The sequence below is a fragment of the Hoplias malabaricus genome, chromosome 3 (genome assembly GCF_029633855.1).
Source record: "Hoplias malabaricus isolate fHopMal1 chromosome 3, fHopMal1.hap1, whole genome shotgun sequence".
Lineage (NCBI taxonomy): Eukaryota > Metazoa > Chordata > Actinopteri > Characiformes > Erythrinidae > Hoplias > Hoplias malabaricus.
The window spans coordinates 14464088-14713714 of NC_089802.1; the positions used below are offsets into that span (position 1 = coordinate 14464088).

Sequence of the window (249627 nt, forward strand, 5' to 3'; positions counted from 1 at the left end):
GCAGAGGAGCTGGAGTTTACCTGCTCACCTGGAAAGCAATGATATACAGAACCACATCACTAACACAGTATTTAAATGAGTGTGGGGCAGAAACTAACAGGTGAGTTAGAAAATGACATGCATTCTTTTCCTTATCAGTTTTTGCAAAAAGATGGAAATAACAGCACACTGTTGGAGAATATTTCATCGCTGCATTTCTGAAAGCAATTTGCTGTCACATTTTATGCCCTCTGCAAGCCTACGGTATTTCTTCAGCCTTATCTTATTTTAGATGCACACATTTCAGCAGAAAAAGCTAAAATATCATTTTAAACAGTATGAAAACACTCAGTGATTTTTAAGGGGAAAAATAAGTTGCTTTGGCATGGCTCAGGACAACGGTCTGAACACAAGTTAAATGGAGGCTCAGGAGAGAAAGCTAATCACAAGGGGAAACAGCACTGTTCACACATTCTCCTTTAACCCTTCTGTTTATTCCCTTTTTAATTTGGATGTCTTCCCCGAGCCTGTGTGGAGTGTGAATCTGTGGTAATTGGGGTTGGAAGGAAATCTTCATAAGTGCCAAGTGCTTTCACCTCCTCTGTGCTCTTGTTTGCCCCGCTGGATGAGAGGCGCTGTTTCCTGCCAGTCTTTCATCGCTGCAGCTTGGCCACAGGGGGGCCAGAACACCCCCACTCATCACCATCACCCCCCCCCCCCCCCACAAAAAAAATCTCATATGGAAATAAGCAGAAATAAATCATTCATGACATTACATACACCATCATTGTTATTTTAGAGTGTGAAAGCCAAATAATGCACAAGTGACAAATTTGAACAGCAGCGGTGGAAGTAAAATTAAGTTAAATAAAAGGCTGAATATAATTCATAAAAACATCCAAGCTAAACTTATTAAGTAGATAGTAACAATGAAGCATTTACACACCATTTGTTGGGTATTGTATGCGCTCTCCACATCTGTATGAAATATAATATCATATACCAATCAGAAATAACATTAAAGTCACTTCCATTTTCTATTTTATCAGCTCTTCTTACAAGATTACTGCCCTCTGTAATTCTACAATTACAGATTTTTTAAAGAACCCCTAAAGGACCATCACAGTGCCAGTACTATGTGGCTTGTGGATCCTTCTCAGCACTGCAGGGACACTGATGAGGTGGTGGTGTGTTAGTGTGTGTTGTGCTATTAAGGGTGGATCAGACACAACAGTTCTGCTGGACTTTTTAAACCCCTCAGTGTCACTGCTGGACTAAGCCCACAAACCGCGAACATCCAGCCAACAGCGTCCAGGGACAAACTGCGAGGAAACAAATGAGTTACAGTCTCTGGTCAGTGGTTGGCAGTGTTTAAAACCTCCAGCAGCACTGCTGTGTCTGATCCACTTGTACCAGTTTAGAAAATGTTAGGTGGCTATAATGGTATGGTTGACTGACACATATTTTGAGCCTCTTATTAATTGCCATGTCAAAGTTCACTTTAAGGCACTTTTGTTCCTTACTGGGGACTGGGACATAAATGGTACATTTTAATATATAACATGTTTTAATATTACATCAAACTGCTCTATTAAAAATTCTCACTTCTAAATGCCAAACAAAACCAAATATCCAAAAAATGAACTAATCTCAAAACTATTAAAAAAATCTTTTTTTGGGAAAATTTGGAGAATTCCTTTAAAAACTAAACTGAACATAATGAAGCAATGAGTTTCTTTTTTTCCCATTTGTCTTGAGACTTAATTAGGCCCCTTTAAGTTATTTCATTTATCTTGTTTAAAGGGGTCTTTGTCTCTTTTAGCTGAGGCTTACATTTGGGATTTTAGAAGATCAGTGATGGCTGAAAACTCAATGGCACTATCATTACCAAACCAATTAGTACTTTGTCCCATTAAGAGCGCTATCGTCTTTCCAACTATTATTTATCTTCTTTTCTCTGTTTCTTCCTTCTGACTTCAGCGTATCCCAGTAAGACGGAGGGGTAGTTTCCCCTCCTCTTCTGAGCTGTAAGCTTGGAGCAGGTGTTCCAGAGGATCCATGTTCTCTCAATGCAGGGAAACTCCTCCTTCCTCACTTCCCTGATTAGAATTGCTGCCCTCTCCTTTGGGACGCAGCGATTTGAACATATTTTATTTAACTGCTTTTGAAAAAAAGCTAATATTCAGCAGCTGTGATCTACAGCAGAATTACAATTTTCAGGGTCAAGGAGGGTTTCTGATACAAGGAGAATTGGGTACAATTGCTGTTAGAAACAGAAAAGAAAGGAATCCGTAGTGAAAGGAGAAAAAGGGGAGGAAAAAAACCCTCACGAGTTGTCTTTAAAAATAAATGAGAAAATCGGTAATCCCAGAGTCACTGCATGGGAAAAGGAAAATCAATACCTTCTCTCAATTCACCTGGGCCTTCAACAATCCTTGAAATGAACAAAAGTTGTGAATTTTGTTGCCAATATCATACATCTCTCTCAGAACACTCGGCCAGTGCCATCTTTAAAATATAAACTTGTGAGCGCAAGCTGTGGAAGCTCTAGATGAGTGTGTGTGTGTGTGTGTGTGTGTGTAGGTCAGGATGATGTGTTTTGCAGAAACAACAAAACTAAGAAGCCAGTGAAGCCCAAACTGTTTCTTTATTCTGTAAAACTAACCTCACTCTTGTTTTTTTTAATTAATTTTTTTTTAATTCGACGACCAGTGTGTGCCTTTCATAATAGGGACGCATTGCCAAAGAAGAAAAGTAGGACATCATATGGATTTTGTAACCTTTGAACCATCCATTCAATTGAACCAGCCAATTGACCCCGTGTGCCAACCTGCAGGGACACCCCCGTCCTTCCTCCATCTCCGCACACCTCCACTTCCTGCCCTGGGAGAATGAACGCCACACCAATGCTGCCATTGGATGTATGATCATGAATATTTAATCTAGTCCCTCATCTAAGGAGGAGGTATCGCAGAGGGTGACTGGAAGATAGAGGTGGGGGGAAAATCAAGGAGGGAGCTAGTGATGTGCCCTTTTCCAGGCATGGCGTGAGACAATGAAACACACACACACACACACACTTGGTGTTGGAGGTTTTCACACAGCCTGTTGTTTATGGAGGACCATCATGCATAAGACATACTCACAATCCAGTGCCCTCCCCCTTCTCTGCTCCCAGGCCCCATTTCCATGAGGACGTGCTAAGCGAAGCCCCCCCAGTTCATTAGCGCGCTCTTCAGTAGCCTGTCATGGAGGATGTGCTCCATCAAAGCTGATTGACTCCCGTTTTCCAGAGAGATGTCGCGGGTTATCACCGAGCGCTCAGATCTCCTGCTACGGGGAACATGAATGGCAGGCTGCCTTTTGAAGGCAGCGATTTTCCACTGATGCCTCCCAGTTGGAAATTTAGAATCTTGTCTGGTAAGACACCATATGCAAAGTAAATTATGCCATATATCTCAACAGTCAGGCCAAGGTGTTTATCACCTGAGCTGATTGATCAGTGCACCTCTTCTTCACTCCCCCAACTCCAGCCTCCCTCAGTACTGCCCAGATGGACCTGCAAGTCTGTAAGTCGTATAAAAAATGCCCCATACCACAGACACATTGTGTATGAACAGATGCTTTGTACCGAGCTGTCACATCTAAACACATACGGTTTAAAGTATTTAGTGTGACCTCTGCCTTGATTATAGCTTTCCTTTATTTCGGGACATTAGCACATTCTACAGGGATGTTTTTCTAGACCTGCAAGTTCTGTTCTAGAAGCTGGTTGCACTTTCAGTGATGATAAAGTCCAGGGCCAAGGGTGATACCAGCAGCTTCTTTGTTTTGATTTTTTTAGACTATTTTCTTTTTTATATTTAATAAAGGCTTGAGAGCTGCACATCTTTTCAGACCAAAGAAAGGACAGGAACACTTGTTTTTCTTGTAGCTGTCAAATATGAAAGTTTCAACATTTTTAAAAATAGATTATCATAATATATTTAAATTTTTTATTATTATTTTTGATATTTCAGTTTTTCCCATTTATTTGCATATGAATCTTCTGATAACTGTATGTTCAGAAAGCTTTTACTTTCTCCACTAAAGTTATCATTTGGGAGATATTGTTAGTGTTATTATGTGTTGTTAGGACAGTGATGACCTGCAGCTCTACAGTTCTGAGAGCAGGGAAGAGTGCTACAGTAGAATAACACAGAGGGCAGAGTAGGTCAGTGAGGTAGAAGGGCAAAGAGCGCCTGGAAATGAAGAGTGTGTTTAGAGTGTGAGATATGGGTCAGTCTTGCCTCTTTTTGTTCACTGTGTAGCAGTGGAGTGCCTACACACTCACACACACACACTCCAGCAGCGCAGTGGGGTACAGGAGACAAAGGGAGTGAGTGAAAAGCGCACGGCTGGTGTTTGACTGCGGTTGTAGCTGCAGGTTAAAAAGCATAAACGGCACAGTGTTTGTGCTCTTTCCTCCCGATCCGTCTCCTTTCGAAGCGCCAACCTGCAATACGAGTTCAAAAGGCACAACACGGAGAAGCACGCTTGACATGACACAATACAGCTAAACGGCAGGCCTAATGAACGGCGAAAAACCACGCGCTGGTGTTGAAATGCAATACTGATTTTAATGACTGTGTTACAACCAGACAAGCACTCAGCACATCTACACAGATCACAATCCATACAAGTCACTGACAAACCAAAGCAAAGAAAGAATCAGAACAGTAGTCCCACTAATAGAGAAGGATGGATCTGATCAGTAGGACGCCTGTGGCCAGATGCCAGCGCGCACACGCACAAAATCACATCAGGCACGTGATCACAGCAAACACAATGTCAGATCCACGGCTCTAACTGATAGACATTTACTATGGGAGGGACCCACCAGGAGAAAACCTTATCGATTCCATGTTGACCCCATTCAGCCTTCAGCAAACAATTAGGACACCATCAGATTAGGGGTACATGACAATATCTTATTGCATTATGACAAATTAGGCTCAATATGCATTTCTGAGTATATCATAGACATTGCTAGGACTTAAATAGTAAAGATCAGCTGCATTTTACATAAGATGTGCATAATTAGGCCTTTGTAACATGATTAATTACATTACAGCATATGACATTTTGAATTTAGCTTTGAGAGCATTAATACACTTTGAGGATTTTCTCTGCTATTCCGACTTTTCAAAACCCAATCTCATGCATATCGTGTATTGTGGAACATCATTCCTCAGGAATCCTTCAGGAATTATATTGGAATTGGCAAATAATCCAAAACACAGTCTGCTTAACAGGAGTTGTGTTATAAAACAGGTTCATAAGCTGCTTCACATTAGTATATGATATTTCATGTCAACATTTGAGGATATATTCATTGCACTCTGGAACAGCAGAACATATTTATGACACTGAAATTTAGTCCCAATCTCTACATTTCATTTATATGCACTGGAAATGGGAAATCTGTAAACCGATAATATCAGATATTGACATCAGCCCATACTTTACACATCCCTAATATTTAGTCATACCGCCCACCCGTGTCCTGTGCATTTGTACACAATTATACACAACAGTTTGGATAGGAAGTAATAAAAAGGCCATTCTACACTGTGCTTGTAAAGAGAAGACATCTATGCTTCTGCTCACCACAGGAGTCCTAACACACAAAAACACACACACCACACACACACAGGGCTGTTTTCACTGGCACTTTCTGAGCTATGTCATCATGAGTATGGGGATGTGGACATATTTCGTATAGGCAGAGCGACATGAGCGAGATTGCTCTATAGATGAAACATGGACCACCCATTGCGTTCACACTGTTGGGAGTGTTTATCCATTTACTAACATCATCTGATAGCAGTAGCCAACACACACGCACAAATACACTTGGTAAAATCAGTACCACAGACGTGTTCTACAGCACTGATATGATGCAGGTCAGAAGGGGTGCTTTAAAACGTAAATGGATAATGTATAAATAAAAAACCTTTCTAATGTTCTGTGTGTCATCATTAACAATGTAAAGTTCTGTAATTTGTCCAGGTGTGTGCTTCAATGTTCTGGTAAATAAAAAAAGCTCACTGTGATACATCTCACTGTGGACAGCTGTGGACAAAGAAGTGTGGGTGCCCACCGTGATCACAGCTCAACTGTAGGCGTCCATCTTACTTCTAGGCTGTGTGGCAGTAGCGGCTAATCAGTGTCCCTCTCTGGGCGGGCTGAGGGGCCCTGCAAGCTGAAGTCACTACGGTGGCTAACGTCAAATTCGATGAAAAATTAAAGTTGCTCTGTACCTGCAGTTATTGTGGCCCCTTGGAATAAGATATAACCTATTTGTGACATGTTTTCATCCTTCTTCCATAGAAGACACAACACGCAACCAAATCAGGCATAGAGAGGAGGGCTAATGAATAATCTATTTCATATTCCAAAGGCCCTGCTGCTTAAAGAGGCAGAGAGAGAGAGAGAGAGAGAGAGAGCAAAAGGGAAGGAGGGAGGGAGAGATGAGCGGTAGAGAGGAGGCAGGGAAAAAAGAGAGGGATGGTAAAAAGAAAAAAGAGTGAGAAAGAGAGAAACAGAGAGAGAGAGAGAGAGAGAGAGAGAGAGAGAGAGAGAAAGGTGAAGGGGGGGGGGATAGATGCAGCAGATGATACCGCCAGCCTGCCAAGGTATCACATGACAAGGCTAATGTTTAAATAATAAAATAGGGGATATAAACAAATCATTAGCCCCCCCCCCCCCCCCAACAGTTGTTTAATGCAATTTCTTAATGAACATAATAGCCAGGACTAATAATGAAAGAAAATAAAAACATCTAAACGGGGCCCAACTTGTCGCCAGTGCTCAATTATTTCCTTGTCAAGTTGTTATGATTTAATGAGCCCCAGTGGGACTGACGGCTGTCAGTCAGTTCTGACTTTTTGACACCATTACAACTTCAAATAGAGCCGCAGCCACGCTGCCTTCCACCAGCCACACACTACTGAAAGGATCTGACAGGCTGCGCGCGCGTGCGAGAGAGAGGGAGAGAGAGAGAGAGAGTGTGTGTGTGCGAGAGAGAGAGAGAGAAACACAAAGACACACACACAGTCAGCGAAATGAGCGCACACACAGAGTTAGCAAGACACACACCGACAGAGTCGGCACACATACATAGCTGGCAAAATACATTCAGGAGCAGCAGTGGTACACACATAGGTATGGGAGCTAAGCATTCTCCTATACATACGCACACATATTCATAGACTTTTATTCATAGGGGAGTTTTGCAGGGAGAATTTAAAGGGCCAAACCAGTGGCAAGGTGATCACAAACAGAGAAGGTGCAGAGGCATAGTCCCATCTTGATTGAAAAAACTCAATCACCCAGGTCATTATCTGATGAGGTTTGTCAAACTGGCAGGATTTCGCCCCTCCTCATCCTCCTCTCTCTTTTTTTTCCCGTTCATTTATTCCTCAACTTAATGATAACTCTCGACGGGTTGGCCCCACATGGGACGGACAGAGACGCACTATTTTGTTGGCCATTAATTTGGCGCTTTGAAGCCAGAACTGTGAAGCGGAGGCAGAGAAAGCCCCCCACCACGCTGCTTCCAAAATAAGACAATCCACCCGGCCTGAAACAGAATACCAAATGCCCTCTGTCTGTCTGTCTGTCCATCAGGCCCTCAGCCAGAGGAGAGAATGTGTGCATGTGTGGGAGAGAGAGTGAGAGTGAGAGAGAGAGAGAGACAGCCTTGCAGGAATAATGAATACAATATGAAAAGGTGTGCACTGTGTGTGAGTCTTATAAATGTGAACAGTGTATGTGTAGTATATATGACCTACGTAAAACCGCAGCACCTCTGGTTGCTGAGCCTGCACCATATCCTGAACATACAGAACATAGCGTAAACAAATGCACACCACGTGCACAAACTTTACGAAAGCAATCAAACTAAACAAATACATTGAATAAAAAGGTTGTTTACCATCATTTTGTTGGCTAATACATTTACAGGTGACTTAATATTAGGAAACATTTTATCTGAAGGCTGTGTCTTTAAAAACGTCACAATAGAATCATTGAATAACATGTATAACATGGTACGTGAAAATGTATTAAAAAACTTAAGCCAGTATTTGCAAGACTTTATAAGTGTTTTATAAGTTTTATGAAACACATTATGAAAGCCTTGATATTTTTTCGTTGGACATTTTAAGAAACTAGCACGCATTTCTTGACATTTACAAAATGATGTACTCCAACTTTAATTTATATGTTGCTCAATTCAAAATCAGTGCTTGTTTGTTTTTCTCCAAAAATTCCAGTATTTTAGCATAAAAACTCCGCAAAACTGTTCTAAATGATACAAATGTTGATCTCTTTAGTTTAGTCAATATATCATATGTACTTAAATATGCTAAAAATATTCGTATTCGTACACGTATTGGTTCATTAGTGTATTCGTCGGTGCTCATGCATGTATTCTGATGCCCCCGTGTATGTAACACTGAGATAAAATGTAACCAAATATTAATCATCTCTTTCATCATTCATCATTTCAGATAAGACTTCATTGATCCAGAAGGTCATTTCTGAGTTGGTCCGAAAAACAGAAATCGAAAATAAAAATCCAAACTGCCAATGATGTATGGTGAGGTTTTTTATATTACAGAAAATTAATACAGTCATCAGTATCACTAAAATCAATGTCAAATTCACTGAAAGAGGGAAAACACATCAATACAATAACCACCTAGATGAAATAAATACAGATAACCGTTCACATTAGTAGTCTGTGTGTGCATGCTATCGAATGTTTATTCCATACATCATTAGTAAAGCTATGAGTGGCCACAGGTTTGGAAGTGGTCCTGCTGCTTAGCCCGAACACATATGAGGCCTTTATTGACCTTAGAGGAACAGCGTGAGAAGCTACTAATCCTGGATGAAGCGCAACTGAGAGGCGTATGTGTGTCTGCTGCTAAAGGCATTGACCTTTGGGCTGTGTGTAGTGTGTGATTCTGCACCGTGTGCTAAGTGCTGCTGCACTGGGGGCCTGACCAAGGCCCCTTCTGCACACGTCACACACCCAGGAGACTACTCTCACAGACAAGCGCACACACACAAACACACGTGTATAAAGATGGAATCTGAACATAATTATGAATTAAAGGAAAAATAATCCTATGATAAAACAACAGGTCTCAACAACGACAGACACGCCGTTTTTGGTGTTACTTCCACCACACAAGTCTTGATGTTCAGACATCTAAAAACGGTCAGTCTATAGGGAAATGCCATGCAAAAGAGGCTGGAAGGGTAAAAGTTCTAGTAGTATAAACATAAATGGGGTAGAGAGCATACCCAGGTTTAGCTCTGCTCTGGAAGGGAGAGAGAGCAGAGGAGATCACCTGTCACTGCCCACCAGGAATGATTCATGTGAACAATTTGTCCTAATTACTCCAGCCCGCTTTTGTCGCTATTAATCACACACGCGCACACACACACAGGACCAGTCAGCAGAGATCAGTGCCCTCGCAGATTGAAATAGATGGCCAGGACGATGGTGAGGAGGATGATGGCGCCCAGGATGAAGACCAGGATCCGATTCTGAATGATCCTGCGTACACACAGAGACAAACAGAGAGAACATTTTAATGCAAACACAAGCATTCTTCAATTAAACATTGTCACTGCTGACATGCAATGCAACCAGCACAATTAATGCTATGATTATGATAAAGTGTATGATGCCTGTATATTAAGCTTATAGCTATTTATCTTGGTTCAATTTCCATATATTAGCCTTTAATCTTTCAGTAAAACACAAAAACATACACAGAAGATTTGTAGGAACTTATACAATTGTCTCAGGACTCTCAATCCACAATGAAACCTAAAATGTAAAATGACTCTAACACAAACAAACAAACAAACAAACAAACAAATCAAATCCCATTTTATGATGACCTGCTAAGGAGAGAAATCTGGAGAGAAATCTCTGTGTTCATTGCTGTTTAGCAATGTCTTTTTCCTCATTGTTATTATTTTATATAAGATTTTTTTCCATTCTTGCATACAAAATATTAAGACAAGCATGGACAGCAGACTGCTCAGCAGGGCTCTTCTACTTGAAATAAAAGGCAGATATCATTATGACTTGCATCACTTCAGAGGGCACTCAAATATTCAGAAAATTCAGAAACTGCCCTGACCCCCATAAGTCAGTTCAAAGTTTTTCTAGCATCTGCAGCATGTTTTCGAATATAATAAAAGAATGTGAAATTACTGAAGAGAGAGAAAAAAACTAAATTCAAATTCCCTGCTGTCAACTAGTCCAACTTTAAAAAAGACTGATATAAGAAAAAGGTGGTGTGGCGCTTGGGGCGGGGAGTGGGGGACAAACAGTCGGGACCCCAGGGTGGGTCTCTGGTGGCGGCTCGTGCCCCCGTCACTCCTGATAAATGACAGAATTATCCCATGTGCTGACATGTGGAGAGAACAGGGCCAGTGTCCACTGCACCAAACAGGAGATGAATAACCTGCACCCTCCCCATTCATCACCACTGCAGCCGACCAGCACCCCGTCCTGCCCCGCACACATGCACACGTACACACCCCAACGCACAGTCACAACCTCTACTGCACTTCTGCAACTGTATTTACTAATAACACCCACAATGCCTTTGTCTAAGGATTAGTGAATAGGTCGTCTTTATTAGGGCTTGACTGATTAGAACGTGTGGTCACTGATAACTGGATTTTGACTACGAACAATCCATTACAATTTTCATTCCTCAAGTAAAACATTTCTCAAAATGCTACACCTTAAATTTTCCTCCTAATTCTTTGCTTTTATGTGTTTCAATTATTTCATTTTCGTGAGTTGGTGCACTGTAGATACTTTGGTCAAGACGGTGTTTTGTTCTGAATATCACAAGCACAACATAAATTCATAGAAATTATTGTCAAATGGTCCCTTTAAGTTTATACCTGTATAAAGTGTTTTAAATGTACAATTCTCCCCATAATAGAAGAAAAATTCATTTTCGTTTAATATACTGGCAACTTATAAATACTGCTCTTTCATTGGAACTGATGATACTGATAAAACTGAGAAACCTTAACATCACAGGTTTAAGATGCGATAAGATGAAACAGCTACCTGTACATGTTTGTACTCCTGAGATGCTCTCTACATGTGCAACAAACAATCATCCTCTGCGTACATATTAAATTATCATATGAGAAATATACTGAGCTCCATAACTGCAGCAGATCTCAGGCCAGTTGATAAAGAACTGTCCAGATCATTGTTGCTAGACTCCACAGCCCAGGGCCACAAAATATATAAGTGAGCTACAACTATAGGAGTGTTAATGAATGAGTTATAATACATAGGAGTGTATGGGCACAACAGCGGAAGGTTACAGAGAATGCATTCACTTTAAGGGCAGGCTATTGCAGGCTTTTTAAAGCACTGTGATTGGTGGCAAGAGCTGAATAATCCCAGACATGTGCATAGAAGAGGACATTAATCAGGACTTGTTTAGCAAGGTCAGATCTCCCCCATGTCTCTTTAACAAACATTCATTATTTACACACAACACACACAGACAAAAAAGTAGTCCAGTGCAGAGGCCAGGGAGGATGTTATGTTAAGAAGGCCGCTGGTGCCTGATGCTGGAATGGAGAGCAGGGGGAGGTCATGGGTTTAAATTAGTTACTACTGATAAACGCGAGTTACAGATGATTTATGAATATTTAACTGGAAATGTTCTGTATTGATGTATTGTACTGTACAGCACGGAGAAGCCTATAAATTAACATATAGAATTCCTAGTTTTTCTATAAGTAGTGATTACATCCCAAAACATTTAAAGCATTCAAATAAAATCTCCAAACTATTTTTCTGGTGAGGAGTGTATAATATTAACGTCTATATTATGTATGTAGGAGCTGTGAAGATTAGACTGTGCGGTGTACAGCATCAAAGGAGTGAAAAGGAGAGGGGTGTGTGTGTATGCTTTCCTCCCTCTCCACGTGGCCATCTGTGGGAGTGGTAGTAGTAGTGGCTGAGCGGTGGAGCTGTAGGGGCTGCCAGCAGTAATGTAGATGAATATGGTTTTGGTGGGGTTTGTGTGACAGGGCACTGAAAGGGGGAGGAGAGGCCCCAGGCGCTCAGGGGCCACTCATCACTCACTCCAGCCACGTTTCCCCTCTCTTTAACTGTTTAACATCTCAGCCGGCACGGAGCACAGCACACTCGCTCACAACTCTGGTGGAGAGCCCAGCTATTTACGGAGAGCAGAAGAGCACTTTGGTTTCATGTACATATATACATAGTCATTCTGTCCATTATGGCCATGTGTCAGTGGCTTTGAGTCGTGCTACTACCGTGGACGTGGCTATCCACATCTAAAGCTGGACCTTTAGTGCAGTCTGAATAACAGAAGAGGTGCAAACAATGTGTTGATCTAAACACAGACATTCAAACGGACTGATTTTTGATAATTCACAGTTAAATATGTTCTCATACTGTTGTTCTCATACAGTTCCACACATATTTGTCCAGTACAGTGTGTTTTTGAAAAAGCAAACAAATAAAGCTCTGATTAGAATGTATTTATAAAATGATTTTCTAAAGAATAACAATTTTAATAATTAAAAAAATAATAAATTCCATGATAAACGCTACAATAGACTGGGTGTTGAAAAACTATACATTTCTCTATAAACAAACCTAAATTTCAAATATATTTTGCTGAATTTATTTATATAAAATATAAATGAGAATGACTTGCACAAATCGGTATTTGCAAATGAATCAAAAACGCTGACATTAATAACATGCCTCATGAATATAACACACATACAGACTTCATCCAAAGACGTTACTTTGGCACTGATATTTGGTATTGAATGACAGAACTTTTCTATATTTGGAAGTGTTGACTCCATACCACAGAAGTGCTGAGATCTGATACCTATCCCTTGTGACTAGACGTCTAAAGAATTCTCTAACAAATAACAATTGGACAGAATTGTGAGGTTAGAGATCACACCCCATACTGAATATTTGAGAGCCAGAGGTAGAGGGTGAGATGGAGACTCTGGAAAGGCCTGGCGGTGTCTGGGGTCTGATGGAGGCTCTATCCTGTGTTGAGCCATGGCCAAAAAAGAACAGAGCACAAGCAGAAGCCATCAAACCGCATCCATCCTCTCCGTCTGACACATGACAGAGGGTTGGGGGGGAAACTGCTTGTGCTGTCACAGCTCACAGCTCAGGGGGAGCCTTACACACTCCTCACACACACACACACACACACGCATAGACCAGCACACATGAGCATACACATGCACACACACATACTTTCACTGAGCATGAGGAGGTACGTTACACGTCCTACATGGAGCCAGGCACAGTGAACCGCAATCGCAGACAAGTGTGTCAGTGCCGCTCTCGCCAAAATAACTCCTTCCAAAAGAAGCAGCCAAAATTATACTGAGTCAATGGGTTAAGAACATTGCCCTAACCTCAAAAAGCAGAGAGAGTGAGGCCAGACGAGAGAGAGAGAGAGAGAGAGAGAGAGAGAGAAGGAAAGGTCCGTTTATCAGGGGAGGAGGTGGAGGAGAGCTTCCTTGGAGACAGATGAAAATAATGAGGACTTTTCTGTCAGGAAAGATTTACAAAATCGTACTTGTGTTATTAAAATTTAAAATCTTTTTTTCCCCTCTCTCCCTCTCTCTCTTTCTCTCTCTCTCTCCATCTCTCTCTTTCCCTTGCTCGCTCTCTCAGTTCTACTTATTAGCAGCTCTAATGAGGACAGTGATACACCTCTACAGTGGAGGGGTGGGGTGGGGGGGTCTCCCCCAAGCCAAAACCATTCATTCACCAATAACACCCCTGCCCCCAACAGCCTACTGGGCACAAACTATATACCTACCATGCTTTGAAACACACACACACACACACACACACACACACATATATATATATATGCTCTGAAAAAGGCCATGAACACAGCTTTTTCTAGTCTAGGCCTATAAAACAAAAATCAATCGCTGTCTGACCCTCTCTGTATTTTCCTCAAGCAGGGACTCCACAGCTCTTGAGCAAAAGGGAGAAAAGGGAAAGGTGGGAAAGAGGAGAAAGAGTGAAAGAGGTAGATAGATAGATATAGACAGAGAGAGAGAAAGAGAGAGACAGACAGACAGACGTACTGCCTGCACGATCAATGTGTTCACTAATGGTTTGACTGATGGACATCGTGCTCTGTGTGTTCTGTAAAAAGTTGGGGGGCCGGAACTGCTGCTGCTTTTGAGTGTGTGATCACAAACTAAGAAAGATAAATGTTTTATCAGCTGCTCTGTATACACGGCCGTGTCAAAGAAGACTTTACACAGCCTTAGCCACAGACGCTTCTAGAACACACGCTTGTGCAGTAAACGCCATGAAAAACAAGGAAGACGAAAAGGTTTGCTTTCAACTTCTCACGGAGCCACACAGACAGAGCCTGTTGTTACTGTAGCCTTGATTGGTAAATGTGAAGGCGTGCTAGTGTCTGACATAATCAAATAACAGGTGACTGCTGGATATGTATGCTCTTCACTTCTACAGCTTGAAATATTTGTCCAAACCTGGAGGTTCCTGACAGCTCTGACTGGGTTTGATTGTGTTGGGACGTGAGGTACTGCTTGAGGAACACATTCGTATCTCAGAGGACATTTATTTTATCTAATATCTAATATACTAATACTTTTCTTGATACCACATCACAATAAGACTAGCACTATCGTAGAAGCATCAGATGTTTGATGTGTTTCAGAGCCGTTTCAGGCAGATTGAGCTCAGATTAGTTTCAGACACGAAATTGATGCATTTCATGTCGGTTATCCACAGACTCTTAAGTTCTTACAAGTTTTGGACTAAAACTAGGAGATGTGGTTCCATTTTTTAATACATTTTGGGAGCTTGGGTCAGTTTTGAATTCAGTGTTGTGGTTCAAATTGTGTTCGGCCAGAATTTTGTTGCTCACAGGTCTGGTTTTCAAAATGTAATGTTGGGTTTGGATAATAACAGTCTCAGACTGTAAAAATTCAGACCAGAATCAAACTCCAGTCCACTACTTCCAAGGTTACTGGTGGTCCTACAAACCGGAGTAGAAGCACTGTTTCAACCATTGAAGCTTAATGGACACACAAACCCAGTCACACAGACTCATACACACATCCACTCACTACAGACTGCCAGGGGTAACGTTTAAAATGTGCCCTTTAATTGCATGTTATTTACTTAAAAGCACTTGACACCATGTAATTCCCCAAGGAGAAACAGTGCTTATGCCCTTCAGAGCATACTTTACCAGACACACACACACACACACACACTCTAACATTTGGCCTAGCTGTGTCTTAAAAGGCCAGTTAAACCAGGTTTATTAGTGTGATTATAGGGAAGTTGAGCTGGCTTTAGCCTCTGCTACATAACTCTTATCATAACTGTAGCACTCTGGGGCTAAGTGAAAGGAATCAAATGCTAACCGAGGAGCTACTGCTCCCCACATATGACACATGTGTTATAATTATCCAGATAAATTACATCACACGTATTATGACATATAAAATTAGTACTTCAAGAACACACCTGGACCATGAAACAACAATTATAGAGAGACTTCAAACAGCAGTGTATATTTACAGCAAAAAACTGCACAGTAACATTTCTTAACTTTATATCATCATCATTTATAAATATTTGATTGGTTTGATTTCTTCCACGTTTCATTTTCCCTCACAATACTGATCTTGAATGTCAGCTGTATTTCATCATAGAATTTACTGTTATTTTATTTTCAATAACCTCCTTAATGTATTTATATTTGCTTCATAGCATACAGACATATGCTACAAGAATAAATATACATTGTTTAATGTGCTGAGGAGAAAAACTAATCAGACTGCTGTTTTCTTATGAAATGCACCACGTTATACAAAATAACATTTTATACATTTATATTTTTAGATACATTTTAATTCATTAACCTGCAAACAATATTGGGAAGTTGGTCAAATATATATTGTAGAATAATATGACACATTTATATCAGGTATGCATGAAATTATAAAAAGGAAAAATATGATCACAAAAAAATTAATAGTGTGGCCAGTTACTAAAGATAAGCCTAGAGTTTATGAAGTAAGATAAACATAAAACCTAAAAACCAGATCTAGTTTCACACATGGCTAAAATAAAAAAATATATTTATTCAAACAGAATATATAGTAATGCAGTGGTTTTTGGGGGAAGAAGCCTCCTCCTACACAGCCTTTGACGGGCCAGTCACCATAAAAAGAATTTATACACAAAATAAAAATAAAAAAAGGAGCAAACAGAAGCAAATGATGTCTTGAAGACATGCAGCAGTCTACGTGTTTGGTTGTTCTCTTTATGAACCTCATGCTTGTACACACACACACACAAACACAGGACCAAGATCACTGCTCTACACACTCATGCATTTTTTATTATGCAGCTAACAATCTGACTAGCAGGCTAGACCGGGATTTAGACCCCTACCGGAGGAAGGAGGTAGGGAGGAAAAAGGGGGCTGTAGGGTTGGGGGTGTTTGGTAGTAAGGGGGGTGGGAGGTGGGGGTGAAAGAGGGACTGTTGAAAAAGAAAAGGCAGCAAGTGTGAAAATAGAGGGAGAAACACCTTGTTTGCAACACTTTCTGGAATGTTCAAGAACTTTTGCCTGCAGCACATTCTGGCAGCTGTAGTGTGTTGTCCCGGAGTGATGTCCGGGTGGCATTCTGATTTTTCTCTTATTTTTCTATATCCACAGATCACTCCCCTCACTGGCTGCCTGCCAACACACTAGCACTCTCTTTCTCTCTCTCTCTCTTTCTCTTTTTACTTTTGCCAGTCTCCCTCACTTGTTCTTTCCTTCTTTCTGCTTATGCCAGTCTCTTGATTTTTCTCTCTTGCTCCTTCAATATTCCCCCGCCCATGCTCTTTTCTTGCCCTTCTCTATGCTACTTTCCTCCCACCACTCTGTCTCTCTCGCTCTCACTCTCTGATGTTAAAAGCAGGGAGAGAGTGCATTTGCACCTGAAGAGCTAGCATTCTCTCTCTCTCTCTCTCTCTGTATCTCTTTCAGAGAGGGTAGGCCTGTGTTTCTCTGCAGCCAATCAGAAAGCAGTAAATATTATGTCTACAGTCCATGTTATGGCTGCAATATGCAGTGGCAGCAGTCAGCCTAGGTGTGTTAATCCTGCTTTACCTACACCCAGTGCTGAAAACTTCAGAACAAAACAAACCACTCACTGAGCCATTCTGTGTCCAGCCTGGATCTGCTTTCACACAACCGCAACGTAGCTGCTTTCTGGGCACAAACAAGAGCTTTGCACACACAGTCTTGTACAATTTCTTCTTTCTTTGCTGAACTTGTCAGTGAGCCCTGCTGAGTACACAGCATGTGGGCCGAGGTTGAATGCTGCCGAACTGTACGCAAACAAGTCTTCATCAGGCCAGAGACTTTTGCTCTGTTTGGAGAGATCTATCCTCCTCTCAAGGACCTGACTGGATAAATTCTCGAGGAACCCACCAATGCATGACAAATCTCAGGCTCATATGTTCCATCTACAGAATTAGATGGAGATTCTGATACTGACCATAAACTAAGATGGTCACAGCTACAAATATCATTGTTGTTTCTGTTAAAGTTTTATTTGAATTTTTTTTTGCATGTTGGTATGCAAATTAGTGGTGTGTACTGTGGCTAATAACTCACATAAGACCACTAAGCCTGGTCATGGGTAGGTTTATTTTGCTATGATATAAATTTAGGAGGATATTTTAATAACATTCTACCCGACCTAACCCGGAATCACTGGGCACAAGGCGGGAACACGCCCTGGAGGGGGCGCCAGTCCATCGCGGGCTGACACACACAAACTACTGCCGCCCATTTTTTTTTTAATAACATAACATTAGAAAAGCTTATACATAAATAGTATTTAAGATAACTCAGATAAAATATTCCAAAAAAGGTATTTTTAATTCTCTGCTGTGTACATGCACTTCTTACATTTCTATCAAATGACCGTTGCTTATAAAATAAGGTGAGATTTGGGTTTCAAGACTTAAGCATGACTAAAATGCATCACAATTATTTCACAGTATCTCAGGACATTTGTACACAGTGATGCACCAAAGTGACTAAACCTGTTCCAAAACTGAGCCTGAGTGTGAGTGATGCACTATGAAAATGGATGGGTAAAGGGAGCCGTGCATGTTGCTCCAGGTTAACTGAGAATACAACACCATTTATCCAAGTGAGATACATTACATTCTCACAATTTGGGCACTCTTTCGGATGCACACATGCCCAAAGAAAGAAAAACAAAACAAAACAAACAAAAAAAAAATTCAACGTCCACATTCCATGGGCGGAGCAGCTGGGGATTGTATTTCCAGCCTTGTTGAAAAGGGTGTAACACTAGCCATGGAACCATAGGCCTCGAAAACTATGATACACATAAATTTTTATTGTTTGTTCAGTATTGAAATCTCATTAGGACTCATAAATCAGTTGTGTGTGCTGGCTGCTAGCTTTCAGAAGGAGGAGATGGGGGGGTGGAAAGCTGAAGTTCAGCTTGGATGCTTTGCAACTTGTAGGCCAGACCTGGGGCAGTAGTTTATGATGTCTCAGTGTTGTGTTTCAGTCATACAATCTGGTTATATAGAGGGAGGGAGAGAGAGGGAAACTGGGAGATTTCATTTTCCCTTTTCAAATCCTTAGGGACTGTTTCGGTGGAAAAACTACGTTTACATTAATAAATGTTTAAATACACATTCATTTAAATAAATGTTTGAATTAATAAACACAAAGGAAGAAATCTGACTTTTATCTAAAACATGCCTTATTTGGTAACATTTTACCATTTATATTCAAATCACATGCATAATCACTGAATAATCTAAAATAAACACCAGTAATTGTTAGGAAATAATAAGTGTTTTTTTTGTAAGTAAGACATTTCAACTCAATTAAGGGCCTTTAAAGCGATAGACATTAGTTCTGTTTGATACACTTTTATGAAGCAAAGTTATATTACTTTAATTTAAATGAGTATTAGTTTGTCTTTGTCTTCATTTGTCCTTCGTACCGAAGCAGACAAAATGCAGACTTGATTTGGTTTCCCAGACAGGGATTAAGCTTAGTCATAATCATAATTCATAATCAAATCATAATTCAAAATGCTGTGTAGTCCAGCACTAGGCTTAATCCCTGCCTGGGAATCCATCCCATAGTGTTTTTACAAGCCTCAGTCTTGAAATTCCATTATGGGGGAATGATGTTTCAAAACAATGTTATAAGGTTTGCCGTTTTAAGGCCCTGATATCAGTTTCGTTCAATTCATAAAGCACCTTATATCATCTGTGGAAAGTATATTACCAAGCTGTCTATGGACAGAAGTACTGCTTTATACGTCAAATATTCCGAGCTTATGAATGTGCTATGAAGTCCCTATGCAGGTAGCTTTCAAAAACAGTGCAGCCACATATGCTTAATTCAAACTCTGAAAAAAATGATGTGCACTTAAAGTAGTTAGAAAACCATCTTGCGGTGACTCACTCTCCCAGCAGCGAGGAATAAAATTCTTCTGCCATTTTCAAATCTCTTCCATTTTGATAAAAAGCAAACTTGACATAATTGTTTTATGCTTTCATATTTGGCTTAGCTCTTTGCCAAAGCAATGTCTCTGCTGGAGCATTGTTGGTCCTGCATAAGAACTGCAGCTGAAGGCCAGAAATCCAGAGCAGAGGTAGAAATCTGTTGTTGGTTTATGTCTGTGTTTCTTTTTATTAAATTGTGTTTGTTTCCCTGTTAGGAAAGGTCTGTAAATGTTTGAGACAAATTCCCTCAGAGCCCTGCTCCTGTATCCTGTTTCCACTTCTATGGCCTGTTCATGTACTCTGCTGGAGAATGCAGGCAGGTCGAATGCATGCATGTGCACACACACACACACACACACACACACACACACACACACACTGCTGTTCGTATTAATAACATACAGAATTCCATTTGAATCCTTCACTGCTGTGACCAAATGTTCTTTATACATACTGTGAAATGAGTGCACAAATCCATCTCTAGCTGGGCTCTATTCTTTAGTCCGTAGAAGGTTTATTAATGAAAACAAAGTAAGACAGAGGGTACAGCAGGACTCTACACTGGCCGTGTGTCATGGCCTTGCTCTGAAACTGCTGCAGATGTAACTAATGCTTTCAACAAAACCCACTTGAAACAGAGCCTCTGTGGCAATGTACAGAAGCTGGAGATTTGTTCATTGTAAAGCCACATAATCAGGCTGTGAACCTAGAGCCTGAGCACAGTGCGGTGCTCATAATGTGTCCAAATATAAAGAGAATGGACTGAATAAAATCAGGTGACGGAGTCATCACAGCAGTGTTCACTGTGTGAGAGAAGGGGGAACGTTTCAGAGCCGTCTCCGCAAGCAACAAGCCCTCAAACAGGAATAAAAAAAAAGCACTTAATGGGGACAATGCCCTGGCCGTCCTTGCCCCAGTACAGCGGTGGAGTCATGAAGAGGAGTGTCAATCTGAAACCCACTGACTGTCCTTCATAACTCACCACACACAGACTGGCACCTGAGCAACAACAAAAACCTGCTTAATGAGCTCACTCTTTAAACACAGAGATAACACAGAGAGAGAGAGAGAGAGAGAGAGAGAGAGAGAGAGAGAAATGGGGTGAGAGAGGGATTAAGAGCAGAAAACAGCAAGAGAGCAATAAAAACAGAAACCACAGTGGAAAGAGAGAATAAAGAGAAAGAAAGACAAATAGAGAGAAAAAGAGTGGGAAAACAAGTGAATATAGAGAGAGAGATAAAGAGAGAAGTAGGAGAGGAAAGCAAGAAAAAGAGAAGAGCAAGGGCAAGAGATCTTTCCCTAGGCAATTTCAGTGGTTTGAATAGAGGACACCATAATGGAGAGAGAGAAAAGACGTACTTAAAGAAGGAAATAGAGACCTTGACTTCTGCCATCCCGCTGAGAGGATGGCAGTGTGTCGCTCTCTCTTATCCTCTCACTTGTTTACCTGTTATTGAGTCCTAATTATCCAGAGATATGTTCTGAGGGCAGTTAGGAGCTGTCAATCACGGGGGGAGCGTGAACTCAGTGGCAGAATGACGGACAATAAACTGAACACCGCAGCCTGTTTACCACATGTAAAATATGAAAGTGATAAATGAAGAATAAAAAAGCCCTCTGGTCATAGTATCTCATCTGCGGACCCGTCTCTCCCTCTCTGCTCGGCCGAGTCCATTCTACCTGTCCACTCCTTTTATTTCAACATCACTCTCGCCGCTGCAGATTCTGGAGAAACTTTCTTTTCTCCACACGGTCCCACTGCAGAACTAAAGAAAGGATAATGTCATTCTACATCCCTCGACTTGACACTACAAGGGAGGTTTTAGTCATTCTAAATAATCCATGCCACTCCATTAAAATTGCAGACCCTTCAAGCCTCCTCTTCACACCAATTCCACTGCTGAATCCTACACTGCAGAAAGGGGAGAGAGAGAGAGAGAGAGAGAGAGAGAGAGACTTCTATCCTGTAGCGGACATCAATTGGCAGAGAATATCAACCAACGCCAAGGTCTCACAGATTTAAATATGAATTTTGGTGACATACCCTTTAATAATGCTTGTTGCTAGTAGTTAAACTGTGGTCTTTATAAAGATGGCAGACCCTAGAGTGGCAATGACCAACAGCTCATTTCTCACTGATGAATGCAAATAATAAAATGTCGAAATGAAAAAAAATGCATTTAAATTTTAAACATTTAAAAACTAAACAAATAAATAAATAAAACCAAACAAAACAAACAATTTATTTGGGGTACTGTGACAAATAAATAAATAAATTTTCAGAGAACATCTGTCCTCATGCTACAATTTGTATTTTAATAAAATTCTATTTTAAATTCTACTGTCTACTAAAATACTTTCTCCTGTTTATATGAGTTGAATGTTGAATCATTCACACAACTAATAACTTCTGATAATGTGTGATAACTGACATTAAACCAGTCGGTAATGTACTGTATAAACAAATCAAGTGAAGCATTAAAATAAACCCTAGATTCTAAATAGGAAATATAAACCTAGTTTGGGTGATAGAATTGTTGGCTCCTTAATTTGCTATTTGTCACACCATTTTCATAATCACTTGGGCCCTGGTAGGGAAATATGGGGTGGGTGCAGGTGTGTGAGGGTTTTGAGTGACACTAATTCACTCATGATTACTCACTGCACTCCGCTGCAGTAGTGATTGAAACGCAGGCGGTTTGTTGCAATAACCGCGTTATTGACTTGTTGCTCCAGCTCCATTTGGTTATTGCCCTGGAGGCTTGGATCAATAGACTGAGCGCAGAATCTGACTAATCAGGCCCTGAAGCCTCTCAGGGTCAGGCTGCAGAAAACTCCAGAAAATCTATTCCATGTGAGTGTGTGAGAGAGAGAGAGAGAGGGAGAGAGAGAGGGGGAGAGAGAGAGAGAGAGATGTGGGGAAAGAGATAGAGAGAGATAAAGAAAGAACTTGGCTAGGAGGGGGGTCCTACAATCTTACTGACAGCTGTGTGAAATAATTGACAAAGATTGTTGTTCTGTTGTGTTTTGTCCTGAGCCATGAGAGAGAGAGAGGGGGGGGGGGGTGGGGAGAGGGAGAGAGAGAGAGGGAGAGAGACGGAGAGAGGGAGGGAGAGAGGGAGGGAGAGAGAGAGAGACAGAGAGACAGAGAGAGGGGAAGTACAGATAAACAGAAACAGACATATATAAATGGTTGTGTAAGAGAAAGATGCATAGTGTACACAGAAAAAAAAAAGTGATAGAAGGATGAAGGTGAGTGACAAGAAAGAGAGAGACAGAGGGGAGGTAGATATGAAGGTGAGAGAGAGAGAGAGAGAGAGAGAAAGAGAGAGAGATAAAGGTGGGCGTGAGATGCACTGTTGTGCTTTCAGGGTGCACTTTTCCTTCCTGTGCCTCAATCGCCTCCACCAGAGGTCAGAGGTCAGGGGGCACCGCTGCTGCTGGGGGACTTCACTGCAAACCGGAGTCAAAGAGGAAGTCAATCCATATTTGTGAAAAAATACATAATGAGTGGAAGAGTGCGCAAGTGAGATCTCTCTCTCTCTCTCTCTCCCTCCGGAGAGAACAAAGTAATGCATGCATGAGAGGCATATTCAAACGCCCTGGCTCTGAGAGGGCGCTAACAGGAGATAAGAGATGAGTCCACTGTCCGTGTTTGTGGTCTCGTATTCCTTGAGCTTAAGCAAGTCCTCCCTGTGATAGAGGAGCTCTCTCTAGCACCATACATGCACAATATCATACCCAGACTGAGGGACACTATGGAAAATTCATAAGGGAAAGACAATCAATAATTTATACCAAAGTCAAGCAGTAGGGTTTCTTCCCCCCGCTTACTGCTGCAGCACAGAGCTGGAGTGTATATCCAGACAGTGAAGGAAGAGAGGGGTAAGGGTAGTAGAATCTCAATGCGTTTTATGTTGCTCTCAGAAAGATATGGGGAAGAAAGGGAAAGAGAGATTGAGAGAGAAAGAGTTGAGTCGAGTTGGAGGGCTGTGACACAGACGGTCGCTCTTCTCGGTACTTCCTCTCTGAAACAAACACACACACTTCAGCCTCGTTTGTGCTGTTGTTCCACTTCGCTCTCTTTTTGCCTGTCGTTTTTCTCTGTGCCCTGCTGTCGGGGACGCTTTAGCTTAACACGGGCACTTTCCTCTCTCCACAGATCCGTTCCACTGCAGCAGCACAGCACGCATTCAACCAGAGTGGGGCTCTGCTTTAGGCTTACGGCCGTATCACTAGCCTGCTGGGGCCGGATGTGAGCAGGTGACGAGAATAAACCTCTGGGGACAACTTGGTAAAGTACTGGTGCAGGACTGTGGCAAGATCTGCCTCAAACAAGAGAAAGGCTTTTTTTTAAAGCAAACCCCCCACCCTCAAAATTCCTCTAAGAGGTTACCACTGCAAGGAAGTCATTTTTCCAGGAATTCTCCAGGTCAAATTCCAGGCAAGATTCCATAACTAATATACATGACATCTGCTGCTCAGGAAAGGTCATTTTAAATGACTCATAACTGCCAATATCCTTAACATTAAAGTCAGCACTACAACCCCTAATGACTTCTTATGTATAGAGTGATGTATTGGCATGCACACACAGAATCTGATTTGCGGTTCTACTAAAATATTACAAACGTAGGTCATGTGGGAGCCTGTACTCTTTTAGCATTTGTAGTAATAGCACAAAACCACTAGTTAAAATATCATCTGGAAGAAGTGATTGATTTTGACTGCACGCTATGTCTACATGCTCACTTTGAATCTTTGGGGAGATTTTTCATATTATTTAACTTATCTTATACTAATAATCCAACGACAGGCCTGGTGTTTACAAGCTCATGGTCACCCCCTACTTTAAGTTCTGCCTCAGTTTAAATTAAGGGCGGTTGTGTTTGCTGGAAAACGCACCAAAAGATAAGCTAATAATCCTACCGTCCTTTATCTTCAAAAGAAAAACACACTGAGACATGACATATACCAGCGCTAAACAGTGATGAATACACCAGCAAAATAACACTACATTCCTCTACAACACAAACACACACAAACACACACTGATGACACTGATGACCCTTCCTTATCCAAGTACATACACTGTTCCACAAAGTGCAGCATCATCAGTTTCCAAAGCTACACTGACCCTTTCCTATTCTAATCACTCCCTCGCAGCTACGAGGCCTGCGGGCCCATTCTCTCCAATCTGGCCTCTTCTGCTGGCTAAAGTAATGCTGTTAGAGCACATTAGAACTCCTGCTCCGTGATCAAACCAGCCTGCAGCTCCTGGGTCACACAGGGGCTAAAGCAGCGCAACTTAACAATGCAGCATTTAAACATCACTCATATGCAAAGTGCCTTTTACACTGGGGAAAGAGAGACCAAGCATGCTGCAGACTTACTAATACACACAGAGAGAGAGAAGGGGGAGAGGAAAAAAGGAAAAAGAGAGAAAGTATGAGTAAGAAAAAAAAATGAAAGAGGAGAGACTGAGGACAGAGCAGAAAGAGAGAAAAGGAGAAAGTGAGGGGAGGTACAGAGTCTGGGTGAGAAAGAAAGCCAACTTCAGAAATAATACTATAGAGAGCAAAAGAATGTGCACAAGAAATAGCAAGATAAAGCAAGCGTATGGGTGTGAGATCAACAAAAGAAAAATGCAGAAGCAAGAGAGAGCAAGCTAAAACAAGAGTCCAAGTGTGAATGTGCGAAGAACAAAAAAAAGAAAAAGAAAAGTGAGAGGGAGAATAAAAAATCGCTAAAGAAAATACAAAGAAACTGACTAACCAGTGGGGTGGAGAGAGAGTGAGAGAGAGAATGAATGAGGGAAGTCTCTCCTACAGTACTGTGGTACAGTGCTCTCGGAGCTGTGTTAAGCTGCTGTGTTTTACAGTAGACGAACTGCTTCCATCGACACTGCACTGCTGCTTTAACACCGCACAGGATTCATGTAAACAAAAGATCAACATGATTCCATCAGCACCACAACACAGTCCAACCATGCCTAGCCAAACACCACCACAAACTTCTACTTTAACCTATCTATCCTCACCATCACAGAAGAGTACACACCCACTTCCAGTGCAAAATAACAAAAACACAGAGAAATAAACACTCAGGTCATTGATATTCACTTGACCTTCTCAGGCCTTCTCAAAAAAATGGGCTGCTGTAGGAATTTTAAACTCAGTGCTGTTCTACTGTGTTGTGAGGGTGAGTGATACAGCACATTTACACTGTGCACCCAACAAGCGTTTTAGCCTGCTTCATTAAATGGTTAAATGGCTAAATAATAGATATAGCTTCTATTGAAGCTTGAACTAAACATTGAATGCCTGTTTTCCTATAATAATGTCAGAACACTTGTATTCACTGATGGGCTCATTTGTGGCTCATAGACTTTTCACAATATACAATATATATGAGTACCTCACAATTTTTTGGTTTTGCAGCAACTAAAACCGACAGTCTCATAACCTAACCCAGACTTTGGCCTATTTTCAGACAGTCTGGTGAGATTCCTCCCTTACCATGGTCAAAGAATCAAAATGACCAATCGCAGACTGTTATTAAATGTGACGTTTAAGAGCAGGTGATTTTTAAACCAGATCTACAATAAAACTACACCAATGGGAAGCAAAGAGTTTTCATAGAGAGCTGCTGAATAACTTAAAGATACACTGCTGTGAAACCCAGATACCGTTTTCAGTGTAGTGAATATATCTTGTGTTAAGTGGTTGGTAATTTTGTTTCCCATCAGATAGACTAAGCCTGTAGGAGGGAGATGTGTACATTCAGTACGTTCTGAACACAACTGACAACATTCTGATAGTTGCGGCCAACTTCGCGTGGGACAGATATCAGAAAATCAGTACAACCTGGGGTGGAGCACTTTAGGACAAACCTAGAAAAGAGTTGTAAAATTTGCAGTTATTATAGCAATGATCACTACTATATCGTCATTGTCCAAAAATAGTTACTTTACAGAAGGAAAAAACCTTAACTTTCAATGACTGTCAGCTTAAAAAGGTTGAAGCATTTCTATTGGTCCAATTAATTAAAAAAAAAGCCACCTGAAAATAGACAAATATTGACATACACGTTTTAACTGGACAGTGACAATATGACCAAACTACTAAATAATCATTACGTTTCTATTATTAAGGCATGTTACCTGACAGCTGTACCAGCAGTGGCAGATGTTCACTGCTCTCTGACAAGACTCGTTCTCAGAAAAGCATTTTGTGAGGGATTTTATCAGTATAATGACAACGTGTCGTCAGACTGCCCACTTCTACAGCGCTAAATACAATCCACTAATGCACTAAAACAGCAACAGATGAAACACAAACTTTATACTCTCTGCTTAAGAGAAGGATGTTTCCTTTAGCAAGGAAAGCTCTGAGAGCACAGAAGAGAGAGAAGAAGGAGAAAAGGGAGTGCTGAGTGGCTCAGAGAGTTTCTTTCCCCCTCCATTGCTTGGTTAACCAACTGACCTAAAGTCAAAGGAGCCTTTGTGAGTGCATTCTGGCAACGGGCCAATCAGATTCTCCGGGCCTTGTCTGTCTCCGGGCGGGAAATGGTGCCCCTGGTATGTGGCGAGCGGCAGAATGCACAGACAGGCAGGCAGACTATAAGCTAACCTTGTCTCTCTCTCTCTCTCTCTCTCTTCTCTCCCTGCCCAGTTCCACAGACCTACACTGAGGAGAAAATTACCTCTCTGGCCTGCAGCCAGAGCCACCTGACTGCCCAAGCACAGCTTACTTAATACTGTACACCTCTGCCCCTGCATCTCCATGCCCTGACACCCAGAGCCTGCCAGCTACAACACACACACATGGCCACTGCCGGCATGTACATACACTCCTGTGATCCCTGCACAGCATTTTAATAAGCCTGATAACTCCTGGCTCTAAGACTCTGTAGTTAGTGTGGGCTTCTAAACTGCATCCGATTGTATGCTTGTGTTGTGAAAATTTGTCTGTGTGTGTAAGAATAATCTTTTTGGGTGGCTCTAAATGTGAAGTGAAACGAAGCACAGTGCCAAAATGACTGAAAAAAAACCTGATAAACCTGAAGTGTTGAGGTTATCACGATCGAGTTGCAGGTGTGGTTAAAAAAAACATACTTTTTCAAAATGATTGTGTCCATTTCTCCAAGGCAAACCTTAAAGAACCATCCATCACTCATTTGCCTTTGACACATACACACAGACATTGTGGACTGTGTTGATTTCAAACCAGAAAATAAACTAAAAAAAACTGAGCCTTGTCATCTTGTCATAAAATATAAAACAGGTAGAGTGCATGCCTCTGTCCCCATCTCTCTCTCTGTTATCAATTATCAGCACTTCTGTCACTCAACTGTACAGCTGCATATCAGACCTACCAATCCAAATTTTCTGTACACAAATGAACTCCTGCAAAATTCCAAACTGGGAAGCCGTAAACACTAAGCCTTTATCCCATCGTCGGAGATCATGAGTCATCCTAGCTAGGAATCCAAGAGAGCATGATCAGCCTCGCTTACTCTTGACATGAAATGTTTCTCCCTCTCTCCCCATACTCACTGCCATGATAGTTTTTGTTAGCTTTCAAGTGTATTTAATAATTCATTACACAATAGTATAATTTCATCATGCTGTATTTGACTGTAGTTTTGTAAAACAATAACTGTACACTGTGCTTAATCAGACTTTTGTACCAACCATGGCAAGATCACAGTGACACAGAGCCTTGTGTCTTATTACTTTATTTCATTTTCGCTGTTCAATCATCTTTAGCGAGTCTGCCCATGCAACAAAGACTGACTGTAGCAAAGATGAGTGTCAGTCTAGACGACATGAAGTCATCTAAATGACTTCAAATCTCACAGTCACTGAGTGACAGCACTTACTGCTGCAAACATTGGGGTTTTTTGTTTCAACTAACCAGTGAGAGTAGACACGGGAGTTACAAAGGGCGAGCAAATTGAGAAAAACACAGTGCAGCTCCAGTAGGTTTAGGTGAGAGCCTTCCTGTGATACGGAAAAGGTAAGTGTGGTTTCAAACCTGGAGCAAATCAAAGTACCTCGAACACACACATACTTCATACACAAACACACATACTGGATTCTGTCTATTAGAATCACCCCCATCTTTCTTTGCTCTTTTATTCTAGGTAAGTGCCTCAGCTCATCACTGCCCACACACAAAGCAAGGAAAGCAAGAATAAAAGTTTGATGGGAGGGCAAGCTGCCTTTTCATCAAAAGCGAAATAAGAGAAATTTACAAGGGAAAGCACTGGAGTTTGAGAGGTGAAAGCACTGAAGGGGGAATGAAGAGCAGAAGCTGCATTTCTTGGCCTGAATGGGCGACTGCTTGTTTAGCGAAAGACTGTAGTTAAGATGGCTGCTGAGGGGAACATGGCATACAGAGAGAAGGCAGCACTCAGCACTGGCCCAGCTATTTCAGCTCCTGGCCGCAGCAGCCCGCTTAATGAGAGGGAATGTTGTGTTTTGGGAAATCTAATTTGAGGCCCTTGTTTGTTTTTCTGGCTTTATTTTGAAAAGGCTGGGGCAGGCAACGAAAGGCTTTTTTTTTTTTTTCCTCTTCTCAAGACAGGAGTATCTTTCCTGAAATGCGTAATGCACAGAGAAACACACTAAGAATCCTACACTTTCAGTAAAGTGAGCCCAGCGTTAAATTAGAAGCATAATTAATAGTAAGGTTATTTTCCATGTCAGCAAAGCATATGTACGCATAAGCACATATACGCAATTTAAACAGAAATATTAACAGCCGTCCTCCTGCTAATTGAGACTTATTCCCTGTGGGGGGAATTGGGGGGTGTCGCTGGGCATTAATTAATCCTGGTTTTTAAAAGTAAATGACATTCATTAGCAGGGAGCGCAGCCAAGTAAGATTATTTACATGGCAATAATCTGGCCGCTTCTGTCCGGGCTCTTTTAATGTTACGGAAATAACTTGCAGAGAGAGGATGAGTACAATCGGCCCGCTCTTCCTGTCCTCCCTTCCACACTTCCACAACAATTAAAACACAGGAACAGATGGAGCTGTGTGTGTGGCTGTGTGAGCGTGCTCAGAGATGCTCTTCATCTTCCCCTTATCTTCTGCTACCACAAATACACACTTACGCAGACGTGAACACACACATCTTCTAATATGCAGGTATTCAAAGTAAAGCCAATCCAACACGTAAACACACCCCCAATATATGAATTCATTTGTGATGTAGACAAACGTTTCAGTGCTGGTAATGTGGGTGCCCACCTGGTTTGTGGTATTAGCAAAGGCATCAACCAAAAGCATTTTATCTCTGACAACAACGCTCAATCTTGTTTAGTGATTTCTAATATACTTAAGTGTGGGATTTTGTGTTTTTTGGGGCAAAACATGCAGTGATACCTCACTATAGTATCTGCTTATTCTGATTAGGACAGTGATCCTGTGAACATCTCACTGTAACAATACGGATAAACATTTTAGCACAGTACATTTTTCTGTTCTCATTAATGTTGATGTTTATCTCGATATAAATTTCTGCATCATTGTCACAGTTTTTAAAGAACATCCTTCTAAAACATGCAGACAAAATACACCAAAGGTATTGTATGTAATAAATGTATGATTTTATTTTAATTTAATTTGATAATAAAAAGAAAATATAAACACTCCCAAAACAAAGTTCTGAACTATAAATGCATTACACTTGAATTATTAGAAGGCTTCTAACAGTGGGGGAAAAAAAAGAATAAATGTTGCAATAAATCTCTAGAATGTCTGATGCCAAAGGAGCAGCTTGATCATGTAGCACACCATCAAGCGTGTATATGCATGCTATTACAGTAAATGAATGTGGTTCAGACAGTCGACGCCCCAAACTTTCTTTCATATATTTTTATTTAATACACATAAAAACTTAAATTAAATATATTATAGTCTTGTTTAACTTCTCAAGTTCATATGATCTAATACGTTCATTTACATTAATAGCACGTGTATATGCGTCTGATAGTGTGCTGCATGATCAGTCTAAGTTGCTTGGCGGCTCTAACGGGAACAGTATAAACGTTTATTGAACTGTACTGCTCAAAGCGTATCCTTTTAGTGCCCAGCGCTAGGTGTGATATTTGCTTGTTATCCAACAGCCTGTACAAGTTGAATCTGTAGAATTTGAGTCTTTCTTTGGTGGTAGACTCTATGACAAATGACAGATAGGTGCAATGGCAAATGCAGGTTTGTTCATTGTATCACTATTAAAAGAAATTAAAGTTAATGATACTGCCAAGATAAGAGAAGAAAATAATTAGCAGATATATTAGCAGGTATACAGTATATACCACAGTATTTACAAATGTGGATGGTATCTCAACATGACGTGTGTGGTGTGTCACATATCTGATGTGTATACAAAGTACAAAGCCATAAAGGTCATTTATATGCATTTAAGAGAGCCACAAGAAGGGGGCGCTGTAGGAGCTCGCTGACTGGTGATGTTACAGTCTGAAACCAGGTTGGGGAAAATAAAAAACACAAGCTGTAAGTTGACTTTATGCTTATAGGTATGATGTTTAATCCTCCAATTATGTGTGTTTTGAGCCTCGGTTTGCTGGAAAATCATCTGCTGTGGTGTGCTAAACCCCAAGTAGCTGATAGCTGGCCAGCTACACTTCTATATAGTGTAGAGCCTTATTTCGCTTATTTTTTTACTTTAATGTTCCTCCAGCACCAGTCGCTGAAATTTGCTCTCTCAGAAATGTTTTTTTTTATCATCAACATGTGTGTTGATATGCACTGTTGGGCTGTACTGAGCTGAACTGCCCTGCACCGAAAACCATTCTTTCCACCCACACACACAGATATGAGGTTCAAGTAGCCCGATGACGTACCCCCACACACAATATGAAAAATGTGGAGACCACCCATCTCTACTCTGGACTGAGGACTAAGGCCTATGTCAGGCCTGTTCTGACATGTCTCAAACCTGCCATGTCCTTCATTTAGACACACTGTATCCAATATCTTGGTACATTCAGCTTAGCAGACATCAGGACAGAGGTGAAGGCTCCGTAGCACAGCACAGTGGAGAATTGAAAAAACTGTTTTTAAAATTTCATATTGATAAATAATGCTCTTTAAAAGCAGGAAGGCGGATGTATCTCTCCTGAATAGCATGTGCGTATATATGTTTAGTGGGCTAGGTTAATCTTGGCTACTACTGACAGCTTGTTTCCAGGCTACGATCAAACGTTCCTCTGACATGCTTCTCAGGCTGCCTCTCTCTCTCTCTGTCAGCTGGGAGTCACGTCTGACAGTCTCAGAGGCCGTTTCAAAGACAGGGCCGACTCGTGTCAGGCCGCCATAAAGGGAGATAAAACAGGAGCCGGCATGCAATCCATTTAGTTCTATTCATTATGCTTTTATGTACAACCCCTCCACTGGAGATGGAAGGTGTAGCCTGAAAGACTAATACCCAGGTTTACTGTGTTACTTTCTCTCTACTGGAAAGGCCCTACAGATTTAAACTGAACAGATGTACTCATACTCTTACTACGTAAAGTTGTGCCTTGACTAAACAAGAGTTCAATTTGTCATGTCCTGGTCTGACCTGAATCTGGGAGCCATAATGAATGTGATATTATACAGTGGGTCACAGAGAGGAGAGAAGCTTGTGAGAAATGTCTTGTTTCAGCAGGATAATGACTCCAAGCACAAGGTCAAAGCTAAATAATAGTGTATCAAAAGCAAAAAAAGGTGAAGGTCCTGCAGTGGCCAGTCCAAGTTCTGACCTCTATACAGTGATTGGGGAGGATTTTAATAACATACATTGGGGGTATACTAGGATTTCACATTTATCACAACATCTGAGAAGCAATTGTTCACCCAATGCATGACTGATTACATTCTGTAAGCACTACATGTAGAAATTAACAGCACCCTTTACATATATATTTAATATTTTTTAAATTAAAGTACAATTCAACTTATTTGTTAAGATATCTGAATAATTATACAAACACAGTAACTATTCTCAATTCACTAGACAAACATTCATTCATTCATTATCTGTAAGCGCTTATCCAATTCAGGGTCACGGTGGGTCCAGAGCCTACCTGGAATCATTGGGCGCAAGGCGGGAATACACCCTGGAGGGGGCGCCAGTCCTTCACAGGGCAACACAAACACACATTCACACCTACGGACACGGAGTCGCCAATCCACCTACCAACATGTGCTTTTGGACCGTGGGAGGAAACTGGAGCAAACCCGGAGGAAACCCACACGGACACAGGAATTGAACCCACAACCTCCAGGTCCCTGGAGCTGTGTGACTGCGACACTACCTGCTGCACCACCGTGCCGCCCACTAGGCAAACATTTTTTAAATAAAAAACTTAAAAGCAGATTATGATTTTAATGCAGTTATTGTCAAGGCTAAAGAAGTCAGACGTCTGTGAGATTTTGTCTTACTCCTCAGTCACGGAAATAGAAAAAAAACAGCCCAGGCAAGAAAACAATGCAGCAAGCCAGATGGCTTTTGATGGACATAAGACAAACAGAGTTAGATTAGAAAGTTCACTGTAATGGAGCAGTATCTAATCATAATGTGGAGTCTATAAAGACGTTAAGAAAGAGTGGACTTGAACTTTACAAAGCTGTACGCAGGTAGAACAGGAGTTAAATAAGAGCAGTGTGATGTGGCCCTGCCTGACCTGAATCTGGGGGTTGTATAGAGGGTGATGTTAGGCAGTGGGTCAGAGTAAGGAAAGCTGAGAGCCTGGTCATTGTTCCACCTGTGAGTGAGCTTTGTCACAATAAGTACAATGTTTAAGGTATCAGTCCTGTATGAATGTCCCACGGGGTGGGGCAGACAGACAGACATGACCTTGCTCTCTGGCCCCCATCAGCCCCTGAAGCAGGACTACGAGACAGGCAGAGTTCACCCGGAAGCCATCTTGCAGCTAGTGACGAGGGGATCCGATGACGTTGTGCCGATGGCCCTGCCACCCCAGCTCCAGCACTAAGACCCTGCTTTCTCCTCCCAAATATCCTCTTACACAGGCCAGACAAAGGAGCCAACAAAAAACCATAGTTGGGCTCAGGTCAGAGAATACCCTGCCGGGTCATTGAATTACGCATCTGATACACTCAGCCAAACTTCAGCATGCTGTTACACTGTTTCAAGCTACTATTCACAATGTGCATATGATGGACATTGTTCACCAAACAACAGCAGCAGAGAGCACTTAAAGGATTCATGTTCTTTAAAGAATTCAACATGCACTGTTTCTGCAGATCATTTACCATAAAATAGATAGAAAATTCATGCACTTTAAAAGATTCATACTCAATTTTCTTGAAAATATTTAAATACATTTGCAAAGTTGGTGTTTTTTCATCCAAAGTTGGAATTACAGGTAGAGGTTTGATCCTCCTAGTTCAGACATGGACCCCCATAAAAGAGTAAAGGTTTCACAGGATATATGACCTTTACTTGTAATTGTAAATAGTATAATATATTTCTCATTATCAAGTCTGAAAGAGGGCGGCATGGTGGCGCAGCAGGTAGTGTCGCAGTCACACAGCTCCAAGGACCTGGAGGTTGTGAGTTCGATTCCCGCTCCAGGTGACTTGTCTGTGACGAGTTTGGTGTGTTCTCTCTGTGTCCACGTGGGTTTCCTCCCATGGTCCAAAAACACATGTTGGTAGGTGGATTGGTGACTGAAAAGTGTCCATAGCTGTGAGTGTGTAAGTGAATGTGTGTGTGTGTCACCCTGGAAAGGCTTGTTCCTGCTTTGCACACAATGATTCCGTGTAGGCTCTAGACCCACCACCACCCTGAACTGGATAAGCGGTTACAGACAATGAATGAATTAAGGTCTGAAAGAATGCTGTAATGAGATTTTAGACAGTAATATGAACCATACCATTTCTTGTCTTGTCTGCCTGCCTCACTTCCTTCATTGCTCGTGTCATAAATGCAACTGTGCAGCCACTTTATTGCCCTCCGAGTTTCTGTATTAGATTGTGCCAACTGTGTATGGATGAATGCTTTAATTAGTTTACTCTAAGGATTGTTTGACTTCAGTTCACAGCACCTGGACTGTACCTATACCCCCAATTGTGTCTGTACAGTTTGCACTCTGGTTTTATCTAACAAATATTTCTGACTATTTATGCTGAACGTAGTGCTGTACAAACGTGGCCGTGATAGTAACATCACAACCATGAGGAATTCAAAATAACATTTGCAAATGACCCTAAGCTGCTACTGGTACATTACAGAGTGCTGACCATGAGAACAACAACAGTGCTCCTCCCTGTCATGATGAGAGGAATGATGGGAAAGGATAGAAGCAGAGAGGGACCTTTTTGCCATCATCCGCCAAGTCGAAACTTCCCCTGAAATTCAATAAAAATCGGGGCGCGCACTCTCCATCCCATCTCTCTGACCTCTTCGCGCTTGGATCGATCTGCTTATCTGCCAGATCAAAGGCACTTGCCGCCGATGTACATTTAACCTTACCCAGGTCCTCCCACATCATGTCTAAATATTAATGATAATAAAGTCTCACACCCATCTTGTGTCAGCCAATTACACCACATATTGATCTGTGCCTCTCCTGGCCAATTAAAAAGCAGCCGTTATAATGCGTTTAGGCACATCAAAGGGAAGAGCCATTGATCCAGTCCTGGATGTTAGCGTTTACCATTAGCCGGGGTTGAAAACATGTTATTCAGCAGGATGGAGAGGAAGCGCTCAGGTCTGGATACTGGGGTTTGTGGAGTAGCAGCTCAATACTCATTCACTCACACAGCAAGCTAAAAGGGCACCCAGCTTCATCTAAGCACTTCACATCTGCTGGGCAAAATAATAATAAAGAAACAGGACACTGCCCCATATTTAGTGCTAAATAAGTTCATTTCCATTTAGCCAAATTCATAAGAATTTAATGATGATTTAAAGGAACACTAGGTAAGAGTTTTTTTTTGTTCCTGGTCTAACCCTACAGTTGCAGAGTGCCCTGAAACAAGGGGGGATTAGTTCTTACCCAGTTTCTGCAATGCTGAGCCAGGAGTTGCATTTCACTCTCCTAGTGAATGTCAGTGAAGCATCACAATGATTCTGAAGATGTAATTTTAAAGTAAAGAAATATCACTTTGTGTTCCTTTAACACACTAAATGGCTAAAAAAAATAACCTAAAATGTCTTGAAGTCTTCAAGGTTTCAGTGGCTGTAGTGCAACTTCCACTTCCAGCCTTCTTGGGCCTGGATGAATCACTGTTGGGGGATTTGCCGCCCTTAGTGCAGGCAAAACAATCATAAAACATGTACCTGATTTTAGAGCATGACAGCAGGAGAGCAGACATCTCTTACAGCTCTAAATACTGTTATAAAACCCTTCCCCATTCCAAACTGCTCCTCTGGCCCTTCAACTCCAATCAGCAACAGCAGTCAACTGGAACAGCGGAACGTTTACTCGTTAGCTCGGCCTGCGGCCCTGTGTAAACACTAATGACTCTGTAGGCCTGCAAAAACCTCCATGGGCTCCTATCATCAGCAGAGTGAGGAAATGAAGTTGGTTTACCCCAGTGAAATAGACCTTGGTGTTGCTGATACCAGTTTGATAGAAAGCGGCGATAGGTCTTTGTACTGCAGATACTGACGACTGAGCTGATCTCAGTATTCAGCATGTCCCCACTGATCAAATGCTAAAGACCACCAGGTAAGGACTCCCAGGGCCCGTGATATGAGGAGTTAAGAAGGCAAGCAAGTAATAAACTCCACAGATCATTAAAACCCAGTGAAGAAAAAGGATACACAGAAAAGGAGGCTGTGGGAGAGAAATGACTCATTCTTCTGAACGCAAAACAAGGCAGGCTCATAAATCAGAACCATTTGTTGCAGAACGAGTGAAACAAACAAAAACAATGGCACATGTCTTTGGGCATTATATGTGGAGCAGGGGCGGGGGTCTTTCTCTCCATGGTGGGGCTCAGCACTACCCTAGCCCTCACTGTCCCTTTTGTGCTGGTCTGGCAGGAAGGGTCAGCACAAAGGGCCTGTTGAGAGGACGAAAACACAGGCCAGCTCAGTCCAGACCTGCATCCCCAGCACTGCTAGCTGAAGCCTATTCAGACCAGGAGAGACACTGGCCCTGGCAGGAGAAGCTCCACAAGGAGCCCCAAAGTAAAGGAAACAAACAAAGCTTAAAGAAGGAAAACAACTCAAAAACGAGTAAGGAAAAAAGAAATGAAGTGTAGTGGATGCCTAGATTGAATGGAAACCTTGAAGCATACAAAGTGTGACGCTTCTTATAGAGCGCAGATCCAGAAGAATAGAGGGGCCACATTCCACACTGCAAACGAATGGACATCTTAAGTGTGTGTGAGATGTAGTGATTTATGCCTATAAGTGGGGTCATATCTCTGCAGACGAGATGCACTGTCAGTGTCAAAGAGGAGCCTCTATCAGGGTGCTGAACAGGTGAAAAGGAGCACTCCACTGAGTGGCTGATTAAGTTTGGGAGTCCAGATGACCTCATTTTTCTCTTTTTTTCCAAGCACAAAGTCCAGGCTCACAATTGTGTTCACTCTCTGTGCAGAAAGACTTGAGCCAATCTCCAGATGAAACAACACTCAACGAATAAAAAAGCACATACATTTCCCAGTGGTTTGCTGCCTTGAGATGTGCAAAGGAGGCCCTGTGCTGTGTTTACAGGGTGAAAGTCAAGTTAATATTACAAGATGCTACATAAATACCCTTGCAAGACTTTGCTAATCTTTGTTTACCTAGAAATCTATACATTCCACTTCAGCTTTATCAACCATAGAGCCAATGTTTCTCAGCTCTAGGATATTGACATTATACTGTTTGTTCTTGGGGTGCCTCACATTTACTCTGTGCCTCATGCTGTACCAAAAGCTATAATTAAAGATTTGTGAAAGGAAAGCAGTGTTTAAGATGGTTTATGCGAAGCTTGTCCTGAGAAGCTCAACCGCAGGGTAGTTTTTAGACAGGACGCTATGCATCTATGTCTTATTAAATAAAGGCCATGCTAGCCAGGCAGCTTTAACGCAGAGGCACAGAAGCCTTGGCTGTCTAGTAGACTGCATCTACACAGAAAAGACGAAAAAGGGAGGGATAGAGCAGCGTCGAGCTTGGCTCCGTCCACTCTGCACTCGTGTGTGATCCGCAGGTATGTACTCAGGTCAACTGAGGTTTAGGATTTGAACCCAGTCAGCAAACAGGCTGGGAAAGTGACACTGGGCTGCCAGGCCAAGGAGCCAACCTTCTCACAACCATCTCCTAACATCGCAACAATGTTAGTCCTGGCGCCATCATTGCTGGCTCTTCCTGAGCCCTGGCGAACAGACAGGAAGCACCACTGTAACCAAACAAACAAAGAAATACACAAACGCACTGACCCGGTCACCAGAGACTGCTGGATTCAAATGTGAGGATTTGGATTACTGTTCTGAACACAGAGTTTTTTTTTTGGGCAGCTCTCTCACACACAAACACAAACATGCAACTTTCAGATACACAAAAACACACAAACTTTCCTTACCAGGGTATTTCTGCTGGAATAATGCATCAGTGCAATATTCCCCATGTTAAACCAGTCCTAACCTCAGCATCATAGATATAAATCTTTTCGCTCTTATCGTCATTGAAACAGTTACATGCGGCAATTTAGGAAACCAGAAATACAGTGTTCTTCCACATTTTAACATCTGGCCAGGCCTTGAATGTTCTTACATGTACAGGGAAAAGTGAGAGCAAAGCAAAATGGAAAACAACAATCAAATTTCAAAATAGGAAATCAACTATTTCTTTTTCACAGTGACAGCTTCTCGACAGGAGCACATTCTTTCTGTTTAGTTTACTCACAGTTTAGGGCCCTTTAGGGATTTCATTTGTTTTCTTCTGTCTCGTTTGGCTATATGAACATATTATGCAAGTCTCTAAAACGAATAGTGAATAACATGCGTTTTATAAAGAGCAGTCCGTGTCTTCTGTGGTTCACATTACCGTTCACAACATATTTCCTTGAAATTTCCAGCAAAGCTAGGACACTTTATGTCCTGAAATGTGTTAATACAAGCAAGCACTCTCACATGCACACACTCACACCCCCACCCCCTAATGTCATTCATACTCTTTTAAGATGTGAGAGAGTTGTGGTGGCATGTAAATGTCTAAAGATATTTAATTACAGAGTTAATGTGAATGAAGCCTGTCCCTTGGAGAATGTGTGAAAGAAGGAAGAGCTCTGTGTTTGTCTCTCTGTCTGTGTGAGGGTGAAGCTTGAAGCCAAGTGCAGGTAATTATTCTAAGTTTAGGAGGTAAGGAAGAATGGAGCGGAGGGTCTCTTTGACCTCAGCTCCCAGAGTCAATAAGAACATGCCACATGAGCTCCAAAACAGCTCTTTCACAGCCCATTGTGAGTGATAACTCAGTTAAACTAAATTGGTTCAGCCAGAGAATAAAAGCTCTTTTACTCCTATTTATGCGCTCTCACATTGCCAGTGTTTGTAAGAAAGATGAATCATCAAAATACCACTCCAGGAAAGGAGCGAGTGCCAGGGCCAGCTAAGTGTCGTTTTGTTTTCCACGGCCTTGTGAGAGCTTTCTAAACAAGAAGGAAAAAAAAAAAGAACTTTACATTCTCTGAGAAAAGAAGTTGTCCAGGTCATCCCTTAATTACAGAATCTAGTCATGTGGGGAAATCAGGATATTAACTTGGACATCATGGCACTCTAAAACAAACCCAAATGTCATTTTAAAGGAAAACAGAGAATATCTGTTTAAAGGCAACATTCTGTTAAAGGGCCTGTATCATGGAAAATAAGAAGGTATTTTTATTTTTTTTAAAGTACAACTAATTTGATGCAGTAAAACATTGCTAATGTTTCAAAACACAACATGGTGAGTCAAAATTCACAGGACACCCTTTTATCTGAATGTCCCAGCAAGTAATGGATGAGGGGCCTATCTTTTAGGCTTTGTCTGAAAATTTGCCACATCTCATCCAGAAGATGGGCACCATCTTGAAAGCCACGATATTGGATCAAGGGCAAGTTTTTCCAATGGGAACGTGGTCATGTAGCATATCAAAGAAATTATAGGGTGTCCTGTGAACATACACACACACACACACATCAATCACGCTGAACATAGAGGCATATGCATAAAGACCATGTATATATGTATTCATATCAGTCTAAAAGGCAAAGTAACAAGCATAGCCTTGTAATGTAACTAAAGGAGCAACAGAGTAAAGAGGATTTTGGTTTAAGTGGTCAACAGAGTCAAACTTAATCACATAAATATAGAATAAGAGTCCTTTAAGAAGCAGTAAGGAAGACAGGGTGGGAATGGCTGTTCGCTTTTGGAGCTTAGTGCTGCTGTGTGAGTGAGCTGCTATGAGACAGGTAGCGACAGGGTGCTGTTGACCCTGGAGGTGCTAACAAACGCAGGCGTCTCTGAGGGAGGCAGCCAAAGGAACGTGTTCCAGGATCCAAGCGGGGCAGCGGAGGAGAAGAGCAGTGTTGGAGAAGAGGAGCCTGGGGGCCGAGCTCCAGCTGGCCAGGAGCCCACTGCAGCACCCGGACCCAGACAAGCGGCCCTGGGCCAGCAAGCGGTGCCAGCTGGGCACACACCCCAACTTTGGAGTACTGCACTCCAAACAAACAAAAGCCAAACAGGCCACAGACCTGTCATTAGCCTGCGCCAGCGCACTGGGCCTCTAATTACCACTGACTCAGGATCAGCGCATACCACAGCACATTCCACACTGAGGACCTGCTTCGGGCTGGACAGCAACCCAGCTGCTGGGCTTCAAACTAAGCCTGCACAATAAAAAGATGATGATAATTATGAATGTAAAGATCCAGGGTTAATGCGGAACAAAGAGGTGTTTATTTAGATTTGAGCTTACTTATGTTCTATAACAATTATGAATATTAAATGATGAGAGACTGATACATGGCATATAACACAAAACTGTGATTTGATGTGCAAGTGACGATGCCACAACATGAATGCACAAAGCAGCCAATCAGAACAAGTGTCATTTATGTTTGATCAGAAAGACTCTGGATGTATTTAACATCATTTTCTTTTGCTAATCTTAGTGTCCTAAATCAGATTTTTGATCATCTGACCCAGGCCAATCAAGAAACCGTGTGGCACAAATACGAAAAGAGCCAATTCTGCACTATATTATCAATACAAATGGTATTCAGAAAACTGTTGATACCAAACTCAACACTGTGTGTGAGTGAAGTAGCGTGTGAATACGAAGAAGCTAAGCTAGGTTTTATTTCTCTTGGTGGATAAAGACAAACAAAACTAAGCTTCTATTGCCAGCTTCCTGAATGAGACCAAAGCATAAAGAATTAAGTGTTTGAGTGGACTGCAACTCCATTATCCAATAGTCTTTTCTCAAATGGAGGACATTTTTCTCAGTGGTCATGCTCAAGCAATTTGCGAAGCAACAAAACATCCAATGAGAGAAGCATTTAGAGGCAACCTCGGCACACAAAGAGAAAGCCCTGAGAACATTGACCCACATCTGACACCGTCACAACATAATCCGCCTGTCTGTCTCACGCCTATAAACTTGCAGCATCTTTCTCATTATTACAAGGGAAAGGTCAACTAGACTTTGGTTCATGTCTCTCTATATTTCAACCAAATAAAAATAATAATAATAATAATATCAGAATAACATAAGGGACATTATAGTACTGAAGTCTAAATGTCTTATTTAGCAGAATATACTCTTTGACCATAATATGACTCAGTCCTGTAACTTACACTAGATTAATTTCGGTTCTTTTGTAGGATACAGTCGGTGTGTATTCATTTTGTTGTTTACCCTGACCCTTGCAGACTTAGTCCTGTATTAACGTGCCCTTGTTATTACAAACCTTTATTTGTAATGGTTAAAAGCTAGAGCTGTATTAGTTGGATATTCACTTACAGGTTGTCCAGTGAAGAGTTGAAGGACACGCTCCAACCCATGCCTCCATTAGACAGTCAGTGCAACCTGACTTTTGTTCCTTACAAAGAAAAATATACCCTGGAGTTTACCAGACAAAGCTAACTTACGAGAGTCCTCCACTGTCAGTCAAAGACAGAGAAGCCTTTCTTCTAGTTGCCATTAGATAATTCTGGAACAAAAGCACAACAGCAGCCTTAATGAGCATATGAGGCGAGATATAAAGTCTTCATTTGCCTCAGGGCCTTCAGCGTGTGCTTGCACAAACACGCACTCACACACCAACAGAGTCTGTCACCTGGTGACATTGAGCATTCTATCAAGTCACTTGTTAATTTAAAGACAAAAACATTAAACATTAATTGGACAAATGAGGAAAAAGGGGAGGAGGAAAGGGGGAGCATAAAAGACAATGAGACAAAGAGGGACGCATGAAAGCTTGTGTTTGGAGAGAGTCAGAGGATATGGGAGAGACAGTGACACACTAAGGGAGAGAGAGAGAGGGAGAGAGAAAGAGAGAGGGAGAGGGAGAGGAACAGCTGTGCAGTTCTGCTAGAGAGAAAAGGAGAGAATAGATTTCACCTGTTCTGGACTCTCACACATGCCTTGACTTATCTGCTCCATTCTCTACTAAAGTTACAATACAGCACTTAGTCAGTAAGCCTTAGTTACAGAGCTATGAATTTATTACCAGGACAAGTGGGAGGCCAATATGATAATTATTTATCACTAATGTAGAATAGCAATATGCCTGGATGCTCAAATACTAGAGGATTTTAACACTGACACACTTCAAGTTTTATGTCATAGTTAAGACTATTCTAGTGTTCAACATACTTCTTTATTTTAGACAACAAAAAAATGAATAAAACATTTTTGTTACTATATCGTCGCTGTCCAGTTAAAAACATGTATCTCCAGTTTTGTTGTTTTTTTTCCTGCAGCTGTCCTTCATATCAAGTGATAATTTCATGATAAACGAACCAACAGAAATGCTTCATTAAATATTTTTACACTGAATTCCACTGAAAGTTAAGAAGGTAGTTTTTCCTCCTCCTGTAAAGTTACTGCATTGGGAGATGTTTATAATTGGACAGCAACAATATTTACCATGCAAAGAATATAAAAAAAACCCTACAGCTGATAAATATGGAAAAAACATAAAAAACAGTATTCAAGTAATTAAAGTCTTAGTCATGACACTAGCAATTAACAACTACACAACACCATTCGCTTTTGTACCTCTGCTAAGGTAAAGGGGGCTAGACCTACTGTGATTGTGTCACTCTAACAGGACATTTATCACCTTCAGAAACAGTGTTGACCGTGCCAAAAAAGGTCAAAGAGTGTTCACAATGATTTACTGTCAAAAGAAAGAGGTGACAGATTCAGTTCCCCATAAACTGGATGTGACACAATACTAACCCGCCACAGTGCAACTGATTTTCAGTCACAACTATACTGTGATTTGACTCAATTTGATTGTTTTTATATGATTCAAAACAGTTCTTAAGTTGGGAAAACATATTTCTAAAAAAAATTTTTTTCCTTAAAGGGATTTGTAGGATTTTTTTAACTGCATAAATTGAAACAAAAATATCAATTTAATAAATAATATACGGTACAGAATTATGCTTGAGAGTGCGGTGTAGAGACTGATTTACAAACAAAATAATATAGGTTATAAGGTATTCTTAAGCAGGAATACAGAGAGGAAAAGTAACACTTCAAATTTTCTTGAGGATTAATGTTTGAAAATAACCATGGGAAAACATTTAAATACTACACTATTCAATATATTGTAAATGAATCTTGCTGAATAGCCATCATAAAAATTAGGCATCGTACAACCTGTTTAATACATTTTTAAACGTTACATGACAATACATAACAAACATATGTTAATCTCTCTTTTTAATTCTCCATAGTGGCACCACAAAGACACTTCTCTTTTGTAAACCCTCAAAATCTGATCAATGTGCTTTGTGTCTACTTTTTGCTACATATGAAATGAGTGCAATGACCAAATGGAAAAAGCTTGCAAGATGTTCATCTTCCATCATTAAAAACAATGGCAGACACTGCAAACATCCTGTAAAGTTCTTAATTAGTGGGTCCTTTAACTAATTCCAATTTAGCTCGGTTTGTTTTCAACTATACTTTTTGGCAGTACTTCCCTAAAACAGAAGACATGTTTGAAGAATCGTAGGGGTTCATCTATCTGAAGGCCGACTAAAACCTGCTGGAACGTTCGGCCCTTCTCTCTCTGGAGGTTCAGTGTGAAAACCTTGCAGCTCAGCATGGGAGAGAATGGGTGAGTGGCAGAAGCTTTGTGAATGCCCTGGCTACTCCACAGTCCAAAACACTGGCACTGTTTGTTCACAACTCCCAAGGTTATCTGCTTCATCCAAGAAGTCATTTAATAGAGCTCCTTGAAAACCACGTCCACAGCACCCCCAGCCCTAAATGAGAATAGCCCTGGCCCCTCGGTACCACGCTGCTCAACTCTCTACTTTTCCAGCTTCTTTTCTAGCTTTCATTGTCCTTCTGTTGTGATAAAGGGGGTCTTTCATTCCACTGACAGTACAAGAGATTTGGCATGTCAAACACACACAAAAAACACACAGAATACATATACGCATGCACAACACACATGCACACAATTTCTTTAGTTTTGTGAAGAGACTCTAAAGAAGAGAACTAACAATGATCTGCAGAGTGAAAGGATGAAAAAATAAAATACAAAAACTGTTTTCATCTCTTGTAAATATTTCAGGCTTGTACAAGTACAGCCCTGTGAGATCAGATCCATGAGACTTCAACAGCAGTAAGTAGACTGAGCCTAATGATCAAACCAGTCTAAAATTCTGCACTTTTCAAAGTACATCAGGCCTGGTACATACTCAGGACCGAATGCACATATGGGAAAATGCACAACGCAAGGAGTGCCTTGATGTGGACACAAACGCATAGTAAAAACTTTGACACACTTTTATCCTGTTAGCCAGATGAGCATTTTCATCATAGGATCTAATAGAAAACTGTTATACATGCGTGTTATATATGCACGTTAGACTCATGCATAGATCATATACAAGCTTCAGTAATTGTCTCATTTCAGTCAGAGAGTGTAACAAATTCTTGGAGGATAATGATTTATTGCAAATGTCTGCATAAACTCTTTCTCTGTTGTGGCTCATCTCCTTGTCTGAAAATGTGAGATGATCATGCAACAGCAAAGCTGAGGCTGAATAAAAATCCGTACTCCCCTCCGTAGTGTCAGTGTAGGTCATGAAATAACCGCTTGTGTAGTGCCTTGTATGTCAAAAAGAATAATTTTTTGTAATGTGCACGATGACGACAGTACGCAGTATGAAGTTTGGGATGTAACCCAAGCTCCTCTGTACTGACTGACACAGACGATCATTCATTCGTTCATTTGTCTGTAACCGCTTGTCCATTTCAGGTTCGTTGTGGGCACATAGCCTACCTGGAATAACTAAGCGCAAGGCGAGAACACACTGTGGAGGGGCGCTAGTCCTTCACAGGATGACACACACTCACACATTCACTCACAACTATAGACACTTTTGAGTCGCCAATCCACCTACCAATATGTGTTTTTGAACTGTGGGAGGAAACCAGAGCACCCGGAGGAAACCCACATGGACACAGGGAGAACACACCAAAATCCTCATAGACAGTCACCTGAAGTGGGGCTCGAACCCACAACCCTAGGACTCTGGAACTGTGCGACAGCGACACTACCTGCTATGCCAGTGGGCCACACCACAGACGAACAGAGCTAAGTTATGGGTTAAGGATCCATACTAATAATTCTTTAATTTCAACATCTAAACCAGGACTAAACGTGTTGAAATAAAACCATTTAAAGTGCGTGTTTGAGCAATGAATAGGCAGTAAATATGGCAGCAACTATAACCAGTGCTGTCAACTGCAACTCATGGCCTTATTTTATAACAGTACACTGAGCTTCATGTACATATTTGTGCTCGCAACTTCATTATGCATGGTATTCCAGATATATTACATAGAGCCTTGCATTCTCCAGAGGTATCAAACCAGGACACAGCAAAATATTACATTTCGATATACTGAAAGCAAGACTGTGAACAATGGAGTTACTCACTACATCTTCCAAAGTGCACACAAGAGCCTAGGACTGAACGAGAGAATGCAGGACGATGCAGCATCACACAAAACACAACAACACTGTAGGGCGGGAGCGGAGGGATGGCAGACTGGCAGGCCTTGGTAGCATTAATAGGAAAAGAATAGCCGCTCTCTCTCTTTCTTTCCCCCTTTCTCCAGATGCAGGCCTGTGATGGCTGTGCATTCCACAGGCAGCCGCACAGTGCCACGCAGCCCAGGCCAAGCGGCACACAATGGCACACTGAAATTACTGACAGCCAGGGAAGAACAGTGTGCTGGGTTCTAATTGCTTCAAAATTTCCAGAAGAAGTTCCTATTATCTATTTAAATGTCTTGTTAATGGTGTGGAAGGAGAGGGGGGCACAGAGTGAGAAAGAGCGAGAGAGAGAGCGAGAGCGAGAGAGAGAGAGAGAGAGGGGCCAGGCGAAGGGAGAGATGCTCCATGCCGCTGCCTCATTATTTCCCGTCTTGACGGATGCCCGAGCTCACCCCAGTCTGAATAGGCCTGCTCTGAATGAGTTATCATACAGCACACAAAGACACACGCACACATACAGAGCTTTCAACAGCTTTCTACTTTTATGGGTATTTATAATAAAAAAAAAAGTATGCAAGGGGAACAGGATTTCACCTGTAAATTGAACAAACAATTTCAGAGAATAAGAGAATTGTCCTGTCTGCATACCTGGACCCTTTAAGCACGCTCTCTGCAGATTCTCTTTTCAGTTTGCTGGAATTATTTGTTGCCAGTTTGACTTTCAATTCAGACAAAGGTATCACCCACTACTGACTTCCACTGATCAGTTTTTCTTTTTTTTTTTTTTTTAGCTTTGCTACACCAGTCAGGGAATGCTATCACCATATTTCTCTATTTCCATCTATGTTTGTGTGTGTACAAGCTACACTCATCTCCAGGAATTGATTTAGGTCATGGATCTGCTCAGACTCTGTTTGCTCCACTGCCGTAAAAGCCGGAGACACTATAGAGGACCACATCCACACTCGTCATGACGAGATCCTTCTCAGCTGTCAATCAAAAGTTAGGAGGAAGTTTTTTTTCCCTTTTTTTTTTTTCAAGGTGTATGTTTCTCTTTCTCTCTCCCTCTCGCTTTCCTCCTGCTGGTGAATCACAGGGCTCTGTGTGGCGACAGCTGCCCGACTTCAGATCAAACACCATACTGCCCTTGGAGTGACACAGCAGCCACTTCAAGAAGGAGGCAGCCAGTGATCTTAAAGCAGCGCCGCTAACGTCCTGTCGAGAAGCACCTTCACCGGGACAGAGCAGGCGAGGACGACTGCACCACCACCTCAATGTCACACGCACAGTGACCCCGCTGAGTTAAAACACTGGAAAAAGTGAGAGAGACAAGATAGAGACAAAGACCAACAGAACACTTGATCTTTTCTCTTAGGAAAAGGAAAAAAAAAATAAGTTGCATCAACTGGCAAAGGCAACAAACTAGAAAAGGGGGGTAATAATGTTTTATAAAGTTTGACTTAGAGGTCAAGACTGTAATTCATATTTTATGTGTTAAAAAAGTTACAAAAAACAACAACAACCACCAAATAAATAAGCTCATGTTTTCATGCGATATCAAACCCCTAATGTAAGTCATCTTTATATTTCGCTTGATCTGTGATTATAAACTGATTAAACTTGATAGGCTGTGCTAATTCTCTAACAAGACAAAACCCAAAGGTCAGAACACCTAGAATTGTCCTGTGACTTCACAAAACATCAGTGACCGTTGGTTTCTGTGAAGAACCACAAAAAGAAAAAGAAAGAAAAAACTCTCTGAAGACACATAAACTCACATCAATGATAATTTAAACATTGATATACTGCATTTCCCCCCCAATATTTTTCACAGTTGTATTGAAAGCAGTACAGCTTTACAAACTGGAATTTCAATGCTTGACAATATGTGGCTGAGCAACCTGATTTGAGGAAAGTCCAGCCATTTTAATCATACAACTTTTCTCTAAGGAGAAGTGAAATGGAGGTAGTAGCATAAATATTACTAATCATAATGGAGCCCGGGAAAGATATAGCAGTGTAGAGTTTCGCCTTTTCCCTTCAGACCAGTGCATTCCTAATCTACAAGCACAGCACTTTTCCCCTGTCAGGAGCTGGCTTCCTCTGAAGCACAGGCTTGTTTGTGTGCGTGCTTGGGTGTGCGTCTGTGTGTGTGTGTGTAAGCCTTTCTCCAAAGCGGGCGCTCAGCACACACTAATAGGAGTGGGAAAGACACACACGGTTTAGGTGTCACCATTATCTGTGTGGCTCTCAGCAGCAGGTAATGAGGCTGAGGCGTGTGTGCCACAGGGGCTCATCCAGAGGCCTGTCAACAGCCCAGCAGCCTGCCACACACACATACACACACACACCTCAGAAACTCATAAAATTGTACAGATCTCACATACACATATAGACAATCTAATATACACACACTATGGGGCCATCCAGTCTGATTACCTAATATCTGACTGACTACCATTGGAACAATTCACAAGCTGCTGAAAACACCTGTGTGGTCCAGTAGCTAACTAAATGCTAAATATGAACCACAAAATGTTAAGTAAAGCACTTTCACACACAATCATGTAACTATAGAGGGGCCTAATAAGCAGAAATGGATGTTCTGGCAAAGGTCGGAGGTCAGGAGTGCACAGACTTGTTTGGATGCAGCCGATTGGTGTTAGTCAGCTCCAGACAGTCTGAATGAAATGTTGTGACACACTAGACGCTCTGCATCTCTGCTGTCTAAAATAAACCTGAGGCGCTGCATTCCAAAAGAGCACCAAACACTTCAGAGTGTGAAAAGCCTGTGCAGGCTTCAGAGCGTATGAGAAACTGGAGACGCACCTGCTCACGCAGGACTATGCTTAAGTATAAGACGAGCCTTCGTTTATTTAATTTCCAGTCAAAACAACCACTAAATAAAAGTTGTTGACATTTCAGCATCAGAAAAATAAGCAGGAAACATTTAACCAATTATTACATAGACGTGCAGATGCCAACAACTAAACGCAATATCACAGTTTGCAGTATTTTGTGCTTTTAGTTACTCATACAAATGTGCAGGATATTGTTCCACGCCTCCAAAGACATATCTACGATAAAAGTAATCCCACACATGTTCAATAATGCTGAGGTCTGAGCTCTGAAAGGGCCAATCCATTATTCTAAGAAGACCAGTAGTTTCTTTGCCTGATTTACAATGTTTATCTTATTTGTCTGTTTACTTTTCTGATTAATGGCTCCTTGACATACTCTCAGAACCAGAATGTTGAGATATCTTCTCACAATGGAAGGACTGACTAACTCATGGTGTGAAATGTCTCACTATTCCCTATATTACTATCTATACAGTGCACTAATATAGTGAAATGAATTTAGGCTAGTGAACAATTTCAGATACTAACTCATATGAGTTTTTACCAAACAGTGCAGTGCATTATGGGTATCTGCTATCCATTAGTGTCAGATAGTGTTACATGGGTTGCACACGACCTTGTGCAGTGCATGGTAGGATTGCTTGAGTGCACTTAAAATTGACCACTATGTTTTTGAACATTACTAAAAATAGTGATAACCCCCAAAAAAGTGCACTATATAGTGAATAGGGCAGTTTCAGAAACAATGAAAAGCACCTGCGGAAAAGCACCTGAAGATTCAAGATCTTGAGCTTGGATTTCCCAAAGATGAAAGCTTTAAAGGAATACTAAGTAGAGTTTTCATCTTGAAATTACAGCTTCAAGACTGTGATGCTTCACTGACTTTTAACAGGGAGTCGCTACTCCAGGCTCAGCACTGCAGAAACTGTACTATGTAATATTTGAAGGAGGGTAGGAACCAACCCCCTGGTTTCAGGACACTGCTGTTAAAGTGAATTACACTTTGTAACTGTAGGGAGAGCCCAGGAGCAAAAATATGAAATCTTAGTTCCTTTAAAAACTAGTTGTCTGACCATGACCATTTTGATGGTCTACCAGGCCTTGCAAGGTTGTTCAAAGTCACAGTTTCTCTCATTATTTTAAAATTTTAGTATGACTACAAGCAGCTGCTTATGATTTGTTCAAAACATATCAAGAATTTCAGAGAGGAAACTTTCAGAGATGCTGGATTGTTGTTCTTCTGTAAGCCTCTTGATGAACTTGCATCACATTACATGTATCAGAACACAGCAATAAACTAATCGGTCACTGGGAAGACCTGTTGTACATAGGCTACGGAAAAAGCTACTGTACCGTGAATCATGTTGCTCTGAATATTCTGCCAAGAATATGTATTTTAAAGCTCATAAAAAGGTCACAAAGAGCAAAGGAACATGCGACACGGAGCCTCAGAGGAACTCAATGTCAAAAGGCTATCAGCCATGCTGAATAAATGTAGAAACCAAGAGGGGGGGAGCGTACAAATGTAGAACATGGAGCTCCCCACAGCCGCTTACAGGCGAGATCAGAGGAATGCTGGGAAAGGGACATCCACTGGGAGGGGCCTGGAGCCCAGGAGACAGTCGCCAATGGAAACAGATCCAAACTCTGCTCTCTGGCTTGCTGGACCCCTCGATTCTACAAGTTCAGTGAGGCTGAAGAACACAACTCCCTGACGTCATCTCCCTATTCATGTAAACAAACAGAAAAACAACAGCTCCAGTCCATTCCAAAAATTTGACCTCGGTTAACTTATGAGGGTAAAGTGAGAGAAATAGTGCTCAAAGCCTAAAAAGAGAATAGGGCCTATGCTTTAGATCAAATTCAAAAAGAGAATAATTTCTCCTAACATTTGCATTTTTCTGTGCTGAGAGATACTGGATGTACTATATAATCTAATTTTATTAAGTTAGTAACTATGTAAATAATCCTTAGATAAACTGAAGAGCATTCTGCTCAGAAATCAAATGTTACAAATTTATTATGGAATGCTTTAAATGCTCTTTTTAAGTCTGAACATATATACGTGTGTGTGCGTGTGTGTGTGTGTGTGTGTGTGTGTGTGTGTGTGTAAATGGACAAAACACAGTGAGTTGCCTTTTATTTATATAGACATTTTTGGTTTCAAATACAAATGTTAGCATTATACATTACACATAATACAACATTAAAACTACAGGGTATTAAACTGAACATTAAGTTTTTTTCAGAAAAGCTGTGTATGTCACTATTAATCGCTGACGTTCTAATGGACCTGTACATAACACTGCAATATCATACAGTACAGATGTAAAAAAAAATAAATAAATAAATGCATGTATGTGTGTCTATCCGCAAGTATGTGTGCTCGCGTGGGAGACGCAAAGTCTTACCCCCGTCACTTCTCCACCCAGCCAGACTCCTCGCTCCCTTGGCTCCAGCATGTTAACGAGGCTTTTCCCCCTCGCTTCTCAGAAAGAGGGAGAAACCGAATAAATAAAAGAATAAAAAGAGAGAAAGAGTGGAGGGAGAAAAAACACACGCTGAACTATAATTTGTTATATCTTTCAGCTCCAATTAAAAATAATATCAAATCTTTTTGTTCGACTTCACAACAAGACTTCAAGAGGGCCCCCAAGACTCCCTCTATTTGCATCCCCACGCAAAGCCCATTGCTGCTCCTGAATCCCATTAATTATATGACCTACATATCAGATAGTTAATATTCCAGGCTGGGAGAGAGAGTGCGAGCCAATAGTGTGGAAGTCTAAATTTGGAGACTTCAGGACATCAGAGCTCCCCCACAGCCCACGCTTTTCTGGGGTGCGCTCTTTGATCTCCTTCCTCCTGACATTGTTTGCAAATGTCTGTTTAATGGGACTGGCAAACATGAGAACACAGCCACACTCAAGTTTTCAAACAGGCCCATCTCCTCTAAACCCCCCATCCACAAGCACCACCACCACCATCACCACTACCCAACCGGCTATGGTATCACAGCCCAGCTCACAACATTCACTAAATAAAAGGTGAGGGAATTCAGAACAGAGCAGTGTGACAGTGAGACTGACAGCAGCATCACGCTGATCAGTAACATCACTCACATGACCACAGCACTGATGGAATGGGTGACCCTCAGTATTGCTGGTGCTGTTAAGTCTTAGTTTCATTGGTGATGGTCCTATGAAGATGTCACAAAAATATTTGCAAAGACAACAGCAATCACTAGTACTGAACAGTAAAATAAATTTAAGGCAAAGCTTTTTTCTTTTTAAACTTTATGTAATGTTAACTTTAGCATTGGACCAAATCCAATTAAAATTGGGGCAATCCAACTTTTACTGTGAGAATGTGGCACAATAACACAGAACACAGTTGTACAGTTGTACGCACATCTGTTAGCGGATACAACTATACAATGTTTCTTTGACTGTGCAACGTCAAAGCTTCAGAAAACTAGCAGAAAGTTAGCCGAATAAGGCTGGTCAGAATGTTGAATACAACCAACTCTAAAAGTACTCCAAGAACTGTAAAGTTAGCACATAATTACTGTAAATAAAAGTAAAATATTATTACGAATTCCTTGAACTTCAAAAGTGGAGGTCGTATCCCAAGGCAGATTTTCTCAAACATTACCGTAAATGATATATCAATTAATACTCTCCTTTTGTCCATTGATATCTTCCCAAACGTCTTGATATAGCATTGTGTGCCTTGTTTAAAATATTTAAATGTACATATGCCATTACTGTCTAAAAATATCTTTAAAATACAACTTTTGAAAAGTACTCTGAAAAAACATGCGTCCAGCCTGGGCTGGTGAAATCACAATGGCCAGGTACTGAGGCAGCTCCACACACACACACACACACACACACACACACACACACACACACAGATATACATCGAGACACACAGCTAGACTCACACAGGGGCTGATCTCTTAATCAGTGTCCAGTTCAACTGTGAGCTTTCTCTGAAGACTGTGGCCTGGCTGCTGTAAGCCAGAGCATGAATATGGAGCTCTTTTGCGGTGTGGGGCTTGCTTATGTTTTCTGTCTGATATCTCTGCCCCATTCCCATTTCAAAGGGAGGTCCACCCAGGGGTTTGACTTTTTGATCTGGCTGGCGACGGACTCGACCACCTGCATGCGGTATCAGGCTGGTCTGGCTTGGACGGATCCCCCGCCGGTCAGAGCAGCGCCTGAGTGTGCTGGGCACTGAGCCCACTCTTACTGCCACTGCTCCCTCCTCTCTCTCTCGACCATCGGCTTGGACACATACCCAACACTGCTGCCATTTTCTACATCTCTCAAATTTTACAGATGAAAGCATACGAGGAGAAAAAGGACAGGTAGAATATCCGTGTGGTGACAAGAGTTCTAGAGATACATCAGGCTCAATAATATAATCATGTTAACGACAGGTGTAGTTATCCAAATAAAATTATATTCATCTCATCAACTCATCTTACCAGCTGTTGACTTGCCTGTAGCGAGTCACATACATGACTTATATCACCTTCATATAACATAATTTATTAGATAAATCTAAAAAACAAGCATGTTTATTACAGTCAAATTACAACCATATCTACTCAGTAGTTTTGTCAGGCTGCTTCTACATTAAGTGCTCTCTTTTTGCATTTAACAACATAAGTTTTTTAAAGGCCATATTATCTACACAATTATTACTCATTAATACTTGTTTCCTCCAAGAGATATTACCACAACCTGAACTGATGCTAATATACCTTCCCTGAACAGGTTAATGTGCCAGAGGAGACCACAAACTACCCAGATCTGTCCCATCACTCTAAGAAGAGAAATGATTGGGCCTTCCTACCAACCCAGAAAGAGTGAAGACAACAGGGGGCTCTAGAACAACTAATGGCCTCTTATGGTGGAGGCTCCACTGGGGATGGAGCTTCTAACATCCTAATGATAGGGACCACACTTGGACTGCTGTCTGAAACCTGATTTTATGAAACTTTACAGAGTTTATAAAGCTTTACACTGAGTGTAATGGATTTAAAGGGACATTAGATAGTAGATTTACCCTTACTAATAGGGAGAACAGAGCCTCTGTCGTTGCTATGTCAGGCTCAACACTGCAGAAACTGTATTATGTTCATTTTAGAGAAGGGTATGAAACCAACACATTCTAGCATCATCTGCCCCTTGATTTCAGAACTGTGCTGTAAAAGTGAATTACACCATGAACTGTAAGGAGAGCCCAGGAGTAAATATACCAAATCTAATCTATTGCTCCTTTCATGATACACTATAAATATATGACAGGCTACCCAAAGCTCTCGTTTGGCCATTAATATCAATTCCCAGACAAAAGGACCTCTGAAATGGTCTAGAACATAAACATTACATGAAGGTTCTTTAAAACTTTACAACATTCTCCAAATTCACAAAATTCTCTTAAATGATTCAGGGGAATGATTCTTCACTGACCTCAATATTTGTGTCAAACATGGATGTTGGAAAATAACTGTCCTATATTAAATGAGTTATCCACATGTCAACAGATGCCACCTTAAAATAAAGCTTTCAAATTTGCCCACACGATTTTTTTTAGACAAGAATGAAACTACAGCATAATAATTGTCCTTGGAGAATCCCTACCGGCTGTGGTATTTAGTCCAATGTAATGTAATTTAATCCAAGGCTTCATCTGGGTCCACAGTGTATTTCACCTCCTCACTCTGTAAAGTCATCAATTACTTGGTCCTGAACGAGTCACATAAGCAGCACTGCCTCCTCTATGCTCCCTGACTGCTTTTGAGGCCTTGATTGAATCAAACACGTGGGCATTAAACAATCAACCATCAAGGCAAATGTTTTAATTGATATGATTATTCTTTAATGATATTATGATTTCTTTAAGCAGGCATTAGCATTAAAAGTTAATGAGATGACTATGACCATGACAATATAATTAAAACCCTCAGGAGTTCTGATGCTCAAATGAATAATTTACAGTGAGCAGGGGGGTGTCTTCCATAGCCCAATATAGCCGGCAGTGTGGTCGGAAGTGTGGCAGAGAGAAGGGGGGAAAAGGAAGAAGAGCAAAAGAGGAGCTCTGTTTTTTTTCCCCCTGCTGGTAGGAATGACTTTGATTGGGGGCCACGTTATTAGTGGCAAAGTATTTGGGTTGTGTCACTATTAAACCTCAGAGCCTTCTGGGATACACATTTGACGTTTGATAGTGCAGTGTCCTAAACAGAGGATTCTGATCCTATGAGACAGGGAAAGACAACAGGCAAATGCCATTGTACACAACACATGCCGCAACCTCTTAACTACCTTTAACCCCTGGAGGAACTCGTGCATGCATGTGGCTCACTAATGGCTCTTTAGTATGCTATAAAAAGCATGGTGTGCGGGTCGGTGTGTGGCTCATCCACACATGGCTCTCCGCTGATGTAAACAAGTGGAGATGGGAGACCCTCTTTGGCTCCATCTTATAACAATATTTATCCCAGCACATTAATGCTCCATCCTCAGCACACAGCAGTGCCTCTCTCAACTCATCATGACAAACACAAACCCAAGTGTGTCAGTGAGTGAGTGAGTGAGTGAGTGAGTGTGTGTGTGTGTGTGTGTATACTGTACAGGTCTTACCAACCTACATCCTAAGTGTTATATCTATAGCATACAACCAACACAAACTAAAGGCCCACTTGCTAATTTTTTGCTAGCTTTTATTAGAAATGCATTTGAAATCCAACCCTCTTTGTTGTTTTCCCAAGTACAGAGAACAGTACAGAGAACAGAACAGTACAGAACTTTTTTGGCAAATTTGGTTTCTGGTACTAGAAAGTGGTACATTTTTAATACCTACTCACTTGTGGTTCCAAGTAGGGACTAAACAACACATCAACACATGTAAACTTTGTAGAGCACTGAATCGCCAGAGAGACTTGTCAATCACAATGAAATGCAAACATTCAACTCCAAGTACACTTTTGTATAATTTCTAAGCTACAGTACTGATTGCATATGTTTCTGACTCACAACGGCAGCTTGTAAAATTATGCCATGGTCTTTTGAACAGGGACAAACGCTCCTTGTAGTGGTGGCAGACAAAAGACTTCAGCGAGAGCAAGGAATGAAAACATGGTACTGATCTGTTTGTAGCTGGTGCGTAGGTTCGTGTTCAGTTCAAAAACACAAAAACAACATGTGAATACACAATGAGTAAACAATGCGTAACGTTACCCCCTCAGTTGTTATGGTTTCCAAAGCCTGCGGTTTCCGTTTGAGGCAGTGTTTTGCTACATCTCAGGTTACATTTTGGTGGGAACTGTGCTAATGAAAAACCAACCAGGTACCATGGACCCCAAAGTGAGTAGAGCTGGGTACAGCCCTGTAGAGTAGGTACAATGCAGTGGAAAAAGTGTCATTTGTAATGCTAGAGCTGGATTTGCTAGCTTCTTATTTTCACAACCTTCATTTATTTGTTTCATTACACGGTACAAACGTTTATAATGACAATAAAGTTGAATTAAATTAATAAATCATTTCATTTAATGCATTTTCTGCTTCCAGCCCAACTAATCTTAAAAACAAATGTAGACTCATCAATCCATAAAACGGAATAAATAAACGCGAGCTAGCATCCAGAGGATCGTGTGTTCAAAACCCAGAACTTACTAGGAATTCTGGCTGACTTGACTGCAAATTAAATAAAGGAAAATGTAGTCTCTGTAGTGTTTACACAACAGAAAAACAGTACAAACAGCACAGATTTATGCTTTTCTGGTCAGAAAAATACAATGATGGAAAATACAAAAACAAAGAAACAAACAAGTAAAATCCTACACATCCAGACACTGAGGAGGCGTGTACAAAAAAGTACATGTGAGGACAGAGGGTAGCTGTAGTGAAAAGAGGAGACAAAAAAAAAAGAAAAAAAAAATACAATTTCTGATTCCTCTTTGTATCTAAAAAGACTTTGTGATGCCATGTGAGTTTAATGCAGTAGATGGGCTTTATTTGCTTGCTTTCAAGAGAACACAGAGTTAAGGGGGTGGGGGGGTTTCTCAGCTAGGCCGGGACAGGAAAAGAGGAGCGCAGGGCCGTCATGCAGAAAGGCAGAAAGGCACGGGCTCACAGGCGGGTGGTGAAAAAGCTCATAAATCCTGATTTGAGCTGGGCCCGAGTCGGCAGGCGCTCTGCACCCACTACATTTCTTAAATGCTACGTCTGATTAAGTCTTCCCATTAGGTGACAGCTGAACTTTAACATTAATATGATAATATTGAAATAAGTGCGTGTTATTTACTTAGCGGCGGGACGGCGATGGAGGCAGCGGAGGGGTGGTGGTGGGTTGCGGGGGTTGTGTGTGGGGGGGGGTGTGGGTGGATGCAGTCGGGTGTTGGGTGGGCGGGGGGGATGATGAATGATTTCTGGACAGCTCCTGTGACACCAGGCAGCCACGGCCCCTCTAATGAGACTTGACAAAATGGAGACATATGCAGAAATATTGGTTACAGTCTACGTCCCCGACAACCTCTCTCTTTCTCTCTCTCTACCCCATCCTGATTGTCTACAGCCACTGAAGCATCTATTTCAATTGGCACTTCCTTCCTGGCCCTGGGTTTTAAATTTAGCTGGTGTCATTTACATATTACTCTTAATCAAAAAAGAAAAAAAGAAACAAAACCTTGTCGTCACGGTTCAGGGAGAGGCGCAAAGGCACTTTATAAAATGGAGATGTGACAGACGTTAAAGTAAATTCTGTGTGAGTGTGCTTGTGTGTGCAAGCGTGCGTGCGTTTGTGTGTGTGAGCAGAGAGAGAGAGAGAGAGAGAGAGAGAGAGAGAGAGAGAGAGAGAGCATGCTATAGGAAAAGTAGCATCTATCCATGTCTGAGTGCATAAGTGAAAAAAAGATAAAGAAGGACACTTGTACACTCCTGATTATCTGAAATTTTTTAAGCCTGGGAATGTGAAGTTTGAGCAGTCTTTTTAAGCAAACAAAATGGGATTTTGAAGGAATAATGTAGGCTTTTCCCCTCTTATTCCCATCTTCTAAAATTTCAGTGTATTGCACTGAAGGGAAACGCTGCTGACTCACAGGATTCCCGCTCTTCAAGAAAACTGCTTACAGGATTTTTCCAGGGCTTCCATAGATTACAACTGTGTCTAACATGTCATATAATAATTATGCTTGCATCTTTCAAAACTCTTAGCATTAAACTGAAACATACAAAACATCATTGGTCATTTATTCACCTTCTGAAGCATAGGGGGCACATTCAACAAATCTATTTTACATCCTAATTCTTAGACCTGGAGGTTGTGGGTTCGAGTCCCACTCCTGGTGACTGTCAGTGAGGAGTTTGGTGTGTTCTCCCTGTGTCCGCGTGGGTTTCCTCCGGGTGCTCCGGTTTCCTCCCATGGTCCAAAAAACACACCTTGGTAGGTGGATTGGCGACTCAAAAGTGTCCGTAGGTGTGAGTGTGTGTGTTGCCCTGTGAAGGACTGGCGCCCCCTCCAGGGTGTATTCCTGCCTTGCGCCCAATGATTCCAGGTAGGCTCTGGACCCACGACGACCCTTAACTTGATAAGCGCTTACAGATAATGAATGAAATGAATGAATGAATAAAAACTACCAGCAAACCAGGTGAGAAGGTCCTTAGATCTGTAATTTTACAAGAACACTGGAACCAGATGTTCCATGTACTGAAAAACTGGTCTGGTTTTGAAGGATGCTGATGAACCTACTTTATAAAAGGTAAATGTGCAGATGGTAAAACACCTCCCCAGTGCATCCTTGGTGCATTTCTAATCAACAGATTTTCTGTTCCAATTACTGGTAAATTACCAGGGCAATCAGCCATTGTACTAATGTAGTATATAGATATTAAATAGAGACACACTAGAATATTCCAGGTTATGGACAAATATTTAAAAAAAAGTCACTGTACTCAGAGATTGATTTCTTTGACTGTTGACACTGTTTTTTGAACAGAATTTTAACACACAGTTTCACCTGAAATAAGAGTGAGTGTATGTGTGTGGTGTGTTCATGAACTAGTTGGTATGTGACTAGTAGAGTCCATGCATCCACAGTGGAGCAGTAGAAACAGGGTCCCTACCTTCCTCTTACCTTCTCAGCATGCCCGTCAGGATACGTGAGCTTTTGCCCAGGTTAGCATCCGTCTCCCTCAGCTAGAAAGAGAAAGAAAAAAGAAAACATTGTAATCACATGGTAATCACATGCATGGGTTGAGTAGAAAGGCAGAAAGACAGAAGGAACATGTTTGGAAAGTATAAAAATTACAGCTCCTAGGTGAAAACACAAAAGGCTGATTATAACTTGTGCTTGGCATATTAATAGATGCTGAAGCATCTTTCTTATATCCGGGTTTGAATTCTTTTTCATTTTCTGTTTCCTTGCTCGCTGTCAAAAGATGTTTTTTTATATTCTCTCAGTACTTTATGTAACTCTCTGAGGGAGATGGGAGTGCGACAGCCATTTCTCTTGAGACATGAGTATGAGTGTGTATGCGTGTGTATTTAAGAATGCTGACGCTGCTCTGGAAGAGATGCCAGTGAATTCTGGTTGTAGTCACATATATGCTGCAGGAGGCCCTCCCTGCTAAAGGCCTTTTCTCCCCTAGTGCTCAGCAGGGTGCCTCTCTCTCCCTCAGTGTTGCTCTCTGGCAACCAGGCTGCACTGTGTGTGCATGTGTGTGTGTGTGTGTGTGTGTGTGTGTGTTGGTGGCCAGGCTTAGGGACAGATGTGGTTTTGGGCGGGTTTGGGTTCTGGCACCAGCAGCAGCCTAAGAGCCGCCTGATGTCTCTCTCAACGATGGATCCATCCCACGAGAGTTCCCCTGGCTTTTCCCAAAACACATTCTCTAACTCTGGCGCTCTCTCTCTCTCTCTCTCTCTCTCTCTCTCATTATTGTGCTTGTTCTGAAAAAACATGGTGAATCTGTTCAGAAATAAAAGACACAAAAATCTGGCAATTAAACTGTTTAGCAGTATCACACAGTATGTAATAGTTAAAGAGCCTATATCCTGGGAAATAGTCACATACTACCTTGCGAAAAAAGCCATTAAATACAAGTAAATTTATGAATGGGAAGAAAAAAGCAGAAAAACTTGAGGGCTCTAATTTTGTGGCTACACAGGGGTGTTTCCGCTGCCTAACACCATATTTTACCAATTTTGTAGGGCACATTCCTTAATTTGGGGGACAGAAATAAATGTGCCTGTGAAAATGTGGCTGGAGTCGTGGACCAGGAGTTTAAAATCTGATTGATCTGACGGGATACTGCTGGGTCACAAACACACACGCACACCTATTGATCATGAATTCAGAGTGACCCTAACTATTTATGTAATTTTGCCCGTACACGTTGGATTAGAGCCTCTGCTACTGGCCATGAAAATAGCATCATTTCTACCACACCCACACATGTCTGCACCACTGCCTTATGCCTTATTCCTGTGTTTGTGCTATGTCCCTAAAAAAAAAGAGGCCATAAAATCCAATATATATATATACATTGCATCTATCATCACCAAAAGTATTTGACTGAATGTATTGAGTGGAAGTTCTAACTAGAAATAAATAAAGGGCTTCTGATTTCTGCACAATGTATGTTCATCTTTTAAGCAGTTTAGCTCCATCTATTCATGTTAAGGTTATAAAGAGGTCATTGATAGCATTTGGGTAATTATGTCTTAAACCCAATAATAAATAAATAAATAAATAAATAAAACCTATTAATTCTAAGCTTTTAACTCATGTGAATATTAATTAGCAGACATCAGGGGAAAACATTAATAAAAGACAAATGCTGAATAGAAGCTCTTTAAATATTCTGTGCAAGCTTGGGTGCTGTAAGTGCAGCAAGGACTTCTCTGTATTTATCCCATAGTCAGTGTAAAGGAGAGAAATGAAAGCTACCCTAAACCCAGAAAAATTAATACAGCATCCATTAAAATCAAAACCTACAGAAAGGAGACAGTTAGGTGGTCTCTAAGAATATCTATATATTTTAAAACCATGAAAGATCTCCTGGGCCTGTTTTGGTGTGTGCATGTGTGTGAAAGCGTCAGCAGGTAGTTAAGAGATTCTCCAAAATCTCTCTGATCTCCTGTCTCTTATGCAAAGAGCAGTTTACAGCCCTTTACATCCAATGTCTTCACATCATGTTTTTCTTTTCTTTTTTCCCTCCTCTCGCCTTTTTTGCCCAGCAAAATGCCTTTAAAGTGTGAGAGGCCAGTGGAGGCTCCAGGGAAGGAGGGCTATTCTCCACAGACAGCAGACCTTTGAAAGGAAATGTTTTATTTCCTTTGAAATGGGCTGGCAGCCCAACTGCCATGTTGTGATCTTTAAGCATCCTTCATAAGGAGCCATCAGAAAGGCCCCTGACTGAGCTCACTCTACCTGGGGGTGGGGAGGGGGGGACACAATACTCCCAAATGGAAAGAACAAGGGCAAGGAAAAGTGTGAAAATGTGAAGGAGGAGGGGAAAAATGAGAAAAAATGGCAAATAAGAAAAATTGAGACATAGAGAGTGAGAATGAAGAAGAGCAACAAAGTCCCAGGAAAGGATTGGAGGCGGCAGAATTGGCTGACATTGGCGCTGGTAGATATTCTGAGGAATGGCAGAAGACTCTGAAAGTGCCCTGGTGCTCCTGGAGATTATTATGGTGCAAGCCACAGCTTAACTTAGCTCCATGCCAAATCTGAGCAGTGAGCATTTCTCAGACACAGATACTGATTTACAGCCTACTGCAGTTTAAATGTCAGCCTGTTAGCATGTCCCAATGCACTATTTTCAGAGGAATGAAGACACCTCTCTAAACCCGGCACATGTGGATAATAACCAAGTGAATGTGCATGTCTGCGTATGCACTTGTGCAGTACAATATAGATAAAATTCCACATTGCAATTAATTCACAACTTTATTGCAATTTGATGCATTAAAAGTAACATCTAATATTGTTGTGAAACACAGCCCTATGCTCCACTTCTTTTAAGCTGGGACAGTGTATTTAAGGGAGAATAACAATTGTTGTTTTATGTGAATGAAGTTTTTATTCAGTGTTTGAATTGCCACAGTGCGACACAGTGGTGCAGCAGGTAGTGTCGCAGTCACACAGCTCCAGGGACCTGGTGTGTTCTCTCAGTGTCTGCGGGGGTTTCCTCCGGGGGCTCCGGTTTCCTCCCACGGTCCAAAAACACACATTGGTAGGTGAATTGGTGACTCAAAAAAGTGTCCGTAGGTGTGAGTGTTTGTGTTGCCCTGTGAAGGCCCCCCCCGCACCCACCGCAACCCTGAACTGGATAAGCGGTTACAGATAATGAATTTGAAATCATTTGTAACTTGAGTAGTTTAGTTTTATAGCACTTTCGGTAATGTAGTTAGCTGTCTTCCAAGTTTGCAGACATTTCCATCTGAAGTCATCTGAAACAGCAAAATTAAGTCAATATTAACCCCATATGGTGCAGGAGTAGAGTCATCCTCATTTTGATTTATGATTTTTCAATGTCTGGATTTCTCTCTGTTGTGTAAAACAGCTCTAGATGTCTATGCCATGAGTAGAGATAGAGGGAGAATAACTAGTATACCAGACTTTGGCAGTTTGTTATTTCATTCATTTAAAGGCACTGTGGCTTCGTAAACACATTAGACCAGTTTAGACCGTCTCCGTCATCACCAACATATTCTGCATTTTATAAAAAGTGTGTTTTACAACCGTGAACTGTGCCTTTAAGGCCTATTTACATAGAGTTCCATTTTTACAGAGGAAAAAAAAAATGCACGTCGAGTTTTGAAAACAAACACATGTATATTTACATTGTCTTTCACACCAAGTCTGATGGACTGCGAAGCTGCGTCAGATTTTGAATCAGAACCTGCTCTATTTTCTTCATTTTATGGATGACTTAAAATCAGACCGACTAATCAGAGCCCCATTAAACCAAACAAATGAACAGGAAGACGGAGGTTGAATAGCTCGTCTTGTTCATAGCAGAACACAAAAACTTAAAAAAAAAAAAAACATCAACACGCTGACTGCTAAAATGTGGCTGTTGAAGAAAATATAATGCTTTTTAATGAGAAGCAGCAAACAGAAGCAGGGCCTTAAACTTCCCCACTGACCTTCAGAAACACTGCTGAACTCTCTGTGTTGTTCTGTAGACTGGGGTGGATTCAGTGTGTGTCGTTTAGTTGCAGTGCTTAAAGTAAAATGGTAAATTCATTATCACTCCTACTCAATGAATCAATTTCTTCCTCTTCCAGCTTCCTCCCACGATTTCAGTGTTTTGAGACAAAAATGCACTGGACTTGGTGTGAAGGTTCCACTACGTTAAAAAGCGCATCCTGTTTTTTTCCATGCAAAAAAAAAAAAATTGTACTCTGTGTGAATAGGCTTTTATAAAATGACCTTCCTTTCTGGAAAACTTAGTTTTAAATTTTTTAATGAAATCTTCAGAGACTTCCAAGGTTCCTTCGTAAATGCTGCTTGCATTTTTTTCTTCTCATATTCTAAGTCGTATCAAACACATTCACATAAACACATAATTAGCATATATCAACAGACTGAATGGCTTTGAGTGAAATATGCAAGAACAAACCGTTATTCATGGTGTGTATGAAGACTGCTTGGTGTTTCTATGACCATTTAGACAGTCTTACATCATGCATGACTTCACTGCATAGGACAGGCTAACTACAAAGGCTTCTTATTGGCGGTATGCTCCCTATCAAATGTGTCCTTTTATCTGTACTGTGCATTTAATCAATGCGTCCAGTGCCATGGCTGTGGTAATTCAGACAGAGGGTGAAAGAGAGGCTGAGATCTTGGTTAGGGCATGAACTGGTGATAACTGCCTGCACATGAGAGCACTCCAGGCCTTTTAGTGAGTGAGTGATCTGCAGTCCTTCATGTCCTAACAAGTTAGCTCCTGATTGTGCCAACTGCTAGCAATCACATGCAATTCCCAGACTCGTTTTGGTTTGTTTACAGTTGAAATGACATGCTGAAGCAAAAGTGTGTGTGTATGTGTATGTGTGTGTGTGTGTACAATCTCACCCGGTCTCTGGATCGCTGGATCTTCTCACGGTCACTGTGCAGGTTGGATAGGATCTCCTGCCCTATTTGCTCTGTAAGACACAACAGTAAGAAGGCAGTGAGCACAGAGAGAATGGGAGCCTCTGTGTAAAAAGTTGTTCTTGCTGTGGGCTAATGGCATTGTCCCTGAGACCACTGTACATATGACCCTTCACTGTACATATGACCCTTCAACCAGCCTAAAAGAGCACATGTCACGCCCCTATTAGTTGAGCTGCATTGGCTACCCTTAGATGCTCACATCAAATTTAAATCACTAGTGATGGCCTTCAGAGTATTCACTGGTTCTGCTCCCATCTACCTTGATAGACTCTTAAAACCATACGTTAGCGCCCGCCCTCTCCGTTCCTCAAAGGAGCGCCAACTAACACGGCCAACCCCCCGTACAGGTCAGTCGAGGCTATTCTCATCTCTGGTACCACGCGAACGAGCTTCCAAGCACTATCAGAGCAACAGAAACCCTCTCCGCATTCAAGAAATCCTTGAAAACCCAGCTCTTCCGAGAGTATCTTTTGCACTGAATGTCTTTCTTTAATGCACGTATTACTTCCTGGCATATTGCACTTAATGTAAGGTATTTTGTATAATTTGTGCTGTAGTCCGAATGTTAGATCCTCTTTTGTAAGTCGCTTTGGATAAAAGCGTCTGCCAAATGCATAAATGTAAATGTAAATGTTCATATTCAGTTTACTGAGCGGTCTCAACCATAACATTGAGTACAATTAATGTCACTACAGAGAATTGGAACAAGGACCTTACTCCCTCTTTTAATGAAGTCACTGAAAAGGCTGGTAGGGCTGTTTCAAATGCTTAGTCAACAATAGGAACAAACAGGGCTCTCACCAATATGAAATATCCAGATCAGATAATTGATCATCAAAATCAAAATCAATATAAATGTTTACACATTTTGTACAGGCATGATTGTGAGTACTCTTATTACAGGTCCTAAGCACCAAAAAAAGTGGAAATTCACATTCATAAATCTGCAATATGCTTTCAGAGTTTAACTACACATAGGGTTGTTTTCCCAGACAGGGGTTAGACATAGTTCTGGACAACACAGCATTTTGAACTGCGATTTTCCATTGAAAGGAGGATATAGACTTAATTCCTGTCTGGGAAACCACCACATAATCTTTGTTTTTTAGGTTTCTTTTTTCTTTGCTTTTCTTGATTTTATGTTGTTACAACATGCTTTTCACATTTTGCTGTTTATGCTATTGTAACTGTTGTGGTGATTTGGGTTGAGATTATCAGATTTGCTTGTACTTCTGTTACATAGTTAACCCGTGAGTGGGATTTGCTCTGTCCGTGCACCTTTTTAGATTAAAAAGTAGCTAAAAACTTTTATACATTTATCAGACATTCTAATTTTGAAGTGTATTTACACTCAAAATGTTCTAACGTCCTTTAGCAAGAAAATAACAACAATGGCAAATGCAACATTCACAGCATTTTGTATAGCCAATGGTGTTTCTGTGCAGATGGAACATCAAACCTGTAATCTTTCAGATGTTATCCACTATGCCAGATCTATTCATATTTTTCCTCCAGAGGCCACCATGACAATTTTTTAGGCCCACCTTCGCTAAAACTACTGCAGTGTGTATGTATAATAAAATATATCAGGCTAATATAACTGGCTAACAATACCTAATAAAAAAGCAGCTGAGATTTCATGATGGTACATTTTTCATGTGACATTACTTTTTACAGTTTTCTGTTTAAACAATGTTACTACATCAGATTTCATTTTTATTTTTAGTAATCTCATATTTCACCCACACCCCTTCATAATTCAGAAAGGGGCAGGGAGTTTGAATATCTTCGCACCATGCTCAAAAACAGGAAAATGGCCACCTCTACTGTACGAGCATCAATGAAAATACCCTGCAGAAAAGGCCAGTAAATTGCTACCTGTAATTATAAGCTGTGATTTCAATATTGGACCATAATAATTTCATTTTTCAATTTATCAGACAACAATACCAATGAGCTGCCAATAAACCATGCATTCATGATTCAAACTAACTATCCTGCTTTGGCAGGCGCTCTGTATAATGTTGCATATTTTAGCCTCCCAGATCAGTGGTTTTCCTTTGCACTATGCTGGGAATTGACTATAGCCAAGACATATAAGCTTTGAGGAAAACTTGGCACAAAGACTATAGTCTTGCTTCTTCTGCTGGGCACAGAGGCCTCAGCACACCATCAATTTCCTACCACTCACATTCACATCTTAACCAAAGGCATTCTGTCAGTGAAACTCAACTGGGATTGCCAGGCAGATGTTGTATTTCTACTTGTTAACATCTGTTTCATGTGCTGGAGCTGGTAAGTGAAAGTTCTAGCTGTGATGTGCTTCAAGGGCAGTGGAGGGAGCCTAATTAGAACCCTGAGCCAATACGCCTGGGGATCTCCAACTAAAACTACACTGAAAACTTAAGACTTACTGCTCACCAACACTGCACGTTTAAACTTCCAACATGTCCCAGCATGCATCGTGTGTCTGAGCCTAATCAGTGCATGCAATATTCAGGAAACAGCTTCCTTCTAAATGCTGCTCATCTGTCACCAATCTAAACCCATTTACGCACACTTAGAGAACATCCACAACAAGGCATATGACAAGCTCGTCAATGGTCACTGTCATGCGCGCGTCCCATGGGTCACAGAAAACAATAAACAAAAAAACAACAAAAAAAAAAAGAAAAAATCCCCCTCTGTCCTCCTCCTCCTCATCGACCAAAAACACTCCTGCTACAAGTAGACACCACATTAGCGGTTTGGATGGGAGGAGGAAAAAAACAGAAGTGAAGAATCTTTGCATGGATCAAAGCGAGCCTTTCAAATGCACCAAACAATCGTGAGTAAACAACGCACTCATGGCTGGATTACATTACACAGGTGCAGCATTCAAAGAGCCGGCATGCTGTGCGCCTGTTCAGGGAACACCGAGAAATGGGCTGCATCTGGCAGCTCAGCAATCCCTCACAGTTTCCCCTCACAGTTTAGAGAGAGAGAGAGAGGGAGGGAGAGAGAGAGAGAGAGAGAGAGAGAGAGAGAGAGAGAGAGAGAGAGAGAGAGCGTGTGTGTGTGTGAGAGAAGAAAGAAAGCATAAAAGACAAAGGGGGCAAACACGCTGTCGAATTTAGAGCCCATAGCCACACAAGCAAATGTTTCTCCACCTTCATTAATTTCTAATCAGAACGGAGACAGATTGAAGGATACCCAGATTAGATAGAGCAGTCAGACAGATGTGTGACCGATAGGGCAGATTAAAAAAGTGAGGAGCAATATTAATAACCATCATAACAGCAGCCAGCCAACAAGGCGCAGACAAACAGCCGCATCAGAGCAGCGGAAATCTTCTGTAAAGAAAAATTAAGCACCGCTATCAGTCTCTGTCTGTGAGAGAGAGAGAGAGAGAGAGAGAGAGAGAGAGAGAGAGAGCCTTAAAACAAATGAGCATGACCCTCATGGCTGGAAACAATGCTGCATTCTTTCAAACATGAAGGAAAGGGACCGTCCCGTTCAGACGCTACCACAGATGATGGATGAGGCTGCTGGATTAAGGGGACAAGTCACAATCTAAATAACTCCTGGAAATGAGGGAAATACACAGCAACAGAACCAGTGACTGCACCAGAATAAACACAGACAGATAAATAAACACCTCTAAGGAAAGAAGCAGTGGAGCAGAGTGCAACGATGGTGTGATATTTCACAAAGGCTTTCGGAACTTAACAATTACTACTTCAGATTAACACTTTTTGTGCTATCGCTGGGCTGTGCCTGATATACGTAGAGGTGGAACGAGAGAGAAAGAGTCAAGGTCCCCTCTCTCAGGGTCAAGCAAACTTTAACAGCAACTGTTCACAATCATGTGAGTGAAAGCTTTTATTGGGATTATGGTTATGAACCAATTAATTCTGCAAGATTAAAGATTAATTAAGGAAGATTAACACTAACTTGTTTAAAATAACAATATAAGAAAAGAATTAAAGCTACATTGCTTGCTGTATCTCAATCTACTTTATTTGTAGTATTCTAGCTTGTTTTAGTTCACTCTGTGTTTTATTCAAATTTTTTCATTTAAAACATTTTATCTATTTTGTTTTATCTCACTGTAATAAATTCATTTGCAAAGCGCTTTTTTAAACTCTGTCATAAGGTCATAATATTATATTGTTGTTGTTGTTATTATTATAATTAATTAAACTCCATGATAAATAGACAGTAATTTGTTATGGGCTGGTAATATATAGGTGACATATATAATAGCTTTTTTGGCACTATTAAAACTTAGCTAACTGACAAATAAATGCGGCAATATGTTTTCAGAGATCTTTTATTTTTTGGAAACGAGCCGATTTAACACCATTTACTGTTGCAGCCACAACAGTTTCTCTGTAATACCACGACTGAGGCTATCAAACAACACATTTGACCTCGCCTCGACCTCTGAAACAACTTTTACCTCGCATTCTCCAAAGTTTCCCTTTTTTGTCTTTCAGTCCTTCATTGTCTCCACTATCTCACATGAAATTGAGAAATGAGAAGCCCATATTTAAATATTCACAAGGTTATTTGCATTGACCATTTATAGGTAAACGTGGACATTACGGAGGCGGAACATGAGGCTGGTTCACCTGTGCACGTTTTGAAGAAGGTTGTGATTTTTAAAGAGAAAACAGCACTGAGGTGTGCGTACGGACTGTTTTATAAATCTGAATTTTTTTGGGCACACACTTTCACTCCAGAATCCACGCAGAGATTTATAAATGAGGCCCCAGAACCTGTAAAACGCAGATCTGCTTGGAACACTATAATACAACTACAAGTGTCAAATTTAGTATATCATCTCTGTTCAAAGAAAAATATGTATCTACAAAATAGTAACTTCACAAAAGAAGGAAAAGCCTTCGTAAAGAGATTTAATGTCATTTTTGAGCATTTCTATTTCAAATGACCATAAAATTGGCACACAGTGTGAAGGACAGCTTCTTTATTCAAATAATGTAAACTAAAACTATATTTATGCTATGCTTGGAGAAGATAAAAAACAATAAATGTTAATACAAGAGGGAAAAACCACACAGAATTCATGCTTATCAAGATAGACTTAATTTTATCATGGTCTAAATATTTTTAAAGCTATAATATGGTTGTTCAGTGTTCTAGACTTAATAAGTATAGGTATTATGTACTCGTGAAGAACATAACATTTAGCATTAACACAACGATAACATGTTTTCATAGTTTATCCTAGTGGACATTCTGGAGCATTACAGGCAGTGCAAACCACCATAACTATAAACAAGCCCATTATAAAGAGTTGTATTCACTGAGCTGAGAACAGTGTGCAATGTGCAGTATGAGTGCAAATGTGAAACATATGGCATGAAAGTGATGTGTACACTGCAGTGCCCCTGTGGCTGCAACACTGTAAAAGACTTTAATGACTCCTCCTCTAATCTCCCCAGCACAGAGACTAAGACATAAATATTTCCAACGGTTATAGGACGACAAATTGATGTTCCCATTAAGAACAGCCCCCCTCTTCTGCCCAGTCCCTACTGGACAATTAGCTATGTACACACAGTCTCCCATGGGATAGAGGAGCAGCACCGATCTGCCACTCTGAAGCAGACTTCTCCATCGCTGTTTCTCTGATTATCTGTTTGTGCGAGTCTATATGTTTCACTATATCCCTCTCTCTCTATTAACCCCCACTGTGTAACGCGAGCCGGTGGAGTCAGATGCTGAGTTTGGCTGGAGAAAAACAAACACAGACTTTGAGGAGGAGGATGAGAGATGACTTCCCTTCCCATCCTGCTGCTCGAGAGCCTTGAGATCCTTCTCTTCCTGCTGCTGAGCACAGCAAGCCCCGTCTCCCCCAGCCTCCTTCACCCTCCATCCAAGCCTGAGGCCATTAGAGTTTCTACTGAAAGACACACTGTCTGGCGCAAACTAACCGCTACTGCTACTGCTATCATATGGCAGGCATTATCAACACAACGCATACATTTAGTGCTGGGTGACGTATCTTCTCTATTAGTTATTGCTGTAGGTTATTATTACCTATCACACGCTTACTAATGTAGAACAAGCAGCCAAGCACAAACTCATTCTACTGCATAAAAATGTTGGCAGTTCTTTATTTTTAATTATTAATTATTTCCTATTTGGCATACTTTATTCATGGTACACACGATCCAACAGCTAATTACATAAATAGTCTCTGTAAAATCTCTGGAAATCTGTCTGATTAAAGTGTGCAATACCATGCATGTTCGTTTGGTGTTATTTTAAAAGATGAAAACAAAACAAAAGAGCCCAGCCAAAGCAAGCTATTTTTAGCAGAGTGCAAGCATAGGTTCATTAAAACTGGAAGTGCAAAATAAAATCAGAATCACATCTGAGACTGTAGATGATCGCTTTGAAAAATAATTATCAGCATCAAACTGGTGTTTCTGATATTTTAAACCAATATTTGATGGTATATTTACTTTTTGAAAGTGCTAGACGTTAAGACAAAATTTGTGCCCGAGTGTCTACATTTGGTTGATCTTGCTGCATTTGCAACTATCTGCAGATAAATGTTACATTTCACCATAATATCTATGGAGTCCTAGCCCCAGCAGATCATGAAAAATACCAGACATCAGCACTGTCATAATGTATCAAAGCTGTACACTGTTACACTACATAAATGACCAACAGCAAAAATAAAATGTCTACACAAGCTACCCAAGAAATGCAGGACCTTTTTTTCCTTAAGCTTAGACATATTTAATGAACTGCTAATTAATCATCACACAATTAAATGAAGACTGTGACATTTCCTGAACTCTGAGACTAGCTGAGGAAAAAAAATAGAGGAGAGGGGGAAGAAGAAGAAAAAAAGAACCCACGATCATGACTTGTTGCTCATAATGATATAAAATATTCCTCTCCCGTTTAAGGCCCTATTAACAATTTAAATGACCTTAACGCTAAGCTTTTCCACAGCATTGCTCTCACTAAAGATCCTCATCCCTAAGGTCCATTTAACAAGGCTATTACTCAAATCTATAACAGCACCATCATTACCGATGGGCTGTTTTTAATTCAGGCTCTTAATCTGCTTACTGACCAGTGCTTAGTGAGGAAGCCCACACTTGCACCTAAAGATCTATATTTTATCACAAATGAATATTGAGTTGGACACTGAAATCTCAGAGAAAAACCTGATACACACATAATGGAAAACAGGAATAGAGATGAATTTATGCTCATTAGAATTTTAAATAATTGATCTGTATCAGTTTTTCTCTGGGTGCACCAATTAGGAATAGGCCAATAAAGATAGCAATAGGGCCGTGTGGTATTGATAGCAATTAAAAAGTACTGTATTTGCTTGTTTTTCATTCATTCATTTTCCTAACTGCTTCATTCCTGTTCAGGGTTGAGGTGGGTCCAAAGCCTATTAGAAATCACTGGGCACAAGTCAGCTACACACCTAGGACAGGGCACTAGTCCATCACTGTATTTGCTTACATTTAAGTTGACATTAATGTGGTTTGCACTGAGGAGGCACAAATATAGAACAAACCATTATAGAAATCATTAATTAACAGATTGAAATTTATACCAATTAATAATAATTAAATATATACTTTTAATGGAATTTTGAGTCAATGCAGATATCCAATATGTTTCCTTGTACATTCTGATACTTTAAGACTTATAGAAATAGATGTAGAAGCGTTACCAATTTGGAATACTATTACTAAAGCATTATAAACACACAATCAGATATTGTTCAAATCTATTGATTAAATACCAGAATTCTTTCATTTATTACGCAAATATTTGGCAATGATTCACAAAAAATGTACAAAAATATTTAAATCAAATCCTTTTATTTAATTTTCCCTCTCCTTTCTGTCTGTCTGTCTGTCGTCTGACAGTGCCCCATCTTTCTGTCCACTTCACTGTCAGTGCGTCTGGCCAGGTCCGTGTGCCTTTGAATCTTTTGCCTGCAGATGGATCAAATCACCCTGGACATCCTGGAGGTCTGAATGCCACTCATTTTCATCCTTCTTTTCCTGCCAGCCGGTGGCAGCAGGGAGAGAGATAGAGAGACACACCAGGGAAGTGAGCCGCCACTTCTCTCTCTCTGTTGCCTCATCCCTCCATCCGTCCGTCCATCCCCCCTCGGTGGACACGTATAATTGGACACATCATCAATTTTACAGCAGCTGTTTGAGTGTGAGTCCTCTCTGAGTTGTATGAAGCCCTCTCTCAGTCCCCGGAGCTGAAAGGGTACAAGCCCTGACACAGGCTCACTCCCAGGCTCTGCTCTGCTCTTTATTATAGAGCTGCAGACACTTTTTGAAGGTTACCACACAAACTTCGAGCTGGACACAATCCACAGACAGCCAAACGAGAGCAAAAGTGCCCTAGGGAAGAGTCAAGGTAGGCCTGACAGTAGGCTTCTGTCTCTCTCTCGCTTTCTCAACACACACTCCTTTATTTCTCTCTCTCTCTCTCTCTCTCACACACACACACTCACCTTTGTCTTTTCATTGTCAGCTATTCCTTTCTCTGATGACAGAATGCTGACAAGACTTTAAATAGTATTCCGTTAAAAAAAATTATATATATATATATATATATATATATATATATATATATATATATATATATATATATATATATATATATATATACACACACATACACACACACACACACACACACACACACACACACACACACATACACACACACATACTGATATTAAAAATCCACAAGAATTACACAAAGTGTATTGATCATTAATTGAATGAACAGTCAAATAACAAAAAGAAAAAGATCTAAAATGCCAGGTAATTTAAGGCACAAGTAATCAAGACAACTTCAATATACACATTAATACCAAAGAGCAGAAACCAACAGCAACACAAATCAAAACACACAATGCATTTTAGGGTGTAATTGTCTACACAATTCTGGCTGTCTGTCTGACATCAGAGTACACGGGCCTGCCTCTGTTTGCCTGCCGCTTCTCCTCAAGTACTTGTGTTTTATTTGACTTTGCGCTTAGTTGTTTCTGTTCATTTTCAACTTTCAATGAACATTCCCAGTGTGGCATATTTTCCTCCTCTGCTGCTGTCTGTTGTGACTACTGAGCAGGGGAGGCCTGTTTTCTTTGTCGCCGCTTGGTCGATAGCCGCCTGCTATCACTAATGCTAACAACTGCGCCTGCTGACCAAAAGACACTTTTCACTGCCTCTGTTCAGTAGCTACCTGACTGTAATCGCCACTTATTCAGCTGGGAATGTTGACCAGGGGAGCCTGTTGTTGTCACTGCTGCCTGGTAGCTAGCTTCCTGCTATCGCTGCTGCAAATATTGACTGATAGAGCCCATTTTCACTGCAGTTGCTCAGCAGCATACAGCATGCTATCACTGCTGTTAGCTGCTGCTAATATCAACTGAGGGAACCTAGCAGCTAGCAGCTTGCTATCACTAAAGTGACTGTCAAATTAGGGAGCCAGTTTACTGCGTTGTTTGCCTCTAGTCACTGGGTGGCTACCTTCTCTCACCACTACTATCTGTGCTGTTGTCTTTTTGCTGTTTTCTGTATTACTATTTTAAGTGCCTTGAGAATAAATGTATTATTATTAAAGGAGATATAGCCAGTGACAGAAAAGGATATGACAGAACAAGTAGACAAAATGAAACAAAGATGGTAAGGGAGAGACAGACATAGAATAACAGAGAGATAAATATAAAAAAGCTTGAGAGAAGACACGGGTCTGTGTGTGTGTGTGTGTGTGTGTGTGTGTGTGTGTGTGTGTGTGTGTGTGTGTGTGTAAAAAGCGGGGTAATCAGGCCTCATTTCTTTGGGCTTTCTTCACTGGCTGGCCACACTGTTTTATTCATCGCCTAAGCCCTGACCCTGCCACACTCCTGTTCTGACAAATCACGGCTGATTAAGACAAATCTTTATTAGCTAGTCACTCAACTTCCCCCATTCATCATCCACTCTCTCCCTCTCCTCCCCTCTCTCCACACACACACAGCACTGCTCGCTTGCTCCTTTAAAGGCCTGATTACAGACAATTGGTGGATGTGGAGATGTGAGGCTCTCTTATGGGTGATAAGACACAAGTTTAATGGGTATGAATGACCATGGTGGCAGAAGAGAGCTCTGTAATAGAACCATTTGTTTAAACACAAGAAAGGAGGGAAAAAATGAACGCTGCTGCTCTCTTGTTTTAGCACCCCCCCAGCACTAGTAATAAGCACAGAGCTATTGATGGAATGGAGTTGCTCCTTAGTCTGGCCCTCAATGAGGACGGATGAGACGTTGTGAGAGTTAAAGGGCTGTTCTAAGAGTAATAAATCACTTAGAAAAACAAAATACATCGGTAAATGAAACAAGTGATAAAACCCTAAACTCAAAACCAATAGACCATAGATATATTGCATATAGAGGGGAAATATTCAGGAATGTCCATCCAAACTCCTGGAGATACACCACATGATCAGAATTTGTGGAAACATGCTAATCCAACATTTTTTCTAAACAAAAGGGCATATAAGAGAAACAAGAGCAAAGGGAAACTAGGCAAGCCTAGTTTCGCCGGACCGCCATTAACCATATAGCCATTGTCGCAGAGGTTCTTCTGGCATTTCAAAAACAGGAAAGTTCAAAATACATAACCTTGTCATTGGAAGGTCCGGAGAAGCTTTGGTGCTTCGGATTAATGTCTTTCTTTATATTAATAACAAATAATAACTATAAAAAATAAAAAAATTGTTTATCTTGTTAGTTGCTGACAGTGTATGTATAATCTTAAGTTCACTCTCTGAAATACGACTGAATTAACAGTTCCTACTCGTGCAAGGCACGTTTCAACATAGGTGTCAGTCAGTCAGTCAGTAAGCGCAAATGCCTCTTCTCGGCCAGCACGATAGGCGGCCCAAAAATAACTTGTCTCTCTTTGCTTCAGTAAGAGCTCAACTACTCCACAGCCCAAAGCTGGGGAACTTTACACCCTTCATGCCCATGCTTGGCATTGAGGATGGTGACTATACACTCATAACTAACTTCTCTAAAGGTCCTCATCTCATCTCATGCTTTTCCACAGGAATAATACTTAAACACCTATGTCCATAATGTGTTCAGCTTCAAATACCCAATTTCACTCATTATAAGGGTTGTCTACAAACTTCTGAAAATAAAAAGTGTATGTCTCTGTATGTACTCCTACCTCTATTGCTCTCTGACTAGATGGGTTTGATGTGCTTAAATTCTGTGAAACTTTAGCTCCCAGCAAAGGTCTTCAAACCCAGACCTTTGATCAAGGTTCCAGGCCAGGATTTTAAAGGAACACTATATAGTATTTTTACCATAAAATTACAGTTTCAAAAATAATTTTGATGATTCACTGACATGTAATAGGGAGAACAGAGCCTCCCACAGTCCAAAAACACACGTTGGTAGGTGGATTGGCTACTCAAAAGTGTCCGTAGGTGTGAGTGTGTGAGTGAATGTGAGTCTGTGTTGCCCTGTGAAGGACTGGCACCCCCTCCAGGGTGTATTTCCGCCTTGCGCCCAATGATTCCAGGTAGTCTCTGGTCCCTGAACTGGGTAAGCGTTTACAGATAATGAATGAAATGAACATTTTAAAAATGGTCAGCTGGTATGACATGATACGAGGCCAGTCAGGTGCATTAGCAGTTGCAACTATAGTGACATACCGGCCGGCCATTTTTAAACCTTGCCCTGAAAACTGGATCAAATGATGTAGCCCTCTCAATTCTGACCAGTGCCGCTCCCAAAAACGGGCCAGCAGCTGGGAGAACACACCAAACTCCTCACTGAAGGACTGAGCCCCAGGCTCTGAAGCTGTGTGGGGACCACATCACAATTGGGTTACTGTGCTGAGGAATGATCAGGAGTGATAAGCATATGTAATAGTACACAGTAAAAGTAATAAGTAAATACTCCACTTTTTATTCACTTTTTATAATTAGTTACAGCATGCGTAACTTAAGGAAGATTTAGCAGACCTTATGAAACATGTTAGCTATTGCTTTGATTGTCAGAAACATTTAATGTAACACATCACTATTAGGAGAACATAGAATCCCTTTAATTCAGTAGAATGTGCTATTACAGCATTTACAGTTTCTTAATATACCTGTTTTTTATATAAAATCTTATATTTTAAAATCCCTCATCTGCTCCCCACAGTCTAATTCCTAAGTGAAAAACAGCACAACTATATACGGAGGAAACAATCTTTGAAAATATTACCCTGTAATACAGAATCCTTCAAGAGAGTTGAAAATAGACAGCATACATGTTCTTACTCTCTCATATGTTCAAAGTAAGAAACATGGCAATATTTGTTTGTCATCCCTTCATACTGTTACTGTTAGATTATTGCCCATATCTCTTAAAACACAGTGACCTAACTGAAAAACTATTTATTTTACAAATGTGCATACTTGATATGAGAAAATTTGTTTTACAGTTTGCATCTATAAACTCAACAGAAAAACTGCCTCAAGTTTTTTTCTCCCTCTTATTAATAACCATCTAATTCACTCGTGTAACAAATAACAATAGGATCAGGGCGTACTGAACAATGCTTTAAGAATAGTCTCATGTTTTGTCTATAAAAAGCATCTTCCATGAAACACTCATGAAGAAATACAGAAGTATTTCTTGAGAAACAAGTCAACACATCTCACAAAAACAGGTTCTTACTTCTGCGTCTTACATATTGAGAGTGCCCCAATGTTTACCTATTTTTTAGTTTAAGATTGAACAGTATCTGTTATTGGTTGGGATCAACTTAGTGTGGACAGCTTAAAAAATAAATAAATAAATAATAAGTGTAAGTGAATGTTTAAAAACAAGCGAATTCAGGACAAATGGCAACTTGAAACGCCCAACATGGCCAAGGAAGAAAACTGAGCGGCGAAGGGGGTTTTCCCTTCTGCAAGGACTTATTCAAAGCAGCATTACTGAGGCATTACTGAGGCATCCAAATGAAAACTAATAGACCTTAGAGGCGTTGTGACTGCCTCACTTACAAATGCACATGCAGACCATTGGTTTTTGCTTCCTCATTAAACGGCCAGGGCCTTCCATGGGCCACCGGACAACCATACATCTACTGTACCTACACTAGTCAATTCATCCTCCCAATCAAATGAGCAACATTCATTAATTCCTTACCTTCAGTAAAGGAAATGATTTGTGTTTGCAGATTAGGGCTGTGCTGATGGGAAATGTGCATCTAACGTGACCGGCTGCAATTAAAACCCGCGTACACTGTCAACAGAGTACATTAATATTGATGCACGTGTCACAACACTTTTCTTTACACTTTTATTTTTTCCTCCCACTGTGAAAAGCAATAGTTTATTAAAGAGGTACTCCACACTGTTTTGTCCAAAATGTGACTCTACTTTGACTGTGTATAAGCATGGCAATCAAAAGTGCAAATAAATACAACTATATCTATCTCATTTTCCCACAAATACACACAGACACACACACACACAAAATAAAAACACTCCACGCTCCTTTGTCACCCAAAAGAACCACATCAGAAAATGTCTTGCCCACAGTCTGCATCCTTTAGCTGACAATGTCACAAACTGAGATGAAAAGAGGCCTTATCAAATACAACATGAATAGCGAATACAGTTCTCTGTGCTGTAATCCATACACACATATACAACTGGGCTGAAGAATGGCAGCCAATGAAATCAGTGCAGTAATCTCACGGCTGATAAAAAAAAGAAAAAAAAAAAAAGAAAATCCTTGTTTTCTCATAAAACAGAGAGAAGAAGATACAGACAGAGAAAGAGAGACTAGGGCCCTGTAGGACAGACAGCTAAGGGGGAGGTCTGCTCTTAAAATCAGCTCAGTTCCTCCTAATCACATGCTGCACATCATTTCCCAGACTCCCAGTAACTTCACACGCCTCAGAAAGTAGTGAGCTCCCGCGCACCAGACTGGAGGAAAAACTTGACGTTCCTCTGCCGTCTTTTAAACAGTTTAGGAACGTTAATAATTCCATTACTGTTGATTAAAGGCTTTAGCATCTCTAATCAGAAAGTTGACAGGCAGATCAAAGCTCCAAACACAAATTTTGCCTTTTAATTATCTGTACAACACCACACCTCAGGCTGTTCTTCCCTGCCTATCTCCTAAAAAACCTCAGCCACAGACGAAGTAGAGATCTAACACTTCTTAACAGTTCATTATCCAATAAGACATGAACAAAAAAAGAAAGGAAAAAAAAATCATTGAGAGCTTAAAAGCTATCTTCACAATTAGCGAAGACCTGGGGGAACCCTGCAGTCCTGTGTGTTGTAGGAGTCCAAATTGAAACACCTTAATTATGTTTGTCAAAAACGGACGCACCATCACCCTCATTTGCATGTTTTGACAGCGGCCCCCTCTGAAATCTCCATGAGAATTTAGCACATTTCAACACCTACTGATTGTAGTGTTGTTTTTTCCCCCCTCTTATTAATAACCAACTAATGCACTCGTGTAACAAAGAACAATAGGATCAGGGCGTACTGAACAATGCTTTAAGAATAGTCTCATGTTTTGTCCCTAAAAAGAATCTTCCATAAAACACTCAATATTGCACTGTTTTGAAATTAAATAAAATAGAAGTATTTCTTGAGAAACACATCATCGATCTCACAAAAACAAGTTCTAACTTCTGCCTGGCACTCTAACATATTGGGAGTGCTCCAATGTGTAACTTTTTATTTTATTTAAGATTGAAAAGTATCTGTTATTGGTTGGGACCTCTAATTTATTTTATTTTTCCTTCCATGTCCTACAAATCTGAGTTTCTAATATATTGGCTGTTTCTGATAAGAAAATGATGAGAAATGTATGAGATCTGTGAGAAGCCTGACAGGTCTGCTGTTATTGCAGAATTAGATGGAAGCTACAGTCTTCTCTGGTTATTCCAATGTGGGACTGGTTGAGTAAATCTTTTTATACTTTCCTTACTCGGTTTCACAACATCAACTCCTACCAGCTACGCTTAAATCAACAAAAAAGCAAATACATCGTGCCTGGTACAGAACATATACAATTACAACCCATTGACTTGGCTACGACTATGTTCACGAAATGCTCCAGGGAGCATGTAGTCAAACCCGTAGGGTATGGACTAATCTGAGTGGTGAGAGACTTGCTGCAATATCCAGTGTGATCATTATGTTTTATAACCTATAAAATTCTTCACCACAAGAAATAATAATAAATAAACAGGAATAAAAAAAAGCATATCCTGCGAGTCCTCTCATTACTGCTCACAAAGGCAATCCTAATCCAGTCAAAATGAGTGAAAAATCAGCAAAAATAATTCCTCTCTCCATTTATATCTTGCTAAATGCATCAGTGGCAAGCCAATGATATGTAAAATATGTATACTCTCAAAACAAACAAACATTCTCCTGGGAAATAGGACTGTCTGCGGTAATTTAGTTAAAGCGGAAACGGAGGGCGTGAAAGCAAGACATCAAACATGAGTGTGAATGGGAAGCAAGCGGCGCAGTGCTACACTGTGCTGTTAGAGAGTCGTAGCACTGACAGATTCTGACAGTTTCCAGCACTTAAAGATTCTCCCAACTCCAACTTTGAATTCATTAATACTCATGAGCCAAGTATTTGTCTCCTAACACTGGGGAAGTGGTCTGGTTTAAAGTGTTTACCAATCAGCCTAAATGGAGCACGGGGCAAAATGGCCCCTCCAGCTGAAAAACAAGCCATTACAATTTTGGATAGAGTATTAAAAATGTATTAAGAGCTTAACAGATATGACAAACATAATTAAACAACATATGCACGTAACAATGGAGATGCACAATATTTTTTAATTATTGAATTCAAGTGTTTCTTTAAGTCTCATTTCCACATGTGTATAAAATCAAGCACTTTGTCATGAAGTACGCTGTTACAAAGACTTGTGAAAGAATGGGTTGTTCTAAAGAACCCACTGGATTTGAGCTGTGTACTGTAACAGGATGTCACAATTGCAACAAGTCAGTTTTTGAAATTTCTTCCCACCTACTCCTAGTTTAGGATCCACAGCAACTCGGCCACAAATTGGAAGTCCATGTAAATTTACAGAGCAAGGTGAGTCAAGAGGAATCAAGCTTCTCTATCTGGCAGTCTAATGAATAAGTCTGAATCTGGGGAATGTTACCTGTCTGACTGCACTGTACCAACTCTAAAATGTAAGGTTATTTTTTTATATGGATTTGGCTTAACCTCATAGTTCTAGTGAAGGAAAACCTTAATGCTTCAGCTTACCAACACATTTTGAACAATTGCATGCCTCCAACTTTGTGGGAACAGTTTGTGGTAGCCCTTTTCTGTTTCAGCATGACTGTGCCCCAGTGCACAAAGCAAGATCCATAAAGGTATAGCTGGGTGAGTCTGGTGTGGAAGAACTGTTCCTCATGCACCGGAGATGACTGGCCACTGCTCTGTGTGTGTGTGACAAGAATGGGTTAAATGCAGAGGAAAATCGCACTGTATGTTGTACAATGGCAGTAAAAGCATGTTTATCATGTTTAACTTGACCGGCCCACACAGAGTCCTGAGCTCACCCCTCCTAACAACAGAACAGAGATTGCAAGCCAGGAATTCTTATCCAATATCAGTTTTTCACCACACAAATTATCTTTTGGATGAATGAGCTAAAAATTCCAGAGACTCACTTCAAAATTCAGAATGCCAGAAGAGTGGAAGCTGTTATAGCTGCAAGAGGGGACAAACTCCATATTATCGCTCATGGGTTTACGATGGGATGACTTACAACCTATGTTTGTGTAATGTGTGTGTGTCCCAGTACTTTTGTTCATATAGTGTATATTAGAATAAATATAATTACAGGACACTACTATAGCTGCATATTAATTAACAAAGTAATGTAATGTGAGCCGAGTATGGGTTTGTGCATAATATAAAACGTGGAAAAAGTGGAAAGCCCACTACTTTTATATGCTGCAACTTGATGCTTGGTTTTGATCACTGACAGCAGTTTCTCAAAAAGACAGAATGACCCGATTAAGCATGATATCAATGCATGAATCATACACAATGATTGGTAAGTAGTCTCATTTGCATATATCTGTCCTTCATAACATCTGTATTGTTAAGGACAATGTTGTGAAAAATTACAAGCAAAATAATGTGCAAACCTAAACATAGCACTAAGGCTGGGACTCTATAATGTGACCTTGGTCACTCTGGGCCAGCAACTTTTTTTGTTTTGTCTTGCGGTTGTTGCTGTTTTTTTTTTTTTGTTTTTTTTTTAATATATATTGTTTTTTTATTCCAAGGTGTCCACCACAACAGAAGCAGGGCTTATGCCTGCCAGAACACTGTGGCTTTGTGCCCACTCACAACGAAAGTTTGTCTCTTTCTTTGGGTTAATACCAACACACTTCCCATCTCTAGTGAAAGCCAAATAATAACACTATTATAGGGGGGAGATGAGGCATGGAGGGAGCTCACAAAAGAGAAACGCATCATGCGCCTCATTTAACAATGACCACGGCCAGCCTGATGAAGAGAGATTATTGTCAGCAGCTAGTGTGAAACCACACAACATAGCATCAGCACAGTGTGTGCCACTACACTTCAGAATGTGTGCGCGCCTGTGGTCGGCATCCTAGGAGAACAGGTTAGAAGGACACCTAAAGTCAAGGCGCTGAACTGCACCCTTAAAATTATATACAGTTCTATTCCAAACAATATATAAACAACAGGCTTTTCATTGTCTGGTAAAAGAATGCAATTTTTCATTTTGTATTACACAATCAAATTTTCCAGTCATAATTTGCATCCAGATATACTGGAAAAGGTTTTATGTCACATATTTATTAATGAAACATGTCTCTTCTTACTGGGTGGACAGTAGGACTGAACAACTTTTTTTTGTACAGTTCTGTGTACAATTATATCCCACATTATTCAAATCAATCTTAAAAAGTTAAGTAAAGACATTTTGCCAAACACATGATGTCGGCGTAATTGATGTTCCAGCAAAATATGTCCAGGTTTTACTGGTGCGTAGAGAAGCCTGGAGTATAATTTATAGAAAATAAACACATTTGGAATTGTAAGAGTAGTTAAATATTTTGCAGTTTGATACATCCCCTAATTATTCAACCCAAGGTGATAAGACCTCATCATTCCTATCATATCGTGATGACACTAGTCACTGTTACACATAAAAGATGAAGCAACACAACTGCAAAAGTTTCAACTTCAAAATATTTTAAAAATAAACAGATGGCAGCAGAGGGATTCTGCATGTTGAGCAGACAAAAAAAAAGTCTGTGTTTGCTTTTGTAGAGCACACCATCTCATGCTGTTTCCATTTTATCTACATATTTGTAAGTGTGTGAATGATTTAATGTTATTCATTTGTTTAAATAAAATTATTTTTCAATCCATCGATTAGGGACCATTTGATCACATATCTTTTGAACTGATACTGATTTCAATTACATTCCATCCAAACAGACCTGATTTTCACAAGACTTTGTTGCATTACCTGCAACACACTCCAAAAAAAAAAGAAAATAAATAAAAAAAAACGGGACAGTGAAAAGTTCATAGTTTATCTCAAAACATTCTGCAATCAGCAGGTGAGGGTATCATTATTGTGGATAAAAATATAGCCACCAAAGGCTGTCTTTGCAAACAATGTAGGTCCTTCAATAATTACCGTAAAGAATATCAACAAATGATTCAGAAAACACAGAATTCTCAGTTTGTGTAGGGCAAGGCTAACATCCAACGTCTCTCCATGGCATAGGTGTGAGAGTTTGTGTGTGTGTGTGTGTATATATATATATATATATATACACACACACACACACACAAATAAAAAATGACAGTGTTCCTTCATCAGCTGTGCAAGCAAAGTGAATTCTGATGTGAGAAAGACAGAAGAATGATGTAAGTATGAATACACTTACATTCCACAGATTCTTGGGTAACAGTCCCCATGAGAATAATGAAAATCTTTATGTTCTGTTCTGATTCAGCCTTTGCCAGGATTCATATGATCGCTAGGACATACCATTCTGTTCTGTGGCTTTAACATAAAGATCTTCAAGAAAAGAACTAGGGTTTTTTTTCTTCTCTCATTTGACAACAGTAGAGTAAAGCAACACAGCCAGGAGCTAGTGATCTGACTGGCTTTTACATGTAGTAAAATGGGAGAAGCAGCAGTGAAATGGCCATCAGGCACACACAATGAGAGCTGGCATGTAATCAGTTGCAGTAAGACAAGAATCACCTCGGCACTCCTGAATGAACCACAGCAGCCTCGGCACCCTAACCAACCTTGCTGCCATCTCCTCCACTAATGAAGCATGGCTAACTTTTTAGACATAGCAGAACTAATTTAATCTAACTTCTGAGAGCTCTGCACCATCAAATTAATTATTCATAAAGGACACAATATTATAACTCAATCGTCAACTCTGTGGCTGTCCGTTGAAAATCCCACTGTCTGCTTTCTCCTTTTGTCTTGTGTCTTTTCTTTGCTTTCCTTTCCCCCCACTTGTGCTTTTAATCTATTACCGAGTGTTACACATTGTCATGATCGCAGTTGAACAAAATAATTTGCTTGTGCTTTTTTTTGAAGTTGGCTGGTGGCAGTCGGCATGTTGGAGTTGGTGGTTAGTTTTTATTTAGGAGCAACTCCCCATGGGTGGCTGGAATACAGCGGCAGGGCCGGCACTACCAAAGCGCAGAGAGAGCAGCGCGGGTAATAACATAACCCGGATACCTTTCCCTCTTGCATGAATAATACATGCCATCTCACTGAGCCCACCTCTCCTTAATGTTGTTTAGATCAGTGGGCAGGAGGAGTGCGATGAGGTGGCCTCCATACACAGCGGCCTGTTGCCACACACACACACACACACACACACACACACACACACACACACACACACACACACACACACACACACACACACACACACACACAGATGGAGGCTCTCTCTAGTCAGCGTGATGGAATGTGACCCCAGCATGAGTGACAGTCAGAGAAGTGATAGATTCATCTGGAACCCCCGCGGCCTACTGCTTTCACAACTCTAACGCAGGCAAGTCACTGAGGAGGCCAGCGAAGCAACCAACATGCAGAGAAAAATACAGATACCCAGCTGCTATAAGACGCTCATATTTAGGAAGTTATTAAAAACCTGCTTCTAGTCTCCTTGGAAAAGGTTTACATATAAATATGTTCTTACTAGCGCATTTGCAATCGTGGAAGGGCTGGGAATATCTATACATGTGCTTCACAGTCAATGTTTCTTGGTCCCTGCCCTCTTTCTACTACATGGATAGCTACAGAAACACTGAGCACACACCCAAAAAAAAAAAACAAAAAAAAATCAAAAAATCAAATGGGATCTCTGGTCTGACGCCACACCTGGTTCTTCAATAAAAGAACCACCTTTGTAAATGCAAAGTACGAATGTGAAAGAAAAGACACAAACAGGGATTCAACAACATGAGAACGAAGCCCTGTATTATCTTCCGACTTAAAACTAATGTGTAAACATTACAATCAAACAATGAAGAAACTGGGACAAGATCTACCTGGATTAGGATTACACAAAAACATAACACTTGCAGTTTAAGAATTCAAATACAAGACACACATTTTTATTTTTAAGGATTTATGACCTAGTCATCAAAAATAACAGTGGCTACATGATTTCTGCTTTACAGTCACACGATAATTCAATAAGAAGCTGTTTACGAGTACAAATCACATACAAACATTTACTTTAAATGACACATTTGGATCTGATTTGTACTTGTGAACAGCTCAATAAATTTCATATTGAACTTAGTGTGACCTCAAATCTATACATTGGTTTACGTCTCAGTGTAAGAAACTGAATATTATTAGTGTAAAATTAATGTTCCTAATTTCTTCTGGGTTATTTCCTGCATTACACTATTACAATATGCATATCTGTATTGAGTAAAACAGCTATGAGCTATGAGGAAACTGCACTGCAAGCAGACACAGCAACACACACAAATCAGTGCGGGTGAACAGCTGTGCGCCTGTGGAGGACAATGGCACTGCTGTTAACGATACTGTGCTGTTTATGGACTGAGAGTAGCCTAACAAACAGAGTGCAGTACCAGGACCACAAGCTGCCGAGAACAGTGGCAGACAAAGGCTTGCCTGTCAGCAGCCTTGACCACCAACCAGCAGCCCACCAACACCACACGCTGCTCTGCTGCCAGGCCACACTTCCACATAAAAAAAAAAAAGACAAAAAAAGGGGGGTGGCTTGTACAACAGAACAAAAATATTAGAGACAAAGAAATTAGGCCAGTTTGATCTAAAAATGGTACACAAATCTGTGTGGTTTTGACTTCCATTTACCTTCGAATGGGCTCAAGTTGTAGCTGCTAAACAGACAGTACACAAATTGCTGTCTTTTCTCAGTTGGAGCAGTGTACACTGCAATTGCAAGTGTTTTAAATAAAATTCTAGACAAAGCAATGTCTGCAAAGACTATACTCACTGTGCGTTATGTTATGTTCTCATCTTAACATCTGATTTACCAGAGCATTCTACTTCAACCTGTTTACATTTTATGTTATATTTTAACATACATCTGTAATTGTATTCCACTTACACCTGGCATTTAAGAAACGTCTTTGGATTGTACTTGGTATCTGTCACTAATCAAAGTTTCAATATCTGTATCAAGGCGTCTCTAAAGAAACACAGCTTTGCTTGTGTCAGCAGACACAAGAGATAAAAGAAAACATGAGCCAGTTCTACTGAGAATGAGAAGGATTTCAGGGATAATATAACACTCATCTTTGGGCATCAGCCTAAAAGGAGTTCAGAAAACACACAAGAATCAAACTGCAACATTTCTATATCTGAAGCCAGCTAACAAAACAGAGCCCCTTCTCTCAGAGAACTTACAGTACAGTAAATGTAGACAAAAGAAGTGTGGGGGAACAGTAAGTTCGAGTAGGAAATGAGAGAGTGGATTAGCAGCAGTGGCACTGGTGGCAGTGTACGTGCACGTGCGCATGTGTGTGACGTTAATTGGGGCTGACGCGTGACAGCCCCCTGTTCGCTGCGGTGCAGTGCCCAGGGCAGGAGGGTAGTGAGTGGGGGCATGGTGAGGGTGGCACTGTGTCTTGGCCTGGCCTGGCATGGTAGCCTAACCCCAGGAGCACAGTCCACCCCTGTCAGGAGATGCCAGCCGGGCTAACGAGGGCGAGGACGTGCTGCTTAAAAATTCCTCCACATCCTCCACATGCAAGTGTGGCATGAGGACAGTCTGCGCCTCCCTCATGCTCACAGCTGCTTCAGTGGTGGTGCTAGCTAAGGCCTTAAAGGGCTCATATCACTCAAGACCAGTTTTAAACGTCGGTATAGTCCAACTTTTTGGCAAAACCAGGTGGCAAAAGCAGCCACTGTTTTGAAATCATCATGGATCACTCATAAAGATATAAGTTACTGGTGTAGCAGGCGATTACTAGTCAACAAATAAACCAAACACACAAATAAACATCTGCAAACAGAGTTGGGTGTTTATTTCCTGCTCCACTCCTATGGATTTCAGTCTGATCTTAATCATTCGTTCCATGCAGGTTGGACCCTCTTCAGCAACAGATTAAAACCCTAACAGCATCATATCTGTGTATTGAAATGACATATTTGTAAGTTAATTCCAAAATGAATTAATTCAATAATGCCTTAAACATGGCTCAGATGTAACTCTATACCTATGCTTTCATTCAGTACATGTAGATCTCTGAATATGTAATTAGTCCTTGTCTCCATCTCCACCGACCCCAACACAACTCGCCTGCAGTTCACGCTTACATACAAAATCCCAAAAGCAAGTTAATGGGATTAGTTCCTTAGATTTGTGACATATGAAACCATGGCTGTCCTCATTTGCCTACTTGAGACCTTCAAAACGGCTCAGCCACAGCACTGTACTGTAGTGTATAAAAACATGACATGTCAACAAGTCTTTAAATATACAGTAACAAAAAATAAAGTCTTTTTTGAGTCTAAAAATAAATGGCTTGGAAAAACTGAATTGTGAGTGAATTTGCTACATAACTGTTATAAGTGGACTTCATAGGACGAAAAAAAAAGAAGTAAAACATGAAACATGGGCCCTTTAAAACATGCAACAAGAAAAGTGTGACTGAAAAAGAATGTGAGGAACATTTTCTCTGGTGTTTAGAATAGAGTTCATCTGGAGATCTGAAGTGAAACAGCGTTCTTCCTTTCATTCCTGGTAGGCCGGATGTCCATACAGGCATTACTAATGTGAAATAAATGATGTTCCATTCTGCAGGCTCCCTGCAATTCCACAGCATCAGCTACCATCCTCAAGTTTTCTCTTAGGAGGAACAGAGGGGGCAGCAAGCTGCATGAGATCCAGTGCATCAAGGCTGGTGCTACAAATTAAACTTTCCCACAGCACAACTACTGAGCTACATAATTAAAGGGGCTGGTGGTAGCCATGTTATTATCCTTGTTTGCATTAAGGCAAAAACTAATAATTCTCCCACCAGGCCTGGAGTGGAGGAGCAACTCGGACGGCAGGAGTGGGGAAAAGCTCATTTGGTCAAGTCGGGTAGTTCCGGACACTGCATCCACTGCACGAATTTCAATCTCAGATGTCATACAAAACATCAAGGTTTTTCCTCCTATCTTTCTCCAAAGCTTAAATTAGCAGAGGTTTGAGATCATGGTGGATTTTTTTTCTTCTAACATATAAAAAATGGATTAAATGAAGCTGAAGTTGGGGTTTAATGAGCCCAGTCGGGACATGGGGAGGGCTTTGAGGAGGAGGAGGCCCCAGAGCTGCTCCCTCAGCTGCAGCCACTCCTGGCGCTTCCACCTCAGCAGTGCCAGGGGCCAAAGTCCAGAGAACATGCTCCACCTGGAAAGACTCACCGTTCTGCAGGGCTGGGCCTGAACTAATGTGGCCTCTGCAGGCTGGCAAAGGCCCAGTGATCACACCCCCGCAGAGCCCTCCGCCTGCAAACTGAGCCCAGCACAAATGCTGTATGTCACAAAGGTGTATTCAGCTGGTATGCCCTCTCAGTGGTGCACAGGTTACAGGGCTGACATCTGAAGCTTAGCTTTGGCAAAGCACAAGGAGTTTTCAATCCTTCTGATGTATGGATAACATACATCTTATAAATTATATGGATCTTATAAATTATATGGATATTATAAATTATATATATGTTATAAAACCTAGTTATCAAGTTGTATCTTGACATTAAAAGTCTTATAAAATATCAAAATATAATTTAATGCTTACGCTGTTAATTTTGATTTTCATTTTAGAAGGGAAATTATTTTATTTACAGCAGGAGCCTTCAGAGTGTAGAAAGAGTAGCTGTTTTGAAGGAACACAGTACAAAGTGGCCAAGAGGACCCCGTCCTACCCCTGTCCTGGCCCTCAGCCCAGCCTAGGCAGGTCTGTGGTGCTGTCAGCAAGCTTGGCCTCAATCCCCATCTCAGTACCCTCTAAACAGACCCCCACTATGTTCAGATGGGGCACAGCAGTGTTGACAATGGCAAGCATGACAGAGGTGGGCCTTTTCACCCGCTAATGTCGACAACTGTCCTCATGTGTGGTGGGGAGGGGGAGAGAAAGAAAGGGAGAGAATGAAGAGAAACGAAAGAGGGAGGCTGGGTCCTAAGCAGGTAGCCCTGGACCAGAGCCAGAGAGCGAGGTCTGGCGCATTCCTCTGCTTCTTTTTCTGTCAGCGATTAGCACCTGTCAGAGCTCCCTGCACTGTCTTTTACAAATAGCCCAGATTAAAATACCAAAGCACTCCTGCCTGAACCAAGTATGCTGGCATGACAGGGGAAAAATGAACAAATAAATAGGGGACATGATTAGTGACAGATAACAGATAACATTCATTTTGATATTACAGAGGATTTGATTTTGAATGAGATACTGAAATTATTTGAAGGATCTTGAGTCAACAGGGTTCTGTGTTGATGTGATACCCAGTGGTTTGGAACCAATGAAAATCACTTTTTCTAATCTTGTCATAGTCATGGCTTGGTCATAGAGTAACTGAGAGTGGATGCATGTATAACATAAGCCATCTTCCATACATTACTCTGAAAGAATGCAACAGCTAATATCAAAACGTTTTAAAACCTTTAATCCACAAATAAGAGAAAAGGAGAAACCACTATAAGAAGCAGCAAGGCATTTACAGATATTTAGACCGTATGAACTTTATTTATGTACTAGTATAAACAAAGAGAACAAGAGAAAGATTAAGGAAAAGGCACAAAATGGTCTTGTGTCTTGTGGTTACGCAGCTGACAACAAGAAGAGTGAATGACAATGCTGGATCACTCTCTGCTGACCCCTCACACTCATACACAGAATGCACCACGAGACCATAAAGCCACGAGAGGCATGAGAACAGCAGGAAAGGGTAGCTGCTCTTCACTCAGAAAGCATACGCTAAAACTGGCTTAATGAATAAGTAGTGGGTGTGTGCATGAGATGGGGTGGGTTATGTGACAGATCTGGTGCCTGGCGTAATGTGGAATCCTGACACTGAAAAATGACCTGTCTGTCCGGTGAATTCCTGGGTCTGCATAGCAGCCTGCCAGTCAAGCCAGAATGGGCCAACGACAGCCAGGAAGAACCTGCAGTTCCACTCCATTACAATCAGCAGCACCCTCGTCCCTCAGAATCGTTGGGTGCTCCTGCTGTTTGTAGACACTTTTGACAGTGTATGAAACAGGAGCTATGGGTATGTAGTCTCAGTGAAGCATTTAGCGGGCAGTCTGATAGGGAATGTCCAATAACATTACAGCTGGAGATGCAAGAGGAACACACGGGAATGGAAAATAGATTACAGGTTAATCATAGTACACTCTTAGCAAAGGGGTGATAGGGTGATATAATCAGATATAGGTGGTGATTGAAAAATTACCCAATGACTATTCTTCTAGGGTGATAATCACCACACTGGGAAAGAAGTTTGTGAAGCATTACATGTACCCAGAATGATGCATTACTTCTTCTAAATAATTGGTTTTTACAGAGAATATATAAGCTGTTAGGCTATGGTCTTCCCAAAAGCTATGCCAAAAGTTACGGACACTTCAGGATACTAGGTCAAAATTCCAGAGCACCTCTGCTATAATGTGCTATAATGATGAGTTTCTGGTTCAGATGTGAAAACACACTGATGTCTTTGTAGCTTCCTTACACATGTCTACATTTTTAGCAGAAGGTTCTCAGAAAAAGGAAGCTATATATATATATATATATATATATATATATACAAACAAGTCTATAAAATAACTTTGATGCACTTCATGTAAACCATAGTAATAAGTAATTATTTTCCTAGATAAAAAAAAAAAAAAAAAACCACCAGTGCACATTTTTATATATATGTTGAAACAGATTAACAATCAATACAACCAATAGGTAACGTAGGTCAATTTTAACAGTTAGCAACTAATGGAACCTACTGTAATGTGCAGTGGTTCAGTTATTCTGACACATTGCTCTACACAAGAAAGTCTCAGTTAACCACAGCAATTCCACAGCTTTCAGCCCATTTCTTCTCTTTAATCCACTCAATTTACTTTCATGTTTTATATTATTTCATGTACCCTTAAGTTTTATATTACAGTCAGTTGCTGGCATTCTGCTGTAGACGTCCCTGATACTGCTTGTAGTATACTCCCTCCTCCATGTTTCACAGCTGTAAATGTCTCTATAAACTATTCTATAAACATCTGTTAGTCTCAAGCTTGTATTACACAACTGGTAATGTTGTCATCAAGTTTTCAAAGGCTCATTTTCAAGTAGTTAAACTTCTTTTAGCATTAATTTTAAACAATTTTAATATGTTCAAATATATATTTCTGGGAAATGTACAGATTTTTGTAAAACGAAACGAAAAATTTGTGATTTGTTATTTCCCTTGAATCTTCATTTTCCTGACAAAATGAAGAAAATGTCCCTATGTTTTCACTGACCAAAGTTTATAGAATATCTAAGTTATACCATTTCAGATTATTCCACTATAAGCAGGTGAATATCAAAAGGTATAAACAGAGCATTCACCAAAGTCTTTGAAAGCAAAGAAGTGTTGTGGCTCAGCACTTTGTGCTAAACAGTTTAAAAGGGACTGTTCTCAATGTAAGACTGAAAAGAATTTAGGTCAGGTACATATTGTTAAAAAATATTTGGTACATTCAGTGACGTCTGTGTAGGACATGACTAGAAAATCAGTGTTGAATGTAAGTGGCCTTTGAGGAACATTAGACAGTATGAGATGAGATTAATTGTGCTACTGGGATAAATATAGCCACATGGGCTCAGGAGTCTGAAAAAAAGTTGTCACTTTACACAGTTTACCACTGCATCAATGAATGCAACCTAACACACTACTGAACAAAACAAACCCATACAAAAAGGGACCACCCAGACAATTAGCAGTTAAAAATGCAAAATCTAACATTTTGTCTAGTATCAAGCAAGAACCAAATGCTAATTTCCACTTGCAAAACTTCAACAATTGTATCCCCAGTTCTCAAATGATTAACAAACGGGTTTAAAAAGTAAAAGGTGACATAACACAGTGGTAAACATGCCTCTGTCCCGATTTTTTTTAGTTATTACAAAATACAGTCTGGATGATCAGACCAAACATTGGTGATTTCTTTGTGCTTTTGTCAGTTAAATAAAGCTTCCAGAGAATTACACATAAAAACCATGCCTTTTAAAGTTTGTAAAATTATCTGGTGTTGAAAATTGTTTTAGAACGTTCTGATGTGTCAGCTTGATTGGAGTTTTTTGGACTATGGTTAGCTTAAAAGAAAAGAAAAGAAAAAACCTAATATTCATTCATTAATTATCTGTTAGCGCTTATCCAGTTCAGGGTCGCGGTGGGTCCAGAGCCTACTTGGAATCACTGGGTGCAAGGCGGGAATACACCCTGGAGGGGGCGCCAGTCCTTCACAGGGCAACACACACACTCACACCTACGGACACTTTTGAGTCCTACCTACCAACGTGTGTTTTTTGACTGTGGGAGGAAACCGGAGCACCCGGAGGAAACCCACGCGGACACGGGGAGAACACACCAAACTCCTCACAGACAGTCACCCAGAGAGGGAATCTAACCCATAACCTCCAGGTCCCTGGAGCTGTGTAAAAACCTAACAATTACATTAAATTAATTTATGTGAGGTGTTGAAAATTAAATATTATAAATATTCTGCAGTTTCTCTATTCTTACATTCTCTCTCTATTCTACTCTATTCCTAATTTATTGGTAAATCACTACACAAAGCAATAGATGGAAGAATTCTTACACACCTAAGTCTTTAGGGTTAGGGTAAGGTTTTTTTGTGCATGTGGAGTATTGTGTTGTCTTGGCATGTTGTTTTTATTTTGTATTATAGGTTCAATAAATATAACTGGCTACAAAACAAATTTCCCCTTTGGGGAAAATAAAGGAACAAATATAAATTTAGCCCAGATAACAGAATTAATCACAAAATGTCAGTTTTATGTAAATACCGTATTTTCCGCACTATAAGGCGCACCGGATTATAAGGCGCACCTTCATTGAATGACCTATTTTAAAACTTTGTCCATATATAAGGCGCACCGGATTATAAGGCGCATACAATAGACGCTACAGTAGAGGCTGGGGGTTACGTTATGCATCAATTAGATGGAGCTGCGCTAAAGGGAATGTCAACAAAACAGTCAGATAGGTCAGTTCAACTTTATTAACAGATTACAACCCAGCGTAGTTTAAGGTAAAACATGTAGTGCAATGTTAATATACCCCACATAGTGGGGGGGACGGGGACCTTTTCCTCGATTCAATAATAATAATAATCACAATATAGTAACACTCGAAATAGTGCAAAGCGATAACAATATATCAATAACTCAACGTTGCTCAAACGTTAAAATCGCACAACACACAAAATAAACACGTAAAGCTCACTTTACTAAGTTATTCCTCATCCATTGATTCGTTAATGTTAAATTCTCTTGCTGCTGCTCTATTCCCGTGTTCTTCTGCGTGACTGATCGCCTTGAGTTTAAACTCTGCGTCATATGCGTGTCTCTTAATAGGAGCCATTTTGGGGTCTTTACATAAAAAACAAATGGAAATGAAATATATATACCGGTATATATCCAGCATGCACCGCGCGCGGAAGAAAATGAAGTAGGCGGCTGCTTACTGTAGTTGCGAGACCTGTTGTGGCTCAATATTGGTCCATATATAAAGCGCACCGGATTATAAGGCGCACTGTCGGCTTTTGAGATAATTTGAGTGTTTTAGGTGCGCCTTATAGTGCGGAAAATACGGTATATGTAAATAAACTCATGTTATGTAACTGACTGAAACTATACAGTTACATTGCATATTAAATGCGGTATAGCATCAAGCTGATATGGAATAGTGGGACTTCAAATTTGTCACACTGTATGCCTGTGACATAATGTTCAATGATACTTTCTTGAGAAAGAAGCATTGTAATTACACAAAAATATATAAACAGTTTACAGAAAACATGAAGAGTCTTTTCCTGGACAGGAATTAAGCCTAGTCCTAGATTATGATTTATTTTCACTAGAGAATCTCAATGTTTATAATGCTTTATATTTCAGAACTAGGTTTAATCCCTGTCTGGGAATATGATCTTAAGACTATGACATGAAATAGCTTCAGAATATTCAGGTTCAATGTCTAATTTGAAATTAAGTCCACATTCTATGGAGATAAAAACAGAGAGAGAGATAGCGCTAGGGAGGGAGTGAGAGACCAGCTCTGACATGCTAGAATTGTACACAAACACCTGATTGTTATCAGTGACACTGGTGTGTACTATCAGTCCATTACAGCAAGAGGCCCTGGAGCAAAATACGACACACATCCATCATCCCCACAACCTACTTCAACTAACACCTCCCCAGACACCTAGAATATACATTTACTACAGAGGGGGGAAAAAGAGTCAAAAAGTAGCTTTAAAGTAAAAAAGTTTAGTAATGTGATAAACAAAGTCTATTTTAAAATCAATAAAATTATCAGTTTTGTGCGTTACAAGAAGTAGACAGCAAAGTTAACTAACGTTATTTAGCACAGTTTAGGTCATAAAAGGAACTGAAGCGTAGTTCAGTGTAGTACCATTTCAATATACAAACACTCACATGCATCACTTCACAAAAATCTGGCTCTATCACCCCCTAGAGGAAGGAGGACTTTATCCAAGTTTAATTAGAGGAGAAAAAATAATCATTCCTAAAATAATGGAACCATCTGCTGTATTATTCCGTTCCAGCATTTCCATGATGTTCTTCTGTATAACTTATAATGTATAGCTTTAATATATAGGCTCCAGGTTGGAGCATATGTGCGGATTAGGAGTGTGCGGTGGATGAGAGTGACCCTCACGGCTGCTCTCCAGGGCATAAATAAACATGCGCGTGCTGGGCAACCCTCTAATCACAGGCCCCGAATCAAATTTATTCAAGCATTAATATTTTAGTGCACAGCCATGTGAGAGAGCATGAATGATTAATTTAGACATCACCTCTGTCACAATGCGTTACCCATCTGGCCTCTGATCCACTTTTGAGAATACTAAACAAAGACTTTTTTGAGTTTTTGGTATTAATGCCTGGTTTTGAGAAGGAGTGGTGTCCAGTGAATGGATATTCACTAAGGCGAGCAAGGAGGGTTGGGGGGGGGGAACCCAAAACAAAACTGGGTGACAGGCAAAAAAAAAATAAAAAGTTAAAGTATAATGTACTATACTTAGATTGACTGGCCTTTTCGTCATTAAGTCCCATCTGTAGAAAAAACCCTCATTGTCATTTAGGTCTAAACTAACAAGCAACTGTGTGTCCTGTTTCAGAATCTGTGTTATCCTATCCAAGCATTCTCCAGCTGCCAAGCCATCCACTCTTCGCGCAGCGCGGCCCCAGCACATTCCCTCAGCATGGGCCACACACTCCTGCATGGCCTCTGATTGGGCTTAGCTCTAGGTCCTGCTTGTCTGGTAAGCAGAGATCACAGATAAACAGAGAAACACAATCACGCCACTCCTGCCATCTCAAGAGCCCGAGGGTCTGGGCACCGGTGTGTGCGGGATAAGCCCTGTTTGTGTGCACGTCTGTGATATAGTACCTGTCGAGACAGAAACCGTCATGAGAGGGGGGAGGAAAGTGTCACCACAGTGATGTGTTGGCATGTGCCCTGAGGTGCTTTTGGTATGGTTGTCATTTTGTTATTTGTTTTTGTTTGCCTCTCGTGCCCCATTATTCAAATAAATAAAAAAATAATTAGTTGTGTCATTCAGAGCGGAGCTTGTTGCGAGGTGTGTTTGTGACAAGTGTCAGTGTATTGCCTTCTGTCGCTGCATTTGACCAGACTCCTCTCAGACAGGCCTCTCTAGAGACAACCTGGGCCTAGCTTAGCCATCATCATCATCAACATCAGCAGGAGAAGAGATGAGGCAGAAAGAGAGAGAGAGGGAGGGAGAGAGAGAAAGAGAGAGAGAGAGAGAGAGAGAGAGAGAGAGGGAGAGAGACTTGTCTCTGGAGTACACCAATGGGGCCTTGTGTCTCCCTTGGGCACAATGCTTCAAGGAGACATCAGCAGGTTCACTGGGATGGATACAATAGTTTTGTGCTTAATATGCACCTCTATACATGATGCAATATATTCAGTGATATTCATTTATTTTATTTTTTGTTTCTGTAAACAAAAAAAAAACAGTCTACTACAAATGCCTAGGGAGTTGATAACCATTGACTCTTATATATTTACACATGCAGTTGTACAACTACACGGAATGCAATGCGATTGAACCAGAAAAGATTAAATGAAGTCTAAAATGGATATTTACATAGACAGTGGAAAGTAGTGGGCCAGGGCAACACTGAGGGCAGTCTCTAGTGGAAATGTGTGGGACTAGGAACAGAAGAAGTAGTGCAAACTCAGCCCAAAAGGGAGATGGATCGATATGTCATCCACCGCTCTGGAACCGGATGATCCTCTGCCAGAGGTTAGCAGTGCTTTCTAACAAAAGTAAGGGAGGTGGTTGGAGAAGGAAGAACAGGAAGAAGAATAAGAAGACGACTTGAGAAGAAGAACAAGAAGACAGAAAAAATGGAGAAAAAAAAGAACTCCTTTTTTCCCCTCCCTTGCATGTAGTGTTGCGATGGTAGTAATAGATTTTGACACAGAGCCGGCAGGCCAGAGTGAAAGGAGGGGGCCAGGGCTCGAGTCGATATCTGAGCAGTGCGGATGGGCTAAACCCCTGGCACTTGCACAAGCTGACCAGTGATCATTAGAAAGTCAATGAGTCCTCCAGTGCTCACAGCTAGCTTTCAGAGGGACGCAGAGAGGCGCTAGCCACGCAACAAGCACTGGTTAGAAACATACTAACAACACAAACACACACATACACTGTATATAGATCTAGATATAGATTCCAGACTTGTTTTTCCACATGTAACACACCTACCTGTGTGGAATTTTGGAAGAAAAAGCTATATACACATACATATATTCAGGCCTAATCTTGGACAGCTAAGAACAAGGTGGCAGAGAGGACAGGTCTTAATTGAACACTTCTTTTACATTATTGAGTATCTCCTGTCCTGTGCTGTGCTGCAGACACAGAGGTCCCAGGAGAAGGCCGCAGAGCTGATCGCGGGTCAGATTAGATGTGGCCTTTCACCCGCACCCATGTATATTTAACAGACTCACCTCCAGCCTCGGCGCCCCTTACTTAACTTACAGCTCCCTGCTGCAGCCGCACTGTAGGAAACACCACTCACTCCTAATTAGCCTGAGAGGTACACCTCACACGCTCGTGACTACAAAGACAGTAATCAGTCAAAAAGTGCATGAAAGCCGCTGGTGTGCCGAGGCTGATTTGGGAGAGAAGACATGCGAGTGTTTTTGCGCTGCCATGGATGAGGAGTTGTGATTATGAGCCCTGCTCAGTTTCCAAGCCTCAGGGCCACCTTAGGTCTCTCCCTGCTCTCTCCCGCTAATGGGCTGCATATTGGCAGTTAGATGGGGAGAGAAAGAGAAAGAGAGAGAGAGACAGAGAGGGTGAGTGGTAAAAGAGAGAGAGAGAGGGAGAGAGAAAGAGAGAGGGGTGTTCACAGGGATCAGTGAGTGACGTTTATTACCCCAACTACTGTGAAACTGCTATGACTAAAACATTCTCCATGCAGCTTCTCCTCTGCTCTCCTCTTATAAACTCATCCCAGTCCATTTCAGATTCAGGACCAGCAGGGGGAAGGAAGTACTGTGTTACAGAGGGACATATGATGAGATTAAAGTATTATCTCCACAAGTTGCTCAGACCATTCCCAAATCTGTTATGATGTTTACAGAACGCATCTCCTTAATCCACAAACATGGGTTTTGTGAGGCCTGAAAAAAGTCTCAATAGATACATAAAAGTTAAAGAGCCTCGCCAAAGTCTATTTACCAGATCCCAAGAGAATACAAAGCTGTAGGCTAGAGGACAAGCACCAGACAATAGACAAATGCGCCCCTGAGCCTACTGCACCTCCTGGTTATGGCTAGAGCCACTCATCTTGGCAGACCAGTGGTCTACACATATATCCAAATATCGTCCTGTTCTGTTACTTCTTGCAGTGAGCTGTGTGTAGTGCGAATGTACATTTTATCACCCAAAGACTGTGAAATAAAATTTAACAAGCAGAAAAGTGGGCAGTTTGAACACCATTAGTTACTAGTTATTCTAGTTAACCTATCCACTGTTATGAGCTTATGTCTGAGAAAAGACAACATTTCACCAATTTTACAATTTAAGCAAGAGAATAAATGTAGGTACCAGTCAAATTGACATATTAATGTAATCTTTTACACAATATTCAGGTATTTATTAAAGAAAACAAAGTAAAACTATATTAAACAGAAGTGTAAATGACAGTAATTTTTACTGTTGTATTCTTTTCTTGAGACTTCCTCCCAAAAGTTCAGACTTTTTTTTTTTTTTTTTTGAGAATATCAGCAGTTTCTTTGTTTACTTTGTATTTTTTTTCTTCCTTTTTGTCCTTTTTTATTTCATTTTCTCTGTAATGGATTCTTGGAAAGTACTCATACTATCAGATTCAAATAACTGAGTCATCTTCTCACAGTGGAGAAAAGACAGAAACATCTTGTTTATCTGATGGTGACAGTTTTGATGTTCTACCAGGTCTTGCATGGTTGGAAGTCTCATTTCTTTTTATGTTTTAAGACTTTGCAAACTCCAATTTTGGAATGTCCTGTGTTTCATATCTTTGAGGGCATATCTCCAGAAAAAAATGTTTGAATAAAATACTTATTACCTAAAAAAATAAAATAAATCACCCAGGGTCTCTAACTTTTGCATAGAAATGTAAATTCTGGCCATGTTGCTCAGCCTTAGCTTCCAATACATACCTCTGCAATATCTGCCTTCATATATGGACAAATTGGTGAATGGCTTTAAGCCGGGGCATGGCCAGGTTCTTGCTCCTATAGCAGTGGCTGTAATTGAGGCTGAAGCAGGCAGGCTGGAGTGGGTGGAGCGGCCAGCACTGCCGCTAACAGGGGGATTGAGACTTACTGAAGCACCACTGATGCTCCGCCATCCCTTTGAAGGGATTATTAACACGTTTTGATTACTGTGGTCCAGTTGTCACAGAAAATATAACCTCCATCAGCGTATGAAACACGTTGTCTTTTCTTCTCACTTTTTTCATCTCAGACCCTGCACTCGCACTCCCAACCCACCCAGCCCCACTCAAAGCAATTCACTAATTACTTCAGTGGACAACTTAATGAGATGAACTAATACAGTGTTTTAGATTGCGAGAGAAATTAGTCCTTCTAGTTTGCCCTTTATTCAAGTCACTGTTATGTTTATTTCCTAACAGCTTTTAAAATAAATACAAAACAAACAGTAAGACTCTGCCTCTTATATTTGATACTAGTTTGATACGTTGCTTTTTCCAGTGTGTTAGAATACTACAAGTACTGCAAGTACAAGAAACACAATAATCTTACGGAAAATAAGCCTTGTCCTGTATTTCAATTTCAAAAATATTTCAAACAAACAGTATTACAAAGAACGCTTGCGTGAAGTTAATAATACAGTGATTTACACTACATTAGGGGTCAAAATCACAATTTTCATGACTAAAGCTATGCTGGTGTATTCCTCATTTAAATCGTTAATTATCATATTATTTAAGCAATTAACCTATTTATTTTGCCTTAACCAAAGTGAGATTATTTAATGAACATCCTCCTCTGTAATTCTATATGGAAAGGTAACACAAGTGAAAAATATAGGTCTGTAAAGGTAATGACATTTTATCTGAGGATCTACTACCATATCAATAATTAAAACCATTAACTATTTATTATTATTTTATTGTTGTTCACTGTATGCAACTATTAAAGTACAAACCTGTGGTGGTCTTAATTGGCTGATTGAATATGTATATCAACAATCAGAAGTTACAGCACTTCTTGCATTCTTCTGTTTACATGCATTTCCTTCAAGCCAAAGGATAAAAGCACACCAAATTCACGTTGTTTGTCGCATATATCTTCTATTTTGAAAGCTCACAAGTGTGGAAATAATTATTTTTTATAACCTTGTGAAACGGTGAATACAAACATTGTACAAGGCCTAGTTACACATTCGGATAAACCCAATCTCTCAGATGACTACAGTTTCCTACGTGTTTTGTATTTGCCTCAGCCTTTGACATTTTGACAAACGTTAGTATTTTTAAAGCTCTTAAGATGACCACACAGTAGAAGTAATGTCTAAAAAGAAAACAGTGGAATCCAACATTTAAGGATTATTAGTGAAACAAAATATCAGTACTTATGAAATTTTAAATACAGCACACAAACAGAATACCTAGTTCTCTGCTTTTTGAGGACAGGGAGACAGCTGTTTCCCTAACTTTCATCATGCTAAGCATCTTCAAACACCACACAAACAAAAGTTGCATCAAGAAATGGATTGGAGCCTGGGTAAACAAGGAAACTTTTATAATGGTAAACGTATCGCAGGAACTTTAACTCTCGGGTCAAGTGGCACTGGTTATCGCTGCAAGGATTTCCAATTAGCAGGAAATGACTGAGCAACCGACCATTTACTAGATGTCCATTTGTGAAATGTATCTGCATAAACATGCGATGCTGTGAGAGAAACATTGTGAGTGAAGTGTGTAGATGATCTGTGGCTGGCTAATAGCACAAATCAAAGGGCAGAATAGGCAGTGGTAAAGTAGGGCAGGGCAGGACCAGAGAGAGACCAAGTGGGTGAGGGAGCATGAGAGAGAGAGAGAGAGAGAGAGAGAGAGAGAGAGAAATAGAAAGAGAGAGAGAGAGAGAGAGAGAGAGAGGGGCTCAGGTGTAAGTTCTGAAGAGGCACCTTCTGTTCACTGAACTCCTCCTGGACACTCTGTGCCTAAAATGACACACCAATGTTTGGCCCAAATAAATCCAGGTGGTCCAGGATTGCCACAGTCTTTAATTTCCATACCTTTATAGTACCAATCATATTATTGCAATAGTACTGAGTACAAATAATATGTTATTCCATTTGAACTTTCAATACTAAAGTAGTTGAAGTTGGTTATATCAGTATCAATGAACCTATAAGAATGCTTGCTTCAGAATGAAGTCTACTGATTGGCTGAGAAGCAAGATATTGGCATCAACACAAAGACTGACTGGAACAAGTTTTTGTGAATTAAATTTTGTGAATTTAAATATATATATATATATATATTAATAATAATAAAAAATATTTAAAATAAAGAGCAATTAATGCTCTTTTTATTTAAACATTTAAAATAGAACTGAACAAACTATTATCATAATTATTCACATTAGAAATGTGTCAATAAGCGTTCCATGCAGAGCTCACACTCATTGCTCAAGGGCTGGATCTTCAGAAGACCAGTAATGTACATGAGATCTGTGATAATGAAGAATCATTTTAAATTATAAGTACAAAGAACATCAACTGAATCTAAGGGTCCTAAGAACGCTTACTTTTGCACAGAATGTTTACATTATGTTTCCCAGTAACAACTTTTTTTTTATAAATGGTTATTTAAAGTAATGTGGAAAATGGTTTGTTTATAGCATGTAGAACCATTTATGGCTCTGGCTCTCTCTCTCTCTGGCTCTCTAAAGTGAGTTCACCCAGAAAGACCTCTAGTCCTAACACCTATTGGACATGGCTGTGGTCTAATGTTTTTAAGTTTAGCTGAGAGTCAGTGCAATTCTAAAGGACAAAGAGCTTCATTAGGGCTTATTTAAAATATCATAGTAATGAAGCGTTCCTCAAAGTGTCTCTCAAAGCTGTCTGCTGAAGTGAAAGGAAATGAGCTGTTGGTATTTGACATGTCTGAATGTATTTTTTCATGTGTATATAAATATGAGCACACTTCCACAAATATCATATAAGGTGCTTTCTGAGATCACTTAATGAACATAGTGAAAAAAGGGGGGAAAACTACAGAAATCCAGTCTGGCTTCCTTCACTGGGGATAAAGAGATTTTTGAATACATAAATTAAATATAGGTTATCTAACTTAGTAAAACAACATTAATATTTATTTTTCACTTCAACACCTTTATCTGTAGGAGCTTACGTTAAGGCTGCCTGATTATGATCTTTTATGAGTGTTCGTGGGAATATGTGTGTGTGTGTGTGTGTGTGTGTGTGGGGTTTGTGTATATTTACACATCCTGCAAGGACCCTTCACTGGATGAAAAAGGACTTGAGAACACAATTATTCTCTCACTAAACAAACATAAATGGCTCCGATTCTCACTTATCTTCCACCTGCAATGCTGTTTCAACAACATTTAATTTCTACACAATTACCGACGGAATTATGCATAAAGCATTATGCACAGAGCAATTTAAATGACTTTCCTCTCCAGTCTGTCTTTCATTAGGAGCTCATTAAAAAAGAAACTAAGATACTGTGCAAATGCAACAACATAATCCTCTAGATGTGAAAAGGGTGGATGCCTCAGAAACGTAGAGGTAGCAAACTGACGAAACTACCATGTTAACAATCTAAAAAAGAAAAATATGTATAAAGTGCATATTAATAAAAGTATGATGGGCTTAGTTACATTCTGAGTACTATAATGAACATTTAGAAAAGTCTGTATGGAGGAGAAATAATAGTCTGTTGAGCATGTATTGGCAATAAAACAGGCGGGTAAAGTATTTGAAAAGAGAAAAAAGCCTGGAGTGCACTTTAACTTGTTGTCTTCTGTAGCTGAAGAAATTCTACTGTTGTTGAAACACAAAAGAATTATGTTTCCATTAGATCAAGCTGAATTCCAAATCCATTCAAGGGGATTTTATTGTTAAAGTGGAGGCTACACCAATAATTCAACAATAACGAGTAAAAAAATACCTCAATGCACATAAGCCTCAAGTCTAACAGAGCATATTTTCTTTGGTTCCATTTTTATGATCATGAAATGGAGTCAAGGCAGTCCACACACTTCAGATCAGCTCTATGACTGAGAATCAGGTTTGCAATAGGAATGCATTCTATCAGGATCAACCTTGAACATTAGTTATTCAGCTGGATTTCATTCTTATTCTCCAAGGTGGACAGTGCCTTCCTGAAGAATACAGAGGGATTTCAAATACACAAAAATGCCTCGGAAACTCTGAACTTCGCATGGCCATTTGACAAACCAAACCCTCATAGATCTGAAGATCTGTATGTATATCTAAGAGCGGAAGGTGTCACTGGTTAAATAAATGCATTGAAGCCGATTCACACCAAAAGAGGCGTGTATGTGCACACCAACATGTACTACGTGCTAGATAAATACAACTCAAAGAACATCCTGAGGTTGTGAGCAAAGCTTGCCTTTTCAGGAACTTTCAGCTCCTGGAGATTCATCCAAAGACTTTAGTGGCGAGGAGTGAGTGGTGGAGACCTCCAGTGTGGATAGAGAGAGCAAGGCACAGAGAAGGAGAGAAGACAGAGTGCCACACAGGGCTCTGTCTTTACGATGGCTCAAGGGCGCAGCCTATGTGTCACTCTGCAGACTGCACCTCCATCATCTCCCGTCAAGAGGTATGTTCATTTATATGGCAGTCAAACTACCCAAACCTCCAAGGTTACAACAAAGGACACTAAAACTTGTGAGCGTTCACTCAACATAGAGAATAGAGATCCATGTCCACAGGCAGAGAGACAGAGGGTGGGGAGGGGGCTTGTCAAATATATACCAAATTAAAACTGACTGGAGACTGTGAAACAATCTAAGCCTAATTGTATGAAACTTGATTGCAGTAATTGGCTACAGTCCTATGCAAACTTTTGGACACTAAATTATATGGGTATTTTTTTTTTGTTAGTTTTGTTAGGCTTTTTTTCAATTACAAATATTTAAACACATCTGCTATAATGAACAAACTTTTTATTACAGAATTGTTTATTGCTTTACCATTTAAATATAATTTAAAAACACAAAATATATGACAAAAAATTAGCACAATTCCACTATATTAAATGAAGTAAATATTCATTAAAACATTCAGAACTGTGTTAGATACGGTGATATTTTCACTTAGAAAATCAACAACACAGGCAGTTCCGCTAGGAGCACCCAAACTTTTGCCCAGCACTGTTTTTTTTTTCCCATGGAAACATATACTGGCCATATAATTAAGATTTGTCACTGTTCCTGCGAGTCACTCCACTCACTTTAGAAGTACTCCGAGGGATTACTTAAGTTAAACACTACTCTACGGCTCACCACGTTTACTAAGCACTGTTTGTTCCATGAAACGGGGCTTGTGATAGACCCAGTCTTCTTACCCACGCCGTGTATCCCCCCACCCTCCACACAAAAGTGAAGCTGTCCCACTGACTGACAGATGGAGCGTCCAGCTGACAGCTCTGGTGGGCCGTTTCATGTTCGGCGGGCGTCCTGAGCCCGTGGCCGGCCCGGCCCAGGGCGCGGCCCGTTAAAGAGGAAGCTGCTTTGAGGGGCGACACGACACAAGCAGCCGCTGAGGGGACAGACGGACAGCACTAATGATGCCCTTTATTCTGCCCCGCTGCCACCTGAGGGTGGCCAAACGCTCGCAGAACACCCACATATCCGCCCGGGTTCCGGATAAAGAACAGCCACAGCAGCAAAGGCTCCGATCTCCAACTCTCCTAAAGCCAAGTCTAATGACTCTAATGTGTAACAAAAGGTGAAAATCAGGCATGAGGTCATCAGCCATGTGGACACAAGAGACCACCTACAAACAAATGTGAAAGATGTACGCCAGAAGTGTGTTTTAAGAAAATATTTTAAAGAAACAAGTGTATTTGTGCAGTGTGCAAATTGTAAATATTATTTAATATAATGTTTCAAAATTATATATATATATATATATATATATATATATATATATATATATACATACACATACACACACACACACACACACACAAATACATATTATATATGCCAAATAATATATTATATTGTTTTATACACTTATGTATTTCTGTGTTTTTTTTATTTATTTGTCTGCAGTTTCTCTGATGCATCTCTCTCTCTCTTTCGCTCTAAAAAGCGAATGTTACAAATTTTGACTCTTGGCTAAAGCTATACATTTATCGCACTGCAACTGTGCAACTGGAGAAGCTTTAATACAGGCCTAAGAATAATGAGTTTAAAATGAATGTGGCTCATATCTGCTATGAGATATTTAACTCTGCATTACTGTATACGCTTATTAATGCCTTCCATCTTCTAAAGGAAAAAAAATCAATAAAAGAGTTAGAATAAGAGGGTAAGCGATGACGCAATAAAGTAGCTGTGAATGCTGGCCCTTTGTCTCTGACTGCTTTTGTAGGACTCTGACTAGCTGCTGCTCTCCAAATCTCAGCCACCCAAGTCCCTGAGAATCCTCAGTGAATTAGGGCTGCTTTTAAACTTCCATCAATCTTCTGTCATCACTATGTCACTCCCATCACACAATTAATGTTTATGATCCTCGTCCCTCAGTGACAAGGTAGCAGCACTTCCCCCACAAGCCCCCACCTCTACTTTTCCCTTTACTTCATTTCTCTCTCCCTCTCTCTCTTTTTTTTTTTTTTTTTGATATAGCAGTTCCTCAGATGTACCAGCTCTTTAAAGCGGCCGATGAAGAAGCGCCCATGGGGGTCCAGAGAACTCACTTTTGTCTTCCATTTCCTTCCAAAACAGTTTTATTTAACGCAATCCATCTCAGGCATCCGCTCTTGCGCTTCCTCTGTGTCAATCAAAGGTCAATGAAACACTGTGTGCGTGGGTGGTTGGCAGGGGGTGTCTGTTCATGTGTGTATGTGTATAAACACATTTACACTGCACGGGAAATGCACAGATGCTATACAAGATATTGTCGCTGTCATTTTTACATTTTACATTACATTTTTTTTTCCGGTTTATATTTACATATCCGATCCAAAGTATTTGAAACCCCCGGCTGCCATTTACTTGTGCCTGTGTTTAATAATGTACGGACTAAAGGCAATCTTGAAAAGCTAATATTTGAAGTCACTTTTAAAGTGACATTAACAGATGCTAGGAATATTTTATTTATTAATTTATTTATTTTTAAAATGTGATTGTGATATTTGGATATATTCAGGCACAATTTCTTTTTCAGTAGAAATGAACTTACTGTTTATATTTTTTTTGCATATTATCTAATATAATTAACAATTTTTTTTTTTTTTTTTACAGTTTTTACTATACGTTTATTATAAACACTATAAGCACATCATATTTAATAATTCAGAAATCTTCAACCAAACATTGATAACTACACAGTTAAACATTTCCAGTGCTGTTTTGCCTGAAGCAATTTTGCTTAAAAATTATACCATGAACATATATACAATGCTCACCCATTTAGTGAACTAGTAATATGTCTTATGCATTGCACTTAATAAGGAAGGCTGTTCCCATACACAATTTCTCTTTTTTCTTCATCTACAAAATATCTGATTTAAATAAATCCTGTACTTCACAATGTTTTAATGAATACAAATACATGCTTTCACCTGACTCAATATCTTTCAATCTGAAGGGAATAACTTGTCTACGTAGTGAGTTGAAGAGGCTTATTTGAACACGACAGACAGGAAGCTTACTTTTCTCTGCATGACAGTTAGCCTAAAAAGATTGCACATGCCTAAAAGAGAAATCTAGGAAAAATGCTGTTAAGGATTTGACATTCAGCGATCCCACTTAACCTGGCCCAACTAGTCAACACCTGCACGCTCCATCAGCAATCACAGATATCCACAGTCAGACACAACACCACTGCACACCCAGTACCAGCTACTCGAGTGTTGTGTTGGTTCTGCTCTTGCATTAAGAGGCTGTGTGCTGGCTTGCCATTGTGTAAGTTTGGCCTTTTGTCTGGCTGGGCTAAAACCACAGACTGCACCTTAGCTACCACAGTTCAAGCGTAAACACTTTTTGTGTGTCTATGTATGTGTCTCTCAATATAACACTGTTGCCAATGGACCCCCAAATCCTTGGAACAGCTGAGTCCTTCGGTGTCAAAGATAATGGCGATTTATTGCAATGCCGAGGCATTCTCCTTCGCTCCCCTCCCCTTCGTCCTCCTCCCCCTTCCTCGCTCAAACCGATTAAAATTAAGCTGTAAACATGTGAGGACAGAATTAGCACATTTAGCGAGCCTCCTCTCCCACATCCCATTTTCGCTCCGGAGCGGCTGATCCCCGCAGCCAAACGCGGGTGCAATTTTAATGACGAGCCCCGTTTTTGAAGTCCAGATGAAAAAAGCGTCGCCTGCCGTTTGTGGCGGCGCTAGATACGGCAAGGCCGGGTCCGGCGTGATTGGGGGGGAATGCCATGGACTCGGACTCTGGGCCCGTCGATAGGATCGGTGTCATTTTCCTCTCCACGATAAGACGCCTCGCTGACAAGGCCCGATTAGGGGAGAAGAAAATCATTATTGCCTCGCCTTTCATCTGCCAGGGGGTTTGGCGATAAACAGCTCACCCGTGGGTAGATTTACAGAGTAGAAAACGTTATATCACTGGCACACACACACACATACAGACACACACAGACACACAAACATGCAACCTTCTACAAACCTTCATTTTACAAGATGTTCTAACGTACAGCTTATAACAACCGGTCTACACACGACAAATACAAACACATAAACCTGCCTAAAGTAAATCTGCAAACTCTAAAGTTAAAGTCTATTTATGGATCATACAAACAAAAACTACATTTACCACTGAAAATGCCCTTAATACAAAGAAGAAGACAAACATTTCCCCAAGAAAGTCTATTCTAGCTGGATTTTTCTCTCTGCCTAACCGAAACTCGGGCTTTAAAATATTCAAACTCTCGAGGCTCTGCTCCATGAATCAAACAATTATCAAATAACGTCATATTCTTTTTGAAACACAATACAACATTCAGATTTCATCAAACTACAAACCCCCAAGTTATTTTCTATGCTATACCTCGAGGAAATCTACTTCGCCAAATTGCCCTCATTAAAGATGGCTTTGTGCTGAAACATTAAAAAAGTGCCTATAGTAGGAATCATTAAAAAAAATGACAATTTTACAGATAGAGGATGACATTTAAACAAATAATTAAATCATTAAATGTAAAGAGGTCAAATAAGCCTGCTAAAAAAAATTTACCCTAAAATAAATGGGTAATTCTTAATACATTGACAAATCTATGAAAAGCTAAGTTTATTGTATGCTTTAAAAGCTTTAATTATTCCTAAAAAAGCCAAACAAATTTTTCGTGAACCTGGCTACACACTTAAAACAATGTATAAGATATAATTTAATTTATTAATTTTGAAATAAATAAATAAATATATAAAAACACAAAACCACTACATCCTGTCTCTTAAATTTTGCATATGTGTTAAAATAAATGTAAATAAAATCCCATTGCTTTTCCTACAGCTTAAATGAAGGTAAATAAATATGACTCTGCACAGGTAATATATTTGTTTTAGCATCAGAACTTACAACATAAAGTATATGATGACAAAATCATAAAGATATGATAACAAAAGATAGTTGGGAGAGAGAGAGAGAGAGAGAGAGAGAGAATGAGTGAGAGTGCATCTATGTTACGGGGGCACTCTAGCACCCATGGACTGACACAGCAAGTCTCAAAGCCATGCTCGTCTTCAAAAGAGAGCAGCAATTTTTTTTATGTTTACAAAATATAATTATTTTTTTCACTCCGGCATATATTTCTTTATTTATTTCTAACCCAACACACTCGTCTTTTCCGTGAAGCCCTCATTGATGACGCCCCACCACCACTCCCCCACCCCCCCACACCACTCGCTCTTTTAATACCAGCGGAAAAAAAATCAAACTGCTCTAAAACAAATTGATGTACTCTTTAATATAGTCGTCACATCATCACAGGGTCCTCACGTCTGCCTTGGTGACAACTGCAGGGCTGCTTAGCTTAGCCGCCATGGCTGCTGCTTTGTTGGTCGCTTCAATGATTTATTACAAAAAGGGAAAGAGAGGGTGAGAGAGAGCATGAGAGAGAGAGAGAGAGAGAGAGAGAGGGAGAGAGAGAGCGAGAGAAAATAAAGAAAGAAAAAGAAAGAAAGGGAGTCTCGATTGAGTCATTGGCACCTTTGATTGACAAGGCCTAATCAGCTTATCTGGGTGCTAATAAAGTTGATGGCCTGTGGAGCTGCTCTCTACCTGGCTCTGCATGAACTTTGGGCCTCAGCGAGGGCCCCAGGGCCAGGGCCCGACCCTCTCTGCTTATCTAAACACTGCTGAAATCAATCCCTAATGAGCTGGTTTCATTTTGCTCCATCGATCCACAGCCGACACTGCTGCTGCCGCTACATGCTCAAAGGCCAGCAGTGCCCTCCTCATGGGCCACCGACAACCTTAACCATCCCTCTCTCACCTTCTGCTTACTTCAGCCATTAGCACATGTCCAATGAGACAACTCTATCTTAACAGGGAGATGACTTTAAGTCTATATGTATAAACACCCTCGATAATGTGAATATTCTAAAAGTATTGTTCAGCAATATTAATGATTAAATGATCAACTGAGCAATAAACATCTGTCTGAGCAATGGCACTCATCAAACACATACACTGTATTCCATTTTCAATTAAACAATAGTTGAACTTTTAAAACTGTAATTTGTTCAACTCTGAGAATTCTGTTAATTCTCTTGAACCATTATTTAAATGACAAAACTATGAATCCTTTTTTTTTCCTTATGGACAAAATATTTTGTATTTTGTAAATATAAACGAATTTACATTTCGCATTTAAATGTTGCATTGATTATTGAAATGACAAGCTGTATTACATGCACGTGTTTTTGAAGTACTCCTGAGCCCATGTGGCTATATTATGACAGGAGCATGACAATTTCTCATGCAGTGCCATCTGAGGGCTCAATGGTTCAACATTCAACAGTAGTGTGTTGCCATGGACTATAGAAACAGAGATTACCTGTACTCAGCAATGACAATAAGGTTGATTATAAAGTATTTACATTGTTTTAACACAGACTAATAATATGTAGACATTAGATTAAAAAACATTAAAGGAATGTTTGTGATTTTAATCAAAAAACAAACATTCAGAGAATGTTTCCTCATCATGTGCTATCTCTTCAGTCTTGTGGCACATTGGGAAAAGGTCCTGTGTTTGTACAAATCCCTGGCTCAGTACATGTGGCGAAGAGACTAATAGTATCGGCCCGAATTGGCTCAGATGTTCTTTCACCACATCACTGGATGAACTACATCTGAGAAACTGTATCTGGAGGCGTTCGGATGGTAGAAAGACATCCAACACTGAAAAGCATGAAAAGTGTTGGGGATGCTGCTCACTGAAAACAATGAAATGAAGTAAAACAAACAGTGGATACCTGGAAAAAAGAGTAGTTCCCCAGAATCACCCATGTTCCCTTTAAGTACTATATAATTAATTTTGTCAACTTTTGTTTTTGATCACATAATTATAAACATATAACTGTTAGCCTCAAGCACTTTCTTTCATATGCCTGCTTGGGTCTCCACTACAGTCACCTATCAGCACAAAGTTCCACAGTCCCCACAAGGAACACTAATGTGCTATGCATTCAAACAGAATTAATTTCACGTATGGACTTATAGCTGGGGTTGTTTGTTAACCACTAACCACTGACTAATAGTGTGTGTTTCTCTGTCTAAAAATTGCCAACCATTATAACTGATTCAATATATATTTGAGTTAGCAAGATGATGAGTTGCTCTTGTTATTGTGATAAATACTACCCTTTTCTGAGTATAGTGTGGATATCATCAGTGCTCCTCGAACAGCAGACAACTGTGTATTCTAAGTAAAGCAGATTTGGACTAATTATATAGATTTGTAAACAGCAACAAAAGCCATTATACAGTAACTGCATAAACTACAAAGGGATGTCAACACAGTAAGCCTTTTTCTTACTTTATTCATTTTAATTTATTTTTTTGTGTTTCAACTGCTGTTTTGCTCAGTAAAATGAAACACAATGACACTGTGCACTGTGCCAATGTTATCAAGCATCATGACATGTTTATGCCATAACGCTCATCTACAGGTTCCTCAATTGCAAGCGACTGGTCAATCCTTTCCTTGCAGAAACAGCCAAAGCACTTCTTTGATTAGAGTTCATTTGCTGCTTATAGGCCCAGGGACATCTCTGATTTAAATGCCTTTAAATTGGCTACTTCATCCCTTCTTCCGTGGCTCCAGGCTCACTTTAGAGTGCCTTGCCTCCGGTTGAGACTGCTTTAAAGTGGGTGCCCTCTCCTAATGACATCCCATACTTTATTTATGAGACAAACAGTGTGGTAAATAGCTCTGCATGTCCAGAGTGCACTCTCAATATTTCTCAAAGGGCCTGGAGAGCTCCTGACACACCATGGTTGGACTCAGTGCACCAAAAATACCCCTTCTCCCCCTTTATCACCACCATAAACAGGCTCTCATAGAGCCTACTTACTGGCACTGTTTAGGGGCGCTCCTTCATGGTGGATTCAAGCACAGCTTTCACAAAGATCAAGGACAGAGGAGATATAACATAAAGCCTATATTTTGCTTTTAATGTAGGCACTCGCTTATAAATGCTGGTGTAGATTTCAACAAAATGTACACTGTTGGTTCTTCATTATTTGCATTATTGACAGACAGAACACATAAGAATTCAAAGTGCTTTTTCATGTGTGGGAAGTAATCTGTCTATAGGGTACTCTACCAGCACATCATTACTGACAACAACATTATGTTTGCACATAACATGGACATAGAAAACAGAATAACTTAAACACCACATAATATAATTGAATCAATATTAAGGAGTTGAGCTGCTATGCCTTGAGGGTACAGACCTTACAAGAACAGTGTTTTATGTATTTTAATAATATCTAAAATGAAATTGAACTGCATTTCAAGATGTGACCCACTAACATATTGAGCAGCTGAGGACAAAGAGAAGCTTCCTTTAGATTCCCTGAAAAAAGCAAAAGCCGACTCATCAGATCACATTATATTTGTTTTAATGGGGCGTACAGGTGTGTCAGTTGAAGCTGAGCTCACTTGAGACACACACACATTGTCCTATAACTTTGGTCCAGTAAAATAGTTGAAGAAATAATAATCCAGTAGCGGTCCTGTTTGTATATATTATAACCACTGAGAAAAAAATGAAAGTCAACAGAGTGGCATTGTGGTAAATCTAGTAGTAGGTGGGAGTAATGTGTGTGAACGCACAATGTAAAGAAATGGTTTAAATTAAAAAAAACACTTGAATGTGATTATAATCTGCACAACTTCCAAATATCAGAGTTTACGTGATGTATCTGTTTTAAGGTCATGTTTTAAGAGACAGGTACAAATATATTTACCAGTACTGAGCAAAGGTCATTCATTTAATTTCCAAAATGGGCATGAAGCACAACATTCATTTCCAGCGGTAAACACATTAACAAACTAATTGCTTAGAAACAGGAACAACTAAATATAATATGAATTGTCTAATATTTTCTATGCCCACTTTAAAAGTTGACCCGCTTTCATTCATTATGTTACTTGCTTTCATTATATTTCATATATATTTTACATTTTGTACTTCTCACATTCAAAGTTAACCTAAGGACATTTAGCGATGCTGAGGTCTGGATTGGTTTAAAGTTCTAAGAACATTTAATAGGACATTTGTATGATTTTCAAATGTTATACTTTTCTGTTTTTTCCTGAACCTGCTTGTCTTTTTGCAGGAGAGAGCGTGTGTGTTTGACTCACCTCTCTGCGTGTGTTTCTTTTTTTGGTTCTGTGTGTTACCTGCAGCTAAGCTACAGAGTACAGCAGGTGTATGTGTGGGGCTCAGGGTTTGAGCGTCAGGGTGAGAGGCTTGGGGATTAGCTGCTCTTCATAGGCCGAGCAGTCACCGCTACACTATGATGCAGTAAGTAGAGAGCAGAGCTGGGCAAACACGCATTGTTCGAAGCTCGCAGCACACACAGAGTGAGGGCAAAGCAGAAGCAGGACACTACGGGTCACGAGGACACAGAAGCAGTTCTTTAAAGGAGAAGGAGCCCCACACAGGAGGTCTGATACTGCTAGTGAAGCATGCAGACTTCTGCTTTGGTAAGGACCAGCCGGCCGGTGGAGACTCAAATGGCCGCACAAAAGTTAAAAAAAAAAAAAAAAAAATTAAATAAAAAAAATAGCGCGAATAGGAGAATAACAAAGGGTCCTTGCATTGTGAACTGAAAACGCTGAAATATTATGCAAGGCAGGAGAAAAAGAGAAGGAGGGAGAGGAAAAAAAAAGTCGTCCTGCATGAGCTTGGGATGATCTGAAACAAATGAAACTAAATTTTTAAGCAGGGGATGCAGATTGTATTTATGAATTTGTGAGTTCTGCTCGTGAAACATCAAACGCCCGTGGTCTGTGCAACCCTTTCTCGACTTGAATTATTAACTCTGTCGATGTCGCACATGAGCCTCTCTGCCATTATAGTGTAAATTAACAAACTTTTCAAAACTACAGCGGAAGCCAAAGAAAGCCAGTTGCTTCTTGAAGAAGGAGCTTTGATACGTCTCCAAGGAATACACTCTGCCTCAATAACACTGTGACAGTCAGCATGAGGGGGGAAGGAAAAAATATGCCTACAGATTTAATCTATTTCAGATCTAAATGAGCTCATTTTCTTATATTTAAAGATGAAAACTAACCCTAAGATAGTCATATGATTCAGATGGTGTTTGGAAGGTTTTATTTAGAAACTGGTTTATTAAAAGATACCGGTCTTTGTTTTGTTTTATGATACCGTGAAATTGTTAAGGAACACTGACGTTGTTTATTTCTGTACACTCCCTCCACACTGCCCCCCCCAACACCTTTTCAAGCCATAATAAAAACTCAATCGCTTGCTCTCTTTCTTTCTCTCTCTTTTTGCACACACATACACGGATTGGGTGCATTGAAAATAAGGCTGTGTTTTTTTGTGCACCTAACGCGCAGCTCCTGCTCTTCTTCCTCTCTACACCTCTCTCTCCCTCACCTGCCTTTGATGTGCTCCTGAAAATGTCACCAGTCGTCAAGGCCTTTTTTCCCTTCTCTAACACACATGCGAGCGAGACAATTTGCTGTCGCTAACCCCCCCTACCCACAATGCCTACCAGTTTCCACAGCTATCTGGTAGCCAGCCTCCAGTCTCCGAGATGACCTTTCCAGCCTCTCTGTGTTGTCCAACAGATGTGCTCTCTGAAACAAACCAGGCAAAAAGAAAACACAATGAGAGAAGGCGAATGACTGAAAAAGCTAGGAGACAATTTAGACAGACATTTCTCTTGCCATGCATGATAGGCATGTTACACTAGGCTATGAGCACAACAATTGAATTGAAGTTAAAAAGAACTGCTTTATAGCCTGCTTTTTATGGGACAAACTGGGCTGAATCTATGGCTGAATTAAAAGCTAAAAAGATGAGATTCAGAGCAAACACCTTTGCCTATTTTTTTTTTAATTAAAGTTCCTCTACTCTCACAGCTTTATTCTGTAGGTGTTCATCGTTACAGTATCTCATTACCTCACATTGAGCACTGGGGCAAAGTTTAGCATGGGAGGAAAGGCTAATTGAGCTGTAATAAATTAGCACTTGCAGTTTCAGATTAGTTAATGTCAGTATGTTGTGCATGTTTGTTCTCCTTGTTATGTGTAAAAATACCTCCTAATTCTCGCACTTGAGGTGTGAAATCGTTGCTAAAAGATCCAAGCTCTGCAAAATCCAGCAGGGTAATACCTCAATACAGACTTTGCAGAGTTTGGATCACATGATGTAAAGTAAACAGTAAAGTAACAGTAAAAGTGAATTGCAAAAAGAAGCAGAAGTGGGCCTTGGCATAAAGGTCACAAAGCTAGAGTGAGTTTATGATGCTTAACCCCGTTTTACAAAGCCCAACTCCAGCTTGTTTCCACCAAACATTTTGAGTAATTCATAGGATCCAAATGAAAGATAAAAACACAGTAAATAATGCAAAAATACAAGGCATTTATACTTTTGAAGGAAAGCAGCTTGACTTGATCTTATTTCAAAGCTCTATGCACCCTGGGCAAGGGTATAGATCTTCAAGCCCATGGTCATAAATGTGACATTAAAACCATGGTCAAGAGGTAGACGGTTAATGTAATAGCGTACTCAGAGGACAGCATTTATATGATTCAAATAGTGATTAATTTTTCATTCACCTCATATACAACCTTAGTCCTTCAGAAATGTGTTGGAACCTAAAGAGGTGTTGGAGGACATTACTATTTCATAATATCCCGACCTGAGCCCAGAAAGTGCATGAAATACAGCCATAAGCTAGGCTAGCAAACATTACATCTAGATGCCTTGCATTAGCAAGATAAAAGTCTACAGAGTGCCTCCTACAATCTTGCAAAAGATCTCCCCACCTCACTGCAGAAAGAAACATGTCCAAATGTCCACAAGGTTTCATTCCACCAAACCCTTATTTTATATGCCAAATATATATTGGCCTGTTTTTCATTTATAAAAAAAGAAGAAATGGGGTTAACGTTTAGACCTGTTTACAGTGAGTGATAGAAGAAAGGCTGAGTAGAAGCTCCATTTCTAGTTAAGCTGTCAAAATATGTACTAGCTAATCACTCTGAGGAAATGAAATGAAAAATATACGACATTCCACTTTTCAAAGTTTGACAATCAGAGAGAAGGGAGAGAGGATGGAAAAAACGCTCTCTGAACTTTTTTTTCTTCTCCTCCCTTCAGTTGACAGATGTCATTTAAAATTGCAGAAATACTTTTTTTTTAATAGTTTAAGGGGGGAGGGGTGTATGTCAGTAGTAGCTGGAGAAAGAGAGAGAGGGTGAGAGGGAGGGAAGGCATGTGAGATAGCGGGAGAATAGGAGCAAGTGAGAGGGAGAGAGAAAAAGAAAGGGAGGTAGAGACAACAGAGAGAGAGAGAGAGTGAGTGAGTCAGAAAAAAACACGATGAGAGAGGGAGAGTGAGAGAGAGACACACACAGTGAGAGTCAGAAAAAACAGATGACGAGAGGACGAGAGAGAGAGAGAGAGAGAGAGAGAGAGAGAGAGAGAGAGCAGGAGAAAGATGGGGTGGTGTGTGCGCATGGGGAAAAGGGAGCCAGCTCTGCCTAATGAGCCCCTCTGGATCAGCAGAGATGGAGGGGACGTATTGACATGCAACGCTTAAGCTAATACACCTAGACCATGGATGTGCCTGTGTGTGCCTGGGAGCACGAGGCAGCCGGGGATACTGACAGAGTCGCTTGCGCCCCCGTCTTCAAAGAGCTCAAGTGATTAGTATGTTATCATTACCATTCGAAACGTGATTTCCCTATTCCCTCTCGGCAAAGGTGACACGTCTTGGGGAGACGGCCAGCAGACTCGCGCGCTGAAAAGCCACTTCAAAGCTTTTCCTTGAATTTCTTTCTCTCTCTCTCTCTGTCTCTCTCTCTCATTCCCTCCCTCTCTCTTCCTCTTTCTGTCTTTCTCTCTGTCTTTTCCAAGCAAGGCAAAAGAAGGTGTTGGGGGGGGGGGGGGGGGGGGCGGTGAGAGGGGGGGGTGTTAGTGGCTAGGGGTGCTGGTACTTTCAGTTGTGGGGGAAATCATTAGAATTACGCACTCCGGCTGGAAGCACACAGCAGTGTGAAGGTGGCCACACGGATGGAGTGACGACAGTACACATGGAAGAATGGTGGTATGCCAGGCAGGTAATTTCCCCTCAAAAAAAGACAAAAAAAGAGAGAGAAGGAATCCAAGACTACCTGCAAGTGTAGAAATAAGGAAGAGAGAGAGAGAGAGAGAGAGAGAGAGAGCGAGAGAGAGAGAGAGCGCGAGGGGACTAGTAGGGTCTCACGGTGCTCTCTGCTACATTACCATGTAGATATCAACAATGTCATAGGTGCCAGGCCCTGGCTCTGAGTCATTTGGCGGTTCATGAAATAGAATATATATATATATATATATATTATATAAATACATACATATAGGACAATCCCTTAAATATTTTTGGTTTATTAATAAATAAATAAATAACCCTGGATATTTATCACTCACCCACATACCCAGACAAAACTGACCTAAATAAAAGAGATAGCGTTTTTCTGATTTACCCGCTCAGAGAGCAACGGGCTGTCAGCAAAATCGTTTCTCTTTTTCGGTCTTATGGAGTTCAACAGAATCTCCTTTTAAAGAGTGCATGATAAATATTGGTGTGTCTGTGAATGCGTCTGTGCGCGCCCCTTCCCATTTCTGCTTATGCATTTATGCCTTTTTATCTGACACCTACATTTTCTACAAAGACCTTCTAAGAAACTATAAATGTGATTTTTTCCCTTCTTGTTTTGCTTCTCTTTTTTATGAAGAATCACACTTCAGTTGCGAGTTATTAACAGGGATTCAGGAACAATGCAGCCGCTGCTCAAAAGAATTCTCTTCCCTTCTCTCCCCCCTTTTTTCAATATCAAACACCGACGCTTACTCTCACAATTTTCAAAAGTTCAGATGATTCCTTATTATTTCAATAAGAGGGGAGAGTCAAAGTGAATAATGATGACAGCTGTGATTCGGGCTGACTATGTGATCTTTTCCACGGTTTGTTTGGGACTTGTAAGACGAGGAATTACAAGTGTCAAACAGCTGTGAATATGGCTGCTAAATATTTAAACATGTTTTCCAGCTGAGGAAAAAGTATAGTTTTTAAAAGCAGGCTAAGTGTATATAAGCTATGAAGCCTTTTGATGAAAATTCAGGAAAATAAGAGAAAAAAAAGAGCTAGGTGAAATATGCAGGAAGGAAAATAATATCAAACCCAATTTAATAGCACACTCCAAAGAGTGCAGAAACACTGAAGGTGTCTTCAGACGAAAAAGCTGATCTATACTCATGCCCATTTTGTTTGGTCATGTGAGAGAAAGTAGAAAAGAACATAGAAAAAATATAGAAATATAGAAAAACACAAGTCAAGGATAGCAAAGTCTGGAGGATTGCGCTCTAAATTATGAATGCAGGAGGATGGAGTGTCTTTTGTAGAGATGGGATTATTCAGCTCCACACCACCCCCCCCCCCCCCTCAAAAAAAAAAAAAAAAAAAAACCACTACAGAAGACATAGCCAAAACAGACAGACAAAAACACGCAGACTTGCATTCTCATTCACTCACATATATATAAACAGACATACGCTAGCTTTCACTCACACATACACCCCCCCCCCAAAAAAACAACAAAAAAAAAAAAAAAAAAAATAAACCATTGGAAAATCCCAGTTCCCACAGCCCAGAGAGATTCTCCCAAACAGAAATACTGCTCAAATTCAAGTGTAAAATTTACCCGGAGAACATGCTGTTTAGAAAAATTGTCAACTGATGTCACTAAATTGGGTACAGTTTTATGTTAATTAAAAGTAGAAAAGTCCTTGAAATTGATATGGCTATGAAGGTTACTTATTTTAAATTAATAATTAAGGATCATAAGAAACATTTTATCATATTTAGTTTTTCTCTCTGAGGTTGAATAATAAACACAGTTTATTTGAACTGTGTGTCTGACAGGCTGCTTTACACTATTCCTCATTCAAAAAGCAGTCTGCACAGAAATCCTCTTTATAACTTGTGTTATAGGGTGAACAGGCAGATCTATGTAAATGTGTTGTTTTTTGTGACATCACAAAAACAAGTTCAACAGAGGCTATTTTTATTACTGTGCCTTTAAAACTGACATATGTTAATGTGTTGTTTTTGTAAAATCAGTTCTTAAACAGACTGTTTCAGGTGCTTAGTTTTCTTGTATGGACTCTGTGTACTGGAGAGACAGGCTTACGTCTTACAATGTTAACTATATTTGTGTATTATATCAAAATTTTATATTTTAAGGAAGTAAGAACATTTCACTTTTCAAGATATTTTCTTTGGTAAGATTAGGTTTTTCAGGGTGTGCACAATGTGCTGGGAAACGGTTCAGATCTGACATCTAAAATGTGTCTTCTTTAATAACTAATGCATTTTTACTATTTTCTCTAAAGGGGTGAGGGATCAGGAAATTTGCATCATAAACACTGCTATCTCTGAAGATAAGCAATCGCTAGCTAAACACTTTTACGAGGGCTGGGAGAGACGCAATGTGCAATCCACTCTGTGGCATAGTATGGAGGACGACAAGCTGCCTTTGTGAATGGAGATCTTTAGATATTGTAGCCTGTGCAAAGCTGCATGTGTCTATGAATAGGGGAATCCCAAGTCTAAATAAGCTCACTCTCTCTCATGCAGACACAGACTTTGATGGGAGCTTTCTTTTGCCATAATGCATGCCCTAACCAAGTTAGATTAATGCAATGAAAGACTTTCTAAATCAGTCCCTTATCTCTTAGCCAAAAAAAAAGAAAAATAAAAAAAAAAGAAAAATAAAAAAAAAAGAAAAAGAAAAAAAAAAAGAAAAAGAAACCTCAGACTATTGTAGTAAAATGAGCTGAATGAGGAAAATGAGGCTGTTCCATATAGCAGCACTAATTCTGTCATCACTAATTGAGAAACATTTACGGTGATCTGCTGCACTGTTTAAAAGATCAAAGGCAAACACTAGCCACTGATACAGCTACAAATTTTTTCTAACAATGAATATTTAATAGAAGGTTCACAGATTCACATCAAAGATTTTAGAAATACACAACCTGAAATACCAACCACATGCTCCTAAAAAGAACAGTTCCTGCGTGGTTTTTGGCCTGACTGTACAGTTTTAGAGTAACACATGTTTTTGTATAGAACGTTTATATTTTTGTTTACAAATGTAGAATTTAAAAAAAATCTCAATAGAATTTTCAGAACATAAACAGTTGTTCTATTATAGATTTTTATTTTTAGCAAAAATGGCTATATACAGCCATATAACCAACCGCAATATTTAAAAGGTTCTTTAAAGAATATATATATACACACACAGAAAACTTAAAGAACCAAATGAATGTATACGTCATTTAGGCACAGCAACAAGTATGGTGGAAAGTTGTTCTGCGATGGAAATATTTGCTCCGAAAGTGGAATGACTTCAGTCGTGTGGAGGTGTTTTGGTTACAAAATATCAGCTGTACAACAAAGTGCTGTAATTGTAAACTATGGAAGAAGCCTGTAACAACAGAAGGGGGAAAACACAACTAATCTGTATCACCACCTCACTCAGAAACTCCCAGTTGAACATGAGGAAAATCAAAAACGCCATGAGGAGAGTTCAACAGCCAATGAGCTCTAACCCCAGCTGACAGACCACACTGACTCAGCACAGCTGAACTATTCTGTATATGTTTTGTTATTTACTGTGAAATTTTAAGGGTATTTTTTGTATATAGTTTGGATTTGCTGTTTATATTCACACAATAAATCTTCACTTTTGTTGTGGGGTAGATTTATATACTATATTCTTTATGTTATACAACGATAGAATCATGGAAAGTTACGATTGTTTGCAAAATAAACAACATGTGTACTACAATAAAACTTAATTTAATATAATTAATATTACATTTGCTTTCTTGCAGTAGTGTGTCCTTGAATAATTAATAAAATTATTTCAGTGTTTAGGGTTAGGGTCATATTGCTAAGACTATCGTTATCACCAAAAAACACTGAAATATCATGATATTATTTTAGGGCCATATCGCCCACCCTTAATTTTATATATATAATATTTTTTTCCACACTTCCACAATCCTTTGTTAGAAGCTGCTCACAGTTCTTGCCTTTCAGGAGTTGAGTAATCACCAAACACACACGGTGACCCTGAGCTCTGGGTCAGCCCATGCTGAAGACACTGGCAGTTTGTTTCATTTAAACACTTTTTTTTGACAGCTATCCTTTCAGACCACAGTCATCTAATCTTATTGGATACACAATAATGTCTGTATGTTTCTTTCAGATCTGAAGCCAGATATTTACTCTCTCTGATCTCACAAATATAAAGATTTTAAGAGGTTCTATTATGATTAGAAAAAAAAATAACACTAAATTAAATGGTGGTCTCACACTTTTGCACAGCACAGTATAATCATTTCCATTTCTAAAGAAACCTTGACAACTTACTTCTATTTGTACAATGATCAATCCAACCACACTGGCACTTTTATTTTTAAGAGTGGATTAAGGTCAAGTTTAAGTGTTTATGGCTCATGAAGAGGTTTCATGAAGTATTGTGCATACTATGAGTAATCATGAATGTGGAGGTTCAAGTGAAACAATGATATTAATGAGGGAAAAAAAAAGATGTGAGGTATTCGGTGAAGCACTAGGGCTGATGGACGTACATCTTTGTGAGCTAGGCCTGAAAGATTAATGGTTTTATATTAAAATCAAAAAATGTCATTTTCAAGTCAACAGAGCAGCCTGTTTTAATTACAAGCTACATTATTAAACATTGTCTTAATTTTAAGTTAGAAAATTAAACTTTAGCGCTTCCAAAGATTTTGACTGTTGCAAAATTCAAATGCACATTCTCACTGGAGTTTTAGAGCAACCACTGGAGTTTAATTTATAGAAGACAATCACAGTGAAATACTTGTGAAAAATCACAATTCGATATTTTCTACATATCGTTCAGCCCCACCACTGTTACATGAACATGAATGATAAGAATGTGAAAAGCTAATTTATAAACAAAAAAAATTGTAGTTTTAAAAAGCAGTCTGTCATAAGGAGTATGGGACCAGATTAGGGGCCTGTCAAGCTCATCCCTCCACTCCTCACCTAGCACCATTTCATTTTTAGGGAATCTTCTGACGGGTTGATTAAACAATACTTTTAAGACGTGGGGTGAGGTGGCTTTGATTTAATTCAATGCACTGTGCAGCACACTGAGCTGAGCCTCATTGACACCATTCAAAAGTGAATGGTAAAAAACCTGATGACTGCTTCCTTTAACTGCAAAGAATAGAGGAAATTAAGTGAGGTTCAGGAGAAACAGAGGAATAAACAGAGCAAGAGTAGCGCTTACCTCTTCACGCAACTTTATCAACTGCCACATGAAGGCACAGAAATAGAGGAAAAAGAAAAGAGAGAAAGATAGTGAAAAGAGACAGAGGGAGGGAGGAAAAGAAAGAGAGATAGATAAAAAGAAGAGACATGGCAGGAAGCAGATCAGTCATGCGGCTGGGTACAGAATTAACCTTGACGATTTATCTGTTTGCATGTTTAGCATTTAGAAATCACAGACAAACACATTAAACGAAGCTAAACACGAGACTCATGCCGACTTTTTTGAACAAACAAAGATCAAGTTCTCGCGCTGTCACATTAAACAAAGAGAGTGGGAATGGATTTCTCTACTCTCAGCGTCTAAACTATCATCATCAAGGAAGGTGGGGGGGGGGGGGGAACAGTCACATCACAGTACTCGATATGGCATAAGGAAGGGAAAAAAAATAGCATTTCACAAAGTACAGTGGGAAATACAGACTGGGTACAGTACAGATACAGGCTTTGAGCAGCTAGGCTCTTTAACTAGAACACTACAGGAGTCATACCTCTACACTCAACCTGAAGGAGCTACTTCAGTAGCACGTTCCCATCCACTATAGCTGTCTTTTGAATTATTGCCAATTACTTCTGACACACTGTCAATCATATACTATTATAGCAGGTGTAGCTCTCTGTTAACATTGCATGGTCAGAAATACAGGTTTTGTTGATTCTCTTAGTATCATATCCTCTATAAAGAACAAGCTTTAACACATTTAACGCACAGCAATTAATTATTTGGTTAAATATACATTAAAGTAAAAATGTTTGTGGCCTGTGCAATTGTTAAGACACATTTAAAACTAGTCTCAAAAAAAAAAGCATTTCAATTCAACTTCAAACTTTGTTTCCTGGTTTAGAAAATCAACAAAACATGTAACATATCAGTCATTTTAAGTCGTATGTTATTATTAATGTATGTGCAATATTAATAGCCTTATGTAGAACCAGTATGTGTACACATGCATATACACTTAAACATATATTCACTTATATGTGCACATATATACATACATAAATACATAAATACATATATACATACACATGGCACCTTATTAACTTATCTGACATTTTGATGTGAGCATGTTTTATTTATTGCTGATGAAAGAAGATCGCATATATTAATAAAATGCAACACACGCCCTTGTTTGGTCTGCACAGTGTCTGCACAGTTTTACTTTAGTCAACATTTAAAGTATACCCTCCATAACAAGCTCTCCACATTAGAAAAGTGTCCTTGGTGGAGAAGGAGCTGTGCTTATCGTGAACGCACAACATATTCAGCGAAGGAGGGGAAGGACAAGTTTCTTAATTTGTCAGCCGTTGCAGGTGATTTTTTTTTATCTCTATTTCTTGCAAGAGATTAAAGGTTAGCAGATCTAAGGGGAGGGCCATTATTAGACCCCTCTCATCTCTCTTTGTGGGCACTGGTCATTTTGAATTTTTCTATTTTTAAATCATTTGCTATCGTATCAGAAAAGAGGCAGGAGGACTTGGATCATAAATTATAAACTTGATTCAAGACTAAAAAGGCAAGGTGCTTGGGATTGATGTTAAACTGTGCTGGTGTGGCCGCAGCGAGCGAGGACGGCAGACTCCACTGTGCTGAAGCGCTGCCTCACTCTTTCTGTCCAACCACAACAAAGCGCGAGACTGCAGCTCAAAACATTAAGGAGCTATTATGAAGCGCATCAGTAAAACTGGAATACTACAGGTTTTGATCTCCCAAATTACCTTCAGCACATAAAGGAGGAGGAGAGAAGCTAATGGATAAAACAGTTCAAAATAGAACAATCACAGCAGAGGACAAAAGCTGGGTGGAAATATTACATGCAAAACATCATCTGTTCTTTTTAGTTTTTGTTTGTTGGGTTAGATTTTTCATTGTTTTGTCCAATAAAATGCAATATCTAAGTTTTCATTTACATGTAAATATTTTACCAAAATTTTATTTACACTATATTTTAAATATTTGTCCATGCATGCATCTAATTATGGCCATGAGTTTATTGATTACTCTTTAGAATAATAGGCTATGTTAATGTTATGGTAAAATTAGCATTTTTGATGTTATGCCAAAATTCTAATTAGTGATTTCATGTTAAAAATAATGTAGATGTAAATAAGCAAATTGTAATGCATAGTAACAAAAAAATCTTTCTTGCTCTCTTGGTAAAATGAACTGTGTCATGTTATAGATTCTGAGTGTTTTATATCCAAGGTCATGATCCTAAGTTGCTACACTGTTCATCGGGCTAAAGTTTAAAATCACACTGCAGACGCCTCTATTTAAATTAGTATGAGGCAACCCTTGCCATTGCTAACTTCCTTGCTGATAACAATGACCACTAAACAAAACTTGTTCAATCTTATTTGTGCTGCTTGGGCAACTGTGAGCTTTCGCTGGGTACATGGGAGATTTTTAAGCTTGGTGTTGTTCTTTTCTCGTTTTCTGAATGCAAAGAGAAATGCTTTTAACATTACCTGAATCCACTACCTTTAGCTCATTACAGATATATATATATATATATACATAAAAGATATACCTGTAAACACAGAATAACATAAAATGGTATAATTATGCTTCGAGTTTCCATCTTGGTGTTTTGTCGGCCAGTTATTTAAAATTGCACCGCTGCAATTTTTCTGTTATGATAATCAGCAGATTTTCAAACAAAGATTTTTTTTGTTCAACGCAGAATTCGATACAAGTGGTAATCTGCTCCCTTTGTAGCCTGGAAAATCTGGTCCATGCCGGCTCAAACCAGCACAATCTCTTGTGGCCAAGCTGCTGTGACTGAAATCGAAACTATTCCATAGAGTGTTCATGAGCGAAAAATGTGTGTGCGCTCGCACAAGTACGTGTGCGGTAAAGTGTGTTTTGGGTGGTAAGGGTGGGAGGAGGGGGGAGGGACATGAGGGGAAAAAAGTGCAATGGTAGACCACCACATTATTTAAAAAAAAAAAGAAAAAAGCGATAGCGCCAATTCGGTCTCTGTCCGCATACAGATAACGAATAAATGCCGAACTCTATTAAACCGTCCTTTAGCCATTATCGCAGGGCCAACACGGCATTTTCAGAACTTATAACGACTCCCTATTTACTTAGCTATAAATCCTTGCCATGTAACGAACAGATTTGTGACTGGTAATGATCTGCTCAGCCAGGGCTATATGAAATGATCCTGACCTCCTTCAGATCGTCAGGAATTAAATTGACCGACTTGCCCCTGCCCCCCCCACACCCATCACTTCCCCTCGCTCTATCGCTCCCGTCTTGCTCGATAAAAAAACCCTGAAGTTCCGAGCACTCCACTCACAGCACGACCAAGTCTTCTGTTATCTCCCCAAGTTTTTTTAAATGGAGATTAAGTAAATACAGCACCTGGGAAAAGATGGGGGAGGAGACCACATGCCTTATTCCCTATTTATTCTGCCTTTGTTAATGGCGCTAGCTATTGCTCTATATGTTTCCAATTAAAAAGAATATTCTTGATTAGCAAATATGGAGTCCAATAACTGTCCTTTGTTGAGCAAATGGACCAATGTAAATTGTCTATTAACTGAGCACCCTCAGATTAAAAATAGAAAAACAGAGAAAGAAGAAAACAGGCCAGGGAAAATGCCCCAGCTGTGCAAACAAACAGAGACAAAGGGCTTTGACACAGAACTGCTTAATGCAACAGTTTTCACACATCATTTTGTTTGTAGTCTCAACATATTAAATTCTTGTAATCTTGGTCACTCTTGGTCTGTTTTGGTTGTGTTCTCAATTTATTTATTTTTGTTCTGTGTGCTGGAGGTTTTGTATGAAATGTATTGAATTTTACCAAAAATTTGAAACAAAAAAAATGTGTTAAATTTTTTATTTATTTATTTTTTTAAAGAAATAAACCTAAAGATACTTGACCTCTATATATATATAGAAGATTAGCTGTTTTGAAAAATAACCAGACGGCCTCAAAACGTGTGTGTGTGTGTGTGTGTGTGTATATATATATATATATATATATATATATATATATATATATATATATATATATATATATATATAGAGGCTGTCAGGTTATTTTTCAAAACAGCAAATCTCCAAATGCACCCCTAAACTTTTAGTTCACAATCTCTGAACATTTCTAAAAAGCACATTAATTTTTTACAATGTGCCTGGAGAATAGTTCTTATTGAATAAATACAGCGAGTAATTAATAAACTGAAAAAAAAAATCCTTTCATATACATATCTAATTTCCCAATGAACAACTGAACTAAAATGCACAAAGTCGAAATGAATGCATCTTGAAAATGGATATTAATGAGCCACTGTGTTTTCCACTCCGTAGCATAATTACAACTGATAAAAGAAAGAGACACTGAATAAATCTTGAATAATAATTCAAATAATAATGCTCATCGTGGGTTGGTTTTAATTTAGAATAAGAAAATATGGCAGGAAAGAGAGTGAGTTATAATATTTTGTTCCTTTGACAGTAATTTGATAAGAACCATCACTGTCTGCGAAGTGACAGCTTTGGCAGCACATCTACCCTCAACTTCCATATAAAATGTCACACTCACTGTTTTTGTGGCACTAATTTGGAGGAAATATGCATATCAATTATGCATCCAGGCTAAGCATACATATGTTTGTAAGATGTGCAGTGCAAGGGTCATTATTGAAATGGTAATAAGGGGGAAATCAAAAACAAAAGAGAAAACTTTATTTAGCTCAGCTCAGCTGCCTACAATCTTTACTGTACTTTCACAACATGGCCATAGAACACAGCGAGAAGGTGCGCGCACGCGCTTGTGTGTCTGTGTGTGTGTGTTTGTGTGATTGAGAGAGAGAGAGAGAGAGAGAGAGAGAGAGAGTCATGTGTTTTCACCACCAAAGTTAGCATGATAATTAAAATGCAATATAATTATTCAACGCACCTTGTTGTTGGCTTTCTAAAAGCAGCCGTGTAGGTGAGACAGTGTGACTCAATCTTAAAATGCCCATGTTACAGTTGTTATTATTTTTATTTTGATGCAGTACTTCAGAGATAATTCCAAGCAATTGTTTTTAAAAGCATATGGCACCTTTTTTAGCAATTAGGGTGGTTTTAAGATGTTCATTTTAACTGTTTTGAAAAGAAGAAATCAATAATGTTTCTGAATATGGTTTACTTTATATTCTTTCTGATGTCAGTACATCTCTGACAAAGCTGTGAATATAGCACTGCTGGGTTTAGGATTAAATTGCATAATGCTTAAAATAAATAGCAACTTATAATTACATCATTAGTTATAATTAATTAGATAATGTATAATTGCATTTGATATTATACTTTATTTTACATATTTAAAGCCAACATAGTTATTTGTCCAAATTTCCTTGTTGAGCGAAAACAATAAAAAAAAAAAGTAGTTTCCCACAGTATCTAGAATACTAGACTTGAGTCTGTGTGGTTCCAGCACCTCATGTGTTTAAAAGACTGTGAAAGCTACAGATTTTCTGGATTATTTTTTCTCTTTTTTTGAGAGGTAGGGGGGGTCATCTTTAGAAAGATAAGCACTTGGACGGAAGGGGAACAGCTGGGTGAAAGGGGGAATTTGCCCCAATCTGGCGCTGGCCAGACGATGGCCAGAGCCTGGAGCCCATTCAGGACTGGCCAGCTTTGCATTAAACAGTTTTGCTTCCGCATGACTTGGTGCCAATAGTGGCAAGGGTTGTGGGAGAGGGCCCCCTCATGGACCCTTGCGGCCCCTCGCGGCCCTGACCCGCCTTCACCCCAAGCAGCCACCCACACCGGGAGCCCAAAGCTCCTGATTAGCGCCCTACCTGACTCTCAGAGGAACTGGCATCATCCCCAAGGAGCTCGTTCCGCACCTCATCACTGTAGGCAATACGTGACCTTTTCTGCGATGGGGGAGAGAGAATGAGAGAAAAAGGAGAAGAAGATAGTGAGAGAAGGAGAGAGAAAGAGGAAGGAGGAAGACCAAGGGGGTGGAAAAGAGGAAGAAGAAGAAAAAGTGGGTAAGGGTGGGGGATAAAAAATAAGAAAGAAAAACAATATTTAGTTCAGTTGCCTTGAAAAACAACGTACATTTATGAAGCACGAGGGCCCCCTAATGGATCCACACATGAAACAAATACTTATACCTGGCGACTGGTAGAGTGTGTATGCTGTGCTCATGATGAATTGAGTGTGCTGGAGTTTGTGTGTGAGTGTGTGTGTGTGTGCTCGCGCACGCATGCTTGTGTGTGTGTGTGTGTGTCCATGTAGCCATCGTGGCTCAAGTGAATCTGAGCCACGGAAATAATGGAAAAAGCCCCCCTCCACTTAAATAAATAAAAAGTGAAGAATGGCGAGGCGTCGGAGGAGGCGAAGGCTGGGAGTGTATTAGAAAAGTATCAGTTGTCAGAGGGAAATCTGTTCTGGGGCCTGTCACTGCTGTCAGCCCTGTACTCTGGCAGGCCCTGTGATAATGCACAGGCGAGGAGCTAGACAGAGAATAATTCATCAACCAAGGTTGACACGATTGGCGTGCCATCAGATTTTTGGGCGCTCTCTCCTGGTCTGCGCTACACCGGAGCAGAGAGGAGAACGCACCATGTCCAAAAAAAGAGAGAAAGAAAAGAGAAAGAAAACAGGCACACCCATACAATACAAACACAACCCCACACACACACACACACACACACTTCAGAGCGTGCCACCTTCAATTCTGAAAGAGCACAAGCTGCGGATGGTGTGTTTACAAACACAGCCAACCTCTTCAAATACCCTCCAAACTAAACACACAGTGGCGGTATGAAATAAACAGTGTTTACTAAGCCCCCTTTCCCTCACTCTGTTCCCCGCTCCGGCGTGCTGCCACTCTCCAGATGGACACACTGAAGAAAGGTGCACACTGAGACACTCGCTTAACCCAGAAACAAGAAGAGGACACCACAAAGAATAAACGACCCATCACACCTCCCACTGTCATTATTTTACAGCACAATATACAGCACTTTTCTATATATTCCATTAGTATATAATAAGCATGCCCATATTAAGTACATTTGGGATTTTTTTCTTTCTTTTTATTTTGTGTCTTATATGTATGACACACACACACACACCATACACACACACACACACACAATGTGAAAAGAACAAGACAATATTATTAAAAAAATAATAAAATAGCTGAGATCTTTTGAACTGGGTAAATGAGCACAGGTTGGAAAATGTTTAACTGAACACAGTGACTTGCATAAAAATAATTAGCCATTGTGTTTAATATTATTTGTACTCATTCTAATATTTTAGTTTGAAGAAATGGGTTAATTTATTTTAAATAAATTATGTAAAAAATAAATATTTCTTACTTCAAATCTTACTTCATTTTTTTAAATATTCTTTTAACGGTTAAAACACATATAAATCCTAACTGCCAACTGTTTTATTGGCCAGCGAGTTTTAAGGAGTATTTGCATAACTGTACTGAAATATTTTATCCAAAGCCTTTCTACTTTATTGAACAAAAACATTGCCTTAAGGGCAACAATAAATGCATAAGAACTCTCTATATATCGGGAGGCATTAGAAAAATAACGTTGAAGAAAGGCAAGTTCAGCTGAGAATTTGCCGTTAAGCAGATGAAATGAATAAATATATATATATATAGATCTCGATTTGTCATTACGAACCAGTAAAGGTGTATTTTTGTTGATCAGTAATTTTTAATCATCTATCCTAAGGAGAGAAACACACCAAAGCCACACTGACACACCAGGAAAAAAAAAAACAAAGTGTGTCTTCCGCTACAGAAAAAGAAAAACACCCACATGTTCCATTTTAGTTGAGTTTCATCTTAAAGAACGGAGGAGTAACTTTGGGGAACGTAGGCTCACTGGTAATTGAAACTTGAAGCCTTGGAGAGAACTTCATTTGAATACATACACTGACATCTTCTTCAAACCCGCAGCGCTATTTTGTTTCAGTCTGCTATTTCTAAATAGCTGTTTGTTGTAGCTGAGTGCATCAACCACTTTGGCAATGTAACCTTTGAGTGGTGCGCTCACAAAAAGAATGGCAAATGCAGCTTTAAGTCATGGAGGGGGGAAAGCCAGTGACTGAAACAAAGAGCAATGTCTCTCCCAACCCGTTTACACCATTTCAAAACTCCCCCTGCAGTAAAAACATGCCTTGCGCTGATTATTCCCCCCTTCATCTAATGCTACAGCGCAGCAACTAGGCAATATTGACTGCTTAACCCTTGGAAATACTTTGATTAGTGCTTTACACTAGACCAACTTAAAACAGCATTAGAATAGATATCCCACCCCCACCCCACTCGCAGATCTTTTAGTTCAGACAGAGCACCATTATTAGGTGCTTCAGTTACTTTGGATGATGGGACATGTTATATTTAATAATGGGCAAGAGTGACCTAAAATCACTTAAGGTTCAGATCATGTGAAAGACATTATAAAGAGGTAGACCAATAATAAGCGAGGCTCTTAGTAAAAATCAATTGATTCCAACTTCCTTATGCTACTTATAGTATGGTAAAGCCGGGACCACTCAAAAAAAAAAAAAAAAAAAAAAAAAAAAAAAAAAAAAAAGAAAGAAAAAAAAAACCCTGTATAAAAACAACATGAAACCAAGGGAAGAGGCTTTGTAATCGAAAAAGAATGAGCACTTTCACAGATACCTTATTGCCAGAGAAAAGAAAGAAATTTTTTTCTTTTCTTTTTAATCTGTTTGAAAGGTCTTTCTTTTGTCACTTTTTTTAATCTTGGGTGAGAATTTGCTTCTATTCCCGGAAGCACAAGAACAAGTACAAAGATCCATCTTAAGTTTATGCAAAGTGGTCTGTCTGCCTTTTATAACAGACACATCTCGTCAAAACCAGAGACGAAGGATCCTGTGTCCTGTCAAAAAACACCCGTGTTATAACTCTGTTGACATGAAATTCAAGAAATTAAAAAAAAAAAAACAGGAACCTGTTCAAGTCATCAAACTGCTTATGCATGCATAACAGTTTTATTAGATATGCAAATTACTCCATATTGTCTAAAGATGAACAATCCCAACAAAAGAAGATGATGAATAAATTACATCTGAGACCAAATAATAGTCTCGATTGTTTAATCATTTTAAACATAAGTAAAATGTAGATTATTTAGAATATTTTAACTATATATAAAAATGTTTTATAAATGTAAATCAAATTATAAAAAATAATAAAGAAACAAAAAGAAAGAAAGAAATAATAATTACATTAAAAAATAAAATAAAATAAAATAAAATAAAAATCTTAATTCCAGATCTTACAACAGCAACATTTTTAAGACACCTCCTTTCGGGAATGAAAAGAAGGAGGAAACAAGCCATAGAAATGTCTAAAGTTAATCTCCTTCAACAGTATGAATAATTAAAAATCATACTCATTGCAAATCAACACAATTTTCTTTTTTTCCTTGTCCACTCTCTTCTTACTGACAGCAAAAAGCCACACAAGGACGAACAAATAATAATGGCACCTCGTCGTCTGAAAAAGTAAACAGTTCATTAGACTGGCTGTTAAAGGCGTAAAAATACCCACGGGCAGAGTTTAATGAGAGGCCCTGATTGACTCTGCCAACGCTTTCCCTCCACTTCTGTGCTCTTTATTTTTACCCCGTGCACACGGCTGGTGGCAAACCGTGAAGAGTAATTAATGATATTTAATTTACAAAGTGTGTTTCATTAAGTATTTCTCACCAGTGGGAAATGTCTGGCCAGTTGTGATTTTGACTTAATGGACTTTTGTCAAACGCAATGTGTCTGCTTCAAATTGCCATTTAACCTGTTCTTTTTCCCACTAATAATCTCCTGAAAATGTTTCAGAGGAATTAGCACTTCAAGTGTGAAAAAGGAAAATAAACTCTCTTCCTGTACCTATGACGGGTACCTAAAATATTCACTGTGTACCGCAGGTAATTCCACGTTTTTCTCTCAGCATTAAATGAGTAATGACACAAAGAGGCTTAAAAAGTCAAAGTGAACTTTGTTTCTGTGTAGTTTTCTCTATAACGTGTGACATAGAGTGTATGGTTGCTTCAGTGTCAGTCCTAGTGGCACAAGAAGGGATGAACTGGGGCAAAGTGCTGTGGTGGTTAAAGAAAGCAAAGACCTTTTCGAGCAGGCTGCACTATCACAACAGAGTCTTAAATAATGCATCTTATCCTAGCAGGGGGCTAACATTCTCCACAAGCAAAAAGAACAGCGTGTTAGCGCGCGCACACAAACACATACACACACCCCCCCACACACACACACACAAAAAAAAAAAAACACACACACAAACAAATGCTTTCCTCCTGTATTTTTCTATATCAAGGGTAAACATATTGGAGGATGTTGTTCCATTAAATAAGTGTTGTGTCTTTTATCACGTTTGATAAAATATCAGATAAAGGAAAACAGCAATTATTGAGCAAAGGCCTTTTTGGGCAGCCTTTTTTGTCTTTGCTATCTCAGAAACCATTCAATCCATCATCAGAGACAATGTGTGGGTTTCTGAGATAGACGGCCAAAAGTGTGTTTATGTGTGGACATGACATTTGAGTTAGTCACTTAATAAAATTACAGGAGCAGTGAAGAACACAAGCATCACAGAGCAGCATGGGGCCTCTCATTAGCTCACAGGTTAGCATTAAAAGCATTGTATTTCACAAACACACAAGACAAAATTTCTAGCAAAGAATAAAAAGGAAAGTGCTCAGTGGAGAATGAATTAACGCAACACAATCACTGGGCTTTAAATGTAACAAAGAACACTCAAACGACAGAACAAATATAGTCAAACGATAGATTAAAATATTCTAATGATGGATTAAAGAAACATCAAATGACATGAAGTATCACAACCTACTGTTTATAGTCAGAAAAAAAAATAAAATATAAATACTATAACAATCTAAATCATCTAAATAATCTTGAAGCAAGCAGATTTATATAAACGACTGCATGCACATATGCAAGGAAGATAAATATCTATATTTAAAATGCAGGGTATATATTAAACAGTTATTTATTTTAAGAAATTGCCAAAAAAATAATTTAAAAAAGTATATTACTATGCAGACTGATTTTTTCTGTTAAATGTATTTTTTATTTTAAGTGCAGTCAATAAGCCTAATGACTGTGCTCCCAACATGAGAGGGCGGAAAAACGTTCGCGGCCAAACTCCCAACAATAGCCCAAATTCAGCTGCCTTTGATTGAAGAAGCAGCATATACTTTTTGAAGGCCGGGGAGTCGCTGTGAATGGTTATTTCTTTAAGGCATAAGAGTCGATTAAACTCGATATTAAAATATGGAAGCATTTCTAATGAAAAATCAAAGGCCGCTCTCTCTCTCTCCCCCGTTCTCTCGGTGCGGTTCTCCGCTGCACATTAATGCTGGGCTGGGAGAGGGGCTGGCCAGAGCAGACCCCGGCTACGCAGCCGTGCAGAAATCAATAGAGAAGAGCCGGTGGGGAGGGAGCCTGCCAGAGCAGCCAGGGCCAGGCCTGCTCCCATCACAGCGCTCTCCTCTGGCGTGCAGTGGGGAATAAAACGGGCCTCCCTGGGTCAGCGCCAGAGAAAAGGTGAGATTAGAGGAAATGGAGGAGGGATTTCTGAGGCACAGGATACCTGGCGAGCGAGGGACCAATCGCCCATTAGCCTGTGGCTACCTACATATGGTTCACTGAACCCTCCACAGAAAAGAACTTTTTTTTCCCACTACGTCTCCCCCATGCCTTTCTCTCAACATCTCTCTCTATTTCTCTTTTGGAAACAATAAAACAGAGAACTCACTTTTAACTCTTTCTTAGCTTTGGCACTGGCTCCTCTACTGACCTTGATTCATGTTAGATTCACTCTTTGATGTCTATTCTGGGCGTTTCATCTAAGAATACAGATTGCCAGTCATATAGGCAGCTCCACTTATTATTGTGCACAAATGTCTGTCCACATGTGTGTGTATGGATACTCTAAACACTGTTTTACTGAGGCCTTCTCTCACAAGGCCATTGTCTGGGCTGAATAGGCAGGTCATTAGCATACGAATGCTAAACAGGCATAGGAGCTTAACTACATCATTAATGCTATATATGCCTCATACTTTTCTACTTCCTATTGTGTTCAACAGATTCAGATCAGATTTAAGACTAGGCCTCTTACACAACACTGAACCCAACTTCATCCATACATTACAATCTTAAAAACAGCCAAAAGACAGTTGCACCTTTTGGGGGAAAGCAGGTTGTTTCTGTGTAGGACACATGAGGGAATTCATTCGGAAGGGACTCAACGTAAGCTTTCATCAGCCTCTTATAAAAAGCTTCAAAAAGTGGATTTACCTGGTACTTCACAACAAACGCCAGACACATTGTCAATAATAAAAAGGCTTATAAATGCAGTGAAATGTATCATAGCATTAGCATAAGCTTAGAAACTACCACGATGATGCAAGCTGAACTTAGGCTACAAAAAGAGAGTTGTAGGCTAATGTAATTAAATCAATAGTAACCAGCTCCCAGCCAAAAGTCAAAAGGGTTTTTCAAACCAGGGATTTGTAAAGCAGCAAAACATTCTCAGTGTGAGGACAAAAATAAACAAAAATAAATAAATAAATAAATAAACAAACAAACTGAAGGCGGATTCTGAAATATCAGACACTACACATGCTAAGTTCACCAAGACAGAAAAGACAGAAAAAGCCTGCACTGTGGAATGAACGACCTTGCTGGCTGGTCTTCCTGTCAATGTCTGTCTTGTTTTTTTTCCCTCCCCCTTTCCCTAAGGTGGCCAACCCTTTTTCTGAAAAACAAACAAATATTTGCTGTGTGTTGTAGTGTGTAATTTTGATCAAGACCAGAGTACATTTCCACCACAGGCTTTTAAACCAGCAGATTCCTAGCCAAAACGTTCTCAGAGAAAAGCAAAAGAAGCCTCTCATCCTTTTACATGCCCCTCATTAGAGGCACTTAAGTCAGAAGAAAAGAAATGCCCCTCGAGTGGGGAAACTTTGAAATAATTTACAGATTTCAACTATCCTGTAAATATATTGCGCTAAAAGGGGAACGAGCCATTGGATGTCAAAGCAGCTGGGGATGTCTAGGTTTTCGTGCTCTCGTCTGGGATGCTTTTTTTTTTTTTTTTTTTTTTTAAGAGGAAAAAAAAAAAAAAAAGAAACGAGGAGTCTAAAAAATAACCAATGATTCATAATGCATTTCATAAATACTTCATGATTTTTCATAGTTAAGCCAGTATGGCAAATCAAATTTTTTTGTCACGTTTTTTCGTCCCAGATGTCAATTTATCACTTTCTAGCAGTGTCACATGTCACTTCCAGTTTATACAGCTGGTAGGAATAGGCCAAGAGAGGAGACAGCTCGGTTCTGTCTGATACTCATGCCTCCTGTCTCTCTCACACACACAAACACACTCACACACAGCCCTGTGCGCAGACACCTCTGTCCTAAACAATCAAATCTGCCCTCCAGATCAGTGATCAGTGTCACAGAGAAACTCCACATAACACAGATAAATGGAGAACTATTCATCTAGTCGGGTACAGTGGTGGTATCTACTGTACACAAAGCAGCTTTGTATTTAAACTGCTTAAAAACGTTTACCTCAGCTGTGGTTGTACTTCTGCCTGTAAAATAACTACATAACATCAGAATAAATGCAAACATACATGCAGTAAATCCCAAGAATGTCTTCTTTTCAACAGCAAAAATATCTTATGTGCGACTCAGTAGCACAAATATTTAAAATCAGATTTTTCCTCCATATCTCTAGTCATTGCATGTATTTGCTGAATTTAACCACCAGCAAACATGATTTAATATAAAGAATTAGGGATTAGCCAAATCAGATAATAGATCATCATGAATGCTGGGCTTCCTAACAGAGTGGCTTTGAACATTTATGCACTAATATAGTTTGTATTTATTCCATTATAAATATGCAAACAGGAATAATACGTTTATGTGTATGTAATACATATACACACATACTGATACATGCAGCATGTTATTATACACATACCTTATAATACTGGCTTCAGTTTCTAAGTCCCAGATTAAAATAAATAAGTATTGCTGCTCATAAACCAAACACATTCTCTCTTAATTGTACTTGACTATCCATTATGATTTTTTGTTATGTTATATTTACTTGTGTTTATGCTAATGTTATGTGATTAATTAATATAGTAACCATCTTGAAGGTCTTATATTAAGACTGAATAATAAAACAATTTTTTGGTTTAAAAAAACATTTATACAGTAATTTTATAAAAATAAGCTTAGAAATTGAATTTACTTCATCTTGTCTTCATTGTGCTCATAAACACTTCAGTCACTGTGAAACAATGAAAATGATGTGATAATGTATAAATATGTGTTTATATATATATACAAACATAAAAACACACATATTGAAACATGTTTATAACAAATCATGTCTTTGAAAATGGCCATAACATTGTGTTTTGAAGGAAAGCTGGCTCACTGGCTCTCCAGCATAGAAAAAGCATACCCTTCTCATTAAAGAGCACCATCTCCTCATTTCCAGCCATGGAGGCTTGATTTTCTCCTCCGAGTGACACAGTCCTTCACCTCATCATCCTCCCATCACTGCGATTACACCATGCACCACAGAGCTGATCTCGCAAAGCCACACAATCCCATCTCTTGCTATCAAACCACAGCTTTCCTCCACCAATCCACAAGATCCTCAGGCTAAAACAACTCCCCAATAAAAGACACATTCAAAAGATCGATTTATTCTTCCCTTAAAATGCTTCTCTGCAAAAGCATCATCAATTCAGAGGATTTCCATAATAAATGTGCAAGGTTTGTAATCAGGGGAGTGTTATTGGACTTTAGCAGGATCGGGGGCTTGTTAAACTCCAGAGAACAATTAGACCTAAATCTGTGTTGCCTCCTTAGTGGTGTAAACAGTGGCAGAACAATCCCCGGTTTTCAGGATCCATGTTTGGTTCTAATCTAAGACGATTAAAAGAGTCCAACATCCAGCTCATATATGTACGTCGTGCCTCTCCTTTGTAGAAGTTGCTGTAATAGATGACTCGAGCTGCATAACAATGAATCTTAGAGACAAGTTTTAGGGTTTTGATTTCGGGAAGACTCAAAAGCCTCCATTCGCAAAAACATGCTGTGCACACAACTAAATATAGTGCACTAAAAACTGCAGCAAGTCTTAAAATGAGAGGCATGTTATCATCAGTAACAATGATTAAAAGGGAACAACTTTTAAAAGTAGCAAAAAGTTCTGTCAGGACTGGGGATTTCATCATGTTAATTACTAAACCTATGTTCAACTGCTTTTTCAATAAGCCCCGAGAGGAATTGGAACTTTTACTCAGTTCTAGTGAATCCGCTTCAGTCCTTAAGCTAAAAACCATTAGCAAAACATAAAAAAAAAATTAAAGAATCCATGAATAACAATGAGGTTACTTTGTCCGTAGCAGGACAAAAGTGAAATGTTGAAGCACTTATAAAATCCTCCAATTAATGAGGATTTTTTGAGGATCATAAAGCAGAGCAAACATTTAAATATAACACATTTCTTCACTGTGAAGGTTACAAAATGAAAGTGAGGCTAGACTGCGGTTCTAAAGTTTGGAATCAATGTTTTTACAAATGTACTACTAAACAACTTCTAGATTTTTTCTGAGGAATCTTGGAAATACATAAATAAATAAATAAAACACAATTTAAGAATAATGAGCAGGGCTGATTCCACAGTAAATATAGAGAGCTATGAAAAGCATACAAGTTTGGTGTTATTATAAAATTAACCTGTGAAATGCTTTGTTTTATAACGATGTGATCAAATCTCAGTCAGAAGATGTCATCTAAAAAAATTCTACAAATAAACCCTTACAGTACTTATATCTTTTTACAGGTTCAGTGGTCCCTACGTAAAATCTAGATTATATGAGCATATCTGAAAACATCCTTAGGTTAGTGTGTACTTTACCATGACCTTAAACACTAGGCGTTTAAAATATTTTCATCATGCTCATGACCCTTATAACTGCATTAAACTTAAATGTTCATGTCCACTAAAAATTATTTTAAAACCTATTTTAAATATTTTTCCAGATTCTGGTCCTCTGCAATGGTTTCTTGTTGAGGTGTCACACTGAAGAATTTAAAATAAAAAGCTCACATTTTTACATTATACTCACTGATGGTGAAGTGTTCATTTACTGTGTGAAAAAATAAATGTTACAAATGTCACTTATTCAGTAATAACTGAAAGGATTCCTGGTTCATGTCATTGCAAAATTCAAAAACACATTTATAAATATGTAATTTTGTGACCAAATGTAGATTCTAAACAACTGAAAACACACCTTTAAAACACATAAAAACTACCTTTACATTTAAATAAAATGTATTAATAAAAATTTTTTTAGAAAAAAATATAAAAAGAAAATAATTGGTTTGAGGAGGACATACAAAACATCCATGTAGAACACATTATTTTTTTTAATTCTCCAATATTTAGTGAATCTTAATTCAGCACCTTAATTTAATGTAAACACTTCATGTGTGAGTGGTGAACATCATGAGAATACATTGAGTAAAATATTTCAAGAATAGCTTGAAAAGGTATAAAATCTCCAAGACAGAAGCTGAAATCCTGTAGTCTGAAGGTGCTGTTCGGTTAAAAAGAGCAGGCAGTAGCCATGCTTTCAGACTATCATGAATTTATAACAACTGATGGCAAATTGTCTGTTAGTATAAAATAATCTATTGTAAAATAACCTGTTTAAAATGATACATTTTATATAAACACAAATAAATGATACGCCACAGAGGTATATCAAACTGAACATGCTTGCTGAGGCTGTGCTGGGCAGGAACTCAGAGTAATGACAGACAAAAGCTACAGTTAGATTTCTGGCCAGAGATAACACCGTCAAATCCTGGGGGCTATGCTTAAGAGTTTATGGGTCTTTTAAAAGAGCAGGGGATTTAGAACACAAACATTTCACCTGTTCACCAACAGCTCTGTCTGCGAGCCTTTTTCTTCGTTTTAAGCAAGTACAACAGCAAACCCCCTCCCCCCCGCGGGTCTTCAGGATATGTGGGCCATTTTTTGCCTCTAATTTCTGCCTTTCTCCGAGTGAGGAGGTCAAAGAGAACCAGCGCTCTTCTGAGAGAGCAGCAGGTCCAGCTGTATCCAGGAGAGACTCTTCTGATCAGAAGATGCCTATAAGCATCAACACTGACACGTAGCTTTCAGAGATGCATGGAGCAATGTCGCCATCTACCGGTCGTGGAAGAAAGAAAATAACACTACAGGGAGCCACTATGGACCTTGGCATGTTTTGGACACAACACAGCGGGGGTTTATAGATCTGGTTTTAATCTGATTGAGGTTGAGATGTGGATGCTCTGTAAAGAGCTGCTTCTTCTGATGCGCTGCTGAGGATAGGATACTTTTATAGGAATACTGCCATACTTTTTAAAAACTTCTATAGAAACAAATTCTAGGAAAATAATGAATTTCTCTATATAGTAATAATGAACTTATCAATATAGCATATCTAGTATGGCATTCACATACAGTATTTCACCAGTGCCACAAGTGTGCAACGACCATACAAGGGAGATTATAGGTGAAAAAACTTTGCAGGCTCCTTTGAAGGTATGCGGTCTGTTTACCCAATTGTCTTCATTAAATTATGCCTCCATTACGGCGCTCTTCTGCCAGATCAAAGACATCGCTAAGAGGCATGTCATTCTGGTCCCTGAACCCAATGACATGTAGTGTGGCCAATCAAAGACAAATCAGCTTTGGTTTTCTTTTTCTTTCCCCTGTGTTTTTGTCTCACCAAAACTCTTTTCTTTCTGCTAATATATGGCCTCCACAGGGGCTTCTGGCTTTCAGACCCTCTGCCCCATTATCAAAATGAAGCCATCATGAAGCAAACATACCTTGGGGATGTCCTTCTGATATCAGTCTCTCTTTTCTCCCCAGAAAAATGGCAGAGTTGTTGGGTCAGCCAGTCCCCATCTGCTGCCGAACAGGAGGCCGAATCTGGCGAGTGCGATGGCAGGAAGACTTCAAACCGCGGGTGAACGACTGGATGTGAGCAGGGGGTAAAGGGGGAGAAGCTCCAGGGAGGCCAGAGGAGGGGAAGGCCAGGACAAGGCCTTGATTTCCCGTGGAAGCACAACAAAGACTCCTCTTTTTTTCAAAAAAAAAAAAAAAAAAGTAGTGATAGCCTTTTTCATGACACCTCTTAGAAGTATGTGCGTGTGCTCACATTGCGTGGCAGAGAGGATAAGCCATCCACGCTAAAGCATTTGGCACTTCTGAGAACCCAGCTGAATCTCTCAGCTTTAGGACAAGTTGGTAGGCCTTACTATCAACAGAAGCTTCGGGGGGATCTGTCTTTCAAAATGTACAGAAACTTGAAGGGAACAAAAGCCGCTTTAAATCAGGCCAATTATTATGTCATTCTAAAGCATGAGATGGAGCATGAGGTGAGAGAAACGGCAACTGCCATGAACTGAACACTAAAAAGAGCTAAATATATTGTTGTACATAACAAACATATCACATTAAAGAAGGGCATTAAAGAAGAAATAAAGATATTTAAGCTTACCATCAAATAGAGCTCAATTACATTGTTAATATTTGAAGATTTAAAAGGAAGACATGCTTAGCTTGCAGGGAGAGGAAAAAAATAGAAGAATGAATGCTGAAGGAATGCAAAGATGGCTGTGGTGCAGAACCCCTGCACAGCAGGTGTTAATTGCATGATAATTAACCAGGCAACAGTCAAGCAGGAGAAGCTAAAGATTAATCATCAGCCAATTAAATGCCCATGGTGAGGAATACGAGGCCTCTCTGAGAAGAGAGATCTCCACTGTGATCTAAGCCATCAGCCTCAGCAGCGCAGCATCAGATCATTGGCAAAAGATCCTTTTCTTAAATCTTCTCATTTATTTTACGCCTTTTGGAATCTTTGTTGACGCTGTTGCCATCTGGTAATTGATATCAAGCACACCTTGAATTAGATACAGGTGCTGGGTTTGAAAGCGGGATTCAGATGAAGAAGGAAAAGTGGTTCGTGCTGAGACTTAATGTGTGATTTTGAATTTCAGAGAGAGGAGATTAATTTCTCACATTTCCACAGATGGCACAATGGTGTATAAAGAAAACAATATGGTAGTCAAAGGTGTTAAAGTCCACTAAAAATAACCTGAATAAATTAAAAAGCAATAAGTTTTAGGTTTCTCCACTATTCAAATGTATTTAAATGGTAATAATCATTTTACTTCCAAACTGCAAAGAAAATCATAAGATACCTAACTGCAATTAACAACAATTATGTAAGTCAATCTTTAATCTAAATCCACAAAGAAGTGTTCAGCATAAATATCACATTCATGAAAGCAGATTATTAAACAGTGATTCTCAAATTGGGAGTAAGATGCTCAGGCTTATTTTGTTTTATTTTTTTTTTAATCATCATTAATATTAACTACAGCTGTCAGATACTTTTTAAAATTACTGATTAGTGATGACTGTTTTTTCAGGTTTTTTTTAACACCACAATTTAATATTTTGAAAGAAATGTATTAATGGTTTTGTTCCATAATGTATTATACAAAAATTCCCAGAATTTGAATTAGAAATAGCTATATTTCAGTGCTATTTTATGAAGAGTATTTATCTTTGGTTAAACACTATGTTTTCCAAAAATGGAACACAAAATGTCTACAAGTTTATATCCAGCATTTTGGAAAGAAACTCTTCAGTTTCAGAGATCTTTTACTGAGAATGTTAGACACTAGTGCTTCTTTTCTTTACTGTGGTGTACAAACTGTTGCACTTTAATAAGGCTCAGAGAAAGAGGCCAAGTACCTCAAAGAGAGAAAAGATATTGGTCTGAACATGACCAACAGCAAATAACCACGAAGCAACACTGATGTAAAACAAGCCAAAAAAAGTGGCTTCAGAGGGCAAGCCCTTCATTAAGGTTTGATGTGTGTGGGGTGGGTTTTCGACAGGCAGGTACGATTTATGAATAACTAAACAAGGACATCGAGAAGGAGCATAGGCCCAGTCTCCTCGGGACCAGCAAAGCTTTAAAAACAAACTCAGAATTAACCTCAGTGGACAGCCTACTGACCTTCAAAGATTGTATGTGTTTTGGAGAGTGAGTACTTTTTTTGGGAGGGGGGGTTGGAGGGTTGCATGTCTGCGTGTTTGTGTAAACAAAGTGAAGCTGTGTGGTGTAGGGGTAAGCTTTTACTCACAAAGTCCTTCTCCAGCTTCTCCATCTCCTGTTTGTAGCTCTTCAGGCGGCCGTTGTACATTCCTCTGCTCTGGACGGGAATCTCTCGCACTTCCAGGTCCATCTGCTCCAGCTAAGCACGTTAATAAGATTTGGTTATTTTAACAGGTCATTCGACCAATTTTTATTTATTTATTTTTATTTTTTACACATCATTTGCCTTGTTTTGAGATGCACCAACCTGTGATAGTTCGCAGAGAGCTTTCTAGTGTGACATGGACAGCATCATAGCTGTAATTGAGTAGCAACACCACAGGAATTAAATGAAGCAGCCATCTTCTAAATTTTGCCAGATGTCTGCAGTAAGGCCATTTCTTAAATACTGTCACGGAATAACTTCCCTTTCATTCACAAACAAACCACACTGGCAGATAATGAAGAGTCCACACTAGACTTTATACAAAAAGACAAGATAAAATTTTCTAGGAAGACAATGCAAATTCTTCCTGAAACATGCAAAGTTGATCAGTTCATTATTTCTGATTGTTGGAGAAAGTTCTCAAAACGGTGGAGAGTTGTGTCCTACTGCAGATGGTGGTGACATCAGGAGGTGCTGCTTCATTAAAGCCTCTGGTGTGGCTTCTTGTTGACAGCTATGACACGGATCCATGTCACATGAGAAAGCAAAACACACAAAGGGCCCAGCTGATATACAATGTCCAATCAACCTGACATGACGGAACAAGCACAGGAGCAATTTACATGTGCTGCACATCCTTGCTTTCAGCACCTGACATGGCACCTTCCTCCAGCAGTGGCGTGAAATGTGTCATGTGGTGTCAGTTAAAAGCGCATTATGAGGACGTGATCACACTGTTAGCACGGAGCAGCCTTCAGCCACATGAAGAGCGTCTCGTGTCACCACCGACATTACAGGTGTTGTTTATGCAGGGGGAATTTTTTTTCCAAATTCATTATTTAGAAAATGTGGAGAGTGGAAATTACTGATCAAAGACCTACCAACTCTCTGACTTCTTCAAGCTGTTTGTCGACATTTAGAACCAGCTGCGTCTTCTCCTCTGAAAGGGAGGAAGCAGAAAACATATTGATCAGTTGATGGAAGAGCTGCGCTTTATGACAAGAGCCCTACTCCCCCGCGCCAACGGGGAAAAAAAAATAACACACACAAGCCTGCATTTGAAGATATATTTACGCATTCACATCGCAGAGAGATCCGTATTTGATGTCTCCTATTTCTCCACGTGTAAACGTCTTTGTTAGTTTGTGGAGGAGCAAAGAGACAGCTCATGCCATCTCAAAGAGGAGGGAGATGTCAGTTCTACCAAACTCTACTTGTGTGCCACCCACTCAGAATGAGTAAAATGAGGTTGTTCTTCTTTTCAGCCACTGCCTCTGGCAGGATTCAGGCCACAGATGTACAAAACACAATATCAACACAAAGACCTCTATGTAATTACATTACTCTTCAAATCCATAACAATAATATATAACACGGTGTCCACGGAGGAATAAACATTGAAAATAAGCATGCATATATATGGACAGATTTAAACCTTTTTTATTGTAAAATGTATGAACTGATTTGCTAAATAATACAACTAGATACAATCTGAGAGAAAGAGTAAATAGCCAAAACATCACAATCATTTGTAATCAGACAAAAACTGGCATGAACCAGTATTAATGATCTGTATTATTTAAACATTGGAATGCCCCATTATCATGTTTACACTGCCTGTTATAGAAATTAGGAATAAAATATTTTATGTATTATAAAATAATAATATTGCTTCTTTTGTTGCCTTTTATTTATTCAGTATTATTTGTAATTTGTTTACTTTTGGATTGCATAGGAACATGAGTCCTAACACATAAAACGCTTTTAAAATATTTTAAATACTCTAGAAACATTCATAGATTTAATACATTTTTAGCAGCCTTATTTGCCCTGCTGTTTCTCAGGTGTTTATGAAAGTTCTTTTTTCCCATTGACAAACACAGAAAAACCACAAAGAGTCAAAGGCAAAACATCAATGGTTAACTTATCCAATATTTTATTACTGATGTCAAGTTGTTTTAAATATTCTTTTTTTTCAACTGTTCTTAATACTTGTTTTTAAAGGGGGTCAGGAGTGTTGGCAGGTATTGGCCATTTTCAGGCTGAAAACTTAAAACACAATCTGGCAACCATGATCACTAAAATGTATGATGATCAAAACAAAAGCAAAGTGTACAATAAGTTTAATCAAATCATGGTTTGTTAATGCACCTTTAATAATATCATCCTTCTTAATATTGAATGATGTGTACAAACCTATATGTCCAATTAATAATTATCATCATCATTTACAATAACAGAGAAGAGGAGCCATACTCTTAAGCATACAATATAACTAATCAATAAGCATCAATAAGCCTACCAGTGCTTTAAAACACAAAGCCCAAAGAACTAAACCATTAACCAGTATCAAAGCAAGGCCTGTCACTACACATGAGACAAAACTAACCCTTCTTTTGCTGGACATCAATCCATTTTTCAATCCTGGGTATAACCTCACAGCCCACACAGTAAACAGCCAGAGGCAATTCTTTGTAAGGTGAGCAAACAAAGGCTTTTCTATACAGGTCCAGCATAGGGCAAGTTGAAATATGCATGGCTCTATTGCAGCTGCGCTGGACACTAGCAACAGGCCAGGAGGTCCATGGACAGACCTCCACACAGCGTAAAGTTAGAAATTTCTCACCAACATACATCTTAGAATCTCTGCTGAATTTTTCATGACATGTGATTGACAGACATTTTTGTTCTGGGGTTACCTTTAAATAAAAAATGCACATTTAATTTTAATGGTACAAGAGCTCACATTCTTTTCAAATTCTCATTTAAAGCTCTGAATTCTGTGCTGTACGTAACAAAAACAAAACAGAACCACTCGTTCTCCGATTCTCTGATGAATGAAGCTACCTCGAACACAACTGGCCAAGGACATTTAATCTGTCCAGTTTCTTCTTTTATCTGTGTCTGTACATAACGTGGCATGGCAAGCTGCAATACCGGCAACAAAGAAAGACCTTTGCTGATGCCATTGTCAGCAGATCACAATGCAGCCTGCAAACAAATACAAGCACCTAGAGGGTGAAAGAGAAAAAAAAAAACTTTTTTATACACACAATGGAGATTTGAATTCTTAGAGCTGAAGTCTTCTGGCAAAAGCTGAAGAGGCCTGGCCATTGCTGATGAGCATTCTTGGCTTACACTTTGTTCATATTCACAAGGCTTATTTACACATTTACCAGCTGGTGGTGGGCTGCACAGAGTGCAAGCTGCCTTTTCTGCCAAGCTCTGAAGGAGCAATTCAAGACTTAACAACACAACACGTGGCATGTTTGCATTCTATGGAATGCACAGAAGAAATAATGAGAAAGAACACAAGCTAATGGCAAACAAGAGTTTTTGCACCAAATGGAGCACAGTCTAGCAACACTCCATAGCAAATTATGCAAATCAGATACAGGTAAAGGATCAGAATCTGGGCTGTTTTTGTGTGGTTTAGGCAACAGGAGACAAACCCAGATTTTAGTATTATATATTAACATTAAAATTATCTTTAAATCTAATTTTGGTGACGTATACACAAGTCAACATAGGAATTGCTAACATCATTAAAAATGACATTAATTAACATTATGTCCACGTTAGTAATAATAATAATAATAATAATTTTATAATAAAAGAACAGTGGACATACTTGTGTCTCTGCACTAGGGCTGCAACTAATGATTATTTTGATAATCGATTAATCTGTCGATTATTTTTTCGATTAATTGATTATTAATCGGATAAAAAGGAAGACAAGCCAAATTTGGTTTCCTGTCTGTTACTAGCATATTCAGGACACCATGAGTGAGAACAGCTGCTTGCTTTGGGGTGCAGATCTTCAAAACATAGTCAGCAATGCTGGGCTGTTTTTATCTGAGGTGAGAGAGAAAGTGTAGATATGAACATACATCTTTTTTAAGTTAATAATTATTGATCTAAAATGCAGACAACAATGCAGGCAAATTGAAATTACATAAATGGATATTGGGTGATGCTGCCATGTGCTGAGAATAAAAGGGAAATTCATCTAACACATATGATCAGATATTGTTAGGATATTTAAGATTTTAGAGAACTAATGTTGTAATTGTATAAGGAACACACAACCTACCATTATAAAAATTAGTGTTTACATGAAGAATTAACCAACCGTTACGTTAATTTTATTTTGTCAATATTTAACACAGTGTATGTAATGTAATATACACTTCTAATGTAATATACACTTGGCTGTGATACTCAAACACTAACACGCAATGCCAGTCAGAAAATACCTTGAAAAGGCTTTAAATATATTATTTTAAAAAATGTTTGGATTTTTTTTTTAACTCTGAATATAACTGCCGCCACATTTAAGGTGGAACGGAAAACTCGCTAAATACAACAGTGATATAAATTTACTAAAAATGAGACATCTTGTTTAACTACTCTAGCAGGCTCTAGTGATACTGAGTGACAGAAAAAAATAGAACTTGTCGCTAACGTTAGCTTGACTAAAACTACGGCCTGTTTTGGAACTGCTGGTCGAGCTGACACATTTAAGGTGGAAGAGAAAACTCGGGGGGATGTTAAGGCTTGTTCGCTAAACGCGAGTGTAATATCAATGTACTAAGAAAAACAAATGTTGTTTAACTACTCTAGCAGGCTCCAGTAACATTAAGTGAAAGAAAAAGTAGAAATAACTTACTACACTTAATCTCTTTCACACACAGCTCCAACAGGCTTCATTTTCAGACGCTCATGCAGTGATGTGATGTTGTGCTGCCGTGCCATGCGAGATCAGCTGTGCACATTTTGCACCTAACGCTGTTCCTTGAAGGCGTTAATGTAAAGTGTTCCCATACGTTTGATGACTTGGGTCGTACATTTTTCTCTCTGCTTGTGCTAACATTATCCTCTGCTGTGACCGCCTCCGCCATTTTTCGAAACCTTCTTCCAGAGTTCGTCACGTGTAGCAACTGTACCTATGTGTATAATAACTTAGACCCAACTAATCGATTATTAATTAGTTGCAAACTATTTTAACACTCGATTTTAATCGATTTAATCGATTAGTTGTTGCAGCCCTACTCTGCACAATATATTTTATATTACATACACTATTAATATACACCATATTGCCCAAAAAATCTGTAGACTCCCTCACATTCAAAACATCTCTATGAAAATATGGTTATCCAACTGTCATCTCTGGCTCAGAATACTTGGGGACATTTCTGCATAGAATCGACGCATGGCTTTCTCTTGTGTAACAGATTTTCAGGTTGCAATTCCTGATACAGCAGTGAACTGTGTTAAGTGATAACAGTTTTTTAAAATTCTTCATAGCCCACATGGCTGGATTTGTCACAATAGTATGAAGTTTGGTCTGAGGGACATATATATTCAACAGTACTTTCCAGTATTGCCCTAAAAGGACTGAGATTTCTTTGGATTTTCTGAATCTTTTCTAGACAGTATGTACAGGATGCAGCGAAAGACTTTTTTGGTTTGAAAGTGTTCTTATATATATATATATAGTTACACTTATATAGCGCCTTTCTAGATACCCAAGGACGCTTTACAATCTACACTGCGCAGAACGCTCAATTCACACACACACACTGGCGAGAAGCAGCAGCCAAACGCGCACAGCGTACTCTCGACCAGAAACGACCATCCACCTGGAGGACTGCATCGGGCACTAGGATTTCACCCAGGACAGAGCGCCAATCCATATCTGGGCTCACACATATTCACACCCTCATTGACTTACACACCAGGACAGTTATTACAGAAGCCAATTCACCTACCCTCCATGTTTTTAGACTGTTTGACAAGTCTCTGATGACATTTGGCACCAAGGGATGAGACAAGACCCCTCCTTGCTTGCAAAGTCTCTGCATTTTTTGGATGCTCGTTTTATATCATCATGATACCTTGCCAGTTACCACAAATAAGTTCATCTTGAATAATCGATATTTTTTTCACTGTCAGCATACAAATATGGATAGCAAAAAGTGAAATATTTATAATTGCAGTAAAGCACTTAAGCTAAATTTCTGGGGGAAAAAATTATATCAGTCTCAACTGACAAATATGAGAGCTCCTCCAATCTGTCAGTGAACACAAGGCTTTAAACTGACTCATGAATTATTCTCCGACTATAAGCTCATCTGTTCTGACTGTCAGCCAAAGCCTCTGAGAAGCTTAGAAACAAATGGTTTAGTATCAGATGATTCAAGAAATGCCCTTTTATTTTTTAATTTCTGAACACAGTTGATTCAGGGCTCTAGACTAACTTTTTGCACTGGTTTCACTGGTGCACACAAAAGTTAGTTGCACCCATATTTTCATCTGCATCACATTTAAAACAGCAGTTTTACAAGGGGACATCGCACCTGAACTCTGAGCCAAAATTTTGACAGTTGCACCTGACTATCCACTAGTACTCTACCTTCATTTTTGCCGTAAGAATAAACAGCCAGCTATACAGAACAAAATGAGGTGTAAACAAACACTATTTATTCAAAAAACAATATATAAAAAAAGGTTAAACAAAATTAACTTTGTGATCTGCCCTCAAGCATCCAAGTCAGCATGTGTCTGACTCTGTATCAGCTCCAGTCCCTAAGATGGAACAGAATAAAAAGAAGCAAACGTAGCTGTTTATACTCCAGCTTGCAGCTTTGTGTCAACTTAAATGATGCTGTAGTTTTGTCCAGGAACCTGTAACTGCTTCACTGTTTAAGGTGTAATGAAAACGTCAAATATGCCAGTGTTAGTGCGATTGTGTGAATATAACCACATCATTTAAGTTGGAAATGAAATTTTGAAGAACTCAACTTTGCACTTGGAAAAAATATGTCATTTTTAAATGTGGGATACAATGGTAATCAACTTTTAAACTGTCCTGGTGTGTTTGGGAACATTTGAATGTCTACTAGACAGTATAAAACGTCGGTATATGTTAAATTTTCACTTTTCTGCTTGGAAGTTTGCTTCTTTGTCGGTACTGTAATGCCACGAGGCATTTAAGGTCGTGCAGAGTAGCTGCGCAGTGCACGCCACCTGTAAATATATTCCAGCGCATGTTTGTAAACTAGTATTTATTATCAGTCCAAACTATATACTGCTTAAAAATATATAGGGAACATTTAAACAACACAATGTAACTCCAAGTCAATTGCACTTCTGTGAAATCAACTTGTCCAGTTATGAAACAATACTGAAACACTGATTGTGAATCTATTTCACCTGCTGTTATTGCAATTGGAACAAACAACAGGTAGAAATGGGAGGCAATTAGCAAGAGAACCCCTATAAAGGAGTGGTTCTGCAGGTGGTGACCACCTTTCTGGCTGATGTTTTGATTTTGTCAGTTTCAACCAAAGAGGTAGCATGAGCACTGATAATTTTTATGTTATTTTGTTCTCAATGCATTCAACTATGTAATGAATAAAGATTTAACTGGAATATTTCATTCATTGAGATCTAGGATGCGTTATTTTAGTGTTCCCTTTATTTTATAAGCAGTGTATTTACATTGGTCAAACTAACTTAATCATTCTTGAACTTCAACACATCATGAACTGTTTTTCCCCCCAATAATATGTTCATAATTATTACTTTAGTCTATCATATGGTACACACATTAAAAATGCACACCAAAGATGTTTCTTTTAGTATAAACAATTCAAAAGCAATACATCTTAAAATATATATTCTCTAGAAAAACTGAGGCTGACTTCCCAATGATGCAACATAAAATAATCCTTATACCAATCAGAATGGAAACATATATGATTTCATTAAAAGACTTGCAGTTCTGCCTTAAATTCACACTTTAGTCAAAATTTAGTTTTAACTTTTAAAAGTATTAACAGAAATAAGATTTAATCCATGACATATATATTGTTATGTTATTCCTGAATAAGGTTGTTTTTTCTCTTAATATAAGTATGCTTTGTCTTATTGTTGTCTTATCCTTTTAGAGCTATTGTAATCAGCATTGATGTTGTATATTCATATTTTGCTTGCACCTAAATACTACTGTACACTGATATGTATAGGAATGAATTGCACCACAAGTCCAGTCTCCTTGAATTGGTACAACTAAAAAAACTTTCAAAACCAAACAGTGGAAAATAAGAGCTTTTAGCCACCTCAGTGTTAGATGTAAGTTATACCCTGTCTCCTAAAGCCTGGTTTAAGGTTTCTCTTACATCTCTAACAGTGTGGTAGTTAAAGCGGCAGTTCCTGTGTCCTGTGTGGACCTCTGAGAGCCCGTACCAGTTTCAAGCTCAGTCACATTAACACTACGTCTGTAACTGCCACACTCTCATTAACATTAAATGTGTTAATAGAACACTGATAGTAACACTAACCCTGTCACTAGTTCTCTCATATTAAAACTAACACTGTCACTAGTTCACTCAAATTAACACTAACCCTGTCACTAGTTCACTCACATAACACTAACCCTGTCACTAGTTCACTCACATAACACTAACCCTGTCACTAGTTCACTCACATAATCACCAACACTGTCACTAGTTCACTCACATAACACTAACCCTGTCACTAGTTCACTCACATAATCACCAACACTGTCACTAGTTCACTCACATTAACAGTCACTAGTTCACTCACATTAACACTAACCCTGTCACTAGTTCTCTCACATAACATTAACCCTGTCACTGTCACTAGTTCACTCACATTAACACTAACACTGTCACTAGTTTACTCACATTAACACTAACACTGTCACTAGTTTACTCACATTAACACTAACTAGTTCACTCACATTAAAAATAACAGTCACTAGTTCACTCACATTAACACTAACACTGTCACTAGTTCACTCACATTAACACTAACACTGTCACTAGTTTACTCACATTAACACTAACTAGTTCACTCACATTAAAAATAACAGTCACTAGTTCACTCACATTAACACTAACACTGTCACTAGTTTACACACATTAACACTAACACTGTGACTAGTTCACTTACATTAACACTAACACTGTGACTAGTTTACTGACATTAACACTAACACTGTGACTAATTTACTCACATTAACACTAACACTGTGACTAATTTACTCACATTAACACTAACACTGTCACTAGTTTACTCACATTAACACTAACTCTGTGACTAGTTCACTCAGATTAAAACTAACAGTCACTAGTTCACTCACATTAACACTAACACTGTCACTAGTTTACACACATTAACACTAACACTGTGACTAGTTCACTCACATTAACACTAACACTGTGACTAGTTCACTCACATTAACACTAACACTGTGACTAGTTCACTCACATTAACACTAACACTGTGACTAATTTACTCACATTAACACTAACACTGTCACTAGTTTACTCACATTAACACTAACTCTGTGACTAGTTCACTCAGATTAAAACTAACAGTCACTAGTTTACTCACATTAACAGTCACTAGTTCACTCACATTAACACTAACACTGTCACTAGTTTACACACATTAACACTAACACTGTGACTAGTTCACTCACATTAACACTAACACTAGTTTACTCACATTAACACTAACACTGTGACTAGTTCACTCACATTAAAACTAACACAGTCACTAGTTCACTCATATTTACACTAACACAGTCACTAGTTCACTCACATTAACACTAACACTGTGACTAGTTCACTCACATTAACACTAACACTGTGACTAGTTCACTCACATTAACACTAACACTGTGACTAGTTCACTCACGTTAACACAAACACTGTTACTAGTTCAATCAAACATTAATACTGCCACTACTTCACTCATATTAACACTAAACTTTCCACTGGTTCACACGTACAGCAACTAGTAGCTAGTTCAGTCAGATTAACAGTAACCCGGTTGCTTAATCGCTCAAACACACATTTGTTCAATTACAATTACACTAATAACACTGTCACTAGTTCACCCTGTCAATAGTTCACTCGCATTAACACTGTCACTAGTTCATTCGCATTAACACTAACCCTACAACTAGTTCACTCATTAACACTGTTACTAGATAAATAATTTTCTCCACTCACCGCCGCCGAGTTTGGGTATTCTGCCGATTTTGTTGGTGATGTCAGCGGTCAGGGTGCTGAACTCCTGCTCGTAGGTCTCGAAGTCAGAGGACATGTTTGTAAACGGTGAGTTTTAATCGTCTAAAACAGAGACTCTCACTGCATCAGATGTTATTATTGACGTCGCCGTCACTTCCTTGCGGTGTTCCACCGATTCCGTGTCGCTGAAAACAACGCGCCACTACATTATTGGTTCTGGCTCAAAGCTACAACAGTTTTTACAGATACAACACTTAATTTACACAAACACTTTGGACAAGGTGCACTAAAATGAGCACCTACTGAATGCTTACTCTTCTATTATATTCGTGACATGTTTTCAATAAGCGTTAAATAGAAACAAGTAACGCAGCGCTATATGTGAGCAGTAAAACCTGGATTCGACTGGTAAAGAATCGATTCTCCGAGTCCAAGACATTAAGAATGGAAAGTGGACTCGGAAGCTGGTTTCAATTTTTACAGTGAGAATAAATAAGAAGCATTATAACGGGTTTGTAATGTTTTAAACAATTTTGTTCATTGTTGTAAATTAGAGCAAATACCTTCAAAACAACAAATTGTTACAGTGTATAAATATAAACCGTAACATTATGCTTTTACAATGTTGAGCGCATATTCATCTACACTAGTAATCCTTTGAGCTTTTACTTCTCTATCAGTCAGCATTATACATGTCAGTTTTTATCAGTTGTTGATATTTATCAAACAGAATAGGTCAACTTTCATTGCTTAGTCCAATCGTGATTACTTTAGCCCCTTTTATTGCCAGATGTCTTGCCAGTGCTTTTGGCTTGTTGAACTGGTGGTAGTTGTGAGAAATCGACACTGAGAATCATTTGCCGTACTTTAGAATCTGAATCGGAGTCGACTCTAACGTTCCAAGATTTGAACAATTCTAGTGAGGGGAGAAGAAGAAAACAGGAGGGAAGGAGGTGGGTAGAAGGAAAATCTCATTATTGCGGTTGTTGAACTGTACAGACTGCTGTATATAAACCATATACACATTTATTCGTTCTCTGGGATATGTGATGTGTATTACCGTATGCGTTGTGTGTTTAACGGACGGAATGATGTAGTTTGTGAGTGACCCCTTCTATAGGGCAGTAGTGTTTTAGCTTAGTAGCTTAGCTTCATTGCTAAACCCGCTATATTTGTATTTGTAGCTACCTAGGAAAAACCAAATGTCACCACTGTGTTTTAAAGAAGGCTTAGAATTGTTATACGTTATGCTCTATGTTAATTGAGAAAAAGTAGCTGTCCGCTATGTTTAACTGTCACAAGATCAGGATAAGTACATGAAGCAGTTTTAATAGAGCATGACAGAAGTCAGCTGATCAGGGGCTGGAATTAGTGTCAAAGATGATCATATTAAAAAATGAATAACAAGCAGTTAGTCAGTAAAATGGGCGAGGCTATTATAAAGGTTATGGATCTTATATAGAACACACGTTATTAACCCAGCTTAAAATTTCAATGTCATGCCACAGGCACAGTGCTGCACTAAATGTTATATGCAAAAAAAAAAAAAAATGAACAATTGAAAACATGCTATTCATACATAATAACTTTTAAAGTTGTTTTAAGGGTGTTTAAGGCATTAAATACAATGAATATATAGATATTACCACCTCTCATGCACCAACTCTGTAAATGTTTGAGTGCACGTTTCTCCACAGTACTGCATTTCACATCTCCCTGTTTCTGATCAAATCTGCCTTTGCACTTTTCTTTTTATTACTATTTAATTGTTTTATTCTCCACGATTATCTTTTAGATGGATAACTTACTTCCACCTGGAGAATAGACCTACCAGCCGTGTGACCAGAGAGAAATAATGCCACACACGAGGAGAGCCAGTGAATCAACATGGACAGCTCCTGTGACTCATGACACAGCTGATCGCTGGATGTTCCGAAGAAGACAGAAAATACATCTCTTGTCGTCCCCATGTTTATTTCATTCAGTTAGAGAGAGACTGAACTTCTAACTACGTTTAATCCGTCACAAAAAAGGAACTTGACATTTCTACGAAATTAAGGAAACGCACACAGTACACAATGAATATTCTCTCTGCCATTATTGTATTTGAAAACCTCCATGAGGTTCGACGACTCTGTCACTGGGGTCCAATCATTGCACTTACTGTTATTGCTGTGTGCTCTTCCATGGCCATATTGGACTCCATTATCTGGTACTGGCCTCTGGATACCACAGGCGGCAGCATTAACTTTATAATGCTCATTAACTGGACAGTTCTTATTCTCTACAACTACTTCAACGCCATGTTTGTGGGTCCTGGATATATTCCTTTAAACTGGAAACCGGTATATTTTAGTGTTTTATGAAAATGGGAATTTTTGGGATAGCACTGAATCCCCTGTTCTTTTCTAAACCACTATAAATACTTAACCGTATAGTGTAATATAGTTGCATGTCGCTTATGTGGTGTGTTCTCTCTAACAGGAAAATCAACAAGACACAATGTACTTACAGTTCTGTAGAGTTTGTCAAGGTTATAAAGCTCCAAGGTCTCACCACTGCAGAAAGTGTAACAGGTAGCATTTCCTTCTATGTTGTTTTAGTACTAACTGTACTTACAGCATCCAAGATTAACTAAATCATACTTTGTGTTTGCACTTTAAGAACCACAACGGATGGTGCTTGCCTTAATGCATTTTGCGATACATAAACTGTCCATCGTCCTCTTCTTCAGGTGCGTAATGAAAATGGATCACCACTGCCCCTGGATCAACAACTGCTGTGGACATCTTAATCATGCCTACTTCACTACTTTTCTCCTACTAGCTCCATTGGGATGCATACATGCTGCTTTCATCTTCATCATGACAATGTATACCCAGTTGTATGATCGGGTCAGTTATTTTTTTTTGCTCAATATCTAAGTTATTATGTCCATGACTTTATTCATGAACAAGTATTTTTATTGTCTTTATATGTGTAATGTTCAACACTCACTTCAACTCCCAAAAAAAACTACTAGCAAATGATTACAGAAGTATTTATTTTTAAAAGGGACTGTTAAAGGCTAAGCACCACTTAATGGACCTCCATGAATATTTCACATTATTTTAGTTACTGACATATATAGGTATGAATGAAATGAAATGAAATGAAAATAGCATGCTTAATTTTCTTTAAAACTGACAATTTTATTAAATTGACGGAAAAACCCGAGCTCGCTACGGAAATTATTGAACGCAACCGTGACGTCACTGGTGAAAAACAGCTAAGTAACCAACATTATTCATGACAATAGCCTAGCAATAAGCTAAACTTAAATTTAGAGGTACCTTTATTCTTGTAAATGTGATCGAAGTCGAACTCGAATTCATCCGACACTATAAACCTCCGTAATGCAGCCTAGTATAATCTGAGCCACCAAGTTTAGCAAGTCAAGCTAACGTTAACTAACACCAACTAAAACAGGCGAAGTAAGTGTACTTACCATGTTTACCTCCATGTTACAGAGGCTCTTGAACACCTTTCGTTGGTTTCCTTACATGCCCATATTGTTGAAAAAGCACCAGTGAAATGAGCATTACAGATAACCGATAACGGTCCTTTCCAAAGTGCCCTTTTAAAGTTGACAAATTTAGTAAATTTTCTGGATATTTTGGGATCTTTGGGTCATTTGTGCACAGATGTCCCACTGTACATTGAATTTTTGCAGCCAAAAACAACACACCTTTTCATCATTTTGCATTAAATTAAGTGCAACTTCTAGAGTTGTTGTCCACCATCTACGTCACAGGCAAGACGCCTATTAGAGTTTCCGAACACCGTTGGGGGGGGGACCAACGGTCTTTTAATCCTTATTCCTTGAATTAGTAAGAAATAACATGTTTTCTGACGATCAATAAACACAAGTTAGGAACTCAATTTCCACGGTATTTATTTGTTTGACACTTTCATAGAGCTAGTGCTCAGCCTTTAAAGAAATGTTCTGATTAAAAAAAAATCAAATCTAACAATATTATAGTTAACCCAGATGTTATTTATCATTCAAACATGAATAAGGCTAACATTTGTAACAAACACTACAAATCAATAATCACACAAAACGTTCCTGTAAAAAATATCGGAAATATCTTTCCTTAATACCTAAACCACGTCCACGTTCAGTATGACTTACTTGAGACTGTAACATTGAAAGGAACATTATTGTAGGGCTAAACATATCATCATTATTATAGGCAGGCGTTTTGCCAGTCCAGCTGCCCTTTACATATGCATCATTGACGTGGCCTATATGGATGGTAGATTAAATATGATTTTTTTTTATATTTCTTAATTAGAAATGGTAAAAAACGCGTTTGAAATCTGTCGCATCCGTAGGTTTATGGGACTTTGGCAAACAATATTTTAATATAATTGTATAGATATACATAGGTACACCTTCAGGTTTAAAATAAATGTGTTTTGCTCTCTGTCTCTGCTGCAGATCTCTTTTGGTTGGAGCTCAGTGAAAATTGATATGAGTGCTGCTCGACGTATGCAACATCCCATAATGCCATTCAGTGTGGCATCTTTTGCAGCCACCCTCTTTGCCTTGGGACTGGCCCTTGGCACGACTGTTGCTGTGGGCATGCTGTTTTTTATACAGGTAAAGCATTTACGTTCTCTGTTCTTCATAGGGGTCTCAAAGAATAAAATAGGCCATATACTCAGGAAACTGGCAGTCTCCTCCTCCTGTGCATCAGCTAATCAAGAGACATAAGTATTCTTCTCTTCCAAGTGTTTGGACAAGCTTAACCTAATAAAGGGGGGACAGCAGAAAACGAAACAGGCTAAAAAGAAAACGCCTACAGTTAGTGAACATGTGCCACATGGTTAGATGAATACTGTTTTGATTTGTTCATATATTGCACTTGTTGTAAGAGTTTGCTCAATGTATTGCCCTTACTTTCAGATTAAAGTGATAATGCGCAACAAAACCTCAATTGAAGTATGGATTGAGGAAAAGGTGAGTTTTTTCTTGTTCAGCACGTACACTAAATCTCCAGATGTTTGTGGACACCCCTTAGCCACATTAAGTTGCATCTCTTCATTAAGTGTGCATACCGCTTGTATAATTTATATAGAGTGCACTTGTATAGTAATGACACTTTGAATTCTTAGCATTAAGATTTCCCTGCAGCTACAGGTGTTGTTGCTGTTTTGGTAAAACTTTACAGCCAACATTACAGAATCAAAAGCTTTATAGATACAAATGCATAACACTATAGTCAATCAACAAAAAAGCAGTGCATAATTTGCTGAATAATGTTTTGCCTTAGCCTTGCTGTTTTCACAACCTAAGTGCCTGCTTTTTCCGACCCCCCTCCCAGGCCAAAGACAGAATCCAGTACTACCAAACTGGAGAAGAGTTCATCTTTCCCTATGACCTGGGCAGTCGCTGGGAGAATTTTAAGCAGGTGTTTACCTGGTCCGGGACCCCAGAGGGAGAGGGCATTGAGTGGCCTGTTAATGAGAAGTGCCACCAGCATACTTTGACTGTATGTGTTCATGTTCCACATCACATGACAGACACAGCTTACATTAAACACTCATTGTGTATTCAAGTCAAATAAGTGTGTTGTATTTGTATTATGTTTTTCAGATTGAGCAACTCAAGCAAAAAGCAGACAAGCGAGTGAGAAGTGTGAGTAGATGTCATGATGCCTGTTGGGCACAAGAGGGCAGCATTTGGCATAAAATCATGAGAAACCCTGATTCTTGTCTTTCACAGGTTCAGTACAGAGTTGTGGAGGATTATAACGGGGCCTGTTGTCCACTGAGGAAGGGGTTTAACACATTCCTTAGGACACCCTGCACAGAGGAACCCAGGATCCAACTCTGTAAAGGGGATACTATCTTTGCAACAAGAGGAACAAAGTGAGTTGCTGTCTTCTAGTGTTTGATTAAATTATTTAAGAAATAATGATGTTTGTATGCTATTGGGTTTGTGTGTGTGATTTAATCTACAGATGGTGGATGTATGGGGATAAAGTTTTGAATGAGGATCAGACAAAAGGTAAAAGGCCTGTGTCACAATGAATATATTAAATGAGAAATTCTAATTTTTTACATTATTTAATCATAATTAAAACCTTATCAGGTACCTGTTATAAAATAATAGGCATTTATTATTTCTCTAAAACAGCATATATCGAATGGAAATGCTCTGACTGTCTGCATCCTAAAGATTTAAATATGTGGAAATGTATTCTCCTTTAAAGACAAAGAATGTTGAACTGTTTTCACTATTTTCTCTGCTCTTTTAGCTGGGGATCGTGTTAGGGGATGGTTTCCACGACGATGCGTGGAAAAGTGCCTCTATGACTCGGCAAATAACACATCATCAAGTGAAGAAAAGAAAGAGAAATGAAGTAGTAATTTAATTGTCTGTGCTGCTCAGCTTGTATATGAAAGTATGTCTGTGGTCTGATTCTACTGACTGGGAGCCTTGTACATCTGTTCATTGCTGATGCCTGAGATACTCATGTTACAGGAAGTAGAAATACCAATATTGATCATTCCATCATTGCCTGCTTTGTGACGCTTTTTCGGAAGCGTTTTAAGAGCAGTCCTAGTCTGCACTACCAGATGATAAAGCAAATAACTCTTCAAACCAGCAATTTTCACTTCGAGTGAACTTGTGTACCTCTGTAACATCTCCAAAGACAAGCTGATAAATGAATGGTGGTAGTGAGGGACACGATCATTTTCAATGAAGCGGTGATATGGGGCAGATAAGGTTTTCTTTTTAGAAGTTTTAAGTGAAAGTTTACTTGAATTTGTGGTTTCCTCTTTCTCCTTTTTTTTTTTCTATTTTCTCTTTTTAATGTCCACACTGTTTATGCAATGCCTTTGCCAGCTGTAACAAGTTATTAGTCTTGCAATTTCTCTGTATTCTTTGTACAGTAAAATACTTTAATTTTATTTTTGATTATTTTTGTAAAACTGATGTCAACCTCACAATACCAATTTCAAAGAGAAGTAAACAATTCTGCTCTGTAAAATGACTAAATTTTTGTCTTTTTTATTATATAAAACAGCAAAGAAAACCATTTAATAATTTACAAAACCCATTTCTAAAAGATTGGGACTCTGTACGAAAAAATACAGAATTATATTACATCCAAATACTTCAAACAAAGGCAATATTTCACGTGTTCCCACTGAGAAATTCTGCTGGATTTTGAAAATTATATGGTGAATTTTATGCCAGCAACACGTTCCAATATATTTGGGACAAGGTAACTAAAGTGGTGAAGTTGTAGAATTGCCAAAATCATTTGAAAATATATAGTATATAATTTATAATAAATAAAAATTTTACTTGGCAACAGGTCAGCAACATGACTGGGTTTAATAAGCGCATCGCTTAGAGGCTGAGTCTTTCAGAAGTAAAGATCAGGAGGGGTTTACCAATCAGAAAACTGAGTAAATAATTCAACAATACAACAATAAAGTTCCTCAACTTAAAATGGTAAAGAACCTGGGGATTTCGTCATATACAGTACATAACTTTTAAAGACTGAGAATCCAGAGAAAGCTCTACACAAGGAACAAACTCCATAACCAATGTTGGCTGACTATTGGCCCTAAGTTGGCAATGATTAAAAAACAGACTGGTTTCTGTAGTGTAAATCACTGTAAGTGCACAGAACACTTCTGTGAACACAGTTCATCACGGTGCATCCATAAATGCAAAGAAGAAATTGTATTTAAACAGGATCCTGAAGTGCTGCTGACATCTCTGGTTCTAAGTTCATTTAAAATAGACTGAGGCTAAGTGGAAAATTGTCCTGTGGTCTGACGAATTTTGATTACACACATTTTGATTGTCCTCCAGACTAAAGAAGAGGGACAATGCAGCTTGTTTTAAACACGTGGTTCAAAAGCCAGCAGCAAGGGTGAATTGCACAGTTAATACTGAGTGATATATACAGATTTTGGGACATCATGTTGCCAGTTTTTTTTCTGGGAAGTCTTTACTTGTTTCAGTAAGACAAGGCCAATCCACATTCAGCATTCAGCTTCTGTTTCAAAATTTATAAAATATATAAGGTTTAATGATTTGCACATCATTGCATTTTGCATAATTTACATTTTGCAGTGTCCCAACATTGGAAATTGGGTTTGTAAAATCCTGCTTATTCAGTGCTTAATATACTTCATTACACATAAAGCTATATCAATGTGTATGTCCAGATTGTTCAGTAAAAATGTAGGAGACAGTCAAGCTGTTGTTAATTGGTCTGTGTACAAAGCATATTGTGTTGTACAAAAACCCCCAAATCTCTGTTAAAACATCTCTACTCTGAAAATATCATTAGGTCTTTTCAAAGTATGTGTTAAATGGAGTAATAGAAATGCTTCAAAGTTACTTAGAATAGAAAAAAAGGGCCTTCCATTTGAACATTTTCTTTGTAATATTGGCATTTTAGCGATAACAAGGTCTAAGTTGCAACAGTGACGATATGCTGCTTCTCAGTCATCAGTGGCAAGTATAGGAATCAATTGCTCGTGCTTAGGTTATACACAGCTAATGGAGTACAAGTCCCCTATTCCCAGAGGTCAGTAGGTCACAGGAACACATCACTGCATGTTCGCATAAAGACTGTCAATCTGCTGTTTGAAGAACTTGCTGAGCTCAGCCCTCTTAGCCTTCAGGGTCGGAGTGAGAAGGCCATTTTCTATAGTGAACTGCTCAGGATGGAGATGAAGGTCTTTTACCTTAACATTAAAAATAAAAATAATGTAAGTAAATATGTAGGATTATGTAAATATATTTAGGGTAAGAAATAACTACTTATACCAAATCTTTCAAACCGACAAAAGCACTCACTTGTTCAAATGACTTTAGTCCTGCTTCATGTCCTAGTTTGACAAGGTCCGAGATGATGGATTTTTTTATTTGCTGTAAAGACATAAAACAGTTTGGTTTTACAATGTATTACATGCAAAATTAAATTTCATAGTGAATCAGTTAAAGGACTCACTGGTAAGTTGTTAAACTGAATTTACATTTATTGTGTTCTGTGATATCACACACAAATAGACTGAAGCAGTATTAAGTGTTTTTACTTAGCTTGTTTAATACAAAAAGAAAAAGAAAGGATGGATAAATGTTAAGTAATTATGACTAAGTGATGTGACCAAAGAGGCTTTTACCATTTGAGCTTGACTGACTGTCTGAGATATGATGTTGAAATACACATGTGCATTTAGGGCATCTGTCCAATGGCCACGTATCTACCTGCCATACCTGCCATAGACTTTTCTAAGACAATCGATAATATTAACAAAAATTTGCAATGTTTCATGAGTCCTTGCATTGAGTATTGTAGGCCTGCTGTGATTATATAAACACTTGACTGTGATTGTGATTATTTCTGTTTTTTTTTCATTATCCACATTTATTTAATCCAACAATTAACATCAATGAAAAGTATTTCTATCACAGCAACTAAGAGGAGATAAGGAAGTTGACTGAGTGGAAGATTGCTGAAATTTGGCAAATACCGTTTGTAGGTGGTCCCTGATGAGCTCAAGAACTTTCAGTTTCTAATGCTGATGCGTCAGCATTCATGAAATCTGTCTCTTGTCTTGCCACAACATGCATTGTGTTCTTTAAGTGTACATCTTGTACTTTTTTCCCCACAGCTTAGCACAGTGTTCTGGGATCTCAGTAAAATATCTGTGATATGCTTTGGTCAAAATAACACAAGGATCAAAAAAGATTGCACTGTATTCAAACCCCTGTCTAAATAGCACAGCCAGTTTCAGCGCCTGTTCCTTTAAATGAGCATACGCCAAAACTGACTCCAACATGAGAGCTCAGCAGTGAGAAGTGAGCAGAAATAGTGTGGATTTTAGTAATTATCCCTTGGTTTGTTTTAAACAAATTATGCTTGATATATTTTTCATGATATATAATCAGTACTCTTCTCTCTGCAATATTTTATTCTTTCTTTTTTCATTAAGTTACCCTCAGTTTTGCGCTCTTACATAAACACGTGGTCACATTTTTTTCTGTTTAGCTCCGTGAAAAGAAGTTGACTGACCTGGTTTTTACACAGCTCCTCCAATGAACCTTTAACGCCAAGCTTCTCAGCAAAACTGGGCAGGACTTCAGAATCTGGCACTACTATACCCACTAAGGAGGACTGAGGACACAAATGAGATTATAGTTCCAGCATGTTCCCAGAGGTGGTTAATACAGTGGTTAATTACACAATATTTAGACTATGACTAGAGTAAGAAATAAGAGTTACCTGCAAACTGTCCCCATGAACAAACACCTGTGCAACTAAAGCACTCCGAATGTAGACATTTTCAATCTTTTCAGGAGCAATGTACTCGCCTTGAGCCAGTTTGAAGATGTTCTTCTTCCTGTCAATAATCTTCAAAACTCCATTCTACCAAATAACGCAAACATATTACACACATAATCAAAACCTGAATCTATAAGCATACAGCAGACAATATTTAGAAAATAAATAACACCAAAAAACAACTGGAATTGCATTAAGCAAAATGAAGAAAAGCTGGCTACAATACTTTTCCTTCTCCTAAGACATCTGAAAGCATACCCCACAAAAACCAGAGGGACTGCTCATTAGTTTGGAAAGTAATAGAGCAGCTGATATGACTGATATTGATTGAATCATTTCCTAGAGAGAGTTAATTATTAATTCTAAGAATGAGATCCCACCGGGAGCCATTTGCCGATGTCTCCAGTATGAAGCCATCCATCTTTGTCCAGGGCCTCTGCTGTCCTTTCTGGATCATTTAGATAGCCTTTGAACACGTTCTTCCCTTTTATACAAACCTAAGACACAAATGATCATAAAGAGCTTTCAAGAGCCAATTGTTACAATGTATTTTAAAATAAGTTATAGCTCAAAAGATTCTTTTAATATTACCTCGCCTTCATCATTGGATGCAAAATAATTCATGTCCTCAACATCTACAAGTTTGACCACATTACATGGAACAGGCACACCAACATGACCTTTAAATGAGAAACATCTTAGTGTTGCACAATTCAGGTATAAACATTGAGCATGAATATAATGCTACAATGGTGAGATAACTGTGGACACATACCAGTGGTCCAGTCTCCCGGGAGGGAGATGGTGCAACCAGCAGTGCACTCTGTTTGACCGTATGCCTCAAATATCTGAAAATCAGACACAAGTTTGGTGTATGTTTTATGTACTCCCAACACCCCATTTTAATATGTTCCCTCTCTCTCAGGTGGCATCTGCTGCTTACTCAGCTGCCACTGTAAATAAGAACTTCTTAATGGGAATTCTTAATGACTTGCCTGGTTAAAGGTTAAATAATAAGTATTTAATCTTCTTACACTACTCAGGTCTCTGTATATTCTGGCACATCATTGCAATTAGAATAAAAACAGCAAATAACATTTTGTACAAGTGAAGAGCCACATAGACAAAGAGCAAGTGTCAAAATTGATAGCCCCATTTAACCCTTTTCTCCCCCACAGACACACCATAGAGCAGGTATTATTTGAGTGGCACATTCACTGTCAGTGCTGGAGTGACACTGACATGGTGGTGGAGTGCTGGATCAGACACAGCAGTGCTGCTGGAGTTTTTAAACACAGTGTGTTCACTCACTGCCCACTTTATCAGACGCACTTACCTCACTGTTCCACCTTATAGATGTAAAATCAGAGACAGAAGCTCATCTGTTGCTTCACAGTTTATGTCAGTCATCTTCTAGCTCTGCCTCATTGGTCAATGGACACCACCAACGGGATGATGTTGGCTGGATATTTTTGGTTGGTGGATCATTCTTGGTCCAGAAGTGATACCGAGGAGTTTAAAAAACTCGACAAGCACTGCTGTGTCTGATACACTCATAAAGGCATAACACACACTAACACACCACCACATCAGTGTTACAGCAGCAGTGAGGATGATACACCACCCAAATGATACCAGTATGCCCTGTGATGGTCATGTGGGGGTTCTGTATTTCTACCAACTAAATGCTTCAAGACCAGTCTTAGTCATTAATTTTACTATATAAATTTATACTTATTGCTCATAACAATCAGACTTTCTGCACAATCTGAGATGGAGAATCAAGCTACAGGTGAGGAGTGTGTGCCATCTTTTCCCCGAAAGCTATGAGAGAGTCCTGAGTCTGGGGAGGATATTTGTACCTGGCACCCGAGGCACGCCCTGAGGAAGCAGAGCACTGAAGGAGAGATTGGAGCGGCACCCGTCACCATCACCCGCACACGGCCCCCCAGAGACTCCTGCAGACAGAAAAATACTAAGTCTAAAGAGCCTTCCCTCACAGGAGAACAGCCAGCCACCAAGCACACCTTCATTAACATCACAATCCGTTCTTCCATCTCCAACTTCCTTTTCTTTCAACTGTTTTCCCTCCATTCTTCTCAGAGGGAAACTGAAGGAATCTGTATGTTCAGGCCTGTTGGGGATACCTGCACTTTGTGGAAGATGAACTTGTCCCATATGCTGTCGTTTCGGATGATGCCCTGCTTCACCTCTGCATGTTTCCTTTCAATGGCAAAGTTCAGCACACACTTCTGGAATGGGGTCTGGGCCCCACTATGAACCTGATAGGAAGAGACGTGGAGTGAGACTTAACAAGGGAAGGCCTGTGTAGAGTAAATGAAAAGTACATCTAATGCCCATTACATTGGTGATCACATGTAGTATACTTCACTAACCTATAACCCCAGCTGTTACCTGAGAACTGACAAAGAGTGACTTGTACACTAGTTTGTGTGTTTCTGTATACATGATATTCCAGGTAATGTGAGAACACAAGAGGAGTTTTACCCTGTCATACACACGATTGAGAAGACGTGGAACCACTGGGAAAACTGTGGGCTGCAGGGTTTTCATGTCATCTGGAAGCAGCCTAATGTCACCCTGGAAAAAGCCCACTCTTCCACCCGCACCATACAACACTGTCTGACAGACAAACACAATCCTGACTTCAGCATGACTCAGACACTCTATGACTTCTGCTACTATTACTATCACATTTACTATTGTCTCTGAGCTCAAAAATGTAAAAGACATGAAGAGAACTCCCCAGATAGATTCAATAATCATATTCTACATTTTTCTTCTTCGCCCTGAATCCAGGAATGAAGCCTGTTTTGATGTATATCTTTAAGTATAATTAAAAATGTGTAATCTGATCTCTGATTGGCTATTGTCTATAATTCAAGGTTCAAGATCCTAAGATTCTATAAAGAGCAAAATCTTTACCTGTACCACTCTCTCAAACATGTGAGCCAGAGGCAGGTAGGAGATGGACACATCCGTGGTAAGTGGTGTGAAGGCACTCTGAAGAAATGTTTGTTAATAATTATTTGTACATAAAACTAATAACAAGTATTAATAAAAAACAATAACACTGATAGTCTAACAGTGTCCACTAGAAAGTCTCATTTAATAGGGAGTTTCACCACATCAGGCAGTGCATGGCAGTCTGTGGTGCATTGAGGTATGTTCAGCAAAAGAGTGTCAGCATTGTGTTAAGTAAATGAGGCACAACCTGACGAGATATTAACAGCCTGTTTTTTTTTTAATTCTTTTCCATGACCACAGAGAAATGCCCATATGCCAAGCAGAGCCATGCACTGTGAAATGTGGCAAGACTAAGTGTGGACACCTGTGGAAACCTAACATCAGTCAAAACAATGCTATAATTGTACCTCAAAGCTTTTAACAAAACTGGCAGCATCTGCAACTACATTTTCATGGGTTAGCATGGCTCCTTTTGGGTCACCTACAATATAGATGATGAAAGACAACATATTGTTTGCCAAACAAAATAGAAAACTATTTAAAAATGAATATGAAGCAAAGCAAAAGGCTTTTATATCTGTCCCACTGTAATATGTAGCAGCAATTCTGTCATAGCAAACAATATACACCTACCAGTAGTTCCACTAGTGAAGCACACAATGCTCAAGTCTTCTGGATTTGGAGGCTACAGATTGTAAAATAATCATGAAAATATGCAAAACTGACCATCACGTTCACATAGATTACTCTTAAATCTCAATACAAACTAAAGTGTTTATTATTTAAAACATTCCAATACAATACTGTACAATAATATACAACTGTCAACTAAAAACTCACCACTGGTTTGTGATGATTATCTTTCCCCAGAGTCTGAAAAAATGAAATTAAACATTGTGGGTATTTAAACTGAAACAATTAAAAGAATGAAAGTCTTAATATAAAATGACACCAGAATGAGAGCTGTTCAGAATACCTCTATATCCTTTAGACTCAAAACCTCTACTCCACATTTGGAGGCTCTCTCTGTTACAGCTGCATCATATGGATCCATGATAATGATAGTTTTAAGCACAGGTGTAAGGTTTCCCTCACAGTTAGAGAGGAGTGTCTCTGCTTTGTTCTGCTTGTCACAAAGTACTGTAGATATATTCGCTGCAAACAGAATTATAAACTATTAGGCCCTTGCTCACAAACTTGATTACTGACAGATCAGAAAATGTAGAAATGATAAGGTTATTATATTTGGAGAAAAATGTGAATTTCTAGTGGCAACATTGCTATATAGTCCAGTAGTAAAATGGATACCATTAGTAGCCAACTATGAAATTTAGACAAATACAATTGCTGTTTCATAGATATTGAGGGGGAGACAAATTCTATTTTAATGCAGCACCTTTTAATTTTTTTGTGAAAATAATGTGTACATGCAAGACTTAATCTACTGTATAATCTTTAATAATTGAGGGTGAATGTGGAGTAAATCTCAAAGGATTTAATTTTAAATCTGTTCTATGCCTAAATCTGATCCAGTGAACACCTCTAATGAAGCTGAGAGAAAAGCAGGTGTAATTACCTTTGTTAATGATGAATACAAGAGCCTCGGGACCTAGCGTGTCATACAGAGGAACTGCCACCATGGAATAGGTATAGCAGGCCAGCTCGGAGATAATCCACTGCATGCAAAGTCAGATTTTAAAATCATGTACAGCTTAGAACTTGTTAAATTTAGGTCAAATTTATAGATTTTTATCAAAACATCCCTGTATTCCTGATGACAGAAAGGGACAAAATGACTAATAAAACAGGTGTGCATCAATCAGCCACTAGACTAAACACAATGATACTTACTGAAAGGTTTGCAAGTGCTACTTTTGAATATAAAATTATGTTAGTGCCAGAAACCACAAAAGCAAATCTACATATGACTATATGATGTGGTTGTGGCACAGTTTGATGTTAAAGGTCTTGGCTAACCCAATGTATTTGTAGTTTGGTTAAACTGTAACCTTAACATGTAAGCAGTGTTGTTTAGAATTCAACATATTTGTTTAGCATTAGAATTATTCAGAGCATCATTTGGAGCATCACCTCTGGCCGATTTTGAGCAAAGATGCCAACAAATGAATCCGGCGAAGGTTTCAGGCCTCTGTGGAGAAGCCCAGAACCCAAATGTTCAGCCCTGTCTAAAACCTGCAGGAACAAGAGGACAGTGCTCAAATGAAAATACCTTCTTATGTCTCTCTCATGATGGATACATATACACCGCTAAATATATATATTTATAAACACATATAAATACCTGTTTGTATTTCAGCCACTGATATGACTTCCCAGCCTTTCTATATCCCAGGCATGGGCCATTTCCTGCACAGCACACATGACTGAGTAAGACAGCTGTGGGTGTTTGAACTCAGATGATGGTAAAACAGTGTCAGACGTGTGTTAACCCATGAACATGCAATGTCTTAAAAAAAAGTAGAGTAGCTTAATTATGTACTCATGTTCCATCAGCAGAATAATGACTTGGGTAGATATAAAATAATCATAGACAAAAACAAATAGAGTACAAATGTGCCACTTAGCTGTTGATTAACCTAAAGAACAGCAATAAAACTTCTTAAAGTTCTTAGATCATCTATGAGCGCAGAAACCGCTGAGTTGTGTTTTTATTTATAATGCATTATTGGACTGAAATAATATGATAAACCACAAATGTAAGGCAAGACCTCTCACAAAGCCGTACTGAAGCTGCTAGTTATGTATACTCATAAAATGTGAAATCATTTCAGTCAGAAAATAATTGTTAAATTATTAACTACATATTAATATTTTAAAAAACATCTTGGTACCACTTTTAAAGGTTTATAAATTATTTAAAAGCTTGCTTATTACATGGTTATTAATGAGGTTGTATAAAGTCATTAATGATTTGTAACACAGAGATAGAAAGTGGGAAGTGTCTAATACTGAAAGTGTCAGAGAACATACTGAAAATATCAAGGTAAAAAATAAGCTGAAACCTAAGAATATGTAAAAATTTCACATGTTAAGGTACACCACATTATCATTGATATATAAAAAGACACTCTGTTGTGCCAGCATTAAATGGTTAAACTTATTAACAAATGTATGCTGAAGCCAACAGGCTTTATGACTGATAGAGAAGACAAGGTAAGATTGTATCTGGCAAGATCTGAGGTTGAACTGTCGATGGAAGAGGGTTCACTATTTGGGAAACAACAGGTCACTGTTGCCCTTTCTATCTGTGTTATAATTGATTATTAATTACTATCAATGTATTAGCAACATAGTTAATAACCATTAATAAACACATTTTAAACCATGTATAAACCTTTATAAGTGTGGTCTTACTCTAAATTGGCACCACAAATAATTTAAAGTAAATAATTATAATAAGAATTACAAATCTGGTAAATTACTAACATTTGAATTTAGTCTGTAACAAAAAACAATTCCATGAAAATGAGTAGTTGCTAACTATTCAGTCGCAAGACCTGGCTGCTGTTTTACCATTTTTATTATATTTACAAGATATTGGACGGATTGGAGGCCACCTACCCGAGATGTGTAGTCCATTCTGGAAAACCTCATACAGAGTCTTGGCGTCCTCATGTAAATAGGATATCAAGTTGTTGTCTTTCAAAAGGGCACTTCTTCTGGCTCCACCCTGTAAATCAGGGTCATTAGCATAAGATGTCTGAGTAAGCAAATACATTGTTCACCATTTATGTTTGTTGACCTTCATTAATTAATGTGGTATTAGTATTTTAGTTCCAATACCAGTTCCATTTATGACAGTCAGTCTTATGCCATGTTTGTTAATGCATGTGAATGTCTGTTTTTTTTTTTGTGTTCCCTTATAAAGATATGAAGTTATAATGATGTTTGAGTCATGTCTGCAGTACAGGAGGAGCACTCTCACCACAATGCCCACAGTCTGTCTGTTCAGATTTACAGGCGGCCGCAGAGGTTTGGGCCTGCTGTTGACATAAATGAAGGCAGCTGCTCCCAGAGAAAATAAGAACACCAACGCCGGGGTGGACAGGGGAGAAAAAAGAAACTCAAACAAGCACTCCATACTGTCAGGCCTGTAGGGAAATATAACATGAGGTGAGAAACATTCTAGTAATTAAAAACCAAGATAAGTGTTTTCATGTATTTCTGAGCATATTTATATGTAGAAGTTAAAGGTCAGAATTATTAGCTGCACACAATTCAAACAACCCCCCAACAAACAAACAAATAATAAAAACCTATTAATATTATATACAATTATAAATATATATTATTATTAGAACCTCTAAGATTTTTCCAGTCCTGCATTATACTTTTGTAATAACCAACTGATATTTTGTGAAACTGTAGCACTTTTTGTAACAATTAAACCTGTACTGCACTGTAAACTATAGTAATTTTCTGAATTTAAAATAGTTTCAATTTACTGCAGACGAAAAAAAAAACATCATCATAACAGCACTGGTAAGCGCCAGTCTGTTAGCTGATCTGGACAGTTAGTGCTCTTCTCTGGCACATTAAGACTGTCCAATGGTGTTTCATTAGTTACAGTTCCAAAAAACACAGTGGCTGGCTTCCAGTTTGTCTGAGGAAGGACATGTTCTCCATCACACTCCAGCTAGTGTTTGTAATTGCTGACAAGTAATAATTGGGGAGTGAATTGGGCAAAAACATCTTAGGGATAAAAATATATTAGTTTAAACAAAACTGTTCAGCTCAAAAAAGCAAAAAATAGATATTTCTTTAAAGAACTGCTAATATATCCATTTCCATATATCATTGCTGTTCAAAGAAAAATATGCATTTCTATTTTTGTAGATTTGTAGTATACTACGTCATTTGAACATGGCAGCTGACCTTGTGTTAATATTTTTCTTTAAAGAGTGAAGATATACAGTGTAAAGCCCAAAAAAAGCAGATGTATTTAAGTCAGTTTTAGCCCTTAAGCTATTTTGGTTCAGTGAAGTTAGCTGCACACCTTTGGACAACAACAAAAATGAACCAAAACCAAATAGAAAGCAACAGAAAATTTAAAACAGATTTGGGTAAATACTGATTTTTTCACACCAGTCTAGTTAGCCCAGCAGGTTCTGAAACAAGTCTATAAGACTCAGTGTTTCCTTATCCTTATGAACACTTATCCTAATGGCTCCTGCATTTTACTAAAATGTAATAGCACTGCGCTTAGCCTAGAACGCATTCAAACAAAACACTAAATACTAAAAACTATATAAAATGATCAATTGTGCTTTAAGTTACAGTAAGTTAAAGTCTAACTTAAATGTCTAAGTTTTGTTACAGAAGAATATTCTACATGACTAATATTTTGTGACACTCATTTTTGTGAATTTATCACTGCATCAAGAGTAAAATTATTAATTAAATAGCCATATCAAGTGTAAAAATATTAAATTATTATTTGTTCTAAGAATTTACAATAAAATATTTGTTGAATTGCTTACTTGTTTAGGAGCATTTATATGGGGCGTATTTATATGAAACTATTACCTTTCATATATTTGAATTGTATTCACATTATGTCTAATAAACATGATTATATTTATGCATTTATATTTCATACATTTTAACGATTATTTTTCTTTTGGGGTGAGGATATTTAGTGTTAAAACAATTCAATTTTCAAAATTACAAGTAACATTTTAAAGAAATTTGTGTGTTAACTATGATGTAATAATAATATCGAAAATTCACTTTCAATCTCACGTCAGTTTTGCATTGAAAGTGTAATTAATTCTTCAGTGTCAGGATTATGTCAAGTCATATTTTTTTATATAGCACACTTAAAAGACAGTGATTAACTCGTGTTCACTCCATTCCGTTCTACAGCAAAACAGCCAGCCTTGTGCAAACCTGAAACTGTCCAATAAAGACTTTTTTTTTTCAAACTGTTAGTACAAGTCACCTTGTATATTTAGTTCATCTACCTTATTGACCCAGCATTGACACTGACCTTGTCATTCATGCCCAGCAAGGTAAACGTGACGCCTGACTGCATGGAGCACTGGGCACTTTCTTACTTTTATCACTCTTATTAAAATACTTGGATATAAACATCCAGTACCTGTATGTCCTGCAGGAGTCTGGTGTCCCTCAGGTAACAAAAAGCTGGAAACAAAAGACCACAAAAGAGTCTCTGGCAGAATAATGTCACACAGGAAGATTGAGGAAGGCATGTGTACAGGTCCCATAAAATAGCTCAGAGTGCACAAAAGACCTTTGAACCTTGGCTGCTATCTACTGGCTGATAATAAAAATGAGTACGGACATAAACATACAGCAGCAACATTTCAATTAAACAATGTGGATTAAAGATGTTGCAATAGTCTCATGGAACTTTGCACATTTATGTCCACATCTTTCCTTCTGTTCCTATGAAAACAACTTACATAGCTATCAATGTTTTTATAAAAATGCAAGAAAGACAGCGTTATTCAGAGGTTTGTTTTTGCAGGTCAATTTGGCATTGTATTGTGCATTTGACCAGGCCAAATATTTCAGAGTTCAAGAAAAATATCCCAACAGTCATCCTTTAGCTTTGGCCTTGTACTTGCTGAGTCCAGCATGTGTCTAAAATTCCAACATCCAACAAAGTCAAGGAGTGCCCTGGCACAGTGTCAACTTTACTACAGATAATGATAACAACTCTTTTGTTGAAGTGATGCTCCTCTAAATATTCTACATTTAAATATTGTAGAAGTTAATAGTAAAATAAATAAATAAAATAAATTAAAGTGTAGCACTGTCACGCTAAGTCTAAAGCTTTTAAAAAATGAGCAATACACTTTTTTAGGGGGGGGGTCAAAATATGGAAATAGTTGAATGTTGAATTTTATATATTGAAAGTAATATAGAGTCGAATTTTAAATGAGGGAATGGGGGCATTTCAAACAGATGTTATATAGTGAATTTGATCACTGTGTAATGCTGACTTAATGTTGCTTTTGAAGAACACATTGTAAGGCATAGAAATGTTTTTTATATACATTTTTTAACCTTTAATTTAACCAGGAAAGTTATTAAGAACAAATCCTTATTTCCAATGGCAGCCTGTCTAAATCAACTCTACGTATGCTGTTTATACTCAGTTTAATGGAAAGAAAATGTGAGGCACAATTAATATAAGTTAACTTTTATTTTTCAAATGCAAATGTCAAATAGCATCAAATCCAGAGACATGTCTTATTGCACTCCAAATACTCTCAAGCCTGCAATATGATTGTTATTTTCACACAGGTGAGTTGATGTCCTGTGTTTGATGATTCAGCACAGCATTCACAGCTTTGCTGCAAAAATGCAGTCGTAAGCCAGAAGAGAATCAGAGACAGCTGCTAACTAGAGAGCATCACCTGAGCCCAGGAGCCACTCGTGTTCATCATTAGTAGAGAGTAGGGCCCATCGTGACCTTGTGAACACGGTGCTTTCTTAACTCACTCTCTGCATCATTATCACAGCTCTCCAGGATGGGTGCCTTAGCTGAACTTTGACATTTGAACGTAATGAAGACTGAAAAAGCTGATAAGCAGCAAGCACCTTTGGACGCTTTGTAATCTGTATCTGATAAAAAAAAAAGTGGTATGAAAGGAAGAGGGATCCGTCAAGGCCCTTGTTTCTGACATTGCTTCAGGTTGGAGTATTGTCTACTGCTATCCTTAATGGGTCAAAGTTGAAAGAACATACACACACACACAAGTTCAAAACACAGCCGCTTGACGTTTGTATTAAATACCCACGTCATTTGCTCATACCACTTGGACATGACTGAATATAAAATGTGTGGATTCAGAATACAGGATGCAATATCATTAATCTGAGTTGTCTTGCTGCGTGAACAGTGAACCCCAAGGACAAGTCTAAACATAAAATGATGTTACAACACACATTGGTTGTCCAAATATTTATAGATAGGTTCAATTAACATTTTCCACAGATGCTCCACAACCAATAGATAAAAATGTACAGGCAGCCTGGATTAATTCAAACATCATTGGCCTTTACATGATGGTCATGGACTTCAAGAAATATATACCCAATGCATCATTACATTGGCTTTGTTTGGCAATTTGAAATTTAAGAACACCTCTCAGTCAAACCATCAAGCTGACTAAAATGAAATTTGGTCATTTACAGGTTCAGTAAGTGCTAACAGGTTCAAGCATGATTAAAATTAATTTCCCTGAGGAAGAAGAAGACGGCAGCACGTCATCCACGCAGACGTTTAAATCTCCCTCGATGTTTTACATGTGATCTAATTGGGACTTGCACAGATAAGATGAAAGGAACCTCTGTCTGCAGAGCACCTGAGAAGACAAAATGATGGGCATGATGTTTCTTACTTTATCTGTTCTTTCAAGTGTTGCTTGCAGCCAAACAAACTTAAACAAGTTGCTGGTGGGGTTCCAGGCTCCTCGAAACATTTCATATCCATTCAGCGTGCTGAAACTGGGCTCTGCTATTCAGATAGCCATAGACAAAATCAACTCCAATCCATCATTCCTTGAAAATTATACTCTTGACTTTGTGTATGTGGACACTGACTGCAATGCCAAGGTTTCAATTGGAGCTTTCATTGATCAGTTTTGGCGGGACAACATCACAGCACTCTTTGGGCCACCTTGTCCTGAGGAAGCAGAGGTAAGATTTTTATTCTAAACTGTATGATTTTAACTTGCACTATTCCATTAAGCTATCTGAGAATGTCATCACTTGATATTCCCTAGGTCACTGGTCTCATTGCATCCAAATGGAACATTCCTATTTTCGCCTTTGTAGGGCAGAACCCCAAAATGGACAATATTCTTGTTTATGATACCTACATTAAAATAGTGCCTCCACTGAAAAGAGTAGGTGAAATTTTGCTAAAAACCCTGGAGTTCTTTGGGTGGACGTATGTTGGAATCATTGGAGGGGGTGCAGACTCCAACACGTGGGACAAGGTGGACGCTCTTTGGAAGAATGTGGAACAGCAGCTCCAAACAAAGGTAACTATCACAGCCAGCATCAAGTTTGATTCCAGTGACGCTCAGCTCATCAAAAGGAACATACAGCACATCTCCAAGTTTGCAAGAGGTAAGTGCACTACCGCGCAGTGTTCTTCCACCCGAACAATTCTGGGCTTCAGCCAGTGTAGTGGAGTTTGATTTCCGTAGCTCAAGTGATGACAATACACAGATTGCCCTTGTGCTCTTATGGTGTGTTCATTTTTACATGAGTGGTGGTGCAAGATTTTTTTTTCTGTTAATGAGTTAGAAATTTTGCACAGTGATATCAGTGCCCTCCAGAAGTCCAAGTGATATTTATCATTTATCACACACCTTTATCATTATATCTCTGTTGTAATATGTGTACACACACACACACACACACACATGCGTTTGTGGGTGTTTATGCAACATACATTTTAGAATGTATAAGCTGGTATGTAATGCTAAAATGGGCTGTTTTCATACATGAAATTCCAAAAATAATCCCATCAAGAGCAAAGAGAAACTAGGCAGGCCTAGTTTTGGCATTAGCCATATAGCCATTGTCACAGAGGTGTTTCTTGCAAAGCTCAAAATACATAATAAATAACATCACCATCAGTGTTTATCTTGTTCATTATGTTTAAAAATAAATACTAGATTATCTACCACCAAAGAACAAAGAAGACCAAAAACACTTTGTTGATTTTAAGAATTAAAGTTACTTATATTTATTCAGTGTAACAGGTTAAAGCATGTGAAGTTTAAGGAGGCTGAGCCCACATTAACACCATTAACACCACAAAATGTCTCCCCACCACTTCCCTTTACGATATTTCAGGCAAAGACACACACTCATGTGATATAAGCATCTAAATAAGCAATTAAACAAATTCAGCAATCCTCCTCTCTCTGTGAGAGCATGGTATTGAGCCAAACACAGCCCCAGAAACACACAGACGTTTTTTGCTGAATAAACTACTGTTCTTTGGTTCCAGCTGGGAACTAGTTTTTCGGGTTCGCAAACCAGTTTATGTTGGTGGAAACATGCCAAACGGTTCCAAATTTAGTTCATGAACTGGAATATGAAATATGGTTGACCTAACAACAGACGGTGTAGTAGCACTACCTTAAATTGTCTGTGTGAAATATGACTGAACAAACTGTTCCTATTCACACATGTGCATTTCAACATTAGGAGTCAGTCAGAAAGTGAAAATGCCTTTTCTAGGCTGGCCTCGTAGGCGGCCCGGTAATAATATTTATTGAATATTGCAGTTGAATATTGCACTCTAGTGTATATAAGTACTCCACTCTGTCACGCTCTGGCCCTGTCCTGTACTGTCCTGTTTCCCCACCATGTGCTTCTTTAGCACATGACTCTGTTTTTGTTTTGTCCTTTGTCTTCGCCTTAGCTCCGCCCTCTCATCCGTGTCTCCAAATGTGTCTTTTTTATAATCCTGTGTATATATACCTCTTTGTTTCAGTGTGCCCTTGTCTGGTCTTGTATGTGTGTGGATATGTGTTTCTGTGTCTCTCTGTTTACACATGTCTACCCCGGTTCACGGCTGTTTCCTGTCTGTCTTTGTCTAGTCGTGTTCTGTTTTTTCTATGTTCCTCATGTTTGTTTTGTTATTGTATAGTTTTTGTTTTGTTACATACATTTCCTTGCGTGTATTTTTTGCCTCTTCATCTTCCCTGCCCAGCCGTGATACACTCATAATTTTGTCCTCACTGCATTTTTAACAATTGTTACAATTTACACCAAAATAAAAAAATGAATGCTGAAAATCTTTCTCTTGAAAATCTGATACATCTCTGGTGTAGATATTTGTTATTTTTTATAGTTTAAGAACCTATGAGATACATTTCTTACATAATTAAGGAACTCCACCTATATTTACATGATATATTTATATATGTTTTAATTCCTCTCTCCACTCCAGTGATCATAGTGCTTTGTAATGCTGAGGACTCCACTAAGCTGGTGATGGAGGCGGAGAGACAGGGGCTGATGAATGGAGAGTATGTTTTTCTTCTGGTTCAGCAGTTTGAGGTCAGTGGCAATATGGTGAGTAACCTACAAAAAAGAAGTCACATGAGGTAAATCTCTATTTATGCATGGCCTAAAAGGCCAATTTTGCTATTAAAACCATTGTTTTTTTTAAAATAATCTTTAAGAAACATTGGTTATTTATTTCAAGATAGAGACTTACCTTGATGATATTTGTGAATGCATTATTGTGACATACACAATTTACAAAACCTTTTTCCTAAAGCTTGGCTGTTGTGTAAAATGTAATAGTAATAGATTGCAATTACATACAAATTATTTAAACTCTGTATTTAATTGAAAATACCACAAAGACATTGCTGAGTGAGATACATGTTTTGTAGCAACATGTCTTGCTCTGATGCAGCACAATGGTAAACATGGCCCTGTCCCAACACATGTGCGTGTTGAGGGCATCAAAATCAAAATGGGCAAACATTAACAAAAACATTTAAAATGTTGTCTTTGTAATATTTTACTTAATTATTGTATTTATTTTTGTTTCACAGCATCTCACTGAATAAAATCCAGTAAATTCCAAAGAGAATCACCATTTTCTAAATTTAACGCACAATTTAAATAATTATGATTGAGTCAGAAATATGGGGTGGAAATGTCAGAGGTCATAAGTGAAAAGTGCTGGATCAGATTTAGCAGGTGTTTCTTACATATTAACCATGTACAGCTCAGAAAGAACCTTTGCCTTGGATGGGACATGAGAATTTGAAAAGAATAAAATGCTAAATAAATATGCAAATGATTTACTGACAAAGCATTAATTACTCTTAAAGCATGCCCTTCACAAAAGGTATTTTTTAGAAAACTCTTCCCGTCCATTTGCAATCACCACGTTCATCCACTCTATCCACTTGTAAGACACATGAGAAAAGAAGAAAATACAGTAAAATGTTATAAACCCACAGCTGAGATGAGATGATAAGTTTATTATGTTTGTAAACAATAATGTAACAAACATTTGAATTTCCTATAATATAATGTTGAAATATTGAATTGTTCTACCTGTCTTTTTTTAATATATATATATATATATATATATATATATATATATATATATATATATATATATATATATATATATATATATATATATATATATATATAATTTATTATTTATTTATTTATCTTTTATAATATACAGGATAACCTGTGGAAAACTGCAGTCAGTGACAACAACCAAACAGCACTGAATGTCTTTGATATGGTGTTTGTTATTGCTGAGAAGTCTTATGAAGGATATGATTACTATGACTTCTTTGAACGTACCTTTGAGCGACTGAAAGAAGCTCCTTTTAATAGTAATTTATCTTCAGAGAGAGAGGTGAGAGACTCAGGAAAATACAAACATATCATCATTTCAGTGGAAGTATTGAAACCAGAGATAATATTCTGTGTATTGATGTCACAGGTAAGCCCATACGCCAGCTATCTACATGATGCAGTTCTGCTGTATGCCATGGGCATAAAGGAAATTCTCAAAGATGGCAAAAATCCTTATAATGGACTGGATCTTCTCCAGAAACTCAGAGATAAAAACAATATTAGGTTCTATGGTAACTTCTAGTTTTTAATGAATATTGATATATAATAAATATGGAAATGTGTAGTCCCAGTCCAGTTGCAGAATAATGTGTGGGCAGAGCAAAACCTGTAATTCAATAAACTAAGCAGAATTATTTCTCACTTAGTACTTTTAACTAAAATGGAGTTTGTTGGTATAAGAGCAACTGAACATTTGAGGGCATGCTGTTATACTAAGTAACAGCATGGCTGTGTATTTCTGCTGCACTGAGCTTGTGGCCTCATACTTATTACTGAATCACAGCCATGCTGGTATTCAGTATAACAACACTCTAACTCATGATATAGCTTAATTAATAAAATAATTATACAGTATATTACAAAACAATATTTTAAAATATAGAATATGTTTTACATATCTTATATATTGTATTTTATGTATATGATTTATGATTACATTCTCCCCTAAGGAAATATAATAAAATAATAATTTTTAACAGGAGCCTCTGGTCTAGTTCACTTTGATGAATATGGAGACAGGAATACAGACTATTCAGTCTACGACCTGCAGAAGAGTGACAATGTCCTAAAATTTGTTCCTGTTCTAAATTTCGACAGTCAAACAAAAACATTCAAGTAAGTCAAAAACTTTTTATTGTCACTGCTGCATCAAAACCTTGTCTGCCCTTATTGGTATGTTTACACGAGAAGAAAAAATACATTATTAACTTTAAATTTAATATAATGGCACTGTATTTTTTCTCAATATTTTACATAATTTCTAAAAATTTTTCCACAGTGTAACAAACAGCTGAAGTTTTCAAAATATGTCAAAAAAGATAAACAAAATGGAGATGGAGTGTTTTGTTCTCAAAGACTTTAGATTTTTTAAAGTCATATATGATCAAAAAAGTGTATATTAGCATTTACTTACATTTAATTGTTTTTTTCTTTAACAGAACAACGGACAAGTTTTCAAGTGTGATTTGGCCAACAGGGAAGCTACCGTCAGATAACCCAGAGTGTGGGTTTGACAATGAACTCTGTGAATGGCTAAACAATGGTAAACTAATAGTAGTTTACAAGATGTATTAATGCAGTATGTATAAGGTGACTCTAAATAATGTGACTGTACATTTTCTCTTCATTTAGAGATATATATGATCATTTTGCTGGTGGCTGTACCTCTGCTGGGAGTGGCTGCCCTGATCTTCATCACTCTGCTGACCATGCAGAAGATCCGTCTGCAGACCAGGCTGGACGACAACAACTGGTGGCTCATCGATTACAGTGACATCACCATCATTAAAGAGCCAAAGGTCGGATACACAATCATGCACATATTGAAACTTAGCACTTAGCAAGTTCGGAACAGACTCCTGATCAGTAATGGTGATCAGCAATGGTGATTTTTGTTATTCTAAAGCCCTATTCAGACGAAATTAGTTTTAGCTATGGAGGTGGGGGTAAAGTAATTATTAACTGAGTATCTCAATAGTTTCTCGCCCATTATGTTATGAAAGACTAGAAGATAAAGTCGTTGAGAACAGCTGTGACAGTCTAAAAACTCCAGTAGCTCTAGTGGGTGAATTGTGTAGCCCCTCCCATCTCTGTTATTTTCACAATGATTTCTTATCCAATGTGACCACCAATCCACCATAATCATTACTGACATCTTGGGGAAAATGACTTTACCCCAGCTCCACATGTAAAACTAATCCTGTCCATGAATCAGAATAAAACTAGTGGTTTTCGTTGTGATGGAACTTTATCTAATATGCTTAGGATCAGTTGAAGTGGCATTTATAATCCAGAAATCATCATCCAGCCTCATTGGCTAACCTTTCTTGACTGAATGTTCTTGTGGCTGAATGCCACCAGATTCTCACAGCAGTGTCCCTACATCTCATTTAGCACCATCTATGACCAGAAAAAGCTGTCAATAGAGAACTGTATTGTCTGTTTTTACAGGGAGTGCAGGCACTGTCAATGACAACAAGTCCCAGCAAAAGTGGAAGTGGTGGTTCTCAAACCATTCTCTCCACTAATAGCTATTGCCTGAAAGACACAAATGGCAAAGAAACCATCTACACCACTGTGGGTCTGCTCCAGGTACAAACGGTCAAAGAGACTTCTTCACTATCACAGGTTAATGCTGTCAAACTGACATATTCACACTGAAATAGCCCCAAATCCTTAAATCCTAAGCTAACCTATTTAATTTATTCACAAGGGAAATCACGTTGGCATCAAATATCTGAAGAATCAACTGCCACGAGACCTCAAGAAGTCCACAATTGTTGCTGAGTTTAATATGGTAAAGACAAAGGAAGCTTTTATTGAGGTCACAGTTATCAGTTTTAAAAGGTATTGTCAAAGAAGTCTCCCCCGTAAAGCATTGGGGTAACTGGTCCTTTATGTGGCAAATAAGACCCATAAATTCCCTGCCCAGGAACCCCACTTTGCTTCACCAATAAGACTCCTTGGACAACACCCCTAACACTATGTTTGCCTACCTCTATAACATGATATTTTACAAATCTGAATAAGTGTCTGTCAACAGGGAAATGTAATATGGACATTTTAACATATTTCCAGATGAAGGAACTGAAACACGAGAATCTGGTGCAGTTTTTTGGGGTGTGTAATGAACCCCCAAATATTTGCATTGTCATGCAGTACTGCAAGAAAGGTAGCATAAAGGTAACTGACATTAACTGATATACCTCCTGCACTTCTAAACGTATACATCTTAATCAGAGTTTCACTGTGGCTGTCATTAATAATGTATTTCTTGTCTCGATAATGTCAGGACATTTTGAGGAACAGTGAAATCGAGCTGGACTGGATGTTTAAACTGTCATTTGCCTATGACATTGTCAATGTGAGTACTGAATATTACATTTATTTTCTATTGCGCTCATTAATCATTTATTTATTTATTTGATGGTTTACTGTTATTACAACCATTCTATTTCCTTTTATATTTTATCTTGTTTTTTGTTTTTTAACCTTGTTTGAAACATTAACTGAACTGTATCACAGCAAGGTGCTATATACAAACCGGATTCCAAAAAAGTTGGGACACTAAACAAATTGTGAATAAAAACTGAATGCAATGATGTGGAGATGGCAAATGTCAATATTTTATTCGGAATAGAACATAGATGACGGATCAAAAGTTTATTCTGAGTAAATGTAACATTTTAAAGGAAAAATATGTTGATTCAAAATTTCACAGTGTCAACAAATCCCAAAAAAAGTTGGGACAAGTAGCAATAAGTGGCTGGAAAAAGGAAATTGAGCATATGACGAACAGCTGGAAGACCAATTAACACTAATTAGGTCAATTGACAACATGATTGGGAGCTTCTCAGAGTGTCAGAAAAAGAGCTTCTCAGAGTGTCAGTGTCTCTCTGAAGCCAAGATGGTAAGAGGATCACCAATTCCACCATTGTTGCTCAGAAAGATGCAGCAATACCAGAATGGTGTTACCCAGCGTAAAATAGCAAAGACTTTTAAGTTATGATCATCAATCGTGCATAACATCATCAAAAGATTCAGAGAATCTGGAACAATTGCTGTGCGTAAGGGTCAAGGCCGTAAAACTCTACTGGATGCTCGTGATCTCCGGGCCCTTAAACGTCACTGCACCTCAAACAGGAATGCCACTGTCAAGGAAATAACAGAATTGGGCTCAGGAATACATCCAGAAAGCATTGTCAGTGAACACAATCCACCGTGCCATCCGCTGTTGCCAACTGAAACTCTACAGTGCAAAGAGGAAGCTCCACAAGCTCAGACGTTTGCACTGGGCCAGGGGTCTTTTAAAATGGAGTGTGGCAAAATGGAAGACTGTTCTGTGGTCAGATGAGTCATGATTTGAAGTTCTTTATGGAACACTGGGACGCCATGTCATCCGGACCAGAGAGGACAAGGATAAACCAAGTTGTTATCAACGCTCTGTTCAGAAGCCTGCATCACTGATGGTATGAGATTGCATGAGTGCTTGTGGCATGGGCAGCTTGCATGTCTGGAAAGGCACCATTAATGCAGAGAACTATGTTCAGGTTCTAGAACAACATATGCTCCCATTTAGACGTCATCTCTTTCAGGGAAGACCGTGCATTTTTCAACAAGATAATGCCAGACCACATTCTGCAGCAATCACAACATCATGGCTACGTAGGAGAAGGATCTGGGTACTGAAATGGCAGCCTGCAGTCCAGATCTTTCACCTATAAAGAACATTTGGCGCATCATAAAAAGGAAGGTGCGACAAAGAAGGCTCAAGACGATTGAACAGTTAGAGGCCTGTATTAGACATGAATGGGAGAGCATTCCTATTTCTAAACTTGAGAAACTGGTCTCCTCTGTCCCCAGACTTCTGTTGAGTGTTGTAAGAAGAAGGGGGGATGAAGAAGGGGGGATGAAGAAGAAGAAGGTGGTAAAAAATGGCCTTGTCCCAACTTTTTTGGGATTTGTTGACGCCATGAAATTTTGAAACAACATATTTTTCTCTTAAAATGATACATTCTCTCAGTTTAAACTTTTGATCTGTGATTTGTGTTCTATTCTGAATAAAATATTAGATGTTGGCACCTCCACATCATTGCATTCAGTTTTTATTCACAATTTGTTTAGTGTCCCAACTTTTTGGGAATCCGGTTTGTATTAAAACAATTAGAAAATAAAAGGAAGTGTATGTTCTTTAGAAGATTCTTCACACTCACACATATTTCATCATCATTTCCTCTCTGCAGGGTATGGAGTACATACACAGGAGCAGTCTAAAGTCTCATGGCAACCTGAAGCCAAGCACATGTCTAGTGGACAGTCGGCTGCAGGTCAAACTCTCTGGGTTCGGCCTGTGGGAGTTCAGACATGGCACTAAGCACAAACTCTTTTCCCTCGAGAACCCCAAATATGAAGGTCTGTAGTTTCTAGCAACTTAAATGAAATAGGGCTTTTACTTAAGAATTTAAACGCAATGTTCTAAGAGCTACAAGGTTTTCAATGTTCTATCATGCAGAGATGTACTGGATTGCTCCAGAGTTATTGAGGGAAATATACCTTCCATTCAATGGCACTCAGAAAGGAGACGTGTTCAGCTTTGCTATAGTGATGCGAGAGTTGCTGTACAGCACTGAGTTGGGGCCTTACCATGACATACAACTGGAACCAAAAGGTATGTTTTATTACTACCTCCATTAATTGCAGTTTAACTTCCAACAAATCTTAACCTTTAATAGTACATTTAGCCCTGATGGTAGATAAAGCTAGAGTGAACTTTTAATAACACATTTATATTTACAGTAATTATTAAGACATTGTTTTTCATTGATAAAATGTTTAAAAACAAGAGCAAAGAGAAACTAGACAAGCCTAGTTTAGCCGGACCGCCATTAGCCATATAGCCATTGTCACAGAGGTTTTTCTGGCATTTCAACAGGAAAGCCCAAAATACATACATACATACCTTTGACATTGGAAGGTCTGGAGAAGCTTTGGTGCTTCATATCAATGTCTTTCTTTACAATAATAAAATGTCTTTGTTTACATGTGGTTTTTATTATGTGATTGTGTTTTACAGAATATATGGAGGGCAGGACTAATAAATGCAGAAATGAAAAAGGAGCACAAAGTTTTGTTCATAATATATAACACCACAAAATAACAAATTACCAAGAACATTTTTTTAAAGAATTACAATTACTTATTTATCCAGTTTAACATGTTAAAGCATGTGAAGTTTAAGAAGGCTGTGTACAGCTATATGGAGTTTTATAAACATTAACCCCACAAAATGTCTCCCCTCTTCCCTTTACAATATTTCAGACAAAGACACACACTCACGTGAAATAACACAAATTCAGCAGTCCTCCACTCTCTGTGAGATATAATATAACGTGTATATTGTGTGTAACTGTTGCCGAGTTCTGAGCCATCCTGAGCCGTATATTTAAGGGAGAAAATGGTTTGTACGTAGTTGAAATTGAACTTGTCTGTAAGGTTTTATTCACTGTTTGAATTTCCACAGAAACTCATTAGTAACTCTTTTGGGTTGTGTTTACTTGCAGTTAGCGGTCTCCTTGAATGTAGCATTTAAGTGGAAATATGATGTTAAACTCTAGTCTTATACAATTGAATTGGACAATGTTCAAGTGTATAATATACTGAAGTGTGTGGAATACTGAAGTATAGAGGATAATGAAATGTATGGAACACTTAAGCGTACAGATTATTGAAATATACGGGAATACTAAAGAGTATAATGTACTGAAATATACTGAATACTTAAGCATATATAATAGAGAAGCATATAGAATACTGAAGTGAACAGTGGCAGAGTTAACCAGGACACCATGATGAAACACAGAACACAGGGCCCCCTGTTGACCCCAACATCACCAAATCCAGCTGCCACCCAAGCTTTCACCCAATAGCTTAGGTCTCCTATTCAAGTACTGGTCAGGCCCAAACCCACTTTTGTTCTTGTATTCAGATGCTATGGCTGCTGGCAATGTATGGCATATCTAAGTGTACAGAATATTGTGCTATTAAAGATTTGAAATGAGGCTTACACTTGGAGTTTAGCTTTCTCCTACAGTTAACATCCCCTGACCTGCACATTATTGGGTTTTACCTGCTCTAACACTCACTTAGGACTTTGTTAATGAGCTGAAAATATAGTAAAAAAATTTAAATGACATTTAAATTTAATCAGTGCTTTCAAATCACTTGAAATAAAGTATGATACTGTATCTAATGTTAAATGATGAATGTTTGCTCATTCTATTGATTATTGCAGAAATCGTCAAGCAGCTGAGGACCCCTCTAGCAGGTGAACCACTCAGACCCACTCTATCTGCTCAGATGTGTGATGAAGCTCTAATAACTCTGTTGAATGCTTGCTGGAGTGAAAACCCAGACCAGAGACCCCCCTTCAGCTCCATCAGGAGAAGTCTGCGAGAGATCAGCCCAGAGAGGTACCACCTTGCACTCACAAACATCATATAATACACTCATCCATTCTGCACTCATGATATAAACAACAAATATTTCTTAAAACCAATGCCAGATGTTTGTACTATTGAATTTTTTTTCAGCCATGCTAACATATTGGACAACATGGTGAACAAGCTTGAGAAATATGCCAATCACCTGGAGGATGTGGTAGAAGAGAGGACAGCTCAGCTCACCATAGAAAAGAACAGAGCAGATAAACTTCTCTCGAGCATGCTGCCCAAGTAATAACAGATATTCACACCATCTGTTCGTCTTGGGTGTAATGAAAGGCCTTATTTATAGCTTTATTATAGTTTTTTTTATGAATAGACAAATAGATAAGGTTCAGTAAATATATTTATTTTGTTATATTAAAAATTATTGTTGTATTCACATTATCCACTGTTCTATGAAGTTATGTACTAGTACAATTACATCCCAATCTTTGATTTCAAACAGATACATAGCAGATCAGCTGATGTCTGGGAAGTCAGTGGAGCCCAGGAGTTATGACACAGTTACCATCTTTTTCTCTGACATTGTGGGATTCACCACCATGTGTGCAATCAGCTCAGCCCTGGAGGTGGTGACCCTCCTTAATGACCTCTACAGCCTGTTTGATGATATCATCAAACTGTATGATGTTTATAAGGTACATATTAGTCCGTATTATGAAATAAGAAATATTTAATAACTGTTTAATGTTATAATATTAGAAAAGGTAACCAGTAGGATGTTTACATGTCACAACATAACATTTTTATGGAAACTGTTATTGTGTTAGGTGGAAACTATAGGAGATGCCTATATGGTTGCAAGTGGTGTGCCTTTAGACAATGGAACCAGGCATGCAGAAGACATCTCTATCATGGCACTCCATTTCCTCAGTGCCATTAAAAGGTTCAACATCAGGCATCTGCCTAATGAGAAGCTGGCCCTGCGGATTGGCATCAACTCTGGTATTAAAAAAATATAATAATAATAATAATAAACACACTTCCTAAACTGATTGTTTGGCTAAAAAAATTGTGACATGGTGGACTGAGTTTAATATATACAAAGACCCTTTTCAACCCTCTCATTATGCATCATTCTACTGTGTAATGACTCTAACAGTAAACAGAAACAAATTATCAGACATTTATGACCTTTGTTAGAAACTCAAAAGACCTACGGTGACCTTAAGTAAGTTATGGAAAGCTATAGCTAAGGCTGGTGAACAGGACTCAGTCATTGCACATTTGTGTAGAAATGGGCTAATTGGATTTTTTGGTCAAATCATCATTTGAAAAATAACTCTTTGCTATCAATATCTGTTGACTTTTTGGCTGTAAGGCTAACATTATCCACCCCTAACAGGCCCAGTAGTTGCTGGAGTGGTTGGCACCACGATGCCTCGCTACTGTTTGTTTGGAGACACAGTAAATACAGCCTCCAGGATGGAAAGCAGCAGTTTGCGTAAGCACCTCAATCAGTTTTTATTTTAACAAGGTTTACAGAGTGATAAAATCCACCGTGGACATGTATAAATCAAGCCCACATGAGCTCTCTGTTTAATGATGAATTCTGATGTGCTTGCAGCACTGAGGATTCATATCTCTCAGAGCACCGCTGATATTCTCTTGAAGATTGGCTCTTTTGAACTCGAGGAGAGGGGAGAGATTGAGCTGAAGGTATGTACTTCATTACTGGCTTGTGTGTGTTTTTTTTTTCTAGTGAATTATTTGAATTGTTATTTTTTTGATGTGTCTCCTGAATTTTGCTCTTTGTTAATGTTATCACAAGGGAAAAGGGCTTCAGAAGACGTTCTGGCTGAACGGCAAAGTAGGTTTGAAGTTTCTTCCCACACGGCAGCACTATGATGCAGGAACATGTCCAGAACCAGCAGTTGAGGTAAAGATAGGCTCGTCTCCTTTGGAGATTTCTGATACGCGCTGACATGCTCAGTGTACTTTACTAACAAAGAAAAAGCAGTTGAAGCAGATTCCCATGCAGCTCAGGAAATTCAGGACAAGATATGATGTCAGGGGGAGACGTTTGTATGAAACTGTGTGTGCGCTCTTCAACCATGAACCCTTGTGTTGTCCTCATGTCAGAACTGAGCAAACGTTGCTGGGATCATACTCTCATGAGTCAATCTTTAAAACTTCTTGTTACAGAAATATATTTCTACTGCATTACATAGCAATTATACACTGATTACACAACATTATGACCACCTCTTGGTTTCTACACTCACTTTCCTGTTCCTGTACTCCGCTAACCACACGGGTGCCCTTTTTAAGTTCTACCGTAGTCCATCTATTGCTCAGCATACATTGTTTGCCCCATTTCACCCTGTTCTTCAATGTTAGTGTGTGTTGTGCTTGTATGTGTGGATCAGACACTGAAGGGTTTTAAAATTCCAGCAGCACTGCTTTGTCTGATCCACATGTACCAGCGCAACACATATTAGCAGTCCAGTGCCACTGGAGCACTGAGAATAATCCACCACTTAGATCATACCTGGTGGTACTGTGCATTTCCTCACCATTAAACAACAGGTTGAAAGAGCATAAACAATGTATGACCAGCAAAAGGTAGACTACAATCTGTGGAATAATAAAAACATAGTCTGTAGAGCTGAGAGAATGGGCAGTGAATGTAGAAACATAATGTGATGCCTGATCAGTGTACATTTTTAACATATATTTTAAAATCGATGTCTTATATCCATGCTTTTTATATTTTTCTGTTGTAAAAGTGTATGTATTGAAAAGTGAAACATATATGCAGCTTTCCCCTTAAGCCCACAGTTGTATCTGGGTACATTTACTCTGTTGATATATTTATACATTCTATTTAAATTATCTTTCAGCAGGTAATAAGCAAACCAAACCAGACCCTCAGCAATGCAGAGAGAACACAAGTGCCCCAATCTGTGTGTAACATACCTGGGATTCACACACTGACAGTTCCTGACATCTAGAGACTAAACTGAGCTACCTTGGTTTTACAGCCATGACAATTACTAGCAAAAAATACACAAGCAAAACAGATATGGATATTTTTTTAATTTATTAAGTGTCAAATATCTTTACATTATTTCTCATCAAACCAAAGCAGGATGTAATTTCTTCTAGTCTCTGATGCCTCTGGAGCTTCTGCCTTTATGTGTGTGACTATATTCAATGATCTGAATGAAGTGTACATGGGTGCTAAATAAAAGAGAACTATTGTGTACAATGTGTTTAGGAGGAATGTGTGTTACACTCCCTGAGACCCTTGTATGGCTGCTTGATGTGTTTGTGTGTGTGGTTGTCTGTGGGTCTGTCTCTGTGTGTGTGCAGTAAAAACAAATGTTTTCACCACATATTTAATTGTTTTATACCCACGCACGCAAGCCATCATTTAACTGACATAACCAACAATGGTATTCAACAGAACGGTACACAGCATGCATAAAAATGTGCCTGTGACAACAAAGAAAACAAACAGAAAACACATGTCAAGAAATTTCAGTCTGAACTGTACTCTCAGTCATATGTTTGGAAACACCTGCTAAAAAACAAACCTATATAGAACAACAATTACCAGAAGAATGAAGCCCTAAATAACATTAATAATGTTTACCTGCAAGATGTGTGTAACTGGAAGAATGTTGAGCTGCACATAAGCAGATTTAAAGAACGGTCAGCCAACACAATGCAGGGAAACTGCACAAATATATGCGCAATATTAGAAATAACTGTTACCTTTTATCTGAAACTCCATTGTCAAAATGCCTCCACTTGGATCTGACTCCATTCTAGCACTCTTTGAAATGCATGGAGTCTATAGGAATACATTTTGGGAGTTTTTAATGTGTTATAGAATCAGTTGAAAGAAAATTATGTGGTTGGTCTCATGCTTACCGGCAAACAGAAGAGCTTTTCACCATCACAAATTTGAACCTCACAGTGGAGCCAGACTGTAGACACCTTCTCTAATCGTTGAAAGCGGAATGAATTGAACTTGAACATTGAGCGACTGTCTTTGGCATTCTCAAATATGGTCACTGTATTATCTGAGGAACAGCTGTGATCAAAAAGTACAAAGTTGCTCAATGTCCATTTTACCAGCTCAGATTACTGTATAGGTGCCCTTTGTAGTTCCAATTACAAACAGCTGTTGTAGCTCATTCGTTGATCCGCATGCTGTGTTAATCCCTTTTATCCTGTTTACCCCAATAGATCATAACCAACAAAGAGCATATTTAGATGGGGTGTTCTCAGCATTGCAATAATACTGATGTGGTGGTGTGTTAATGTGTGTTGTGCTTGTAAAAGTCGGTCAGAGAGGAGTGCTGCTGGAGATTATAAACACCTCAGTGTTGCTGCTGGACTGTGAATTGTCCACCAACAAAATTATCTAGCCAACAGCGTCCTATGTCCACTGACGAAGGACTAGAGAATGATCAACACAAACTGTGCATCAACAGATGAGCTACATTCTCTGAATTTACATCTAGAAGGTGGACCAACGAGGTAGCTGTGTCTAACAGAGTGGGCAGTAAATGTTCAGGCAAAATGTTTAAATACTCCAGTAGCAATGTTGTGCCTGATCCCCTCGTACCAGTGCAACACGCGCTACCACACCACAACTATCTCAGTGTCACTGCAGCACTAAGAATGAGACACCACCCAAATCATACCAGCCCTTTGGTGGTCCTGAGGGGGTGCTAGCTATTGAAGATAATGAAGAAAGTGTGCTAACAATGAGTGCAGACCAACGGAGGGACTACAATGTGTAATTGTAAAACTACAAAGATCACCTATACGATAAGTCTAGCTGGTAAAATGAACAATGAATGGAAAAACAATGAGGTAGCTTTAATGTTAAGGCTGATCGTTGTACATGTATTTAATAACACATTTTACTTTACTAATAAAGGTGATATTACTCCCAACATAGCAATTATACACAAGAAACACCCAATGTTGTGTGTGAATACCTGAATTAGTGACTTCAGCTTAAGTGCAACAATTATAGATAGAGACATTTAGTTGTGTACACACAGTTTGCCTAATCCCCATAGAAAAGTGTGATACGAAATGGGGATGCTGTAGAGTGGCTTCATTGAGCCTGAGGTCTCTGGGCAGTAGAGCAGTGGATCCAAAACTAATCATCCAACATCACTACCTGACCTCAGTAATGTTCTTGTGGCTATATGCAATCAAATTCTCACAAAGGTGAATAAAAATAATACCTTTCAGTCCAGAAGATATTTTGGATGTGCTTTTGTCCACAAACTTTTGGCCAGAGTGTTTGTCTCTTAAATGTGTAAAGCCCACTCCCAATAATGTCTATAAAAATGATGCACCTTACCTATTGAGGATTAAACTCCATCTTTTCTTGTCTGTAGAATAGGGAGTAGGTGTGGCCCAGCAATTAGTTATAACCACCTTAAATCTTTGCAAAGAGATGAAAATGTAGTTAATCTATATAAAGCTTGAATGTACTGTATATAACTGATAATAGAGTGATGACATACCTGTTGCTCAGGCCTTTTGCCTCAATACCAATAAAAACTTCAGAGCCAATTTCTGACGTATCGATCACATACGGAGCATCTTTAGCATACAAGAACTTCGAGTTCTATAAATCATACACAGGATATAAATGTACATACGCCGAAAAGACCAATGCATGAGCAATATGCCATGCATATTTCATGTTTCGCTTTTTAAAGCAGCCTTTCAGATTTTCCATATGCCGTATTAGTTTCCCCTGATAAACTTTTCCACATATAAAGTACTGAAATGCACAAATCATGGAATGTTTTCATGCAGAGTTTTAAAATGTTGAAGCTATACAATAATCAGTACAGCTGTGCATTACATATGACTTACATATTAAAGATAAAAACAATACCAGCCTGTTTAATTCTAAAGAATAAAGCATTCTAAAAGACAAAAGTAAAAAGTTAATGTAGAAATTATTAATGCCTGTTCTGATTACATGAGACCTTAAAGCATATTCACTGGACCACATCCCTTCACTGGCCACTTTTGAAACTTTTTTTTTTTTTGAGGAAAATCGCCGTACTCACTGTGAACACGTTCATAGACAACTGAGACTTAAAAGAACCTAAACTCCCATTGTTGACATAAACTGTTGCCACTCTGGAAGAAGCAGAGGGTTTAGTAAAAAGGCTGCAAGTCATTGGTCAGAATGCATTCTCATACAAACAGCTACTGAATTGTGTAATCAATGTAATAGGGTGTACCTTTGGCTAAAGACGGCATTGTTGACCAAGTATGCCGCTTTGTACGTGCAGCTGAATGTGTAGTTCACTGGCTGATTCCGCACTGTGAGTGAAGAGTCGTTGGACACTATAGAGTTGTAGAAAATGTATCTTGGGTCTTTGCCTCCTACATACTGTTTAGAGGAGGGGGTGATGGACATCAGAGTGTATTGTTCGGTTTAGTTTGCATTCATCTGAGTTCAATTTAAACTATGCACGCACAGAGTTGCAGGCTGCATGTACTGTGTGCTAATATGTGTATAAATATGTTAAAACTTAACAAAATTAGTAAATACTTTAAAGAAAACTGAACTGAAAATACAAGGCTCACAGCAATGATTTATATTTTGTCTCTGTCCAAAGAAAAACATGTAGATTTAGTTCATCATTTTTAATTCATCATTTGAACACAGCAGCTTTTCATAATGAATGGAATTTCAATAGAAATGCTCCAAAATTACTCGGAATAGATTAGTTATAGTTAAGTAGGCTTTTTATTTACTTCTCCTATAAAGTTTCTATAATGGAGATTAACTCATTCATTCACTTGTTTATTTTCTGTGATCACTAATCCAGTTTAGATTTGCGGTGGGTCTGGAGCCTACCTGGAATCACTGGACGCAAACGTAGGAACAAACTCTGGAGGGGTTGCCAGTACTTCACAGGATGACATACATTCACACATTCACTTACACACTAACCTAAGGACACTTTGAGTCGCCAATCCACCTACAACCGTGTGTTTTTGGATCGTGGAAGGAAACGGGAGCAGCTTTTCATTCGTTCCTTCATTGTCTGAACTGCTTATACAGTTCTATTATGGAGATGCATGTCATTATTTGGGCAGAGACAGTTTGTATGAAGGCGTTTATATTGAAAGCTCTTTATTAAGCTTCAGAACTAAGACTGAAGTCATCTCACCTCAGATAGCGTGCCACAGTATGAGTTGTTTTTGGGTGTGAGGTCAGGGATTGTGAAGCGGTAGAAGCCAGGAGTGTTAATTCCTGAGTAGCACACACCTCCCAGAGACAATTGCCCTATCTCCCACCCATATGGGCACTCTGGAACATTTGCAATGATGGCATTTGGAAAACAGGAAACCATGACATAATCTAAAAATAAGAAAAACATATACAGCTTTTTTTCTCGTTTTTTTTTTTCACAGAGATTCAAAGCATAAAATCACTGCTAAATGAAACAATTTAGGAATTTCGTATGGGAAATATGTGTTGATGTTCTGATAAGCACCAGCTTTTTGAGGAGCGCAGGCCCATGTGACTGGGAGAAGAAAGAACAGCGCACCAACAGCAGCCATTCCCTAAAGTAAATGGGGAATAATGTACTGATTACAAGTTAACTATTAATATATAAATGGGCATATGAATTCTGATTAAAACTATTTTTTGAAGTTCACAATCTGAGATATACATTTATATACTGATCAATATTATTGCTAATGTCATTTTTGTTATTATTTTTTCCTGTGTTCATTTTTCTGTATCGTTTGAACACACTACCTGCTCTTTTCAATGAATGAAAATTTCATCATGCTCCAAAGTGCAGACACTAAATCATCTTAACATTCTGTTATCACAACACAACTTGAGAAATACAGTGTTTTGGACAGCGGCAAGTTACAGAAACATGTAAGATATAGTTACAAGCACAATGTACTCCATAAAATAATGACAGGAAAATGAAACGTACAGTACCTGTGTTAAAGTTTTGCCTGATGATTTACCAGATGGTCATGATATTTGTGCAGTGGCTGTTTCTTGGTGACTGAAGGCAGGTTTGACTATTCTGTCTGAAGGACCGTTTTATATTTCTACAGGCAGGCTCTATCCCCACTCTCCTCCCTTGTCTGCCAGTCTGGCGAGTCCATTTGGTGATAGCATTGTGGAGCTCAGCACAAAAGCTTTCTGTCAGACATTGACTTTTAAATGAACAGTATCTCAGGGGAAGGCCACTTTCTTAAAATTTACACAGCAACATATCTGTTCTTTCTCAGGAAAACGGTACATTTAAGCCATACGTTGCTTGGTTTACATTTTTATGGCCTAAAAAGTAGGGTTTTGATGGTAAGGGTGGTGTACACTTCACACTCTTGATTTGTTACATAATGGTCTTAAGTCAGGTTGAGTAACAGTGCACTACCACACTCTTAGCACTTATCTCATACATCCCATCTTCTCTGGTGTTGTTCCGTGGAATTTTAGGGCTCCGATGCCATCAGGGTCACTCTCATTCAGCTCTGGAGAAAATGGAGGAGGGTAATTACTGAGAGCCTTACAAGAGCTCTATCAGAGATCTCATGGGGTTTTATCTTGGAGAGATGAGTTAGTCTAAGTAACCATAATGACAATACCTTTCTTGTCCTTCAGTGGCAGACATAGACAGACACAACAAAGAAAAACTGGTGATTTCTTTCTTTCCATAAGAGCTAAGTATTGCCCATTCTTAAAGGAACCATCTCATACTAACCTCAGTCTCATAAGTGAAGAAAACATTACCTTAGTATTCCATCTCTCTCCAAGAAAAAACATGTATCTCAATGTTTACTACATCATTTGAACACAGTAATTGTCCTTCAGGTTGTGTGACAATTTCAAGATGAATGGACCAATAGAAATGCTCCAAAATTACTACTTCTGTAAAGTAACTTTTTCTTTTGACAGTCACGATTTGCTGTATTTAGTGAATGATAGAGCAAACATTGATTCAATGTACATATTTAATGCAAATCAATGGCATTTTTTGAATGAAAGGATTTAAATAAGTTAAACATTTTGTTAGCATTTTTTTATGTTAATGTATGGAGCATTAAATACATTTCAGTCTAAATTTTATTGAGAAATTAAATAATTTATAATGAGAATCTAAGACATTCTATATCAACTGGTAAAATGTGAACAAAGCCTTTTAGTGAAGTGCAGGGGTGTTTATAGAAACCAGTATAATTCCACTCTTAGTTTGTCCAGGTGTTAAAGAGGTATACTCAATCAAGTTTAGTCATCACTTTTCAGGAAACTAGAATCAGAGATATCATATATCAAAGAGAAAACTGCTGAATGTATGAATGGCACACTTAAAAACAGCTGCTGATGAAACAAGAAGCCTAGAGTCAAGGAAAAGACAAGACAAGAGTCTGACATGATAGAGATGTGCCATTCAGAGAGATTGTGTTTCAGGCTCTGTGAGAAAAGCACATTTATCTTTGGCCTGTTTGTCTCCTGTGCATTTGAGGGTAGAATAGTATCCTCACTTAGCCTTTTCATTATGCGTGGGGTTGAGGAATACATCAGGTCAATGAGTTCTGCTTAATCACATGGCACAGTCACTTTAACTCCCAGGGCATTCATGGATCTTGTTGATTATGTCCTGACAGTAAATAGACACCTTATTAAGCACTAGTATACATTATTATAATCTTCCTCACAGTCAATGATATAAAATATTTTTAAATGTAAAACAAGTTGAAGAAAAATAGAATATAGTAGTAATTTGACTATTTAATTCATTCACAGTTCATTTTCTGTAACTGCTTTATCCTGTTCAGTGTTGTTGTAGGTTCAGAGCCTAACTTGTATCACTGGGCACAATGCTAGAACACACCCTTTACGGATGACAGTCCATAACAGGGCATTACACACTCACACATTCACACCCATGGACACTTTTGCACAACCAGTCCAGTTACCAATGTGTTTTTGAACTGTGGCAGGAAAGATGAGCATCCAGGGGAATCCACACAGACATGGGGAGAACACACCAAACTCCTCACAGACATTGACCAGAGGCGAGATTTGAACCCCAGGACCATGGAGATGTTTGACAGCGATGCTACCTGTTTTGCCATCATGCTGCCCAATTTGACTTTTTTTAAAAAAAAAAGAAGAAAAATGTTTTATAAAACATTTTAAAATAAGATTTGAAAATATTTCTTAGCTGCTCTGTACGAATCTGCTGGACCAACATGTGGAAACCCTTAGCCAGGGATAAAGATGACCTACACTACTGATGTAAAATGATAGCTTTGTAAAGATAGTCCAAGCTCAGAGATCCTCCATGATACAGTTGAACATTGCAAAGAGGGCTCTTACAAGTTTGCAGAATGGCATTACCATGTGAATAGAGAAAACCTCTGGGATGCATAAGAGTTCAAAGCCTCAGAAACTATGGCAGATACAAATCAACTTTAAGGCCACGAGCTCAGGGACAGCTAACATTACAGCACACATCAAGACCGAGACTGAGAGCCTTCCAAACCTTCAGAATTACTTGAGCTTTCAGTGCATTATGTAATACTGGAATGCTTTTTTGGCTCTGTCACCATGTCTACGATAGAGAAGAGTCAACATGTAGTGCTTAACAGCATTTTAATAGCAACTGTTTAACTAATTTAAAGACATGTCAATAAGCTCAGATTTTTTTTCCATTTGTAAGAACGAAAGTACTCAAAACACTTGCTACTCATTGTGATTTCCAATAGCAAAATGGTAAATGTATGCTGGGTGCTGTAATAAGAAAAAAAAGTAGATAATTAATTCATGAAAATTATATAAAATTCAGAATTCTAATAAACTGATGAAGCTGAGTAAAGTTGACAAAAAATAGCATAATACAATCTAGACCAGTGACATTTGTCAACAAAAGTGCATACCTAAAAGCCTGTTGGACATGTCAGCTCTCCATTTCTACTCCTGGTGTGGTCGTGGATGTCAGGCTCATTCATCATTCATTCATTATCTGTAAGCGCTTATCCAGTTCAGGGTCACGGTGGGTCCAGAGCCTACCTGGAATCACTGGGCGCAAGGCAGGAATACACCCTGGACACAGACACACACACACATTCACTCACACACTCACAATCCACCAGGCCATAATCTTGTAGTATTTCTGGTATTTAATGTTCTGTGGTGTTTAGTTGTCATGGCGACTTTCGATTTGCAGGATTTTTTTGATTCCCCTAGTGTTAAGGTGCTTGAGACTTGTAAGAAGGATGATTTGATTATGATAGCCAGACACTTCAGTCTTCCTATAACAAGGGCTATGTTAAAAACAGAAATTTGCAGTATCATACGACATCTAATAGAGTTGGGTATGTTAAGTGTACCAATGTGTGTTTTTGGACTGTGGGAGGAAACCGGAGCACCCGGAGGAAACCCACGCGGACACAGGGAGAACACACCAACTCCTCACAGACAGTCACCCAGAGCGGGAATCGAACCCATAACCTCCAGGCCCCTGGAGCTGTGTGACTGCGACACTACCGTGCCGCCGGATGTCAGGCTATTATGTATTATTTTGTGAGCAGAAAAAAAAACATAAAACAAAATTGGAAACACTTTTAAGATATTCCCAGAGGCCATATGTCAGCCAGAAGAATATTTTGGTCACTTTTGCCTAACATCAATTTGGCCATGGCTAGCACAGCCATATCTGTGCCAGAAGATATGTTACATGGGCCAAAAGAGCTTGTAACAATGATTTAGTTGTTGGGTTGAAATGATTTCGTAATTAAAAATCCACTAAAAGGGAGATACACATTTTTTGAAGAGCAGCGGAAGATTTTGTGGTGTTTTGGGGTTGTAAATAATGTGGCTTATATTAGTGCTGTTTCTTGTCACTGACACTGTAGAGAAAAAATTTACATCATATTTTTATCAACGACTTTGGCTGAAACTTTGATATATGCGTGTTACTCACATTACACAACATAAAACGCGTGAAGAAATGGTGACCTCTTGTGGATATTTTGAACAGTTCAGACTCGAGTAGGTCCTTCTGTTAGAGAATGAGAGATTTGATAACCCATCACAACCCAACCACCTTATGACAAACCTCCTCAAGGACACCCCCCCACCCCCCACCACCACCACCTCCCCGCACCCAAAACAAAAATTACAAAATACTATTAAGGTGGTCACTGGAAATCTTTTCTTTGATCTCTACTTTTTCCTGTTGAATAAAAAGTTAAAGGTAACAACTAATCACATTCATATTTGTATTTAAATCCCAGACACATTTAAGGAAAACAGCTTGCTTTATATGTATGGTATTATTATTATGCGACTTATTGAGTGAGATTATATACAAAATAAAATTAACCCTGCACTAAAATGGAATTCAATACATATATGAACTGAAATAAAAACAATGCTACGTATAGTTACAAAATTACAATAAATAAGAAATATCGTTTTCGCAAATATATAAATTATTACAGTCTAATATAAAAACTTTCAACAAACAGAACTCAGTAAGACATTTTGTTTCTTTAAGAATATAAAACTCAGGCAGGCGCATATCCACCTATTCTGAAGGTCCTCTCCGACTGGTTGATGGACAGCTGTGAGGTCCAATCACATCGCGACGTCGGCGAGGGGGGGCAAGCACAGGATGGGGCAGTAAGATGGGGCACCTGACCACACCGGGGAGAGGAGGAGAGAGTAGAGCTGGGGGGATGTAGAGCTGCCGCCTCCTCAAGGACGAGACCGGACAGCGGACTAACACTGAGGGGGAAATGTTGACGGCGGAGGGCGTCTCCCACGGTAAACAATGTTATCTACGTTATCTCCCCGCTCCTCTGGGCTTGCGTTAACGTTAACTTACTGTACATCAGCCGGCGGCCGGGGAGCACACTGCAGAGTAGGAGAGTTGGCTCACAGGACATTTATGAACCAAAAATGTAGAGCCGTGGGAAGTTTGGTGTCTGTACCGTTTTAAACGTGTTTTATTGCATACATTTTGATTTTCACCTTGTTCAGGGAAGCGTGGACCCCCACATGGGCTCTCTCTCTCTCTCTCTCACACACACACACACACTCTTATTCATATTTCTCACACACTCACCACTGACCAGAAATAAAACTCTAAAGGGGAGACATTGCTCAGATTCATTTGAACCCTCGTTTGGTTTCAAAATGTCCGCTTCAGCCTTAAGCCGTGTGTCTTCTTTCTCCTTCCACTAACCGTCGTCTTTAGCCGGTAGTAAAAACGTGCCAGCGTCACCAATAGCTAGCGTTAGCTCTGACAATGACAGCAGTAAAACATAAAGGTGAGCAAGGCACACAAATATCAGCTTGTATTAAGCTCCATGGTTATTACATGGTCCTCGGATCTAAGAGGATTTTTCAGTTCCTCGGTAGATTAATCGCTGTTGCTATCCTGAGCAGGACAGTTTTCACTCGGTTAAAAGGCTTTGAAACCTGAACATTCATTTTATTGTGCCCAGTCTAGTCTCCGGCCATGTGGTTTAACTGCCTATTTGACCTTTTAATGTATAAATACTACATTTTGTACTGGTTCCTGTTTGTGCTGCAGAACTTGTTCGGAGTGCTCTAAAGTGGTGAGCCTCTAACAGACCTCATTACTTATAATTTAATTTTTAAAATGTATTTTATCTCTGTTCATCAAAATAACGTATTAAAAAGTTTTTCCAAGAAGAATAAATAATACAAATCTTTTTGTTATAAGCACACCTTGGCTTTCTTCCAGTACGTGTGGCTCCATTAATATGTAATTAGTCATCGCCTCTACTCCCACCCAAAACCTCCACCACTCTCTTGCAGCTGGAAAACCCTGTCCAGCAAGTTGACGGGATTAATTTCTTAGATATGTGATGTAAGAAAACCTGGCTGTCTTTTTATACTGTCGTTTAAACACCAGATTTCTGTAGAGGAAATGCTCGGCCATAGCACAGACGACTTATTTCACTCATATGTCCTCTAGTATATTAAAAATAAACATGAAGTCATGTTAACAAGGTTACTATATTTGGGGCTCCAGAAAATCTTTCAGCTTGTGCTTCTTTAGAGAATGGTTTTGTATTTCTGTGGGGAAAGTCCTTTTTAAAGTATACAGCACCTCCATTTAAAATAAATGTTTTAGAACCCTGTAATTGGAGATTTTATTTTTCTCCAAAAGGACCGAGCTTTAAAGGAAGTTAGCTTCCAGCTGTAAAGATTCATCCCTGTAGAAGCTCTGTGTTGTAGGAAAAAAAGTACTGGAGCTCTTTCGTGGTTTAAATCTCTCCTGAATAGTAAACTGTTGGTTGCTTTTGTTTTTATTGGTTGCTAAGGATGAGAGAGACAAGTATAAATGATGCTTAGGCCGTGTTCAGGCCCCTCAAAGGACTGAAGCTCAGCCTCATGTGAACTAGGTAGAAACAACCGATTTTTGTTGTGGTGTTGTTAGTCAGACAAATTAAATTCTGAGTACACTCCAGCCATTAATCTCTCTGTTTGTCCTCTCAGTGTTCTTTACAGCAAACTCTGACGCTCAGCCAGACCCTTAAAACAATTCTGCCCCCCCACCCCCAACTTTGAATCTCATCAGTGTGCCGGTCACCCATTGGCAGAAAATGCATCAGACAATGTAGGCCCACTCTGAGAGTTCATTGAACATTGTGCTGTGATGTAGTGGAGTGCACCCTTCTCTAGTCTCACATGCCATTTGCTCTGTGTCTGCTTTGTTATTCATGCATGGAGGCAGTTATTACATCCTCCATGACCTAGTTCCACTTTAATTATTACATGCAGTAGTCTGGTCTTAATTACGTTGCACCCAGGAGCAGTCTGATGCATGTGCTTACATTTTAATTGCATTTTGAAGTCTCACTCACTTTATAAGGATTTGTCATGGGAAATATCTGTAAGTATATCTATCCTCTCACTGTTTTAATTGTAGATGTGTTAACAAATTCAGGCCTGATGCTAGACTGTTCCTCTCTTTCTGTTCTGTAATCTATACGTCTGTGCATGACTCGCTGTGTGACGAAGAAGATTATTGCTCTTAATCTAGCATTAAGCAGAGTGAAGCTGACATTGTTGTCTACAAACAACATCACTATTGTCACTCCCACCCCCCTGTGGGATCTTTGCTGCCCTCAAGGTTTGGCAGTTGCCTATTATGGTTATGACAAGGCCACACTAGCAAAACCCCAGAGAGAAGTTCAGAATAGTCAGTGTATCTGCTAATGCAGGTTGTGTTTTGAAATTAGGAACTGAAAAGTCTTCTTTAACCAAAGCAGAGCTCATATTTCAGTTCTTTTTGACATTTAAATATTTTGTTCAATTTCATACTTTCTTAGTAGATTGAAAATGTAGATGGATTATTCCTAAATACATTTTGACTTAAAGGTGGTTGTTTTTCCATTGTCAGTGGTGCTGAATTAACACATATATAAAAGTCAGTCATTTTATCGGATGCAAGATAAATACACATCTCTGCTGTCTGCTTGCACAGAGGAAAATAAATGATCTGTAGAACATTCCTGAAACTGGAATAGGAACTATTAAAACATGTAAATGGGGCTCCTAACAATTATGCTGCACCTGATAGACCACCAAAACAGTCACCAAAAGATAAACAATGCTTGAAGCTATAATTTTTAAGAGAAAATCAAACTTCTGTCATATTTTAGATCAGATCTTTATTTATTTGTAAAACAAATGAATTGTAAACAGCATATTTGGGTTATTGAAAAGAGCTTTAAATATGCCATAAATTATTGTTATTACAACTCAGTACCATGGGCATGAAAGAATATATAGCTATCAAGTAGGTAACGAATTCTGTTCTCTAAACAGTGGCCTAAATTCAGAACACAGATCTCAGCATTACTGAATGTTTCTGGGATTACTTGGATTCTCATAAGCAGAAAATGCAGCATATACTTCCAAACCTGAAGTCTGGGGGTATAAAAATGAATTTAAATAATTTAAAATGAATTAATTTAGAACAGGATGGAATATAGCTAACTTGTTCCTAATGGCCATTTTAGCTGTAAATAAAATAAATGTCATTTGTTTGGCATTGTATGCACATTTATACTTTTATTTGGACTTTTTCAGTGTCAGAATTGGATTCGCTGTGCTTTTTCATCTTTGCAGAGTGAAGTGATGTTCTAATTTTTGTGTATGTCATCTGGAGCACACAGTGTCCGCCGTAGATTTGCTGAATCTTTTTTTTTTTGTCCCACATGACTTCTATAAATACCCCTTTGAGTGGACATGAGCATACTCTCTTTCTGTGCTGTTCCCCCGTTAGTTCCACAGTCCCACCCCCTTTTTCATTGGGCAGCTGATTTATTCAGGGTCTGATGTAGTCTGGTTTAGGCTAAAGGCCTTAGTCCTATAACCTGACACCAGAATGTGGAGTCTGTCATCCATAGGCTAGCGAATCAGCATAGTGGGATAGTGTAGCTGAGGGTCATCCAGGACGTTATGATAGTGTTGGAGCGGTAAGAGGAGAAGACGCTACCTCTGCTGCACGTGTACCGGTTGCAGAATATTTGCTGGTGGACTGTAGTGAGGTCTCTCTCCCTAGATCATGTTCCAAATCAATCATGTTCTCAGTTCTCTGTTTTCTTGAACCTGTTAGGAGGAGAGCGTCTGACAACTCTCTTAGATGTGCAGGTCAATTGTGTACCACTATATCTCCAAATTAATGTTTTATTTTTCTGTTGTGCTGTCGCTCAAAAGTTTTTCCTGTATTCATTAACGAGTTGAATTATTTGCCACAAGTGCTTGAACATTTATTGACAGGTCAGGTTATTGCTTAAACATATTTCTTATATCACACCTAAACTGTGTAAACAGTATTATATATACAGTAGAATCCTTTATTTATTTTCCAATCTAAACCTGGGACATTTGGCAATGTTGGCGAACATCTGTGATTTGTAACATGTGAGAAGATGTTTAGCAAGTTCCACTGTAACTGATGGCTTGCCACTTCCATAAATCTCCGCTTTTGACAGCTCACATAAACAGTTGATGGGTTTACTACAGGGTCACGTGACCATTAGCAACGATAACAAGTCCCTTCAACTGCACAACCATGAAACAGACAATTGCTTAATGTTCAAACTAATGTAAACTACTCACAAAGTGGAATAGATGTGATTTGAGAATGGAAAATTACAAATAAGAAAATGACCCTTAACCTCTGCGGTGGCTGAGCATGAGGGGGAATTTAATGTGGAAAAAGCATGAATAAAATCCAAAGGATGTGATTCCAAAACTCATATATACAGATAAACTGGGATATTTAACAACCATGCAAGATCTGCTTGTCCACCAAAATGATCACTATCAGATAAACACCCCATAAACTTTTTGCCTTGAAGAGAAAATAAAACCCAATAGGGCTGGGCAATTCAGAACTTCTAATCGACAATGTTGTCTATACCGATTATATCTATTATTTTTATTCTGTTATGTCCCCACTGTGTGTTCATGCACTGTCTGTTTAAAACCATGCTACCAAGCTGTAGTCAACCTAAACACATAGGCCGACCAAGTGACTCGAGCAGCTAGTAGCAAAGAAAAAAACAGCGTCTGTGGTTTGGATGTGTTGTGTTTCGACTATAATTAATATGACACTGAACAAAAAGAAGTTAAATGTAAACGATGAAAAAAACAGTTTCAGCGACCACAGCACATATACACACTAAATATAAACAGTGCTCAGAAAACAAGCAACATTAGTAAAAATATTGCATATTTAATGCAGGAGCATATTTACAGTACAAGCCTTGGCACTGAACTATGAGGGTCAAAAATACAAAAATAAAATAATCCTTCATTAACTGTAATCATTGTAAAATGTACAATTAATAGTGATATTGATTTGCGCTCATATCGCCCAGCACTAAAACCCTTTATGTGAAATATGAAAATAAAAAATGATAATAAGATAATAAGATTTGTGTCCATTCCTCCACTGTGAGACCACACCACTATCATTCTAAAGCAGGGGTGTCAAACCAGACCCATGGAGGGCCAGTGTGGGAGCAACCAAGCAGAAGCCTCACTTCATTCCACCTTTTATTAATGAATGAATCTAATCAATAGATTCTGACTTTCAGTAGTGTGGGGATTCTGCTTGTTTGAAAAGAACACGTACACCCACACCAGCCCTCCATGGATTTGGTTTAACACCCCTTTTCTAAAGAAACTGTTACTGACAAGCAGAAATCACCCACTGAATTTCACCCTTATAAATTTAGCTTTCAGATGCTTTAATGACTGGATGGAAAGGCTATGGCAGAAGTTATAAATTATTGTTTGTCTCAATTAAGTTTCTATTTACACAGTTGAGCCAATTAAAAGCCAATTATTATTTATGTATTTTGTGATTTATTTTATTATTCAGAGCAGGTTATATATACATACCGCTCAGATTGTTTACATGAAACAGGTTGTCGCTGTGGAACTCACCATCATCATCATCATTATCATCATCATTGCCACTTCAGTGTTCCATTTCAGGGTTACAGTGGCAACGAAGTCAGCAAAGAAACCCAGGCTGGTTCCAACAGCCTCTCCTGGGGCATCCCCAGGCATTCCCAGGCCAGGAGGGGATGGTGTACAAAACCTCCAGTGAGTTCTGGGTCTACTCCAGGGCCTCTCTTCATTCGGCAATCTCTGCTATACCTCCAGCTGGAGGCATCCGTGTCAGATACCCAAACCACATCATCTGGCTCTTTTCAGTGAGAAGGAGCAACAGTTCTACGAGATCCTCTCGACTCAAGCCATATAACAATTTGGTTTCAAAATGAACACAACAATATTATCACTTTATTAAAATTAATTTATAGAATAATTAAATATTATAGAGTGCTTAAAATGAACAAAATGAGTGCTTATTCATCCTCAGGAATGAACGTGGTTATCTGCTGAGCTTTTGTGACAATTTTTTTTTTTTTTCCTCTTTTAATTATGGTTCACTCATCTTTCAGCATATGATTGTGGATCTCTGATTTTAGCAGACTGTCTTCAATTCTCTGTGGTTTTCAGCATATTTGAACAGACATAATTGCTACTGTGTTGGTCCTGTATTGCCATGCTCATGTGTGATGTTAACTTAGAGGCTTTGATTCTACATTTAGTGTGGTTTTTTTTTTCTTTTCTTTTTTTCTGCAGGTTTATAGTGTGTGGTCCAAAAGGGGAAGGTATGGATGTTGGCGTGGTGCTCGGGGGCCAGGACAGTGTACTGCTGGCAAACAGCGCAGACCGCCTGAAGCATGCCTGTGAAGAGCAGGTCAGTGAGAATTAAATTCACTTTTTATAAATTGGCTTAAAATAATACATTGAATTTGATGAGCCAAAACATGTTCGGTGCCCAAAGTTGTCTCAAACCATGAGTCAAGTCTTTTTTCTAATATATTGTTTCTGTGGTTACTGATATAATATGACATCCTGTTAACTAAAAATGCCTAAAGGTACAAGCCAAATTCAGGAGTCTGCTACCTTTTTTAATTTTATTTATTTATTTATTATTATTATTTAATAGATGTGCTGTAATGTTGTCCTCTCCCATAGGCAGTATTATGTAATAGTGTCCGGAACTGCTTAAGAAAGTCACACATTGCACATTGCTGCTGTATGTTCAGTTCTTTGTATGCTATGAAAATTAATAAAAATTCATTAACCAAAAAAAAAAAAAAATTTCAGTTACAATATTTTATCAGATTTGTACTGATTTTTACCCGGATGAATATTATTCTTTAATTTATTCATTTATCCACTATTTTTTGTACAGGACGCACACTCACTCAGTTTGGACATTAAGCGATAAACTGTGTAGGGATATAGGGGTATATTAAAATTAGGTTGAAATGCTTTTATGCAAATGAAGGTCAGATGTTAATCCAGTGAGACAGGGATTGATGCAGGAGGAAGAGGTTCATTAGAAAGGTCTGTGTAAGTTAAATTTTCCATATTTAGATTGTGAGTGCCATGGGAAATTTGGAAAATGTTCTATAAATTAGATCTATTGAATACTGAGGATTAACTCATGATTTGCTTATAATGATAAGCTACAAATAAATTTGGGTGTGTGTGTGTCCTGTCAGGATCGAAGCTCCAGCCCTTCTGTTTTGCGCTCAGTTACCAGCACTTGGAAAGATGGTCTACTGAACAGGAAACGACCATTTGTCGGGAGGTGCTGTCATTCATGCACACCACAGAGTCAGGTTAGTTAACTTAGGCCTTTTGCGTGCCTAACTGACATCTTGTTTTGATTCAATACCATAATTTTTTTCCCCACTATGTCATCATTTTTTTCCGCATCAATAAACGTGTTTAGCATTAGTTAATTGGAACCGTTAAACAGTCACACAGACAAGCAGGCTGTATAGTTAAATGACAACACACGTTATCCCTGTGTTTAAGATATTGCCAGTGCTACATAAAAATTAAAAGGCTGTGTGTTAAGTAGAATTTACAGTTAAACTTTGATCATTATATTAGTTACCTTATATTAGTAGTCAAGGTGTTTTATGTAAAATCTAATTTTAAGTGGCCAAGTGATTAGATTAGATTTAGTAATATGTAATGTGCAATAAAAAATATGATTTTACATTTACTTTTTAAGCTAGTTATGTACTTTGTTTTCTTATCTTACATATTTTGTTTCAGGAGCGGCTTTTCAACTCTAGTATCCCTTCATTAGGTCTCCGCAATGTGATTTATATCAATGAGACCCATACAAGGTAAACGTAGTCATGTAATACTCTGAAATGGTAATATAAATTCCATGAGTCAATGGGTTTATCCGCACAGTGAACTCTTATTCTATCTTACAGGCTCACGTTACCCGAGCACTTTCACAACAAGTTCGCACACAATGTAACATAACCTTTATTAAGAAAGAAAAAAAAAAGGTCACTGCCACACCCTCTCACAAGTCAGATGGAAATCAGTCAGGTGAAGGAGTGGAAACTAGTGGCATAAATATTTAAAGTTGTTTGTCAGGGGATACCACAGGCTTAGTTCCTGTGGCCTATAGAAGTAGGTTCTTCCATTCTTTCATAGTGAGAAAGTTACAAATGGAAATATTACTGTTATACCAAAGACAGTTTAGATGTGGGTGCAGTTGGCTTGCTTATGGGGTAAATATATGGCTGTATTAAAGGTCCTAGACCTCTAAATTGTAGAGAGACGTGTTTGTATTGGTTGTTGGTTATTTATAAGTACCTGTGCTTTTAATCGATGCATGTGTTTTGCCTTTGCTTGCAGACACAGAGGCTGGCTTGCACGGAGACTCAGTTATATTCTTTTTGTCCTGGAGAGAGATGTCCACAAGGACATGTTCGCTCGCAATGTGGTGGACAATGTCCTCAACTGCAGCAAGTAAATACATATTTATAATGTTCACATATCACATGAAAAACTTTTTCATTTTTTTATTTACTTTTAAAAACATTTATTTTGAAAGAATTATATTTTTCCTTAAATTCAACTTTAAAACACTAATCATTTTATCATCATTGAGTCATTGAGAACTTTCAGTGTACTGTTAAATGTTCTCGTACTTAATGAGCAAAATTGACTTTTACACAGTTGCAGCACTTAAAAGTGTTACTTTACAGTTATAATATTGTCTAGATTCTCTAATAAATAAAGGGGCAAAAAATATTGAGTATGAGTTTTTGTTTTTCTGACAGAGTGCAGCATGCTATAGAGGAGGTGGCGTCAGAGGCCAGTGTTGTGGACCAGGAGGCTGGAGCAGACCAGAAGGCCGTCAATAAAGTAAGACGGAAAGCCAGGAACTTGCTACAGGAAATGGTGGCCAACATCTCCCCTAGTCTCATTAGGTTTGTGCATTTTATTTATTTAAATTTTTTTACGTAACTGATGTTCTTCTATTTTGGAATTGCAAACGTAGTTATGAAAACGTTAAAACCTTAAACTCCATTTTGGTTCAGGGATCTCTTTAATAAATCTTCAATTTGTATATGAATGTCTAATTATTATGCTATACTGTACAACTTCATTAGTGCATATTCTCTACTTCATGGGCTTATTGTAAAAAAATGTCTGTTGTACTGACTGTTACAGGTTGACAGGATGGACGTTGCTCAAGCTTTTCAATGGTTTCTTTTGGAGCATTCAGATTCACAAAGGACAGTTGGAGATGGTGAAGAAAGCTGCCACTGAGGTGAAATCTCCTCTCTTGCTTATGCTGTTAAAATGATAAGGTTTGGTCCTGTTATTTCCACTGCTTTGAATTCACTTATGAAACACTACATAAATCCAAGATATAAACAGATCAGTCATAACATTAAACCCCTTGACAGTTGAAGAGTATAACATTGTTTTATATATGAGTTACCTGCCTGCAGGTGGAATGTATTAAGCAAGAAGTAAACAATCAGTTCTTAGCAGCCAGTATGACTTTGACAAGGACCAAATTGTGCATGCTAGGCAATTGGGTCAGAGCATCTTAGAGCACACTTTTATAGACACTAATCACTGCATACCAGAAACAACCCACAAGACCTGTTGGTTTTTTCTGGTATGCAGTGATTAGTGTCTATAAATGTGTTACAGGGAAGGACATATGAATGGTACTTTCCCACTACCTAAACATACCCACTACCTAAAGATTGTTGGAGACAAAGTAAACCTCTTCTTGGCAACAGTATTACCTAGTGGCTGTACCAGATATCACAGGACATCTTCAGACATTTTGCGGCAACCTTCACAATGTAGTTTTAATGTTATGGTTGATCACTGAATCATTGGTAAATGCATTATGAAAACCCAAATGTGAAACATGATCTAAGCCTATTAGATATTTGACTGGTCAGGACATGTGTATAGCCCTTTTGATTTCAGACATGTATTTAAAAACTGCTATAGTTTACTGAGCTCTTGCAGTCAAAACTCACAGCTATATCTCTAGGGTGTTCTGGTAAGCATGTTGTGTATATTATACTTCGTTTCAGCACAATGCTCCACTGGTCTTCCTCCCTGTACATAAGTCTCACATCGACTACCTTCTCATCACCTTCATCCTATTCTGCCACAATATTAAAGCCCCGCACATTGCTGCTGGCAATAACCTCAATATTCCCATCTTTAGGTGAGGGTTTTTCTAGCACATTTCTAACAGCACATGCATGTCATACCTGTTTATTTAATATATGTGTATTTTATATTATTTTATGTTTCTATGCCTTTCAGCACACTGATTCGTAAACTGGGAGGATTTTTTATTCGCCGTAAGCTGGATGAGACATCAGATGGAAAGAAAGATGTCCTGTACAGATCTTTGTTACATACGGTAAATAGCATTTACATTAGCAAAACCATTTATATTTGGTGCTGTGGTTTTAGTCAGAAAAGTGAGTGAGTTGATATAGAAACTCAGAAAGCAACTAATATGCAGAAGTAGTTTTATTTTCAGTATTAATATTGTCGTATTAATGAATGTGTTGCACCATGTAGGCATTTCTCATTTTAAATATTAGAAACATTTGTCTTTTTACTATTTTCACTTCATATATCAGTGGGGTTGTAATGGAATGTAGATACAATCTTTTAATTGGTCTGTAATATGTTGTAACGATACATTGTATTATATGTGTAATAATAGGTATGATATTATATGTGAATTGTTTGTGTCAGTGCATTAGTTAATTTAACAACACTGATGGTTTTCCCTTAGTACACAGAAGAGTTGTTGCGGCAGCAGCAGTTTTTGGAGGTATATCTGGAGGGCACACGTTCTCGTAGTGGGAAGCCATCTCCAGCACGCGCAGGTATGCTGTCCATTGTGGTGGATGCTCTGTGTGCCGGCAGCATTCCAGACGTGCTCATTGTACCCGTGGGCATCTCCTATGACCGCATTATCGAGGGCAATTACAACAGTGAACAACTGGTAAGAATTGTACAACTGCCCTTAACTTAGTAAATTAATTAGCTCATTAATCATCAAATGTGTACAATGAATGCAGATCAGGCTTAATAGATTAATAATGACTTATGTGGTTCAGCAGTGGTCAACTGCCTAATTTCTGAATATTTATTTATTTATCATTGTTTACCTCTCAATCTTTTTAAAGTTACTTTTGGCCTTTATACAAAGGCTAGTTATTCATCAATAGAAACATTTTTGTCAGTGGTTCGTTATTAGTTAATTTTGCTTTACAAAATCTGTTTTAAATATGCTCTGATTTGCTTGTTTACACAACTGTGTTTGAATAGTTGACAAATCATATTTGCATTAAATGCAATTGAGGCAGTGAAAGCTATATCTAAAGCTATATATAATCCTGCAGTGCATTTTCTGTTCTCTTTAGGGTAAGCCTAAGAAGAACGAGAGCCTGTGGGGTGTGGCCTGTGGTGTGTTCAGAATGCTCCGGAAGAATTATGGCTGTGTGAGAGTGGACTTCACTCAACCTTTTTCTCTCAAGGTTAGGAGCACATCACTTCTTTCTGTGCCACCTATGTGGAGCTCTTTTTAAAAACCTCAAACTGAGCTTCTCACTGAGTTTCCGCTGTCCTGTCTCTCTGCCTCCTTCAGGAATATCTGGACACACAGCGCAGCCGGCAGCTCCCAGCCCCTCTCACTCTGGAGCAGATCCTTATTCCTACCATCATCGCAGCACGGTACTACCTTCAACCACTTGCACTATCAAAATGTTTGACAGTTTTCATGGTCTTAGAAATGTTGTCATAAAATGTTTCAGTTTTTTACACACACCCCAATGCTACAATATATGGACATTATTTGAAATGCAAATAATATCAAAACACTAGAATTCCTCATGAGGAATGTGTTTTTCATGCAATAGTCCAGACCAGGCTCTGTTTAACGGAGAGGAAGAAGAGCCCCCGGACTCCAGAGACCTATCCGATGAACCCTGGAGGAGGCAGGTCATCGCAAACCTGGCAAAGCATGTTCTCTTCAGTAAGAGCACTCTCATCTCACATCTTTCTCTATAGCCATCTTTCTTGCACATGTCGAGTCTCCTTACAAGTCTCTGTAGCACAGCAATCCAGATAAGGGCCTTCCTTCTGTTTCTGAATCAGCATGCTTGAATAGCTCTCAGGCTTTAGAGGAGGTTACTATTGGGTACAAAACTCTCACTAGTGTGGTGTGTTGTTCTCAGCCAATCATGTTTTGCTGTGTTGCTTTTTTTTTAGGACAGCAGGTCAGGAGATATGCTGAGGAGTGGAATTGCAGCTTGCTTATAAATGTTTAATAAACTTGACTTATACACTTGGTGAACCTGTTTTTTTTCTGCACTTTCTGTTTATATTAATGCTGATTTGATGCCTTCTGTGACACATCTAGTTCAAGTTTAACATGAAATGTTTTGCTTCCTCATGCTACAGTTTTTGAATTTACTGATTACTGGTTGAGTAATTGAGTCTTTTGTGTTGAATGCATATACAGTACAATTCTAAATGTTTAGTAATCTAAAAATAGTGATTATAGAAATATAATTTGATTTTTAACCAGCCAGTCCAGAGCAACGTGATTTCAAATAATTAGAAATTTAATTACTTGTTCTAAAGTAGCACACCTGTGTTAAAATTACGTTCTAGCTGCTATTTGCACTACAAAAAAAGAGTAAATAAAATGTTGAAAAGAACCTGAATATTCTATTTTGTTTACTACAGCCGCAAGCAAATCTTCAGCGATCATGTCTACTCACATTGTGGCCTGCCTTCTGTTGTACAGACACAGACAGGTGAGGGCTCAGTTAAACTATATCCTTATGTTGTTTGTAAAACTAGAGTAGTTTGAATAATAGCACTGCTTTACTAATGCAGCGTTTTTGTGCACAGGGCATACTGCTGTCTAAGCTCGTGGAAGACTTTTTCAACATGAAAGAGGAGATCTTGTCGCGGGATTTTGACCTGGGTTTCTCAGGGAACTCAGAAGATGTGGTGATGCACGCACTCAACCTTCTGGGGAACTGTGTGAACGTTACCAGCACTAACAGAAACACAGAGTTCATCATCGCTCCCAGCAACACTGTACCTGCACTATTTGAGCTCAACTTCTACAGCAATGGTCTCTTCCATGTCTTTATCTCAGATGCTATTATAGGTAAACACTAAACACTTGAACATGTCTTCACACAGTCATGATCCACACAGGGCTTTACATTGATTTTGATTATTCAGAAAAGTCTTAAATGATTCTGTTCCAGAATTAATCTTAAAAAAGCATTAAATGCACGCTTGTTTGTAATTCATATCCAGCTTTTGTGATTTGTTTTCAATTTTTCTTTGAAATACTTATCTAATCTCTTCAGAAATATTTCCTGACAAATAAATGATTTGTATTTGGAGGCTGCTTTGGCAGAAATTTAAGTTAAGAAGGGTAATCACTGGAATGTACTTGGTTAGATGTGGACAGTGTATTTAAGACAATGCGTGATGTTAAGTGTGTTTGTATGTGTTAGCATGCTGTGCTCTGGCCATGGTGAGGGAGCAGGCTGCTGTGGCATGTGAGGGTGCCCTCCCCTCCACATCTCTGCTCAGTCAGGAAAGGCTCATCTGCAGGGCAGCTGGCCTCTCCCACTTTCTCTCCAATGAAGTGCTGGTCACCATAGTGAGTCCTTTATAAGACATTATATACATATATTAAACTTCTAACCACCATAAAACTAAATGCAGCAATAATCTTGTTTTTTTGAAGTAGCATAAGACATCTCACACTGTAGTGTACCATACTAGTTGGAGTTCTGAATAAAACAAGACAAATAAGTAGGAATGCATTGATTATGAAAATTTTGGATTGATACGATAACTGATAATTAGCACTTTGGTGTAGCTGATACTGATATTAATAACCGATATTTTTATGTTTTTGTAATTAAAGCAAATTCACATTGGATTAAAGCAAAACAAATTATTTTATCATAGATTGTCATAGGACAAGTTATCAGTTGTAATATTGGGTAAAATTCCAATATGGGACCAATAGCATTAACATTAAAAAAAATCCACATATTGTCTGATAATATATTGTGCATCACTACAAATAAGGGTTTTTTAACATTCAGTAATGTTTTTAATTAACATTTTAGCCATGGCCTTAAATTCGTCAATATTACACTTCAAGTTATTTTTTTTTTAGTGTGTTGCAAACCTCAATTCCAAAATAGTTGGGACATTCTATAAAATGCAGTAAAAAAATAAATCTGCGATCTCTTAATATCACATATTTAATTTCTTTAACTAAACAGTGTACAAAGACAAATGTATGTATGAACAAATTTAGTGTAATGCCGTAGAACGTATTGGGAGATGGAATTTGTACATTTTGAATTGGCTCTGTTTATTTTATTATTGTTTTTTAAATACATTTTCATGTTTGTTTGTGTTTCAAGCCTTGTCAGACAGTGTACCAGGTTTTCCAAGATGCTGTGACCAGACTGATCCAGTATGGAGTGCTGATTGTGGCTGAAGTGAGTCTTCCTTGCTCTTTGTGTCTGGATTGATTAAATTTTTTTTTCCCAAAAAATTTTATATATATATATATATATATATATATATATATATACAGACCCATTCCAAAAACCAGGATTTAAAAAAAAAAAAAAAATTGAATACCGTGGAGAAATAAGCCCAAACAACTTCTCAGTTTTTGCAGAAAAAAAAGAAATTAGAATCACATCAAATCAATTAAAAAATATGGTATTTTCAATCTTGAATACTTGGTTGGGAATCCCTTTGCTCTACTCACTGCCTCAGTGCGACGTTATGGAAGCCCAGATTTCCTTGATGCTTGCTGTCAGCTCTTCTTTGTTGTTAGGTCTGGTGGCCCTCATTTTCCTCTGTTCCTCTTGAGAATACCCCATAGATTGTCTATGGGGTTTAGGTTTGGCGAATTGGCTGGCCAGTTAAGCACTGTGATGGCATGGGCATCAAACCAGGCTTTGGTGCTTCTGGCGGCATTGGGGCCTGCTGGAAGATGAAATCTGCATCTCCATACAGATCCTCAACAGAAGGAATCATGAAGTCCTTTAAAACATTCTGGTAGACTGTTGCGGTGACCTTAGATTTTAGAAAGCAGAGTTTACCAACACATGCACCAGACTTTGCACCCCAAATCATGACTGACTGGATATTTCACACTGGACCTCAAGCAGCTTGGGTTCTGTTCCTCACCCATCCTCCTCCAAATCCTTGGACCTTGATTCCCGAATGAAAGGCACACTTTACTTTCATCGGAATAGATGGCATTGGACCACTGGCCAACGGTCCAGCCCTTGTTCTCCTTGGCCCATTTGAGAAGCTTCCTACGCTGGCTCAGATTCTTGAATCTTCTCTTTTTGATAATCCGCTGAAGCTCACTGTCATCTCTTTTGCTGGTGCATCTCCTCCTGTCACATTTTGTCTTTCCACTAGACTTTCCATTGATATGCTTGGATACAGCACTCTAAACAGCCAGCCGCCTTAGCTATGAACTTTTGTGGCTTACCCATCCTATGGAGGGTATCAATGATGGTCTTCTGGCCAGTTGTTATGTCTGCAGTCTTCCCCATATTGAACCGAACTGAGACAATTGAACCAAACTGAAGCAATTTAATGACACCTGGGGAAACCTGTGCAGGTGCTTTGAGTTTAGTAGATGAGCAGTGTGTCACACTCAGTTTAGAACATTCATGTCCTGCAAAATTTGGGCTGATTTCTCCACAGTATTGTAGTTCTTTGATAGCTTGTTTTCGTGGGTTTTATGAGCTGGAAGCCCAAATTATGTGAAAATACACAAATAAATACTTGAAATCATTTAAATTGTGGGCCCTGAATCTATAATCTATGAAAGTTTAACTTTTACAGTGGAATATATATATATATATATATATATATATATATATATATATATACACACACACCACACGTTTTTTCTTCCTTCCCTGACTTTTGTATGAAGCATGCATGACCTGATGACTATAAAGTCAGGACATATTTACAGTTCCAGTAGTTTGTCCCACCCATTCACCCCTCTTTGACAAATTCATATTTAGTCTATAGCTTCGGTATATTTCGATTTTGCTGAATGTTTGGTGTCAGAGAAAGACTTCATCAGCATGCCTTGCTGATGGAAACCTTACATATTTATAATATTTATTAGCATTTTATTTATCATTACAAGCCACAACAAATAGACAATGTTGCACTACATTTTGACCACTAGAGGGCATAAAACAATAACAATTGTTAATGCATAACATTGGCCTGACTTTAAAGACCTTGTGAAAGGTCTAATAACGAAATAATCGACAGCATGTTTTTGTTAATTATTTTACTTTAAAGTATATTTCCGGGATATAATATATAAACTAGAAAGCAGTAAAACTGAAGCTGTATAAGGGCAGTCACATCCAGCCTCATGTTGTGTTCAGGAGGACCAGGAGGAGCTGAGCCCTTCAGAGGAGCCATGGCCTAAGAAGTTCCCTGAACCCTTGTCCTGGAGGAGCGATGAGGAGGATGAGGACAGTGACTTTGGGGAGGAGCAGAGAGACCGCTACCTAAAGGTGAAATATAGAAAGTCTCTCTCGTGTCACAAAATTTCAGTAGTTGAAAAATTCCTCCTGAATCATTCCTTAAAAGAGAATTTCTCTAGGAATTCATAGTAATATATTTTTTGTGTAATTGATAAGGTAAGTCATAGTGATTGGATGTTAAATGTTTAAAAGGTTGTATTGTACCCCTTTTTTTATTTCCATGAAATGGAACCACTTTTAATGTGCAGTTACTTGTAACTGTACAACAAAATGTTTCTTTTGCATTTAACCCATCTGTAGCTGTGCACACACACAGAGCTGTGTCCCAGGGAGCAGTTTTAGGTTTTTCGGTGGAGGTGTGAAGGTGTGATTTCCTGGATTTAGTATGCAGTAACAGGAAGTGGTCAGTTGAGTTGGGTTATGTGCAGCCTCATAAGTAACCAGAAAAATGTGAGTGGGGGGGGGTGTTTAGGTGCATTCATGTTCTTTTCTAAAATTCCTTTACATTTCGAATTTTTAAACACATTTCTGCTCTATGATTTACCTCTGGGTGAATTGCTAATCTGTAGATTTTGCTTAGTCTGCATTTAGTTTCATCATTTAATATTATATTAAATACAATTCTTTTTTTTTTTTTTTTCCTAGAGTGCTATAACTGGTGTTGTCACAAAGGAGGTTTAGAGATTTCTGGGTCCTAGCTCCCAGTGAGCAAGTTAATAAAACAGCAGAGATGTTAATATAAAACAGCTGTTTGCTACTAAAATTTCATAGTCTAAAGTTTTAAGACATATGCCAAATTAATATTTCTGCCCTACATCTGCAGTCTTGTCTGTGTTTTTTTAATGTTATATGTGGATGCTGTTATTTTGATTCATTTTATTTATGTAAAGATCATATGACAATGTCACAATTGTTAGTCACCTTTTTGAAAGAGAAAGCAAATCAGTGCTTTACTGTTACTCAGACAAAAACTCCAAAACAACTTTTAAAACGCACATTGTGATGCACATTCTCCAAAACTGTTTTAAAGGTTTGAACATTAATGTTGCACTAAGACAATGTGCTGTGTGGGCTGTGGGATTATATGTTCCTTCAGCTTTTCAGTTCTTGCGAAGAATATGTTCCAAAAAGCATGTTGAGAAGCTAGATGTTTCCTGTATATATGATGAGCAGTGGAAATTATGCTAATATGATTTTTAACATTGTGAACAGTGTTCATTTTCCAGTCTCAATCATAATGTGTCTGTTTCTGCAGGTGAGCACATCCTGTGAGCACCAGGAGTTCTTCACTTTTCTGCAGCGACTACTCAGCCCTGTAATGGAGGCGTACTCTGGGGCAGCTATCTTTGTTCACCGCCTGCTCTCACCCATGGCAGAGAAAGAGTACACTCAGAAGCTCTTCAAATACTTGCTGACACGCACAGAAAAAGGAGTGGCAGCTTACGGTCAGTCTCTACCAGCCAAAGAGTGCTGTATTTTCTTTAAATATATAATTTTTTCATCATGTTCCTTTGTCATTTTACCTCATTTTACTCAGGTGAAAGTGCTACACACTACCTCGTGAAAAATACAGTGAAAACGTTTAAAGAGCTGGGGGTAAGATGACCTTAATACCCTCTTCAGTTTGTTTCTTTACAAGAATATATAAGTCAGGAGAGTCTGGCAACAAGATGAGACTGATATGTGAGTGTGTGTATTTGTAATTTACAGGTGCTGAAGGAGCGCCATGAGGATGGTGTTTGTCGTCTTGAGCTGAGCACTACGTTTCAACCTCAAGCCAACAGGAATAAGCTCCTGCAGTACATCCTGGGCTTCAGTCTGCTGTGAGCCTTCGGTAGGGTCATCATATCTAACCCCTCTATCTCAAACAAGGGCTTTTCCTGGCTACTCACAGTGATCAAAGGTGCTACTCTATGGAAAGCTTTACCTAGAAGTGCCTTCAGCAAAACAACTAGGACTGGAATGAGCCCAACTTGCCCTTCTTCAGCTTCTTCCCCATAAGTGTTTGAGTACGGATATGCAGCTAGTGCACTCATTCCAACTCTTTAATTTGACAGGCACTCTGACATCTGGATGCTTATATTCCCGTTGTCAGGTTTGGTCTTTTGCCTTAGTTTTTTTAATTTGCCTTTTAAATTGCTACACTCTCAACGGCTCTGAGCTGATCTGTTTGGTTCAGATTAAGCTCAGATTAAGAATGTGAATGTTATTCTTGATGCATATGGTTTGCCTTCATTTGAAACCAGTCTCAACTAGTATACAGCAAGAAAATATTTCATATTGTGGCATTTACAAGGGCATTTAATTCTCCAGTAATGTTGGAGAGATGATGTATAAAAAATGTATCTTAACTCATATTGTCATGTGATTGTACTAGATGTAAAGAAATATTAACTTAAAAAAGAGCCTCAACAATTGTTCTGTAAAGTGTTAGCAGGTGGTACAAGGAGAGATTGATAAGAGGACACGTTGCATGTACACCGCTGCAAGTGAACGACTTTCCCCATGCTATTTTTAGTGTACTCTTGCTTCCCGAAACATGAAATACTTTTGGTTTTTGGGAAGCAGTGGTCGTAGTCAGGAATTTCCTTATGGCATGTTTGCTATATAGGAAAAAGGTCAGGTTTTATTTTCCTTTAGGGAAAACTTAAGATTTTTTTTTTTTTATAATAAAGTAACTTGGTAGTTGGATTAATGATTCGCACATCAAACATTCGACTGTGGTGACTGATAGCATGATGTAACAGAAAAAGAAATGCATGTTTAAAACACACAAGTTCTTTTTACATATGTTTTGTTCTCATGTTTATTCTTGAACACATGACTGCAGTGAACTATTTTAAATGGCATTTTGTTTGTTTGTTTTGAGAGGCGGTCTGAGAGATTGCTCCTTTATGCAATTAATGTATAGATCCCTTTTGTATGATATATGTGTGTTTACCCTGCCACAGAACTGAAAAAGCATCAATGTTTAATAAGTAGTTGAAATAGTACAAATGTTAAAATGAACGTAAAATGGCCTTTTCGAACAAACAGTAACATGAAGCTAAATGTACTTCACACATCAGCTGTTTAGTTTAAACCTTTCCTGTGACAATTCACTGCATTTCTTGTATTTACAGTAAGGCTTGAAGTGCTGGAAAATGCAAAGGAACATCTTAAACTTATGAACTGTGTTTTTGTTTTGTTTAGTAAGTACTTGGGTATGCGAAGCACACAGAGGATCGCAGAGACATTGTTTTCCAGATTTTTCCTGCTTCAGTTCTTTCTGTAAAACAGAGTACAGGACTTGCATCTTTGTAGCTCGTTTGGATGCTGCCCCTGGTGAATGTGTTCATGGTACGTTAAAGTGTTTGCTGACACTGATGCAAACATCTGTGATAAGACAGAGACGTTAATGTGGATCTTTGCAGAAGTTTAAACCAGCCTTTAACATGTATAGTTTTGTTTCCTAGTGTAATTTGTGCTTTGTTTACTGTAATTGGGACCTTCCTGTGGACCTCCTCATACCATATTGACACATTGATACTATATGGTGACAGTTAAGAGATCCGTCAATTTATAAACTAGGCACTTTTTTCTTAATTGATTTTATTTAACAAGATGCTTTTATTCCCACACGGATACATCTGAAGTGTGTGTGGTGTTCTTCATTTATTGGGCCTGTCATATGAGATTGTTCAGGAAACTGTTGACTTACGCTGGGTAATTTGCCTCAGGTGAGGAACAGTGTGGTGTGTGTGAACATCCTGTTGAAGTCTCATATCATATAAGTCTGACAAAATTAGACATCAGACAAAACCACTTTTGACAAAAAGCCTGTGAAGTTTCTTGTGACATACACATTTCAATTTGCTATTACATTTACTCCCATTACAACCACTCTCATAACATCCTTTAACCATGACTTCTACTCCACTAAGCAATTAAGCTTAAATATAAGAAACCATCTCAAAACAGCTAACAGCAATGAAGTATGTAAAGGCTTTCTCTGAATAAAAAAAATTAATAAATAAACAACTAAGCCTCAGCCTTTGCAGCTTCTATCAGTTTAAAGCAGTATACCACAGGTTGAACAACATAATAGAATTCTGTTACCAGCGCAGACCTACTACAATATTAAGATGCTGGCACATGGCACTGTTGAATGACTTTTATGAATGTGTTTTGTGTAGGTAACTGCCCCCAGCCCCTCATCCTCCAAAGGTTATTAGAAAAATTAGGTTACAAATAATAATAGTGCACTAATTTATCTTTTTTGTCACTCCTGGCACAGGTAATTAAATGAAAATGCAAGGACAGTGTGTGGAGGAACATTGTGGGAATGAATTGTGAATGTTTTTGTAATAAATCAAGTGTAGTTAGCACTATATAGAGCAAGACATTCTGTTTAATTTGATTTGGTAGACTCTGAATCAAACGGCTCTTGTATGTTACGAGGGAAGCACTACTCTGAGTGTCCATTTTAAAAGAATGTATGGTTGAAGTGTAACTGGTGCATGCTTGTAAACATTTGTGCTCTTAGTCTTTTGACATGCTCATAATGTCAACACACTGGTGTTTGTTAGTCTGTAGTTGCTTGCTTTTGTCAGCAGTGCTCTGAAGCTGGCTCTCAAATGACTGTGAATCTAATGAATGTATTTAGAAGAGATATGAATAAATGTTTAGACTGAGTAATTTCCTTTAACTTGGCTGAGCAAACACATGCCTGGCAAAATGTCATGTTTCAGTCATCAGAGGAAACGTGCAAGAATTTTCAGAATTAGCACAAACTCTCACCTGCTTTTTCTCTATCCTTGACATTTGCTGTGGTTTAGAGCAAATAGGTGCATTTACCATAATGCTGCTGTCTGCTGTATCCTTAGAGGGCAGACACAAGATTTTAAAGTTGTACGTGTTCATGAAATTATGCATAGTGCTCTTTGAAAATGACCCCTTCACAGTATGCAGTTAATAAACATGAGATGAGTTGGGTCAATGACGTGAACAGAATTGAGAAATGAATATTCCTCACAACTGTTATTTAATCAGGAACGCTTTATAAGTAATACATTGTACAGCTAGTACTCCCTGGAGTTTCCCTGTTACTTTTCTGGTAACTAAAGTAATAAGCTCAGACCCTCACCAGCTCCAGTTCCTCGCTGTGTTCTCATGTTTTACATGTCTATTAAACAATGTTTTCATTCACTGGTACACGTTTAGTTTGTACAATAAATCAATCATACATTAAAATTTGAAGATGTGTTTATGATTCACATGTTTCAGTTGTGTGTTTTTCTTCTGGATTATACAGTGAATGTAACAACAACATTCATTCATTCATTCATTATCTGTAACCACTTATCCAGTTCAGGGTCGCGGTGGAGTTATTGGGCGCAAGGCGGGAATAAACCCTGGAGAGGGCGCTAGTCCTTCACAGGGCAACACACACACACTCACACCTACGGACACTTTTGAGTCACCAATCCACCTACCGACGTGTGTTTTTGGACTGTGGGAGGAAACCGGAGCACCCGGAGGAAACCCACACGGACACGGGGAGAACACACCAACTCCTCACAGACAGTCACCCGGAGCGGGAATCGACCCCACAACCTCCAGGCCCCTGGAGCTGTGTGACTGCAACACTACCTGCTGCTGCGATTTACCACCTCAGTGTCCTACAAGGACATTGTAAAGTTGGATTCTGCATTCAGTGACAACTTCTGTCTATTGTTTGTGTAGTTACTCAGAGTGCAGTCCATTGCAAAATAATTCTTAAGTGTAATGGGATTTTTTTGGGGAGCAAAACAGGCAAATTTCCTTTACTTCTACATAGCTCTCTAAAACTTTGGAAGAGTAATTTGCCACAAACGCCAACCCAACAGTCCTGTGTTTTTATAATATACTGAAAGATGTAGCCTGATCCTTAATTTCTTTTACACAGAAACAATCATTCTGTTCTTAGGAGAATGGGTGGACCTTAAAGCAGCTGAATTCAGTATTTATAAGGGATATCAACACACTTTTGGACACACTGGAGATGCATGAGCATGTTTTTATAGGGAGGGCAATAGAGAGGAGGAAGAGAAAAAGCTGCAGGGAGTGAGAAACCACATAACTTCAGTGAAGAAGGAGGAAGCACTTTAAATTGTAGCCTGTGGAATCAAAGAATGTGCTGCTATGGACAATATGACCAGCCAGACCAGAGTTGTGTGTGTGGTTTTACCCAACAAAAAACAACTGGACATCACTGTGGGGGTGAGTTCATTCTTAAAATATTTTAATGAACATTTTCAAAGCTTTGGTGGCATGGGGCACACCTGGTAGACAACTGGGGTCAAACTCTGCCTTGGGTCTGTAAAAGGAGTTTGTGTTCTTACAGTGTCTGTGTGGGTTTCCTCCAGGCACTCTGGTTTCCTTGCAAAATCAAAAAAAAAAAACCCATGTTGGTAGGTGGATTGGCTATTAATTGTCCACACACTGTAAAAAGAAAAAAAACAGAATGAAAGTCCTGGAGTTCATGAAGGAGGTCTAGGGAATTCTACCACTGATGTACTGTATTTCCGTACCAAACTAAAAGTACCACTTCAGTGATATTATTTATTTATATTTCTGAGCATAGGTGTGAGTGAATGTGATGTATGGGTGGTCTAACGGTGGTGTGTACCTGCCTCATGTCCAGTGATGCATCCAGTGTAAACTCCAGACCCTCCACGACCCTGAAACGGATAAAGTGGTTAAAGAAAATGAATAAAGGAATTAAACTTTAAACTTAATTTATGGGGAAAGGTGTGGAGAGTTATAATAAATACAGTATTTAGAACGCATACAAAACAAATTTTCTTTTATGTACATATGAATGCATAAACAGACAACCAAATACTTTCTTATATAACATGCAAATAGGAGTTGCAACATTATTTAAAAAAAGAACTCTATACATGAAATATTCACATGGTGTCAGGAGATTTTCAGAAACCCCAGGGACTTCCAGATAATGAGTAGGTAAGGGGAAAAATGTGGGTGTTTGTGTGTCTGTACAAAACAGAGAAAAGAAGGCTAGCCTTAAATGTCATGCCCAAAATCTTATTAACTTACAGAAGCGATGTTAGATTTTTATATACTGAAATATAATCATAAATGTTAGGGGTTGGGTTATGCTTAAGTATTTTTTGTATTATAACAACAAATCCCCAAAATAGGACGAGTATGTGAAATGCAAACAGAAACAGCAGTGGCTGGTAAGTTTGATGACCTGTGTAAAGTAGAAAACCTGAAAATGATTATACATTCAACACTGAGATGGACCTGTTGCTACTTTCACCTATTAATAACCCTGTCATCCTATTTTATGAGCGTATTAACATATGCTTTTTGTCATTCTTATGCTTTACAAGTATCCACCTGCACAAACTTACTTCAATTTCACAGTTATATGCTTCATAATATGCCACCTGTTTTTCAGTGAAGGGCTGCATTCTGTAACATACAGAATGGTGCTGTCTTGATAATGAGTTGATTGATGATGCACTTACCAAGCCGTGACAAGCCTTTATCATTTTATTGCTAAAGTTCTAGGCTTTTTCTAGATTTTGTATCTCTTCCCTGGATGATTTGAAGATAAAGGTTAAATTGACAGTATAAAACCTGAAAGATCATGCCTTTGATGTTTTATTTTACAAATCACACACTGCCTTAACTGCTGTAGAGTTTATGTTTTCACTAAATGCATACTAAACATATATAACCTCATTCTGATATTGTATGTGTTGCAGTTGAAAAGCCAGGGACAGGAGATAATCAGCCAACTGTCTGAGCTACTTAGCATTAAAGAACTGCATCTCTTTGGCCTGTGTAAGTGTGTTTGTGTGTGTGTGTGTGTGGGGGGGGGGGGGGGGGTGGGGGGGTGGGGGGGGGTTAGATTCTGCTGAGTATGCCCACGGAGTAATCACAGTGGAATGTGCTTTCCACATAAAGAACTGCTCCACTGTGAGACATTACCAAAAGTGTATACACAACAAATTCGTTCTTATTATAGTGAATGTAGTGAATGCAAATGACAATAAACTCGTTGAACTCTTTGATGTAGATGTGGTGATGACTTGTCTCATAATTCATTTTTAAATGTGTCTGATTCAGATAATGACCACCTATTTCTAGACCTGGAGGACAAGCTAAGAACCTACTTCTCTAAAGCATGGAAACACAAGTCATCACAGGTAAAGCCGAAAGGCCTAATGTTTTGAGAAGCAAAAGCTCTATAATCAAGAAATCTTAATTTATAAAGCAGAGTGGTTTATGTCGTTTATAATATATATTAAAAATGAATTTGATAAAAAAAGAATGTATTTATATTTCGCATGTTTTTTTTATTTAATTTTATATTCAGAAATAATCAGTAACATTGATCCAAAATGTATGGATTCTGCTTTTTTGGTTCTCCAAGCTGCTCAGAACTTTTGCATTATACTTACACACTCTACAAACACTTAATATAAAACACAATACACATTTACTGTGTCCCAGTAATAAACACACTTTTACTTGTATTGATAGGAGAGAATCGTTCTACATCTGAGAGTACAGTACTTTGTAGGAAATGGCCGATTGATTCAGTGAGTGAAAGTTGGCTAATGGATATTCTTTGTGTTTTTGTAGTTTTCCTTCACAGTTTTTTCCTCATTCCTGAAGCCCTTTGTCTGTGTTTCTCTCCTGAGTCAGAGAGGAGAAGGTGCTTGGTCTGTACTATGCTGACCTGAAAAACAGAGTGCTGACCTCGCAGTGTTATGATCAGGAAGGCCTGTATTTCCAGCTCATCGCCTATGCCTTACAAGCTGACCTGGGAGACTGGACAGAGGGGAAGGAACATTACTTCAGTCCATGTGACTATTTCCCTCCTTGGGTAAGTGTAGTGAGCACATGTAAATAAATAAATCGGTAGAAGTTTACTTTATGGTTGTAGTGCTGTAATATACTCTTTCAATGGTTTCTGCTGTGTTCCTAACCTGTAACTGTGGGTGTAAATAGTAAGTTACAATATGATGTACGGACAGAGTACCTGCATCTCACACCAGCTGGTAACATCTGTTCTTTACCCGAGCAGGGAATCAAACTTAGTCATCAGGTCTAAGCAGGGAATCAAACCCTAAACCTACATTTTTACTGATCTGACCATTACCCGAACCCTAGAGAGAGCAGGGTTTAAATACTAATCTGTTCTTACAGCTAGTATAATGTTAATATCTTACGATCTACGTGTACAAACATCGTTAGTTAGAAATTCACTGTGCTGAGACTAACAAAATTATTATCTATTATTATAGAATAAGTTGAAAAATAGTATCAATAATATCAGGGAGTATTTGTGTCTGGGACTTGGCTTGATAATATGAGCTATTTAAAATTAAGATTAAAACAGATATGAGCAATTTAAGATTAATAGGAACAATAAAATAGGAGGAGGATTTGCCCTGTGTGTTGATACAAAAAATTTAAGGTGGAGTGTGGTTAAAAGTATGTCACATGCTATAGAAAACCATATTGGAATGAGTAACTATACAAATTTATGTAAAAAAATCTAAAAACATATTAATAAGTTGTGTATACAGAACACCTATGAAGGGTTTTTGTGACAAAGTTATACAATTAAATTAATAAAGAAATAATTAATTAAAAGGAGAATTAATTAATGACATGTTTAATTAAATATTTAAAATTTGAAATAAAAGCTTAAATCATTTTAGGTGATTTATTTAATAACGATTTGAATAATTTTATAATTGTATTATTTAAATTTAATTAATGATTTAGTTATTTATATATTTATTTCATGAGTCTTGCAGCCTTGCCCCATGAAATAATTAAATCTGTCAGCATCACCTATCATCCATCAGTGGGCGGGCCTCACTCAGATCCAGTCCGATTGATTGGCTAGATTGTGCAGTAAAGACAAGACAGATTGATCACGCACAGCTGCCCTGAACTCTTAAGGGAGACTGAAAATTTAATTGAAGAGGCATTAAGCAACACCCCTGCTGCTCCTTTATCTTCCACTCCATCAGATTACACCCCAGCGCCTGACAGACAATAGGTAGGCAAAGATCCTAGGGTTAGCTAACAGCAGGCTATCAATCGGACTATCGTTAATAGTATTGTACCAAAGCAGTGGATGAATATTTTTCTCTAAATCCCGCATAACTAATTTTATTTATTGGGAATTACCTTAACATTACAATATTTATAGGTGCAGTTACAGAATAATTATTTATAACAACTTGAACAAATTAATGGAGAATATATTAATATTACCATATTTTTTCCCACTTCTTAACCATCTGTAAAGTGCAATCAATAATGAGCTAATGTCTTTGTACATGTACAACAACTGTCATTTAGCAACTCTGAGCTTGCGTCTGATTGACAAAATTATTGCAGAAGGCATACTACTATTTAATAAGATTCAGGGTCTTATTATCATATATCAATGAAAATCTTATTCTGCGTGTCTTCCCTTCCTGCTAAGGAAGAAATTCACATGAAACTATCCATCCATCCATCCATCATCTGTAACCGCTTATCCAGTTCAGGGTCACGGTGGGTCCAGAGCCTACCTGGAATCATTGGGCGCAATGCAGGAATACACCCTGGAGGGGGCGCCAGTCCTTCACAGGGCAACACACACACTCAAACATTCACTCACACACTCGCACCTACGGACACTTTTGAGCCGCCAATCCACCTACCAACGTGTGTTTTTTGATTGTGAGAGGTAACCGGCGCACCCGGAGGAAACCCACGCAGACACGGGGAGAACACACAAAACTCCTCACAGACAGTTACTCGGAGCAGGACTCAAACCCACAACCTCTAGGTCCCTGGAGCTGTGTGACTGCGACACTACCTGCTGCACACATGAAACTATATAGATATAAAAAATAAATAAGTATATTAACAGTACCTGAAAAGAAAGAAATGATAAAAATACTAGTATTTCTCTCTTTCTCAGATTTTGGCAAAGCGTGGAAGTGATTATGTTGTTCAACACACTCCAGTGCTGCACAAAGAGCTGCTGGGAATGTGTGTCCATGATGCTGTACTGCTCTTCATCCAGGAGGCCAGCAGAATTAACGATATACCCATTAATTTCTACAGCATGAGTAAGGTCAGGCCACATGGCAGTTTCAAGGTTAATATTGGCTTAAAACTGAACAGTAAGTTGACGTATATTGATAATACAGTTTATCAAGAGGTAACGAATCCCCAACATGTTCAGATAAACAATTTCACATGATCCATTTATATTTACTTTCTCACTCCTTCCCACCTCTCTATCCATTTCCAGAGCAAAAAGGACCAAACAGCCAGTGTGTTCCTGGGTCTGGCTCTAAATGGACTGCACATATATGAGGTAATAAAGTAATAACTGCTCAGTCTAAAGAATTAAGGTTTTAAGGATTATTCTTTAGAAATGGATCAGATCAAGCAGAAACCTTGTTAAAATTAAACATGTGTTCCAGGAAAGATGACATCAATTTAAATAAACGTACACTTACACTTTATAGGCTGTGTTGGACACCTGCTCCAGTAGTTGTGGATGCCAGCTTTTCTTCTAAATAAAGGGTATTAAAAGGTTGTTTTGTCTCTATGGGGCCATTTCTAACTTGAAAAAATTGACCAAATTAGAGCTGTGAGAAATGTGGAACAATGTACTCCTATGGGAAACATTCCAAATTTTAACAATAATTTTTTCAAAATCCGTAAGTTGGATCGTTTCAAAAAGCACATGCCTCCCCAGTGGGTATAGTGTCTATGATCCTGTGAAGTTTTGACAAGCTAGCTTAAGGTCCATGAATGCCAAAGATCCAGGATCTCTGGGCCAGGATCTCTTGGCACAATATGAATTGAAATATATATAATATAACAGATACCTGAAGTATTAAATAACTGCAATCCTATAACAAGCAAGAATGGGATAATATTTCACTTTCAGGATTACAGCAAGTGGTCTCCTTAGTTCCCAAATCTTTCCAGTGGTCTGTTAAAAGAAAAGTTTTACATGTCCCTATCCCCAACTTTGTGAAATGAATGTATTTGCAATTTTTTTAGTTAAATATAGGATTTAAATGATTTGCACATCATTGCATTATTTTATTTACATTTTGTTCCGATTCTGGAAATAGGATCTGTAGTTAGTGTTCAGATTGTTTGTGTCTATTGCTTATTTTCATGTTTTTCTTCAGATGGTCAGGGGACGACAGCAGCTTTTATTTGAACTTGTCTGGTCAAGCATAGATCGCATTACCTTCCAGGTACATCTAATTCTAAATTCTATGCACATTTAACAAATCACTTGTAATTAAAGCTTGTGAAAAGCTTGGGATGAAAATTGTATGCAAAGGCTTGAAACACCTTAATAAATGCTGTATAATAACAAAATGCATTATATTTAATGAGCAGTTAATATATACAGACAAAAACAATAAACAACATAGTTAATAAGAATATTGAAATTATAATAAAAGTAAAATATTAAAAGCTTGGGGAAAAATACCTAATCAGCACAAAACATCTTATTCTAAGCATGGCATTTTTCAAGTGTCTGGGGACTTTTTTTGTCACAATGAAAATTTGAAAACCTTTAGTGTCACTGCATTTTTAGAGCATGTTTAATACAGGTAACAGCTGGCCATGTCTTAGAGAAAAGAAGTAAAAAAAGGTATCTTACCAAAATACCTTGCTTCTAAACTAGCATTAGCTTCTAATATAAGGGCCTTTTATAAAACATCTTTACAGTCTAAGCATGTGGTCCATCATTCTGAGATCATGGTTCAGTCGCAGGTGATGCTATGTGAGAGTAGCAGTTAAAAGCATAGGAAATTGGCTGCAGGCTTCAAAGAAAGTCCTTACTCTCCCAGGTTTGTGGCTGTGTATGTAAATGTCTTCACTGAAAGATACAAATTCTGAGGACTAAATTAGAGAGTGAAGTGTTAAAGCCCAAGCTTTTGTTGCCCTCAGGCAGATTAGTTTTTTTTTTTTTTGGAGGGCTGGTGTGTATTTAATGGATTTTACTGGAAACAAGTCGTGTATGTGTGAATAAAGCTGATATTTTGTCATTCACAGGGCAGAAAGTTTGAGATTAAGTCAGAGACACTGCCTGGGTCAAAGCTGGTGTTGTACACTCGCTCTTTTCTACATTCTCAAAACCTGCTGAAACATATGAGTAACACACATTGTTTTCTCCTAAACAACAAGCCCCAAGTCACAGCAGGTGAGAGCCAACACTCATTCCACCCTTCTCAGGAAAACAGAAAACATCTGCAAGCCTACACACACTGTATTATTCATCCATTCAGAAATTCACCGCACATTGTTGCTAATAAATTTTAAATTGTTGAAGAACCTTTACATCAACTGAAGTTCCTTCAAACTTTTCAAAGGTTCCTCATACTCGCACATTTCTTTTTAACAAACATGGTTCTTTTATAGAACCAGAAGTGGTTTTAAGGTATCACTCAATGAAGCCTTTGTAGCACATTTATTTTCGAAAGTGTACCTGTGCGTGTCCTCTGTAGAAGATGTTTACCCTGCTTTCACACACAAAAAAGAAACATGTAGCATACAGCTGTATATAGTGTGCTCTCATACACACCATCTTAACACGTACCAGTTTGTGGTTTCCTGTGTCCAGGGAGAAGACATTACAGAGAAGTGTGCATCAGTGACAGAACTTATCTAGATACAGAGGACAGTGAAGAAAAGCTTCCTCCATTAATATCCCATCTGGCAAAGTTAAGACAGCTCCAGGAGAGGTCTGCTGTGCCTATCTTATATACCGGTGAGAACAAAGGGTGAGGGTGGATGTCACTACATACATCTGTTTGTTTGTAGTACACAGCTGAAACATTGCAAAGATAAAACAGTTGTACTGCAGTAAATGCAATAAAAGATGGGTCAGAAAACAAAGTGAAAATAATAACGCCAATGAAAATGGTGTACAGCTGTGGAAACTATGCACATTGACCAGTAGAATGAGGCTTTTCAGAGCAGCTGTATGTGAGACTAAGGTCAACATTCTGAATGTCAACCATTAGCTAGAGCTACAAAGCAGTGGAACTGTGATTGTTGGAATGATGAGGCACCATCCTGTACCTTTTGAGATTTGATGGAGTGGTTTTGTAAGCCAGAGCTAATCTTCAAACATCAGCATCTGACCTCACCAATGCTCCTGTTGCAGAATTCAATCAAATCTTCACAGCAATCCTACATCAAGGGTTTTTTTATTTGAAAGAAATTCACCCTGAAAACATGATTACGAAAAGAATCTGTAAAACCTGCGATAACCATAACCAAGGACAAAACTACAATCTGCAGACTTGGAAACAGGAAAGCCCACCCACTTCAGGTGGTTTCAGTGTTCTGACAACATCTGAGGAAATGGAAAAACAAAGAGAGCATGTGATGTTAAATATAGTACTGACATGGACTGAGACTTTTCAAACACAGGAAACACAAGAGATGAAGAAGATAGTTTAGTGTCATTCATTCTTCATTGTCTTCAACTATGTGACAGCTCTAGGATAAATTCAACATCATCTCAATAGTTTGACTAAGACATACTTGGGAACTGAACCCCACTCTACCATGTGTTTATAAGCAATTTAATTTGCTTGTTCTTTTGTGCTGCTTCAGATGAGGTGGAGCTGTGCGTGGATGAGCCAGAGGAGATGTTGGTTGATGACCCCGACGAGGTCATAAAGCTCATAAAGGAAGTGTCTGTAGATGAGCCTTTAACGGCTGCTTCTCACTGGATAGGTGAGAGAAATCAAAGCCTGCTATAGTAACAATTCTTCAACTCAAAGGAACAACACCTTATAATTATAAATTTCTGTCCTTTACTTGTCATGAATGCTTTATAATGTTATAATCAATGCTTTATGGTGTTATAATTATAAATTATAGTGTATATTATAGCTCTCTGTCACATTGGTTTAAGCCCTCTTGTCAATACATACTACCTGTACAACAGATAAAAAGGCCACACTCTCATATTACTAATTACACACTAATATTCTACACTCATTGGGCCTCATTCATGCAAAACCGAACAAACTGCACATACTATATGAGTAATTGGACATTCCCAAAACTTTTTGCCAGATTCATGAACGCTGCCGAAACCCCCAGCTTTTTCATAGAATCTGTGCATATTGATGAATACCAAATGTTCAGGAAGGAATAACATACTATTACCATAATCTCGGCCCATGAATGTCAAATGACCACCAAATAAGGAAGGGCTAGGACAGAGGAATCACTTATCTGCACTATTTAGTTTCATTCTATGTATGTTTCTGCTCACTTATGGGAGTTTATGGCGTAGCATTAGACAGAATATGCTAATTAAAAATGAATGCTGTAAACATTCCAGTGTCCAAGGAGCCGAGCATGGACAGCTCCTGCACAGGTTCGGAAACAGCTTGGGATGTGCTAGACACCATTCTCAAAGCTGGCTCTACAATGTGGCACAAACACAAAATAATGAATCTATATATTCAACTAACCAGCGAGATATTACTCAGCTAAATTATAAACCTGTAGAGCTCTGCCTGTTAAATCCTGCAGCAGCACAGTATCAGCCGTTTACACTAGGTGTGTGTTACTACATGTGTGTAATGATTCACAGGAAGTAACTGTCTGACTGTCTGAAAAGAAATTTGCTCTGAATACCAGACTGTATTAGGAAGAGGACTGTTTGGTGAAATATTGTTTGATTATTAATTAATATTCATTATAATATCATTAATGAATACAAATTATTTATTTATTTATTTTGTGCATTTTTATCATTTTTAATCATTTTTATTTAAAGGTCAGCATCTTTTGGACATTACGCACACTTAATGTTTCCGGAAGCAGGTGTAAATGTTGTTAGTGACAACGAACATTTTGATGAATCCGGATATTTATGAAAAATGATTTACCCCAAATTCGTTCTGCTTCATGAATGAGGCCCATTGTTCATTTTATCAGCTACACTGTCCATACAGGAGCACTCTAGTTCTACAGTTACAGTAAGTCTATCTGTTTATTCTTGAGGTTGGTGTGTTAGTTTGTGTTGTGCTGTTATGAGTGGATCAGACACAGCAGGACTGCTAGAGTTTTTAAGTGTACGTATTAAGTGATGAAGCAAATGGATTTTAAGAAGCCCCTTTACCTCATGAATCACTAAAGGTTCACTGTGATTACTGACTTAAAATTTCAATAATTATTTCAAATGAAGTGTTGCCAATACAATGCATGATGTGGGCAAATCCCTGATATAAAATCGTTCTTTCCCTAGATATCACAACGGAAATGAAACAAGTAAGTATCATGCATTCATGTACTCAGGTGTTCATTTAAATGAGTGAGAAGTGCTTGTGTTTTAGCTGTTTAGCTAATTTAGCTGTAAAGGCAGAAAATGTTCTTATTTTATAGGATTAATTTTTGCTCAGATTCATTTACTTTTTACATTTGTTCTGTTCTGTTAGTTTTTGTTAACACTGAAAACAGCTTTTCAAGGAACTGAGTTTTAACATTTTCTCTTAGTGCAATACAATTTGAAAACATATTTATATTATGGGCTGACATTTTGCCAGGGTTTACACTAGGGCTGGCCCTGAATATTCGGATATTTGCTGGGAGCTGATTTTCTGAACAATAGTGCTGGCCACAAATATTTGGGTATTAAAACATTTTTTCATTGGGTATGTATTCAGTTTCTAATTTTGAGATTCTGATATTTTTGGATCAATTGTGATTATCGATAAAGGAAACATTCCACCACATTCACTAAAACTCCAACACAACGAAGCGAGGCGATGCCACAGTTCATTTTGTCCCCTTTGTACCTGAAATTACAGCACCTCCACTCAAACTGGTTCAATTTTGTATACTCTGTGCCCTTAGTTAGTGAGCTAATTAGCAGGTTAGCGAGCAGAGGTAGTGAGCGAAGCCACAGTGCAGCCTGGAGATAGGGATATTAAAGCAGGGATCGGAAGCGGATTTTGTTAATGAGAAAATACACCAACCAACTCTCTGAGTGTTCAAATATTTGCCGAATATCCTGGCCGAAGCCCTTGTTTACATAGAAGGGTAAACTCTAATTTCATAGAAAGAAAATGAATTTTGTTAGTAATATGGGGCCTTAATAAAATAATATTTTAGAAGATAATAAAATAGTACTTAAAATAAAAGGTTTTTTTTTTGCCAAATGAGCTCAGAGAATAGAGACTTCTATTAGAACAGAGTCCTATGTATATACTTCTGATTCCTCCTATAATATAAAAACAAGTAAGTTGGTAATTTACTGGCTGTGTGAAATTTTCCATTGATATGAATGACTGAGTGTGTATTCTGCTGCCCCATCCAGACTGTTTTCCATCCACCCCCCAGTTAATGAATGACAACATACTTTTATAGCTATTGATAATATAGTTATAGAAGTGTAATTTAAGCTGTGTTTCTCATGACTTGTAGGTTTTAAGTTGGAGAACATGCAGCCTCTCTCTGGACCAGTGCAGGGAATTTGTAGACCATCCTCTTTCAGCTTCAGTCAACTTTCCAGAAAAAATTTTGTCACTCCACTAACAAACCAGCAAACAGCCACCATCTGAAAATGCAAGCTCAGACTTGCAATATTCTACAGCTGATTAAAAGTAAAATGAATACATTACTAATACTATAGGAAAATGAAGGGATTTATCCCAATAGCATTGAGCAAATTACCCCTGAGAGAATTTGTATGTCTTTATCTTCTTTTTAGTCTCTTTCCTGTAAAATATTATCTCCCCCTAACTCCCTTCTCTTTGCACAGATATGTGATAGTTGTCCTTTTATCCTGTCCTATCACTTCTTCATTTGTACCCTTTTGTTTCCTGTACTCGAAAACAAAGGGAAGGGCGGGTGGGGGTGTTGTTTAAGCGTCACACCTGCTGAAAAGGCTTGGTTTTTCATATAAAGAGCATCCATACATAGCACATAGCCTACAGCAGGGGTGTCCAAAGTTCAACCCGTGGCATCATTTTAAAATGTTAGATGGAGCTTGCTCACCTGCCCACAAGAATGTCTTTGTACATGCCTGGGTATCTAGACAAGTGCTATATAAGTGTAACGATAAATAAAATAAATAAATAAACAAGAAGGCCTGCTCATTACAAGGAGACTAAATTCCATGTTTTATTTCACTCCGTTTAAATGTAATGCTGTGCTTTAAAACACTAACCCTAGCCAATTCTATGAAGAACCATGAATGTTAAATGTTTTGTAAAAACATATTAAGCTTGAAATGACTGTTCACCTCATTTTAAAATAAAGCAATCACTAAAACATTCCATCTGTTTATTAGATAATACAGCAATCAACAATCAGCCACAACAATATGACCGCCACATTGTTTTGACACTCACAGTCCATTCTCTCAGCTCCACAGACCATACAGAAGCACTTTGCTATTCTACAATCACACACTGTAGTCCATCTGTTGGCTTGAATACACCATTTTCCCTCTTTCACCCTGTTTTCAATGGACACCCACAGGACCACCGCAGAGCAGGTATGATTTGGGTGGTGCATGATACTCAGTAATGACACTGATGGTGTGATGTTGCATTCGTGTGTTTGAGTGGTCAGACATAGTGCTATGTAATCACCTCATTACTGCTGACAACTGATCAACACATTATTTCAGTCAATAACATACTTTATTTATACATATAAAGAGTTTACTGCTCATTATATAAATACAAAAGTCAATGTAAGATCAAAGAAACTGAACACTACTTGATCTTGTTTAGTCCAGAGTTTGGATCATTTGATTATGGTTGAGTTTTAGTGATTGAAGTGGTTTGATCTATGCAAGAGACCAGGGCTGAAATTACATCTCTGTCCATGGTTATGCTTTGGACAATGGTTTCTGGAAAAGCCCTGGCTTCGTGTAACATGTAATATCTTTCAGATTTTGTATGTACCATTAAAGGCAATGTTTTACTCATTCAGCATGTTAGCAAGCCTTGCCTCCTGGCACATTTTGTGCAGGATTGGTTAGAGGAGCATGGCATAACATAACGGCATTGCCCTGGCCTTCAAATTCCCCAAATGACACTTTGATCAAGCATCTTAGGGATTCTGCACTAAACCTGCTTTAAACATGAGCACTTCCACATGGGGACCTGCTCTATGCAAAATAAACTGGTTCTTTCAAGGCCTCAAAGCAATTTGATAATTTATATTTTGTGAATTGCATTAAAAAAAAGAACTAAAAAAAGAAATAAATAAAGATTACTTTTGCTATATTGTATTATTTTGAGTGGTCTTTTAGTGATTCTGCTCCTAACATCCTGGTCCCAGTATTAGAGGGCACATTCAGAGGTATTGTAAAGTTACTGGTGCTTTGTTGTGTAATGAGGCCAGTAATGGTGGCAACAAAATAACTTTTTTTTTAATTGTCTGTAGAACCGCATAATTACATAACTGCAATGCATCCTGTTTCTTGACTTCCTAATGGTACTTTTACAGCATGAGCATGTTCCATAATGGGATATTAAATATGTAACCCAACACTGTTGCTCATCTCAGGAATCTGAATCACTTTCTTCCATTAGTTTCCATTAGCCACTGAGGGTAATAGAAAGGAGTAACAGGCTTGCCTGCTGTTATCTATAAAAGCTATGGTTCATCGTACATTATATCTTTTTGTAACTTGGCTACTGATTTGGAGAACGATAGAGAGAAGCTGTGCTGAGAGGTCAGACTTGATTTTTTATTTTTATTTTTTTTTTGGCGTAACAGAGAATCTACCAGGACATTCATTATCATGGATATGAAGGACTTGCTGAGCAGCTACACCCAAAAGTGGAACATTTCAACCAGGAAGATGTGAATAAGTAAGTTTCATGCTTCTGTCAACAGAAATAACCACACTGTTACAGTTTAGACCGAGAAAAAAAAACATTCTGAATTAGATTAAGCACTTTGGTGATATTTAGTTTCAGATTTGATATGCTGTTTCAGGCCGAGGGAACCCATCGCCCTTCACCATTAGCTCATGTAAGCATAAATTAATGTAGTGGCTATATTAAGCTTGTGTGTATTGGAAAGGAAAACAGAAAATCAACATAAATTATTATTAGAATATAAGATGTTGAAAATGCTGTTTATGTACCATCAAAATGGTAAAATATGCTAAAGAGCAGAATAAATATATGTGGATTTGAATGAAATACCTCAGTTTAGTTGTCAAGCAAGGGGGTTGTGGCACTCAGAGTAACAGACAATGCTAATCTGATGATTGCTGTGTGGTTGTAATGGCTAGTGTACCATCAAAGGCCAGGGTACCACACCTGTGTTTGTAATAGCATGGTCCTGTTTATTAGTGATTCATAACTTTTATCATTTAGTCAACATCATATTTGATTTCACACATTCTCCAGGGGCAACGTTCAAACGCTTAGCAAACACTGCTGTCTAAATATGCTGGAAACGCTAACAGTATTGTAACAAAAGTGTGTGAGTGTTTGAGAGAGAGAGAGAGAGAGAGAGAGAGAGAGAGAGAGAGAGTATGAGGGGCAACCAAGAAGACAATAAAAAAAGGCAATTCTTACAAAGTATTCCTTTAAATAAGAACAACATATTTAAGCCTATTCCAGTGTATTGACATTCCAACAATAATCTACATTCATTCATTCATTATCTGTAACCGCTTATCCAGTTCAGGGTCGCGGGGGGGTCCAGAGCCTACCTGGAATCATTGAGCGCAGTGCGGGAATACACCCTGGAGGGGGCACCAGTCCTTCACAGAGCAACACACATTCACTCACACCTACAGACAATTTCGAGTCGCCAATCCACCTACCAACGTGTGTTTTTGGACTGTGGGAGGAACCCGGAGCACCTGGAGGAAACCCACGCGGACACGGGGAGAACACACCAACTCCTCACAGACAGTCACCCGTAGCGGGAATCGAACCCACAACCTCCAGGCGCCTGGAGCTGTGTGACTGTGACACTCCCTGCTGTGCCACTGTGCCGCCCCCCCTCCCAAAAATAATCTGCTAATGTGTATTTAATATTTTTTATGTCTAATATAAATGACCCTGGCATCAGTAATATGCAGTCAGTACTAAAATGATGTTATGATCAGCCCTGGTTCTAGAGTGCTTTGTCTGGTGGTAGTGGAGTATATACTAGTCAAAAATGATCTGCACTCTGTACAATTTATGTAAATCAACCCTCTGAAAAGACAAATACATAATCTCTTTGCTTTTCAATACATATTGTCTATCTACCAATAATCTTTCTTATTCCCACATTAAAAATGTTTTAGGCTGAGCTGCGAGCCACGAATGCACACCTGTCCTCACCTCTTCATCAGACATGAATCTTTGTCCTTGTCAGGCTTCTTTCAGGGGCCAAGCAGGTTATAGTCTGATGAGTTGAGATCAGGATTATAGGGAGGATGCTTTAACATGTTCGAACAAAGATGTATGAGACCGTCAACATTATGGGCAGCAGGGTGTGCCCCTTGAACAGCAGCCCTCTGCTCTTCTTTCATCCTTATATATTCAGATTACATAAACTGCAACTAAATTTGAAACTGGGCACAACACGTAGTGTCACTGAGACACAGCTCCAGGGCTGTGGGATTGTGGATTAAATCCCTGCCTTATGTTACTGTCTGAGAGGAGTTTGGTGTGTTCTACCCATGTTATAGCAGCTATAGAAAATGAACGAATGACTATTGGAGGAGGAATGTCAGAGGATGCCACCCCACACACCTTAAATAAAACAAGGTTGTACCTTGTAGAAGTTCACCCCTTTCCATCACCTTTGAATAAATGTGTGGTCATTTACAATGTGTAATGTGCACCGAGGAGAAAGAGATTCACGTGCACACAAAACTGACACAAAACTAAAAAAGACAAAACCCAAAGCCACACAAATCATGACACTAAGGAGAGATACAAATCTGAACAGACACAGAGAGATCATTTTTGACGTAAATACCCTGTTAAGACTAATAATACATGCATGAGAAAGCTTTAACCACAGACAGGAAGATTAAACCACAGCCACTAACAAAGAGGGTGGGGTTCAGAAGAAGATCACACAACAAAATGACTAAAAGTAAAGGACCAGAAATCTTTTACAATTATTATATTATAAATTAGTTTATAAATGGTATAATAATCTATTAATAAGTCTAATGTTGATATGAGATATCTGAAAGCCTCCTGTCATTCCATTCTATTTAAACCTGTATTCAGTCATTAATTGAAATAGCTGTTATAAGATCAAAATGTTTTTAACAAAACCTCTCCATTTCAGCAATGCCTCTGTCTACAGGATCCAGAAGGAACCTCCTCAAACCCTGGCTGGTATCTGAGATGCATTCTTGTCCCTACAGTGGAAAGCAACGTTTGATGGTATGGTCCTAGGAAGTTGACTGCAAAGGAAAAGAGATTTTTTAAGTATTTGGAGCTTTAGAAATTAAGATGTGTTTTGTATCCAGATAGTATCTGAATATACTTTCACCAGAAACTGTTTGCACTTGTCATTAACACATGTCCCCACTTTGACTACATGAGATCTGATTTTACTTTCCTGTGTAAACATTCACCAAGGCGTAAATAATTAATTTCCTTAAACTGGCTGTAAACATGCTTTCTCACTTGCTATTACCAGTTTATTATATGCTCTCAAACCTTGGCAATTACATTTTTAATGGTAGGCAGGCAGCGATTCTTCTGCATTGATGGAGGAAAAGGATGCATCTTACATCTGCTGTTAATTCTACATTGGCCAGGGCCATGACTGTCTGGAGGAATTTTTGGACATGACGGAGAGGTCAAGACTTTGTGTGAAAGAATCCTATCCACTTTTACCAACACAATTCTTGCCATTTCTTTGTGTATGACAATGGACATTTAAGTTAATCTGTGAAATATATGGTCACTTATCTATAGAAAAAAAACACACACCTGTATTGTGCCTCCTCTAAACAGACACATTTCCACTTGAATAACTCTATTTATTCATGAACAATGCATTCTGATTACACTTGTGTTAAATGTGGATAAGATCACCCTCTGATGTCTCCCTGACAACTGTGGTTTCATTGATCACGTGAGCAGCCGTGGCCTGGTGGTTAGGCACCTGGGCTTGTGACCGTAAGGTTGCTAATTCGATTCCCAGAAGTGCCCTTGGTTAACACCCAACTGCTTCCTGAGCATCGATTGTATTCTAAAATACAGTCACAGTGCATCTTGTGGGTGTTAACACCAGGCTTTTCATGCAGTCAAGTGAAATATGAATATAATCTGACAATCAAAACATCTGTTAATGCCAGATGTATAGAGTATGGAGCTAAATCAATGACATAAGCATTTGAATCTGAATTTTGAATATTTGAAATATATTTGTCTGTAAATATTATATATGAATTATTTTTGTATGGCATTTGATGCCTACTTGGCAGATGATCTTCAGCCTTACTGTCCCCTTAGGACATCTACCGGACAGTTTTCCATTTCTTCTTCTACCCTTCCTATTCTAAATGACTGTGCTTTCTTCCCTTCTCTGGGCCTGTATTATGGAGATCTATTATGATTTTTTGTAATCTGAATATTTTAATGTGAATTTTTCAAATCTGAATTTTTCACCACCTCAAAATTTCAAGTTTATCAGCAATTTAATTTAAACAGGCTTGTCCTCTAGGAATTCCCCTACACATTGCTGAGTGTAATTCATGTATACAGAACTGTTGTGAAATCAGATCAAACACAATCATCTCTCTTTCTTTCTTTTTCTTTCTCTCTATCTCTCTGCCTCATACACACATACACACCAATTAAGTATAACCCCCAGGTCGCAGAGGTCGTTGTTGCACTTCCTATCTTTGTGTTATAAAGGATTATTAATGACTTTTTTAAATGTATAACATTCTGCCCTTTCACACAATCTTTCTCATGATGTGCTATTATGCTCCACCTGTCTTCATTTAATTAAAGAGACAAGCATTTTCCTATTTCTGTTTCTGTTTATTCTGACAACAGTATGTGTTTATTTTATAACTCTATTCACTTCCCTTGTCCATTCTGCACTTGGGTCCACCCACACCCACACACACACACGCGCACACACACACACACACACACGCGCACACACACACACACACACACACACACACACACACACACACACACACACACACACACAACCCCACACACACCCATACACACACTCCAAATACATATATACCTTGTTCCACTTCAACTTTTTGTTTATTTGTTTTTTTCTGCCACTGCTATGGAAATCATAGGTTGCACAGAAATGACAAAAAATTCCCCCAGTAATCTCATAGGGAACAACAAATCTAATCTGAAAACACAAAATACAGAAGTACAGAGGATTTTGTCTTTGAGTTTTACCTTTTAACTTAATCTGGTCAATTATTTTGATATATATTTTTCCCAGCACAGAAAATCAAACTAATGACAAATAAAAATATTAACATAAAATTAACACAATTAAAAATATAACATAAAAGATTTATTCTTTTATGCTTTACTAGAAATCAAAGTATTTTTTAAAAGCACCTTTATTTAGATATTTAAGACATGCATGCATGTCAAAGGGATAGTCCTTTGAAGAACTCCTCCTCTGTTGGCATCGGTGCCATTTTTTCCCCCTTCTCTCTCATTCTGAGAACTGCAGACAACAGCATCATTACATGGTGAGTTTTTGTTTTATGATTTTGATAGTCCGGCATGATGACCTGTTTACCAGGATAAATTTGTGTTTAGTGTTCATGTGTCATACTAGTACGAGCCACTCATATGGAAATATGATGCAAGAGGTGAGAACGTTAGAAGCCCAAGTGAGCAATGCATTGTTAACTGATAATAACGATGTTAGATTAACAGTTAGCTTTACAGAGGAAGCATATAAATACTAGTATAAGTCACTGTGGTTTTTATTATTTAACCTTCCTCCTGTGTTAGCTTTCTGTTACTATCTCTTATGTTAATGGGTCGGTTTTGACCCGTGTCTTAAATCAGCCATAAGACACCCTAAAAACTATTAATTATCAACCAATTTGTTTCTTAGCTCTTGTTTCTTTTGTTCATTATCCACAAAAGAATTGGTTTTAATTTTTCATTGTTGCATACTGTAAATTGGAGATGTACACTGTACAAAACAAACTCTAAACTGACTTGGCATGTCTGGACATGTCTGTCTATCCTTGTTTTGTGAAACAGGCAACTGTAGAAGCCCCTAACTGAAGCTTGAGTGGTTGTAAAAAGAGCTGGCTGTAGGCTGTTGGTGTATAGTGTGTTTAAGAGTCCAGATTTGGCACTTGTTATTGTTTTCTGATTTAAAATTATACCTGGGACAAAATTGACCCTAACAACAGAAAAGCCATAATATTAACAAGAAAATTTTATAATTTAGTAAAAAAAAATGTTTATTATTTTGTTTACATAGAAGTTCCTGACAAAGTCAAAAAGTCTTGATGGAATAAACAAATTTATGGAGTACTTGTATGCATTTAAAACCTAAACATGGGTCGGCCAAGACCCTAACACAAGAGGAAGGTTAACCAAGGATCTTTAATTAATCGAGACATTAAAGAATGCATCTGTAGTGATTTTGTGGATTTTGCAAGTACTTTTGTGATTGTGTTTATGTACCATAGTCTAGTTTTGTTTCTAGGTGTAGTCTTAGCAAAAATATTTTCATCGTCTTTCACAAAACCAGCACCACAGTAAATATTTACTCCCATTTCGATAGACATTTGTTGATTTATATTTATTATGACCAACCCAGTCAATATGGACTGTAAGGAGCTTGTGTTTCTTCTTCAGTAATGAACTGGATTTGTTTGCACAATGTAAATATGAAAGATAAATCATATACAAGAGTATATGAAAAAATCTGAGGGCAAGGAATGTAATAATACAAGCAAACAAATTTTAGATATTGTCTGAGTTATTGGGATGTCCTACATAAATCTGTGTGGAACATATTAGAATATCTTCAACAAGTGAACCAGGAATAGGTACATAAAAATGTTAAAACATTCAGGAAAAAGGCTGTGTGCAGATGAAAATAAGCTGATATGTTTGAAACAGTTTAATTTCATATATATTTCAGTCATAAACAGCAAGAAACTTAGATTCTGCTATTGTAGAGAAGAGTCTGCGTAACAACTTGCAAACATTAAGAACATTCTAATAAAGCATTTCTGAAGCAAATGTAAAGAAAGCATATCACATTTGGAAGTACTGGTGGAGATGACAATACAGGAAGATGACTAAGACATGAATAAGTCATTTTTTAATGCTTTTCATTCATTGTGCTTTTGGGGCTGAATTTAAGTGTCCTGGTAAGACTAAAATTCTCTGGTAATTTATTTGAGATATGGCAATGTGCTCTTTTCAACACATTTTTTTACAATCAATATACCAGAAAATGTACTACAGTTTAATGTAGTGAACCTGAATTAATGTGTATTTACACAAAGAGACACTGGAGGAAGTGGCAAAAGACATTTATTTTAGGTGCTGAAAAGCACGGTATGTTTTAATATTCTGGAATAACTGTTTAGCCAGTGATGATTATTGGATCATTCAGTGTCCCACACTGTGAGAGAGAGAGAAAAAAAACTCACACAGTTTAGAATAAATGAAAAAAATGTGTATTTACAAAGAAAATCTGGATATTAAACAAAACCAAACAATCAAATCTTATAACAACAACAAACAAAACTTAAAAGCCATATCCCCAGGGTTAAGCCACGGCCAAAATAACAAACATAACCCAACACTGACTCCAACCCCAACACTACATACAAAACCCGTAACATGCTCAAATGTCCCCCGCCCTCATCCCAATACAGTGTGATAAAAGTAAAAATATTTCACTGTGGAGAGGTGGAGCTGGTTTGCCAATTAATATGCTGCCCACTTATTAAAGAATCTGAATGCTGCACAGTGAGCAGCCACTTGGGAAGCAAAAAAGTCCAGGACCTTTTTATCTGAAGCCTTTTTATCTGCAGGTTTAGCTTTTGGGTTGTTTGTTTAAACACTTTTTGTTATTACGGACCATGCCCATAAAGACTGAAATGCGGAGGTGGACTCAGATATATTTTTGGGCAGAAGCTCAGGGCGGCTGTATGTATATAGCCAAACACCCCGTTGGATAGATGAATGCAACAAAATGGCCATATGTTGAGAAACACCTCTAAATATCCACCTTTGTTTCCTTAACATTGCTATTCCTGTGCTGTTCTGTTTTTTTTTTTTTTTTTTTTTTTGGAATATTGTGTTCCACCTTGAATGTCATAGGTGATAAAACGCTGAACCATTTATGGTGGAACAGAAAAAAAAATAAATCAAATACGAACCTGACAAGGTCTCCCCATTATATGGGCTTTCTTTATTTAATAACCTTTAAGGAGTCCATCCCATTTTTAGATAAGTTTAGCCCCACAGTGTTCAATGTTCATGGCTACAAAATAAATAAATAAATAAAACTGTGTCCTTTGCTTGAAGAGGATTTACAAATCTCTCAATGTTGCAGATGCCTGCCATAAGCTATGGAATCTTCCTTTTACTTTTTCTCCAGCAAGGTAATTCACTTCATAATTTCTCATACCTTTATACATCTATGTTTTTTTTACTATTATTTACATACACTGCTTAATGCTAAGTTAGTTTTTCTAAAAACTTTCATGCAGTTTGGGTATCCAAGTAATGAAGATTAAACTGAGAATATTTGTGCTTTTTGTTATCCTTCTGTGCAAAAGAGCACACCCTAGTGTTTCTTTTTTATTCGTGTATATAGTGTAGTACATTCTATACACATAAGACAGTTGATTCTGATGTGTTTACAAAGTGTTTTAGTGGATTTACAATATGCTCATGAGAGCTTAGTTGCTGTACAGAGCTTCATGTTGATATAGAAAACTGTGTTTAGAGTTCTGAGAAAGTGAATTCAGTACAGAGTAATGTTTGTGAGCTCTACTGAACAGTGGTTCTCAAACTGAGAGCCCATATTTTAAACACAAGAACTATGCTGCACTCATAAACATTCGACTTGAGTAGTTCTTTTAGGTATTTTTAAAAAGAACCCTTTAGATACCTGTTAAGGGTCAGTAGCCATTCACTTACGCCACTGGACCATTGTTATATGTGGATGGATCTTTCTGTAGTATATAATTTGCAGAATGGTTCTTCACAAATATGGACCCTACCTGGAAGGGCCTTTGCCATACAGATGTTTGAGAACCCCTGTCATCAATTTGTCATACACTAAACTGAACTAATATAGTGTAACTGTATATAGGGTCATCAGAGAGCTGCAGGTTTAAAGTGGTGAAACTAAACACATTGAATGCTTCAATGACACCTAAAGAATGCTTCAAGAAAATCGCTGGAGAAAAAGGTTGCCAGATTAACACTCTTACCAGTTTCTGCAATATGGAGTTAAGGAACGAGGCAATGTGCATCAAGTTCACTGATGACATCAAGTGTGTCAACTCCGAACTTTTAGATGTCCCCATCGGTATGTGCCTTCTTCTAACATTGTCTGAAAAGTACACTTTAGCACACACTTCAAATAAAGGATACAATGGGAAACTATTGAGATGTAATGAAGCTTCATTTCTCATCACGTTTCAAAGAAATATGAATCCACATATTTGTTTATACTTTGTTTAATACAGCATTTGAACACAGCAGCTTTCCTTATGTCTTATTTTAACAGAAATATGTAATAAATCGTATGGCTAGCACTGGCATTTCTGAGTTCATTAAAATATGGATATGTAACATTTTCTTATCCATTTGTGATCTAGATATTTTACATAAAATCCTTAATATACAAATTACTAATAATTTTTACTAATTATTCTCTCTTGTGGTAAATAATAATGTAATATTCAAAAGATCAACACGCCTTCTTTGGCTATAGTGGAGCTATATATTTTTAAGTGTTAAATGTACTGTTTAAAAAAACATCCATATTATCTCTGCTTATTTCACAGATGGTTTTAAATGTGCTCAAAACCAAGAAAGTGAGTAAAAAAAGTTTTTATGCTTTTTTTTCATATATGTGCATGGTAGTTTGGTTTAAAAAAACAAAAAGTTAATACTGAATCCTGTGTTTTAGATTTAGACTGCAACAGAGAGTTTACCAAACTTTGTAAGTTGTACACACACAAAAACACACACATTTCATTTGACATTTCTGTAAGAAAAACATGATAAAAAATTAATTTTAATTCATAGTCATTCATGTTTTTGTTTGTTTAGCTAATTCATCATCTGTGAACTCCTGTTATATTCCAGGTATAATATCTTTTTATATCTTTTCAGTAATTTGTATTTAAGAATATATTATATCTATGTAAAAAGGACACAGTTGTTTATCCTCTGTGCTTTCTTTCAGGTTACTGTATGCTGCTTGTTGCACTTTTGGCCATGATGATCATCTAGCCTAATTTAGACTTTTAAAGAGTCTAACGTAACTTTTTTGTAATTCTTATTTTTAATATACTAATTTGTATAGATATGTATGTTATTAATATATTTGTATTTAATTAAATAATAAATAATTTTTTCATTTATACATTTATGTATTCATTTTCCATAACAATATCCGGCTGAGGATTGAGGTGGGTCAAGTGTCTACCCAGAGACAGCAAGGCAGGAACAAATGCTGGAGCAGGAGCACTTCCAGAAATTTTAGGCCCAAGACTACTGACGTGCAGACTGACCAATTAAATGTTTACAGAGAAGGTTATCGACGGTAGCGCTACAGTCAGATCGTCCAATCAGAAGATTTTAGGCTACTTCACCACGCCCCCTTCTTATTCAAGCGAACCAAATGGAGTAGGGGAGGGCGGGACTATTTTGTGAACGAAACGCTTCTCAAAATTCTATGATAAATTCTATTCTATTTGAAATCCTGCCTGGACATTTTTGAAAAACGAGGACATGTCTGGGTAAAAGAGGACGTCTGGTCACCCTTGTTAACTACAGTCATCATCATCATCATCAAGTCGTTCCCAGGCCAGCCGGGAGATATAATCCCTCCAGCGTCTCCTGGGTCTACCCCAGGGCCTCCTTCCAGTTGGACGTGCCTGGTATACCTCCAGTGGGAGGCATCCAGGAGGCATCCTGATCAGATGCCCAAACCACCTCAACTGACTTCTCTCAACGCGAAGGAGCAGCGACTCTACTCCGAGCTCCTCCCTAGTCACTGAGCTCCTCACCCGATCACGTAGAGTACGCCCAGCAACCCGTCAGAGAAAGCTCATTTCGGCCGCTTGTATCCGTAATCTTGTTCTTTCGGTCATTACCCAGAGCTCATGACCATAGGTGAGAGTGGGGACATAGACTGACCGGTAAATTGAGAGCTCTGCTTTATGGCTCAGCTCTCTCTTCACCACAACGGTGCGGTACAGTGACCGCATTACTGCAGACGCTGCACCTATCCTACGGTGAATCTCACTATCCCTCTTCCCATCACTTGTGAACAAGAACCCGAGATACTTGAACTCCTTCACTTGGGGCAGGTTCTCACCCCTTACCTGAAGGGAGCATGCCATCTGTTTCCGGGAGATTACCATGGCCGCAGACTTGGAGGTGCTGATCCGCCTACCGTCCGCTTCACACTCGGCTGCAAACTGCTCAAGTGAACGCTGGAGGCCTCCGTGCGAAGAAGCCAGAAGAACAACATCGTCCGCAAAAAGCTCCTCTGAGCTCCTCGATGAAAGCCCTCCTGCCCCAGGCTACACCACGCCACCCTGTCCATGAATATCAGATAAGGCACAGCCCTGACGGAGTCCAATGCCCACATTGAACACAACTCAAACTCTGAGAGTACAAGGACTGTACGGCTCACCAGAGCGACCCTGGCACCCCATACTCTCAGAGCACCTCCCACAGAATCTCTCGGGGAACACGGTCATATGGCTTATCCAAATCCACAAAGCATGTGTAGAGTGGAGTAGTAAATTCCCACGCCTCCTCAATCATCTGTGAAAAAGTAAAGAGTTGGTCCATAGTTCCACGGCCCGGATGAAATCCGCATTGTTCTCTCGGGTTAAGGAGTTCCTCAAAGTGCTCCTTCCAACGCCCAACAATACGCTCAGTTGAGTTCAGAGTTTCACCATCCTTGCTGAGCACAGCTTGGACAGTGTCCCCACTCCCCCTCCTGAGCTGTCTGAGTGTTTTCCAGAACCTCTTTGAGGCCGCCCAGAAGTCATTCTCCATGGCCTCTCCAAACTCCTCCCATGCTCTGGATTTTGCTTCAGCAACTGCCACAGCTGCAGTCTTTTTCGCCTGCCGGTACCCATCCGCAGAATCAGAAGTTCCCCGAGCTAGCCAATCCCGAAAATCCTCCTTCTTCCGCTTGACAGCTTCCCTCACCCCCGGTGTCCACCAACGGGTTCTTGGGTTGCCGCCATAACAGGCACCAACAAGCTTTTGACCACAGCTACATGCAGCCGCTTCCACGATGGAGGTCTGGAACAGTGTCCATTCAGACTCCATTCATCCTACCTCCTCCGGAACATGTGAGAAGTTCTCTCGGAGATGAAATCCATCCGGACAGAGTCATCTGCCAGCTTTTCCCAGCACACCCTCACTATACGTTTGGGTTTACCAGGTCTTCTCCGAGGAGTTTGGTTCCAGAGCCCACACTGTGTGTAGAGGTGAGCCCAACTATATCTAGCTGGTATCTCTCAACCTCATGCACCAGCTCTGGCTCTTTCCCCCCCAGTGAAGTTATGTTCCACGTACCAAGAACCAGTTTCCGCTGACAAGTTCCACGATGCCAGGGGCCCCTTCGCCCCCAATCTGTGCCCGATGGGCATTGCACCGCACCCCTACTCTGGATCTTGCGGGTGGTGAGCTCACATGATCCTCCCACGTTGCCATTTCGGGCTGAGCCCGGCCGGGTTACGTGGGCTGCCCGGCCACCAGGTGCTCGCTCTCAGACACTACCCCCAGGCCTGGCTCCAGGGGTAGGTCCCGGTAACCATCTCCCGGGTAGGGTACACTGACTGTTAATGGGTGTACTCATAGGGATGCTTTTGGATCATGTTTGTCTGGATCTTCACTCCAGACCTGTTCGCCATGGGAGACCCTATTGGGAGTTAACAGCTCCCGACGACATAGCCCTGGAGGTCATGAGACCACACAAGCCCTTCTGCCACGACAAGGCCCTGATCCAGGAAGGGTAGTTAACTACAGTGACTGTGTTATATTTTGCACAAATATGTACAATACAGTGGCCATTCTGACTGTTCAAGAAGAGTGTAGCAGGGTAAGTGTTTGGGGTCAAGGAGTGTAAAGGAACAAAAGTCACAGAATAATTTAAATGCAGACCATAAACATACAGCACGTAGATCAACTATGGCCTGAGGTTCTGGGGTTCTGGGGTTCCTGACCGTTAAAAACTGGGTGAAATGGGATTAACACAGTAAAAAAAATCTAACAGATAAAATTAATAAAATACTCTTAATACATGGTCTCCTGCGAGCTTATTAACACTAATTTAATTTGGCTGGCCCACTCAACTCATTTTATGTGAAAAATATATGTAATCAAATCATTAATATCTACTGAAAAAAACAATATACTGTCTAGAACAAAACACAGAAGCGGTGAAGCTGTTGTAACTGTGGAACTTAAGACATAGAGCAAGCATCTTTAGTTAGCAATTGTATTTTCTCTAGATGTTTTAGGCTTTTTAAATGCATTCACTATTGTAATTTTTTAAGGATCTTTATGTTTTATGACAAATGCTGTGTAACTGCAGAAAACACAATAATGTATACGCTTAAAATATCACAGGCTGTGTAATAAAACCCTATTAAATCAGTAAATGTAAATAAATGCCTAGCCTGTTATCCGCTACACCCATTTACACATGATTGTGTTTTTGGCTATTTTTATTTATTTTTGAGGTTCTGAAATGGAGTTTAAATGAACGAAATAAACCCGAAAGTAAATCATTATCTTGGCCCAAGAGTCTAGTAAAACTCCGTCGTAAATATAACCCTTAAATGATACTGTATGTAGAACCTAAGTTATCTGGTGTTAAAGCCGAGTAAAACAATACGTGCTAAATGAATGTTCATTTAATGTTCAGCAATTTTATCTAATTTATAATTATTATTTATTTATCTCATTTTCAATAATATATTTATTATTATTTTATCAGTTAAAAAAATTAAATAAAACAAATACATTTTAAAAATCGTTATATCAACAATTTAATCGGCCAACGGCCGCCCTGCTGTTTAGATATTGGCATTAGCCTCTAAAAAACCCATATCAGTCGAGCACTAATAAATATGGGAATAATAAATAATCTTGTAAAATTCACCTATAAAATAAAGTACCGCGTGTTCAGATGTTATAAGCTGTATAATATTTTATGATTTAAAATTTTATAATGGCTAAATATACCTAATGCGATTGCAATTCCTGAAATAAACGCTAGATGGCAGCGTTGCACTTTGCAAATTGCATGCGTTGCGTGTTTCTTTATAAAGGGAAAATATTCAGTAAGTATCTTTTTTCTTTTTGTAATACCAAGCTCATATAGATTGTCAGTAGAGTGTTCCAAGAAAATATGAAAACACCAGTAGGTCAAAATCTATAGATATTGATGAATTAAAGAGTTTTTGCCGGTCTGTGTTGCACTATTGTGTGAACTGTCAGGTGTGAAAAACAGAGGCAGCATCAACAATACCTTCAGTACCTTAAAACCTATCTATATTTAATATCCTACACTTGTATACTGGAACAAGTCTTAACATTAAACCTAATTATTATTTACGATTAAATATTTTCTCTATAGGTTCAGTGCTTGTATACAGTTATATATAATAGGTAATTATAAAAAAAAACATTTAAAATAAATTCTGTTTCTTAAAATACATTTTAAGTAGTAGATGTGTTGTGAGTGACTGTGAAGAGCAACATTTTTTTTCCAGATGTTCTCCTTGATCATATGGATTTGTTACATCAACGGCACACATGATTTAACCTATTGAACTATTTATTAACCAGTAAAACTATTTATTGGATAATAATATCAAATAATACTGGACTACCATGGGAACAGAAGCACATCATATTTTTTAAACAGGAGCTAACTCCATCTTTGATTCATGCTTCTTCATCTCAGTTGAGGCAGCCTTTTGTACAATCTGATCACACACTGGAACACATGGCACTCCAATCACACCTCATTCACACCCTTCCCCTCAGCCTTCCTTTCCAACTTCACTGCATATTATTTTTGCTATACTACTCTACACTATACTCACATTTGAGCAGATTATGGATGAATACTGAATACACTGTCTGGGCCCACATTATAGTGGCTCTGATACCATATCCATATTGATCACTCATTGAAAATACCTGCAACAATAATGTAACTACTGGTTATGTCACTTTTTCACTTTTACAGATGGATTACAGTTGTGCAGCTAATTTAAATTCACACATGGTTTAATCTCAATATTTAATTGGGAAACGGCATGTAATAATATAGTAACTATCAAGATACAATTGCATATAGGTAAAGTGAAAGCACCTGGGTAATTTTTCATAAGCGGTATGGCTGTGATCTATTTGTAACTGTGAGTACATCACTAGTAGTTACACTGCTGTTGCGTGTTTTGTTTGTGTGTAATTATATAGTCACTGTGGCCCTTTAATATAAATTATGATTCACTGGGCTAAATATACCTGGTAATGTATTCTGTAATGTTTTCTATAATAAAAATAGCATTGGAATACATTTAAAACACATCTTGATAAATACAAGTAAGAGACTGTAGTTTTAACTTATCATGTATTGTTATATTTCAGAGAAACCATTTGTCATGTCCGAGTAAACAAGCCTAGCAAATCCACACCATGTAAAATGGA

The 249627-nt window shown here is 38.8% G+C and overlaps 7 protein-coding genes and 1 long non-coding RNA gene across 15 annotated transcripts; 4 read left to right on the plus strand and 4 right to left on the minus strand.

Annotated features, from left to right (window-relative positions):
• Positions 1-6752: 6752 nt before the first annotated feature.
• Positions 6753-152464, minus strand: vti1a (vesicle transport through interaction with t-SNAREs 1A). Of its 4 annotated transcripts, none has more exons than XM_066664580.1 (9): positions 152131-152464; positions 142963-143021; positions 141965-142075; positions 127465-127542; positions 121622-121642; positions 113779-113863; positions 63825-63895; positions 58872-58933; positions 6753-9592 (listed from the first exon to the last, which is right to left on the minus strand). In XM_066664580.1, exons 1-9 carry the CDS (start codon positions 152222-152224, stop codon positions 9499-9501), a joined length of 675 nt encoding a protein of 224 aa, XP_066520677.1. In that variant the 5' UTR covers positions 152225-152464; the 3' UTR covers positions 6753-9498. The 4 variants fall into 4 exon arrangements, with proteins under 4 accessions (XP_066520677.1, XP_066520679.1, XP_066520678.1 ...); XM_066664582.1 differs by having other exon boundaries at positions 58861-58933; XM_066664581.1 differs by lacking the exon at positions 121622-121642.
• Positions 152465-152543: 79 nt separating this feature from the next.
• Positions 152544-159162, plus strand: zdhhc6 (zinc finger DHHC-type palmitoyltransferase 6). Of its 4 annotated transcripts, XM_066664575.1 has the most exons (12): positions 152600-152659; positions 153020-153101; positions 153944-154493; positions 154633-154724; positions 154883-155042; positions 156632-156793; positions 157100-157153; positions 157518-157685; positions 157790-157831; positions 157919-158064; positions 158157-158203; positions 158454-159162. In XM_066664575.1, the coding sequence occupies exons 3-12, from the start codon at positions 154227-154229 to the stop codon at positions 158555-158557; spliced, it is 1242 nt and encodes a 413-aa protein (XP_066520672.1). In that variant the 5' UTR covers positions 152600-152659; positions 153020-153101; positions 153944-154226; the 3' UTR covers positions 158558-159162. The 4 variants fall into 4 exon arrangements, with proteins under 4 accessions (XP_066520674.1, XP_066520672.1, XP_066520673.1 ...); XM_066664577.1 differs by lacking the exon at positions 153020-153101 and having other exon boundaries at positions 152544-152659; XM_066664576.1 differs by lacking the exon at positions 152600-152659 and having other exon boundaries at positions 153012-153101.
• A 905-nt stretch (positions 159163-160067) lies between these two features.
• Positions 160068-169602, minus strand: acsl5 (acyl-CoA synthetase long chain family member 5). The gene is made up of 20 exons (XM_066663512.1): positions 169447-169602; positions 169083-169191; positions 167803-167867; positions 167592-167693; positions 167077-167176; positions 166477-166655; positions 166341-166373; positions 166134-166185; positions 165908-165981; positions 165459-165536; positions 165021-165155; positions 164660-164794; positions 164375-164470; positions 163288-163360; positions 163104-163192; positions 162893-163009; positions 162453-162596; positions 162243-162344; positions 161024-161095; positions 160068-160911 (listed from the first exon to the last, which is right to left on the minus strand). Exons 1-20 carry the CDS (start codon positions 169600-169602, stop codon positions 160774-160776), a joined length of 2049 nt encoding a protein of 682 aa, XP_066519609.1. The 3' UTR covers positions 160068-160773.
• Positions 169603-173829: 4227 nt separating this feature from the next.
• On the plus strand, positions 173830-188088 carry gucy2g (guanylate cyclase 2g). Its single transcript, XM_066665792.1, is given in 23 exon segments — positions 173830-173875; positions 173878-174191; positions 174278-174626; positions 176467-176591; positions 177733-177912; positions 178000-178144; positions 178613-178748; positions 179072-179175; positions 179265-179431; positions 180084-180260; positions 180346-180429; positions 180711-180815; positions 180925-180996; positions 182876-183044; positions 183145-183300; positions 184924-185101; positions 185222-185362; positions 185580-185772; positions 185905-186079; positions 186480-186578; positions 186702-186793; positions 186906-187013; positions 187978-188088. Coding segments are annotated over 23 exon segments (3426 nt in total).
• A 101-nt stretch (positions 188089-188189) lies between these two features.
• On the minus strand, positions 188190-193263 carry tectb (tectorin beta). Its single transcript, XM_066666427.1, has 11 exons — positions 193098-193263; positions 192634-192703; positions 192307-192497; positions 191368-191519; positions 191191-191263; positions 190633-190736; positions 190467-190550; positions 189014-189176; positions 188855-188933; positions 188733-188765; positions 188190-188572 (listed from the first exon to the last, which is right to left on the minus strand). The coding sequence occupies exons 2-11, from the start codon at positions 192698-192700 to the stop codon at positions 188511-188513; spliced, it is 1008 nt and encodes a 335-aa protein (XP_066522524.1). The 5' UTR covers positions 192701-192703; positions 193098-193263; the 3' UTR covers positions 188190-188510.
• A 290-nt stretch (positions 193264-193553) lies between these two features.
• On the minus strand, positions 193554-197177 carry LOC136691072 (uncharacterized). The gene is made up of 3 exons (XR_010801828.1): positions 197095-197177; positions 196049-196214; positions 193554-193639 (listed from the first exon to the last, which is right to left on the minus strand). It is a non-coding gene; the product is annotated as an uncharacterized lncRNA (long non-coding RNA).
• Positions 197178-197834: 657 nt separating this feature from the next.
• gpam (glycerol-3-phosphate acyltransferase, mitochondrial) lies at positions 197835-219883 on the plus strand. 2 transcript variants are annotated; one of them, XM_066665135.1, is made up of 22 exons: positions 197835-197939; positions 204318-204435; positions 205250-205369; positions 205815-205888; positions 206415-206528; positions 206843-206992; positions 207237-207336; positions 208127-208263; positions 208365-208464; positions 208849-209061; positions 209483-209596; positions 209707-209792; positions 209978-210093; positions 210810-210880; positions 210978-211242; positions 211601-211749; positions 212531-212608; positions 214550-214681; positions 215907-216096; positions 216189-216247; positions 216362-216485; positions 217844-219883. In XM_066665135.1, exons 2-21 carry the CDS (start codon positions 204349-204351, stop codon positions 216476-216478), a joined length of 2472 nt encoding a protein of 823 aa, XP_066521232.1. In that variant the 5' UTR covers positions 197835-197939; positions 204318-204348; the 3' UTR covers positions 216479-216485; positions 217844-219883. The 2 variants fall into 2 exon arrangements, with proteins under 2 accessions (XP_066521232.1, XP_066521230.1); XM_066665133.1 differs by having other exon boundaries at positions 216362-219883.
• Positions 219884-220822: 939 nt separating this feature from the next.
• Positions 220823-232479, plus strand: LOC136690976 (FERM domain-containing protein 6). The gene is made up of 13 exons (XM_066663144.1): positions 220823-220891; positions 222409-222487; positions 222773-222862; positions 223188-223248; positions 223355-223535; positions 225639-225794; positions 225975-226040; positions 226873-226941; positions 227753-227900; positions 228321-228467; positions 229322-229444; positions 230973-230995; positions 232151-232479. Exons 1-13 carry the CDS (start codon positions 220823-220825, stop codon positions 232259-232261), a joined length of 1323 nt encoding a protein of 440 aa, XP_066519241.1. The 3' UTR covers positions 232262-232479.
• Positions 232480-249627: the final 17148 nt, after the last annotated feature.

What these genes read in the sequence shown, in the direction of transcription:
- vti1a (XM_066664580.1), bottom strand. Translation starts at nt 152,224, where the DNA reads ATGTCCTCTGACTTCGAGACCTACGAGCAGGAGTTCAGCACCCTGACC. An exon ending in CCAGTTCCTCTGAGAGTCAG is followed by an intron (nt 121,643 to 127,464) that starts GTAGGGCGCTAA and finishes TTCATGTGGCAG; the next exon opens with TTGATAAAGTTGCGTGAAGA. An exon ending in CTGACGGGCATGCTGAGAAG is followed by an intron (nt 9,593 to 58,871) that starts GTAAGAGGAAGG and finishes GTGTGTACGCAG; the next exon opens with GATCATTCAGAATCGGATCC.
- tectb (XM_066666427.1), bottom strand. Translation starts at nt 192,700, where the DNA reads ATGGCTGCTGTTGGTGCGCTGTTCTTTCTTCTCCCAGTCACATGGGCC. An exon ending in GCAAAAGGCCTGAGCAACAG is followed by an intron (nt 190,551 to 190,632) that starts GTATGTCATCAC and finishes CTCTTTGCAAAG; the next exon opens with ATTTAAGGTGGTTATAACTA. An exon ending in CAGTTACACACATCTTGCAG is followed by an intron (nt 188,573 to 188,732) that starts GTAAACATTATT and finishes TTGTTGTCACAG; the next exon opens with GCACATTTTTATGCATGCTG.
- LOC136690976 (XM_066663144.1), top strand. Translation starts at nt 220,823, where the DNA reads ATGACCAGCCAGACCAGAGTTGTGTGTGTGGTTTTACCCAACAAAAAA. An exon ending in TGTGCCTATCTTATATACCG is followed by an intron (nt 228,468 to 229,321) that starts GTGAGAACAAAG and finishes GTGCTGCTTCAG; the next exon opens with ATGAGGTGGAGCTGTGCGTG. An exon ending in TCACAACGGAAATGAAACAA is followed by an intron (nt 230,996 to 232,150) that starts GTAAGTATCATG and finishes CATGACTTGTAG; the next exon opens with GTTTTAAGTTGGAGAACATG.
- gpam (XM_066665133.1), top strand. Translation starts at nt 204,349, where the DNA reads ATGGATGTTGGCGTGGTGCTCGGGGGCCAGGACAGTGTACTGCTGGCA. An exon ending in ACAGATCTTTGTTACATACG is followed by an intron (nt 208,465 to 208,848) that starts GTAAATAGCATT and finishes GTTTTCCCTTAG; the next exon opens with TACACAGAAGAGTTGTTGCG. An exon ending in GAGTGCTGATTGTGGCTGAA is followed by an intron (nt 212,609 to 214,549) that starts GTGAGTCTTCCT and finishes TGTTGTGTTCAG; the next exon opens with GAGGACCAGGAGGAGCTGAG.
- zdhhc6 (XM_066664577.1), top strand. Translation starts at nt 154,227, where the DNA reads ATGAATATTCTCTCTGCCATTATTGTATTTGAAAACCTCCATGAGGTT. An exon ending in GCATGCTGTTTTTTATACAG is followed by an intron (nt 156,794 to 157,099) that starts GTAAAGCATTTA and finishes CCTTACTTTCAG; the next exon opens with ATTAAAGTGATAATGCGCAA. An exon ending in GCCACCAGCATACTTTGACT is followed by an intron (nt 157,686 to 157,789) that starts GTATGTGTTCAT and finishes TATGTTTTTCAG; the next exon opens with ATTGAGCAACTCAAGCAAAA.
- acsl5 (XM_066663512.1), bottom strand. Translation starts at nt 169,602, where the DNA reads ATGGAGTGCTTGTTTGAGTTTCTTTTTTCTCCCCTGTCCACCCCGGCG. An exon ending in ATAATCATCACAAACCAGTG is followed by an intron (nt 166,186 to 166,340) that starts GTGAGTTTTTAG and finishes TACAATCTGTAG; the next exon opens with CCTCCAAATCCAGAAGACTT. An exon ending in AGGAGCTGTGTAAAAACCAG is followed by an intron (nt 161,096 to 162,242) that starts GTCAGTCAACTT and finishes ATGTCTTTACAG; the next exon opens with CAAATAAAAAAATCCATCAT.